The 285,131-nt window shown below is 52.2% G+C and overlaps 3 protein-coding genes across 4 annotated transcripts; 2 read left to right on the top strand and 1 right to left on the bottom strand.

Moving 5' to 3' along the window:
• The first annotated feature begins 12,390 nt into the window (after positions 1 to 12,390).
• LOC122890233 (epididymis-specific alpha-mannosidase-like) lies at positions 12,391 to 64,246 on the top strand. Its single transcript, XM_044225946.1, has 19 exons — positions 12,391 to 12,528; positions 14,449 to 14,595; positions 30,598 to 30,703; positions 33,422 to 33,594; positions 34,370 to 34,458; positions 35,671 to 35,842; positions 45,657 to 45,855; positions 47,206 to 47,396; positions 48,297 to 48,435; positions 50,033 to 50,166; positions 51,763 to 52,019; positions 55,381 to 55,572; positions 56,232 to 56,484; positions 57,585 to 57,695; positions 57,773 to 57,965; positions 60,133 to 60,270; positions 61,734 to 61,846; positions 62,674 to 62,794; positions 64,119 to 64,246. Exons 1-19 carry the CDS (start codon positions 12,391 to 12,393, stop codon positions 64,244 to 64,246), a joined length of 2,994 nt encoding a protein of 997 aa, XP_044081881.1.
• Positions 64,247 to 116,478: 52,232 nt separating this feature from the next.
• PPP2R2C (protein phosphatase 2 regulatory subunit Bgamma) lies at positions 116,479 to 243,675 on the top strand. 2 transcript variants are annotated; one of them, XM_044226240.1, is made up of 9 exons: positions 116,479 to 116,591; positions 194,736 to 194,833; positions 196,894 to 197,059; positions 199,186 to 199,298; positions 203,841 to 204,018; positions 217,485 to 217,649; positions 228,400 to 228,569; positions 233,686 to 233,777; positions 240,910 to 243,675. In XM_044226240.1, the coding sequence occupies exons 1-9, from the start codon at positions 116,522 to 116,524 to the stop codon at positions 241,199 to 241,201; spliced, it is 1,344 nt and encodes a 447-aa protein (XP_044082175.1). In that variant the 5' UTR covers positions 116,479 to 116,521; the 3' UTR covers positions 241,202 to 243,675. The 2 variants fall into 2 exon arrangements, with proteins under 2 accessions (XP_044082175.1, XP_044082176.1); XM_044226241.1 differs by lacking the exon at positions 116,479 to 116,591 and adding an exon at positions 116,596 to 116,668.
• Positions 243,676 to 253,112: 9,437 nt separating this feature from the next.
• WFS1 (wolframin ER transmembrane glycoprotein) lies at positions 253,113 to 283,500 on the bottom strand. The gene is made up of 8 exons (XM_044226239.1): positions 283,366 to 283,500; positions 275,830 to 276,062; positions 267,159 to 267,241; positions 266,444 to 266,588; positions 264,418 to 264,588; positions 262,855 to 262,935; positions 260,211 to 260,356; positions 253,113 to 255,599 (listed from the first exon to the last, which is right to left on the bottom strand). The coding sequence occupies exons 2-8, from the start codon at positions 276,059 to 276,061 to the stop codon at positions 253,791 to 253,793; spliced, it is 2,667 nt and encodes an 888-aa protein (XP_044082174.1). The 5' UTR covers position 276,062; positions 283,366 to 283,500; the 3' UTR covers positions 253,113 to 253,790.
• Between the last annotated feature and the right edge of the window lie 1,631 nt (positions 283,501 to 285,131).

The following is a 285,131-nucleotide window of genomic DNA, read 5'->3' as shown; positions in this document are numbered from 1 at the left end:
AATAACTATAGAGAAAAGGAGGAAGGGAGGGAATGAATGTCCCCATCTGTTGATGAGTGGCTTCCATTTTTGGAAGTGGCATGAGATTGACAAAGTCCTCTGTGAACATCTCAGGATGTACTGTATAACTGTAGAGCAACCGTTGAGAATTTAATGCAGAGAGAGAACTGAAGAGCCCATGGGAAAATCAAAATGGAATTCTAAAAAATGTCCAGGAATGAAATACTGATCCGTGCAACAATATGAATGAATCTCACAGACCTGCTGAGCCCAAGAAGTCAAACACAAGCACACAGTGGGAGATTCCACTCAGACAATATTCCAGATCAGGTAAATGCATGTGTTGTTCCTTCAGATAAGAGAGATTGTTGACTCTATGAGGGAGGGGAGGATAGTCGACTGGACGGGGAACAGATCTTTCTCATACATTTGTCAAAACGAACCAAATTGGGTACTCAAGATCTGTTTGCTTTACTGTATGACATTTATATCCCAATTTAAAAATCTTTTAAAAATGTTTATTTGAGGAAGTTTGTGTGGCTCAGTTGGTGAACTGACTGCCTTCAGCTCGGGTCATAATCCCAGGGCCCTGGGATCAAGTTGGGCATCAGACTCGTTGCTCAGCAGGGAGCCTGCTTCTCTCTCTGCCTACTGCTCCCCTTGATTGGGCTCAGTCTCTTTCTTTCTCTCAGAAACAAATAAAATCTTCTAAAATGAAATAAACTATTTATATGAGTCTCTGTATTATGATTTTGGCTCTTAAATAGAAAGCCAACTGCAGACACAAATGGCTCCTGGAAAACGGCTCTGCCACCATCCATAGCAGATCTCATTCCCATGAACATAGAACACAAGGTAACTAAAAAGCCACCAGGCCAAGACTGAGGCCTCTCTGAAAGGTGCCTTCTGATGAAAGCTCATTGAAAGGAAAGTTCAGTCATGAAAAGGCAGAGGAAAGCATTTCTGGCACAGGAGGCAGATCAAGGAAGGATCTGGAGTCAGCGTCCCTATTCCCTAGTGCTGCATAACAAACTGTCCCATAAAGCAGCGATGTATTCTTATCTCCATGGTTCTGTGGACTGACAGGGCCATCCAGGAGACCTGTGACTGCAGCTTCCTGAGCTGTGGTCCCTGACCTTCGCTTCTCTAGGGTTGGAAAGGAAGAGACCACCGTGATGCTTAATGAAGAGTGCAGCCAAGGGCTGGCCTGATGCTGTCACTCATAAGTCATTGGCCCTGAGCTAGTTACCCCACCTCTCTGAGACTTGATTACCTGCACCTCCTAGAGGATGATGGTGAACATGAGTAAGATAATGCAGATTTCAGTCATTTCAGCTAGTATTATTTCTCTTATAAGTATCACCATCAGTACTTACTGAGTACCTCTGATGTGTCAAGAACCCCTCTGGTGGATCCTCATCTCCAGCTGTGATGTCTGGATCTGTGCTGATGCAGCCACACCCTGCCTCACGGTGAACCACTGGATGTCTCTGGTTGTACTGGAGCCCTGCTCTTGACCTAACAACTTCCTCTGCTCTAACATTTGGAACTCAACCCTGACCTTGCAGAGCTTCCTTGGGTACATTCACAATGCTCTGAATGCCGTGGCCAGGGCACAGTGGGTGTCATATCAGTGACAGCTGCCATTATTCTCAGGGCCCTTTCCACTGGCTATTCCCTGATTCTGTGCCTTGGGGGCAATGGCCCTATTGCTCCTCAAGTTTCTGTGGAAACACCCCCATGGGGGCTACTGCATTGTATAGGTTTCCTAGAAGCTTCCTGTATCCTCTCAATAGCACCCTTTAGGGCAAAGTCAACAGTGTGGACAGTTGGTTGACCATTTGGATGTAGTTACAGTATCTTGTTTGTATCCACCTGCTGAGTCTAAGAGGGAAGCAAATCCTGGCTTATGGTGTGCACAGTTGCTAGAGGTCCTTGGGAGTGAGACCACCTGCTACAGTTTGCGGTGCCTGAAAACCCACCTGGATCTCATGATTCATCTTCTTGACTGAATCCACGTGCAGGGATTTGGGGATTCCTGGAAGAGGAGGATTCCTCAGAGATGACACAGGAGAAACTGTGGCCTGGGGGTTACAGTGACTTGCCTGAGATCACTAAGTCAGTTACAGGAGAGCTGAGAAGAGAGCCAGGCCCTGGATGAATACCCACTGCTTTGAAATTATCTCTTTTCATTGAGTCTGTGGGTGCAGAGGAGAGCAGAGTCATCTAGGAGAAATATGCCCAGCTCTTTTATTTTTTTAACCCCTAATGCTGGAGATAGCACTTGTCTCTCAGGGGCTGCAAATCAGGAGTTCCCGCTTTTATGGCCACCGCACCCTGAAAGCATCTTGTTAGTCAAGGTAAGTTACCTTGAGGGTGTCCAGCTATGATGCCCCTGTGATGAATCTTCAGTTGGTTTGTGTCACTGAGGCATTTGTTGAAACATAGGTTTGTCAGTAGTGCTTTCTGAAATGAATTTTCTACACATGCTTTAAAAATATGCGAGTTTTTCCTCCTAAAAAAATATGCAAGTTTTTCCTAATGCACTGTGGGAGGTATTAGGCCTGAATTTCATAGATCTATGTTCTTCAACCAGTAATGTATCTCCTGACAAAACAAAAGAAAATCTATAGAATGGGATATTTGGGGGAATATCTTATCAGACAAAGGGTTAGTATCGAAAATATATCGAGAACTTACCAAACTCAATACCCAAAGAACAAATAATCCAGTCAAGAAATGGGCAGAGGACATGAACAGACATTTCTCCAAAGAAGACATCCAGATGGCCAGAAGACCCTTTGAAAAAATGCTCTACATCCCTCAGCATCAGGAAAAGACAAATTAATACCACAATGAGATACCACCTCACACCAGTCAGAATGGCTAAAATTAATAAGACAAGAAACAACGAGTTTTGGTGAGGATGTAGATAAAGGGGAACCTTCTTACACTGTTGGTGGGAATGCAAGCTGGTGCAGCAACTCTGGAAAACAGTATGGAGATTCCTCAAGAGCTACCTTATGACTCAGTAATTGCACTACTAGGTATATACCCCAAAGAGACAAATGTAGTGATCTGAAGGGACATGTGCACCCCAATATTTATAGCAATAATATCCACAATAGCCCAACTATGGAAAGAGCACAGATGTCCATCAACAGATGAATGGATAAAGAAGGTGTGGTATATATAAAAACCATGAAATATCACTCAGCCATCAAAAAATGAAATCTTGCCATTTGCAATGATGTGGGTGGAACTAGAGAGTATTATGCCAAGTGAAATAAGTCAGAGAAAGACAATTATCATATGATTTCATTCACACATGGAATTTAAGAACAAAACAGAGGAGCATAGAGGAAGGGTGGTAAAAATAAAACAAGACCTCATCAGAGAGGGACACAACCAATAAGAGACCCTTACCTCTAGGGAATCAACTGAGGGTTGCTGGAGGGGCGGAGGTGGGGAGACAGGATAACCGGGTACTGGAATTAAGGAAGACACAGGATGTAATGAGCACTAAGTGTTAAATACAAGAGATGAGTCATTGACCTCTACCCCTGAAACCAATATACACTACATGTTAATTAATTGAATTTAAATAAAAATAAATATATAAAACAGCCAATTACAGAGGAATATAGTGATGATGATGATGATGATGATGATGATGATAATGTATCTCTTAGTCCTGGGAAGGGGTGGGTGGATTGTAGGCACCAGGGTGGCATTTTGGAAACCAGTGTGATGTTAGGCAGCAGGAGCTAAGAATCCCTTCATCCTCCCTGACACAGCATTTCATTTGGGGGGATTTGCCCTGGGTAAAGTGTATGAAGAAGGAACAGTAAACTTGTAGGCCTAAATGGACTCACTGCAGAATGATTTAGCAGTGAAGATCAAACAAAACAGCCCTGGAATCAACCCCAAAGGGCGATGACAGAGACATGGTTTTCAGCTGTGTGTTTATTGGTATCTTATCCTTTAGGTACTTACAGACCACGGGGGAAAGGACGTAGCTGGCCAGTGGTGTTTATTCTCAGAGAGAGACCATCGCTTACACTTCCTCCTTGTCCACCTACGAGAACGTCTGTGTGCAAATAAATGCATATCATTTAGGAAAGCTTTTGGCTGAAAGTAAGAGAAAAATTGGTTAAATGCACTGCTGATAGCTGGATCCTAAGGAGATGGGGCTGCAAACAGCACCTTGAGCCCAAAATGTTAGAGAATGTTGTCCAGAAGTGGTATTGTGACTCCATGACACCTTGGGAGTCAGGCTCTGCCATCTTCCTCTTCCGTCAGGACTGCCATGCTCAGCCCTGCACCAGAGACCCTCCATCATATCTGGTTCTATCTTTCAGTAAACTAGTGGGGCTGGGCAGAGGGAAGCACTGGGCTTCCTTGTCCCCCTTCTCGGGGGTAACCCATCCTGGGGACGTGGAGGTTTTCCTTCTGAAGAAGACCCTCCCGAGACTCTATGCAGGACAGCTCAGCAACTAAGGAGGGTGGAGATGAGATCCCATAGAGGTGAGCCTATGGAGTGACAGAGAACACACCCACATGAAGAGGAACATGCTGTCTTTATGATCCCTGAGACATGGGTCAGTATTTTTAGGTGTGGCTTTCTTGTTCATGATCAAGAGGTGGCAGCTGCACACCCAACAACCGCCACGTGTGAGCTTGGGCAGGGGCTGAAGGACAAGAACCTTCTTGCAAAGCCTGCCTTACATTTGGGGCTCTCTTTCCGGTCACCCCATGCTCCAGCTTCATGGGACACACGGGGTCATCTAAGCTGCTTCCCAGGTCCCACCACTCCCGATGTGGAGGGGGAGCTACCGCTGCCAGAGGTGAGGGTGGGCTGTTTCCTGCCAGCTGCAGCTGAAAGGCTCATGAGCCGTTGGTCTGCAGCAGAACAGCTGAGCCACAAGCTTCTGCCAATGAGATAGCATTTCTGGGCCCCCTCTGGGAGGGACCTTCAGAGTCTGGGTACTGCTCCATGGCATATTTCAGTAGGGAAAACTGGTAGCCGCTACGGGAATAATTTGGTCTTTGGGAAAGGACAGAGTCCTCTGGTGCTGAGCTGGGAGAGAATGTTGGGGGGCAGAGAAGGGTCCTTCCTGTTTTGATCTGAATTGCTCCTCTGCAGCTTCAAAGACTTTGGAAGACAATGCCTCCTTCAGGCCTCACATCCCTAGGAGGCTGGGGTGGGGTGGGAGGGATAGGGGGTCACTGCAGACCAGGGAGTGACCTTCATGTGGGCAGGGATGGTGTTTGTGTGAAGGCATGGCCCTGTGTCCCCCACTTCTCACAGGCAGACGCTTGACTTGACCATGTGACGGACCAGACCTGATGTTTGGTAAAGAAATATGGCCAGGGCACCTGGATGACTCAGTGGGTTGAGCCTCTGCCTTCAGCTCAAGTCATGATCTCGGGGTCCTGGGATCTAGCCCCACATCGGGCTCTCTGCTGGGTGGGGAACCTACTTCCTCCTCTCTCTCTGCCTCTCTGCCTACTTGTGATCTGTCAAATAAATAAAATCTTTAAAAAAAGAAGAAGAAGAAGAAATATGCCCCTGTGTGTGCTGAGATTCTGCAGGGATTTTCTGTCCATGTTAAGTGGAGCTGCATCAGCCAAGACTCAGTGAATTGGGAACCATTTGGGATGGTGGACAAACCCACCTCATCAGACAAAAGTAGGGGGCTGAGCTCTGCAAACCTTGTCTAGAACAAGTGTTTCACTAAACACTGCCTCCTTTAGCTTAGCCTAGCCGAGCATCCAAAGAGTGTAGCTGCTCCACAAGTTATGAGAAGTGTGAAGCATGATATGGGGGAGGCAGCATGGAGGACAGTGGGAAGCCAGTGAGTAGGACCACCAGTCAGGATGGGGTGCCACCCAGGGGGCTGATGTACTTGATGCAGCGAAGGCCCCCACAGCCACTTCTTTGCTTTTTCCACTGGGAATCCCAGCTGCCCCTGCCCATTCCCGTCAACCCACACCAGGTTGGTGTGTGCCCTTGTGTGCCACAGAGTGGCATGTGATATGTGACCCTCAGTGCCCACATGCTGGCTTCATGCACAGCAGACAGGTGGTGGTGGATTCAGGCAGCCACATCATTTTCTCTCCACTTCCCCCTGGATACTGCCCAGCTGGTGTCTGGGCCACGCTCTCAGTCTTGTGCATCAGCTTCCAACCCAGCGCCCTCAGCTGCATTTGTTCATCTGGGAATGAAATGGGAATCATCTCTGCCTCCCAGGATTGCTTCAAGGATTCCAGAAGACCAGGGAATGACAGGCACCACCTGCTATCAGTATTTAACAGTGTCTCCTTTGCAGCCTCATGGCACCAGCCCTGCCTCTTCTGAAGCCTCATGCTTCTCTCCCTCCTACAAGCACAGGGGATAGCTGTCACTTATTTTTGGTTCTCAGCATCTAAGCCCTCTTAATATGGGAATCCTCTGCCTATAGAATCTGAGCTCAACTCCCACTATAGGAATGGAGTAGAAAGTGCTGGATACTGGTTTCCCAGTCCGCCTTGTAGCTAGGGTGCATGCATATGACTTTGGCACTTTGACTGGGAAGCCAGTGAGATGACAAACCAGGGATAGGTGGAAGATGCACACTATGAGGGACAGCGGAGAGTTCCCAGCTGTGGAGGCACCATGGCAAACACTGTGGATTGAGTGGTCCCTTCCGTTTGCAACTTCAGAGATTCAAAAGTCTTGGGCGTCAGTTCTAGAGGGTAAATATGTTTTCAAAGGACCAGCAATATGGTAGCTCATGGGCCCATAATGTGTTTCACATGCGAGTCTGAATTTCAAGACCAGGGACAGTGGCTACCTTAGACCCAAGAGAAAGAGCTGGACAAGACTTGAGCTCTTCCAGCTGATCAGCCTCATCCCTGGAAAGGGAGGGGTTCCAAGTAGGGAATGGGGACAAGGGATGGAGGAAGAAGGAGAGATTGGGGGATGGGAATGCCCAAGGCCCAAAGTCCCAACCGTAGGCAGGAATAGGCACCCCAACTGTTCCCAATGGCTCACTTCACCCGAGAACCTGTGTGGGAGAGAAGCCTCAGAATTTGGCTTATGGAAACAAAGACTCACATTCAATTGTGGTATTGCTCAGATCCAAAAGTCATCAAGATTCTGCTCCCTGGTTTCATCCCTCTCTTTCCACTCAGGCCCATTTTCCTTTCCTGGAGAATTTAAGCTGCTACCACCCCCTTCTCTTCAGCACGCTCAATTTTTCCACAAGCAGAGAGCTATCATCATGCCAGGAACACAGTTCCTTGGAATCATCCAGCAGTGTCCTGACCTAATTTTCCTGGCACTCTGCAGTCCCTCCTCATCTTTTCTCCCTTAACCATACCTGTGCCCCTGACACAATCTTGTATGTTTATGTGTGTGCTGGTCCATTTCTGCCGCCGGCAAGGCGCTCAATGATCTTGAATGAAACAATTCATTCTCGTCTGGATCTCTTCAGGTCCTCCTGATGGCAGTGGCACAGCTCAGCCTGGCACCGTGGGAGGCTCCGAATCCTCTCCTGATTTCCACCTTGATCCCGAAAGACCACACTCCACACAGTAGGCAGAGCAATCTTGTACCACTGCTGCCCCATCTCAACCTCATCCCCTCCCTCATCCCTTCCTCTCTGCTCTGGAGAGAACTTTCAGCTCATAGAGGTTGGCACAGATCACAGCAGAGCATGTCCCCACAGGGTTGGATGGTTCCCTGTGAGCCTAAGAGCACAGGCTCTGAAACAACCATTTGCAAGCCCAGGAGAAGCTACGCTGCTAGGGAATGGCCTGGCACCTGGCTGGGCTCTCTGAATCCTACTTCTGGCCCACAAAGTTGTGCCCTCCCATCTTCCTTCCTCACCCCCACACTGAGGGCTCTGTTTGTGGAGGAGTTCTGCCTGGAAGGCTGAAGGGGCTGAGGCAGGTGAGAATGGGGTGTGGGGTCTCAGGATGGTACTGAAGGAGGCTGGCCGGGGTGCCCCAGAGCCTGTGCTGACCTTCAGATGGGGCACAAGGCAAAGGCTAACCAGGAACTGGGATACACAAGACAGTTCTGAAGCCTGCCATGGCCTCTGGTATGGCCTGGAGGTACCAGGGACCAGGCATGGCAGCGCCTCCTCCCTGCCCTCCTCCTCCTCCTCTACTTCCTCCTCTTTCTCTCATCTTCCTCCTCCCCATCCTCTCCCTCCTGCTCCTCCTCCCCATTCTCCTCCTCTTTCTTCTCTTCCTCTCCAATCTCTCCCTCCCATGCCCCTCCATCCTTTTCTCCTATCCCTTCCCCATCTCTTCCCCTCCTGCTGTTCCTTGTCTTCCCCCTTCCCTGTCCCTCATCCCTGAGGCAGCTCAAAGCAGGAACAAGGAGTGTGGGGTGCAGGACACAGGGTGCATATGCAGGGTCGGAAATAGGTGAGGAGGGTGGGGATGGCCAGCACAGGGCAGGGGTTGAGAGGCTGAGACGGGAGTGTCCAGGGCACACTGGTGCTCCACTCCCCCGTGGCTCCTCCTCCATGCCTCTGCTCCCCGTCCCCCCGCTGCCTCAGATGCCTGATTGCGATGCCCATTTCATGGAGAAGACACAGAGCTTGGGGTACAGTGAGGGACTCACTCAAGGAAAGCAGCCATGGCGGGACTCAAACTCTGACTGTTGGACTCTGGCCTGAGACCTGTTTGTGTTCCCACATTCCCAAGCCTAGACCTACCCAGGGCAGGGGTCACTGCTCCCATACCTGGCTGAGTCTGGAGGAACTTAAGTGTGGAACGGGGCCCAGAGAAGCCAGTTACAAGGAAGGAGGACAAAGGGGGCTCCCAGGGCACCCTGTCTTCCACTCCAAGGGCGCCCTGAAGCAGCACATCTCCTGTTCTCTGGTCTCCAAGACCAGAGCCTGGCACAGAATCAAGGAAAGTGGGTGTTAAGGGATAAAAATCGGAAAACAGGTCCATGGAGCAAGAAGACTCAGTCTGGAAAGTGCGCACCTGCTGTTGGTAAGCTGATGCTCACATTGGGTCAGACACAGATGGTTACTTAACATTCCACGTGACTTAATACAACACCCCTACACATCCCCATTTTACGAGTCAGAAGCCTGAAGCTGTGTGCCAGCTGTCGGGAGTTGTGTGTCTGCCCTGCTCCAGGGTGGTGTTGCTGACATGAGGTGACACGGGTGGTCAGGAGGAGCAGCTGGGATGAACTTTATACATTACAATGGAGAGCAGCCGGGTCCTGCAGGGAAGAGGGGATGGGGGTCCATCCACACAACTAATAGCACATGCTCTTCAAGAAGAGAGAGCTCTTCCTTATTCCAGGTTCTGGGTCCTGCAGGGGACCTACTGAACCTCCTAGTGGGTTGAGCTGTGGGTGAGGACAATATTAACTGCACACACATGGACATGGACTCATAAACAGACTGAATCTATGGAGGAGGGGTGGGAGGCCATGGAAGGTGTCTGTGAGACAATTTCCATCCAGCTGGAAAGTGGCGGGAGCTGCTTCTTCACCAAGGGAATGGCACACACAAAGGGCCTGAGGCAGGAAAGGGCTTGAGGTGCAGGGAGGATCTGGCCATACAGCACCAGTGGAGGGAGGAAGCCAGCTCACTGCAGCTGGAGAAGCCATGGCAGCCAGGACAGCAGAGGACAAGGGTTGTGAGGATGGGGACAGTGGGGGATGGCAACAGCTAAGGGAAGGATGTACTTGTAGAGACTGGGAAATGAGGTCAGAAAGGCAGGGTGGGGCCACTTCTGAAAGGCTCTAGGACTTGAGCAGGGAATCAGGGTCTGTTGGGGAGACTTTGGGAGCTATGGAAGATTGGAGGCAGGAGGATTCCATGGTTGAGACTGACGGCCAGGGAGGTCATTGGCACTGGAGGCAGCTCCCAGGCACATTGACCATGAAACAACCTAAGCCTCCAGGCCTATCCCAGCTGCTCCAGAGGACGGACAACACTGAGCTCACAAGGATTCATTGGGCCATGATGCGGGGTGCCCATCCGCAACCCCCTACAGACCCACAAAGAACGTTCAGGATGTTCCTTTTTCTAATTGCCCAGAACAAGTCCCGGGCACCTTCGTGTACAGTGGTGGCCGGAGCAGGAGTCACAGGCCAAAGAACCCAGGTGTGACACTAGGGACATGTTCCCTTTGCCACCAGGGAGCTGCTGGCACCCTCTGTTCTTTTTCCAGAGCTTTGACTCAAATGTGCAGTGTCTGGGGGCATCTCACTGAAGCAGGGAAAACACATGTCCCACTGGCTTGTTCCTGACAACAATGTGCTGTTAGTGACTGAAGCCACAGAATCCAGAAACTGAAATAGCTTCCTATGGCTGGGCCCACCCAAATCTGTTGCCAGAAAGTTCCATTCCTCCTTGGCAGCCTCTCTGGGCAGCCAATGCCAGCCGCCTAGTTGGGGAGAGCCAGCGCTCTGACAGGGTCACATGCCACCCCAACCCTGTCCCCAGCCCTGGGAGCTTCCAGCCTTTAGAATCTGATGAGCACACATCCAGAGTTGGAGCCCAGGCTGTGACATCTCCTGTTGGCAGTTCCAGGAGACGATGCTGCCGTGAGGACCATCATGCAGGGGCTGCAGCTCACACAAGTGGCTCGGGAGGGTGGAGAGAGTGATGCCCACACGATGTGGAGAGGAGGTGCCCAGAGAGAGGGAAGAAGAGGGATCAGAGATTCAGACAGGTGGACATGGGTGTTCGGGATGATGGTTTATAAGGTGAGAACCCTCCAGGGGACAGTGCTCTCAGGAGGCCTAGAGGACGCTCCCATTTCTCAAGCATCACCAAGTATCACCAAGCTCAGCATCACCAAGAGCTCAGAGATGGAAGGCTCCTTCCAGGAGGGGCTGATGATTGAGACCATGGCAGATCTGTGTGGGCTGCTGGCTCAGGGGGTCACAGGACACAGAATCAAAAGGCCAGGTGACTGCACGCAGCCATCAGAAGCAAGGTCAGGTGGATTCCTGGAAATATGTGGAGGTTAGAATGGCATGGGACCGTTGCCAGCCATGGAGGTGACAGTACACGACACTCCTCGCGGGGAAACAGATGGACAGGTGAACCACACACCCTCTGCATGGCCTCTCCGGGGCTATGAGGATCGATGAGTCAGGATGCTGAGGGTAGGCACCCTAATGACAAATCTGGATCCCTTGCGCAGGTTCCAGACCTGACCCAGTTTCCAAACCCAAAACCCTCTGATGGAAGGAGAGCTTGTCCCGGGAGGAAGGAGGCTGAGAGGGTCCAGCAGGACCCTATGGAAAGGATTCCTCTATCCCTTCCCCCAGGTGGCTCCTGGTCACTGACTGGACACTGGGGAGAGAGAATTCGCATTGTTTTGAGGACTAGGGACTTCAAGCAGCCTTAAACACCCATTAGCACCCGAGTTTCTGGGGGCAAGGCATTCAGGAGTGATTAGCTGGGTGTTTCTGGCTCCCTGTCCTTCCTGAGGTTGCAGTGAGGGTTCAGCACGGACTCCTGAAGCTAAGGCTGGGCCAGAGGAGCGACTTGCTGATGGTTAGCTCACAGGGCTGCTGAGCTGGTGCCGGTTGTGGGCAGGACAGAGCTCCTCCCTGCATGTCCCCTGCACAGACGGCTGGCTTGACCCGTGACGTCGCTGCTGGCTTCCTCCAGACGAAGCTCTAGGGGAGAGCACACCATGACCACTGCTCTGGGGCACATGATATTTGGGACTCTGCTGAGAAGTGGACAGCACTGGTTTATCCTGAGCAGAGTAAGTCAATCAGAGAACGACAATTATCATGGGATTTCACTCATATGTGGAATTTAAGAAAAAAAAAAAACAAACAGGATCATAGCAGAAGGTATGGAAAAATAAAAAAGATGAAATCTGAGAGGAAGACAACCCAAAAGACTCTAGGAGCACTGGGTGTGGTGAAAAAATAATGAATACTGTTTTTCTGAAAATAAATAAATTGGGAAAAAAAAAAAACTCTAGGAACAAACTGCGGGTTGCTGGAGGGGAGGTGAGTAGAGAGATGGGGTAACTGGGTGATGGGCATCAAGGTGGGCACATGATGTGATGATCACTGGGTATGATATGCAACTGATGAGTCACTGAACTCCTCTTCTGAAACTGACAACACGTTATAGGTTAAATAATTGAATTTAAATAAAATAAATTTTAAAAAGTTGACATCAATGTCCAGACACTACTGATGTGGGCGGAGCACAGAATGATGATGTCCAGGGGCCACCCCCTCTTCTGGCTCAGGTGACAACACTGCTGTGAGTGCCACTCCTCCTGCTCCTGTCCCTGCCTCCCCATGGATCAGGAGCGGTGTTCTCTGCTAGGGGACCAGTCGCCAGTGGACAACAAGTTACGGCCAGCAGCTGCCCCTGCCCACTTGCCACCGGGATGTGGCCGCCCCTCTGGCTTCCCGTGCTCACGCAGCTGGTGCTGCTGCAGTTCCTGGTGGCCCAGCCCATGAAGCCCATCAGGGTCTTTGTGGTTCCCCACAGTCACATGGATGTGGGCTGGATCCACACTGTGCAGGTAGGTGCCCATTCACCATCCCCCAGAACCCCTGGAGCTCAGCTTCTTTTTCTCTGCCAGATACCAGGGTGGGTTTGAAGCCTGGTGCTGGTTGACATCCTCAAGGGAGCAGCCTGGGTTATGACCTAACTCGCTGGAGACCAGGGAGGCTCACTTGGGCTGCTTGGCTCCAGTCTCTGGCCTCAGTTTCCCCATCCATGCTAGGGATAGTCAGGTGAAAAGACATGGGCCTGACTCAGGCCATGGTCACAGTCCATGACTGGGACACCTTGGGTGGGCTCTGTTCCCGTTCTGAGCCCCATGTCCCCCTTCTGTAGGATGGTACAGGCCTCAGACCCTTTGCATGGGTTGTTCCCTCTGCCCAGAAGGACTTCCTCCAGTAAGCCTAGTCCCCCCAACCCTGTGCGTGGCTCCACAAAAGACATTTTCTGGTGAGGCCTTCCTGGCATCCCTATGTGTACCCCTATTCCCTTCCCCTCCTCCTTTCCATGCACATTTGGTAGGGGGCTTGGTGTCAGTCCCTTGTCCCCACCAGAAAGCTAGCTTCACAGGCCAAGGCCTTCATACATTATATTTCCTGGCATGGTTTCCCCACCCTGATAGACAGAAGAGGTGCACCAGCTATTGCTGATTGAGTGAATGAATGCAGGGATGAATGAATTCAAATGAATATGCAGGAATGAATGATCAAATAAATGAATGAATGTTCAAATGAACGAATGAATGAACACAGGAATGAATGAATGCAGATATGAAGAAGTATAGGAATGAATGTATGCAAGAAGGAACGAATGCAGGAAAAGGAGCAGGAAGAGACCAAGATTTGCTCAAGATCCTGGGTCAGGTGACTGTATATTATTACCAAGGCCACCTCCAGCTCTTTTGTCGGAACAGGAAGGAAACCCAGAAGAGAACAAGCACTCTCTGGGATTAGGGATACAATAACTATTCTGCGGATGTTACTGAGAGGCAGCTGGACTTCAATGGGAGAGGGAAGCAGCAAGAGGATATGACGCTGGAGGTGGGGGCAGAGGAGTCCAGTCCTGGGATGCACTGGGCAGCCTCTCCGGGGACACTGCTGCCTGTGGAGATGGCTTAATGGTGGGGAAGCATGCTTGTCACCCTCAGTTATAGAAGAGGAAACAGGCCCAGCGAGGGTAGGTGATTTGCCTAAGGGAACCCAGGAATGACCTCCATTTTTGAGGCCTCCCTGGCCAGGGATCTTTGCATTTCATTAAGCACCCACTCTGGGCAACACCATGTATCAGCCTGGAAACACATATGGGAAACACCCATGTCTGGTCCTGTGGAGCCTCCAGCCTGGGAGAGGCAGGTCAGCCGATGCCCATGACCATCCAGGGGGCTGGGGGTAGCTCCTCTCAGCTTCAGATCTCATCATCAGCTCTTTCATCTCAGCCCAGATGGGCCCCGTGGGGTCCCTGGACCTCCTCCCTGTCACCCTGTGGCTTCATTGGATGCCTCCCTACTGTACCCTTGGGCCAGCTATCATGCCCCACATGGAAGCTGTCCCTGTCCCCTAGGCATGTCATATGTCATGGTCTGGAACATCAGGGCCAGCTACCATGCCCCCTCAGGGAAGGCGTCCCTAGCCCCTGGGCACATCCTGTGTCATGGTCTGGAACATCACTTCTCTCCCTAGAATAGCAGGATCTCATCAGAGGCGAGAGAGCCATGTCACTGTCTCAGGGTAGCCGGCACTGTGTGTCCAGCACAGAGCAGTCCCTGTGTATCTCTGTCGGAGTGGTATAGGAGGAAGAGAGGAAGAGCCCAGGACAAAAACCCACAGGGAGTGATGGGGCCCAGGGACCCTGTGCCACTGGGATTTTAGTACTAGATCCTTGGGGCCAAGCCTCTGGGACCCTCCATGGGTGCTGGTGTGATGGGGTGCTCCCTCCACAGGAAAGCCCGTGGGCCTATGCTTCCAATATCTACACCTCCATGGTGCAGGAGCTCATGCTACAGAAGCATCGCCGCTTCATTGCTGTGGAGCAGGAATACTTCCGGCTGTGGTGGGATGGCATTGCTTCGGACAGGCAGAAACGCCAGGTACTGCGGTCTGCAAGGGCCTCTGGGTGGGATACCGAAGCAGGGAAGCCCCTTATCCAAGGATGTGTGGCCTGAAACTCCCAGACCAGGTACACTGGGCACTTCAAATGACTTGTTTAGCTCAGGTTTGTGCTCAGCCCAGCCCAAAAGACAGGTTTGGTTTTATCTGCCTTTGTAGCTGTTGGTGTGAAATGGTGCTCTAACAAGTCAGCCCTGCACTTGTCAGGTGTGGAATGGAGTCTCTTCAGACCCCCACCTCCCACTTCACCTACCATCTGCATGGCCCGTGACTCGCAGCTGACCACCCTGCCTAGGGTGCTGCATTTAAAGTGGGCCACAGAAGACACCATTGGGCACAGGTTCAGAGAGGCCCTGGGAAGCAGGTCTTCATGGGGGATAGCCTGAAACTTCAACCTCAGGCAGGGGTGCATTCTGTGAGCTGCAGGTCCTGCCTGTGCAAATGGGAGTGACCTCCCCTTCCTCAGATCTCCTGGGTTCTGATGAATGTGGGACATGGGCACCTTGGAGGACACTGTGGACCTGGTCCTCTCCCTGGCATTCTCCTTCCTTCATAACAGTCACTGAACATGAGAGACAGGGAGGTGAGAGACTGCCCAAGTGGCAAAGTGAGAAGGTAAAGAGAAGAGGTCACCAGATCTCACCTGAGGGGTGTCTTGAACCTGTACCTTGTGGAGTTATAAGGAGGAGCCTCGCATGCTATGGGCACTGGGCAACTGCCAGGAACTGGTCTCTACTTCTTACGGTCCACATCACCATGTCCTCCCAACAGGGTATATAGTGGGGAAAGTTACTCCATGCTGCATAGATGTTCCTGGTTCAGAGAGGGCAGGTGAATGGCCTGTGGTTGCACAGCTGATACAGGATAGGTGAGACGCTGAGCCAGGCAGGTCTGAGTGAAGCGGGTATCTCAGAGTGTCCTGGGGGTGGGCTGCTCTCTACATTGACACCCCAAACCCAACTGTCTCCTCATCCTTGAGGGGCGATGTGACCCACCAGAGTCCTGGGGAGACCACTTTTGATATGGCTCCCTGGAAGCAGGGACATTTCTCTACTTGTTCCTATGAACCCCCAGTGCCTAGAAAGTGCCTGGGATGTGGTAGGTGCTCCTGTAAAACAGTATGCAACAGGAGCCCATTCAGTCCTCCTGAAGTAAATAATCATGACCCTGACAGTACTGAAAACAAATGGAAACTACAGTCTCCAAAGACTGCACAGGACTCACCACCACTGTCTCTCCCTACTGCCCCTGTCTCCATCCCTCCATTCCTTCATTTGTTTTAAAAATACTTATTAGCCCAAAAAGCAAGACCTATTGATATGCTGTGTGTGCAAGAGATTCATTTTAGACTGTGAGTCATCTCCAGATTGAAAGTGAGAGGGAGGGGCTGCCTGGGTGGCTCAGTGGGTTAAAGCCTCTGCCTTTGGCTCAGGTCATGATCCCAGGATCCTGGGATTGAGCCCCACATTGGGCTCTCTGCTCAGCAGGGAGCCCGCCTCTCCCTCACTCTCTGCCTGCCTCTCTGCCTACTTGTGATCTCTGTCTGTCAAATAAATAAAATCTTAAAAAAAAAGAAAGTGAGAGGGAAACCATCTATCATGGAAATCTATCTATCATGGAAATCATGGAAAACCATCTATCATGCTAATGGACATCAAAAGAAAGCTGGGGTGGCAACCCTTATATCCAATAAATTAGATTTTAAACCAAAGACTGTAATGAGAGTTGAGGAAAGACACTATATTATAATTAAAGTGTCTATCCAACAAGAAGATCTAACCATTGTAAATATTTATGCCCTAACATAGGAGCCTCCAATTATAGAAACCAATTAAAATAAAATTAAAGAAACACATAGATAATAATACTGTAATCGTAGGCAACTTGAACACTCCCTCACTACAATGGACAGATCATCTAAGATTAGCAAGGAAACAAGGTCCTTGAATGACTCACTAGATCCGATGAACTTCACAGATACATTCAGAGACTTCCATCCTAAAGCAAGAGAATACACATTCTTCTGAACACACCTGGAACAATCTCTAGAATAGATCACATACCAGGTCACAAATGAGGTCTCAACTGGTACCAAAAAAATGGAATCATTCCCTGTGAATTTTCAGACCACAATGCTTTGAAATGGGAAATTACTCACAGGAGGAAATTTAGAAAGAACACCCAACTTTTGTATCAACATGGACGGGACTGGAAGAGATTATGCTGAGTGAAGTAAGTCAGGCAGAGAGAATCAATTATCATAAGGATTCGCTTATTTGTGGAGCATAAGGAATAACACGGAGGACATGGGGAGATGGAGAGGAGAAGGAAAGAATTCAAAAACATGGAGGGTAAAGAGCATCCTAGCAAAGAATGAATGGGTCAACCAAGAAATTAAAGAAGAATTTTAAAAAATTTATGGAAATAAATAAAAATGAAAACACAACTGTTCAAAACCTTTGAGATGCAGAGCACCTGGGAGGCTCAGACATTAAGCATCTGCCTTTGACTCAGGTCATGATCCCAGGATCCTGAGACAGAGCCCCACATCAGACTCCCTCCTCTGTGGGAAGCCTGCTTCTCCCTCTCCCAGTACCTCCATTTGTATATCCTCTTTCTTGCTCTCACTCTCTTTCTCCCCCCACTTCACTCTGTCAAATAAATAAATAAAATATTTAGAAACAAAAACAAAAACAAAAACTTTGAGATGCAACAAAGGCAGTTCTAAGAGGGGAGTATATAACACTACAGGCCTTTCTCAAGAAACAAGAAAGTTCTCAAATACAGAAGCTAACCCTACACCTAAAGAGGCTGGAGAAAGAAAACCAAATAAAGCCTAAACCCAGCAGAAGAGAATTTATAAAGATTAGAGCAGAAATCAATGAACTAGAAGCCAAAAGAACAGTAGAACAGATCAACAAAACTAGGAGCTGATTCTCTGAAAGAATTAAGATTGATAAATCCCTGGCCAGACACACCAAAAAGAGAAGAGAAAGGACCCAAATAAATAAAATCATTAACAAAAGAGGAGAGATCACAACCAACACCAAAGAAATACAATTCTAAGAACATATTATGAACAACTATATACCAACAAATTAGGCAATCAGGAAGAAATGGATGCATTTCTAGAAACATATGAACTACCAGACTGAAACAGGAAGAAATAGAAAACCCGAACAGACCCATAACAGGCAAGGAAATTGAATAAAAAATCTCCCAATAAACAAGAGTCCAGGGTTGAATGGCTTTCCAGGGGATTTCTACCAATATTTAAAGAACAACTAATACGGGGGGACAAGATGGCGGGGTACTAGGAAGAGGCGTCTTTTCAGCTGGTACCCCAAAGTGAGCTGATTACCTACCAAAGAACTCCGATCACCCATGAAATCAGCCTGAGATCAGAATTATACACGTCTGGATCTCTACAGGGGCAGAAGACGCCAGTGAGCAGGTAAAGCGGAATGGGAACGGCGGACTGATATCAGAAGATAAACAAAAGGGGGAGAGAGCCACCAGAGGCGACCGGTGGGAAAGTAATACCCCAATACGAGCGAGAGTGCCCTGCGTCTGGGGACCAGCATTAACTTGGAGACTGGTTGAAAGCACTCCAAAAGAGCAAAGGATCGCGGGGGGAAATTGTGGGAATCGGGGCAGCTAGGGACCGGGGCTTAAGTCCCCGGTCCCAGACGGCCTCCCCGGCGTGGAGGCAGAGAGAGTGTGGCGGAGAAACCAGCTCCTGGTCCCTAAGCCGCCAGCGTGCCCCAGAGCGCGTGGGTTCCGGCTCCTGTGAGGGGATGGGAGCTGCGCCGGTCTGCAGAACGCGCGCTAGCCCTACCACGAAGCTTGAGATGCGCGCGCACGTCCATCGAGCTCTCCTGGGTCACTAAGGCCCGGGGCGCTTCTTGACCCGCGCATTGTTTCAAAGTCTAAGCCACGCATGCGCGAAACTCTTCCCCGGACAGAGGCGCGCAAAAGCCCAGCCTGCGGCTTACGGACCAGCGCCCCGTTCTCAGTGCCCCAGACGCGCGCCCGACCCACAGCCGCCTCTGAAAAGAGGTGCGCGCAAGCCGGGCACTCCCAGCCCGGGACGGCGGCAAAATCTCAGTGTGCGATCGCTGCTTGGAACCTCTCTGGCGGTCGGGAGCTCCCAGACAGCCGCCACTGCCTTGGCTTTGGGGACGAGCAAAAGATCCTGCGCCCCCAGGGTCTGCAACTTGGAAACTGCATTGCCAGCGTCCAAGGGGGAATTTATTCAGCTTCTGCACCCAGACTGAGGCTTCTCTCTGAGACGGAGATCAGGAAGTGTTCCAGGGTGCACCTGGACTGCACCAGAGTTGATACATCCAGCTACATCTGTTCAGTCTTCTCCCACCAAAATGACTAGGAGGAGGAATGCCCAACAGAAGAAAAATACAGAGGATGGACCTTCTGCAACAGAGCTAACGGCTATCAACATAGACAATATGTCGGAAAGAGAATTCAGGCTAACAATTATCCAGGCAATAGCTAGGTTGGAGAAAGCCATGGATGACCAAACAGAATTGATTAGGGCCGAACTGAAAGCGACCAGACAGGATGTTCACAATGTTAGGGCGGAGCTTAAAGCTACCAGGGAGGAGGTCCACAATGCTCTCAATGAGTTCCAATCTAATCTAAACTCTCTCAAAGCTAGGGTAACTGAGACAGAAGATAGAATTAGTGATCTGGAAGACAAACAGATAGAGAGAAAGGATCAGGAGGAAGCCTGGAACAAACAGCTTAGATCCCACGAAAGCAGAATCAGGGAAATAAATGATGCCATGAAGCGTTCCAATGTCAGAATTATTGGAATTCCTGAAGGGGAGGAGAAAGAAAGAAATCTAGAAGATATCGTGGAACAAGTCCTTCATGAAAATTTTCCGAATCTCGCGAATGAAACCAGCGTTCATGTACTAGAGGCTGAACGGTCTCCACCCAAGATTATACACTCCAATAAAACATCACGACACCTGATAGTCAAATTGAGAAATTATAATTGTAGGTATAATCTCTTGAAAGCCGCCAGGGCAAAGAGGCTCCTTACTTACAGAGGGAAGCCCATCAGAATAACGTCAGACCTGTCCACAGAGACCTGGCAAGCCAGAAGAGGCTGTCAAGATATATTCAGGGCACTAAATGAGAAGAACATGCAGCCAAGAATACTTTATCCAGCAAGACTGACATTCAAAATGGATGGAGAGATAAAGAGTTTCCAAGACCGGCAAGGCTTAAAAGACTATGCAACCACCAAGACGATACTGCAGGAAATATTAAAGGGGGTTCTATAAAAGAGGAAAAATCCCAAGAATAGCATTGAACAGAAATATAGAGACAGTCTACAGAAAGAAAGACTTCAAAGGTAACTCGATGTCAATAAAAACGTATCTATCAATAATCACTCTCAATGTGAATGGCCTAAATGCACCCATAAAACGGCACAGGGTTGCAGATTGGATAAAACGACAGGACCCATCCATATGCTGTCTACAAGAGACCCATTTTGAACCTAAAGATACACGCAGACTGAAAGTGAAGGGGTGGAGAAGCATCTTTCATGCCAATGGGACTCAAAAGAAGGCTGGGGTAGCGATTCTCATATCAGATAAATTAGACTTCAAACTAAAGACTGTAGTCAGAGATACAGAAGGACACTACATAATCCTTAAAGGGACTATCCACCAAGATGATCTAACAATTGTAAATATCTATGCTCCCAGTATGGGAGCAGCCAATTACTTAAGAAAACTGTTAATCAAGATAAAGAGTCATATTGATATGAATACACTAATCGTAGGAGATCTTAACATGCCTCTCTCAGAATTAGACAGATCATCGAAGCAGAAAATCAATAAAGAAACAAGAGCATTGAATGACACATTGGACCAGATGGACCTCATAGATATATACAGAACATTCCACCCTAAAACAGCAGAATACTCATTCTTCTCAAGTGCACATGGAACCTTCTCCAGAATAGACCACATACTGGGTCACAAATCAGGACTCAACCGATACCAAAAGACTGAGATTATTCCCTGCATATTCTCAGATCACAATGCTTTGAAACTGGAGCTCAATCACAAGGACAAGTTCTGAAGGAACTCAAACACCTGGAAGCTAAAGACCACCTTGCTTAAGAATTCTTGGATCAACCAGGAGATCAAAGAAGAACTGAAACAATTCATGGAAACCAATGAGAATGAAGACACTTCGGTCCAAAACCTATGGGATACAGCAAAGGCGGTCCTAAGGGGAAAATATATAGCCATCCAAGCCTTGCTCAAAAAAATTGAAAAATCCAGAACACACCAGCTGTCTCTACACCTTAAAGAACTGGAGGATGAACAACAAATCAAACCAACTCCACACATAAGAAGGGAAATCATCAAGATTAGAGCTGAGATCAATGAGGGAAAAACCAGAGATACAGTAGAACGTATCAATGAAACTAGAAGCTGGTTTTTTGAAAGAATCAATAAGATCGATAAGCCACTGGCTACACTAATCCGAAAGAAAAGAGAGAAAGCCCAAATTCATAAAATTATGAATGAAAAGGGAGAGATCACAACTAATGCCAAGGAAGTAGAAACAATCATCAGAAGTTATTACGAACAGTTATATGCCAATAAGCTTAGCAACCTAGATGAAATGGATGCATTCCTGGAAAAATATAAACTACCAAAATTGAACCAGGAAGAAATCGACAACCTGAATAGACCGATATCTAATAACGAGATTGAATCAGTGATCAAAAACCTCCCAAAAAACAAGAGCCCAGGACCTGATGGATTCCCTGGGGAATTCTACCAAACCTTCAAAGAAGAAATAACACCTATTCTCCTGAAGCTGTTTCAAAAAATTGAAGCAGAAGGAAAACTTCCAGACTCTTTCTATGAAGCCAGCATTACCCTGATCCCCAAACCAGGCAAGGACCCTACCAAAAAGGAGAATTTCAGACCAATATCACTGATGAATATGGATGCTAAGATTCTCAACAAGATCCTAGCCAACAGGATCCAACAGCACATTAAAAAGATTATCCACCATGATCAGGTGGGATTCATCCCTGGGCTACAAGGATGGTTCAACATTCGCAAATCAATCAATGTGATACAACAAATTAATATGAGAAGAGAGAAGAACCACATGGTCCTCTCAATTGATGCAGAAAAAGCATTTGACAAAATCCAACATCCGTTCCTGATTAAAACGCTTCAAAGTATAGGGATAGAGGGAACATTCCTGAACCTCATCAAATCTATCTATGAAAGACCCACAGGAAATATCATCCTCAATGGGAAAAAGCTTGCAGCCTTCCCATTGAGATCAGGAACAAGACAAGGATGCCCACTTTTACCACTCTTGTTCAACATAGTATTAGAAGTCCTAGCAACAGCAATCAGACAACAGAGAGAAATAAAAGGTATCCAAATTGGTAATGAAGAAGTCAAACTCTCTCTCTTCGCAGATGACATGATTCTTTATATGGAAAACCCAAAAGACTCCACCCCCAAACTACTAGAACTCATACAGCAATTCAGCAACGTGGCAGGATACAAAGTCAATGTGCAGAAATCAGTGGCTTTCTTATACACTAACAATGAAAATACAGAAAGGGAAATTAGAGAATCGATTCCATTTACTATAGCACCAAGAACCATAAGATACCTTGGAATAAACCTAACTAAAGAGGTAAAGGATCTGTACTTGAGGAACTATAGAACACTCATGAAAGAAATTGAAGAAGACACAAAAAGATGGAAGACCATTCCATGCTCTTGGATCGGAAGAATAAACATTGTTAAAATGTCTATACTGCCTAGAGCAATCTATACTTTTAACGCCATTCCGATCAAAATTCCACCAGCATTCTACAAAGAGCTGGAGCAAATAATCCTAAAATTTGTATGGAATCAGAAGAGACCCCGAATCGCTAAGGAAATGTTGAAAAACAAAAATAAATCTGGCGGATCACCTTACCTGATTTCAAGCTTTATTACAAAGCTGTGATCACCAAGACAGCATGGTACTGGCATAAAAACAGACACATAGACCAGTGGAACAGAGTAGAGAGCCCTGATATGGACCCTCAACTCTATGGTCAATGAATCTTTGACAAAACAGGAAAAAATATACAGTGGAAAAAAGACAGTCTCTTCAATAAATGGTGCTGGGAAAACTGGACAGCTATATGTAGAAGAATGAAACTCGACCATTCTCCTATACCGTACACAAAGATCAACTCAAAATGGATAAAAGACCTCAACGTGAGACAGGAATCCATCAGAATCTTAGAGGAGAACATAGGCAGTAATCTCTTTGATATCAGCCACAGCAACTTCTTTCAAGATACGTCTCCAAAGGCAAAGGAAACAAAAGCGAAAATAAACTTCTGGGACTTCATCAAAATCAAAAGCTTCTGCACAGCAAAGGAAACAGTCAACAAAACAAAGAGGCAACCCACGGAATGGGAGAAGATATTTGCAAATGACAGTACAGACAAAAGGTTGATATCCAGGATCTATAATGAACTCCTCAAACTCAACCCACACAAAACAGACAAACACATCAAAAAATGGGCAGAAGATATGAACAGACACTTCTCCAATCAAGACATACAAATGGCTATCAGACACATGAAAAAATGCTCATCATCATTAGCCCTCAGGGAGGTATCATTGAGATATCACCTTACACCAGTTAGAATGGCCAAAATTAACAAAACAGGAAACAACATGTGTTGGAGAGGATGTGGAGAAAGGGGAACCCTCTTACACTGTTGGTGGGAATGCAAGTTGGTGCAGCCTCTTTGGAGAACAGTGTGGACATTCCTCAAGAAATTAAAAATAGAGCTTCCCTACGACCCTGCAATTGCATTACTGGGTATTTACCCCAAAGATACAGATGTCGTGAAAAGAAGGGCCATCTGTACCCCAATGTTTATAGCAGCAATGGCCACAGTCGCCAAACTATGGAAAGAACCAAGATGCCCTTCAACGGATGAATGGATAAGGAAGATGTGGTCCATATACACTATGGAGTATTATGCCTCCATCAGAAAGGATGAATACCCAACTTTTGTAGCAACATGGACGGGACTGGAAGAGATTATGCTGAGTGAAATAACTCAAGCAGAGAGAGTCAATTATCATATGGTTTCACTTATTTGTGGAGCATAACAAATAGCATGGAGGACAAGGGGCGTTAGAGAGGAGTAGGGAATTTGGGTAAATTGGAAGGGGAGGTGAACCATGAGAGACTATGGACTCTGAAAAACAGTCTGAGGGGTTTGAAGTGGAGGGGGGGTGGGAGGTTGGGGTACCAGGTGGTGGGTATTATAGAGGGCACGGCTTGCATGGAGCACTGGGTGTGGTGAAAAAGTAATGAATACTGTTTTTCTGAAAATAAATAAATTGGAAAAAAAAAGAACAACTAATACCTGTTCTTCTAAAGGAGTTTCAAAAAATAGAAACGGAAGGAAAACTTTTGGACTCGTTCTGTGAGCCTAGTGGCATCACAATTCCAGACTTTAAGCTCTATTACAGAGGTGTAATCATCAAGACAGTATGGTACTGGCATAAAAACAGACACATAGATCAATGAAACAGAATAGAGATCTCAGGGCGCTTGGGTGGCTCAGTGGGTTAAGATCCTGCCTTCAGCTCAGGTTATGATCTCAGGGTCCTGGAATTGAGTCCCACATCAGGCTCTCTGCTTGAAAGGGAGCCTGCTTCCACCTCTCTCTCTCTGCCTACTTGTGATCTCTCTCTCTGTCAAATAAATAAGCAAAAATCCTAAAAAAGAGAGAGAGAGAGAGAGAGAGAGAGAGAGAGAGAAAAGACAGGCTATTCAGTTAATGGTGTTAGGAAAATTGGACAGCCAGATGCAGAAGAATGAAACTGGACCATTTCCATACACCATACACAAAAATAGACCCAAAATAGATGAAAGCCTTAAATGTGAGACAGAAATCCATCAAAAGTGGAGAACACAGGAACCAACTTCTGTAACCTCCGCTGCAGCAACTTCTTGTTAGACACGTCTCCAAAGGCAAGGAAAGCAAAAATGCACAAAGGCAAAAATGAACTACTGGGACTCCATCAAACTGAGGGTTTTAGAGGTGAGTGGTTGGGGGGATGCATGAGTTTGGTGGTGGGTATTAAGGAGGGCATGTATTGCATGGAGCAGTGGGTGTTTTACATAAACAATGTATTTTGGAAAAATGCTTCAAAAACTAATGATGTATTTTATGGTGACTAATGTAACACAATAAAAAAAACAGACAAAAAATTTTTTTTGAGACAAAAAGCTTTTGCACAGCCAGGGAAACAGTCAACAAAACCAAAAGGCAACTGACAGAATGGGAGAAGATACCTGCAAATGACATATCACATAAAGGCTAGTATCCAAAATCTATAGAGAACTTATCATACTCAACACCCAAAGAACAAATAATCCATTCAAGAAATAGGCAGAAGACATGAACAGACATTTCTCCAAAAAGACATACAAATGGCCAACAGACACACGAAAACATGTGCATCACTCAGCATTAGGAAAATACAAATCAAAGCCACAATGAGATAACACCTCACACCAGACAGAATGGCTAAGCTTAACAAGATAGGAAACAACAGATGTTCATGAGGATGCAGACAATGGGGACCCCTCCTACACTGTTGGTGGTAATGCCAGCTAGTGCAGTCACTCTGGAAAACAGCATGGAGGTTCCTCAAAAATTTGAAAATAGAACTACCCTATGATCCAGCAATTGCACTGCTGGGTATTTACCCTAAAGATACAAATGTAGTGATCCAAAGGGTCACGTGCACCCAGTGTTTATAGCAGAAATGTCCACAATAGCCAAACTAGGGAAAGAGCCCAGATATCCAGCAACAGATGGATGGATGAGTAAGTGTGGTATATATACACAATGGAATACTACTCAGCCATCAAAAAAAAGAAATCTTGCCATTTGAAATGATGTGGGTGGAACTAGAGGGTATTATGCTACATGAAATAAATCAGTCAGATAAAGGCAATTATCATATGACTCACTTATATGTGGAATTTAAGACAAAACAGGAGCATGGGTAAGAGAGGAAAATATAGAGCAAGAAAGAAGCAGAGAGGAAGACAAACCATAAGAGACTCTTAATCAAAGGAAACAAACTGAAGGTTGTTAGAGGGGAGGGGGTGGGGGATGAGGTAGCAGGATGATGGGCATTAAGGAGGGCATGTGATATAATGAGCACTGGATATTATATAAGATTAATGACTCATTAAAAAAAACCTAGCTTCTATCTTCATTGATTGGTTCTACTGTATCTCTGGTTTCTATCTCATTGATCTCAGCTCTAATCTCAATTATTTCCCCTCTTGTGCATAGGGTTGGCTTAATTTGTTGTTTATTCTCTAGTTCTTTAAGGTGTAAAGAGAGCTGGTGTATTTTGGATTTTTCAATTTTTTGAGGGAGGCTTGGATGGCTATATATTTCCCCCTTAGGACCACCTTTGCTATATCCCGTAGTTTTGGACGGAAGTGTTGTCATTCTCATTGGTTTCCATGAATTGTTTAAGTTCTTCTTTGATTTCCTGGTTGATCCAAACATTCTTAAGAAAGGTGGTCTTTAGCTTCCAGGTGTTTGAATTCCTTCAAAAATTTTCTTGTGGTTGAGTTCCAGTTTCAAAGCACTGTGGTCTTAGAATATGCAGGGAATAATGTGAATCTTTTGGTATTGGTTGAGTCCTGATTTGGGACCCAGTATATGATTGATAAACCATTGGCCAAACTAATCAAAAAGAAAAGAGAGAGGACCCAAATTAATAAAATTATGAATGAAAAGGGAGAGATCATGACTAACACTAAGGAAATGGAAACAATCATCAGAATTTATTATCAACAGTTATATGCCAATAAGTTATGCAACCTAGACGAAATGGATGCATTCCTGGAAACCTATAAACTTCCAAAACTGAATAAGGAAGAAATTGACAACCTGAATAGACCAATATCAAGTAATGAGATTGAAGCAGTGGTCAAAAACCTCCCCAAAAACAAGAGCCCAGGACCTGATGGATTCTCTGGGGAATACTACCAAACTTTCAAAGAGAAATAATACCTATTCTCCTGAAGTTGTTTCAAAAAAACTGAAGCAGAAGGAAAACTTCCAGACTCTTTTTATGAAGCCAGAATTACCCTGATTCCCAAGCCAGGCAAAGACCCCACCAAAAAGGAGAATTTCAGACCAATATCCCTGATGAATATGGATGCTTAGATTCTCAACAAGATCCTAGCTATAGGATTCAACAGTACATTGAGATTATGCTGAGTGAACTAAATCAAGCAGAGAGAGCCAATTATCATATGGTTCCACTTATTTGTGGAGCATACCAAATAGCATGGAAGACAAGGGGAGATGGAGAGGAGAAGGGAGTTGAGAGAAATTGGAAGGCGAGGTGAACCATGAGAGACTATGGACTCTGAAAAACAATCTGAGGGTTTTGAAGGGTCAGGGGGTGGGAGGTTGGGGGAACCAGGTGGTGGGTATTAGAGAGGGCACGGAAAGCATGGAGCACTGGGTGCAGTGCAAAAACAATGAATACTGTTACGCTGAAAAGAAATAAAAAATTAAAAAAAAACCCAGTACATTGAAAAGATTATCCACCATGACCAGATGGGATTTATCCCTGGGATGCAAGCATGGTTCAACATTAGCAAATCAATCAATGTGATAGAACAAATCAATAAGAGAAGAGAGAAGAACAACTTGGTCCTCTCAATTGATGCAGAAAAAGCATTTGACAAGATACAGCATATGTTCCTGACTAAAACGCTTCAGAGTTAGGGATAGAGAGAACATTCCTCAACTTCATGAAAGCTATCTATGAAAATTCCACAGCGAATATCATCTTCAATGGGGAAACGCTGACAGCCTTCCCGTTGAGCTCAGGAACATGACAAGGGTGTCCATTCTCGCCACTGTTGTTCAACATAGTATTAGAAGTCCTACCAACAGCAATCAGACAACAAAGAGAAATAAAAGGTATTCACATTGGCAATGAAGAAGTCAAACTCTCTCTTCACAGATGACATGATACTTTATATGGAAAACCCAAAAGACTCCACCCCAAACCACTAGAACTCATACAGCAATTCAGTAAGGGGGCAGGATACAAAATCAATGCACAGAAATCAGTTGCTTTCTTATACACTAACAATGAAAACATAGAAAGGGAAATTAGAGAATCGATTCCATTTACTCTAGCACCAAGATCCATAAGATACCTGGGAATAAACCTAACCAAAGAGGTAGAGAGGAACTACAGAACACTCATGAAAGAAATTGAAGAAGACACAAAAAGATGGAAGACCATTCCATGCTCATGGATCAGAGAACAAATATTGTTAAAATTTCTATACTGCCTAGAACAATCTATACTTTCCATGCCGTTCCAATCAAAATTCCACCGGTATTTTTCAAAGTGCTGGAACAAACAATCCTGAAATTTGTATGGAACCAGAAGAGACCCCGAATTGCTAAGGAAATGTTGAAAAAGAAAAACAAAAGTGGGGGCATCACATTGCCTGATTTCAAGCTTTACTGCAAACTTTACTGCAAGCTTTACAAACTTTACTGTGATCACCAAGTCAGCATGGTACTGGCACCAAAACAGACACATAGACCAGTGGAACAGAGTAGAGAGCCCAGATATGGACGTGCAACTCTAATGTCAAATAATCTTCGATAAAGCAGGGTGGGGGGAAAGCCAGTGGAAAAAAGAGAGTCTCTTTAATGAAAAGTGTTGGGAAAATTGGACAGCTATGTGTAGAAGATTGAAACTCAACCATTCTCTTACACCATACACAAAGATAAACTTGTAATGGATAATAGACCTCAATGTGAGGCAGGAATCTATCAAAATCCTAGAGGTGAAGATAGGCAATAACCTCTTTGACACTGGCCACAGCAACATCTTTCAAGACATGTCTCCAAAGGCAGAGGAAACAAAAGCGAAAATGAAAAGCTTCTGCACAGCAGAGGAAACAGTCAACAAAACAAAGAGGCAACCCCCAGAATGGGAGAAGATATTTGCAAATGACAGTACAGACAATGGGTGATATCCAAGATCTATAAGGAGCTAGTCAAACGTAACACACACAAAACAGATAATCATGTCAAAAAATGGGCAGAAGACATAAGCAGACACTTCTCCAAAGAAGACATACAAATGGCTAAGAGATACATGAAAAAATGTTCATCATCACTAGCCATCAGGGAGATTCAAATTAAAACCACATTCAGATACCACCTTACACCAGTTAGAATGGCCAAAATTAACAAGACAGGAAACAACATGTGTTGGAGAGGATGTGGAGAAAGGGAAACCCTCTTACACTTTTGGTGGGAATGCAAATTGGTGCAGCCACTTTGGAAAACAGTGTGGAGATTCCTCAAGAAATTAAAAATAGAGCTTCCCTATGACCCTGAAATTGCACTACTGGGTATTTGCCCCAAAGATACAGATGTAGTGAAAAGAAGGGCCATCTGTACCAATGTTCATAGCAGCAATGGCCACGGTCGCCAAACTGTGGAAAGAGCCAAGATGCCCTTCAACAGACAAATGGATAAAGAAGACATGGTCAATATATACAGTGGATTATTATGCCTCCATCAGAAAGGATGAATACCAACTTTTTTTAATCAACATGGATGGGACTGGAAGAGATTACACTGAGTGGAATAAGTCAAGGAAAGGGACTCAATTTTCATATGGTTTCCTTTATTTGTGGTGCACAAGGAAGAACACGGAGGACAAGGGGGAGATGGAGAGGAGAAGTGAGCTGGGGGAAATTGGAGGGGGAGATGAAGCACGAGAGACTGTGGACTCTGAGAAACAAACTGAGAGTTTTGGAGGGAAGGAGGGTGGGAGGTTGGGTGAGCCTGGTTGTGGGTATTATGGAGGGCAAGTATTGCATGGAGCACTGGGTGTGGTGCATAAGCACTGAATTCTGGAACACTGAAAAGAAATAAAAAATAAACATAAAAAATATTCATGACTCACTGACCTCTTCCTCTCAAACTAATAATACATAATAGTATGATTAATTGAATTTAAATTTTTAAAACCTTTGAAAAAATACTTACCAGTCAATCATGAGACAACATAAGCAGGAGGCCACTCCTTAAAATCCCTGGCCTGTAATTCCTGACATGATCAAGTCAATCGAGAAGACATAGCAGCTGAAGAAGTGTTGAGAATACAGGACAATGATGAGACATGACAGGGGAGTCAAGACACCAACCTGGACTAAACCCACACCTGTTAACAGGGCATTCATTGAACAACTGGGAACATTTGGATGAAGTCTGGATTAGCTACAGTGTTGCATTAATGATAAATGTCCTAATTTGTCAGGACGGGCTCTAATTACCCCGTCCTGACAAAACACACAGTGAAGGAATAGGGAGCAGGTATGTTATGTCCAACTGTTACTTTCAAATGGCTTAGAGAAAATCATACCAAGCTATAAAAAGATGGGGGGGGTGCTATGGCAAAAAGGTAAAGAAGGTTCCCAATGAATGAAATGAAAACTGGGGAAGGAATCCATGGGAGCTGTTTGCACAGTTCTTGCAAGTTTTTGATATTTCTGAAGTATTTCATCAGTGTAATTTAACAGATACAGATACAGACATGGAGACAGAGGAAAAGGTAGACAAGGTGGTAGAGACAGAAGTAGAGACAGAGCTACAGGTAGTTTCAGGTGGAGATAACACAGATCAAGTAGCAGCCATGGGCTGGCGTGGGTGTTGGGAGGCAGGTCTGACCTGATTCTCTTGCAGAATGAATGCACATGCAGGTGTGGAGGAAGGCACCATGAGACACCAGAGGCATGTCCCCACAGACATAGCCCAACTCTGGGGTATTAACCTGGCTTTGTTCTCTCTCCTTGTCACCAAGGTCCGCCATCTCCTGGCCACAAGACGCCTGGAGTTTGTCATTGGGGGCCAGGTCATGCATGATGAGGCCGTGACCCACTTTGATGACCAGATTCTGCAGCTCACAGGTTAGGTCCTCTTCCCCACCTCAGGTTATCCTGGGGCCTCCACACACACTGGGACTGGGTTCCTAAACCCCAGCTCTGGACCGGTCTTTCCCTCTGAGCAGGACACTGCGGCCACGTGAGTGCAGGGGTGTGGAGCGTGGTCTCGAGACAAGATGGCCTGGGTCTATCCTGGGTCTGTGCATTCCCAGGCCGAGGACCCTGGGCAAGGGATGTCCCCTCCCTGGGCCTCCCTTTCCTCATGGCCCAAAGGAGTTTGACGGCAGAGCATCCCTCACAGGGTACTTGTGAGGATCAAATTGGGACAATTCCTTGGGGCACACGAAGTGGAGCCCGTGGCTCCCAGGAGATAAGCAGTGAGGGTTAGACGTCATCTCTGCCATCCCCACCAGTACACAAAGCACCACCTGCACCAGTGAGGCCCCCCTCTCTGCCTCCATTACTCAGGCCACCACCTGTATCAACAACTCCCCACTCTGTCCACACTGACAGCCATAGCACTGTGTACATCACCTGTGTCACCATCACGATGACCACCATCATCACTTCCAGCGTCATTACCACCAGCGTCCTGACTGCACTGCCCCTATCTGCACCCCACCCAACCACCGCCTGCCTTCCAGCATGTCGGTGGGCAGAGGCACGGGCCCTCCTCCTCGCTATGACATGTCTCTTTGCCATGACAGAACCCCGCAGGCTGCCTGCAGGGGAGGGAGGGAATGGAGGGGGCCCCCATAACCCTGCCCTTGAGGGCCACTCACCCCCACCTTAGTCTGAGACCTGACACTTCTCTGGGGGGAGAGGCACCTGCCCTCAGCACTAGGTGACCAGGGAAAGCTGAGTGTGGCTGCGCCCCCTCCTCCCGCTCACTGAGGGGACCCCCACAGAGGTGGGACTATGGCAGGTGCTCTAGCGAGAGCTGCACCCCCCGCCCCCGCATCCTGAGGGGGAGAGCCCAGCTCGGGTCAGGGGTGGGGGTGTCACCTTTCCACCGAGAAAGGAAAGGTCTGGCCAGGAGGGAGAGACTCATCTGTGACCGTCCTGGCGGCTCTAGTCCAGGGGTTGTCTATTGGTAGCTACAGTCCAGGCCCCCAAGCCCTTACCCCAAGGTGTCTCTCATCTGCAGGAATGCTATGGGGTGTAGGAAACTTTCTTCTCCTGTCCCATTGGCCAGGATTCTGGCATGTGACCGGAAGGGCCCTCAAGGGATGCTGGGGAATGGCCTCCGACACTGAGCTCACAGCCCATTGGCCAGGGGAAGGCACATGCCTTGGAAGGCATGGTCTCGCTGAGGGACTCTGCACCTGCTGAAGCTGAGGGGGAGGGTGGGTTTCTGAGACTAGAAGGAGTAGGAGGACACGGTTCCATGGGATAATTAGCAGTTTCCTTCAATAATCACCTCTTCATTTGGGGCTCAGGATGCTTTGTGGTAGAGAGCCAGGAACCTGAGGAGCAGTGACTTGAGTCTTAAGGGCATGTCCCCTACTGCACTGGTGGGTTGGTTTGGGGTCCCCTTGGGCAGTTCATTGATGTTTCCCTGTGTCTTATGTACCTGTCCTGCTGGTCCCCAACAGCTGCCCCAGCTCCAGGCATCATATTGCCATATATTCCCACTCAAGTCAGAAAAGGGACAAAGGAACATTTGTCCTGACTCGCTGTTTTTCTTTTAAATTTATTTTTTTCCGTGTTCCAAGATTCATTGTTTATGCACCACACCCGGTCCTCCATGCAATACGTGCCCTCCTTAAAACCACCACGAGTCTCACCCAACCCCCCACCTCCACCCCTCCAAAACCATCGGTTTGTTTCTGAGTTTATAGTCTCTTATGGTTCATCTCCCTCTTCGATTTCTCCCAGCTCACTTCTCCTCTCCTTCAGCCAATCTGACTTTCTGTTTTTAATGAAAGTGGGAAATCTTTCCCTAAAGCAAACCAAGCTTAAGGCGCACATCTTTTTGGCTCCAACTGGCATCCATGACCACCTCTACCTCTGGCTTCCATCCAGGCTGAGAAAACAAGTATCTGCCAGAGGGGAATGAACTCGCCAAGAGCAGCTGAGACCAATGGCAATTCATCCTTTGGGGTGGGGATGGCACCCCCTGAACAAAGTGAGGATTGTCTGAGTGCAGGAGAAGGGGATATTGAACAGGCAGCAATCAGGTCTGCCTGGCTCTGGCTCCCTGTCTATAGAGAGGACTCTTCTTTGTACTACCTGCCCTCTCTCCTGAGATGCTATTGTCCACTCCCTCATAATCCCTGACCCACAATCCCCAGATCTTCCCTTGCCTCCACTGCTCCCTCCTGGTCTCCTCTGCTTCTTGACCACCCTCTGCCTCCTCCCCCTGCTGTCCCTGAGGGCCTGGAATCCCATGCTAGGTCCGTGCACCCTGGCTGGTTCTCCTCCCCTCCTGGGTGCCTCAGACCTCGACCTTCTCAGACACTGACATCTGGCAGCACTTCCCTCTCCTGACTTGGCCTGGCCTCTGGGCTCTGTCCAACAGGCCTGGGGTCCTCTGGAATGGCTCAGGCCCATGTGGTGACTCTAACGTCATGAACGAGTAAAGGAAGCATCGGGGAATCCTGGTGTGGCCCCCTCAGTGTTAGGATCTCCTGAAGCCCAGCCCCAGATGGCACTCTAGCCCCATGGAAGGGCAGGAGCCCTGAGTGAGCAGGTGGCAAGGGGCCCCCTCCTGTCACCAGCAAGGCGGTGCTCTCTTTGCAGAAGGACACGGGTTCTTATATGAAACCTTTGGGATCCGGCCACGGTTCTCCTGGCAAGTCGATCCCTTTGGCGCCTCTGCCACGACCCCCACCCTATTTGCCCTGGCGGGTTTCTACGCCCACGTCATCTCCCGGATCGACTATGACCTGAAGGGTGCCATGCAGAAAAACCAAGTGAGTCATGAGCCACATGCCCTGCTGTCTCTAGCCGCTCCTTTCATCCCTCTGTGTGCAGGGCCTGCTCCCATGCTCCGGGAGGAACGAGTATTCTCTCCAGCACGACTCAGGCAAGAGTGGTCTGAGACAAATGCAGGCTGCCGTGGGCAGCAGCAGACAAAGGTGGATTTGGGCTCTAGTGGGCGAGAGAAGCAATGTTGTCCTGAGCCCCATGACAGTCCACGCTGCACACTGAGCTCCCTTTCCACATCTGCACACGTCTCCTGCAGCTGACTGTGTGCTGCATTGGGCTGGGTGGGGCCTCCCCTTCTCTCCCATGCAGAAACTGAGGCACAGAAGAATCAGGGAACATGCGTGTGGTCCCAACGTCTCACTGGCTCGTTCTTAATAGAAGCAGGATTTCTCCCTCTTTTGTGACCCTGACCGGGTTCTAACCATGAGGGCAATGAAGCAACAGACTGCAGGCTTTGTGAGAGGCGGGCAGCTCCCTGTGCCAGGAGGTATTCAAGCAGAGCCAGAATGAGCTTCTCTAGCGGGCCTTGGCAGAGACAGTGCTGCTGGAGGTGGAAGGGTGCAGGAGCAGGCTGGCTCCTTCTGGAGGGCGGTTTCCACCACCATATGTGACTGTGGGGGGTCTGAGGGTGTCGAGAGGAGCCCGCAGAGGGGATGGAGTCCTGAGCCTTGGAGGGAGGCCCAGGTGGGGCTGGGGGAGGCGGAACCAGGGCAGCTGTGTTGCCCCTGGGCCTTTACTCTGTTCCCTTGGAATTTGCAGGGCCTACAGTTTGTGTGGCGAGGGTCCCCATCCCTGGCGGCTGAGCAGGAAATCTTCACGCACGTCTTGGACCAGTACAGCTACTGCTCGTGAGCACCTCCCGGGGCGGCCTGTGTTCTAGGCACTCTCCCTCTATTACCAGAGACACAGCCCACCCTCCCATCCACCCCTTTGGCAGGGCCGCTTAGCCCTGGCCCCATGGTCAGCTGTGGCAAGGTCTGGGTGGTTGGGGTGGCCGGCTCCAAGGTCTCCACATCGTTGGAGCAGCCAGCCTGAGGGGTCTTGGGGGTAGGAGGGCCTGGGTTCAACCCGCTCTGGCCCTTTGTACCTGGGATGCTGTGGGCAACAGGCTTGCCGGTCCTGGAACAGGAGAGATTAGTGGGGAAGGGGAAGGGCAGATGGCGAGAAGGATGCCAGACACGGACTTCAGGACCGATCATTCCTGTTTGTCAGGCCTCACTCTGTGCCAGGCCTGAGCCCAGTGTTTTCTACTGATGTCTTTCCTTTATCCGTCATGACAACCATCAGGACATTTTATGGATGAGGAGACAGGCTGAGAGGATCCAAGTGGCGGCTCCTGGCGGCTGGTCCAGGGTCCACCCTATGATACCTTGTGCAGCCCAGAATAAGGCAGGGAGGACCCTAATAGGGGCATCGACCCGCAGGGTTGATCTTGGGTTCTCTGCCATGTGGACCAAACTGGAGCCTGAGGCAAGAGGGAAAATCCAGAATACTGCCCTTGTCCTTAGAGAAATGTTGGGATTCCGTTCATGACAATTTGCTTTGCATTAAGTCTGAGTTTTGAAATAGGACACTAACTTATCTCTATGTCTCATACGGAGACTTGACACTGCCTTCCAGTTCACCCCGGGGCACAGTGCCTCTCTCGCCTCATCCTGCCCCAGCCCTGCTCAGGGCTTTGGATCCATGTCTGATAGGCACCATGGTGTCCCCAAGGATACTGCGATGAAAGGAATCCCATGAGATCTCCAGGGGTGGAAGGGGGGACACACAGGCTGTGGGCTCCATGTGGTGGATGAGGCAATGTGGGCCCGGGGAAGGGGCTGTGTTCAATGTCCCATGGCTGGTGAATCATGACACATGGGATAGTGCCCCATCTGCTTGCAGAGCTCTTGTGGGCCAGCACTGAGCTGCCCATTACACAGGTGGGAGAAGGAGGCCTGAGAAGTGGTCTGCATTCCCTGAGCTTCCTGGGTCCGGCTGCATCCTGCCTGTCCTTCCGGACCCAAGCTGCCTCCCTTCTCACGGATGGGCTCCACTAACCCTTCACTCTCCTGCAGGGTTCACTGGGATGGCTCAACTCTCTCCCCAGAGCGTCCCGCAAATAGGAAACTCCCGGATATGATTGAGCCTGTCGATGAGAACAACATTAGATACTATGTCAGTCTCCTTGTGGACCTTGTAAAGGAGCGGGCCGCCTGGTTCCGGACATCACATCTCCTCTGGCCTTGGGTAAGGCAGAGTCCCACACCCCAGTGTTCCCAACGTAGTCCTGGACTCCTGTCCAGTCTCACCCAACTAAGCGCTTTCGGAGTTCTGGCCAGGCTGCCAGCGTCAGCCCCTGGCCAGTGCCTCTTCCCCGCCCACCACACGCCATCATCTCTTCCACCAGCTCCTCCCACCACCTGGGACTCTCCCAGCCTCTCCCACCTGAAATACAGTCCCTGGCCCTTGCCAGTCCCCAGCTCCCTTCAGCTCCTTCCTCCTCCTCTTCCCATCTAAGTGTTGGGATATGAGGCCTGGGCGGGAATCCTGGCCCCCTGCTCTGTCACTGTGTGCCTTACTCCCCGGGTCTCAGTTTCCTCATTTCTGAAGTGGAGATCATGACAGGTCCTGCTTCACAGGCTTGATCTGGGGCCGACAGGAGATGTGCCCCATGACAGTGTCAGACGTGGATGTCCTCCTCCTCCTCTTGCTCCTCTTCCTCACCATCATACGCCGAGTTCTGCTTCACTGAGCACCCCCAGCGCACAGGCACCTTCCATGTGATATATTTGTCTCATACACTCAGTGTGCCCCATGGGCCTAAGATGCGGGCATGGCTGGTATACCATTTTGGAAATGAGGGACCTGAGAACCAGAGAGGTCAAGGCATCATCTTGAGACTGCACAGCCACATTGTAGGGCAGTTAGGATGGGGATTCGTGCTCATACCCTAGTAGGGCACTTCCTAGCCTGTCTTCTTACATCTTGACTGCCTTTCTTGTTTTCATGCTTCTTTAGTATTTTAGTCATTTTTATTTGTTATTACTCTTTATATGTGTGAATATATTAATAAATGAGTGTTTGAAGGTAACATCCCATTTTGTAACACATTAAGTCAAAATGCAACTATATGCGACTTTATGCGAGTCTTAACACATAGAAGCACAAAGAAACAAAATAATGATGTATATACTTTCTCAGGAGTTAAAAAGCTGATTGCTATTTGCAAAGGAAAACAGAAATCCTGGCTGCAGTGATTTGTGTCCAGATCACAAAACCCTGTAGTCCTGCTCTGGACCCTCCATCAGTGGATGCAAGGAGGTCTTTCACAGTGCTGTCCCGCACCTGTACATGTGGAGTCTGGGCCTATGCACATGGCATGCCAGTGTGCCCTTTGTGGAGACAGCTGTCAGCAAACAGGGAGCCCCTGGTGGGAGCCAGTCATGACTTGGCCTCAGTTTGACGAAGGACCCTTGACTGCAGCAGGTGTATCTGGGGCCACTGCAGCCCCACACCAGGTGTCTGTGCACAGCTGACAGGGAAGGAATATTGCAGAGCAGCCTCTCTCTCCCCATCACTCTTTGTTGTGAGTTCACACCAAATTCCTAGGTGAGATGATGGGGATAGACTCTTTGAATCCACGTCCTCAGGCAGCGTGAGAGCTGATGCTCCTGCAGGTCCATCACACTCACTGGCTGCTTGTAGGACGGATCTGGCTGGGGCTCACCTGCAGATCCCATGAGAACTCATGTTCCCCTCCTGTTTTGTTCATGAGAGGCTGGGAGTGACCTCCCCTAGGAAAGTTCCAAAAGCCAGGAATTGCAGATGTTTCAGGGAAGTGATGGGAGCTGGTGGGGTGTGGCTAGGGTGTGGGCCATGAGATAAGACACCCATGTGACACTTGGGAACTGCTTCACCCAGACTCACACTGTGAATTCTGCAAACTTTCGACAAGGACAACTGGGAATTACCGTGACTGTCTGGGGGTAACTTGAGTTAATGCTACAGCTCTCTCTCTCTTTTTTCTTTCTTCCATTTTTTTTATTTTAAAAGATTTTTTATTTATTTATATGCAAGAGAGAATGAGAGAGAGAGTGAGCACAAGCAGCAGGAGTGGCAGGCAGAGGGAGATGCCAGCTCCCCCCTGAGCCAGGAACCTGTTGCGGTTCTAGATCCCAGGACCCTAGGATTAGGACCTGAGCTGAAGACAGACGCTTAATTGACTGAGCCACCCAGGTGCCCCTCTCTCTTTTATATGGAGATAAAATTCACATATCATATGTTCATTTTGTGTGCAACATAACGATTCCATATTTGTCTAGGTTGAAAAACGATCCCCATGGTAAGTCTACTTAACATCCACCATCATATACAGTTACAAAGTATTTCTTCCTAGAATGCTTACCTTTAAGATCCATTCTTTTGCAACTTTAAATATACAATACAATATTATTACCTATAGTCACCATGCTGTCCCTTACATCCCCAGGACTTACTTATCCTCAAACTGGAAGGTTGTACCTTTTGACTCCTTCACCCATTTTACCCGCTCCTCACCCCTAATTCCATAATTCTATAAGTGAGATCCCATGGCTTTTGTCTTTCCCTGTCTGACTTATATCACTGAGCATTCTACTGTCAAGTTGTCCCATCCATTTTGTCCCTGCATTGAGATTTCCTTCTTCCTTTAGTGGGCATGATTGCCTTCCATGTCCCTACCACATCTTATCCACTCATCCATGGGTGGACACTCAGGTTGTGTCCATGTCTTGACAATTGTGAATAATCAGGGTAAAAAGACATAGAGGAGCATGGAAATGAACCCAGGGGTGCACACATCTTTTCAAATTAGTATTGTCATTTTCCTTGAGTAAATAGATTGCTGGATTATGGGGTAGTTCCATTTTTCAGTTTTTGAGGAAACTCTGTACTGTTTTCCATAGTGGTTACACCAGTGTGCACTCTCACCCACCGTGCAAAAGAGTTCTCTTTTCTCCACACTCTCGCCATTACTTGTTCTTTCCAGTTGTTCTGACAGTAGGCATTCTGACAGCTGTCCGGTATTTCTCACTGTGGGTTTCCTTTGTGTTTCCCTGATGATGAATGATGTGGACCTTGTTTTCATGCATCTGTTGTCCATCTGCTGGTCTCCTCTGGAACAATGTCGAGTCAGGTGTTCTGTTTTACTTTTACATATTTTCTTGGTCTTGAGTATTGAGTTCTAGAAGTTCTTATATATTATGGATATTAATTCCTTATCAGATATTTGATCTTCAAATATTTTCTCCCATCCAGTAGGTTGACATTTCATTTTATCAGTGGTATCCTTTGTTATGCAGAAGGTATTTTAAAAAATGTAGTCCCACTTGTTTAGTTTTGCTTTTGTTGCTTTTACTTTTGGTGTAAAATCCAAAAAAACATCACCAAGATAGATATCAAGGACGATACCCCCTCTGCTGTCTTCTAGGAGTTTTATGGTTTTAGGTTTGTGTTCAAATCTTTAATCTATTCTGAGGTAGTTTGTAAGATGGTAGTCCCACTTCATAATTTTGTATGAAGCTGTCCAGTTTTCCCAACACCATTTACTGAAGGGACTCTGATTTCCTTAGTATATATTCTTTGCTCCTTTATCACAAATTAACTGATCAGATATATATGGTTTTGTTTCTGGGCTCTCTAATCTGTTTGTTGATCTGTATGTCTGGCTTTATGCCAATACCACACTCTTCTTAGTACCACAGTTTTAAAATGCGGTACAAAATCAGGGAATGTGATGCCTCCAGCTTTGTTCTTCATTCTCAGGATTGCTTTGGCTCTTCAGGATCTTTTGTGGTTCAATACAAATTTGAGGACTGTTCTATTTCTGTGAAATATGCCATTTGAATTGCATTGAATCTGTAGATTGCTTTGGGTGGTATGGACTTTTTTTTATTGTATCTTTATCTTTCTTTGAAATTTTCATTTTGTTTTTTCAGTGTTCCAAGATTCATTGTTTATGCACCACATGCAGTGCTCCAGGCCATACGTGCTCTCTTTAATACCCACCACCAGGCTCACCCAATCCCGTACCCCTTTCCCCTCCAAAACCCTCAGTTTGTTTCTCAGAGTCCACTGTCTCTCATGCTTCATGTCCCCGTCCAGTTTCCCCCAACTCACTTCTCCTCTCCTTCACCCACTGTCCTTTGTGTTATACCTTATGCTCCACAAGTAAGCAAAACCATATGATAATTGACTCTCTCTGCTTGACTTATTTCACTCAGCATAATCTCTTCCAGTCTCATCGATGTTGATACAAAAGCTGGGTATTCATCCTTTCTGATGGAGGCATAATACTCCATTGTATGTATGGACCATGTCTTCTTTATCCATTTGTTTGTTGAAGGGCATCTTGGCTCTTTTCATGGTTTGGCAACGGGGGCATTGCTGCTATGAACATTGGGGTACAGATGGCCCTTCTTTTCACTACATCTGTATCTTTGGGGTAAATACCCAGTAGTGCAATTGCAGGGTCATAGGGAAGCTCTATTTTTAATTTCTTAAGGAATCTCCACACAGTTTTCCTAAGTGGCTGCACCAACTTGCATTTCCACCAACAATGTAAGAGGGTTCCCCTTTCTCCACATCCTCTCCAACACATGTTGTTTCCTGTCTTGTTAATTTTGGCCATTCTAACTGGTGTAAGGTGGTATCTGAATGTGGTTTTAGTTTGAATCTCCCTGATGGCTAGTGATGATGAACACTTTTTCATGTGTCTCTTAGCCATTTGTATGTCTTCTTTGGAGAAGTGTCTGCTCATGTCTTCTGCCCATTTTTTGACATGATTATCTGTTTTGTGTGTGTTACGTTTGACTAGCTCCTTGTAGATCTTGGATATCACCCATTGTCTGTACTGTCATTTGCAAATATCTTCTCCCATTCTGGGGGTTGCCTCTTTGTTTTGTTGACTGTTTCCTCTGCTGTGCAGAAGCTTTTGATCTTGATGAAGTCCCAAAAGTTCATTTTCGCTTTTGTTTCCTCTGCCTTTGGAGACATGTCTTGAAAGATGTTGCTGTGGCCAGTGTCAAAGAGGTTATTGCCTATCTTCTCCTCTAGTATTTTGATAGATTCCTGCTTCACATTGAGGTCTTTTATCCATTACAAGTTTATCTTTGTGTATGGTGTAAGAGAATGGTTGAGTTTCAATCTTCTACACATAGCTGTCCAATTTTCCCAACACTTTTCATTAAAGAGACTCTCTTTTTTCCACTGGCTTTCCCCCCACCCTGCTTTATCGAAGATTATTTGACATTAGAGTTGCACGTCCATATCTGGGCTCTCTACTCTGTTCCACTGGTCTATGTGTCTGTTTTGGTGCCAGTACCATGCTGACTTGGTGATCACAGTAAAGTTTGTAAAGCTTGCAGTAAAGTTTGCAGTAAAGCTTGAAATCAGGCAATGTGATGCCCCCACTTTTGTTTTTCTTTTTCAACATTTCCTTAGCAATTCGGGGTCTCTTCTGGTTCCATACAAATTTCAGGATTGTTTGTTCCAGCACTTTGAAAAATACCGGTGGAATTTTGATTGGAACGGCATGGAAAGTATAGATTGTTCTAGGCAGTATAGAAATTTTAACAATATTTGTTCTCTGATCCATGAGCATGGAATGGTCTTCCATCTTTTTGTGTCTTCTTCAATTTCTTTCATGAGTGTTCTGTAGTTCCTCTCTACCTCTTTGGTTAGGTTTATTCCCAGGTATCTTATGGATCTTGGTGCTAGAGTAAATGGAATCGATTCTCTAATTTCCCTTTCTATGTTTTCATTGTTAGTGTATAAGAAAGCAACTGATTTCTGTGCATTGATTTTGTATCCTGCCCCCTTACTGAATTGCTGTATGAGTTCTAGTGGTTTGGGGTGGAGTCTTTTGGGTTTTCCATATAAAGTATCATGTCATCTGTGAAGAGAGAGTTTGACTTCTTCATTGCCAATGTGAATACCTTTTATTTCTCTTTGTTGTCTGATTGCTGTTGGTAGGACTTCTAATACTATGTTGAACAACAGTGGCGAGAATGGACATCCTTGTCATGTTCCTGAGCTCAACGGGAAGGCTGTCAGCATTTCCCCATTGAGGATGATATTCGCTGTGGAATTTTCATAGATAGCTTTCATGAAGTTGAGGAATGTTCTCTCTATCCCTATACTCTGAAACATTTTAGTCAGGAATAGATGCTGCATCTTGTCAAATGCTTTTTCTGCATCAATTGAGAGGACCAAGTTGTTCTTCTCTCTTCTCTTATTGATTTGTTCTATTACATTAATTGATTTGCGAATGTTGAACCATGCTTGCATCCCAGGGATCAATACCACCTGGTAATGGTGGATAATCTTTTCAATGTACTGTTGGATCCTACTAGCTAGAATCTTGTTGAGAATCTAAGCATCCATATTAATCAGGGATAATGGTCTGATATTCTCCTTTTTGATGGGATCTTTGCTTGGTTTGGGAATCAGGGTAATGCTGGCTTCATAAAAAGAGTCTGGAATTTTTCTTCTGCTTCAGTTTTTTGAAACAGCTTTAAGAGAATAGGTATTATTTCTTCTTTGAAAGTTTGGTACAATTCCCCAGGGAATACATCAGGTCCTGTGCTTTTTTGTGGGGGGAGGTTTTTGATCATGGCTTTAGTCTCGTTACTAGATATTGGTCTACTCAGGTTGTCAGTATCTTCCTTATTCACTCTTGGAAGTTTATAGGTTTCCAGGAATCCACTGATTTCTTCTAGGTTGTTTATTGTATTAGCATATAACTATTGATAATAATTTCTGATTATTGTTTCTATTTCCTTGGTGTTAGTCATGATCTGTCCCCTTTCATTCATAATTTTATTAATTTGGGTCCTCTCTTTTTTTTTTTTTTTGGATTAGTTTGGCTAGTGGTTTATTGATCTTATTGATTCTTTCCAAGAATCACCTTCTAGTTTTATTGATGTGTTCTACTGTACCTCTAGTTTCTATCTCATTGCTCTCTGCTCTAATCTTGATTATTTACCTTCTAGTGTGTGGGGTTGGCTTAATTTGCTCTTGGTTTACCAGTTCCTTGAGGCATAAAAAGCGCTTGTGTATTCTGGATTTTTCAGTTTTTTGAGGGAGGCTTGGATGACTATATATTTCCCCTTAGGGCCACCTTTGCCATATCCCATAGGTTTTGGACAGCTGTGTCTTTATTCTCATGGGTTTCCATGAATTGTTTAAGATCTTCTTTGATTACCTGGTTGATCCAAACATTTTTGAGCAGGCTGGTTTTTAGCTTCCAAGTGTTTGAATTCCTTCCAAAAGTTTTCTTGTGGTTGAGTTCTAGTTTCGAAGCATTGTGGTCTGAGAATATGCAGGGAATAATGTGAATCTTTTGGTATTGGTTGAGCCCTGATTTGTGACCCAGTATTGGTCTATTCTGGAGAAAGTTCCATGTGCACTTGAGAAGGATGATTATTCTGCTTTTTTAGGGTGGAATGTTCTGTAAGTATCTATGAGGTCCATCTGGTCCAATGTGTCATTCAAAGCTCTTGTTTCTTTACTGATTTTCTGCTTGGATGGACTGTCTGTTACTGAGAGTGGCATGTTAAGATCCCCTACAATGAATGTATTCATATCAATATGACTCTTTATTTTGATTAACAGTTGGCTTATGTAGTTGGCTGCTCCCATATTGGGACATAAATATTTACAATTGTTAGATCTTCTTGGTGGATAGACCCTTTAAGACTGTGAACTCTGAGAAACAAACTGAAGCTTTTGGAGGGAAGGGGTAAGGGGTTGGGAGGACCTGGTGGTGAGTACTAAAGAGGGCACATATTGCATGGAGCGCAGGGTGCGGTGCATAAACAGTGAATCTTGGAACACTAAAAAAATAATATTAAATTTAAAAAAGAATTATGTAGTGTCCTTCTGTATCTCTGACTATAGTCTTTAGCTTAAAATCTAATTTATCTGATATGAGAATCTCTAACCCAGCTTTCTTTTGAGGCCCATTGGCATGCAAGATGCTTCTCCATCCCTTCACTTTCAGTCTGGGTGTATCTTTAGGTTCCAAATGTGTCTCTTGTAGACAGCATATGGATGGGTTCTGTCATTTTATCCAATCTGCAACCCTGTTTCATTTTATGGGAACATTTAGGCCATTCACATTGAGAATGATTATTGAAAGATACATTTTTATTGACATCATGTTGCCTGTGAAGTCTTTGTTTCTATAGATTGTCTCTATAAATTTCTGTTCTATGTCACTCTTGGGTTCTTTAATCTTTTATAGAATCCACCCCCTCCAATAGTTCTTGTAGTACCGGCTTGATGGTCACATATTCTTTTAACTATCTTGCTGGTTTTAGAAACTCTTCATCTCTCCTTCCATTCTGAATGCCAACATTGCTGGATAAAGTATTCTTGGCTGCATGTCTTCTCCGTTAGTGCCCTGAATATGTCTTGCCAGCCCTCTCATGCTTCCCAGGTTTCTGTGGACAGGTCTAATGTTATTCTGATGGACTTTCTTCTGTATGTAAGGAATCTCTTCCCCCTAGCTGCCCTCAGGACCTCTTGTCTAAAATGATGATTTGTGAATTTCGTGGACATTTTAACAATATTAAATCTTGGCATCCAGGAACACAGGATATCTTCCCATTATTTGTGTCTTCTTCAAGTTCTTTCATTAGTGTCTTATGGTTTTTGATGTACAGGTCTTTCACCTCCTTGGTTCAGCTTCTTCCTAGGTATTTTATTCTTGTGATGCAGTTACACATCAGCTTGCTTTCTTAATTTCTTTTTCTGATAGTGGATTTTTAGGGTACAGGAGTGCAACTGATTTTGCATGTTCATTCTGTACCCTGCCACTTGACTAAATTTGTTCATTAGTTCTAGCCATGTTTTAGAGGAATGTTTCGGGCTTTTTATACATAATACCATGCCATCTTCAAATAGTGACACAATTACTTCTTCCTTTCTCATATGGATGTCCTTTGTTTCTTTTCCTTGCCTACTTGCTCTGGCAAAGCCTTCCAATGCAATGTTGACTAAATGTAGACAAGATGGGTATCCTTGCCTAGTTCCTCATCTCACAGGAAAACCTTCCAGATTTCCACCATGGAGTATGATGCTAGATTTGGACTTGTCATAATGTCCTTTATTATTTTTAAAAAAGATTTTATTTATTTATTTGACAGATCACAAGTAGGCAAAGAGGCAGGATCGGGGGGAACAGGCTCCCCTCTGAGCAAAGAGTCTGATGCAGGACTCCATCTCAGGACCCTGGAATCATGACCTGAGCTGAAGGCAGAGGCTTTAACCCACTGAGCCACCCAGTCGACCCCATAATGGCCTTTATTGTGTTGAGGCATGTTACCTCCATTCTCACTTTTTGAATGTTTTTATCCTACATGGATGTTGAATGTTGTCAGTTGGTTTTTCTGCATCTGTGGAGAGGATCATAGATATTTTATCCTTTATTTTATTAATCTGGTGCATCCTGTTATCGGTTTGTGGATGTTGAACCATCCTTGAATTCCTGAAGTGAGTTGCAGTCTATCATGGTGTATGATCATTCTGACAGATTGCTGATCTTGGCCTGCTAACAACTGTTGAGAATTGTTGCATCTGTATTCATCAGGGACATTGGCCTATAATTTTCCTTTACGTGGTGTCCTTGTCTAGTTTTGGTAACAGGGTAATGTTGTTTCTAACATATGAGTTTGGAAGTATTCCTTCTTTTTCTGTGTCTTTGGAAGAGTGTGAGAGGGATAGGTAATAAATATAAAACATCATTAAAGGAAGGAAGGTAGGGAAGAGACAGAAAGGAATATAGGAAGGGAGAAAGGAATTAAAGAAGGAAGGGAGGGAGGAAAAGGTTAGGAAGGAAGGAAAGGAGGAAGGTAGGTAGGTAGGTAGGTAGGTGCAAGAATGTACTTGGGGAGCTGGTTGGAGCTTCTGCAAGGAAGAGTGGGAGGGCCCCTGATGGGGGTGATGAAGACTGGACTTGGCTCTTCCTGAACTGGGCTCTGCCCTGGAATTCCAAGGTTTTGTGCTGTGTCCTGGCCTGCAGGGGTGTGACAAGCAATTCTTCAACGCTTCACTGCAGTTTGCCAACATGGACATTCTGCTGGATTACACCAACTCTTACAAATCCAGGCTCGGCATCTCTGTGGAGTACGCCACGCTGGCCAAATACTTTGGTGCATTGCAAGCTACCAATGTCACCTGGCACGTCCGTGAGCACCAAGACTTCCTGCCCTATTCCTCAGGTATGACCCCGTGCAGATTGGATGCAGATCTGGTGCTGGGGAGGGTGCCCACCGAGTCTGCACTGCCGTGCTGATGGAGCTTTTGAGGGTCACTGGGGCCGAGATGGCCCCTGCTCCCCACACGTGCCCCCACACCCTGTCCCACCTAGCTATCCCAGGATTGACACTACACTCACAGAAGGGCTCCATAACTTCCTATTTCCACATCCACAAGGCCTTGGCCCCCTTCACCCAGGAGGGCTACAAGGCTGTGAGCATGGTTACAGTTGAGGTGGGAGGGGCAAATTGATGTGGGTGGGGTTACACTTGCAGTTCAAGTATAACTACTTCCTTGTGGGCGTGGTTACAGTCCAGGTAGAGGAGGCTATGTGAGTGTGGGCGCGGCTATGCTGAAGTGGGCGGGGCTACACCGAGGAGGGAGGAGATAGGACAATGTCCTGCAGGTGTTCTGAAGGGGCTTGATTTGGTGCAACCCTCCAGGATACACAATGTTTATGTGGAGAGTGGACAGGTGCGGTGATCCCTGGTCCCTGCTCTGAGTCACTGGGGATTTAGAGCTTGGGCTGCAGGGCGCCCCTGCCTGACAAGGACACTCAGCCTGCTGGAGGAGCTGTGGACAGCATGGTCTCCTGACCATACAGCCTGTAGCCTTTCCCCGGATCACAGGGCTGGCTACCCTTCCTGGTGTGTTCAGGTCATGTGGGAGAAGGTCAGAGAATGGAGATACTTCCCAGCCTAGGAGAAGGCAGAAGGCAAGAACAAGAGGGACAGTCAACCACCTGTGGGACCCAGCCATGCTGCCAGGAGGCACCCAGCCCCCCTCCTCCCACCCAATCTTGGTCAGGAGTCATTCTCTATGTGCAGGTCCATGCAGCAGACACGGGATCCCTCAGCTTTCCCCCACCCCACCTCCCTAGACTGCCAGTGGAACCCCAGTGATGGCAGGCTTATCCCAGACTCTCCATTACCCTCGAGTCACATGCCAGCACTCAAAGGCCTGTGTCAACTGGGTGCTGCCAACTTGGCTCCCATCTCCCCCACCGCTCCCGGGAGATGTCCCAGGCCCTTGGCTCACAGGCTGTTCCAGGTTTCCCAGGTCCACCCTGGGCTCTCTGGTTCCCCATCCCAGGCCTGGTCCAGCCCAACCTGATCCTCACAGTTACCCCAGCCTCTCTCTAGAATCCCTGGACCATTCCTGGCCTGGCTGGAACAGGAGTCTTTGGCAGCCCCCATAGGTGACCCAGGCAGAGCCAGAGCCCAGGCCCCAGCTTTCCTAGCTCTACTGGGACTAGATTTCAGGAAGCCCCCAGGCCAGGGAGACTCAAGCCAACTGCCAGCCCTTCTCTCCAGGTCCACATCAGGCCTGGACCGGCTTCTATTCATCTTGCAACCAGCTCAAGGGGCTGGCCAGGCGAGCCAGCGCTCTGTTGTATGCTGGGGAGTCCATGTTCACACGCTCTGTGTGGCCGGTCCCCCACCAGCACCTGGACCTGGACTGGGCCCTGAAGCAGCTCCAGCAGCTCCGCTGGGCTGTCTCTGAGGTAACGGCACCCCTCTCAGCAACACGATCAGGTTGGAAACCTCCTGTGCAGTGCACTTCCCCAGCCCCTGATCACTAGATGTCCATGTTTCAGAAGAGAACACCGGGGTGGCCTGTGGTCCCATGGCAGGTGCAGGTGGACCCTGGGCCAAGGCCAGAACCATGCTCTGATAGCCTTCAGCTGGTAGTTTCAGTAGGCTTTAGAGCCAAATTTACCCAGAGGGCAAAGGGCAAAGAGAAGCAGCATTAGTGTTCTACATTCCTGCATGGATTCAATCCCACTCCGCTGTGTGTCCTCAGGCTCAGGACTTCCCTCTATGAACCCTACTTCCCTCCCTGTACACTGAGAAGCTCATGCCCACCCCAGGATGGTGGGGCAACTGACTGTGTGAATGTACATATCCTGTTTGGCACAGTGGCTGCCCCACAGCAAGTTGTTCCCAACGCTCTGTCTCCATGTGTCCCCACTGTACAGATGGGAAAACTGACAGAATGTGTCACTGTGTTGGGAGCAGAGTGGATAGATTGAGCCATTGGAGTAGGCAGGACACATAGCTTTAGCTGGTGGGGCCTCAGTTTCTCTTTGGGGAAGACAAGCTCATCCCATGTCCACTTTGGTACAGAGAATGGAGGGTGCCTGGAGCATCCCAGTGGCACTCACAGGTAGAGGTGAAGCTGGGGTGGGTCCCTTGTAGATGTCTGTTTTCTGCCCAAGCTAGAGGACTCAGTGGGTTTCTGCAAAGTCATCAAACCTCTGGTCCTGTTTTCTACTCTGGAATATGGTAGGGATGCTCACCTGCCCCACTAGAATCTGGTGAAAGGGAAGGAGAGCCAGACTCCAGGAGGTGGTCTGCAGAGGCAGGCCAAATCCAGGGTTTCTCCCACTCTGGTTGGGACCCAGGTACAGCACCATGATGCCATCACTGGTACTGAGAACCCCAAGGTGAGAGACATGTACGTGAAGAATCTGAGGTCAGGGATGCAGGGTGTGCACGAACTGATGGCCTCCATTTTCCAGGACAGGACCCCGGCATACTCAGGTAAGCAAGGCCCCTGTGGGATGGCTCTACATGTCTGGGAGGGGGCTCTTAACCCTTCTGAGCAGAGCTGGGGGTCATGGAGAGGACCTGAACAACCTGAGCTTCAGATCTGCAACCACATCCCTTGTGTACCCCTAAGCCCTTGGTCTGAGCTTGGCAAGTGCCTTGACTCCTCTGAGCCTCCATGTTCTGTGTGTGATGGGAAGATGGGAAGGTCACCACTGAAGCCCGTCCTAATAGCCAACTGAGTTAGGTGTTTGCTCAGCACCCAGCTTGCAGTGTTTACTGCTATGCCTGGAGAGTCTGTAAGCTTAGAGGTGCTTTTGTCCTCACTGTGTAGCTGAGGACACACCAGAAACAGAGATTGTGGACATGCCCGGGGTCACCCAGCTGGGAGGAGCAGAGCTAGAATTGAACCCAGGGACTGAGCTGCAGGATTGCAGAGGATACAGGTGTTCTCAGGGACATGGCCCCGTCTGGATTGCCCAACTCCCTCCTAAGTTCAGTTTGGGTGCTGATTCCAGGCCCTTTGACAGCAAAGGTTTCACACATCTGGAGTAACGGTCATGCAGCCTGAGACTGGGAATTGTGAACCAGAAAGTCCTAGGGGCACTGGGACACCTCAGCCTCCCTCCCAGTGCCTGATGTCATGGGCACAAGGCCTGCTGCAACCTTCCCAGCACCCCACCTCAGCCTGCGCTCTGTCATGGTGCACCCTCACATCTGACCTCCCTGCTCACTGAGTCTGCACTTCTTTCCATCTGCATCTGTCGGCAATGCTCTCTGACCTTCAGACCAGTGAAGGCCCTTGGGGACCATGCATGCAATGCCCAGCGTCACAGCCCACTGATCTGGGGGTTGGCTGGGACAGAGAGCAGCAGCAGAGCTGGAACTGGAGTCTTATTTCCCTGCCCGGCGGGGCCGTCCATTCCCATGACCTCACCAGGGTGACTTGTCTGAGCAATGAAGGGGTGGAGGTCAGGAAAGGTGTCCCAGCAACAGGGAACAGCCTGGGCAGGGGCATGGGGCTGGAAAGTGTGTGCTGTTTTCAGGGGTCCAGGATTCATCAGATGAGCAGAGTTTATCTCACTGGGAGTAACGAATGGACAGAGAAGTAACCCAGAGTCACATCACTGGGGCTCAGACACTGGGCTAGGTGATTGGACTGGACCTCCAGCCTTCCAGGAATTCTCCAGTCCTTCCCAATGCCAAGGGCTCGAAGGAAGGTGTGTTGGGAGCCACACCTTAGTAGCTGGTCAGGTCGGACATGTGACTGTACTTCTCGGGGTCTCAGTTCCCTTGTCAATCTAATGGGGCTGTCAGGGGTGATGTGTAAGGAGCATGGGGATCCTCTCTGTCCAGAAGGACACAGTGTGATCCCTTCCAGCATCCCTGGCCTGGGGAATGGACACAGAGTCCTGAGCAGAGTACGGGGTCTGTTGGTGTAGAGAATCACTAGCTCACTGGTCCTATACTCAGTTCCCCCGGTAACTCTGCAGGAATGTCTCTCTTCTGCCTCAGTTTCCCATGTAACCAGGACCCCCAGGGGTGTTGGGTGAATCCAATGGCAGCAGTAAATCCAATTCTCTGTGTGCAGACCCAGAAGCTGGGGGACACATTGCCGTGGTCTACAACCCCCTGGCTTGGACGGTCACCACCCTTGTTACCCTGACTGTGGGCTTCTCCAGGGTCAACGTCACAGATGAGTTTGGCCAGCCAGTGGCTGCACAGGTATGGCCCTGACAGCATGCACAGGGGCACACTTGCTGCCGCTGACATCTTTTCCAGTAGGGCACTTCCTGAAGTGGGAGCAGTTCACATGAACACGTGGACATTGGGGCCACACCTGGAAGACACCCCATGGAGACCCTTATATAGTAAGGTCAGTGGGATCCACAAGGGGACTCTCACTGGTCTGTGAGCATCTGAAGTGCCTAGAAGTCCCAGCACTGTCCCCTCCCTGGAGGGTCTCCTGGATGGCCTGCCCTGGTTGAGAGGCTTCTCCTCATGCCCTGGACATGGGGCATATTTATGTTCTCATGCAAACATCCACTTTCTGTGGACAGGCCATCAGCAGTCTTCAGAGGGACACTTTGCAGAGGTGCTGATTGTCCAGGCTGGCCCAGCTGCCTGTGTCCGCATACCCAGACACCAGCTTGTGTGTGGTCTGTCCTCATTTCTTACCACTGCCTGGAGCCAGCCGAGGGGCCCAGGGATCTGCCTGTCCCCCACTGCCAGGGTTTCCCTGTGGACATGCAGGAGGTGCTGATATCAACCACTCAGCAAACACTCCTGGAGGCACATTCTGGTCCTGGACAACAGCACCACCATGGGGAATGGACAGGTCAGACACTTAAAGGACATGTGTGGTGTGGAGTGATGACCTGGGGAGCCAGGGTAGCAGACCTTGGTTGATGCAAGAGGAGAAGGAGTTCATCTTACCTGGGTAGGAAGACGGGATGGTGTTGGTTTCAGCAGACCCAACCCCTAGCACCCTCTTCTTCACCCACACACAACACCACTCTGAGTAAATGCACTCAACAAATATTTTGGAGTCCTACTGTGTGTCAGGTTCTGGCCTAGTTCCGGGCCTCCTTAATGACCAAGCCCATGAAGTCCCTGTCCATAGAGGACTCATATTTTCACCCTGGGAAACAGGCAGGAAACCAAATAAGAACGTGTGGAATGTGACAGATGGTTGTGTTCCGACGAGGAAGATTGACAGAGCTGGATGGGGGCAGAGACAGGGTATGTATGTCCCACAAAGCTTGGGATGGGATGGTGTGTGCAGCCATCCTTGGCTTGCTAATAGGGCCCCCAAGCTTACCATGGGAGCTCAGATGCTGCATGCTTCCCCTGGAAAGTGAGGGGCTCAGTTGAGTGTGCCCAGTGTCCTCCTCCATCCCTCCCAGGTCAGGGGACAGGGTGATGAGGAAGATGGTGGGGTGAACAGAAAAATGTCCCCTAGGGAAATTGGAGGGTATGAAATAAGGGACTTCAGAGAGAAGGCTCTCCAGAAAGGGGGAATAGCATGAGCAAAGGCTCTGAGGTACGAAACAGCAGGGGTGCTGAGAAGGGAGGGCAATGGCTGATGCTGGAATCTGAGGAGCGAGGGAAGCTAGGGAAGGAGATGGTGCTGGGGCAGAATCCTTGTGAGCAGGGAGGATGCCTGAAGGGAACTCAGCACAGACCAATGATGGAAAGACCCTACTGTCCATGGGTAATGAGCACCCTGCCCAGGAGGTGTGCAGTCACAGTATAGTGAGGACACTGAGGGTCCTCCTGTCCTGAAACCCACTATATTCTTTTGTTCTGCTGGTGTTGCAGGTTCAGGAATCGAAGGAGAAGGAAACTGCTTATGACTTGCATGTGCTGACCACAATCCCGGGCCTCAGTTACCGACACTACATTATCAAGCGCGCCCAGGGGACCCAGGGTGCCACACCTGTCAAAACATCCAAATATGTCCGCAGGACAAAGACACATGCTGGTTTAGGGGGCAGGCACCTAATTCGTGTGGAGAATGACTGTTACACTGTTTTCCTGGATGCTGACACTAACCTCATGCACAGCATCTTGGAGAGGTGAGGCACAGCCATTGCTGACTCTGAGGCAGAGGCGTATGCTGAGGCCTGGGCATGTCATATCCCCACCTGACTGTGTTCTTGCCAGCTAGGGGAATCACCAGAAAGGGGTGAAGGCCCTCGTGTATTGCCATTTTAATTTCTGCGTTTGTGAGGCCAGACAAGTACAAGTCTTGACCCTTGTGCCACAGCTATTGATCCATATCCAATCCATACCCAATAACCACCCATCCATTCATCAGCTTACCTGTCATCCATCCACCCATCCATGCACCCATCCATCCATCCATCCATCCATCCATCAATCCATCCATCCGTTCTTTCTTCCATCCACTCCCTGTCCATCCATATACCACTTACTTACCATTCATTCACTCCCACACATACATCTATCACTTATCTTTCGATCTACCCATGTATCTGGTTTTCTGTCCATCCAGCCAATAATAACCTTCTTCTCCTTCCTTCCTTCCTTCCTTTTTTTCATCCATCATTCCTTCCCTCCATCAACTATCCTTGATCATCCATTTATTCAACTAACCAACCACACCTCCAGCCACTAACCCCCTACAACCATCATTTTATATCCACACACCAAAGCACCCAGCCACCCATCAGCTACCCCTCCCACATACCCTCCCATCCATCATCCTCCATCCATGCATACATCCAAACACCCATTCTTCCATCCATCCACTATCCTCCCAGTTGTCTCTATATTCATCCTACCTTACAACCATCCATCCATCCACTCACTCACTCAACCATCCGCCCATCCATTCACTCTCCTCCCATCCATTCATATATCTACCTGCCTACATACCTAACCACACACTCTCCCATACGTCTGTATATCCACCTACTTACCGATTCATTCACACCTACACACATACATACATCCACTTATCATTTGATCTATCCATGTCTGTTTATCATTCCTTTCATCCATCCATCCAGCCAGCCAGCCAGCCATTCATCCATCCATTTACACATCCATTCATTCAGTAATTGTTAATAACAAAGAAAGCAGGTGACTCCCAAATAAAAGCCTCTCAGATGTTTTGGGGCCAGCCTTGTCCACTTCCAGGTCACATCCCAGAAAGTTGCATTCCAGCTGCATTTCTTGATGTGACCTCCCAACTGGATTGGAAGTGGAGGAGGAACAGGAAGTCTGGGAGGAGCAGCTGGCAGAAAGTGAGGGGAAGGAAATAGAAGGGAGGGAGGAGCATGGGTGTGAGGTGAGTGGTACCTGGAGCTCACCCTGAGGGCAGCTGTGCACAGCTCTGGAGCCTCACCACACTAGGAAGTTCTCCATAGGGGGACCCCATCAGAGCCGGGTCCTTATCATTCTAAAGATCCCCTTGAGAGAGGGCATGGCAGGTAGAAGGAGCTGACTGCAGCCAGCTTGGGTGGGGAGGGGAGGATGGGGAGAGCAGTAGAACCCAGGGCGGCCAGGCAACTTCTGAGCCTCCCTGGTCAGAGGACAGTCCCCAGGCTGGTCTTGGGATGCTTGTCCAGTCAGTCCTGATGCCCAACTAGACAGCCCTTGCTGGGCCAGCCCCACCTTGCCTTCCCTATGTGCAGTTCATGAAGGCCTCACCCTCAGCCATGACCCTTTACTCAGCATGTCCAGTAGTACACTCTTGGCCTGCTGACCATCCCCTCACCCCTGTCCGTCTCTGTTCCTTTTGGCTGGGTGAGGACTGGGTGCTCCTTAGGGTCCCTGAAATCCCCTCCAGGGTAAACCGATGGCCCAGTGCCTAACCACTGGTCACAGAGAGAAGGAGCTGTAGAAATGGAGAGCAGTGGCTCAGAGGAGTCTTGGTGGGCAGGAGGCATCTGGAGCCGGGCCTGAGGAGTGGAAGGGCCAGAGAATTCATGGGCACAGATGAGAGGACAGCTGTTCCATGGCAGGACCCTCCTGTGCAGGGCCCGAGGGGGCAGCCACCATGTGCAGAGACCACCCCAGGGCAGGTTGGGTGGAGGGACCTTCTTTGTCACAGGATAGCACCATGGATAGAATTCGCTGACCAAAGAGCTCAGCCATGGAAATGTTCCCCGTCTGTGGGGTTAGGACACTCAATGCTCATGTGAGCATCACCAGTCATGGCCCCTCTGACTCTTCTCTGTCTCTGGATTTGTCTAAATTGACATTTCATACCAGGGGATGAACTCCATGCAGCCCTGTGGGGTGGGCTTCCTCCCCTTAGCATCCTGTGTCCAAAGTCCGTCCATGCTGCTATGGGCATGAGCGTGTTGTCCCCCCTCAGGCTCGGCATTATTCCCACAGCAGATGGAGCATGTTTTACTCCTCCAGTCTCTAGCTGACGGCACCTCGTGGAGCTGATGCAGGGAGTAGGCGGCAGGCAGCCTGCAGCCAGAAGGGAAAGGGTTTGGGCCAGACTAATGAGCAGAACCTTTTCTGGCCTCTTCAGAGGGGCCAGAGGGACCCTTCTCAGATGACCCCCTGTCTTCCCATCCATGCCCAACACAATAGCACAGAAATCCCCCAAATGGGTGTGGAAGGGACACTTCTTTATGTTCTGTACCCGCAGACCACCCATGCCCCGATCCCAGTACGTGGCTGTGCCTTGACCACACACAGAGGTACAATCCATACACGTGTCTACACCATCCATGTTTCTACAGGGCTCTGAGTTTCTGCCCATTCTTTCCTCACCCTCCGTCCCAATCCCAGTATCTGAACCGAATGGAATGAGCCCAGATCATGCGGTTGGAACAGAACCTGAGTCCTGGCTTGGGCTCTTCCCAGACATCAGGTCCTGTGCCAGGGATTAGGGCCCCCAGCCTCGGGGGCCTCGGGAGTGAGGTGGGTTCATATTCCCTGCCCTCGGGAGTCAGGAGGAGGCGGCGAAGTGAGCGAAGGTGCTGGCTCTTTACATCTGGATGCCAGGGGGTCCGCATGATGAAGTCCTTGCTTGTGCTCCTTGGGGTTCCTCTGAAAGGTGTGGGTGGCCTTGCTGGCTGCCTGATGACCAGGCACCACCTCCAGGGGACGTTCCCTCTGGGCAGCTTCAATACCCTCTGCTTACGCTCTTGGGGTCCTGTTATACAGCTTCTGTCGCCCTCCTGCGTGGGGTCCCCCCAGCACATGGAAGAATCTAAGGCCACTTTGCTCAGGGGAGAGGGTGTCTCACGGACGTTATCTGAACCACGTGCATAGGTGTCACTGAGCAGCCTCGTGACTGTCATCAAGGTCCGGCTGAGGTCTCTTTACTCTGCTTCTTATGGAGGTGGGTGTCTGCATAGAAGGCTGTTCACCAGCTCCCAGATGACAAGGACAATGCTCGGGACACACATGCATGAAGAGAATACTGCTTTCCTTTTCCTGTCCCTGCAGAGAGAGTAACAGCACAGTGCGGGTGACCCAGGAGTTCATGGAGTACCATGTCAACAATCTTGAGTTTGAGGAACTCAGTTCTAATTACTACCTATTTTTACCCAACGGTACTGCTGAACCAGCATGGGAGGGTGTGGAGTTGGAGATTGTGGCAGGAAAGCTCATGACTGAGATCCGGCAGTTCTTCTACAGGTATGCTGGCACATGTACAAGGGAGTCAGGGTCCATGAGTGTTCCTGACACTGGCTCATTCCCAGAGGTAGTCAGAGCCAATACATGTCCCTGATACCAGATCATTCCTGGAGGGAGTTGGGGCCCATACGTGTCCCTGACACAAGGTTGTTCCCGGAGGGAGTCAGGGTCCATGCGTGTTCCTGATACCAGCTCATTTTTGATGGGAGCTTGATGCAGACATGATTGTTCCAGAGTGGGGCGTCCTGGCCCCACTGCATGGGCTGTACATCCTGGCAGGTGTCCCATGTCAGAGTTGGGACAGGAACCCACAAGGATAATGACTTACACCAGAAGTTGTGTGACAGCACAGACCTAAGCCATCCAGGTCAGGCCTCCCAGCTCCGTATTATCAGGGGACCAGGCTCTTCCCATTATATTGACCAGGATGGCTCCCTGACTCTCCGCCTGACTGCAAGAAGGAGGGAGGGAGAGAAGGGGTCATGGAAACAGGAAGGAAGGAAGAAGGAAGAGAGGAAAGAAGGAAATAAGAGAAGAAGACAGAGAGGGAGGGAGAGAGGAAGGGAAGGAGGGAAGGAGGAAAAGATGAAGGGGGTAGGAGGATTGAGGGACATCTGCAGAGTTCCCAGAGCCTGACCCACTGAGTCCCAATTCTCCAGGAAGGAGAGAGACCGGAACCACACATATGCCATCTACTCCCGGCTCGCCCACGTGCCGGTCGGCCGTGGTGGGGAGCTGCTCTGTCGTCGCATCGAGCAGGAGTACCGGGTGGGCCCCTTGGAGCTGAACCGTGAGGCCATCCTGAGGACGAGCACCAGTCTCCACAACCGGCAAATCCTCTACTCGGACAGCAACGGTTTCCAGATGCAGCGGAGAGTCTTCCGGGAACACGCGACCAACAGCATTGCTCGGGTAGGCCCTAGGATGCCTGCTGGACCTGCACCCATGGGGTGGCCCTGATGGCCCTTTTCCAGAAGGCCAGAGCAGGAAGCCCATTCCAGTACCATCTGAGAGCCCCCTTGCCCACCTGTGCTGCTAGGGGTGGAAGACCCCATCTCAGGTCACCCCTGGTGTCTGAAATCCGGTGCCACCATAGGCACTGAGCCGTCCATGTCCCTGTCTGTGCCTCAGTTTCCTTTGTGTAAGATGAGTGCCTCCTCAGGGGGTCATTCTGAGATTTCTGAGCTGATGCTTGTCAAAGGCTTAGAGGGCCTAGTCCCTGCCAGGTGCTGTGGCAGAGACACTGCCTGGCAGCTCATTCAAAGTGATGAGTGTGGCCTGAAGTCACACATCAGCTCCCCCACCCTAGGACTCCAACCTTGGGACCCTGGGCAAGTGGGTTGACCTCGCTATGGCTCCACGCTGTCCTGATGGAGGGAATAACATCAGTCCCCAGGACTGGGAGGGTCAGTGGGAACAATTCAGGTGAAGCCCCCTTGTGGGGGTCTCCTGTGACCCAGTAATCATTAGTTCTTACTTCACCCGGGGGACCCAGAGGCGTATGTCCCCACCCTGCTCTGCTTGTGAGTTCTGGTCCCTTCATCCCTGCCTGCTCACTCTCCAGTGCTGTGCAGGGGCTCCTTTTGCGTCCTCCCTGGGCATTTGCTCCAGCAGAGCACAGAGCGTGGGGAGTGTGGCTGCTGTCCCAGACCACACTTGGCCCTTTCTCTCTGTAGCAACCCTCGGCCCAGCACCCATAACAGGTGGACCCACACACCCCCTCGTCACTCCTGCAGAAATGTGAGCAGTGGGTCTTGGCCCCATTGAATTGGTAGGGAAACTGGGGATTGAGGGGGCTCAGCCCAGATGGGCAGGAAGCAGTGGAGCTGAATGTCAGTGACAGTTTGTTGGGCTCTTATGGTCAGAGCCTCTACAATAGTCTTCCTGCTGCACACTGAGGAGTTGCTGTGCCCGTGTGGGGGACAGGCAGGGGTGACCCGAGGGGGACCTTGACCAGCAGTCCTGCCCATACTTTGCCCTGACAGCCAGTCTGGCCATGTTTGTGTGCACAGAATTACTACCCCATGGTTCAGTCCGCCTTCATCGAGGACAGCCAAAGCAGGCTGGTGCTGCTGTCTGAGCAGGCACATGGCGTCTCCAGCCAGGGGAACGGCCAGGTGGAGGTAGGAAATGGACACTTCTGGCTCCCCAGGGTGGGAGCAGGTGGGAAGGGGCCCTGTCAGACAGCTTTCCCCTGCAGGTCATGCTCCATCGCCAGCTGTGGAACAACTTTGACTGGGCTCTGGATTACGACCTCACACTGGACGACACCTCTGTTGTCCACCCCGTGCTCTGGCTCCTGTTGGGACCCTGGCCGCTCACCGCGGGCCTGCGCCAGAGGAGTGGGCTGGCGCTGCAGCACAGACCTGTCGTGCTGTTAAGAGAGCTGAATGGTAAGGGACTGTTCATACCAGAATGAGCCCACCTGGCCGGGTAGACCTGGGGAGGGGTGTGGACCACCCCTGATCTGGACAACGTTGGGCAGAAGGGAGCTCAGGGTCTCTGATCTCAAATCCTCATTATAAGACGTAGGCAAACTTGGGCAAAGAGGTCCAGGGTTCACTTAAGTTCATATAGGTGGTGGGAGCATTCCCGAGACACACCCATTCCACCTTCTGCCTTTTCCCTGAGTTTCCTTCATTTTTGCTCTGATGTCTCTTTTTCTTTCTTAATATGACACATATGGCTTCACAGATAGAAGATCAACATTAAAAGACTTGTTTTATGTGACTTCTGGGTATGCTGTCACCAGGTGAGGGAGATTCCTCTTCATGGTCTGATCTGCAAAGCTCATGAATTCCCTCCACTGAAACCCCTACTGACTTAAAACAGGCTGTGTCTGTATGAAAATAATTGAACATAGGTAATGATCGTGTTTAAAAATGGTACATTCGAGCAGCAATTAAAAAATGAAACAGTTAGATACAATGTCATATCTGTCTCACTAGCCCTTGAACTTTTTCTGTTCTACTTACTTGCAGAGGTTTTGATGAGAATGTGGTTATAATTTCTCCTTGCCTCAGTTTTAGAGCTGGACCCTCCCAGGTATTTGAGGCAAGGAGGCTGGTGCTCACTCTTGTATGAAGCACGTATGAGTGCCTGCCGAGTGCTGCACACTGGGGATGGATACGGCCAGGCCTCTCCTGAAGGATTTGTCCTGAGCTCTCCACTGGGGAGCTATGCTCATATACATCCCAGCTTCAGGGAGCATAGGGAGAGGTACTGGGTAAGAGTCTGCGACCTTGTGTGTTGGGGACCAAGAGCCTGGAGAAGATCAGTATCACCTTGGAAGGGGGTCATTGAGGTTCTCTTGTTCGGAGGTAATAGACATGGAAGGCGCTGCTGGTTGGGCGGAGTGTGGACAAGTTCCTGGATTCAGAGCAGCTGGACAAGAGGTGTGGGCAGGGGAAGTGGGAGCAGGGCCGCTGGGGGCCACTGGGGAGCAGCTGTTCACAATCATCCTTCCAGAATGCCATGAGTTGCCTGCCTCTGGATCTCAGGTTCCCTATTCCCAGAGAGGGGATCTGATTGGCCAGCAGGCAGGTGCTCCAGGACGAGTCAGTTGTTCCTTCCAGGAAGCTGGGAGCCCTTTCCACAGACGGGGATGACCCCATGCCTGAGGAGGGCCCACAGCTAGGTCAGGATCTTTCACTGGCCCCACTCTGGTCTCTCCTGTTTGAAAGTGAGAGAAATTAAACATCTACTGGCTGAGCCCTCAGCAAACTCTACCTGAAGTGCATGCACATGACTGTGGGAAGGGCAGGGGTGCAGTTGGTTCTCAGAGGGGTGGACCTTGACGAGTCCATCCCTCTCCCTCACTCTCAGCTGTGCTTTTCCCTGCCTGCAAACTTCTTTATCCCCCTTACCGGGATGAGGCTGTGAACTCCTGTGTCATGCATCCCTCCCCCTTCCACCCCATCCCCTGCAGAAGGACTGAGCTCAATCTTCCCAGGCCAGGTGCAAAAGTCCCATGGAAAGCTTCTGATTGGTGCAGAGAGGAGCTCGTGGTCTGAGCCTGGACCAATCACTGTAGCCTGGGGACTGCAAGGAGATGGTGCTCCGGCTGGAGCCTAGAGCTGAAAAGGCTTTTCCTGAAAGGAGGAGGGGGCTGAGGTGCCTTCTGAGCAGGGGGGCCATGAATGACAAAATAAGAGAAGAGCTGGCATTCCACAGCTTGCATTGAAATCAGGGCTCTGCCTGAACCTGCCCTGTGATCTGGAATAAACCCATCACCTCTCTGGGTGGTAGACTCCCCATCTCTACTTTGAAATGGCTGGACTAGAGATTCAGGGTCCTTCCAGCTGTTAGACTCTATGGTCTGAGCCCCTGGACAGGTGGGAGGAAAGGCATCCAGGTAGAATGGTGTCCATGGACAGAGGCACGAAAGGGGATACCTGAAGTGCAGTGACCAGCAGGTGCTTCAGGCTGTCCTCCCTGTGGGGCACACGTGGGCAGGAGCTGGATTGTCTGAGCAAGGGCATATGGTGTGCAGAGCTCCCACTGCCATGAGGAAGAGCCTGGACCCAATCCTTTTCCTGTCTCTGTGTGTCCGCCCCACAGAGACTGCCCAGAATCACCCAAGCCCCCAGCAACAAGAGCCTGTGACCCTGCCCCCAAGTCTTCACCTGCAGATCCTCAGCATCCCAGGCTGGAACTACAGCTCCAACCACAGAGAGCACCTACAGAATCTCCAGAAAGGTGAGGCAGGTATCCAAGGAAGCCAGACTCAGGGCACCCCCCCCTTGGCAACCTGGCCACATGTCCATCACCAGACAAAGTAGGCTTCTCTCAGAGTTGTCCTCCTTCTGCATGGTCACCTGATCCCTTTCTCTACTCAGTGGGGAGGGCCAGGCCCACAGACAGACTGTGGGGGACCAGAGATACTCAGTAAGCAGGGTACACTGTGGACATGGACCCTAGCCCAGGACCTGTCCACGCCCATTCTCTGATGGATCCCTGCTAACCCCACTACCAACCCCCAATCATCATCCACCATCTGCCAGACCCTCAGCCTTCAGTGCAGTCCTGCTTCCTCAGGGACTCCTCCTGGAGCCCTGAACAGCCAATCCCACTCGTCCTCTGAACCCAGGAAGCATGATTATCCAGAGCTTCCGTTCATTCACTGAACAAATATCTCTTATGCCTGACACTGGGTAATCAGCGTTGACCAGGTAGGCAAGGCCCCTGGACTCACAAAGCTCTCCATCTAGAGGGGGAAGCAGTCAAGTCACCAGCCAGTGATGTTGGTGTTCACATTAAGCCCCCAGCAGGGCATCATGGAGGGCTCCCTGGTGCAGGTGACACTTGCCATAAACTGACTCTTCCTGTTGCCGAAGCTCCAGCTGCACCTTATCTTCCCTTTTCCACTGTGAGGAGCTCAAAGGCAGAGCTGGCTGCCCCTGAGCCACCCTCTTGTCCCCTAGAGCCCCATCCAGGTCCTGCCAGTCACCAAAGACGGCTCAGTAGGAGTCCGCAGATTGAAGGAGGAAAATAAAGAGGCAACAGTCCAGATAACACTTTTATCTGATAAAGTGGTTCTTGGGGACCATTGCTCATGCCTGCAGCCAAGTGGTGTTCTAGCACTGAACCGTATTACCAGGAATCCCCCTGTCACAGAAGATGCTGGGCAAGGAGCCTTCCCTACAAGGCAGAGCGTTCCCTTCCCACTGGTGTGTGTGGCCCCATGCAAGAGAATAGGTATCCTGTAGACAGCTGGCTCCCAAATAGGAGAAGAAAGGGGCTGGCTTGGGGGTGCCCCAGACCTGTTGAATGAAGATCCCTCCTCCATGGAGAGCAGGGAGTGAGAGGCAGAGCAAGGTGAACCTCGGGGATGGAGTGAGACCACTCCCCCCAGCCTGTCTCCCTGAGCTCAGAGTCACCTTATGAAGTAGTTGTGTCGTTCTGGACATCAGCAGGTCCTCACCCCACTCACACCCCCACCATCATCTGGAGACAGAGGACCTGCCTGACCCTTGTGATCCAATCCATAACCACCCCCTGGAACAGGAAGAAGGGATTTTCATACCCTGTGTGCAGCAATAGCATCAAAGGGACTGTGTCAGTGCCTCCCAGGGAGGTTGTGGGTAGAAAGGGAACTGCAGGTGTCGTATGCTGGGCCCAGTTAGAGGATCATTGCTGATGGGGTCCTTCTGTCCCTGAAGGCCATGGAAGGAAGGCCAAGGCAGACCTCCACCGTGTCCTGCTGCGGCTCCATCACCTGTATGAAGTGGGGGAGGACCCAGTCCTGTCTCAGCCCGTGAGCGTGAACCTGGAGGTAAGGGCCCTTCGACCCGTGACAGGCTCCCAGGCCATGGCCTGAAGCCCCAGCAGGCGAGTAAACTCCAGTGTGAAAATCTCCTCTGGCAAAGACCTCGGCAAAGATGCCTGGGGTGCTCTCGCTCACCCTGGAGTAGGAGCTGTGGGGGTACTTGGGCATCCCACCCTCCTCTCTCTGCATTCTTGCTGCTTCACCTTTTCTGGTCCCTTCCTGGGTCACTGTGTCCCGTACCCGGCCTCCCCAGCATGCTGACTGTTTCTCTTTGGCTCATCCTCTGTGGTCACCTGCAGGCACAGCCTCACAAGCAGATAGGTCTGCAGAAGCGGGAAGGCAGTAGCAAATGGGTTCTTGCTTCTGAGTGCTTTCTCCCTGTGTCAATGCAGGGAAGCTTCTCCAGAAGCCTCCCACCTCCTGGCCAGCCCTCCCTTTCTGGTCAGGCCAGAAGGGGCCACCTGCCTCTGTCCCGCACAGGAGACTGGGTTCCTGCTTTCTTGACTCAGGGGATGGATAGCTACTCCTCGCCTCAGCCTGGGGCACCCCCTGAGCCATACTGGGGAGAGGGGGTCTGGACGATGGAGGCAGTTCCTGTGCCTGCCTCCCGTGGGTATGCTTATCCAGTGCAGCTCCTGGGAAAGCATGCTGGTCCCGGTCTCAGTGTCCTCATCTGTGAATTGGGCATGCAGTTCCTCTGGGGATTTGCTGGGAGAATTCATGTGGTGGTGTATTGTGCCCCATGCGTGGGTGCCACCCCTACTCCTGCTTTGCTTCTGCTCTGATCTGGGGACTCAGGGGTAGCTCACCTTCCTTCTGCTCTTGTCCCTCAGGTCGTGCTGCAGGGGCTGGGACCAGTGGTGGAGGTGGAGGAGCGCTCACTCACAGGAACCTGGGATGTGAGCATGCTGCACCGCTGGAGCTGGAGGACACGGGATGGTCCCCACAGCAGAGGTTTGAGAGCTCCTGGTTCAGGCTGAGCCTGGGAATCCCAGCCCTCCCCCAGCCTGGCTCAGGAGCTGGCCAGACCTTATTTAGATCTCAGCTATGCCCATTATGGCCTGTGTGACCTTGAATGGGCTACTTGGCTTCTCTGATTCTGTACCATCCAGAATCTACCACGGGTCTGTGTGTGTGTGCATGCCTGTGCGTGTGTCTGCAGACCACAACCCCTGCCTCTGTCCTGGGTGAGTCATATCCCAGGGGGTCTGTCATGATGTGCCTCACATCACACAAACCACACACACCATAGGCAGCTTCATGCCCCCCAGTCTTTCCCATGCTGTTCCCTCTGCCTGGATCACCATTGTCCTCTTCCCTCCGAGCTGCTCCTACTCAAGCTTGGCGGAGTCTAGGGATGGGCCACATTCCTCCTCCATTCTCCTTTTCCCCTTTCCCCTCGTTCTTTTTTTTCATGGGTATACTAGTGGATCATGGCTGGCTGGTTGGGTGGATGGATGAGTCTATGGAAGTGTGAGTGTTTGGATGGGTGAAAAGAAGGATGGATTCAGGGATTGACTAATGGATCATGGGTGGATGGATGGATTAATGGATGGGTGATGGATGATGAATGAATAGATGGATTGGTAGATATATGATGAATGATGGATAGATGGTAGATGAGTGGATACGTAGATGTGTAGATATGTATTTCTCTTTGCAGGATGATGGATGGATGGTGAATGGATGGATGGATGATCAATGGGTGATGGATGGATGGATGGATTAGTCTATTGGAGTATGAATGTTTGAATGGGTGGAAGGATGGATGGATTGATGGATGGACTAGTGGATCATGAATGGATGGATGGGTGGATGGATGGATAGATGGATGGAAGAATGGATGGATTAGTTTACTGGAGTATGAATGTTTGAATGGGTGGAAGGATGGATGGATTGATGGATGGACTAATGGATCATGAATGGATGGATGGATGGATCGATGGGTGGAAGAATGGATAAAGAGGTTTCCCTCTCAAGGTAGAATTTAGTGGAACCCAGTAATAAAAAGTGCAGCCCCACCAGATGGCCTCAGTGAGAAAGCTCTAGGAATTGAGTGCTATACCCCATGGAAAATGATGTCATGTATGGCCAGGACCACCTATATATTATGCACAGGGAGGGCCAAAATGCAAGGGGCCCATGGCAGTGGGAGTCCTGGCAGGATGGGTCAACCAAGGGCCTTCAGCGAAGAGCCACATTAGAGTGTAGATGGGTGCGGTGGAAATGTCCCAGGGAAGCAAGTGGTTCTGAGGACAGACCACCTCTGCTCCCCCAGGCAGCTCCAGCTCTCACTTGACATCCCTGCAAGGCATGAAGGTCACAATTTATCCGAAGGAAATCCGGACATTCTTCATCCACTTCTGTAGCAGTGAGCTCTTGGTTGACTCTGTGAACTCAGGGTGACCCTGAGAGCCCCAGGAAAATGAACAGGACCCAGGACATGGAAAAGCAGCATGGGAGGATGAGCGAGGACCCCCCTGATAAACTAATGCAGAAAATGGTCAGATTGGGGATTTTGTTGTGCTTTAAATAAAAATTGCATTTTGCATGTTCTCCTGGGGCTCTAGAGCTGGCCTCTCCTGGGTGATGTCTGCATGTACACTCACATTCCTCGTGCCCGTGCAGGAGTCGTCAGGAAGCTCCCATAAGGCAGAGGGAAATACCCAGAGTGACAGAAAAAGCACCTGCCACACAGGCCCCCGCCCCCTCTTGCCCAGACCACCAGTGTGATGTGTGGGCCTACTGTGTGCCTAATGATGGGTGCAGGTGGGGTCCTGCCAGGACAGGGGGCCTCCAGAGTCCATGTGTGGGGGGGCATAAGGCTCCATTCAGGAAGGCTGTGGAAAGATGACCCCCAGGACAGGTAGGCTTTGTGGGAAGAGCAGACGCCTCAAGGCCTGAGCCCTGACAGGCTGGGTGCTGAGAGCAGGGGCCAGGATCTGCTGGGTGTTTCTTTCTGCTCTCACTTCAGGGCTCCTGGGCAGCCCTCCATAGGCTGTGTCGGAGGTCCAGGTGCCCGGTGTCATGTGACTCTCTCCTAGGACAGGGGCCTGGGGTGGGAGTGGGAGCCTGAAGAGGATTCCTAGCACTTTCAGCTGTATGGGGTTCAAGCCTTGGGGGACAGACAGTGCAGTGGAATCAGACTGTCCCTTGTCATTTGAGGTACCTTTAGGGGTCTGCCCGTATCCCCTCATTTCCATTCTTGTGTGTGCCAGGCTGTGTCCTGGGCAGGTGACAGATGGGATCTGGAAGCCTTCGGCACATTGTGTGGTCCGGGTTCTTGACACTGTCAGTGTGATGCAGAGTCCTTCCCTGCTGCCTGCGGGCTCCATCTTGCACTCCAGCCTCGGGTCCCATCCTTCTCTGTGTCTGCCACATCAGCCTTCTCCCAATGCCTCTGACACCCAAGCACAGTCCCACCGCAGGGCCTTAGCCCCTGCCATTCCCTCTTCCTGGAAACTCCTACCAGCTGGCCTGCACTGCTCCCTCCCTAACTCATTCATGTCTCTGCTCCAGGTCACCTTCTCCTCTGACCACTCTATGGCAGGTACCACCAACACCGCCCTCCACCCTGCCAGTCTCCTCCCCTTCCAGGCATTCTCTTCCTTCACGGCCCTTCCATCTGCCTTTGTTCATTATGGCAGGGATCGGCTGTCTCCTGCTCCTGGACGTGTGCTTCACAGAGGAGGAAACTTCTGGCTTTTCCCCACTGTAGCTTTTTCCCACTCTATCCCCAGGCTGGAAGCAGACTTAGGCACATGTGGCCCTTGATCAATGTTTAATCCCTGGATCAAAGCTGCATCGATGAAGGTTGTCTGTGGCTTCTGTTCAGAGAAGAATGAAATGGGGAAGATGGGGGTCACTCTGGCCCTTTTGGCCTCATGCATCCAGGACAGTTGGCCTGGGACTGCCCATCTCCTGGAAGGGCCCATTCCTCCAGAGACCCTCACCCCAGCCTCAGTCTCCCCCAGGAGGGGCCCCGAGTGCATGTCAAGGCTCTGGGTGACCAGGTCGGTCATCTGATGTGAGTCCTGTAGTGTGTTGGGAGCTTCACCCCATGTCCAGACAGGAGCCCCAGGGCCCCACATGTCCCACCAACCCAGGGTTGGTTGTTCAAAAGCATGACACAGGGACAAATTGCTCTGATCTGAGGGTGATCTGAAATCCTGCAGGGACCGGAGGGTGCTGGGTGCTCATGGCAATACAAGCTGACATGGGTGGAACGGCCACATCAGCCAAGGCAGCCCCGAGGGCATCACACCTGCTAGCTGGTCTGCCACAGCCCAACCTGGCTGAGATGCTGACATGGAGCTCCAGGACCTTTACAACTCTGGGGGAAGTAAGGGTGATCCAAAGCTTCCCTTAAGATGGAAGCACGAACCATAAATTATTCAGTGATCTGGATGCTGTTTGTGGGCAAATGGAAGCCCTACTCTGCTCCCACTTGCCCGGTGCCTATGATGCTGCTCTCGGATTCTGACTGGCTACCCTGTTGGACTCTCCACGTAGAAAGGGAAAGGCTCAGGCTCCAGCAGTTCTAACCATCTGGCTGATGCATCTCAGACTGTCTCTGCCCAGCTGGAATCTGAATGATTGCCAGGGGTCCCTGAGTAACCCAATGTTAACCAGCAGAAGAACCACCCAGCTGAGCCTGGCCTAGATTGCAGAATCATGAGCAAATACATGATTGTTATTTTATTTTATTTTTAAACCACTGAACTTGGGGGTGGCTTGTTACATAGCAACAGCCAACTGATATCCTAAGTAAGACCCATCTACTCACTCACTATATCCTGCTCTGAACTGGTCCCCTCAAGATCAGCTCTGACCTTCTGGGCATATCACTTCTTGCTTAGAACCCAGTTTCCTTATCTATCAAAAAAGAAGCTATATGATTACCGAAGTACTTTTTAGCTCTGAAAATTCTGTAACATTGAAAGACCTCAAACAGGTTAGAATGAGCTTCAGAGCATAAAACAATGACACATAGTGTTCAATTCTCAAGAGGGATAGTTTGGCCACTGTTTTAATTGCAGTGTTTAAAACACCTTGAACATCTCAGCCAGGAAATTGTATATGAAACTAGTTTTCCTGTGGTTGAGAAAGGACAATTGCAATATTAAGACACTCTAGCTTGAAAACAAAGGGTAAAACTTGAAGGCGGTATCCCAGACCCCTTCTTGAGAAATGGCGAATCAGTCTGTGTTTTGGTTCTTCCCATAATCATCCAGAAGGCTAGTGCCATGTGTCAAAGATTTATGAGCTAAAGCACAAGAGGTATTCAGGAGAGAAAGTTGAAATGCCATTTAGAAATTAGCAAGTGCAATGAAAAAAAATCAATTGAGCCTCTGGCAGAAAAATGAGTGAGTGGGGTGGAAACTTTTACACCAGAGGAAATGGCATGTTCAGGAAATCTACCAGAAACCGAACCAAATGAATCCATTCTTACTTCATTACATTCAAGAGATCTGTATACCTCTGATCCAATTAAGTGCCCTTGCTGGGAGCCCATATCTACCCCAGTGCCCACCTGCACAGGTGTGAGCAATGCCACCCTACACCAACTTTTCCATCTTCTCTTTAATTTGGCTCCAGCACCTTCTAGCTGCATGATCTTAGCTCTCTGTGACTTAGTTCCCTCCTTTGGTTTCCATGGTGCTGAGCAATACCTACCCTCTCTTCCCTTCTATTCCAACAATGGACTTGAGTAGTGCCTGACAGGGTGAGTGTTCACTGTCATAAGTGGTCCTCAGCCTCTTTCCCTGCACCCCACATGTCTAGCTCATATTCTTGTTGACTCCATTTACACAACACTTCTCAAATGCTTTTAACTCTCTCCATAATCATGGCCACCCACCACAGTCTCCAGAGACACCATCTGTAGTCATGATGATCCCAGACACCTTCAGAATATTGTCTCCATCTCTTTCCCTGCTGCCTCCAATCTATTCCTGAAAGCAGCCCAAATAGTTTTTTAATATGTGAGAAAGATTATGTCACCTGTCTGCTTAAAACCTTTCCCTTCATGCACAGAATAAGCCCAAACTCCAACTCGCACCCAAATGGCCTAGCCCTGCCCCATATCCCAACCTCACCCTACGATGCTGTCCCCTGCTCAGGATGCTGGAAAATCACCAGTCACTTTCTGTTCCTAGAACATGGCTGGGTTGTGGCTGCTGTGTAGTATTGGCACTTGCTGTCCTCCCCTTGAAACTCCACCCCCAAATATCTACCCCTTCTTATTCTTCCAGCTTTGGCTCAAATGCCATTTACTTCAAATGTCAAATGTCATATAGTCTTTGACCATCCAGTCTGAAGAAGCTCTGCCCCCTCGCTTTGTGTCCCAACATCCTGCTTTAGTTTTAGCATAACATAGTATCTCTCTGAAATTGTCTTTGTTCATATATTTGTTTACTTTTTCATTGTCTGTGACCCTGCCCCACCCACATACAAACACGCTTATGCTTACTTTCAGGCATGCACACATGCATGCATATATACCTGTGATGCACACACATAAGTGTACATGAACACAGTTACAACGTGCAGGAATGCGTGCATGCCCATGTGTGTACACACGCACACACACATACTCTGCCTCCTGCTCCTGTCTTGTTAACGCTGTATCCCTCAACCCCTGGAACAGTGCCTGAATCATAAGAGTCCCTCTAAGAAATATTTGTCAAATAAAGGAATGAGATCAAGTATCTTATTTGTCCTCCAGCTTTGATACTTACTAGCTGTGTATTTGAGAAAGTCCTTGAGTTTGTCATCGTCTCAGTTTTCTCACCTATAAAAATAGAGATAATAATAATAGTTTTCATGGGGGTTATGTAAGGGTTAGCTGAGAAAAACGTGTTAGATGCTTAGAGCAATGCCTGATGTGGGGTAAGTTCTCAATAACTGTTAGTTTTTCTGCTGATGATGGTAATGGTGGTGGTGATGGTGGCTGTGGTGAGGGTGGTGGTGATGAAGGTGTTGATGGTGGTGATGGTGGTAATAGTGGTGATGGTGGTGATGGTGGTGATGATGGTGATGGTGGTGATGATGGTGATGGTGGTGATGATGGTGATGGTGGTGATGATGGTGGTGGTGGTGATGATGGTGGTGGTGGTGATGATGGTGATGGTAGTGATGGTGATGGTGATGGTGGTGATGGTGATGGTGATGGTGGTGATGATGGTGGTGATGGTGATGGTGATGGTGGTGATGATGGTGATGGTGATGGTGGTGATGATGGTGGTGATGGTGATGGTGGTGATGATGGTGGTGATGGTGATGGTGATGGTGGTGATGATGGTGGTGGTGGTGATGATGGTGATGGTGGTGATGTAGGTGGTGGTGGTGATGATGATGATGGTGGTGATGATGGTGGTGGTGGTGATGATGGTGGTGGTGGTGATGATGGTGATGGTAGTGATGGTGATGGTGATGGTGGTGATGATGGTGGTGATGGTGATGGTGGTGATGATGGTGGTGATGGTGATGGTGATGGTAGTGATGATGGCGGTGGTGATTATTGATGAGGGAAAGATTAACAATGAAGCACATTGGGTCCAGTTTTCGTACATAACATATTAAGTACTTAGGGTGGTGCCTGACAAATGGTAAGTGTCTAATAACTGTAGGTTACAAATCAGCTCAGTTTAGTTCAAAAGCAAATGTGTCATCTTCTGATAAAACCCAGTGAAGCCAGATCCAATAAAACTGTACTATAAAATTCTGATTTAACAACATTAGCTGGTCACAACAGAATTATAGAAAGATCTTCACTGTATTTTATTGCATCTTGGGGAATTTTTAAAATAATGTAATTAATTTTGCTCTAAATGTGAGGGCTTTAAACAGACTTACTGCAGTTACTATAATTTTTTTTAAAAAATATTGTTTATTTATTTGACAGACAGAGATCACAAGTAGGCAAAGAGGCAGGCAGGGGGTGGGGAAGCAAGCACCCTGCTGAGCAGAGAGTCTGATGCGGGGCTCAATCTCAGGACCCTGGGATCATGACCTGAGCCAAAGGCAGAGGCTTTAGCCACCCAGGTGCCCCACAGTTACTGTAATTTGATTACACCTTAGAGCTAGAAAATTTTCCAAAGAATATGTGATTCACTCTTTCATTAATTCACAAACACTTAGTAGGCATCTACTCATTAAACATGTTCATTTTTGAGAAACTCAGAACTTACTGGAGGCTTCATTTTTCCGTTCAGTGTAACAAACAGACCCTGGGATGAGATGGAGTCTGTCCAAAGAGTGGGGACAGAGATGAGTGTTTTCAAGGAGCTATTGTACAGGCCTAGAGAGAGGAGGGTCCTCACTGGATGGGAAGAAGGGTGAGGAGTAAGGGAAAGCAAAGTTTCTTCACAGGAAACTGGAAGGGGGGAGGACAATCATCCAGCCCAGCCACACAGATGGGCGCCTACTTGTGTGGTTCCGTGCCACTCCACCAGGCTGGAGAGACTTTGTGTGAGTGTGTGATCCAGGTGAGTGTGAAGGGGACAGGTGCAGGTGTGAGGATGGACAAGGCTAGATTAGTTCACAAAGGGCTTCCAAACCAAGCCAAGGGGCAATGTGGACTCAGGGACAGGTTGCACACAGGAGGACACCTTGGAAGGGGTGGGAAGGGAGTACCTGGGCTGGAGAGGCCCCTACCTCTTCCCTACTTTGCCAAGTGTTCTACTTCGGAGAGCGCTCACTCTGCAGACATCACCCATTCTCTCTCCTTGTGAATGACCTACAGTTCAGAATAACTTAGGAAAATATTTTGCAAATCTCTCATGAAGATAAATCAAATCAACACTAATTTTGAGGCATTCTAAAAATGTCCAAATACAGATGGGTTGGATAAATTGGTCCGCTTCTATTTAGGAAGCGGAACAACACAAAAACAGAACCCTGTTATTGAGCGCCTAATTAGTTTTATGTAAGGCAAAAATAACGGTCCTCCCTTTGATTTTGTTTTTCTTTTTGGAAAGTACAATACCCGATATTCTTTTCTTGCATTATTATTCTTATCTTATGTATCTAAAGAGCAGGTGAAAACATTGTATAATTAATCTTTTCAATTTTGTGAACCTATGAAACTAACAGAAACTCAACTTCATTTATGGGATGAACCACCCAACTGGGGGTCTGATATTCTAGACAGTACAAGAAGCATTGATCGAAGACCTGGTCGAATCGGGTACTGCCCAAATGTTGGCTCATCTCTCCTCACTTCATCCTTACAACTCTCAAGGCAGCATGGTTAAGTCTACTTTTATTTTTTTATTAAGATACAATGTATTATTTGCTTCAGGGGTACAGGTCTGTGAATCATTAGCATTACACGATTCACAACACTCACCCATAGCACATACCCTCTCCAATGTCCATCACCCACCCACCTCAGCCCCTTTGACCCCCTCCCCTCCAGCAACCCTCAATTTGTTTCCTGAGATTTAGAGTCTCTTATGGTTTGTCTCCCTCCCCATCTCATCTTGTTTCATTTTTCCCTGCTTTTCCCCAGGACCCCCTGCCCTGCCCTGCCTCTCAGATTCCTCACATCAGTGAGATCATATAATAATTGTCTTTTTCTGACTGACTTATTTCACTTAGCATAATACCCTCTAGTTCCATCCATGTCATTGCAAATGGTGAGATTTCATTTTTTTGATGGATGCATAATATATATATATATATGCCCTCCTTAATATATATATATATATATATATACTATGCATCCATCAAAAATGTATAAAAATGTATAAAAAGTATATATATGTGTCTGTATATATATATGTGTGTGTGTGTATGTATATATATATATATCTCAGAACTTACTGGAGGCTTCATTTTTCATATATATATACATACACACACACACCCCACGTCTTCTTCAACCACTCATCTCTTGTTGGACATCTAGGTTCTTTCCATAGTTTGGCTATGATGGACATTGCTTCTATAAACATTTAGGTGCATGTGCCCCTTTGGATCACTGCGTTTGTATCTTTAGGGTAAATACTCAGTAGTGCAATTGCTGGGTTGTAGGGTAGCTCTATTTGCAACTTTTTATAAAAATTTTATTTCATCTTTTCAGTGTTCCAAGATTCATTGTTTATGCACCATACCCAGTGCTCCATACAATGCATGCCCTCCTTAATACCCACCACCAGGCTCACCTAACACCCACCCCCTTTCCCTCCAAAACCCTCAGTTTGTTTCTCAGGGTCCACAGTCTCTCATGCTTCATCTCCTCCTCCAATTTCCCCCAACTCACTTCTCTCCTTCTCCCAATGTCCTCTGTGTTATTCCTTATGCTCCACAAGCAAGTGAAACCATATGATATTGATGATCTCTGCGTGGCTTATTTCACTCAGCATAGTCTCCTCCAGTCCCATCCATGTTGATACAAAAGTTGGGTATTCATCCTTCCTGATAGAGGCATAATATTCCATTGTATATATGGACCATATCTTCTTTATCCATTCATCCGTTGAAGGGAGTCTTGGCTCTTTCCACAGTTTGGCAATTTTGAGGAAGTCCCATACTGTTTTCCAAAATGGCTGCTCCAGCTTGCATTCCTACCAACAGTGTAGGAGGGTTCCCCTTTCTCTGCATCCTCGCCAACACTGTCATTTCCTGACTGCAGTGAGGTGATATCTCACTGTGGTTTTGATTTGCATTTCACTGATGCCAAGTGATGTTGAGCACTTTTTCATGTGTCTCTTGGCCATTTGGATGTCTTCATTGGAGAAATGTCTCTTCATGTCTTCCACCCATTTCTTGATTTCATTATTTGTTCTTTGAGTGTTGAGTTTGATAAGTTCTTTATAGATTTTGGATACTAGCCCTTTATCTGATATGTCATTTGCAAATATCTTCTCCCATTCTGTCGGTTGTCTTTTGGTTTTGTTGGCTGTTTCCTTTCCTGTGCAAAAGCTTTTGATCTTGATGAAATCCGAATACTTCATTATTTCTCTTGCTTCCTTTGTCTTTGGTGATATTTCTAGGAAGAAGTTGCTGCAGCTGAGGTTGAAGAGGCTGCTGCCTGTGTTCTCCCCGAGGATTTTGATGGATTCCTGTCTCACATTGAGGTCTTTCATCCATTTTGAGTCTATTGTGTGTGGTGTAAGGAAATGGTTCAGTTTCATTCTTCTGCAGGTGGCCACTTTTGAAAGAAGGCCCTGGAGATAAAAAATGTTACCTGAGAGTGGGCATCCTTGTCGTGTTCCTGATCTCAACAGGAAGGCTGTGAGATTTTTCCCATTGAGGATGATATTTGAAAGAAAAACAAAACTGGCAACATCACATTGCCTGATTTCAAGCTTTACTACAAAGCTGTGGTCACCAAGACAGCATGGTACTGACATAAAAACAGACACATAGGCCAGTGGAACAGAGTAGAGAGCCCAGATAATGGACCCTCAACTCTATGGTCAAATAATCTTTGACAAAGCAGGGGGGAAAGCCAGTGGAAAAAAGACAGTCTCTTCAATAAATGGTGCTGGGAAAATTGGGCAGCTATATGTAGAAGAATAAAACTCGACCATTCTCTTACACCATACACAAAGATAAAATCGAAATGGATAAAAGACCTCAACGCGAGGCAGGAATCCATCAGAATCACAGAGGAGAACATAGACAGTAACTTCTTCAATATCATCCACAGCAACTTCTTTCAAGATATGTCTTCAAAGGCAAAGGAAATAAAAGTGAAAATGAATTTTTGGGATTTCATCAAGATCAAAAGCCTCTGCACAGCAAAGGAAACAGTCAACAAAACAAAGAGGCAACCCCCAAAATGGGAGAAGATATTTGCAAATGACAGTACAGACGAAAGGCTGATATCCAGGATCTATAAAGAACTTCTCTAACTCAACACACACAAAGCAGATAATCATGTCAAAAAATGGGCAGAAGAGGGGCGCCTGGGTGGCTCAGTGGGGTAAGCTTCTGCCTTCAGCTCAGGTCATGATCTCAGGGTCCTGGGATCAAGCCCCGCATTGGGCTCTCTGCTCGACAGGAAGCCTGCTTTCCCCTCTCTCTCTGCCTGCCTCTTGTGATCTCTCTTTCTGTTTCAAATAAATAAATAAAATCTTTTTAAAAAAATGGGCAGAAGACATGAACAGACACTTCTCCAATGAAGACAAACAAATGGCTTAGAGACACATAAAAAAATATTCATCATCACTAGCCATCAGGGAGAGTCAAATCAAAACCACATTGAGATACCACTTTACACCAGTTAGAATGGCCAAAATTAACAAGACAGTAAACATCGTGTGTTGGAGAGGATGTGGAGAAAGGGGAATCCTATTACATTATTGGTAGGAATGTAAGTTGGTGCAGCCACTTTGGAAAACAGTGTGGAAATTCCTTAAGAAATTAAAAATAGAGCTACCCTATGACCCTGCAATTGCACTACTGGGTATTTACCCCAAAGATACAGATGTAGTGAAAAGAAGGGCCATGTGTACCCCAACGTTCATAGCAGCAATGGCCACAGTCGCCAAACTGTGGAAAGAGCCAAGATGCCCTTCAACAGATGAATGAATAAGGAAGATGTGGTCCATATACACTCCGGAGTATTTTGCCTCAATCAGAAAGGATGAATACCCAGCTTTTGTATCAACATGGATGGGACTAGAAGAGATTATGCTGAGTGAAATAAGTCAAGCAGAGAGAGTCAATTATCATATGGTTTCACTTATTCATGGAGCATAAGAAATAACATGGAGGACATGGGGAGATGGAGTAGAGAAGGGAGTTGGGGGAAATTGGAAGGGGAAGATGAACCATGAGAGACTATGGACTCTGAAAAACAATCTGAGGGTTTTGAAGGGGCGGGGGATGGGAAGTTGGGTGAGCCTGGTGGTGGGTATTACGGAGGGCACGTATTGCATGGAGCACTGGGTGTGGTGCAAAAACAATGAATTCTGGTACACTGAAAAGAAATAAAAAAAAATAAAAAATAAAAATAAAATGTTACTCGATTGAACCAAGGTCTCAGCACTGTGAATCCACTACTCCCTGACCTGCACACATGGACTGCAATGTATTGATTGACCTTGCTCTGAACAGACAGTGTTCAAGTGGCCTGAATTATTAAATAGGGGAAGTTCAGATACCTGGGTTCTAGAAAATACCAGAAGAGGGTAGAATGCCAGTTAGAATAAGATGAGCCCAAGTCAGCTTGTGGGAAGCCTGTGCATATTTTTTTCCCATGGTTGCCATAGCAGAAGACCACAACGTGGGTGGTGGAAACAGCAGAGATGTTACCTTTCACAGTTCTGGAGGCCAGAGGTCTGAAATCAAGGTGTCCATGGTGCCGCACTCACTCTCCTCGGGGAGAATCTGTTCTAGGCCACTTCCCCAACCTTCCTGGGTTTATAAACGCATCACAATAATCTCTGTGTCTGTCCTTTCATGGCATTTTTTCTCTGTGCCTCTTCTGATAAGGATAGGAGCTATCTTGCGTTAGGGCTCACCCTAATGTAATATGACTTCCTTTCGACTCAGCTCCAAATTAGGTCATATTCACAGATACTGGGGCTAGGACCTCAACATATCTTTTTGGGAGAAACAATTCAATCCACGACAGGATGCTTCTATTGATGGGGGCTGGTCAGAGATGGCGTCTTGGATGAAGGGACAATTTTTAAAGTAGAATCAAACAACCTCTTCTTCAGTAAATCTTGAACAGTCACAGGGAGGGTCCAGCAGACCAGGGTAGAAAAGTGACACTTTTTTTTTTTTTTGAGAATGGAGGACTCTCACAGAATCACAGAGGTTTGTCAGCACATCTGGGGAAAGGCGGGGACCAAGTATGAGCAGTGAGCATTTACTGATCACTTACTATGTATTGGCCAACAGGCTGTGAGGCAACATTGCGATGCTACCCAGTAAGGCTCTGGGTTCGAGCTGCTCGGCTTCACATTTTGGCTCAGCTGCTTGCATGAGCCTGGGCAAGGGGCTCGCCGCTCTGTGTCTTGGTTTTCTCCTGTGTGGAGTGAGAACCATAGCAGCACCCGCCACAAGGGATCATCCCGTGCACTAAATGAACGAATCCCCCTTAGGTACTTACACGAGTGCCCTGTGTAGTGAGCATACAACTATGTTCAGTCATCATTGGATTCTACAGCCTGTTGTCTTCTATAGAGCAAGCACTCAATACACATCATTCACTCAGCAAGCCGATGTGTCGGTTTCCCGGCGCTCTGTCACCAAGTACTGTAGGGAGGCTGGAAGTCTGAAATCAGGTGTCGGCAGGCCCATGCAGCTTGCCGGGAAGACCCGGACGAGGACTTCTTGTATGGACAGCGAATGGCTATCCATCATTCTCATGCTATCCTCGGTGCCACATAGGGGTGGGCAACACCAGCCATATTTACAGATGAGCCAGCTGCATCTCAGAGAGGGGCTGCTTATCTTTTCAACCTTATGTCTGCACAGCCAAGCCCAACCACCTGCCCACCCTTCCCTAAGGTGGAGGCAGTGCTTCAAAGCCTCAGGTTGGGGCTCCCCATCGCCGGGCCCTGTGTGATTGTGCTAACCATACCTGTCTTCAGAAGATTCTGGAAGTATTAGGAGAGAAAGAACTTTGAAGATAGATTTCCATTAAAAAAATGTATTTGAGGGGCACCTGGGGGGCCCAGTCGGTTAAGCACCTGCCTTCAACTCAGGTCATGACCCCAGGGTCTTGGGATCGAGCCCCATATCGAGCTCCCTGCTCATTGGGGAGCCTGCTTCTCTCTCTCCCTCTGCCCCTCCTCCTGCTTGTGTTTTCTCTCTCTCTCACTTGCTCACCCTCTCTCTCTCTCTCAAATAAAGAAATAAATAAAAATCTTTTAAAAAAATGTGTTCAGATAGGGATGCCTGGGTGGCTCAGTTGGTTAAGCGGCTGCCTTCGGCTCGGGTCATGATCCCAGCGTCCTGGGATCAAGTCCCGAGTCGGGCTCCTTGCTCAGCAGGGAGCCTGCTTCTCCCTCTGCCTCTGCCTGCCTCTTTGTCTGCCTGTGCTCACTCTCTCTGACAAATAAGTAAATAAAATCTTTAAAAAAAAATGTGTTCAGATAGAAGGGGAAGTCATGGAGAGAGGAAGTGAAGCAGGGAAGGATCTGACACACTGTGGCTAGTTTTGAAGATGGAGGGGACCGTGCCTGCGAAACAGAGAGGCCCCAGGAGCTGAGAATAACTTCTTATCTATTGCCAACAAAGAAATGGGACCTCAATCCTACAGCTGCAACTTGTCTGAGTTCCCAAGAGCCTTCAGATAAGAGTCCAGCTCAGCCAACACCTTGGTTTTGGTGTTGTGACCTTCGAGCATAAAACACAGCAGAGCCCACCTGGATTTCTGATCTACGGACCTGTGGGGTAGTAAGTGGGTATTGTTATAAGAAAAGCATTTACTCGGTTTACTGGCCTACCCTTCATACTGAGATCATGTGTTTTCCACTTTCTGGGCGGCCTTAATATAGTACTTCTCTTACACATAACGGTGATAAGTGCTTCCAGAAGCCCTTCTGTGGCAAAATGAACAGCTGTCAATACGCTGGTCCTTCGAGTTTCTGTGCGGAGATGCTTCTGGCTCATGAAGTCCTTCCCTGGCTGACCCCAAACTCCCTTCCCTGGTAAAATCCAACAGTCGTGAGCAGTTCTCAGGCAGGGCGCTAGCTACCTCACATCCCCAGAGCGTCAGGAACTCAGAGTGCATCAGGGGGCTATTTATAGATAAGGCACAGTTTTCTTTAAAAAGCCTTGCTGCAGTGAGCTCCCCCAGCAGCCCCCACAGGCCCAGAAATAACTCTGGATGTGGCCTTCCCCTTCTCCAGCCCCTGGTGCTGAAGACACAGATGCAGATACGCACTCTTGCCTCCAGGGGGCGCAGCTGGCAGAAGGTGGGCAGGGGCTCTGGGTCAGGTGCAGGACCTCAGGGACTGCTGTTGGGCGGGACTTGCCCCGTGAGATCCATCTGGCCTCAGCCTAACCCAGAGCCCTAGAGTCAGCCCGAGGGACCAAAACCAGGCTGCGAAACTGGGTAGAGAGGGGAGCCTAGAAAATTTCCTCAGCCTCCCTGGATCTGGCTCTCTCCTGACTGGGAAATGCCAGGAATGAGAGCCCCGATGTCCCAGGGGCAGTAAGAAGATGCCGTGAGACACAAGCCCTCCTTCTGTGCTGGGTGTTGCTGCTGTGATTAGTCTCTGCATAGATGGCACCCTGGTCTTGCCAAGGGGTAGTTGGAGGCTCTGAGAGAGTCTGTGGCTGGTCAACAGCATTGGGAAGTAGGAGAGAGAGGAACTGACCTCTCTGGTTCTCCGGAAAGTCCTCCTACAGAAATGTATCCTTCTCCAGATGCTCCTCCTTCCTTTCATTCAGAGTTTCTGAAGTGATGAGCTCAGACTTGAGGCTGAGGCGGGGACTGGGGAACGTGTGGGTTTGGAAGCCCAGCAGTAGGGGTCCCAGGGCCCCACCCACCCACAGTTCCCACACTTCCGGGGTGGCTGAGCCTTGCTCCTCCCTGACCACAAGGAAGCCAATGATCATCAGGGCTGCCTGGGCTCAGGGTGGGTCTGGCAGGTTCTGGGACTCAGCCTGGGGAGCCCCTCATCCTCAGATGTAAGCTATACTGTCCACTACCAGCTTTCTTGATAACAGGACTGGTATTTTGATGTCCCTTCTGCCTCTCTTGTAAGTTAATTGGCTCCAAATCTGGGAGGAGAGGTTATGTACTGGTCTCCTCATATTCTGCTCCCATCTAACCAACACTTGCATCCAACAGGTGTATCAGCCAGGAACCTAGACTTAACCTGTCCAGAACAGCAAACAGTCCCTCCCCAAACCTGGGCCTTCCCGATTCTTCCCTCCCTGTCCCTGCGGAGGGCATCTGCACTGCTCACTCACCAAGACCCTTGCATTCCGCCTCACCTCCTCTTCCCCGCCCTGCACTAGACCCTTCACCTCTATCTCAAGACATGCTCCAAGGCCTCCCCTATTCCCAGCTCCAATGCAGTGTCCCCCCCACCCCGCCTCCGCCAGGGACACCCACCTCTCACCAGGAGCAGTTGGATGGAAGCGTAAGGGGAAGACCCTCATCAGACCAGCCCTTGCTCCTGCCCTTAGACCAACCTCCCCCCCCCCCCATGCCGGGATCTCCCGTCAGCCCTAGCCCCTGCAGGGCTGGCTCTGCCACACCTAACTCTCCCTAGCTCAGCCTTCCTCTGGTTGTCCCACTGCACCTGTAGCTCTAACTGAGCACAGATGTCCCTGCGGATGCCCCCTTCAGCCCTTTCCCGAGGCTCAGGGGCTGGTGGAAGAGAATGGGGTACAAACAAGACAGGTCTCCAAGGCTTTGAGGCTCAGGATCACTGCAGGACTTCAAGTTAGCTGGGAAGTCTGGTGGCAGCAGTCAGAACTGGCGGCAGAGTGAAGAATGGTCTTCCAAAAAGACACGTCCATGCCTCACCCCCGAAACCTGCGAACGTGACCTGTGTGCAGAGATGCTGGAGTCCTGCTCTCTGTGGGCACCCGGGTGGTGGGGCTTTGTTGTGACAGCCACGGAAAGCAACGCAGCGCTTTTATCAAGAGCCAGACATACAAAGGAGGCATCAGTGCGCATTCCACAGATGAGATCACTGAGGTGAGAGTCCCTGGGGACCAGTGAGGTCCCAGCAGCCCTCTGACCATGGTCGGCATGCCCAGGGGGACTGCCATCATCTCCATCCTACTGAAAGAGCAGTTCTGTCCCCGAGCGTCTCGCCGCCCACCCTCCTCTGCACAGGGTCTCTCAGGCGCTGTGCTGAGTAGAGTGGCTTCTGTCCCACATCCATGGCAGCCCCGCCAAGGTGATAAATGCAGTCATGTGTAGGTGAGCGGGTGCTCAAGACCAGAGGGCAAAGCACAGTCCCAGAGTGAAACTTGGCAGTGAGACTCTAGCTGGACACTTGGCTGAGCTTCATAACTCAGACCTGATGGCACACACCCTCCTCTGCCAGCGGGGTCCTTCACCTGCATGTCAGGCTGCAGCAGGATGCAGGGGCGCTGGGCACAGGAGAGCACTGGCTTGGAGCCTGCAGACTGGGGGTGCTGCTCCCACATTGGGAAGGCCCGTGATGTGCCAGGGAGCCTCCAAGCCTCCCTGCATGGGTCACCTATTCCTTCCTGCAACCCTCAAGCCTGGCATTATTAACTGTCTTGTGCACACAGAGAAACTGAGGCATGCGAGGCAAGGTACATTTTTTTTTGAAGACTTTATCCATTTATTTAGAGAGAGCCAGAGAGGAGGAAAGGCAGAGGGAGAGAGAGGATCTTAAGCAGAGCACAGAGCCTGACATAGGACCCTGAGGTCATGACCTGAGTCCAAACCAAGAGTCGGATGCTTAACTGACTGAGCCACCCAAGTGCCCTGAGGCAAGGTGCATTTCTCAATGACCCATGACTGGCAAGAGAAATCCAAGTATACCCCATTCTGTACCCTCTGCACAATGCTCTGCTGCCTTCCTCCGACAACCATGTTTATCTCACCCAGACTCAGTTTCTTCATCTGTGAAATGGGGAGAATGAGCCCATGTTAGAAGGTTGTTTGGAAAAGCCCAAGTTTAAATAAAAAGAAGCCTACAAACTGAGGATTTTGGAGGGGAGGGGGGTGGTTGAGCCTGGTGGTGGGTATTAAGGGCGGCACATATTGCATGGAGCACTGGGTGTGATGCATAAACAATGAATCTTGGGACACTGAAAAAAATGAAATAAAGTTAAAAAAAAAAAAAAGAAAGAAGCCCATGAGGTTGATTTGGAAGCCTGAAATCTCACTCAAATATTAGATGCTATACTATCTCTCACGGGAGGCAGAAGAGAGCTGGAGATCAGAGGCTATGGTCAAAATCCCTCCTTCTCCCCATACTGGCTGAAGATGCTGGGCAAGTTACATGCCTTCCCTGGGCTTCCATTCCCTCGCTTTTTTAAAATGAGAGTAATGACATTGCCTGTCTTGCAGGGATTTGGGGGAGCTGGCTGAGAAAATGCGAAGATTTTAGAATGTGCCCGGCTCCTAGCCAGTCCTCCAGAAATGCCTGTATCTTATTACCATGGGAACCTCCTGAGTTTGCAAACCTCCTTGTGCTGATGGGACAAAGCTCAAGTGAGGAGCAAATTCAGCTCTGACACTGAGCAGAGTCTAAAATGCACAAAGCTTGGGAAGGAAGGTTCAGAACCGTTATGTGACTGGTTGGAGACCACACAGCATTGTTGGCAGAGCTATGTTGGCCCCAAGTCTGTCTGATTCAGAGCCTAGTGCCCATGTGCTTTGAACACGCTAACAGAACACCCAGCTCCGAACATATGCACCACAAGAGTCTTCGCAGGACAGCTCCTGAGGGGTCTGGCCCTTGTCTGTGTCTCCTCACACGTAGTAGGTTGTGCTCAACCTAGCAGAGGAATGAATATTCACATGATTTATTCACATCACCTAACCTAGTTGGTAGTGACTCTTTGCTTGCTCTAACACAAATAATGTCATCATAAAACCTGCATCACAATCTTTAGTTTTTACCCGTATCCCTCCTCTGGTTCTTCCTTACTCAAAGAACCCCAACTTTGTTTGGGATGCCTAAAAAACTTCCCAGAATTCTTTGCAGCTAGGATGAGACAAAGATGAAGTTTATTGTGGGGTGGGGAGGAGTATTCCAGAAAGGTTTTTTTAATGGACTAACCCCGGGCCCTTTGTCCCTTCCTCCTGCTTCTTGCCTGTAACAGAGACAGGAGCACAGAGATGTAGCAGCCATTCTGTCACCATGAGGCTAAACATATGAGGACAATGGCTGCCCACTAAGCTTGGCCGAGTGGAAAGGTGTTAAGAGTCAGGGACCTTGGTGGAGTGGCTGAGTTTCTTTCTTACTAGCCCTGGATGTCCCCCGGGCCCCTTGGTGTTGGAATGGATAAACCTCTTAAGGGTTAAGGAGGAAGCAGGGGTCTTTCATAGAGTTGTTCCTGTCCTTAACCTCCCTCAGGTAACCTTATCCTCGGTGCCCTTCTCTGGTGTCTGCTGTGTGTGCCGGAATGTCCCTCATCTTGTAGGGCATCTTGTGGGTCACTGCCCTTACAGTGGTCCCCTCCACTGTTTCTCCCTGTAAGCTTCTAACCCCAGGCCTCTAGCTTCTCACTGGTCAGCTCAGTATGCCCCTCATCCAGGTACATAGAACCTTCTGGGTCCTACTGACCATGCAGTGAGGGCCTCCTGAGATTTTTGTCCACATGAGTGAAGATGTGGCTTCTCCCTGCCCTGCCACCTATCCCCAGGAGGAATAACAATGAACAACAGCTCCCGCCCCGACCATCTCCCTTCCCAGAGGAAGGCTGCATTTAGCTCCACTGTTTTGGGGCCCAAGATGGACAGCGGGGGTTCTGTCTGTGCACAGCGGAGGCACTGTGCATGACAAGGCGGGTGTGTTTGATTCTAGGGTTCAGGACACTGGTCCCATTGCTGCCAAGCACCCGAGCCATGTTCTCCAATATCACATTGTTTAGGTAGGTGCTGTTCAGCTCCCCACTGTGATGGACTGAGGTGTGTCTTCTAACCCCAACATCTCAGAATGCGGCTGTATTTAGAGATTGTATTTACAGATATAATTAAGGTAACATGAGATTGTTAGGGTGGGTTCCAATGCGATCTGACAGGAGTCTTCTTATAAGAAGAAGAGATCAGGACACAGACAGGCACAGAGGGACAACCGCGTGAGGAGACAAGGAGAAGACAGTCATCTACACAGCGAGGAGAGAGGCCTTGGAGGGAACCAGCCTACCCTCACCCTGGCCTCGCGCTTCCAGCCTCCAGAACAGAAGAGAATAGATGTTCTCTGTGTGAGTCCCTGCCCAGGCTGCTTTACTATGTTGACCCCAAGCAAGTGAATACACCCCATTTACCTTCATTGAGTGTGATCACTGGGGTGGTTTAGAAGCGGGTACCCTTCATCAAGCCCCCCTCACAGGCCTGACAAGGGACATCACACAGGATGGCCCCTCCCAGAGGTCCATGGAGGAGCCTGCTCATGTGGCTTCCCTTTACCCCCCTGTATGCCCTCCAGGGGTTGGGGGAGCTGGCTGGTTTTATCTTTGGAACCTGTATCTCGCCTTGGCGCTCTGAGACTCTTCTGAAATATGTGACTTGGCAGGTGGGAAGCTCTGAAAACAGACCTGGGCCGCTGTACAGACTCCTGGGACCCATGTGTGGCATAGGGCTGCTCTCCTGCCACCCCCTCCACCTGCCCCACCCCAGCACTTACTGAGCACCTACAGCATAGGCCAAGAGCTATCCGTGAGGTAGGGGTACTGCTGTCATTATGTTACAAACAGAGACACTTAGGCACAGTTCAAGAAGAGCCTGGATGCATCCGGGTCTGTTGGCCTCCTGAGCCAACCAGCTCCCACTGCGTGGCTTTGCTCTCACTGGGTTCTGCCCTTCCTGACAAGGCAATGAGGTCCCTGAGTCAACCAGTGAGGGACTCAAGACAAGTGGGGCTAGTGAGGTCTGAGAAAAAAGTCATGATTTCTGAGCCTTCCCCAGTGTGTCTCCGGGGTGCTTGGCACCAGCCTGTTTCTCCCCGGTCCCATCTGAAGCTCCCTCGTGCTCCACGTCCCTCCCACTGGGTCCCAGTGCTAAGCCTAGCTGGTTACGAGGCTGGGGCTGGACCCAACACGGAAGTTCCCAGGAAGGTCAAAGTCTCTCTGTAATTGTTCACAGTCAACACCAACCCAGTCACAGCAGGGGCTCTCCCCACCCTTGCTGACCCTCACTCTGGAGGCCAGACACCGAACCGGGAAGTCAGCAGTTTGACCCAGACTCTGCAGCTGATAATTGGAGCAGGTGCAAAAGAACCCAGGTGTGAGACTCCAAAGCCCTCACACTTCACACCAAGTCTGCCTCCAGAGCTCCTCCCAGCTGCCCCTCCCATCCCTGCAGCCATTCCTGCCCCCAAGTCCCTGGGTGTGGGTGGGTCCTGGGTGTGGACAGGCTCACTTATGGGGGCAGACAGAACACCAAGCTCTGCACAAGTATAGGCCTGGTGGCCAGCAGTGGGAGCTCAGCTGTGGCTCTGCGGTAGATGGAAGGACCAGGTGGCTGCTGGGTGCCCGTGTTTTGATGCCACGAGGAGGTCACTGGGGGGTTGGCCATTATGGGGTGTCAGCAGGCACCTCCCCACTCACACCAAGCTCTTCTCTACTTGGCCTGGTGCCTCTTGGCTAACATCTGCTGAGCCAGCTTCACTGCCTTGCAGGAAGGAGATGGAGATGTGAAAACAGGGGATGTCTGTCAACAATTCCTACTGGCTTTCTAAGCAGTGTTTTTGGAAGTGTGGTCCATGGACCACCCAGCCACCTTTCCCAGGGACGTTCTCAGGGGCCAGGGGCCCACAGATATACCCCCAGGCAAGCGGAATCCTTCCCAGGACAGGAGCCCCCTGACCCCACCACCGGCTCCCTGTGTTTGAGGGTAAAGGCACGGGTCCCTGGGTCTTAGTCACTGCATTTCTCCTTGCTGTGTCGCTGGGGGCAAGCATCCCTCCCCAGCCTCATTTTCTTCATGCATAAAAGCAGTTGATAAGAACACCTCTGTCCAAACAATCTGACTTAAAAATGGACAAAGGAGGGGCACCTGGGTGGCTCCGTTGTTAAGTGTCTGCCTTTGGCTCAGGTCATGATCCCAGGGTACTGGGATCAAGCCCCGCGTCGGGCTCCCTTCTGGTGGGAAGCCTGTTTCTCCTTCTCCTATTCCCCCTGCTTGTGTTCCCTCTCTCACTGTCTCTGTCAAATAAATATACTCTTCCAAAAAAAAAAATGGACAGAGGACTTGAATAGATATTCTTCCAAAGAAGACCCACAAACGGTCAACGAGAACACAAGAAGTTGCTGGACACCGGCGGCCATCAAGGAAATGTAAATCACGATTGCAGCACAAGCCTCCATGTCCAATCGGGTGGCGAGAGTAACAGGAGATGTGAAGACTTGGAGAAAACAGAGCCTCCCCAGTGGCCAGGGGGCACTACAGGGATGGCCTGGGGAAACGCATGCCTGTCTGTCAGCTGTGCACGGATAAACAAAATTTCAGAACATTCCTCTGCTATAAGGAGGGCTGGACGACTGAGGCGTGCACCTGGGCCAAGCCCCTTCTATTACAGGCAAGGAACCAAGGCAGGTCTCGTCCCCCAGCTCCCTTGCTTCTGTCCCCGTGCAGCTCCCTTGCCTCAGATGTCTGTGTCAGGTGTCTGAAATCCCACACGCCCAGAGTGGGAGGAACTGGTGATCCCCCTAGGCACGCAGGGCCAGCATTGTCACCCCATTCACTGCATGCTGGGAACCCTGCCCCCCCCCACCCTGTCCTTGACTTCCAGCTCTTTCTGCCTATGGTAGGGTCTCCATGGTGGCCACCATCAACTGCTTCTCTCCCTGAATGTGGGACCACTCCTCGCGTCCCCTCTCCTGGACTCTGGGCTGCCCGAGTGTCTTCTTTCATCAGGATGATGCAGCGGAAGGGACCTCTAGGACTCCCGTGTCTGCATCACAAGAACCACGTAGCTTCTGTCTGGGTCTCTTGAGTTCACTCTTGAGTTGAATGGCAGGGGGGAAGCCAGCTGCCATGATGGGAGAATCCAAGCCACATGAAGAAGCCCCCCACAGGTGTCCTTGTCACCTGCCCCAGCTGGACTCCCAGCTGACAGCCGGTATTGAGCACCAGCCGTGTGACAGAGCCATCCTGAGTCTCCAGTGCCGCTGTGCCTTTAAATGAGCTGCAACCCCAGCTGTGTGAAGATGGAGGGGAAGAGCGTCCCAGGGGAGGGAACAGCAGCTGCAATGTCCCTGAGATACCGGCTGGCTGGAGTGGGGAGGAAGGCAGGAGGCGATGAGATGCAGGAAGTACTGGAGCTGACCTTCAGGCGGGTCGGGAAACTGTGAGCCTTGGAGGGGAGAGCCATTGGGCCACGTGTGGGAAAGGACAGAGACATGGGGTGCCAGCTCAGATGCTCACGGGACCTCCAGACAAGGTTGGTGCCAGCTCGGTGATAGCAGACAAGGTGGCTGACACAGCTGGCCCTGGGATATACTTTTCGGGCAGAGCCATTAGGATTTGCCAGCACATGAGATGCGGGTGAGAGACAGAGTGAGGTCCAGGATGAATGCAAGGATTTTTGGCCTGAGTGATGGGAAGCCTGAGTGCTATCAAATTAAATACTGGATATTGATCCAGAAAAGTGGTAATAGATCCTTGCTGGAGGGATGGGAATAGGAAGAGGCCAAGTCACTCTATCCTGTTCTCTGCCCAGGTTTCTCCAGAAGATCTGGAAATAATCTAATTTCTTATTTGCTTCTATACTGTCTCTGTCCCCTACGGGAAGAAACTCCAGTTCTGGCAGGTGTGGAGGGACTCAAAATTTCTGTGGAGTGTCAGGAAGGATGTTCGGAGGAAGGGAAAGGAGTAGGCAGAAAGAAGGGAAGAGGGGAGAGCAGGAGGGAAGCAGGACAGGACAGGAAGGGAGGGGACAGGAATGGACCAGTCCATGCTGAACCTCAGACCTCCCTCCTTCAGACCCTGAGCCTGTGTATGCCCATCCCTCCAGCCTGGCCCTGCCTCGCAGCTCAGAGAGGGACCTGCTGTTTCTCTTACCAGCGTCCCCAGAGGATCCTCTTCCATACGGAAGCACCTGGGGCTTCAGGTTTCAGGCTCAGCTTGCCCATGGCTCGCTTGTTCCAGAGCTGAGGAGCTCTTACAGAGGCAATGTTCATTCTCATGAGGAAGCACACCTGTTGTCCCATCTGTCCTTACCCAGTGAGGAGGGGAGGAGCGCCTCCACAGCCCCCTGGGGCACCCTAAGCCTCAGCTTCTTAATCTGTGAAATGGGCCAAGAACCGGCCTCCTTTGTGATGGCCAGGAACACATTTCTTTCCCCCATGGGTCTCTGTCTAGAGGCCAGCACAGTGTTCAGGGAAAGCCACCTACTGAATGAATGAATGAATGAATGAACGAATGAATGTCATGAGGGTTCATGGCACTGACCTACATGTGATCCTTGGGGGAACCCAGCTCACCTGCCCCTGCTCATCCAAGAGTCGGTCCTGGTGACTCTGCAGGTCAGAACCAGGCTCAGATTCCAGCTCCTCACCTGCATGCAGCTCAAAGACCCAGTGGGAAATCGCTTTGTTCCAGAAACAGCCACGTGCAATTTACATCAGCAGCTGGGTTGATGCGTCAGAATCCGAGAGCAGCATCATGGGCACTGGGCAAGTGGGAGCAGAGTGGGGCTTCCATTTGCCCATAAACAGCATCCAGATCACTGAATAATTTATGGTTCGTGCTTCCATCTTAAGGGAAGCTTTGGATCACCCTTACTTCCCGCAGAGTTGTAAAGGTCCCAGTGCTCCCCATCAGCATCTCAGCCGGGCTGGGCTGTGGTGGACCAGCTAGCAGGTGGGTGATGCCCTCGGGGCTGCCTCGGCTGATGTGGCTGTTCCTCCCATGTCAGCGTTTATTGCCGTGAGCACCCAGCACCCTCGGGTCCCTGCAGGATTTCAGATCACCCTCGGATCAGAGCAATTTGTCCCCATGTCATGCTTTTGAACCATCAGCTCTGGGTGCCTAGAGGGGGTGGGCCATGTGGGGCCCTGGGGCTCCTATCTGGACATGGGGTGAAGCCCCCAACACACTATGGGACTCACATCAGATGACCGACCTGAACACACTATGGGACTCACATCAGATGACCGACCTGGTCACCCAGAGCCTTGACATGCACTCGGGGCCCCTCCTGGGGGAGGCTGGGCTGGGGTGAGGGTCTCTGGAGGAATGGGCCCTTCCAGGAGATGGGCAGTCTCAGGCCAACTGTCCTGGATGCATGAGGCCAAAGGAGCCGGGGTGACCCCCATCTTCCCCACTTCATTCTTCTCTGAACAGAAGCCACAGACAACCTTCATCGCTGCAGCTTTGATCCAGGGATTAAACATTGATCAAGGGCCACGTGTGCCTACGTCTGCTTCCAGCCTGGGGATACAGTGGGGAAAAGCCAGAAGTTTCCTCCTCTGTGAAGCACACGTCCAGGGGCAGGAGACAGCCGATCCCTGCCATAATGAACAAGGGCAGATGGAAGGGCCATGAAGGAAGAGAAAGCCTGGAAGGGGAGGAGACTGGCAGGGGGAGGGCGGTGTTGGTGACACCTGCCATAGAGTGGTCAGAGGAGGTGACCTGGAGCAGAGACATGAATGAGCCAGGGAGGGAGTGGTGCAGGCCAGCTGGTAGGAGTTTCCAGGCAGAGGGAATGGCATGTGCCAAGGCCCTGGGGTGGGACAGTGCTCAGGTGTCAGAGGCATTGGGAGAAGGCTGATGTGGCAGACACAGAGAAGGATGGGACCTAGAGGCTGGAGTGCAAGGTGGAGTCCACAGGCAGCAGGGAAGGACTCTGGATCACTCTAAGTAGACTTCAAACCTATTTTATTCCTTCAGTTATCCCGAGTCAGGTGCTTTGGAGGATTTGGGAATGAGTTAGTTCTTCCCCCAAGCAGCTCATGGTTGGGATTTTTTTTATTTGTTTCTCTGGGTTTTTGTTTGTTTTTTTTGTTGTTGTTGTCCCAGCTTCTCAACACAGGTAACAGCTCTTCGGACGGTCCAGGGTCTTGTGGGAGAGTCTGAAAGTAGGAGCAACCCCTGTGTTCCCCCGCCTGTCACCACCTGCACAATCTGCATGTGCTGCTTTCCATCACCACCTGGGCGTCTGGGTGGACCACTGTGGCCTCAACAGTCAGGGAGAGACAGAGAGAGACAGCGACGGGACAGAGATAGACAGATAGATAGAGGTAGACAGACAGACGGAGTGGGATTGTCACAGTTACTTTATATCATCTGAAAGACCAGCCACGTCACAGGATATAGATTTGGGGACACCGGTTCAATATCAGCCTCACTCAGAAACGTGAGGAGGTGACAAGGGTAACCCAGAGAAGGTTCAGGGGAGACACGTGTTCCCTGTGGCAGGCCGTTTGTGCCAACCTGTGTCCCCATGGGGCCCTTGCACCGTCCGGCAGCTCCTTGGGCTCAGCAGAAGGCTCGCTGCACGGGTGGGGAACGGGCTGCTCAAGGTGGCTCACTTGCTGCCCCTTCTGCCCAGCCTCCGCCCCCCCCCCCCGGGCTCTGCACAACCTCAGCTCCCCCACCTCCAGGTGTCACCTCTGGCAGTCCCCTTGGCCAACTGCTGTCCCTTGTTATTCGGCAGCACCCCTGTTGTGTCCGTACCATCTCTCACTTCTTTGTCTGAGTGCTTAGTCCCTGATGTCTCTGTTTTTCTAGATGTTAAATTATGAGAGCTTAGATACATACAGAAGAATATAAGAGAGAGGCTGTGCCAATTACAGAGCATGGTAACATTTGGTAACTCTAGGCCAAGCACCTGGCATGTTATTTTGTCCCCCTGCCTGTTCCAACCCCCGACCCTCCGCCTCCCTGTCTGCAGAGTGGCCGCTCTCCTGACTTTTATGCGTGTCATCGCCTTGTTTCAGCCCGAAACCATCCAACGCAGTGAGCATGGCTTTTGAATTTTATATAAACAGAACGTTCTCTGTGCTTTTTTTGAGGACCTGGCTTTTCTCACTGCACGTGTGTGTCGATGCGTGTAGTCAGTCTGCATTCATTTTTACCGCTGTGCCCTGTTCCCCGCCATGGACGTGCTGGCAGTTACCTGTAACCAAATGTGAGGGCACATTTGGGTTGTTGCCCTTCCTTTGTTTGTAGGACGATGAGCTATGGCCACGACTGCAGGCATCTCCGAGCGGCGGCTGGAAGAGTTTCTCCAGGTGTTCACTAGAAATTGCTGTATGTATGTACGTAAACATCAGCTTTCCTTCATCCTGACAACTTGGCTCCAAATCCTTGGTACCAGTTCACCATCCCTCAGTGGCTTGAGACCTCGCTGACTGTCCACATCCACACACTTTCTAAATTTTGCCAATCTGGTGGGTACGGTCTTTCATGTGATTTTAATTCCTATTTCCCTGGCGATCTTTTCTCATGTTTCCCAGAGCTTCTCATGACCTCATCTATGAGATGCTGGTGCTGGTTTTTGTAAACCCTTGTATTAGGTTCTTTAGCTTCCTGTTGACATTCAGAAGCTCTTTGTGCATTTCTCGTATTAATCAATTACTCACATCCTGGGTAGCAAATACATCCTTCTTGTGTGTGGTTTGGCTTTTCACTCTGTTTTTGGTGTCTTAAGTTTGTGATTGACTGTAGTAAAAGGTCTTCCTCTTTTCAACTTGTTTCAGAAATCCTATCCTACCCCAGGGTCATAAGGGTAGTCTTCTACAATGTCTTATACATGTTTTCAAGTTTTGCCTTTCCCATTTAAATCTCAAATTTACTCGGAACTGATTTTTGTGTAGGGTTTGTGGTAGGGATCTAAATGAAGTTCTTTTTCCAAAGGGAGAACAACTCCTCCAGGACCCTTTAGCAAATGGGCTACCCCTTCTCACTGGTCTAACCAATGTGTCCTCTTCACGTTACACCAGTTTCCTTATGTGTGTGGTCTGGATTGTTCTGCTCTGCTCACCGAAAAAAAAGCACAGAGAACGTTCTGTTTATATAAAATTCAAAACCACTTGAAGTGTTAGAGCTTTCCAATACATCTTGTTGTCTGAGAGGGGGAGTTCCTCTTTCCCTCCAACACCTCTTCCTCCTCCCAAGTCCATTCTTCTTCTAAAAATAAGTAACTCGCTACTATATTCCTATTTCTCTGTTCATGGACACACTCAGCTCTTTGTCCTCTTGTCTTTGCCCCTGGAGCTCTTTCATTTCTCTGGGGAGCCCTCTTCCCCCTTCACCTGGGTAAGTCCCGCTTGGTTGCTGACTTAGCTCAAGCATCATGGCCTTTATTAGAAGAGCTAAGTGGTTTTTCTTCTGGTTCAATGATCCTCATGCGCTGTGTTGCTCATGTTGCTCTTACTTGTTCTTTTTTTTTAATTTTTTAATTTTTTAAAAACATCATTTTATTTTTTCAGTGTTCCAAGATTCATTGTTTATGCACCAAACCCAGTGCTCCATGCAATACGTGCCCTCCTTAGTACCCACCACCAGGCTCACCCAATCCCCATATCCCTCCCCTCCAAAACCCTCAGTTTGTTTCTCAGAGTCCACAGTCTCTCATGGCTAGTGTCCTCTTCCGATTTCCCCCAACTCCCTTCTCCTCTCCTTCTCCCAATGTCCTCTGTGTTATTCCTTATCTTCCACACATAAGTGAAACCATATGATAATTAACTCTCTCTGCTTGACTTATTTCACTCAGCATAATCTCCTCCAGTCCCGTCCATGTTGACACAAAAGTTGGGTATTTATCCTTTCTGATGGAAGCAAAATATTCCATGGTATATATGGACCTTATCTTCTTTATCCATTTGTCTGTTGAAGGGCATCTTGGTTCTTTCCACAGTTAGGTGACTGTGGCCATTGCTGTTATGAACATTAGGGTACAGATGGCCCTTCTTTTCACTACATCTGTCTTTGGGGTAAATACCCAGTAGTGCAATTGCAGGGTCATAGGGAAGCTCTATTTTTAATTTCTTAAGGAATCTCCATACTGTTTTCCAAAGTGGCTGCACCAAATTGCATTCCCACCAGCAGTGTAAGTCTTAATGGTTGTTCCCCCCAGTCTCCCAACCTGCCTCCCCTCCCCTTGGCCCTGACTCCATCTCCACCCACCCAGCATCCAATACTGGGGCAAATACACAGAAGTGATCAAGGAATGCCCATCTGAACAAACTGTATTTCCACCTCAACTTGCTTTTTCTGCCCCTAAAATGCTCCTTCCCACACTCCTTCATCACATATGTATAATTTTCTCAGTGAAAATGAAAGGGAGGATGTTTAAGGAAAGCCTGTCTTGTACCCATTTCAAAGATCTGTTCTCAGAGAATCCCATCCTCAGAGGCCCTGGCTGGCTGGTGACCACATAGGATTATCTTTGATCGGATTCTTTCCATGCTATGAATGTATATGAAGTTAGAATTTTCCTTTCACATGTAGTGGGTTGAATTTGGTTTCCCAGAAACATGTGTCAAGTCCTAACCCCAGTACCAGTGAGTGTGACCTTATTTGGAAATTGGGTCTCTGCTGATGTCATTAAATTGAAGGATCTCAGGATGAGAGATTGTCCTGGATATAGGGTGGGCTGCAGATCCAATGACCGGTGTCCTCATAAGAGAAAGGAGACTGGATGGATACAGATGAGGGGTCAGAAATGTGCCTACCAACCAAGGGATGCCAAAGATTGCCAGCAGCTACCAAAACCCAGCACAGGCATGAAATGGATTTGCCTCTAAAGCCTCTGGGGGGCACCAGCCTACTAACTCCTTGGTGTCAGTCCTATAAGACTTATTTTGGACTCCTGGCCTCCAGAATGGTAAAACAACAGATTTCTGTGGTTTTAAGCCATCAAGTTGGTGGCAATCTATTACAGTAGCCCCAGGAAAGTAATGTACTGTGCGGAAGTTATCCAGCAGGAGATAGCTGGGAAAGAGAGCCTCTGACCCTTCCCTCCCTCCTAGACAGCAATGCTGTCAGCTTGAGCTGACAGTCACCACAAGCCCTGGGATGACTCAGGGACCTGTCAGGTCCATTTTCCAGGCAGAGAAGGTGTCCCACCCCTCTCTCATCACGACTCAGCATTGCTTTCCTTCTGAGTCACTTCTAGAGCCTGCAGTGAGCTCAGACCAGACCCTGTGACTGTCCCCTCCCTGGGAGGACTTGGGGAATAAGTAAGGACTCTGATTAGCACCCCGGTCCAGCCACCTCCCAGCCCCCTCCCCTCACAGCTGCCTTGTCCCAGAGCCCGGCTTGCTCACTGGTTGGGGTGGCATTTGTGGCACTAACACAGACTTGTCATTCCTGGGGCTCAGGCGTGGCAGAGGTGCTATTGGCAGGGCTCTTCTGCACTTGCTTGTCTCTATGGACAGCTCCTCCTGTCGCGTGCACAGCAGGCTGCTCTCTCCCTTCCTCCTCCTTTCGACACCACACTCCCTTGGCCCCTAAGCCTGACCAGCCCCTTTGGAGATGCTCAGTGTCTCCTGCCTCCTCCAGGAAGCACAGCCCAGGCCAGGCCACCACCACCTTGGGGTGTGCCGTTGTACCAGCTCTGGCCTCATCCCCATGACAGCCTATACAGCAATCAGAGAGCAGTTTATGAATGAGCTGGGCACTCAGCTGTTTGGTTCATGTCTGCACTCCAAGTTCAGCTCTCGGCTTCCAGCCCCACAGGATGCTGGGTAGTCAGGAAGGGGCCAGGTGTACTGTGTGCTTCTATGTCCTGTTCCTGGAACCCCCGTGTACACCTTCCACTCCTTCAGACTCGGCGCAGGGGACGCCTCTTCCGTGGAGGCCTCTCAGGAGGCGTTCGGGTTCGTGTGGCCCTTTTCTGGCCGACACTGCCCCTCCCCTCCCTGTGTGCTTGCTGACCACTGTGAACTGCGAGCATCTTGATTCGGGATGGGGTTTGTCTTGCTGCCTCTTGTAGTCCAACCTTCTGCATGGAGTCCAGCCTGGGTGGCCCTCATCTGGGGAATCCTGTTCCTTTTGTGTCGCTGTATTCTAGCCGGCTCCTCCCCAGTGGAATGAAAACTCTTTGAGAGCAGAACCCAGGTCTTAGTCCTTTCTGCTGGCAGGTCCTGGGCACAGGACCTGACAGGAAGGAAGTGCTCAGTAGCTGTTTGCTGAATGACTGACAGATTGCACAGATGAGTGAGTCAATGAAGGATGGGCTCCAATGTCAGGGTACCCAGAAGTGGCTTTCACATCCTTATCGACCCACCCTTATCGACTGACTACAGTGGGTTCTTGGGGGACCTGCAGGAAGGACTGGGGTCCCCTTTTGATCCAGACTGTCTGCATGGCCAACCCAGGTCCCCTGGGTATAGGGTTGAAATGGAGGCCCTTAGGGTAGGTGGCTAGGTCTGGCCCGGGATCTGGGCACTGACCAGAGTGCTGAGAAAGCCCAAGAGACTTGTGCTGAAAAATAAGACAGGCCGTAAGGTAGCTTAAAAATGTACAAACCCAAGCGCCTGGGTGGCTCAGTGGGTTAAGCCTCTGCCTTCGGCTCAGGTCATGATCTCAGGGTCCTGGGATCGAGTCCCACATCAGGCTCTCTGCTTGGCAGGGAGCCTGCTTCCTCCTCTCTCTCTGCCTACTTGTGATCTCTCTCTGTCAAATAAATAAATAAAATCTTTAAAAAAAAAAGTACAAACCCAGGTGTTCTATGATGCCAATTGCAGAAAGGCAGGTGCAGGTGGGGCACGGGGGCAAATGAACATGTCTGGATTGAAAAAGGCCAAAGCCTCTAATAGCCAGGGAGGTTTGCTCTAACATTCCAGCATGTTCTGGTGATTTATGGCTGTTGCTAGGTAACAGTACACCGAGGCGAGTGTGATTTTAAAGCCAGGGCTCCCGACCCAAGAGCTGACAGAAAGGGACATTCATCGGTCTGGGTGGCTGGGGGAGGATTTAAATGCTACCCAGAGGACCGGATACCATAAGAAGCAATTAGGGCGAAGCCAAGGGTATCCACCCCTCCGTGTTTGCAATCCTTCACGGGGGTATTCAACTGCAGGCTGCCAGTGTGGAGAGCCAGCTGTGGACATGGGCTTCTCCTTCAGAAAGGCACCAGCATGAATTTATCTTTGATTTTGCAGTAAATTGATTTAGTACATGTCAGGTTTCTAACACAGAGCTGCTAGTATACAAAATGTATGAAGTGTGTAATCCTGATGGTCAGGATTAATTGTCCTCATTTTACATCACAAATGGCTCCCACCTCTGGGCAACACCATTCATGTGCAAACACATACTGATGCCTGCTATGTAGCCTGCTGGGGTTCAAGAGTGAACCAGAGAGAAGTCCATCCCTCCACCTCCCCGTGCCCTGCTGTCACCTTGTGAAGCTGATCTTCGGAATGGGTGGGGGGAGACGCTAAAGAACAGTCATGATTAACAAGCAAATTATATCTTATGTGAAGAAGAAAAAGCAAAGCTGAGTAAACAGGAAGAGGAGTTGGTGTGTGTTGGGGGAGAAAATGGGGGAGGGGATGATTGCAATTGTAAGCAGTGGGATCCTGGCTGGCCTCACTGAGGAGGTGACATTTCAGCAAAGTCTTGAAGAAATGAGGGACTGAGTCTTGAAGATATCCAACGGGAAAAACAATCCAGGTGGAGGGACAATCCAGCAGGTGCAAAAGCCCTGAGACAGAAGAAATAGGAGGGAGACAAACAGGAGCAGAGTGGCTGGTCTAGGGCGAGCTGGGGGAAGAGCAGCAGGAAAAGGGAAGCAGGTGGTGTTGGATCCTTAGGCCACTGGGAGTAGCACTCCCTGGCAGGAAGAGCCAAAGCCTCGGAGGGAGGGGGAGTCATGGTTCACTGGGCCGGTCTGTACAGGTGCTGTGGGGGGTGTCCTGCACCTGAGAGGTGTGTGACTCATGCATCCGGTTCGTGGGCAAGCAGGCTGAGAGGCACCTGTGGATGCCCCAGACGTGCACTTGGCCTGAAAACAGGTCCAATCACTGATGAGTGATCCAGCTACTAAGGCTGGATTTGGATTTTCACTTGACAGTTCCTTACCTGCCCGCTTCTCACCTGTTAACCTCACAGGGAGAGACACATGAGGACCAGAGGCTGATAGCAAGGGCTGGGCACCAGAGAACAGCTCAGGTCAGATCCTGGCTCCTCTGTGAGCTTCGCTGGGTGACCTGGGATGAGTGACTTCATCCCCCAGCCCCGTTTTCCTTCCCAATCTGTAGAACAGAGGCAGTGACACGTATCTGGCAGAAATTGAAAGACCCCCTTCCTCCTTGGTAAGGTTTGTTTTAGCAACCTATTGTCCCCATAGCCTGATGGCAACACATTGTCTGTGGTCACCCGGTCTGTCAAAAGGAGAGACAAATGAGAAACGAAATGTACCGGGACTTTCCAGAGTGCTGTTCCAAGGAACCGCCAGAACGCCCTGACCCCAACGCCCAATCATGCCTGAATCAAATTAGACTCCTGTAACCATGCATATCTGCCTCTGTAGGATCGCTTCCCGCCAGAACAAACCGTTACAGTGCCTGACAATGCTTGATTTAGGTTAACCAATCAGATCCCTGTAACCAAACATCTGCTTCTGTAAACTCGCTTCCCGCCACCCCAACCTTGCCCTATATAATCTGCTCCCCAACTTAGCCCTGCGCGCTCAGCCCACAAAGGCTGATGCGTCCTCAGGCGCCTGTGTGACCAATAAACCTCTTGCAATTTGCATCCAGTGGAGGCGTGCTGTTTGATTCTTGGGTGCGGCTCCAGGATCTTTCAGAAATGACTACAGTTTTTGAAGGAGGCCAGCTGGTCCGGCACTGGGCACGGACTAGACTCTGACTGAATGCATTCTCCTCCTCATGAAGCATGCCTTCACCGACAAGGGCATTCAGTGTGGGGTTATAGATCGTGGAGGCAAGCCCAGGTTCCCACTATGCTTCCATAGTCTGCTGTGATTTCTTTTACCTGCACAGCACAGCAAATACATCGGAACCTCTATACTGGCACCCAACTTGTCCCATAACCAGGGCAAGCATCACTGTTGATCAATGATGGACTCAGCCTCTGGATTCTGCTCAGGCTAGCACTCCGGGCAGCCAGTGCCCATACTCAGAGCTGGCATGAGCCGACAGCCATTGTCTTAATGCTTCACAGCTGTCTCCCTGATGTCTGTCTGTCCTACTGGCTGGGAGAACCTGGATGAAGGGGTGGGGTCTGATGCACCTCTGGGTTCCCACTTCCCTGGCAGGAAGGGTGCTCAGAACATATGATCAGGAGGGAGAGCAGGAGGGAAGCGAGAAGGAAGGTGGGAAGACAGGGAAGGAAAGAAGGAGCATGCGTGTGGGCAGAGTGGTCTGTATAGCTTTCTGGAAGAGCTGGGAGCTGAGCCGAGTTTGCTGTGTCATTTAGCGGAAGGATACAAGACTCTCCGACTGAAGCAGGCTGTTGACAGTACCTTTTCCTTTTTACCAGGACCCTCAGGTTCTTTGGGGGAAAGGCATAAGGCGTAGGCACAGCCCCCGCAGCCCAGTTTCATTCCTGGTTTTGAGATGGTTTCTCATTTGTGAAATGGAGGTGTCAATGCCCACTGGGTGGGGTTGTGACCGTTCACTGTCTACGGATACCCTGGAAGGTGCTCCGTCAATGGCACTGGCTCTTGGGACCCCTTCTTGCCTTGTACCTGCTCTTCCTCCCCTCGAGGAGCCCCTTTCTTGCCCTTTCCTCCCACAAACTTCTACTTATTCTTCAAGCCCCAGCTCAAGTGTCCCCTCCCCCTGCAGCCTTTGCTGATCTCGAGTGTACCCCTAGTGTTTGGAGCCCTCATCCCCTGAACCCCTTTCTTTTTAAAATTAACATATAATGTATTATTTGTTTCAGGGGTACAAGTCTGTACTTCATCAGTCTTACACAATGCACAGCTCTCACCATAACACATACTCTCTCCAATGTCCATCACCCAGCCACTCCATTCCTTCTACCCGCTCCCCTCCAGCAACCCTGTTTGTTTCCTGAGATTAAGAGTCTCCTATGGCTTGTCTTCCTCTCTGGTTTCATCTTGTTTCATTTTTCCCTCCCTTCCCCTATGATACTCTGTCTTGTTTCTCAGATTCCACATATCAGTGAGATCATATGATAACTTTCTCTGATTGACTTATTTCACTCAGGATTATACTCTCTAGTTCCATCAACGTCATGGCAAACGGCAAGATTTCATTTTTGATGGCTGCTTAATATTCCATTATACACATATACACACACACACACACCACATCTTCTCTATTTATTCATCTGTTGATGGACATCTGGGCTCTTTCCGTAGTTTGGCTATTGTAGACATTCCTGCTATAAACATTCCGGTGCACGTGCCCCTTTGGATCACTACATTTGTATCTTTGGGATAAATATCCTGTAGTGCAGTTGCTGGGTCATAGGGTAGTTCTATTTTCAACTTTTTGAGGAACCTCCATACTGTTTTTCAGAGTGGCTGTACCAGCTTGAATTCCCACCAACAGTGTAGGAAGGTTCCCCTTTCTCTGTATCCACCCCAACATCTGTCGTTTCCTGACTTGTTAATTTTAGCCATCCTGACTGGTGTGAGGTGGTATCTCATTGTGGTTTTGATTTGTATTTCCCTGATGCCTAGTGATGTTGAAGCACTTTTTCATGTGTCTCTTGGTCATCTGAATGTCTTCTTTGCAGAAACGTCTTGTTCATGTCCTCTGCCCATTTCTTGATTGGATTATTTGTTCTTTGGGTGTTGAGTTGATAAGTTCTTTGTAGAATTTGGATACTGGACCTTTATCTGATATGTCATTTCAAATATCTTCTCCCATCCTGTCAGTTGTCTTTTGGTTTTGTTGACTACTTCCTTTGCTGTGCACAAGTTTTGATTTTGATGAAGTCCCAATAGTTGATTTTTGCCCTTGCTTCTCTTGCCTTTGTGATGTTCCTAGGAAGAAGTTGCTGTAGCTGGGGTCAAAGAAGTTGCTGCCTGTGTTCTCCTCAAGGGTTTTGTTGGATTCCTGTCTCACATTGAGGTATTTCATCCATTTTGAGTCTATTGTTCGGTTTCATTTTTCTGCATGTGGTTGTACAATTTTCCCAACACCATTTGTTGAAGATACTGTCTTATTTCCATTGGACATTCTTTCCTGTTTTGTCGAAGAGTTGAGAGTCCATTTATGGGCCCTCTATTCTGTTCCACCGATCTATGTGTCTGTTTGTGTGCCAGTACCATATTGTCGTTATGATTACAGCTTTGTAATAGAACTTGAAGTCTGGAATTGTGATGCCACCAGCTTCGGTTTTCTTCTTCAACATTCCTCTGGCTATTCAGGGTCTCTTCTGGTTCCATATAAATTTTAGGATTATTTGCTCCATTTCTTTGAAAAAAATTGATGGTATTTTGATAGGAATTGCATTAAGTGTGTAAATGGCTCTAGTAGCATAGACATTTTCACAGTATTTATCCTTCCAGTCCATGAGCATGGAACATTTTTCCATTTCTTTGGGACTTCCTTAGTTTCTTTCATGAGTACTGTATAGTTTTGAGTACAGATTCTTTGCCTCTTTGGTTAGATTCATTCCTAGGAATCTTATGGTTGTGGCACAATTGTAAATGGGACAGACTCCTTGATTTCTCTTTCTTCTGTCTTATTGTTGGTGTATAGACATGCGTCTGATTTCTGTGTTTTGATTTTATATCCTGACACTTCACTGAATCCCTGTATGATGAAGTCCTCTTGCAATAGTGCTTCTGGCCCCTTCCTGGACTGATGGAGTGAGCCCTGGCTGATTTGCATCCTGACCCCAGAACCTGTTCAGCGAGTGGCTGTTGAACAAATGAATGTTCACTTGGGGAAGGGGAGAAGGAGAGACAGGCTGTGTTCTGAGGGGTGCACAGGAGATGGGCTGGAAGGGGCACTACCCAGGCTGAGTGCCTCCCATCACGGACCTTGCCTCCTTCCAACCCCTCAGAAGCTACTGGATGCTGACTATGGCCCAGCACTGTTTTGGCTCATGAAGGGTATATTCTAAACAAAGATGGAGAGTGGACAAATAGACAAGCAGACAATAATATTGTGTCTACTGCACAAAGCAGAACTACTGCACAATCATGGAGTTGCCATTTGGGATGTGGTCACATTAGGGAAGACTTATGTCAGGAGGGGATATTTGAGCTGAGGGCACAGGAAGAGAGAAAGCCAGCAGAAGAGCTTGGGGTAAGCGAGGCCCCAAATCAGCTCAGCCACGCATAGTCGCCCAAACACTCCACTTAACTGCCTGGCGGTCCCATGACACCCAATTGGGCAAGTGCAAGCAAAGGGCCTCCCACTGTGCTCAGCAACAGTAGATACTCATCATGTGGTAGCAAGGACAGCTGCAAAGGTCCCAAGTTCGGGGAGTGGACACTCATCTTGCTCCCTGGACCAGAGAGGCTTGTCCAGGGTCAGAATCCTGACCCTGAGGACAAGCTCCACACCTGGGGCCCATGCCCTGCAGACAGGCCTCCCTCCCCCTTTTCAAATGGCCTGCAGCTCATGCCCAGATTCCAGGCACCCTCTCTGCAATGTGCTGGGTCTGGGAAGCAGAGCTCAAGAAGCCTGTGGGTGCTGGTGGTTTATGCAGAAGGAGGTCCTGGGGCATATCATCTGGTCTCTGCTGTGGGAAAGGGGAGCTCTGGTCCCAAGATGTATACACAAGTTTCCAGAATTGATCCTTGAAAGGCAAGGACAGAGGCAGTTTTCCAGGGCTTCGCCTTCTAAATTGGTGGAGCGTGCCTCAGGTGACACTGATTTCCCACACTGCAGGCCGCACATACCCAAGACCCCATGACATCTCTAATGCCTGGGGATAGAATGCAGCAGGATGCCAGAGCTTGACGTGAGGCCTAGCAGCCAGGTGACTCAGAGCCTGGGCTGAGAGTCCAGCACAGCTGTGGGCTGCAGAGTTAGGCTGCAGCTCTCATGGAGTCTTCCCCAGTCCCATTCTCATTCTTCAGCACCATGACCCTGGGCAGGCCAGAGATAGGACTGTGCTGGCTGCAGGGACGTGCCCAGGGGTGAGCAGGTGTCCTGGCTGATGCAGTTGGAGAGCACCCTGGAGTTTGTAGCTATAGCAGGTAGAGAGGGGCTCTTCTCCTGTTCTGGCTGAGATACTATGAGATGTATTCTCTAAGCTGCTGCAGGCCATGGCATCCCACACCCAGAGAAATCAGCCTGAAGCAGGGGAGAAGGAGGCCACCCTGGGGAGCAACAAACAGGAGGACGAGACAGGGCCCTATTGGGATTAAACCCCAGCTTCCCCTTGTTCCCCACTCTGCGTCAACCTTTGAAAGGCTTGGGTTCATGTCCCCATTTGCTAAGCCAGCTGGGATTGGCTCTCCACCACTTGCAGCTCAAGAGGGCTAAGCAAAGCTTATCATCCTGAGCACCACCAGGCCAGCAGGTAGACACTGGCACCTCCATCCCAAGCCAAGCCCTGCTCTAGGATGCCCTATTTGAACCAATCACCACCTCCATGGCTGTCCAAGATCCTCTGGGTTTCAACAGCTCCATTGGACTTGTCTCTCTGGTTGCCAAGGGGCACTTGGAATGGTCTTCCCCTCCTGCATGACTCCCTGGCTTAACCCCTGAGCTGGTGCTGCCCCATGTGCCCATGGCACAGCCTGCACCACTCCCTGTGGGGGGCATTAGAGGGGAAGGGGAAGGAAGAGGAGCTGGCCACCTGAGCTGCAGGTGGGGTCCCTAATCGTCTATGCATTCACCAATTCACCCAACACAGCTTGAAGGAGCTCCTACTGAATGGCAGGCACTGGGGGTGCATTCAGCAATGACAAAACACCAAAATATCCAATCCTATGGGCTACCCTTCTAGTGCAGGAAGCAAAGAAAACCTAGGTAACCTGTTAAAATACACTATGTATTGGTGGTAAGCACTATTGAATAAATAAAACAGAGTGGGGGTGTGGAATGTTGGGGCTGAGGCTGAAATTTTAGATGGGGTGTTTCTTCATTCTCAGCCCTGGAGGGGTTTGGAGCCCAGCACGGGAGCCGGGCTGCCTGGGTTTGAGTCTCATCCTCTGCTCCTGTGTGATCTAATGGAGGTTGTTCAACCTCTTTGGGCTTCAGTTTTCTCATTTGTGAAGTGGAGATGCTAATAGTCCCTACCCATGGGAGTTTGGGAGGTGGAGTGGAATAGCACATTTGGTGTGTTTCCAAAGTGCATGGCATGGGAGTGGCCCCAACCTTAACTTCTCTCCATGGCTAATATTCCTTCTTAGGCCTGAGATGTGTAGATTCCCTAATGCTCTGTGCCCTGACATGGTCTCTCTTCCTGGAACGCCAAGCTTGGGAGATGCGGGGAGAGCAATCCTCATGTTTGAGGTTTAGTTCCAGTGTAGTCTGTGGATCATCTGGGTGGTTTCCTATCCATCTGTCCATCGACACTGTGGTTTTCTTGAGGTCTTACAGGCAGGAATGTGTATTGTTCATTGGTTTCTGTTCCCACGTCTACTACATACTTAATGAGTGATCGAAGATTTCTAATTAAATTATAAATGGTAAATAAGGACCTAGTGATGACTTCAAGCACCAAAGCAATCAAAGGCTGCTCCACAGAAGAAGTGTCACAGGAGGAGGACTTGGAACAGCCAGCTTGGAAAAAGAACACCATCTCACTGGCATCAGTTAGGTACATCTCTTTTCACTGCAGTCCCCCCTTCAAAAAGAACACGTGTCCCCAGAATGTCTCGCTCTTGTCTGCTACTCTGAGGTCCCAAAGTCTTCCCATGGGAAGCCTGGAGTCTTCTTTCCTTCATGTGGCCAGGTCCAGGTGGGAAGTAGGGATGAAAGGTGGGCCTTCAGGGCTCTCTTGAAAGGTCTAGGCTAGCTGGTCAAGAAATAGATAAATGGAGGGTGCACATTCAGCCAGCAGTGCTGTGAATTATTGATCACCAGAGAGCAATGTGTAGGCAAGGTCATTTCCTTCTTAGGCCAAACTGCTCGATCATGCTTAATTGTCTGTTTTCCAAATTTCCCTAGGGCTGGCCTAAGGGATGGATTTGCTTTGTGCCCATTTGTTTTGCTTCAATCCAATTTTTGGGGTAAAAAGGGATGCCACCAATTTCTCTTTGATATTAAGTTTTAAAACTGTGGATAGGATTAATTCAGATGCTAAAGGGGGTTCCTGTCCTACATGGCATTACAAAGAGGTACTGCTCTGTGTCTTCCATCACCCCAAGATTTGACTTACATTTCTGACTCATGTGCTGGAGGAATCTAAGGCAAGGGCACAGTGAATAATCCTTGCCACCTGTCAAGATCTCAGGATCCTGGGATTGAGCCCTGCATCACATTGCATCTAGCTCTTGACTCAGCAGGGAGCCTGCTTCCCGCCTCTCTCTGCCTGCCTCTCTGCCTACTTGTGATCTCTGTCAAATAAATAAAATCTTTTTTAAAAAATGTTCAATTAGGGACGCCAGGGTGGTTCAGTGGGTTAAAGCCTCTGCCTTCGGCTCAGGTCATGGTCCCAGGGTCCTGGGATAGAGCCCCGCATCAGGCTCTCTGCTCAGCAGGGAGCCTGCTTCCTCCTCTCTCTCTCTGCCTGCCTCTTTGCCTACATGTGATCTCTGTCTGTCAAATAAATAAATAAAATCTTTTAAAAAATGTTCAATTAATCCCAAAGAAGGGGGAAAAAAAAAAAGAAAAGAAAAAAAAAGAGGAAGGAGGGAACAGAGAAAATATGGAACAAATGGAAGACAAATATCAAGATGGCAGATTTAAACCTAACCACATCGATAGTGGCAGTGGTCTAAAATTCCAATTAAAAGGCAGATATGATCAGATTGGATGAAAAAGTAAGACCCACATATAGGCAACATAATTTAAATGTAAATATAGAAAGAGATTAAATGGAAAACAATGAAAAAGATACATTGCTCTGATCAAATGAAAGCTGCAATGTCTATGTTAATCTCAAAGTAGATTTGCATTAAAAAATATTACAAGGGTCAAAGAAATTAATTTCATAACGATAAAGAGAATGTTACTAGTCTTAATGTTTATGTATCTAATAGCAGAACTTTAAAATACATAAGGCAAAAACTGATAGAACTATAAGGAGAAATGGATCCATAATTATGGTTGGAGATTCAATAACCCTCTTTTAATAATTCATAAAAAGAGTATAACAAAAATGTTAAGGAAATAGAAGACATGAACAACATTGTCAACCAACAATAACACACCACCTGATAAGAGCAGAACACATACCCTTTTCAAGTATACACCACAGAAAATTTACTGAAATAGATCATATTCTGGGCCACAAAACAAGTTTTAATAGCCACAAAGGGATTAAAGTCATAAAAAGTATGTTCTCTCTTACAATGGAATTAAATTGGAAATCAAAAATAAAAAGAGCTCAGGGAAATCTCCAAATATTTGGAAACTATGTTGCACGTTTCTATATAATGCATGCATCCAAGAAAAAAAATCAATAGGAAAATTAGAAAGAATTAAACTTGGATGAAAATGAAATTCTGATACAATCTGTGTAATGTTGCTAAAATAATATTTAGATGGAACTTTGTAACACTAAACATCTGTATTGGGGAAAAAAGTTCTCCAGTCAATTATGCTAGATTACATTATAAGAAACTAGCAAAAGGAAATCAAATTAAATCTAAAGTAAGTGGGAATAAAGGAAATAATAAGGATCAGAACACAAATTAACAAAATCTAGAACAAATAAAACAGAAAATCAATGAAGCCAAAAGCTGATTCTTTGAGCTTTTTATTTATACAATTGAAAACCTCTTTCCAGACTGACCAGGATGGGAGAGAAGACAAGATTGCCAACATCAAGAATGAGAGGATGACATCACTACAGATCCTATAGATATTAAAATAATAATAGCAAGGGAAAAATATGAACAACTTTTTGCTAATAAATTCAACAACTTAGATGGAGTGGGTAGATTCCTTGAAAGACACAAACTACCAAAACTCACTGAAGAAGGAAGAGATAGCCTGAGTTCCTATAACCATTAAAGAAATTGAATTTATAACTTAAAACCTTTCCACAAAACACAAACAAACAAACAAACAAAAACCCACTTCAGGTCGAGATGGCTTCACTGATGAAGCCAGATATTTAAGAAATAAATAATGCCAATTCTACACAAACTCTTTCAATAAATCGAAAAAGAGGGAATATGTCCCACGTTATTTTGTATGGAAGCATTATCCTGATATCAAAACCAGATGAAGACCTTATGAGAAAAGGAAACCACAGATCAATAGCAGTATCCCTCATGAACATCAAGACAAAAATTCTTAAATCTAATCCAACAATTTAGAAAAAGAATAATACATCCTGACCAAGTGGGTATATCCCAGAAGTGCAAGGTGGGTTCAACATTTGAAAATTGATCAATGTAATTCACTATATGTACAACCTAAAAAACAAACAACAAACTGTATAATCACTATAGTAGACATATAAAAGTATCTGATAAAACCTAATCTCTACTGATGAAATCTCTTAGCAAGCTAGGAATAGAAGTGAACGTCTTCAACTTTTTGAAAAAATATCTGTGAAAAACCTATAGACTTACTGGTGAAAGACTGAATGCTTTCCAAGATTGGGTGCAAGACAATTCTTGGCCATTCTTACCATACTTGTTCAACATCATACTGGAGGGTAAAGCCAAGACAATTAAAGACATTAGGATTAGAAAGGAAGAAAAAAACCATCCTTATTCACAGACAACCTGATTGTCTGTAAAGAAATCCAATGGAACTTACAAAAAAGCTGCCAGAAATAATAAGCGAGTTTAACAAGTTTATAGGATATAAGATCAATCAGAATTGAAAGATTTTAAATACCATTTAAAATATGAGATTTAGGGGATTAAATCTAACAGCATGTGGAAAACCTACAGATCATAAATTATAAATCGCTGATGAGAGAATTTAAAGAGCTAAATAAGTGGAGAGAGATACCATGTTCATGTATTAGAAGACTCAATATTGCTCAGATGCCAGTTCTCCTCAAATTGATCTATAAATTCAACACAATCCAATTGAAATCTCAACTTCCTTCCTTCCTTCCTTCCTTCTTCTTTAGAAGCTGACAAACTGATGCTAGAGTTCTTATAGAAATGCAAAGCTACTAAGATAAGAAGAAGAATAAAGCCAGAGGATGAATATGATCTGATTCCAAGAACTTGTTATAAAGCTTCATTGATTGATACAGGGGATATTGGTGACAAGATGAGATCAGGTAGATCTATGGAACAGAATAGAGTCCAGAAATAGAACCACATATATATGGCAGCTGATACAGCTCATTTTCACCAAAGATGAAAAAAATAGTTCAGTGGAGAATATATTGACAATTACGTGCTAAAGCAATTCGTGTTTGTGTGTGTACACATAACTGAACTATACTTAAAAAAATGAATCATAATTCTCACCATATATAAGAACTAGTTCAAAATGTACTATAAGACCAAAACTTAAAACCTAAATCCAGAAAATCAAGGAATTGATGAACTTTTTCTTAAAGGACCACACAGTAAATATTTTAGGCTTGTGAATATTATAATCTCTATTGCAACTACACAAGTCTTCCATTATGATGTGTAAGTGGTCATAGAAAATACAGAAATGAATGGATGATGCTGTGTTCCCATAAAACTTTTTGTTGTTGTTGTTGCCCACAAGAGACTCATTTTATTTTATTCTATTTTATTTTTTAGGAACTTTTTATTATACATAAATGTAGGCAGTTGGTCTGTAGGCCATAGTTTGCTGACAACTGTTGTAGAAGAAGACATATAACAAATATCTTCATGACCTTGAGTTAGTCAAAGACTTCTTAGATATGACACAAAAGCATGATCTGAAGAGAAAAAAAGTCATAAATTGGGCTTTATCAAACTTAAAAATGTCTCCTCTTTGAAAGACCATTAGAGAGTGAAAGACAGCCTTGGAGACAATTTTTGCAAAACATATATCCGATAGATGACTTGTATCCAGAATATATATAAAAAATCCTCAAAACTCAATAATAAGAAGAACAACAAGCTAAATAATAAATGAGGCACTGCTTGTGCTTTCTCTCTCTCTCTCTCTCTCTCTCTGGCAAATAAATGGATGAAAATCTTTAAAAAAATAAATGGGGGAAATGTCTGAGGAGATACTTCACTAAAGATGATATACAGATGACACATGAACAGATGCACAACATCGGTAGTCACTAGGGTAATGCCAACTTAAAAACCACAGTGAGATACCACTACATACCTATTAGAATGGCTAACCTAAGGAAGGCTGACTATGTCAAATTTTGGTGAGGACATGGAAGAACTGGAATGTTCATACACTGCTGATAGGAATGCATAATGGTCTATCTCCAGATTCATTCAGATGTTTTTGGAAACAGTTTGGAATATGATTTCTATCATCTACAAACTATTTCATAAAAATATAAAAGAGGGAAAGATATATATCTTATCTATATCTATATTTATATATCTATATCTTTTTTTTTAACTACAAGTCCATACTTTATTCAGATTTCCTCAGATTTTCTCTAATATCCTTTTACTAATTTGGAATCCCACCCAGAATACTAAATTACATTTAGAAGTCAGGTATCCTTAGACTTCTCTTGATTGTGACAGTTCGTCAGACTTTGCTTTTTTTTTTTTTCCAATTTATTTATTTTCAGAAAAACAGTCTATATCTTACAACTACGTGGTGTCCACAGTAGAAATGGTTTGAAGATAAAATTGTTAATGTAACTGACTCCATTACCAGATGAAAGGCAAAAAGAAATTTTATTGTATCAATAGATACAACAAAACAAAGTGATTAGTCAAACAAAAAACACTCACATGGGATAAATTTCAGCACTTGTTTGGATGAGAAAGTTTATTCATGAGAACCCAAGAGCAAACATTATTCATGGCGAAACTTTAAAAACATAGCTAGACCCACAACAAGGACTCCTGCTATCACCCCTACTACTCAACCCTACCTTGTATTGGAGCCTATTGGACCAGATAGCAAATGGCTGGAGAATGGCAAGAAAAAGCCGGAACTGTCTTTAATTGCTGATATGACTGTCTGCCTAGAAAATCTAAGAGAATCTGTTTTCAAACTATTAGAACCATATGACAGTTCAACAAAACTTCTGGGTACAAGACAACCTGCTAAAACCAATAGCACTCCTCTTGAACAGCAATACCAATGCTACAGTGTTTAAAGGCAACCCTATTCACAAAGGCAGTAAAATCTGTAAGGTACTTAAGATTAGGAGTACCTCAGTGGCTGAGTAGGTTAAGTGTCTGACTCTTGGTTTTGGCTTAGGTTGTGATCTCAAGGATCTGAGATCAAGCCCAGCACTGGGCTCCACACTCTGTATGGAGTCTGCTTGAGATTCTCTCTCTCCATCTCCCTCTGCCTCTCCCTCCCTACTCTCTGCCCCCCCCCCAAAAAAAAGATACTTAAGATTAAATCCTAAGATTAAATCAAGCCCTTTATTGAGGTAGTATAGCAGAGTGGTTCAGAGCATGGTTTCCAACACAAAATGCTTGGTTTCACCTGCAGCCCTACTGTTTACTGGCTTGGGTAAATTAATTGATCATTCATGCCTCAGTTTATTTGTAAAAGTGAGACAGTAATAATATCTACCTCATAAAGAAGTCAGAAAGGTTAACTGAGTTAAATGTTTGTAATACTTATAAAGTGTTTACAACAGTAGCTGTACAAATAACACATATAAGTGTTTGCTACTATTGTTACAAAAAAATTATAAAATTTGATTGAAGACATGAAAAAAACATCTGAATGAATTTGGGGATAGACCATGTCCATGGATGGGACACTTCAGCATCAGAAGGGTATAAATTTTTTCCTGGTTAATTGTTAAGTTCTGTATAGTCACAATGCAAATGCCAACAGAATTTTATTTTTATTTATTTTTAAAGATTTTGTTTATTTATTTGTCAGAGAGAGTGAGCACAGGCAGACAGAGTGGCAGGCAGAGGCAGAGGGAAAAGCAGGCTCTCTACTGAACAAGGAGCCCGATGCAGGATTCAATCCCAGGACGCTGTGATCACGACCTGAGCCGAAGGCAGCTGCTCAACCAACAGAGCCACCCAGGTGTCCCAATGCCAACAGAATTTTAAAATGAGATCTGAAAGGAGAAAATTTATGTAGGAAAGCAAAGGTCCATGACTAAACAAGATGATTTTGAAGAAAAAGACTGTGCCATTTGATTTATTTGGTATTGACTCATTATAAAATTATACAATGTGAGGCAGGTTATTACTGGCACATGGGTCAGGCAAAAAGGCCAATGGAAAGAACAGAGTCCAGAAATACACCTCCATGTATATGGGAATAGAAAAGAAGGGGCATTATAAATCAGTGGGTGAAAGATAGGCCATTCCAAAAAATGATTTGGATATTAGATTCTTTCATATGGAAAAAGTATATAATTTAGCCTCTATCTTACCCAAAAGAGAACAGCATGTTCCAAATGGGCTAAAATATAAATGTAAAAAGACATTCTGTAGCCCACTGATATAACTCAGGAGGTAGAGAAGTATTTATCAAACAGAACACAAAAGGCCAAATACTTGAAAGAAAATATTGTTAAATTTCACATCAAAATGAGTTACTTCTGTAGGAAAAGAGTACCATAAACAAAATTAGGAGAAAAGCAGCCAATTATAAGCCAACGTTTGAAAATACACACACACAGAGGATAGATAGTAAAATTATATGAGCCTGCAGGCAATCAGTAAGAAAAAATTCAAGTAACCCAGTGGGGAAATGGGCAGAGAAAGACCAGATAATTCACAGAACAGGAAGTCACAAAGGCTAAACAGAAATATTCTCAACCTTACTAGTAATCAGGAAATGCAAATTAATCAATCATCACAGATCAGCTCCCTCATCAACTTGACATGTGTTTAAGTCAATTCCGAGTGTTACGGGGAATGTGATACACTGCTGTAGGAGCAAAATTGTTTCTTGATTTGGCAACATGTAGGAGGTTACAAATGTACAGATACCATAATCCAGCGGTGCCTGTCTCCAGGTGCCCATCCTGGGAAACCCACTGGGGTATGAGGAGGTAGGTACAGCGATGTCACTGCAGCATTGCTTACAATCTCGGAAGGCTGAAACAACTTACATACCCATTAACGAGGGTGGAGTGGGGTGGGAGAAATAACAAATGGATTGTGGTCACCAGCATGCTGGTAAATGTTTAACAACCCGCTGTCTAGGGGGAAAGCCTTAAATTATAGCATTTGTCAATCTCTGGGATATGAATGCTCCCACCATGGTGGGTTTCTAGTACCACCGTGACACGGTGAAGCGGAGCTGGGAAGAAACACACGAATCAGCTCCTGGAGAAGGTCCTCCTGGTGGGCTCCAAGACACCATTGATTATTTTCTTCCAGCATCTAAGATCAATGAAGGAACTAGGTAGAGCTGAAAAAAATAATGCTTAGAAAAAAAAAGCAATTTGCAATATGGTATAATCAATAGGCTCGTGTTTATATAAATTTTAAAATTACACAAAATGATATAATGCATGTATACACACTGAAGGATAGAACACGGATGGGAATAAAACAAAAACTTGGGGGTAGGGTTTGCCTTTGGAAAGAGAAGGATACAGAAAGGGACACAAAGAACTTCAGCGTATCTCCACGGTTTTATTTCTAAAAAGAACTGAAGCAAATATGTCAGGATCTTAATATCGATTTCTTTTGAGTCAATATTCAAAAGGGGGGTCTCTATTTATTCAAAGTATCTCATTAATATAAATATAATGCAAAAATAAAGCATGACCATGATTATGTAAAAAGAAAACTCCCTTGAAAGACCCTCAAAGGCCATCCAAGGGGGTTTTGGTCATTGGGCTTGGATTCTGAAACATTGTTTTTCTATTGTCCTCATTTCCACATTTTCTCTCCTAAGTTTGGCTTCCACAGTGGCAGGAAGCCCGGATCCCGTGAGTGCTAGACCGGGTGACATGCGTGCTGGCATCTGTATTTGATGGTTTTAGCATGCGCATCCAAATTCTCAGCCAGCCTCCATCTGAGGCACTGTGACTAGACTGGGGGTCTGGGGGGGGGGTTTGTTTGGTATCTTACCATGAGAAGATCCACCCTGGCACTCTTCCAGGAAACCTCTCTAGGGTGAAGCAGATGGTTCACAGAGGTGGGAAGCACCGAGAGACCACCTTAAAGTTCTACCCTGGGATCTGGGTGGTCACAGAGGGAAAGGTGGCAAGAAGTATTTTCATTAGTAGCAGCTAACATGGGATGACCCTACAAGCTGGGTAAGGCTCTGCCACGGACTAGCTAGGTGACTTGGGGACAGTGACTTGGTGCCTGTTGTTGGTTTTGTTTCTGTTTTCATTTATAAAGTGAATACTGTAATAGATTGTATTATTGTGCAAACTATTTGCAAACCCCGCCTTGGGGGAGGATTGTCTGGTGAGCTCCATTGAGGTCACATGGCCATGTGACCTACCATGTCCCTTCTTGCCCTGTTAAACTCACGAGTGATGGTTGTGGAACTTACCTGGGGTCATGAAACTGCAAGAGTGAGCTCAGGGCCCCCATCTTTCCTTTGCTTCTGCCAGGAGCCCAGCTCCACCCGGCTTTGGGACTGCTCTATCAGCCTGGTCCCCAGAGTAAAGATGGGGAGGATCAGAGGTGCAGTCGAGCTGGGAGAGTGAGACAGATTCAGTCAGCCACTGCATGGCCATTACTAGACCATTCTGGCTGAGACAGGGCGATCACTTTGGAGAAGGAGATAATGTAGGCGATGTGCAGAGCCACCATGTGGCTTATAGGGATGCTGCGGTCAGGATAGAAGTCATGCACAGCTATAACAACCCACAAGTCTTGGGGACCAAACACATTGCATGTCTATTTCTCATGCACACTACATATCCTGTAGGGGTCCCTGCCCCTTGTAGTCATTCAGAAACCCCAGCTGGTGGTGATTCTATCTTGATGGATACTTTTTTTCAAGACCCTGAGTCAAGAGGGAAAAAACGAATCTGGCAAACCACACTCAGGCTCGTAAAGCTCCAGTTCATGAGAGATGCAGGCCACTTCCCCATTTCACTGTCCAAAGCTGCTCTCCTGACTATGGCCAATTTAAAAAGCGACAGGAATGCAAATCCAGCCCATGCACAGGAGGCAGAAGTTGGGTATGTGAAGTTAGCACGGAGACCTCCCTGGGGCCATTGGGGAACAGTGACTGGTGCTGGAGTTACTGTTCGTCATGACCTTTAGGCTGACTCCAAATAGGGAAAAGTGGCATGTGGGACCACATTCTAGACAAGGGACCAGCATGCACAAATGCAGAGTCTGGAAGGCACCTGTCTTGCTGGGGACATTGCAGGTGTTCAGGAAAGAGCACGGTGCACACAGGGAACTGGCCAGAGATGCAGTCTGGATCTGTTCCATAAAGACCTCTGGATGTAGACATTAGCATGTGGCAGCTGGGAGCCTCAAAACATGGTAAGCAGGAAAATGAACTGGGTCAGCTTTCAGTCCACATGAGGGAGGGGTGAATCGTTGCGTTCTGGTCGGGTGGTGAGGCTGATGGGAGGAGCGGGATTTGTGAGCTCTGAGGGCGAGTCAGCAGGACTGGAAGATCGACAGGACACGATGGCTCGAGAGGTGACAGATGTAGGAGGATGCCAGTCTATCCTGAGTGGGGATGGGGACAAGGGCCAGCCTAGGCTGCCGGAGAGAAAGTGAGGGTCGCACTGAAGGTGGCAAACCGCTAAAAGTCACAGATGATGACAATACTTCATTTCAGGAGGTTTGGGAGCAATAAGAACTCTCTTCCCCTATGGGCTCTTTGACATCGGCTACTAAAGCCCAGCGTGCATAGAACCCATCACCTGCAATCCCAGGCTGAGTACACGTGCCCAATGGAGGGGAGGACGTGCATGCTAAGACATTGCTCTGTTCATAATAACCTCCAATCTGAAAGCAACCAAGTGCCCATCCGCAGGAGGAGACACAGCATTGCATTTCCATGATGGAATATTAGGCAACAATGAAAAATGAATAAATTAAAACGCCAAAAATGCCATGATGCATGAGCCTTCGATACGGAATGTGGAACAAAACCAGATCCCCAAACACTCATGCTCTGTGATTTTCTTTGCACAAAACTCCCCAGACAACAAAGTCGCAGTGTTAGAAGTCCAGATAGGGCTTTCTGTGAGGTGGACAGAGTGGGTCATGAGGAGCCCTCCAGAGGATGGCGGGGTCTTCTTTTCCTGAGGGGGGTGGTAGTTAATCAAGTGTTTGCTCTGTGACAGTTCAGGGAGCGGCACATCTAACTTTTGTAGGCTTTTCTATACACAATCTGAACATCAGTCAAGACAAGCGGACTGAGATACAACCTTTCAGGGACCACGAGAAGGAGCATAACTTGGTAAGCAGCTGAGAGGCAGAAAAAGGCGGGGTCCCCAAAGCAAATGGAAGGAGTGACGGGGCGGTCCCGCAGGGTGAAGGCTGATGAAAGGTCAGCTAAAAGAGGAGTTCAGGGACTCATCCACTGGTTCCAGGAAGAGAAAAGTCATTATCAACCCTGTTGAGACCAGTTTCCCTTTGGGGAGGCAGGGTGGGACAATGAGAAGAGGCCAGGTTGGTGGAGGGCTCCAGCAGTGAGTGTGGGGGGATGCGGAAGAGGAGATGGGGAATGTAGATGTGTTCCTTAGGTCCTGAAACAGGGAGGACACCGCGCTGGCAGCAGGAAGGGAACTCAGAGTCAGGACTGTTTCTTAATGTGGAAGACCCAAGCAGGCTTTGCCATGGGGAGCCCCCAGGGGGACTGCTGATAAATTTCACCTTATCACAGGGGTCCTCTCCACTCCCACTTTGTACAAGAGACCCCCATCACCACCCATCTCCATCCCAACCTGACTTATATGCTTACTCCACCTTGTTGATCTTGCCCTGCTCGTGGCTCAACCCCATGGGAATGGGGAGATTGATCTGTTCTATTCCCCATGTTACCCCTGTGCTGGGAATGTGCCTGCACACAGTACATATTCCAGAAACATCTGTCATGGACAAATGAATGGGGAGGCAGACACAGAGAGATAGGAGGGGATAGGAGGACCAAGGGGCAGGGCAGTCCTGCATTGAGGGACCAGGGACGTTTGGAGACATAAAGAGGGAGCAATGGTTTGTACCAGGGTGAGTGTGGGCTGGTGGGCAAGGCGCTGATTCTGATGGGGACGGGTGCTTCAGGGGAAGAGAAGAGACAGTCTGGAGGAGCCCAGATGAAGTGAGAAAAGACTGAGCTGATGGAGAGTGCAGAGGGGCTGATGTGCCCTGGGGCCCATCAAGGCTGGAGATCGCCAACTCCAGGGGTCCTCTGCTTGACCCAGAAGCTGACAAAGGGGTGTGTTGATGTGTTAGCCCAGGACAGGGCCGTTTCCATGGGGATCCAGGGCCTCCTGAAAAATGGGGTGTGTGCTTCCACCAAATGACAGATGGGGATGATGGACAGGGGGTCTCCCTAAGATTAGAGAAGAGACGAGTCTCAGCACGGTGATGGTATCAGCTACCATGCCAGAGCGTGGACAAGGCCAGGCCCCTACTGGGCAGGAACTGGCCACATCAGCCCCAGGATCACGCCATTTCACGGGCAAGGTTGTGCTAGCCACCCCCCTCCCTGTCAGGACTTGAACCCAGCCCGTGGCTTCTGGAGGCTGAGGCTGCAGCCATGTTTTTATATAGAGATAGGGAGGCGAGCAGGGTATGGACAGGGAGCAGGGTGCTGGGTTCTGGATGTGAGGTTCGAGCAGCCCAGGCAAGGGGGAGAGGGCAGAATAAGCCTGGCTTCAAGAAGGTGGGTGGGAGAAGACATGAACGTCAGCCTCCTTCACGAAAGCGCAGCCCAAGCACATCCAACCTGTGTTTACCTGGTCCAGGACTGAACCTGCCACAGCTGTGCTCTGAGGTGGATGTTGTGAACAAGCTGAGGATGGGACAGGTTGGGGGGGGGGGGACATTCAAGAAGTAGGCGGTGGTGCTGGCAGAATCCCCAGGACTCTCAGGGGTCCAGCCTTTTCCATTACACGCAGCAGGGGTGTGTGGGGGGTCCGTTCTGGGCATTTCTGCCCCGTAAAAGCCCAGCTCTAGCTCCCAAACTCCCTCTCCCCAGCAAGAAACCCCAGGCAAGGCGTCCCTGGGTGGTTCAATGGGTTAAGCCCACTTCGGCTCAGGTCATGGTCTCAGGATCCTGGGATCGAGCCCCGAATCGGGCTCTCTGCTTAGCAGGGAATCTGCTTCTCTGTCTGCCTCTCTGCCTATTTGTGATCGCTCTCTGTCAAATAAATAAATAAAATCTTTTTAAAAAAAGAAAAAAGAAAAAAGAAACCGCAGGCAGCATCCACCTGCCCGTCTTCCTGACCCTGGCCTCCTGTCCCTGCCTCTTCTGGACTCCCCTGGCCCCCTGCAGTTTGGAGTCCCCAGGAAACCAGCTGAAAGAAGCAAAGCCTCATAGGATTCTGGGACTGGGGATCTCAGCTCCCTTTCCCACCTGCGGCAGAAGGCCCTTCAGCATTTGTTGTTCCTCCTAGGCAGCCTCCCCCTTCCTTCCCCTCCCTTTTCAAAGAGATTTTGCTGGGCAGCTAGTAAGGTACTGGCGGGGAGGGGTTTCCATCCTCCCCGCTCACCTCTTAAAGCCCCTAGTACAACCTGTGCTCCCCACAGGGAACTCCATCCCTCGGGCAAAGTGTTAGCTTGGACAAAAAGAGGGGACATATTTTTGAGGGGCCTGCTCTGTGCTAGGCACTGTGTTCGAAGAGGGGCCATACCGGTGAAAAGGGAAGGGAGGCAGGGAAGGTCGGGTTTGGTGGAAAGGGAGACTGGCAGACGGACCCGTTTTCCAGCCTGTTTTTGGAGGGCACCCAGCGCGGTTTCTACACTTTATTTTTACCGGTAGAGAGACTAGCAGGAGGATAGATCATGGAGCTCTGCCTGGAGGAGGCCAATTACTCCAGGCAGCCGATCCTGGAGTTTTTACCTCCAGGTTGTGGATTCTTCTGCCAGGTCCTACACCGGCCCCCGCTACCCCCCCCCCCGCCCCATCCCTCCAGCTTCTTCCCACCGGTCCAGTTTTGCGCTCCAGAGGGTCCTCTAAACTTGTCTGACCCACCTTCCTCTACCAACGAAGGGGACCCTTGTGCACTCTCCTTACCCACTTCTGAAGCCTTCCAGGCTCCAAGGTGCCACCTTCAGCCGACCCCCATTCCCTCCCTGTCCTTCCGGTGGCTGCCCGCCAGCCCTACCTCTTCTATTCCCTCCGTCACTGGGCATCTCTTCCATAATTCCGGCACCTGGGCGGCCAAGGTGCCCCTCAAAAGCTCAGCGGACCAGCGCCCCCCCCCGCCCCTGCATCCAGGTGACCATCTCCTTCCTCCCTCTCCCGCACGCACACTCAGGCACCAAAGGTGCCCACTCGGCGGGGGCCGGAGCACGGCTGTGCCGCCCCTACCGGGGCGCGGCTCCACCTGCAGGGCGCTGGGCGGCCGGCGCGCGGCTGGCTGCGCGGGCCGCGGGGGCGGAGGAGCGGGCGGCGCGAGGGAGGGGCCTGCGGAGCAGCGGCGGCGGCGGCGGCCCCAGCCCGCGCAGCCCGGCTCGGCCCCGGCTCGGTCGGCGCAGCGCCGCGCGCGTACCCTCCCGCCGCCGCGCAGCCGGGCGCCCGGGTACCAGGCCGCCACCACCACCGCCGCCGCCGCCGCTGCCGCTGCTGCCGGGCGCACGACGCAGCGCGCACCGGCCGGGATGCGCGCCCGGGCCCTGGCCCGCCCCCACCCGCGGCCGCCGCCCGCCCGCCGCGCGCTCGCCTGACCGCGGCGCCCGCCCCGGCCGCCCCGCCCGTCCCAGGCCGCCCCCGGCCGCGATGCCCGCCCCCCGGGGCCCCGGCGGCCCGCGCCCCTGCTAGGCTGCGGCGGCATGGCCCGCGCGCCCGGCGCGACCTCTGCGGATTGCATCGGTGTGCAGCGGCGGGGCATGCCCAGGGCACCGGGCACGGCCTTCAATGGGCGAGGACACGGACACGCGGAAAATTAACCACAGCTTCCTGCGGGACCACAGCTATGTGACTGAAGGTAACGTACGTGTTGTCTGAGGCCCCCTCCGGCCGGCCGCGGCGTGGGGATGCCGTCGCACCGAATGCCCTCCGAAGGTTTGGACCGCGCGCTGTGTGTCGTGTCCCCCCCCCCCACCCTACCCCACCCTGCCCCGGGTCCCGGAGGGAGGGAGCCCGAGGGCGCCGGCCTCCGCTGCCCAGCGCCCTCCTCCGCGCCGCCCTCCGGCAGGCAGCTTTCGGCCCCCAGGCCTGTGTGGCATCCTGTATCAGCCCTGGCCATCATTTGTAAAAAGGCCATTCCTGCGGTTAATCTGGTGAAGAAATCCAGGGAGATGTAGTGGCTTAGAATCCTGGGTTTGCCATTTCAGCCCTGCCCAAAGCCCACAGAATTTTCTAGGCTGCCCACTCCCCAGAAACGAAGAGGGATCCACGGGGGAAAAAAATCCAATGCCAGACCCCCCCTCCCCCCCAAGAGGCTCGCTGTCCCTGGGCACTCCCTGTACCTCCAAAGGCAGGGGCCCCTCGTGGGTGGGAGACGGCGGCCGGTTTGGGGTTGGTCTTTTATTCCCGGTGAGTTATACTGAGACAGAAAGAGCTGGCCCCAAACTGTCAGAATTTTCCCCTAAAAGTGGGACATGCCTTCCCAAAGGGGCCCTGCATTTGAAATCCCCCAAACTGGTCCAACAGGCCCAAGCCCAACCCCCACCCCGAGGTGGTAGAATCCCGCTGGTCAGCGCTGATGGACCTGTGACTTCCAAGGGTCTCTCTCCTTCAGCTTGCCCAGAGAATGGTGGGGGACAGCTCCCAAACCGCAGCCAGGGGCCTGCGGAGCGAATCCCTGATTGAAGATGGGGTGATCGCTAGCCGCGGGTGTCTGCATGCGGCAGAGGGGACACTTGCGCTGGAGACCTTCCTGGGTTTAGGGACTGCCTGCACCTTCCCTAGCGGCCGATAAACTGGCCGCATAAGTGTTGGTGGGTTGGTAGCAAGAGGTCCCCGCCGTGGGTGCCCCCAGTGGGAGGGGCCCTGCGCATGGCGTTCCGCGGGGCTGGCGCGCGTGGGTGCCTATGTCAGGGAACCTTGTGTGGGCTTGGCGGCCGGGAATAGACTCCCGGGTAGTGTCCGCGGTCTAGTGCCTGGCTCTGCCGGAAATGAGGCCGAGTCCAAGCCGGAGTCCCGCGGAGGCCCGGGAGCGCGGGGCCAGCGCAGGGCGGGACCCCTGCGTCCCGTCCTGTCCCGAGGAGCTGAGGCTTGATGTGTATCCTGGGTGGAGGGACGCTGAAGGGTGGCGCTCCCCGCTCGCGGGAGGAGAACCGCTGAGTCACGCTTTGCTGGTGGGGGAGGGGAAAGGGAAGGGGGTAGGGCTGCCTGGCTGGGTGAGGGCTCAGCCCCCAAGCTCAGGCTTTCTGGGGCCCAGGGAGCTGAAAGTGGCTCTTTGTGGCCTGCCTTGGTGAGGGTGAGGTAGAGTCAGCGTGCGTCGGGGTGTTTTTTCTGCGCGCCGGCTGCTGAGCATAGAGGGTGAGAGGCCTCTGGGTTGTTGGCAGGTGCCCTTGTGGTCTGGCTCTGGCTGAGAGGGGATCTTGGCAGGTCATTCCGGTCTGGCTTTCTGTAGAAAGCCTCTGTTTTCTCATCTCAACCTTGAGGATGATGGGATGGTATGCAGGACTCTGATTAAAAGTAAAACCCCCTATGCCTGACCCATAGCGGACATTTGCAAACATTAATTCCTTCTTCATCCCACCCCACAGCTTCTAGCTTGCTTCCAGAAATTTATTGGCTCTTACCAGAGCAGAGCAAGGGGGAAGTGCATCCTTTGAGAAAGAAGTGATGTTTTTAATTCCTATTCATTCATTCAGCAAATATTTCCTTACTATGTGCCAGTCACTGTTTTGGCCCTGGGGACTAGACAAAGATGCTGTCCTTGGGCAGCCTATATTCTAGAAGGGAGCTCTGTGCTATTGAGGGAAAGCCCTTCTCACTAAGTCTCGGTTTCCCCATCTGTAGAATGGGAGTGAGAATACCATCCTGCCTACAAGGTCTTAGGGTTTCTGGGAGGGGCCAGTGGTACGGTGGATGAGGGAGCAGCCTTGGAGATGTAAATTGTTAACTAGCAGCTGAAGTTTGTTGAACACCTACTGTGTGCCGGGACCTCACGCAAGATCTCGTGTACATCGCCTCCCAATTTTATAGAAGAAACCGAAGCTTGACCTTGTCCACATCCCAAACTGAGTGCCTGTATGTGTAGGGCGTAGGGCTTGGGGGCTGCCGTGCAGAGACGAGTGAGATCAGAAATTCCTGTCCTCCGGGAGAGTAGGGTCTAGGAGAGGGAGCAAGAGCTGTGATTGTCATAATTAGAATTAGATGTGGTTTCTGGCTGCCCTGCATGAAGATGGACTTGCCCAGCACTGCACCTGGCATTTTATGCTCCCTCACTGGGTGGGTTACGAATTTGGATGTCACTTAGACTTATGTTCAAAGCCTCCTTCTGACTCTTCTCATGCTGTGTAATCTTAGACAAGTTATTAAACCTTTCTGAGCCTTACTTTCTCCCTTTGTAAAGGGAGAAATAATCATAACTTCTCTCACGTTATTACTGTTGGGATGATCGGTGATTATGCTAATACAGAAAATACCCAGCACAGTGCTTGGTCAGCTGGAGGTATTTAATCAGGGGCACGGGTGTAATTTATACAGTTCCTGGAAGAGCTTCATGAGCAGATAATGGATGCTGAGATTTTGCGAAAGACCCAGGTGTACAAATTCCTGTTCCACCTGGTCATTTGGCCCACAAACACTCACTCACCACACCCCAGTGACTCTGGTCTACTTCCTGTTCCTTAAGCAGGTCATTTTTTTTTTTCCTTGCCTCACAGCATTTGCACTGGCTGTGTTCTCTATCTAGACCATCCCCCTCCTGCTCTTCTTACCGCTGACTCCTCATCCTTTAGGTTTCGAGTTAAATGTCATCTTTGCCAGTGGGAGTCCTGCTTGAGTGCCTGAATCTCCACTTGTAAAATCTCAAACACTTTGGGAAGAGTTTAGATTTTGTTAGTCATTCACACCTTGGTATGAATTAGTCAGAGCAGACTCCTCCACCCCACCCCACTCCGACCCCCTTTAACTCTTGGCTCAGCTCAGCTGATAGAGTGTTGTCACCACAAGCATGGGTGCAGGCCACCCTGGGACACAGAACTTTGGAAAGTTTCGGGGGAGGGTGCTGGGGAGAGCAGTACAGTTGAATCTCTCAAGACAGTAGAAGGACCTGGACTCTTGGGAGAAGAGGATTGCCAGGGGTAAGAGAGTGCCAGCAAGTCTCTGTGGGTTTAGACTTCTCAAGAACCAGATATGGCCCAGGAAGGAATGCTTCCTGGCTGTGTTCCCTTGCTGTAGCCATGGAGCTCAGCTTTGGGGTGAATGAAGCGGGCGTCTCGAGGCTAGTCTGATTAAAAACCTCTTCCTCCCCTTCAGTCATCAGTGTTTAGGGGCCTGTCTTCTGCTGGGTGTGGCCCTGGGCAGGCAGTGAGGGGCCAGACGCAGGGTTTTGGGGGCTTACACCTCAGGGGAGGTTGCAGTGGTCATTCCCAGGCACCTGAAGGGGAAGGCTCTTGAGGGCATGCTTTCCTGCTAGGACCCCAGTCCCAGCTTTTCTCCTTTGAGCATATCAGCCATGAACCTCTGTCGTACATGTGTTGCGTGCTTCTTGGATCCATAGAAAGACTCCTCTGTTTCCCTGACCCCATATGCTCGCCGTCCTCGCGTGTTGCATGTGATTTCAGAGCCATGGGCATATCCTCACAGACTGGGTGGCTGAGGAAATGAAGCAGGGCCTGGGACAGGGAGTTGTTAGGGTCAGGAGTCTGTCATCAGCCTGTCTGAACCCAGCAGCTGGGCAGTTTCTGCAGCATGGAATTGTTCTTGTGTTTTGGACTAGTTGCGTGGGGATCCTGTTGGCCTTCTGCCCAAGCCTAGACCACACTGAGGAGGTGTGCTATTTGTGGGAGCCAAATTTGCCCCCCATGGAGGGTATTGAGGCTGATCTCCCCAGTAGCCAACCCCTCACCTCACCAAGAGCATAGCGGTTCTCAGCCAGAGACCTGTGGCCATAGGCTGGGCCGGATTGGTCCTGGGGTCGTGCGTCCCTCTTGCAGTGATGGTTCCAGAATGCGCATGGGCTTGAGTGGACAGTAGAGCTGCAGGAAGTCAGTCTCTCTCTTGTGAAGGGACAGGAAAGCCTCCCCATTGTTGCCCGCAGCCACCTTGAGACCATGAAGGGAGTAAGCCCTAAGGTAACAATGCTTTTGGTGCCCAGGCACAGCGTGAGTGGTTGCTGGGGTCTCTGCGACTCGCTGATTGCCCCCCTCCCCCACTTCTGGATTTCCAGTTTCATGGGCTGGCACATTACCTCATCGCTTCACACCTTAAGCCAAGTTTCTGTGACTTGTAGCCAGCTACGACCTCTTTCCTGGTTATCCGGAAGACCAGGAGGCTCCCTTGTCACTCACGGCCAACATCTGAGATCCCTGAAACCAAAAGGGAGTTTGATGTGTTCACTTGCTGTTTGAGAAATCCTCTGTGATGGCTTTTATTGTACTCAAGTCAAAGCTGCCCAGTTCTGGTTTCCCTTTCTCGGCCGTCCCAAGAAATCATTTCCAGCCTGAAGAGAGATCCCAGGATCTGGTGTCAGGAGACCTGCATCCCCAGTGGGGTCTGACTCTGGGTTCACCGTCTCAGTGGGTCACACAATCTCAGAACCTTAGCATCTTCTCTGGATTGCTGCTTTTGATCACTTGAAACGAGGGACGTAGTGTTGTTTGATACCGTAACATGTCGTGAACTCCCCACCCTGCTTGGTGGAAGGAACACTGCCCATGAATTCATGGCGTGCAATGGCTTGATGTGTATAAACGTGTCCAGCCCAGAGACCTGGACCCAGTCAGTGCCTAATAATCGTGGTCTGCCAACAATGATGCCTGCTTCTTTGGGGTACATTTAGGGTAGCCCTAAGAACCATCATCAGACTGGCTAACCCCACCCTGTCCCCACTCCACCAGGAAGTGGAGGCTCAGAGAGGTCCCTTGTGGCTCTGCCCTCAAGCCAGTCCAGAGGGACAGTGGGGAGAGCCAGCATTTGGTTTGGAAAATCAAGCAGTGGACTTCTGGATCTCCACATCTTCCTTCCAGTTAGGAATATCACTTCCAGGAGCAATCCTGAAGTTTCCCAAGGTCATACTGTCTCCATTCCAGGGGTGGGGGCAGCGAAGGCAGCTGTAGGGTATGGGGGCTCACTGCTGGGTGTTCTCTGTTCAGCCACGTCACCTCTCTGAGCCTCAGTCTCCTTGCACGGCCTCCTGCCCTGGGTTGTCACATGGCCGGGAGAAGCAAAGGCCACGCTGACTCCAAAGGGCTTCCTGTTGTTACCAGTTTCCCCAAACCACATTGGGCTACACTGTAAGCAACACACTCGTTTATTTCTAATCAATTTCAAGGCAAGGGTTGGTGCAGTCATGGGGTAGGCTTTTTCTCATTTTCTTTCTGCAAGATGGGAATCAGATTCTAATAAAATTTTCCACATCATCTCCTGGTTGTCTTAACGTGCTCCAGCTTTCGGTTTTTATCCTTGAAGCCCGCAGAGCCAGGGGACCTTTTTGTAAGAGGGGACTGTAGGTCCGGAAGCGTGACTGTGTGTCACCCCGGGTTTAATGGCCAGGACTGGAGTCGCCATGGGGACGAGAGAGAAAGGACAGTCTCCAGTCTGCTGCACTAAGATGCACATGGTTAGCAATTTGTGATAGTTCCTTCCAGTCTTTTTTTAATGCCCACGTCTGTGTTTAATAAAAGCTGTAATCGCTCCATATAAACCGTGTTGAAGGCGATTTTTTAAATGAAACATGAGCTTATAATAGAGTTCTCCAGTGCTTGGCGGGCTTCCTGGTTGTACAACCCGTGCAGTCACGTGGGGCCCTCCACACTCAGGAGGCCTGTTTTTGGTTTCGTACTCTGCCATGGCCATGTTGAAAGTTTTATAATTTTATCTCCAAACCCGTGTTTTGTAAGTGACATCTGATGGGACAGTGGAGCGGGCGCCTGAGCAGAGGTGATGCCCACAACACGTGTTTTGGCTGTTTTGTGTGGCTTCTGTACGCACTTAACTTACGTGCACTTTGAGTGTCGCTGAGCTCCCGCACGGTCTTGCTCGTGCCCTGGATGGACGTGCCCACAACCCTGTAGACAGCGGTGGGAGCAGATGGTGTGGAGAAGCCACTCTATTCCCTGTGAACCAGAACCTGATTTGGACGCAGAAGGGAGAAAGTGACATTCCAAGGAGCTCGAGGGACCAAGGAACCCGGTTGTCATACCCCCTTACTCATGATACGTCCTTGTGTGAGCTGATCACTGATGCTAACAGGAGGGCCCAGCAGGGAACGGAAGGATGGGACAGCCACAGTCCTTCCCTTTCAATGCCTGTTCATCACTGAGCCAAGGGGAGAGGAGCTGTGTGTGGAATGTGCAAGCACCAAAAAGGGAAGTAAAGCCAGATGAGCTGGTTTGGTGTTGTGTTCCCGCTGCCCTGTAAGAGGAAAAGACACATGCCTATGGAAGCTACCAGTTACAAAGTATGTATTTCAGTGACTCTGCTTTCCAGTTAAATACTCTCCTATTTGCATTTAAAACTGAAATTGCATAATAGAATGATGAGTGGCAAAATCCATGCTAGTAATTTAAACTTTTTTTTTTTTTCTATTGGCAAGAAGTGGCAAATGACACCATGGCAAGTCTCGGGGAAAATGAAAGAGCGTTATTTTTTAGTATCTTTAATGACAGTTTCCCCCTCCTTTTTGAACAGGGTGCTCTGAATTTTCATTGTGCACTGGGCCCTAAAAATGATAGAATTGGCTCTGCTTTGCCTTAGGGGACAGGCTGGAATTCCAGGGGGAAAGAATCCTTGGCCCACCTCCCACCCCCTCTTCGCTTTTGTGATTGGTGGAAATGTGAGAGTCTGTCACCCATTGGGCAACTTCTCCCTAGTGGGTGGAGTTAAAATATTAAAGGTCGCTGTTCCTCCCCTACCTATTGGGCCCTCAGGGTGGGCTGTTCCAAGGAGATGCCCATAGGTCTCTCATTGCAGTCTCCAGTCTTTAGACTTCTCTCTCCCCACAGGTCCAAGGGGAGGGGCAGTAGACTAGGGGTCCCTAGCTCCTCCCACCATTACCATTAATAAGGCAGATTTGATTGCCCTCTTGTCCACCTTCCCTGTGTGATCTCAAGTGCTAGTGGGGTGGGGAGAGAAGGTACCCAGCTGGTAACCCCAGCATCGCCCCCAAACTCTATCCTTAATGGGCTGCACATTGTTGCTGTGATGGGTGTCCCATTGTCCAATTAATCACCCCCTGATGTTGGATAACGAGGTGGCCTTTTTTCTCATATAACTAACGCCTAGTGAACGAGCCCTTTCTATGAATGAGGACACCCTACTCCCATCCCTCCTTTAAGTCTGGAATAATTTCTTACGAGAGAACCCTGTGCACGCAATTTTATGTAAAAATTATGAGTGTGTTTAATGTTCTTGACACATATTGCTAAATTATTCTCCAGAGAATTTTTCTGTTTTACCACCTGCTGATCAGCATTTGGTTCGCAATTCATCTGACCTCTGCAGATATCGTAGATGAAAGATATTTGTTTTAGTTTATGTCTGAATACCAATGAGGTGGGACATTTCTTTTTCCTTTTGTTCAACAGACATTTACTGCTCCCCCTTATAAGCTGGGGGGACATGAGATGCTGGAGGTGCAACACTGAGGAGCAAGTTCATTGCTGGCATTCATTCACTCACTTGCTCATTCATTTGTCGGACAGTTATCTCTGAAGCTGCCACTGAGGTCTGGGCACAAAAGAAGCCAGTGTGGCTGGACAGGGAGGGTGCGGGTCGGGTCAGAGCCCAGACAGGAGAGAGCTCAGGCAGAGCCCAGAGTTCACCAACATCTAAAGGAAGGAGAATGAGAAGTCTGGGGCAGGGTAGGGGTATTCACCCAGGTAGGAAGAAAACAGGAGGGCTGTGGAGTCCTAGGCCTGACAGTGTAGCTAGGAAGGCACAGGGAGGGAAGAAGGATGGATGGCCAGCATTAAACCCTGCCATACCATCAGGTAGGACAGTATCAGAAAGCATCCCCAGGGCCCCCTGTTTCAGGTGTTCACACCCACTCAGCACCCTCTCCCCTGGGGCTCTGCTTGGTGATGTCTTTCCATTAGCCCCTGCAGGCTGCAACTCTGTCTCCCCTCTTGGGTCTCCCTGCTGGCACACAGAATAGTTTGCTGTCTATTCTCTGCTCTCCCCCAGAGCCCCTGCACCCTGCTTCTCCAGTCTCACTATCTCTGGGGCAAAGAATCCAGGTCCTAGAAGGCATGTTTCGAGAGCTCGGTGCTCCTGGTTTCATTCTGTGGACAGGAGCCAGGCTGTGTCCTTGAAAGCACGGGCTGTCTCTCCCAGGGTCTCAGATGCCACTGAAGGATCCCAGGGTCTCAGATGCCACTGAGAGAGAGCTGCCCCCTGCAGAGTGCCCTGGGGAGTCCTGCTGGCTAAATCAGGCCCTGCAAGAGAGGTGCCCCTTTCCGACCACACTGGCAGCCAGCGGCCCTCATGCAAAATGACCCATGTGGACTTCAGTATTAAATAATTGTAAAACAAATGTAATAACAATTAATATGATTAACCATTTACTGATTGCATACTATATACCCGGTGTGATGCTAAGTACCTCATCTTACTGGTTCCTGACAAAAATCCAGTGTTGTATGTATTCTCCCCATTTTACAGGGGAGAGAGCTGAGAGCTGGCCCTGAGTACCATGCATAAGGGGCAGAGCTGGGGTTTGGACACAGGCTGTCTGCCTGCAGAACCCACACTCCTAACCTCCACCTGTTGTGGAGGGACTAACAGGGCAGGGACGGGAGATCTGTTGAGATCTGATTACTTGCCTGGCTTAGGAGGGTGTGAGATTTGAGCCCAGGAGTACCTGGTGTGGTGTTCAGGCTGAACTTGTGGCAATGAATGCATCCGTCATGTCCATGTGTGTGGTTAAAGGCAATTGAGATGGGCCAGGAGCAGGAGGGATCCCCTCCCCTGCATGGGGGGTGGACGTGGGGGGCTGGGCACAGCTCTGCAGAGGACAGGTGCTTTGGCACTGAAGGGAGTGGTATTCTCCAGGTCAGGAAGTGATGCCCTTTGGGACATGGCATTTGAGTACATTCCAAACACGAAGAATAGCGTGTGCGAAGTGACGTATTTTTTTTTCTTTTTTTAAGATTCTATTTATTTATTTGACTGAGAGAGAGAGAGATCACAAGTAGGCAGAGCAACAGGCAGAGAGAGAGGGGGAAGCAGGCTCCCCGCTGAGCAGAGAGCCTGATTCGGGGCTCGATCCCAGGACCCTCGAGACTATGACCTGAGCCGAACGCAGAGGCTTATAACCCACTGAGCCATCCAGGTGCCCCATGAAGGGACATATTCTTGTCTCTTGACAATGTCTGGGGTCCTTGGCCTGAGCCTAGTAAGCAGTTGCCAGGCAGCTCGGGGTAAAGGGCCCACCTGGGAGCCACTGCGCTGTCCAGGATGGGCCCTGCCTCCTTGTACAGTAGAAGCTATTGTCCTCCACAGTTCTGGGCTGAATGGCCCATTGAGGCAGTACAAAGACAGCTCAGAGGTCCCAGCTGCCCCAAGCAGGGATAGGATCACCAGCTCAGGCCTGGGGCTTCCTCTGGGCCTGCCTGGCCTCCTGCCTTCCTCTGCCCTGAGGAGATGGTGGCCTTGACACCTGAGTCTGCCAGTGCTGGGGCCTGGGTCCCCGGGGCCTGGACTCTGGTCCTGGCCTAGCTGGCAGGTGCTTCCTCCTCAGAACCTGGTTCCCCACCTGTAAGACTTTCCGTGAGAATTGGGTAAAATCTCTATATACAGATATAAATCTCCATAAAAGTCAGCTATTTGTATTATCAGATGAGCTTTTGGCTTCTTCTTTTTTTCAATTTCAAAAAGGTTTTATTTTTAAAAAAATTTTTTTTAAAGATTTTGTTTATTCATTTGGCAGAGAGAGATCACAAGTAGGTAGAGAGAGAGGGGGAAGCAGACTCCCTGCCAAGCAGAGAGCCTAATGCGGGACTCGATCCCAGGACCCTGAGATCATGACCCGAGTCAAGGGCAGAGGCTTAACCCACTGAGCCACCCAAGCACCCCAATTTCAAAAAGGTTTTAAGGAAACTTCCAAGTACGTACAGAGGTAGAGGAAATTGAATCTGGAATTGCTCCTCTCCCGTGGCCTTGCTCCAGCCGCTCTGAAGATTGCACCATGCCCCCTTCGTTGACTTTCCTCTCTTTCTGGCTGAAGAATTTTTTAAGCCAATTCAGCCCTCTGGTCATCTCCCCACTCCCTCAGCAGGTCAGGGCACATCTTGCCTGCCCAAATGCCACCACCAGCCCTACCAGAATGAGTACTCATGCCTTCCCATCCGAACACTCAGTCATCCTAGCAAGGTCCCTACTTGTCTCACAAATGCCTTTTTCTAATTGCTGGGTTTGAACTAGGATCCCGAGTCCTGCACCTGAATGAGGGTGTTCTGTCTCTTAGGCCTTTCCTGTTTGAGACCCGTCCTCTATCCCATTTCCGGATCACTGAGTGTGGAAGACATTCGTTACTCTTCTGGAAAGATTACAGTTTTACCCCCCAGACAGTGTCTGGCTCCCAGTTGACTGATGGGTCTAGAAGGCTGATGGGCAGTTGCCTGTATCCTAGGAGTCAGCCCTGGGGCATGCCCTGCTCTCTTTCCAGGGTCTTCCTTACCCTTCATCAGCTGGGAGAGCCTGGTCACATTGCTCAGGGGGTATAAGTGTCTTCACCAAGACCTGGCCAGATGGCAGGTTCATGAGCAAGAACAGTGGTTTCTGTTGGAAGCCGTTGAGTTTTGAGATTTATTACATAGCAGTGGAGAACTGGAATAGTCCTGGATTCCCAGATTGAATTCCCAGTTGTGCCCAGCTCCTGCTCCTTCTGAGATGCCTTATCTAGCTATGGTGCTCTCCTTGATTCTGTAGCTCTTCCAGAACCTTCCAGGGACTTCCTTCTTATGTGTGTTTGCCTGTGTCATTTCTGTTCTTTATAACCAAAGAACCCTCATTCCCAGTCCCAGCCAGGACAGTGACTCAGCTCACATCATAAGATAGGACTGGCAGCCAGGCCTTTCTGAAACCTAGGACCCAGAGTCCTGCTCCATGAGATGTCAGTAGATACAGATATTGGACACATCTGCTTCGTCTTACACAGCTCAGCACTTGCCACCCACCGGGTGCTAGGTAAGAATGTGTCTGAGTGACCCAGTGAATAAAAGCCACCCTTCTGCCTAGCCACATCCTCTGAGCACATAGTCTTCTCTTTACAAAGTTTAGATAGGTGCAGATTTCAGTGCCCGTGTTCCTGTTAAATCACTCCAGACCCATAGCCACACAGATCAGACTTGAGCTACCATGGTGCAGTGACCGTGAGGAAATGCATAAAGCAAAAATGTTGCTGCTACCTTTTCAGTGTGCAGATCACTCAGTAAATAACAGGTGCATGTTGTGGACCACGACCCGGTCACCTCTTTCGGTGTCTGCCGTTGGCTGGTCACCGCATATCTGTTAGTTCACAGACAGCAAAGCACGTGGCAGCACCACCTCCTTGTCTCCCCCGAGAAACCCATGCGACGCTTTACGCAAGTGGCAAATCAAAAAGAGGAAATTGGGCAACAGATAGTGGTCAGCAGGGGAGTGAAAGTGACCCAGCTAGAGCAGAAGTAGGGATGTGGGGAATGTGAGCAGAGTTAGAGAGGAAATTGCCGACTGGACTCTCACGTGCAGCCAGCTACACAGAGTGCGGGAGTCAGTAGACTCTAGAAGATGTTTCCTGGTGTTGGAAGCACATGGGGTAAAATCATAGGAGTTGACCTGAGCTTGGGAGGATGGGTCTCCAAGGCACAGACAGGGTGCCAGCAGTTGGGTGGTCAATGGAAGCAGCACTGTCCAAATGACTCCCCCACGCATTTGTTATTACAAAGAAATAAAAACACTTGAATTCTTGATATTTCTGAGGTTTTAAAATTACCGTACTAAATACTGCTTTCACTATTTTAAAAATTTCTCTATAACTTAAAACTGTCAGTAAGAGAATTTTTTAAGACTTAAAGATTTTTTTTAAAGTCACTGAACATTGGGGTGCCTAGTTGTGCCATCGGTTGAGCATCTGACTCTTTTGTTTTTGACTCAGGTCATGATCTCGGGGTGGTTGAGTTTCAGCCCCATGTCAGGCTTTGCGCACAGCACGGAGTCTGCTTGAGATTCTCTCTCTCTCTCTCTCTCCTTCTCCCTCTGCCTCTCCCCTGTGCTTCCAAACACACCACCCCAATAAATAAATAAATAAATAAAATACACACACACACAAAAAAGTCACAGGGTATATGTAATTTCCACACTGATTATTAAGATCACTTTGAATGGAGCTCCTGGGTGGCTCAGTGGATTAAGCTGCTGCCTTTGGTTCAGGTCCTGATCTCGGGGTCCTGGGATCAAGCCCTGCATTGCGCTCTCTCAGCAGGGAGCCTGCTTCCCTCTCTCTCTCTGCCTGACTCTGTGCCACTTGTGATCTTTCTCTCTGTCAAATAAATAAATAAAATCTTTAAAAAAAGAAAAAGATCACTTTGAATGATTTGGGCATACACCATCAGTTTTTTTGTCCCCCAAACTGAGAACTCCCTGTTTTCATTCTGAATGTGCTGTGTACCACATTGCCCCTCCACAGTGATGTTCTAAGCCCTGGCTGAAGGAGTACAGTCAGTCTCCTTATTGAAGGCAGCAACTCAAGAATATTAAATAATGCAAATTCCTTGCTGTGGCAATGGTCACGCAGCCCGTGGATCACTGTGAGTGGGACACACGCCTTCCCTCCACGGCACTCATCACGCAGACCTCCAGCCAGCCCATCTGCTTTGCGAACAATCCATCACGGAATGAACTGGGTGAAGGAGTCAGAGGCTGAATGATTGTGGCTCCTACACCAGCTTTCAATGTGAAAGATGATAAAAACAACCCGGAATAGTTTATAGCCCCAAGGAGAGGTAAGGCTCTTTATTGAAGCTGTGAAAATATAATCCATCATCATAATGTATCCCATATCGTCAGACTGTGGGAGCTAAGTTTCATGTATGCTAAGATGCTGCTTGCAAGAAGATATTAATTCTGGTTTTCTATTTTATCTCATTACAGAAACATTTAAAAATGCAGGAAGTAGAATGGGGGGGATATCTTGATGTTACTGCCCCAGAAATGTTCCAATTTTACTGTATTTCCTTGTTTACCCCTTCCCCTCTACTGACTCCCGCATTCTGTGTAGCTGGCTGCACGTGAGAGTCCAGTCGGCAATTTCCTCTCTAACTCTGCTCACATTCCCCACCCCTCTAGATGGTCATATAAATACAGTTTGTATCTTTTAAAATATTTAACATCCTGGGTGCCTGGTGGCTCAGTTGGTTAAGCAACTGCCTTCAGCTCAGGTCATGATGCCAGAGCACCGGGATTGAGTCCCGCATGGGGCTCCCAGCTTCCCTGGGGAGTCTGCTTCTCCCTTTGACCTTCTCCTCTCTCATGCTCTCTCTCAGTTTCTCTCTCTAAAATAAATAAACAAAATCTTTAAAAAAATTAAAATGTTTAATATCTTGAAACATTTCCCCATGTTGTCATAATTTCCGAGTAAATAATTTTTTAATGGCTGCATGATAGCCCATCACATACATATAATTATTCACCCAATAACTAGGTATGGATCCATTCATTAGACTGGGGTGGATGCCTGCGGTGGGGGTGTGGGTGGGTGGGGAGTGGGTGTGGGAAGGAGGAATTGGGCCCAGCCCCTCCCTGGAGACGGTCTGGAACCAGGGAGACATAAACAGATGGTGGTGATACACCGTGCTGGGTGCTGAGAGACAGTGGGACGCCATAGCTGGGACCCCATGGCAGTGTGGGGGCTGGGCTGGGTCAAGAGCTAAGGCCATCAGAAAGGATGAATACCCAACTTTTGTAGCAACATGCTTGGGGCTGGAAGGGATCATGCTGAGTGAAATAAGTCAAGCAGAGAGAGTCAGTTATCATATGGTTTCACTTATTTGTGGAGCATAAGAAATAACACGGAGGACATGGGGAGATGGAGAGGAGAAGGGAGTTGAGGGAAATTGGAAGGGGGAGATGAACCATGAGAGACTATGGACTCTGAGAAACAATCTGACGGTTTTGAAGGGGTGGGTGGTGGGAGGTTGGGGGAGCCAGGTGGTGGGTATTATGGAGGGCATGCATTGCATGGAGCACTGGGTGTGGTGCAAAAACAATGAATTCTGTTACACTGAAAGGAAAAAAAAAAAAAAAGAGCTAAGGAGTAGCCAGTAGGGATTGGGGGAGAAGCTGTTCTCAGTACTCAGATGTTATGGCAGAAGCAGATCGGTGAGAACAAGCATGGCCCTAGGGTTGCTGGAGCATTAACTTTTGGGATCTTGGAGCCCCAGGACTGGTCTGGTTCATGAGAAGACAGACCAGACTGCTTCTGGGAAAGGGCCCTTGGTCATCTCTCCAGGCACAGGAGGAAGAGGGAGCAAGACCGGCCAGAGGTCTCCGGGGGTTTGGAGAGTGAATTGGGACTGGAGGGGGTGGGGTGGGGAATGAAGATCAGAGTGGCGTGTGAGCACCTCCAGGAGAGGTGAGAAAGTTCCCCCACTCCTACTACAGTGAGGCTTCTGGGGTGAGCAGGGGAGGGGAGTAGAGGTGAGTGTTGCACAAAGGGGAGGTTGGCTGGGAGGGTTTAGTGGCTTGCCCTTTAGAGGGAGAAGGGTTGAGCCTCCTTTCATGATCTGTCTATACAAGAGTCCTCCTGAGGCTGGCAGCACTGGGGACAGTGTGGGGAGGGGGGAGAAAGGGCCCCACTCCTGGACACCGGCATCCAAGCTATGGGTGCTGGAAAGTGAGATGTGAGATCATCCTCATCAGTGTCTTCCCATATTTCAGAATATTCTTGTCTCTGGGTATCTGGGAATGCCATTTCTTGGTGAAAGGCTAGGAGAGCCCTTAGGGGCTTGAATAAAGACGTGACTCTCATGTTGTCACTAAAACAAAAATAAAATTCATCAAAAATTTTTGTTTGGGTGATCTTCAAAAGTATAAGTCCATGGGTATCCTGCAGCTCTGGCCAAACCATAGATTAGAGTGAACCCATCGGTCTGTGTCTCTCCCGCTTAAGGAAAAAGAGGGTCGATTTCAGCTGTGGTGCCTGGTGACTTATGACTGTTTCACGGTCTCTTGATGTGTGTCTGATGGTGATGGGCTTTGGCTGTGCGGGGAGGACTCATGCTGCGAACCTTTCTCTGCGTCTACAACTCTCTTGGCTTCGTGGGCGAATGACCATGGTGGGCGGTGGGGATGATAGGCAAAGCGATCACTTCTTGACTGTTATATTGTCACCTGCCGTGGTGACATTGTAACCATCCTCGGGGGTGGTGGGAGTGACTCCCTTTTGTGTATCAGGAATTAGAGCCCCCGGAAAAGTCAGGTAGCACGCCTAGAGTCTCACAGTGGGTGTTATGTTAACTATTATGCCTTGACAAACCATTCTTAATCTTAGTGACTTGAGGTAACAACCGTCTTATCATGTCCTCTGGATTCTGTGGGTCAGGAATTTGGGTAGGGCTTGGCTGGGCAAATTGGCTCTGCATGGCCATTGTGGAGTCCCACTGTCAACAGAGCCCCTCCAGCATGGCAGTCCCAGGGCGGATGGACTCCTTCTGGGGCAGCTGGCTTTCTCAGGTCAGGTGTCCTAAGAAGCAGGTAGGAGACTTGACTTCCTGACCTCCTTGGAGTCTCCCTCATCAGTCCTGTGGCTTTCGTTCAGTTGAGTCACTGGCCAGGCCAGGTTCCAGGGGAGGTAGAGTCTGCCTTTGGACATGGGAAAGGCCAGGTCCACCGTGGAAGAGCAGATGGGATGGGAGACAGTGCCGTAGCCCTCATTGGGAAACCTTCTGCTGCAGATGCCCGGCTGAGCCAAGCTCTGCACTGGGTCTGACCTTGGAGCGGCTGCATCTCCAGCCGGGAAGGAACATTCTCCCTTGCCGTCCTGACCGGCCTGCAGAAACGGAGGCCTCTTCCCCGTACCATTTCCCTGATCAGAAGTAAAAAATCATCCTGTACATTTGCCAGTCTAAATACGGAGTTCATGGTGATGGGGATGAACCTTGAGGCCAGTATGCTAAGTGAAATAAGGCAGACAGGGAAGGACAAATGCCATAAGATCTCACTTACATGTGAAATCGACAAAAGCCAAAGGCATGGAAACGGAGACGGGGATGGTGCTTGCCAAGGGCTGGGGCTGGGGGAAATGGGGAGATGCTGGTCAAAGGGTACAAGCTTCCAGTTACAAGATGAAGCAGCTCTGGGATCGAATATCCAGCAGGGTGATGATAGTTAATAGTACTGTCTTACATACTTCCCAAAGTTGCTAAGAGAGTAGATCTTAAATATTCTCATCGTAAAGGAGAAATGGCAGTCATGTGATGTGGTGGAGACCTTAGCTAATGCTATGGTGGTAATCATTTTACAGCATTTGAGCAGATCAAATCAACACCTTAAACTCACATACCTTAAACTTACCCAATGTTACACGTAATTGTATCTCCATCTCCGTGAAGCTGGAAACAAATAAATACAGAAAACAAGAGGTGAATATAAGCTTTCTTTAGGAGGTAGATTTCCCGCAGACCTGTCACTCCTGTGTGTCCCAGGCAGAAGTTGTTAACGCAGAGGAGGGTGGGATTGGGGGCAACGGGAGTCGCCCCTGCCCCTCCCCCTCTGCAGGTGCACTGCGTTGTGTGCCCACAACAGGGAAGGTGACTTTGGATGGAGCGGTGCTTGCTTTCTTACCAGGGCCCCTGAAGTGGGGGAGGAACGCCGAAGAGAAACAGGTGTGCTGGCTGGTTTTCTGCTTGGCTTGACTCTAAGGACACACTGACCTCATGGATCACCCTATTTGCTCAGTCTCATGGAATCAGTTTTATTAGAAACCATTATGGCGTGGTGGCCCTGGGCCGAGACACAGTGTACATGGCATCCACCCGCCAGGCGATGGACACCATGCTCTGAGTAACGTGGTGGAGGGGAAGGGAGCTGCCTTGCCATTCAGTGAGAGCCCCTGTGTGCCTGCAGGGCAGGGTGGGTATTGTCCAGGCATTGTTCCTGAGGCAGATGTCATCATTGTCCCCATTCAGCAGACAGGCAGCCGGGAGCTCAGGGAGATGAAGGGACCAGAGTCTCACTGCGAGGACTTCTTTAGCCTGTCTACTCCCCTCCCCCCAACCCTCTGGCTCCCTCCTCCACCAGGCTGCTCCTTTGCCGGAGACTGAACACCTTTGGGTCTTGCTTCCAATGAGAGGTGAGCCTTGAGTCCCAGGCAATCATCTTTCTCCTCCAGATCCTGTCCTCTGGAGCAGGGGAGCATTGGGGTGCAATAGAGGCTCCCCTGGGTCTCTGGGCTCAGAGTAAGAGTATATGTGTGGGTGGGGTTCCCTTTCCTTTGGGTATTAGCAAAGCTAATGGAAAGAGCCTTTGTCCACCAGGGATTATGCAGGTTACAGAAAAGGCAGGTGCCTAGGGTTTGGCCAAAGCAGATGGGCTCAGCCTACGCCCTCAGGACCCCTGGCCAGCCTACGGCTCTGGTGGCCCAGTGGATATTCATGCCTTTAATTAATAAAACGAAACAAAACACAAAAATCCAGCTTTTTTGAGATGCAGTTGACATATTGCTGCAATTCACCCATTTAAAGTCTACAATGCAATGGTGTTTGGTATATTACATGATTGATTTTTCAAAAATCGAGGCAGAGTACACATAACATAAAATTTGCCCTGTTAACCCTTTTTCAGTGTACAAATGCCTCTAATCACATCCACAGTGTTGTGCAACCATCACCACTGTGTATTTCCAAAATCCCGTAATTACTCCAAGCAGAAGATCTGGACCCATTAAGCAACAGCTCTCCCTTCCCCCGGCTGCCTGCCTGCCTCTCTTAGGGACCTCGTGTAAATACAGTCACACACTGCATGTCTTCTGTGCCTGGCTTGGTTCCCTGGGCATACGCCATCCAGATACATCCGTGTCAGAGCAGCTGAGAATGAGCCTCAGGGTCGCGGGGACAGAACCAAGCCCCACAAGCGGTCTTGGTATTGGTATTGCGCACGTGGGTGAGGCGGGGAGAAACCCGGCCCCAGCACCCTTCCTGCAACATTTGCTGGTGCCTGGGTGACACGTGGTGGGCCTATCCTCTCTCCAGCCAGTGGGCACCTGGCTTATCTTCTTGGCATCAAGAGGTAGGAGTGATTCTCCCCATTTTACAGCTGAGGAAACTGAGGGCCCTGGGAAGTAGGACTCCCCCAGCCAGGTGGAGGCGGAGCTGGGGTGCACCTGGGCTGCTTCCTGATGCGGCAGGCACTTGTGTTGACTCCCAACTCCGCTCTTTCCCGTCTTGGGACCCTTCCCCCCTGCTTTGCCCCCTGGTGCTTTTGTAGCTGATGCCCAGAAGTGCACCAAAGGGGACTCTAGTCACCCTGGGGGGGTGCTCCTTTGCGTTCACGTTCCCGAGTGCCATTGACCTGCCCCAGCCTCTCTTGGTGCCCCTTAGCTTCATCTCTAAGCCGGGGCCAAAAAGAATGTCTTCTCGGGGTCTCCTCAAGTCTGGACAGAGAGGTAAAGCAGCAGATGTGCTTGTTACTCCCATCAGAAGAAGCTCCTCTTCCACTGAGCAGGGAACCCCAAGTGCAGGGAGCCCAACAACTTGTGGCATCTCAGGGAAAGACGCTGCAGGGTGGCTCTGAAGACCTTGACCCTTGGCCCTGACCCACCCCAATCCCAGCCTCGCCATGAACCACCTTAAGGACATCTAGCAGCGTAGTCTCTAGGAGCGGGAGGCGGGGACAGGAGAGGCCAGTCCGGGCAGCAGGCTGACAAACCCCTTGTGGGGGCAGCGTGGCCAGCCCAGCCCTGAGGGCTCCTGTGGTGCCTCCTGTGTTCTCTGGAGGGTCCCAATCTGTGCTGGGCCAGAGGGTGAATGTATCCCCAGGAGAGTGTGAGCTGGGACAGCGGGCAGGACAGAGCTGGCTCCAAGGACCCACACGGGCCTTGTGTGAAGGCCTCTGTAGATGACTTTGCTTCCAGTTGCCTCCCTGAGTCCCCAACTTGGAAGTGTTTGGGGGGGGACTGGGAGGCCCCAGGGTCAACCCTGTGAAACCCGTGTGAACCCCGAGTAGACCTCCCTGATGGCATCTTCCCTGGGGTGATCCAATTAAAAAAAAAAACAAAAACAAAATCGCAGACTGGGACACTTGGCTAACTACATGTGTGTCCTTAGGGGGACCGTGGGGCAGCAGGTGGTAAACTGGGGCAGTGGCTGAAAACCTGGAGTTTGGGGTCCCTCAAAAGGGGCGATGTGTTGTGGGGACGGATAATGATGTTGGGCTTGGAGACCCCGTGCAGACGCATGCTCTCCTGGTGACTGGCTGCGTGACAAGGCAGGTGAAGCCACAAGGCCTTCCTGGGCCTCAGTTCCCTCATTGGTGAAATGCAGCCTGTCTCAAGAGCAGAAATGCCCATGTGTTCTCTGCAGAACGCAGCATGTGGCCACAAGGCACCAGACCAGGGGCAGGGGCCCATTATGGGGAGACAGGGTCTGGGAAGTGAGGCAGGTCCCCTATACCTTGACAGACTCCAGTCTTCACACATTTGGGATCTGAAGGGGACGTGGGGACATGCGTGGTCATTGTGAGGGACACATGGCCCTCAGGCCAGCAGGAGGTGGCTGGACCCATCTATACATCTAAGGAAGGCAGAGGCAGAGTGGGACCCTGCCCCTCTGGTCTGGTCTGGTCTCCTGTCCAGGCTGTCAGGAGGCCCTGATCCCCAGCCCTGGTCCCGGGAGGGGTCCTCTGTACCCTGCCCCACTGCTCCAGCACTCCAGGGCAGGGAGAGGGTGCTCTGGTTTGTGGGTTTGGGCTAAGTTGTGACATAAGCCTGGAGTGGGCGTGGGTGAGGTCATTTCTATGTTCTGGAAGAGCCAATCTTGTTGGTGTTAGGGCTTACTTCCCATCCTCCAGGCTGAGCCCGATCCTGCATACTGAGTCCTCCTCTCCCTGACCCAGGGGGAGCTTCAGGCTCGGGCAGGAATGGGGGTGCCATTTATAGGGTCTCCAGATACCCCAGGCGAGTCCTCAGGGGGAGGAGAAAGGAAAGGCTTACTGAGTACAGAGAAGGCCCAGGAGCCCTGGAGGGCAGGCAGGGGTGTCCTTTCTGTCCCTCTGCCTCCCTGGCCACCCCCAAACTGGGCCCCACGGGACAGCAGGGATAGCACGGAGGTAGCTGGGAATTCATTATGCTTTGGCTTTGGAAAGACATAGCTATAAAAGCCTATCAGCGGTGCAGCCCCTTCTCCATAAAAAAGGCTTCGCTGGATTTATAACCCGAGGCCCTGGTCCGGAGCTGCTCTCAGAGGAAGAGCAAAGTAGCCCTCTTTGCGCTGAGAGGTGGTGCTGTCGGTTGCGGAGAGCTCAAAAAAAACAGAGACCGGGAGAGAGGGTACGTCCAGTGTTCGTGTGTTAGATGGACTTTGTCGCCATAAGAAGCTGCATTTCACTGGGGGACTTGGGACGATTGGGAGGGGAGAGAGGCAGAAGAGGAGGAAGGCTGACCCTGCTGAGAAGGAGACTCACTTTTGAGAGGACTTAGGTTTACGTGAGGTGCGAACCTTTGGCCCGTGGTTTATTGAGCTCGTACTACGTGTTAGGTGCTTTGCTGGGAGTGGGGAATAGGGCCATTGATGTGCTTGACAGGGCTGTGTTCTGAGAAGTCCCCAGAACAGTCAGGGTAGACGGGGGTCAGTGCTGCGATGGTGGCGGGGAGGAGCCTCGGGGCTGGGCTTCCCAGAGGAAGTCCTGGGTGGTGGGAAGTCAGGGAGGGCTTCTTGGAAGACGTGTATTTGCTCAGTATGTATTTATTGAGGCATGCTGTATGCAGGCATTGAGATTGGTTTGGGGGAGAACGGGAGACCCAGGGTCCTGAGAAAGTTCTGGAGTCTAAGGAGGAACACGAGAGGGGAAGATGGTTCTAGAACAGTGAATTGGAAGTGGGTGGCACGGAAAGGGGGAAGCGGAGGCAGGCCTGGCTCAGGACTCCTTTAGGTGTGGGATTGTTATTGCCTCCCATCAACAGGCAAGGAAACGGAGGTGCGGGCTTCACAGCTCCAAGGTGGGTGGGCTGCAGATACCAAACCCAGGCCCCCCACGGTGTGCACAGACCGCCCTGTACCCCTGGGGCCTTGGGGTGGGCACTGTGTCCAGGATGGCTCCTGGCGCTTGTCGGCAGCCCCCCGTCAGCCTTCCTTCGCTGTTGGCCAGCATGCTTTGAGCAGGTGCTGCGGGGCCGGATCCCCCAAGCTGACCCACTGTGCGTCTCATCTGGCATTTTCCTTCAAGCTCTTGGCAAGCTGCCAGAGTCCAGCTGAGCTGCTGCTCGATTTTTCCCTGACCCAGATGAAGAGCCGGGTAGCCATACACCCACTAAAGCAAGAGGCAGAATCCTGATTTCTGGTTAAAATACGGATGTCGATGGCAGGTGAGGGAAGACGGCATTGGTGGAGAAGACGCCAGAGACTGGCCAGAGGCCCCAACCACTCTCCTTGTCGTGATAACCACCTGCAGTTGGGGCCGGCTCCCCCATCCCCCTAGCCCCTCACCGAGGAGAAAAATGAGGCTCAGAGAGGTCAGGCTCCCTGCCCAGATTGCACAGCCAGCAAGGGGGTGGACTTGGGATTCAACCCAGCCTTTCCTGACTCCAGAGTGTACGCCATTTCCGCCACACCCAGCATCTCCCAGAGCTAATTCTGCTGCTGCCTGAGACTCCGCCCCCAAAGCCATCTGGGACATGCAACACGAGTGACACAGAATTAGGAGGGAATCCTACAAAAACAGGGCATTGTGGCTTTCTTAGCTGATTGGGATCTGCCTCTTTTCAGGGCTCTCTGCCTCCCAACCCCCAGCCCAGTTCCTGTACCCGGACCTGCTATTTCCGTGGAAATCATAGCTCACCAGCATTTGCCTTCTGGTGAAAGAATAGAAGATTCTGGCTCCTTGGAGCCGGGAGACCGTGCGCTGTCCAGGTGGCCTGGCGTCCTGGGGCTTTGAGATTTGCTTCCCTGCTGAGTAGATTTACAAGTCTCCTGCCTTCTTTGGGCAACACACCTTGCTGTGCATGGGGTGGACTTCTTGACGCAGGAGGTCCTCTGCACAGAGCCCGGGATTGGGGCCCACGGATAAGGCATGGGGCAGTCAGAGGCCTGGGGGCCCCCAGGGGCCTCGCATCTGCACAGCTCTGTATTTTCCTTTCTCTCTAGTATGTGTTTTGTGGATTTTTATGAGCAGTTGCTTTTACAGTCATTAAAAAAGAGTCCAATTCATTTTATTGTTAAAAATTAATGTCACGTGGGCGCCTGGGTGGCTCAGTTGGCTGAGCAACTGCCTTCAGCTCAGGTCATGATCCCAGAATTCCAGGATCGAGTCCCGCATCGGACTCCCAGCTCCCTGGGGAGTCTGCTTCTCCCTCTGACCTTCTCCTCTCTCATGCTCTTTCTCACTCATTCTCTCTCAAATAAATAAATAAAATCTTTTAAAAAAATTAACGTCACATATTCATATGATAAAAAATGTTGGGAGCACGCAGAAGCCCCGTATGAAATTACTGTTCTTTCCGAATTGGCCCGAAGAGTTATGCTTTGTTGTGTTTAACGGCTGGAGAGAGTTCTGGGTGGGGATGGAGCTGTCACCTGTTAGACTAGCCTGACTCGTTTTGTTCTGTTCCCTGTTTTGCACGATGCTGCAAATGAACCCCCGTGCCATGTATTTTGAGTAAGGTAGCCAAATGTCTGGTGCCTGTTCCCCAATTCTTACCAGCACTGGGTTTCATGGCTCTCTACCTTTTGCAAAGCCTTTCCTTCAGAAACAGTCCCGAGGCCACCTCTGTGCTGCCCACCCCCCAGGTGGGAGGACACTGAGTGGAATGCGCCCAGGCCCTGTCTGCAGGTATGTGCACTGTACCTGGCTGGCCTTGCAGGCTCCCTCTTAGGGGATCGAGGTTGGCTGGTTGGTGACTAGGGCTGATGGTGGGGCTTCCAAGGGGCTCTCTGTGGGAAACGCCATCCTCAGGGACATTTCAGTGGTCTGCTGGGGTCAGCTCTGCCTTCTACTCCTCGTTATCTAAGACCTCACTTAACCTGATGTAGGGCCTTCCAGGAGCACATTCCCTTTGGGGTTCTGCCCACTGGCCTGTGGTCCCTTTGCTTTTCTGGGGCGAGGGGAACAGCCAGATGTAGATGGCAATTTCTGTCCTTGGCCCTGCTCCAGGCGTTCCTGGCCGAAGGCCCCAGGGAGGGTCTCTTAGCTTCCTGGACCTCAACTTTTCCACCTCCCAGGTCAGCAGAGCCTGAGCACCTTGGCCTTGGTGGTTCTGGCTGGGGGGTTCTCCCTGAGTCCTAGGAGCCACAGTGCTGCGAGGTGGACCCTGGGACTCGCTGGAGGGATGGGGTGATCCAGATGGAGGGGATAGTGACAGGCAGCATAGGCTGGGGGGCCTCTCTCAAGGGTCAGGTTGGGTCCTGAGATGAGACTTCATCCAGCCACAGCCTGGAAGCTGGGGAAGGTGGGCTGACCCAGGCAGGGGAGTGCAGGGGGCCCCATAGTGGGCTGTGAGCAAGTGTCAGGGGACCTGGGCCTCAGTCCTGCCCTCTCCCCTCTCCCTGTGACCTCTCGGGGCCTCAGTGTACCCATCAGCAAAGTGGGGGCAACAGTTCTCAAAGTCAGAGGGTGGCTTTGAGAACCTCATGGCCCAGGAAGTGCCTGGTGCACATTTGTGGCCAGTGCTGTTCTTGCTAGCTGGGGGCTCTTCTTAGTCTCATTTGCCAATTGCACGTGATGGCTGGTGCACCCCACGGGGAGTGTGCAGGAGCCCCCCACTCTCCCTGCCCCTAGCAGGGTTTCAAAATCCTTTGATGGCACGAACCGAAGAACTTTTCCATAATATTTTAGGATTCTGAGGCCAGCATGGCCCCAGCAGGGGGAGGGAGGCAGTGATTTGAGAACTGCAGGTATCTCCGTATCTGGTCTTACCCAGGGTGCTGGAGAACGTGGAGGCTCTGAGTCAGGGGCTTGTCCTGGTCACTTTGTGATGACAGACCCTGGATTAGACCCCAGGGCCACATCCCTGCAAACCTGGGCCCTCCCAGTGGGAGACAGATGGATGTTGTTTTAGATGCCATGGGTGATTTCCTCCTTGTTGTTCACTTGCCAGGGAAGTGGTCTTGTGCGCCTCCCCCCCACCCCTTGCCAGCAGGGAATTGAGGTTAAATTGACTCCCAGGCCCTGCTCACCTCCGCTGCCAGAGTGAGTGGGTGGGCAGCACGGGGCTGAGCCCTGGGCCTCAAAATTTCCATGGCATCCTGTGTGCGGGTGAGAGTCCGCCTCCCTCCACTCCCTCCATCACATTTATCCCTGAGCACTTCCTCCGCAGGGAAGACAGCAGCCTGTTACGGGGTTATTTCAAGGGGATCCCCATGGAAACGGAGAGTGGGAGGCTCCCTCGGCACTGGAGTGTTGGGAGTTGCCAGAGCTGCCTGTCCCCAGCCCATCCGGCTGAAGGGTGTGAGGCCCTCGCCCAGGCCTCCCTCTGCACCTCGTGGGTCTCAGGCTGGGAATCCCGGGTCCCTGCTCTCGTCCATGGGCAAGTGTGAACCCCAGCACTGCCTCCTGAGCCCCCCAGTCATGTGACACCGAGGCTGGCTCACAGGGCACTCCAGAGTCGGGCTGGGGCTGCTCTTTCCTTCAGCAGGTGGGGGGCTGCCGCCTCCCCTAGTTCTCTGGGCACAGCACTTTGAGCCTATTAACCAGCTGCTGCATGAATAAGGCCGTGGTTCATCCCTCAGCCCTCCATCCAGCACATTTGCATTTCATCAGCAGAATCTTTTCCTCTGGGAAAGTGCTGGTGTGGATTGCATAGCGTCCCACCCCTGGAGCCTCTCTTTTCTCATCTGATCAGTGGGGGACACAGACTCGTGAGGAGCAAGCTCCTGGAGGCAGGGGGACCCTGGGGAGACCTGCAGAAGTGTCCTCAAGGTGGTGAGACTTGTCCCCTCTTGCAAGCCCCTGCATAGGCACGGTGCATCTCAGCGTGCGGCGGGCTTTCCCACCTGTGTCCTGTTTGTTGATGAGGCAGGCGACATTCATGTTCATTTTACAGATGAGGAAACTGAGGCTCAGGGAGGCATTGTGATCAGTGCCCATGTCTGGGAAGGGGCAGAGCTGGAGCTCAAGCTCAGGTCTGATCCAGCTCCGCTGCTCCAGGCAATGGGGCAGCTGCTAGGGCTGGCAGCAAGGGTGGGTTAAGACCACACGGTGGCCCAAGGCGGGGAGAGGGGGAAGGGTGAGGCTTGGCAGGCGAGTGGGGCGGGGCTGGAAAAGTGATGTCCCCTATTCTTCCAGGTCTGGCTGCCCTTGGTGGCGGTGGGGTGGGGGGTGGTGGAAGGGGACATTGAAGATGCTGCTGGCCCCTCTCCGACTTCTAGAGTCAGGATAATAACTGACATCTGTGGGCACTTCCTACGGATCAGGAAGTGTCTGAGCTCTTTACCTTAATTTTCAATATGGCCCCCTACGGTAGGTGGTCACTGCTTTTGTCACTGGCTTTTTACAGGTGAGCGAACTGTGCCCAGATTCCCTCAGCCAGGAGTGGCAGAGCCCACATTCAGGAAATGCCAGCTCTCAGAGTCAGGGTGAGGTCCTCAGGTCAGCACCCAGATGAGGCCCTTAGGTGGGCTGGAAGCCACGTGGCCACTCAGGGACAGCAGATCATCTCTTCCTTTTCAAGTTCTGGGACACATGAGAGCTGATGCTCAGGGGAGGGACCCCCTTGCTTCCCTTGGAACACCACAGCAGCGGGAGAATGTTTGGAGCGAGCAGGAACCTTGGTGCTTAGAAAGGCCTCTTGAACCACTTGGATTAGTGAAAGTTACACATGTAGAGCCCCGCTTTTCTCGCAGTTTTAACTTTGCAATCTCACTAGCCTGTGTATGAGCCTGTGCCTTTGTGTAAGAGAACTTCCACCTAGCTTGCTCTTTGGATGTTTGGTTCACAGATGCAAAAGCCGAGCTCCCTTGGATAATCGGTCCTTCTGCAAACTTGCTTAATTAACTACCCCCAAATTGGTTCCAGTTGGATTCATTAAATGTACAGTTGCTGATGCAGATGTGCAAATGATCCCAGCATGTCCTGTCTTACCTGGGCAGTGAACACGAGAATCTGGAATGTTCTTAGCTGGAGCACACAGATGACCAGGAGTCAACCTGAAAAGGCTCAGGGAGAGGTTTTTGAGGCTGCCGGGCTGTGGATGGAAAGGTGCCCCGCAGAAACGATCCTTGGATGTTTCTCTGATCTCTGTGGGATCGTTATTATATGTCACAGTAAAAACTGCTGAGTGCAGAGCCATCTGCCTGGCTAGTCATCACTCAGAATATATGGGACATTGGACCTTCCATTTGCAGATTCCTTATGTTCAAAGAAGGTTAGAAACTAAGTCTCTCCACCCTTAGTAGCCTCAGAAATGCAGAATCATGGTCTCTGAAGCAGCAGAGCCGTAGAGGTAGAGAGAAGGAGCAGGGTGACTTTGAGAACCTTGGGGGAAATTGCGCGAGCGAGAACCCTTGAGAGCTAGCGGCACGGTGCATGCGAATTCCCAGGATCCTGGCTCCTACTTCCTATCTGGGGCACTTGGGGCAAGTTATGGGGGCCTCTTAAAGCCTCAGTCTTCTCATCTGCAAAATGGGAGAGGTAGCAATGAGGCTCTGCTGTTGTTGGGAAGATAAAGAGAGAAGATGGGTGTGAGGGTGCCTGGGTGGCTCAGTCATTAAGCAGCTGCCTTTGGGTTGGGTCATGATCCCAGGGTCCTGGGATTGAGCCCCATGTCAGGCTCTTTGCTCAAGGGGAAGTCTGCTTCTCTCTCTCCTACTCCTCCTGCTTGTGTTTCCTCTCTCACTGTGTCTCCCTCTGTCAAATAAATAAATAAAATGTTAAAGAAAAGAAGAGAAAAGGAAATGGGTGTGGAAAATGGCTGTCACTCGGACTGATACTCCTCCTGGCCACGCCCCCCAGCCACCCGGGCCTCTATAGACACAGACATCCTCTAATAAGAGTCAGGGCAAGGTCTGATTTATCACTCTGGTTTCTGTACCTGGGGAGACTAGCTCTTGTCTGTGTCGGGCACTTGGTAGCCATCTGTATAGTCAGTCTTTGTCCGTGATTTGGTTCTGGGCTGTAGTTTTCTTGATCTGTCCGTTCTTTCCTCGATCCCGGGCGAAGGGCTGCAGGCAGTCCAAATCTGTGACCGGGGTGGTGGCTTGGGCTGCTGCTGAGCTGGGCCAGCTCAACACTGGCCTTGTCACGCTGCTTGCAAGTCTGTGTGGGCCAGACGAGGCAGCCGGATAAACTGCACCCAGGAGCCATCTGTTCCCAGCCCTTGGACCAGATGGTCTGCAAGGACACCTGGGGGCGGAGTAGGGAGGGAATACATTTACTGAGCACCCAGCATCTTCCGGAGCCTCTCTATCGCCCTGTAAGCCCGGCATGGCCATTGTGATCATACAGACCAGGAACACAAGGCCCAGAGCGGTCGAGTCACTGGTAAAGGTCACACAGCCAGGAAGTGGTGGCGTGGGATTTGAACCCCGGACTTCCTGTTCTCTGCTTGTGTCCTTTCCACCATGCTGCTGAGGTTCGCCATCGTCTGGCTGAATTTGGCACCAGTGACTTATGGGAAATATCCATAAACAGGGAGTGACTCATGCAGGAGCAAGCCGGCTCCTCTCGCGGTGCCTGATGACCCCCAGGTCCCAGGGGATCCTTGGGCTTTTGAACGCCAGCAGTATCGGGCAGTCGGGACAGAACATTTGGGCTGGAGGGCGCCCTGTGTGTGTCACAAGATACCCATGGCCTATACAAACCTTCCTAATAAAATCAGCCAAAGACAGAGAAGCCAGAGTCACTTTTATGAGATGGTGCTGACAGTTTATGGCCATACCACCCTGAACGCGCCCGATCTCGTCTGATCTCGGAAGCTAAGCAGGGTCGGGCCTGGTTAGTACTTGGATGGGAGATGGTGCTGACAGTATGAAGGTGGATCAGGCTGGCCTGTGTGATGAATTTAGTCCTGCCAGGCGGCTGCCGGGTGGGCTGGCTGGGGTCCTCACTAAAGCAGGGCCAAGGGGAGAGGGAAGGGGCCCCATCTCTCCTGGAAATTGAAAAACTTGGGGCCACCACAGAGCTTTGTTCTCCATGATGCTGAGAGTGGAACACAGGGTTTCCTACAAAATGTGGGAACAGGTGTGGATGGTGCTAAGCCTGCAGGGGGGCAGCCAAGCATAGTGATCCAGGGCATGGGCTTTGGAGCCCAGCAGACTCAAGGTCAGGTTCTCTGCTGGCCCTGGGCATGTCATGCAATTCTCTGAGCCTCGGTTTCCATGGCTGTGACAGGAGAAATACAGGGACCTTCATTCAGTGAATTCTGGGGACCCAGAACTCATTATGGAGAACGCTGGGCTCAACCTCGCAACCAGCGGCCTCTCTGTGCATTCAAAGCCCGATTCCTCTTACTGGCTCTGTGACCCAGGACTGGTTGCTTAACCACTCTGTGCATAGATTTCTTCATCTGTAAAACAGGGACGATAAAAGCATTCTCGTGCCATAGGGTCATTGGAAATTTAAATGGTTTAATTCATAGAGAACACTCAGTGAATCCCTGGGACGAGAAAAGTGCTGTTTGTGTTGGTGGCTCCGATTATCGCCATGCTCAGCAACATGGTCACCGTGTCCTCTCCCTGGGCCCTTGTGGTGCATGTTGGGGCCTGATGCCACCTGAAACTTAATGGAGCTGAATGGTCAGCAGAGCATCACAGTCAAGGCTTGGCAGCCCCATGGGTTGAAGCAGGTGGCTGAGGGCAGTTTTTGCTTCCCCCGAGAGTTTTGGAGTGTCCAAGGCGGTTGGTCCCGAGCCCAGGCCTCTGCCGACTTGCCTACCTTCCTGTCAAGAACAGGCAGGAGCTGATCCCCAGCCCCAGGCAGGAGAATCATCTGCAGCCCGAGGCTCGGAGGGGAGCGTGGGCCTTCTGCTGCTGGGACAGATGGCGGGGAGTAGCAGCCCAGGTGCTGGGAATGGATGTGGGAGACAGCCCGCTGGACAGGCTGGTGGCTTCCTCACCCTGGGGCCGCTCAAGCCACCGGCAGTTTCACTGCACGCTACAATGCCACATGTCACATCAGAATGTGACAGCCCGAGCTCAGCAGCTCAAGGAACAAGACGAATCGGAGGGTGAAGTGGTCGTCTTGGCCAACTGGCTTCTCCCACACAGAGTCGGTATTTGAGTCAGATCGGCCGTGTGTTGGGTTTGACCCAAGTGGCCAGGTGGCTTCTGCTGTGGCCTGAGAGACATGGCGGGGGGTGGGGGGTGGGAGGGGGAGCTACTGCCCAGCTGGTGTTTAGTTCCCTGTGGCTGGGCTGGAGGAGGGTCTGTCATCCTGAACTGCCGATGAAGACGTGAGACAAGGGTTCTGGGTCCTTGTGCAGAGACACATGGTGCCTGGTGGAGTCGTTGGGGGACCGCCCCCTCCCTTCCGCAACACCACACCTTTGCTACTTACCTGTGTCATCCCAAAGGTCCCTCTACTCCTCATGGGGGTGGCCACTAGAGCCAAGGAGGCCCAGGCTGAGGAATGGAGGTCTAGGTGAGGGTGAGGAACAGGGACACGAGTGTGTTGAGTGGTAACCCAGCTGCAGAGGGTGATAAGAGCTGTTAGCCAGGTGCGCAAGCCTGGAGGGCCTTCAGGTGGAGGTCACAGCGGAGCACAGGCCAGGCAGAGAGCAAGCGTTTGTGGAGAGACTGCAGGCCATCCAGTAAAGCAGACTGTACGACAGGGTGGGATTCGGAGGCTGGGTTGTGGAGGCCTGTGAGGCTAGATTTTCCCTGGGGCTGGTGGGCTGGGAAGGGCTCTGAGCTGAGGAGGGAGAGACAAGAGCTGGGTTGAGAAGGGCCGCTGTGGCATTGGTGAGGAGAGGGGCTGTGGCCAATGTTGTCAGTCCTCTGCCATATCCCCTCAGAGCCCCGTACTTTCGTGCATAAGGACCCCCGAGCGCTTCCTTTTCCAAGAGCCTATACCTGGGTCTCCCACAGGCTGCTGGAGCTCCCCTTGCCTGTGCCCTGTGGGCCTCGAGGTTCCTGGGCATCTGTGTCCTCTGAGGGGCAGCCATGACTGCCAGGGGTCATGGTACAAACACCCTGGCCTCCTGCACCTGGTGGGGACACTCTGGGGATGACCTGTTCTGTCCCCAGAACTCCCCTCAGGGCTCAGCCAGGTTGTCCTCTGTGTGCCTTTTCTGGGCCTCACTGCCTTCTTGGCCTCCTTTCTGTCCTGGTCCCAACTCCCCATGCTCTCCCCGGGTTTTCCCAGGAAGATGCACTAATCACTTCTGCTCAGAACCTTGCCTCAGAGTCAACTTCTGGACGCAACCTGAGACAGGTCGGTGAAGAAGCCGGGCTATCACTCAAAAGGGCCTTCAGGGGAAATGTGGTAAGACAGGACCAAGGCAGTGGCTGTCAGCTCAGCCAGGAGGCTTGGAGGCAAAGGCAGATGGGGAGGGCGGTGCTGAGGCCCTAATGGAACTGAGCCTGGAGGTCAGCACCTTAGACAACGCCAGCCTGGGTTGGGGCAGGGGGCAACTGGATTCTTTACCTTGGGTCTCCCCAGGACCACAATGGGGTTTAAAAAATGGAGCATTTTACACCATTGCTGAAAACCAGGCTATTGTCTGGTAAGTGCCATCCTGTTCAGGGGTTTGGGCCTCCTTCAGGAAGTTGCTGCTCTGTTCCTCCACACCCACCAGGCTAATCCTTGGCCCCAGGGATAGGAACTGATAGGACTTTGGGTTTCCCTGTTTCTGCTTCTCCTGTAAATGGGATTGGAATTCTGGCTTGAGCTTGCCAAGACATTGGACTGATTGTTCAGGCAGGAGGCTCTGAAGGTAGATAGATACCCTTTCCTGAGGACTTCCCAGAAAATGAATCTGTGAAGCCTTTGTTCATTGGGCCGCGACCCATCTGCCCAGCATGGATGCTTTGCATTTGTCTGTTGACCCCTGGCTAGGCCCTGAGAACCTAGAGATGGCTCAGTCCCCAGGGTCATGCCTCGTGGAGGTAGTGTGGAGAGGAGACAGCTGGACAAAGAGACAACTATGATGTGTGTCATTTTGATGAGTTCTGGGAGGGAGGGTGTCATAGGGACTGTGACACCTCTGTGTGGCGATGGAGGGATGGGGAAGGTGTTGGTGTTCCATGAGTTGGTCTTAAGAGCTTAGCAGAGTTTTCCAGGCAGTAGAGGAAAGCAGAGGGCAGGGCGGCTGGAGGCGTTCGTCCCTAAAGAATGTGAAATGGCATAGTGAGCGTGACGAATGGCAAATAGCAATATGTGGGTTAAGTTCAAGCTGGCTAAGCTGGGGCTGGAAGTGTGGGTTTGGTCAGCAAGAACTCACACGTGTGCATGTGCATTTGGACTTGACCCTGAAGGTGTAGCCATCCAACAAAAGTATTTAAGCTGGGGTGCGATGGAGTCAGATTTTCAGTTTAGAAAGCTCTCTCCAGATCTGGAGGGAAGAGGAGACAAGACAGGGGAGCCTGGAGGTAGGAGAGCCATGGGGAGACTTGCAGACTTCCTAGGGGAAGGGAGAGGGCTGGTCCCAGGGTCTGGCCACGAGGCTGTGACCAGAAGCATCCATCAGCCCAGATCACACCTCCCTAATTTAGAAGAAAGTGACAGGAAATATACTTGTCACCTCTGCTCTTCTGGAAGGGAAAGGAACTATTTTGAACCATGCCAAAGTTAGATTTTTAAATTTCTTCTTCATCTGTGTCTCATTTAGAGCTCTAGAACTAGTGAGAACATCGTGCCGTAAATCAGGGCACGTCACAGGCTGTAGAGCGAGTCATCTCTGCACGAGCGCACACTGTGCATTTATAATAAATCTAATTCTTTATCTTTCTGGGCTTTAGACTAGAGTAATTAGTAATTCCTGCTGATGCTGGGAAACCAGTGCTTATGCAGGGTTAATGCCAAGCAAGTTTGTTTGAACTGCTTTTGCTGTTGCTAATGGGTGTCACAGTGGGTTCTTCTGCCTGGTTGCAGAAGGGAAGCATCCCATTTATTTCCTTCTTGCCTTTTTCATAAATAGGGGCAGCAGTAGTAACAAAGGTCATTTGCTGACCTTCTTCCCCTATCCCCCCGGTGCTGCTGAGGGAGTCCGTGTGAAAGGATCCTCTGTCCCAGATGTCATCTGCCCTATGTGTTCTGAGGTCCTGGGACTGGTTTCATCGCTGGGTTTGCTCTGTGCCCACACTGTGTCAGGTTTCTACCCCATAAGCTGTTGTCGGTCAGGGACTACCTCTGCTTCATACCTGTTATTATTAGCTTAATATTTTTCTTTAAAAAACTGGCTCTCTACCATAAATGGAAAGCAACAAATCAGGCCAAAAGTAAAAGGTTAACTGTAAAAATCAGTGTGGGGTTCTCTGCCTCAGCAGGATGTATAGGTTCCTGGGAAACCTCTGAATTGGGAAAATCCCATGCTGACATGGGTTGGTGGACAGAATGGTGGTGGACAGAATGGACAGGTTGGTGGGGCAGAGCTCTGGAAACCTATTCACCTTGAACCGGAATGCTAACAAATATAGTAACAATTCTCTAAAAATCTAGCACAGTTAAAAAAACACATGTTAGGGGTGCCTGGGCGGTTCAGTGGGTTGAGCATCTGCCTTGGACTCAGGTCATGATCTTGGGGTCCTGGGATCAAGTCCGCATCGGTCTCCCTGCTCATCGGGGAATCTGCCTGTCCCTCTGCATCTGCCCTTCCCCCCTGCTCATGCTCCCTCTTTCTGTCTCTCAAATAAATAAAGTCTTAAAGAAGCACAGGTTAAATTCCTAATAAATATTGGAGCAATTATATAATTTTCTGCAGTAAAACAGGGTGAAGTTTGTTTGATGTACAGGTGGAGACAAGTCCCAAGCACAGGAGACTTGCCCGCCAAACCCTTGCGGACTGAGCCAAGAGGAGGGAGGGAGGGAGCCAGCGAGTGAGCGGGCACGGTTTCCTGTGCTGTCTTCCTTGGCGGCTTGCTGGGTTGAGCTGCTCGTGGTTTTTGTGTTCAGCGGCTCCCACTGCCTGGCACAAAACAGTCACACGCCAAGGAGCATCACGCCGGAGCCAGCCCCACTTTCCCTTTCTCCCGACGTCATTCTCCTGTTTGCGAGATGCACGTGATGCACTTTGCTTTGCAGCAACGGTGGGGAGACAGGCAGCGGTGTTCTGTACAGGCTAGGGATGCTGTGGCAGGGCTGGGAGTAGGACTCTTCCTCCAGACACCTGGGATGAGAAAGGACGGGAAGGAGAGGTTTTGTGAGGACTCTGGCATAAGCACACTCTTAGTTGTCTTCCGGAAGATCTGGTAAAACCGCAGTGAAGCCCACAGCAGTGCTGCTTGGGGATTGGTCCAGACCAAAATGAGGGCAACAAGCCAAAATATTTCCATCCCCTCCCTCGAAAGGGTTGATAGTTGTGTTATGTGAGAAAAGTTACTTAAGGAGACAGCAGTTGGCAGCTCATCCCGCAGGGGGATGGGGGGCAGGGGCTTTATCTAAGCGCAGGGGTATTGTGAGGATTCGATGAGCTAGGGTACGAAGGCGCAGACCGCAGAGGTGGCCATGGTGTTGAGGGGCTGTCCACGTAGCACAGACTTGCTCACTCTGCTGAGCGAGCTGCTCTGCCTGTCTTTGTGCACCGAGTTCCCGGTGCGTTTCTAGATCCTTACAAGTGCATCTCCATAAACACAGGAGACCTGTGGCAAGAGACACATTCCCTCTGCCTTCCCTCTTTGCCTTGGCTGAGCTTTGAAGATGGGGCCGTCGCGGGTTTCTAATGTCCAGGTCCTGGGTGAAGGGACATGGATGAGAGCTCTGGTCCCGGCTTCCCTGGCTCCTATCAAGCCAAGCTCCTCTCTGGGCTTGTGTTCCCCATCTTTAACAAGAAAACCCCTTCCTTTTATGGCCGCAGGAGGCCTTTGCCACCCTCAAGTCTCAGATCCCCCTGTGGCCAGCGGGCCAGAAGAAGGATGCCTTACGCCAGGGACGCTATTTCCTTTTGAGCAATTCTAGTCATGTCTCTTGATGGCCATGTTCCCCTAGCACTTCAGCGGCTTTTTTGAGGAAATGGACTAAGAGGCGTGGCCTTCACGTTGGTGACCAGTAAACGAGTCTGGTTGGGCCGTGAGCATCTCTGCACCAACGAAAACCATTCACTGCTCTTCTCTAATCCCCCAGATCTCCAAAAGCCTGAAGATTTTTGGTAACGTGTTTGGCAGCAAAACCTGACTTCAAGTGATGTCTTGAATTGATCAAGAGTATTTATCCCTTCAGCACGAATTTTCGTATGTTTTGCTCCAGAAATAGAAACGTGGTTCAGCATGGGGCACTGGCCCAGATCCTCGTGGCGAGGTCTGCAGTGTATGGAAGGCAGGGCGGGGAACTCCTCTGACTTTTGCTCACTCCCCCCACCCCTGCGGGAGCCCAGCTCAGAGTGGACAACCATGGCAGGGGAGCTGAAGATTGGCCTGGGGGTGTGGATGGTGGGGGGAGCGGGGAGCCGGTGTCTAGAGAGGTGTCTGTGGAAGCTGGCCCAGACTCCACCCCGAGTCCACAGAGCTGGAAAGTGTCTGAGGCAGGCTTGAGACTTTGAGAACCCAGGCTCTTGGCAGTGGTGGTGGGGGGTGGGGGGGAAGGGTCTTCCTCAGAAGCTGACCCTAAGACCAGACAGGAGTGCAAGTGATTAGTAAAGATGTGCTCCCAGGGGACACTCAGTGGGGCACGGGGGAGGCAGGGCAGGGCAGGGCTGGGTGTGATTTTCAGTGAAAGTAGTTTCTGGCCTGAATCTGGCAGATTGTCCTCACAGAGTAAGGCAGGCACTGTGGTGATGGGCCTGGAGTGGGGGCTGCTCATCACCATGCCCAGGCCCTCCCCGCTCTCTTTGGGGGTGGGAAAGCAGCTCCAGGAGCAGGAGGGCATCTTCTTTCCAGAGAGTTCCAGGTGCAGATGGGCAGAAACTTGCACACAGAGAACCCAGGTGAGGGGTTGAGGGGGGTAGGGCCTGGAGGAGCTTGGAGTCGGGGAACAGGAAGTGGATGGAAAACAGTGTCCACAGTGCAGGCTTGGTGCTCAGTCCCAGGACACAGACTGGGGAAGGGCGGACTTAGAGAGGAACCGGGGCGTGGTGGTCTAACCTCTGGGTCCTCCTGGGTTTTGGCGGCCCGCCGTTGTCTCTGTCGGGCCTTCCTCAATGCAGAGGCCCTCGGAAGCCCTGTGGCCCTGCCTTACTTAGCCCCAGGAAGTGGGCCTCACCCCATCACATGTTGAAGACCACCTTCCCAAGCAGCTCATGCTAGCTCACAGGAGCTAGTTACCAAGTTTCTCATCTTGTGAGCTGGTCCTTAACTTGGCAGTAGGTTGAACTCAGCCACAGTATGAGTATTTCCCCATGGAGATGGGCAGATGCTACTGTCCAGCCTCTCCTCTTTCTGCGGTTCAGCCCCTGTCTTGGGTGGCCTCAGTCTGAGATTCTGAGAGCTCAGTATGACCACGGATCTCTGGCTGGGGGCCTTGCCTCACGCTGAGACTCTGCACACCAGTTTTTCCGAGCACCGTGCATGGTGGGGTCTAGTCACTTAGGGGAGTCCCCTTTCTCTTCCTGAACCTCTGGTCCCCTTTGGCTTTTCAAGGACACAAGGCACTGGAAGTGGAGCAGAGAAAACATGGATTTTGGAGCCAGGCCTCTGGTGTAGGCTCTGTGACCTCAGACAACTTGCTAGACCTCTCTGGGCCTTGCCTTCCTTCTGGGAAATCTGAATTGGACCTCCCAGGGCTTCTGGGGAGGTCGGGGGAGACCGTGCAGGGGGTCGTCGTGAAGCAGCATGGCTCTCTAAGGTCTAGCCGTGGCGGAGTGTCATTGATACTGGTGCTGGGGAATATCAGCTCATTGTGGGGAAGGAAATGGATTCACGTGGCCACTTCTTACGTGGAAGTTCACATCCCAACCTTGGTCTGGGCCCCGTTGGGAGGTGATAGGACAGACTAGGCTCTGAGTGGCATCCTTAGCCTCAGCGACTAGGGCATTCAGGTGGCGGTCAGGCCCCTGTAGATAGGGTGTGTGACCTAGGGCAAGGTCATTGACCCCTCTGGGGCTGTGCCCTTGTTACACCCTCTCTGCGCCGGCCAGTTGGAGCAGGCCATCCCCAGCAAGGACCCCCCTTATCCTCAGACCTCGGGAAGCTTCCTGGGAGCCAGCCCTCACTCCCGGAGCCTTTCTTCTTGGACGTGACTGGGCATTCGTTTATCCCCTGACTGTGAACCAGAACAGAGTTCATCAAGAACTGATGCCCATGGTGTTAGCATACAATAAAGCTTCAAGGAGCTGGTTAAATGCTAGGAGACAGGTCATAAATTTGGCTTTTCTTCCCGGTCAGAGCTTCCTCCCTACAGACAAGGGGAAGCAAGACAGAGCAGCACCATACATTCTGAGGCGAGCTTAATCTAGAACCACTGCCAGGACCATGGGGGGCCCTTTGCACTGTTCGTGACCATGGACTGGGGTGTCACTCTGATTGACAGCACTGGAATTAATTCTGTCATATCTGACTGCTTGCTTTTGGGGTTCCTGTTAATATCTGTTGTTGATTTCATTCATGGTTCCCCTTCTTTCTAGTCTTTTTGTGTGTGTGTGAGCATTTAATATTGTTTATTACTCCTTTCTTCTAGTCTTAAGACACATCTTAGAGAGGCTTGGGGAGGGTCTTCATCATTTTTTTTTTTTTTAACCAAGTAGGATGGCCTGAGATTTACTATTAATTGACTCTTGATTATCTGATTTGAACCACACGTTAATTTTTTTTTTAAAGGATGTGAAAATAAGCTTAGAAATGAACATAAAAGATGGGGTGTTGAAGTTGGAAAAAAGCATTGTCACAGTCAGAAATTCGTGCTGCATCTGCCTGGTCATGGGGTTTTGAACCAGGATGGCAACTATAGCCTGCGGGCCAAACCCAGCCCACTGCCTGTTTTGATAACTATGGTTTTACGGGAACACAGCCACAGCTGCTCATTTCCAGACTGTGTGTGGCTGCCTCTGCACAATCATTGCAGAGGTGGGGACCTGCGACAGAAGCCATGTGGCCCACAGACTCTCTCCGTGTTGGCTCTCTGGTCTTTTTCAGAGTTTGCCAACTCTGATGATTACAGTCAGCTTGGCTAGGCCGTGGTGCCCAGACATGTGGTCCGACATTATTCTAGATGTTCCTGGGAGGGCATTCTTAGACGTGATTAACATTGAAATCCGTAGACATTGAGTTAAGCAGATTACCTTTTATGATATGGGTGGGCCTCATCTAATTTGTTGATGGCTGGAATAGAATGAAGACTGACATCCTCTGGGCAAGGGGGAATTCTGCCAGAAGACGGCCTTCAGACTCCCAAATTGCAACATGACCTCTTTCTGAGTCTTCAGGCTGCTGGGCAACCTTGCAGCCTTCGGACTTTTCAGCCTCTATAATCACATGAGCTGATTCCTTATTAGATTTCTTTCTCTGTATAAACATCTTATTGGTTTTGTTTTCCCTGACTCATATGCAGACCCTTGAGTTAGAAGAAAGCATGTGGTTCAGGGTCAGACCATAATGTATTGAAAGACTGTGCCTATCCTAGGAGTCAGGCAGACTGGATCTGAATCCCAGCTCTGCCCCTTCCTGGTTGGGACTTGGACCTGATCCTTTACCTCTCAGGCCTCTTGTTCTGTTTCTGGAAATTACAGCCATCTGCTGCCCACTTTGCAGGGTCCTCGTGCATAACTGAGGGTCCTGGCGGCTGTTCTGGTCATTGTCAGTGTTATCACCGTAAATGAGTTGCCTGGCTTATTCATCAGTCTCTTGTGAATTTGGTTCAGTGGAGTCAGCCGTCCAGTCCTGTGAAACTCTGGCTGGCCCTGACAAAATGTGGTTTCTGAGCCAGAAAAGTGGAGGCCCTGACCTGTGGTGGTAGAGTCACAGGTGGCTTTGTGACCTTGATCTCCTCTCTGTCCCCCCATCTCTCCTCCACAGAACCAAACAGGCCCCATGCCCAGAAGCTGGTCACTGGGTTATTGTCACTTGATATTGTGGCTGGATGATGGGAGCTTCAGGCCAGCCGTGTCCTGACTTCTTGCTATGAGTGAGTCTTGTAGAGAGGTGTCTGTCCAGGGCATAGCCATCACAGGAACCAGAGGTGAACAGAGGCAATGCAGGTCTCCTCCCAGGAGGCCCTTCCAGCCTTCCCTTCCAGTTACCCACCGGATAAGCTCACTGCAGGGAGAGATGGCAGGTGCACAAAGAGGAAAGTAGAGGAGGTACTGCCATGCTGGATGGCCTGGAAGGTATGAGTACTGACCTGACACTGTCCTTTCAAGATTTCAAACCGTGGCTCCTCACCTGGCCTGCTCTCGGGCTTGTTTCCTCATTTCCAAAGCAGGGGCACCGGTGCCCACCTCGGTGGCACTTCATGTGAGGGGAGGAACTAGGATTGTGGGTGACCCAGGCCAAGGAGCCTCCTTCCCAGCATCCTGCCTATGCTGTGCCCATGTAGATTGGGCACCTGCATCTTCTCCCTCCATACCTGGCATGCCTATGAGGTCATAACCTCCTTCTGGTTTCAGCTGCTTACTGGGTCTTTCGTTACTGAGCCCTGCGGGGGGCTCACATCCAGCAGGAGATGTGCAAACAGACACCTAATGGGCCACTGACTATTAGAGGTGAGGGTGACAGAAAAGGGGGTGGCTGTCATCACTGGGGGTGTGGACAGGCGTCACGAGGAGGGCGAGGCGGGGCATGGCCCTGTAGACCAGCTGTGTGAAACTCAGATGCACAGTAGGGAAGCTGCTCCCATTTCTGTCTGGCTGGAGCTGAGTGTGGGAGAAGGGGTAAGGAGCCTGGGATGCTGGCAGGGGCAGCCTCCCGGGAAGGTCCCTGGCATGACAGCCCCAGGCCCCCCTGGCCTGGTTGCAAATGGCAACACTCAGGATGTAGTTGCTGAGTTAGTTGGAAGGAACTGTTCGGGATTTCCCAATCTACATTTGAGCACTGAGGTATTGAATGCCGAGCCATCGTTCTCCCACTTAGGTCTTTTATTCATTCAACAAACATGTATGGAGTCCCTGCTATGTGCCAGACCTGTTCTAGGCAATGGGCTTGCGGCAGGGGCCGGTAGACTCCTCGTGGCCCTCCAAGCCCCACGGGAGCAGAGCAGTCAGTAGGGTTCCTATGTGGGTCCCATTAGCCAAGAGCCAGGCTCTGGGCCCAAGAGGAGGGTAGGGGGGCCTGCTGTGCAGGTGGGAAGAACGCAGGCTGGCCATCAGAGCTGAGCGTGAATCCTGCTCTTTCATGTGACTCCCTGATGACCTCTGGCAGGTGACCTGACCTCTTAGGGCTTGTTCCTCTTTTTATGAATGGAGTCTGAACTTGATTTCTTGAGGGCCTGGCCAGCACCCACCCTTCACGATGCCATTCCTTCTCTGCTCTAGATAGTCGGTTCTGTCTTCTGACACTGCCATTGGAAGTGCTTTGGAATGCTGTCGGGGCGCATAGGGTAAAGTCGGGGTGCTGCAGGTTTCATGGGGACGACCCAGTCCTCACGCCGGAAACACAAGGACCATGTGGTTGGGCAGGTGTGAATACCTCTGGCAAACCCACATTTCCCTGAGCAGCAGAGCCAGCCACTCCCTGGGCTGGTCCCCAACCCCGTGTCCTGAGGCCATGAGCACCTGAGGGCCAGGCCCTGTCTTGTTCCTCTCCCTCCGGCACACAGCAGGCCCGCAGGAAGAGCTTGTGGAAACACGTGGGGATGGAAGTGTTCCTCCTGCTGGGTGTGTTGGTAACTGACCGTGGCAGTAGGCCACCTCTCCCCTCTGTGACAAGTGTGGTGGGTGAGGGCTATAGGCCGCTGGCCACTGTTTGCTTCCTCACACTCCCAGGCCCGGCAGAGAGACCCAGTGGGTCCCCGGGATGGAGCATGCCAGGGAAGGAGGTGATTGGCCATGGCCCCTCGGGCACCATGGGGAGGGCTGGGTGCCTCCTGGCTCCTCCGTTAGGCTGCAGGGATCAGAGCCTGGCTCTGGGAGGTGGTCCACCCTACCTTGGCTGCAGAGACTCCCAGGCACACTCAAGTATTGATTCTGAGGCGCTGTTCTCCCACATGGGATTGGCCCCACAGATGCCGCTCTCTGCCGTCTCGGTTGGCTTGGGCTGCCCTGACGAGGCCTGGCAGGCTTGATCAATGAGCACTGATTTCTCACCATGCCAGCGGCTGGAAGCCCGTAGTCAGGGTGCCAGCCAGCTTGCTTCTTGGTGAGAGCTCTCTTCCTGGCTTGCACATGGCTACCTCCTTGCGGTGTGCTCACAGGGTACAGAGAGAAGCAAGTCCTCCTGTTTCTTCTTAGAAGAGCTCTAATCCCCTGAGGGGTCCACCTAGTGACCCGCTTGCCTCCCAGAGGCCCCACCTCCCAATACCATCCCGCTGGGGGTTAGGGTCTCAACATGTGAATTCTGAGGGGATACCAACGCTCAGTCCACGGCACCCGGGATCTGATGCTGGAGCGGCTTCAGAAATGCCAGGCTGTGCTGCTCTGTGAGCAATGGGCAGGGACGAGCTTTTCTCAGGGTTCCTGCATCCACCAGACAGGAAGTTTCAACGGCTTGGGCTGCCTGGGGCTCTGTTCCTGCACAAAGGCAGAGAGAGGGTTTTGCATTTGCTTGGAAGCCAAAAGTCACAGGTTCACACACTGGGGCAGGTCGCAGAGGTGAACATGTGGGGCTCCTGAGCCTGTTCTTAATGACCATCGGGAGGGAGTGACTGAGCTTCCGCCCTGGACACAGGGTCTCCATGGAGGGGCTGATGGGGAAGAGCTCACTAGGGCTGGGAAGGGTGGGCTGCAGGGACCCGACAGAGAAGCAAGGCCCTTGATCTACCCCGAGCAGCCTCTGCCTTCGGGCACACAGCCCTGCCACATTCTTCCTTTCATCCCCAGACCACCTGTGATGAACGAGCACAGGAACGGCGTCTTTAGAGCCTTCTGGGTCCCAGGCTTGTGCTAAATTCTTTACCTATACTAACTGAAATCTTCCCCAGGACAGTCCTAGAGCTGGAGACTTGCGTCCCCAAGGCCCAGAGGAAGAAATGGGCACAGAGGGGCCAGCTAGGTAGCTAGGCAGGGCTGGAGTTGGGATTTGAACCTACAAAGTCAGGCTCTGAGGTCTTAGCATTGGCCATTTGTGAGCAAAGAAGTAGACTTTCTGAGGTGAGGTCATTGTCCTGGGTCTTGTGCAAGGTGTGGCAGCTGGCAGGGTTGCCCTTCCCACCCCCCTGCCTCTCTTGCAGAACTCTACACATAGGGCACAGTCCTGTCCCTGAGCCTTTGCACACCCAGCCCCTCTGCCTAGAGTGTCTTTCCTCTCCAGCATTGTGAAACCCCACCAACGGTCCAGGCCCATGCACAGGGCCTGCTTTGAGGGGTCTTTGCTGGGATCCCCAAGGTACACCTCATCGACAATGATTGCTCCGTTTGGCGTCTGTTTCCCCAGCTGGAATGCAGTTTCTTAAGGACGTGCGTTTTTTGCTCACTAAACTTCCGTTCCCCGTGGATAGCAGAGACCTGGCACACAGTAGGGCTCTCAGTGTTGGTTGAAGGAATGAGCCAGTGCCGGATGAATGCATCTTGGCCCCTCCTGTGCAACGCTCAGCTGCAGGAGGAAGTGAGTGTCTGGCAGACCCTGAGACAGGATGTGAACCCATGTCGCCGGGTTGTTCCCTGCCTGACAGATGATGTGTGTAAGATGCACGGCATGTTACTGGCACTCAGTGGGCACCCAATCAGTGCTAGATAGGATTCTTTTGAAACTTCAGTGAAGCAGATGTGACCTTTATTGAGGTTCTCTGATGTTCTAGAGCCTGTACATGTGTTACTGTTATGGGCTGAACCGTGTGTCCCCCCAAGATTCATATGTTGGGTTCTAACCCCGGCATGTCCGAATGGGACTGTGTCCTTCTCCAGAGCTGGTGCCAAGGGGGTGGCCTTAGTTTCACCTGCAAGCTGCTAACCTCAGAGGGTGCCACCCAAATCCTTCTGTAGAATGTATGTATATACCTGGCCTGGTTACCAAGCCGTTTTCACCTGCATTTCATTTGATGCTGACCACACCACACAAATGGGGGAATCTGAGTGGGTGCCGACCCCGGCACGGTGCAGGCCCGGTGCTCCCTTGGCAGCCCTGTGCCGGGTGCCCTCCTCTCTTCCCTCAGCTCACTGGCGGTGGAAGCCACCTGGTTGGTCCACACGGCGCCAGCCAGGTGTGCGGCAGCTGCAGGGCACCTGGCACAAAGCAGGTGATGCTCCCGCTCTGGAGCTGTCCATCACGGGGAGCCACAAACACTCAGGGTAACACCTCGGTGCCAGGTGGGGTGCTCTGATTGCCGGAAATGGCATGGGGCACTGGTCCCAGCTAGGGCCTGGAGAACCAGCAGAAGCCACAAAGCCAGGTCCGTCAACCGCAGCCTGGGAAGCAGGAAGTTTGCAGTGCCCCTGGGCAGAACAGACCAACTGCAGGACCTCGGGCCACGTGACCACTGCCCAGTTCTGGGGGGAGGGGTCCCTTCTCTTTATGAGCATCCGATTGGCCCATGCAGGTCATGTGGCAGCCAGGAAGCCCGTGATTGGCCGAGCCCTGGTCTCATGCCTGCGTGTGGCTGAGGGCGCTGAGACGGGTCTGGCTGATACATTTCTGCTGTGGGCGTGCGGTGGGGTTTCACCCCAAATAGGAAGGGGACACCCACAGAGCAGCCAAAAGGACATCAGATGCTCATCACTCCCACTGTGCGTCCCCCAGTGTGCTTGGGGTGACGGAAACTGACATGGGGTTGTGCCTCGGTGCCTCTGGCCCCCGCGATCCCTCCGTGCTCCTCGGAGCCCAGCCCTGCAGCCCTCCTCAGGAACCCTCCTCAGGCCCACCAGGCCACCCCTTCACTCCCACCCGCAGCAGCAGCAGCCTTCCTCTCACGGCTGTTTGCCCAGTCAGAAAAAGCCCAGGCTTGGTAAACAGGTGATGATACATTCACCTAAAGTATCTGACTAGTGACATTCAGCCTCATGTTTAGTGAGCTCCTAGTGCGGCGCAGTCCTGGTGCCAGGAATGTCCGGAAAGTCTCTACAGGTCAGATGTGCATTGGTCCAGACATCCGCAGCTGGTACCGCCCTGTATGGCCATGGCGCTTCGTTTTACCAACCTGCTTTCCTGGTCAGTAAGTTTGTTTTTGCTCTGTTCATACAATCTTTCAGGCCCCGGAATTCCTCACTCCTATCTGCAGATCAGGTACTCAGCCACCAGAAGTTCCCTTTCCGGACCTAAGCAGGTGGAAGCCGGAGGTGGGCATTGGGAAGCCATGAGGGCCCTGTCCCTGTGGCTCCCGGGCAGAAACTGACACCTTGCTGAACAAGGCTGGTCCTTGGGACGAGAAGTTGCTCAGGCATCTTCGAATCCCAGGCTGGGCCATCTGAAAGCCTTGCTGCCTGCTGGGTTGCTGGGAGGGAGGGAACGCTCTTGATGCACACAGAGCAAATGATCTTATTCTCGCCTTTGTCGCCGGTGGATCATGCTCATGGAAGGAGACACTGGCAGTGGGGCTTGGCAAAAAATAAGCCATTTGTTGTGGCTATGTGCCAGCCTACGTGTTGTGTCACACAACCTGTCCTTGGGAAGTCTCGCCCACCTGTCATGGGGGTTGAACATCTGTGTCCATATGTGTGTGAGACAAAATTATCCAGACCTTTGATAACACAGTTTCCCAGGACAGGCAGCATGAATGCATGGAAGAAATTAGGGGCTCTAGACCATAGTGGGTTGACCAGTGTCCTCCCAAATTTGAATTCCACCTAAAACCTCAGAACATGACCTTACTTGGACCTCACTTACTTAAGAGGAGGTCATACTGGAGTCGGGTGGGCCCTGAATCCAATGACTGGTGTCCTTAGAAGAGGAGGGAGTGGCAGAGACTGGAGTGACGCGCCTACTAGCCATGGAAGGCCAAGGGCTGCGGGGCCATGGCCAAAAGCGAGAAGGGCAAAGATGGGCTTTGCCCTGGAGCCTCCAGAGGAAACCAGCCCTGCTAACATTGGCCTTCTGGCCTCCAGAACTGTGAGAAAGTACATTTCCATCATTTCCAGCCTCTGTATTTGTAGTGGGAAAGACACAGGCCTGGCTCAGCCCAGCCCAGCCTCTAACTTGTTGACCCTGGTTTTCTTCCTCTGCAAGTGAGGTGTTAGACATGGGGCTGGGCGGGAAGGGGTGGGGGGAGAGGGGAGAGGACGGCAACACCCCTTTGCTGCAGATGGCCAGATAGAGAGTACATTTTGTATTTTACGGCTAAAATACAGTTGCATAGTTTGCTTTGTTATCATTGTTTGTTGTTTGTTTTAAAACACTTTACAAATGCAAAGGACATTCTTTTTTAGGGGTGGGGGAGGGCAGAGTGAGAGAGAATCTGAAGCAGGCTCCATGCCCAGTGCAGAGCCTGACATGGGGCTTGATCTCTTGATCCTGAGATTTCTTGACCCTGAGATCATGACTTGAGCCGAAATCAAGAGTCAGACTCTTAACTGACTGAGCCACCCAGGCGCCCTGACAAATAAAAAGAGCATTCTCAATTGTGGATTGGTTTTGGCCTGCTGACCGCAGTTTGTTAGCCCCTGGATTTGAGGCGTGAGAGCACCGGCCCCACGCACAGCCGTCCCGGGCTGAAGGATCCTGGGTTCTGCTGTCAGCTGCGTGCTGATAGAGGAACCAGCCTGGAGCCCCCCAGGCCTCCATTTTTGCCACCTGTCAGTGTGGATAAGGGCTGGTCTTCCTGAGTGAGAACCACAGGCCAGGCGTACGTGACTGTGTCCATGCCTAGGGCCCGTCTGTTTTGTTCACACTTCATTCCCTAGTGCCGGACACAGAACTTGGCACGTGGCAGGAGCTCAAGGGAGAGTGTCTGAAGAAGGAAGGAAGCTTTCCAGATGCTCTGTCTGGGTCAGGGGCCCTCAGCTCCCACTTCCACAGCAGCACCTTCCATGCTGTCATTGTCCCTTTGGGAGGGAAGGTTGTCTGGCCCAGTCACCTCTGTACAGTGTTTGACGACAGAGGAGAAGACGACAAAGTGAGGGACGCCTGATGGGTGTCTGGGCTAGTGGGGTGATTTGATCTGCACCCAGCAGAAGGGCTGGGGTCCGGCTTCAGTCTCTCAGATGTGGACTCTAGAAAAGAGGGAGAGGATGTCTAAAAGCAGTACAAGCTGTTCCTGGAAGCATGGAGTTTCACATCAGACCCAGATCTGAATTCCAGCTTCGCTGCCTGGCAGCTGTGTGACCCTGAGTGAATGTCCTAACCTTGCTGGGCTTCAGCCTTCTCTTAAGGAGGGCACCACAAGCCTCCCGTCAGGTGTGTCCTGAGGACAGGGTAAGGAGCAGCCAGGCCTATGGGGGTGCTCTCTGTTACAACAGCTCTGTTGACCAGTGGGCTCTGAAGGATAAAGCCTCACATTTTTGCCAGGCCCTCTCACCTTCCAGGGTGGGTTTGTGTCCCCTGTCCCCTTGGATCCTTCCCATCTTGGCCCTGGGTGAGGGTTGCTCTGGTCAATCCCGTTTTACAGATGAAGAAACAGAGGCTCAGCAAAGGAGTGGATGTACTTGAGGCCTCAAGGCAAGGTGCCCGGCAGAAGGGGGACCGCAGCCTGGTCCTCCTCCCGCCCTTCCCCCCCCCCTCCAGAATCACTGCCTGCTCGAAGCTCTGTCTGGGTTGGGCCACATGGGCCGGAGCTAAGAGAAGCCTCCATCATCTCAGATCAGTGGACTGAATAATAGAAATCCGTCTGGAACGCCGCCATTTGAGGCCTGGTGACTCCACTGAGCCCCTCTCTGATGGCTGCTCCATGCACCCACCTTCCTTCTCCCCTCTCCCCCCTCCTCCCCTTCCTTTCCCTCCCTTCCCCTCCCTGGGCACACACAGCCCAGATCCCATCCTTGATTAGATTCTCTTGGTTTTAATCAGAATCTATCCCAAGAAGGCCTGTTTGATTGCCCTCACATAGGAGGCATCTTTGAATTATTGCCCTGGGGCTGAGGCCATGGGCTGGGGTTCCTGGGGGCCCCCGAGCTTCTGCAGGAGAATGTTTACCCAGAAGCTAGCGCAGCATCCAGAGGGAGCCAGGCAGGCTGGGGCCTAGAAACGGGTACCGTTGAGCTGCCCCTGGGATTTGAGGAGCTGGAGCTCATTCTCGGTGTTTTGCAGGGAGGGGGTAGGTGCTATCCGGGAGCGCCACGGGGGTGGGGAGTGCCAGGAGCCCCAGAAAGGGTGGTGATTCTTAGAAGAGTCTAAGGCCCGAAGCCTGCATCAACAGGTATTAGAATCAGAGGAAGGGTCATGCCCTTAATTGACGTATCCCAGAGAATGTGTGTGAGTACCTTGTCCATGGGGCCTGGGCATCGCTGAGCTCTTCTTTTCTTCAGTTTTGTCAAAAGCAGTATCCCTTTCCATTCCCTCCCTCCCCTCCTCATCCTTGATGACATCTCTATGGGGGACCCAGGAGCTCATCCATACAGGGGTCGTGGAGGCAACAGAGAGAAGCAGAGTACGGCTTCGAGCACTGTGTTGTGGCTACTGGAGGGCATGGCTTAGGGTCTTGGCAAACAGGCTTCCAAACAACGAACCCTGGAATTGGTCTGGCATATGCACCCCTCCCTAGACTCTGGCAGGCATGCAGGGGCAGAGCCTGGTGGGTGGGCTTCCTGCAGGCACCTGGCTCCCAGGAGGAAGGGGAAGGGAGATGGCAAGAGAGAAGCCTGGTTGGGGTGCCCGGGAACTCAGCCAGGGCTCCCAGTTCCTTCTGGAGCCAGCAGCCAATCTGCAGTGTGGGAGAAGCCAGGCTGTAAGGGGAAAAGGGTGCACAAGGCTGGAGGCAGGGGTGGTGGGCGCTCAGCTGAGCCGAGGCTTGGGGGGAGGGGTCCCCGAAGAGCATGTTAGGGGACTTCAAGATGAGAGAAGGAGAGAAGGGATGGGCTGTCCTGCTAGATTGGCTGTGACATTTCCACTGGGTTGCATTCAGACCTGGGTTTGAAGCCGGGCTCCCATTCTTGGTAGCTGTGTGACTTTGCCAAGTTGTCTGACCTGAACCTCCGTGGTAGAGTTGTTGCATGCATGTGTCTTGAGGGAGGTGTAGGGGCACTGGGCTGACTCTGGCTTTCAGGCTGGGCTGATAGGTGGACATGACAGAGGAGTGGGTTTGTTTTAGAGGATGGTAGGCTCAGTCCTGGACGTGTTGTATTTAAACTTCTAGTGAGGGGGCACCTGGAGGGCTCAGTCAGTTCAGCATCTGCCTTCAGCTCTGGTCATGATTTGGGGTCCTGGGATTGAGCCCCGCGTCAGGCTCCCTGCTCAGTGGGGAGTCTGCTCCTCCCTCTCCCTCTGCCCCTCCCCTGCTCATGCTCATGCATGTACTCTCTCTCAAATGAATAACATTTGAAAACAAGAAAAACAACAACTTCTGGTGAGAAATCCAAATAGAAAGACCCAATGTGGCAAGCAGGGATTCGAAAAGAAAGCTGAACCTGAACCTGGGGTCCCTATCCCTTGTCGTATGGATACCAGAGCTGAGTGCTCTGTGTGGGCCAGGAAGGCAGACCAGGATAAGAAGAGGAAACTGGTAGGGGAACACTTGGGGGAAGTAGGTCCTTATCACCGCAGCCACCTGAAGTCGGAATGGGTTGTGCAAGGAGGTAATGAGTTCCCCATCATGGGAGGTATGAGAGTTGGCTGGAGGTCTACCTGGGGGGCTGTGGAGAGAGAGCAGCAGAGAGGGCAGGACTGGATGACCTTCAGGTGCCCTCCTGTGTGTCCAAATCTCTCAAAGGCCTTGGCATCTGCCGGTCTCGGCACAGGATTCCGGGCACAGACGTGCTTTCCAAAGTGTAATGGTCGCCCTGGTCTGCCCATGCTTGAGCCTTGGCTAGACAAGCTTATCAAGGTGTTTTTTTCTTTTCGAGCAGAAACAGTAAAGCAGGCACAAATATGCCTTTAAAATCAGATGCTGAGTGTCTGCCAAGTGCAAATGGATTTAAGCAGCTGGAAGTCTAACCTTGAGACGTGTCTTGTGTGGCTGGTTGTTTCCAAGGGGCCCTGAGCAACTCTCGGGCTGTCCTGGTGGACCCGCTGGCACTGGTGGGCATGGGTCCTTCGGGAGTCATCCTGTCCTGGGTGTTTGGCTCTGAGCGAGGGACGTGCAGCCGGTCCTTGAACACATGGACAAGGGAGTATCCATCAGCTCTGTGCCAGGACAAGACTTTCTGTCCATTGTCCTGGCATTTCATGACCCTGGCTCCCCAGATACCTGCACTGGTTTCTATCACCTCCTGTCCCATCATTGTGAGCATGAATGAGGTGGTCCTTCGGCCACTGGGAGAGTGGCCTCTCGCTCCCAGGGTCCCGGCAGCAGGCTGATAGAGGAGGCTGACAGCTCGTGCCAAGCATCAGACAGTCCCGGGCAAGAAGTACTTTCAGATAAGGTCCCCGGGGCTCAGAGGGCTTAGGGGAGTGGGCTGATATTGTGCAGCCATGAGCTGTGAAGGAGTGGCAGTCCCCGCTGGGGTCTCCGCTCCCTGGTCCTCCCTCCATGCTGCAGGGCCTCGTTCTGGATGACACCGGTGCAGGGCCTTGTGAACACGCGCAGCTCACTGCGAGTGCCTTTCCCTGCCTTCTCTGAGCCTTAGCTTCCTCAACTGTACAATGGGAGGAACGCCTGCCGCTTTTGCGAGGCTCTCTGAACTTGAAGTGAGAGCCAGATGCTGGCTCTGCGTCAACTCTAAGTGCCTGTCGCCTTCCTGGAGACTAAAAGGGACGGTCGCCTTTGCCTGGTGCTCCCCCGTGGCCTCCTGCTTTCTGCCTAGCCGCCGTTACCCCAGTGGAGAACAGAGCTGCCCGCGTATTCGTTTCCACGGGAGTTCCCTCTGCGCACGTGGATGGAGCATTTCCACACCCAGCTGGGACCTTCGGAGACCTAGCGTTTCTCCAAGGGGTAGAAAGTAACGCAGGGCACTTCTGAGTAAATCCTGAGTAACTTAGCAGTGCGGACTTGTCTAGCTCCAGTGCGGAGCAGGACAAACACATCCCAGGCGGTGTTTCACTGCTTTGAATGTTGATCTGTCAGACTGCACGCCATACCCACATTCGGGCGCACGCACGCATGTTCGCAGTTTAGAGTGCCGTCCTGAGCGTTACTCGGTCAGCTTGGGCCCCATCGGCCTGTTTCTCGCTGTTGGCTGGCAACATGGCGTTGACTGCAGAGCCGCGGGTGATGATTCTGAGATTCTGATGCAGGGGGATGAAACCTGTAGGAGGGACGGAAGGAGAGAGCAGGGACCTGAGGGCTGGTGGCAGCTGGAAACTGGTTGGTCCCGGGAGGCAGTCTGGCTCTGCCTCCTGCTAGCTGCTGTGCCGGTCCAGTCACTCCTCTTCTCGGGCCTCAGCATCTCTACCTGCCAACAAGAGGATTGTTGGGGTATCTACATTTAAAGACGCAGGTCACGCAAGAGCCCACAGGGGAGATCCGAGTCAGCTTTGGCAGTCAGGAGAGGACCCAAGGGCCAAGCTCTTGTGCAGGCTGGGTAGCCAGCGGGGCTCTCCTCCATCCAGGTCGTGGCCCTGGTGAGAGCACCAAGACAAAGAGCTACCAGCGTCCCCCGGCAATGTGGTGCTGGGGTCATCCGTGGGACTCCAGCCACGATAGATTCAGGTGAATCCCCCATCTGAAGGCCCTGGTTTTGACCCCAAGCTGCTGTATGAACGGGGGGATGGGGTTCGGCTCCAGCTGGTGTGAGTGTTAGTATGTGTGTGTGTTCATCCTGTTTATTCTGGGCGGGGAAGAGCAGGAAATCTTTTTTTAAATTTTTATTTACTTTTTAATTTCTTTTCAATGTTTCAGAATTCATTGTTTATGCACCACACCCAGTGCTCCATGCAGTGCATGCCCTCCACAATACCCACCACCAGGCTCACCCAACCTCCCACCTCCCTCCCCTCCAAAACCCTCAGATTATTTCTCAGAGTCCACAGTCTCTCATGCTTCATCTCCCCTTACAATTTCCCCAACTCACTTCTCTTCTCCATCTCCCCATGTCCTCTGTGTTATTCTTTATGCTTCACAAATAAGTGAAACCATATGATAATTGACTCTCTCTGCTTGACTTATTTCACTCAGCATAATCTCTTCCAGTCTCGTCCATGTTGCTACAAAAGCATCCTTTCCGATGGAGGCATAATACTCCATAGTGTATATGGACCATATCTTCCTTATCCATTCTTCCGTTGAATGGCACCTTAGTTTCCACAGTTTGGGGATTGTGGCCATTGCTGCTATGAACATTGGGGTACAGATGGCCCTTCTTTTCACTACATCTGTATCTTTGGGGTAAATACCCAGTAGTGCAATTGCAGGGTCATAGGGTAGCTCTATTTTTAATTTCTTAAGGAATCTCCACACTGTTTTCCAAAGTGGCTGCACCAACTTGCATTCCCACCAACAGTGTCAGAGGGTTCCCCTTTCTCCATATCCTCTCCAAAAGGATCTGTACTCGAGGAACTACAGAACTCTCATGAAAGAAATTGAAAAAGACATGAAAAGATGGTAGACCATTCCATGCTCATGGATCTGAAGAATAAACATTGTTAAAATCTCTATATTGCCTAGAACAATCCATACTTTCCATGCCATTCCAATCAAAATTCCACCGGCATTTTTCAAAGAGCTGGAGCAAACAATCCTAAAATTTGTATGGAATCAGAAGAGACCCCAAATTGCTAAGGAAATGTTGAAAAAGAAAAACAAAACTGGCGGCATCATGTTGCCCGATTTCAAGCTTTACTACAAAGCTGTGATCACCAAGACAGCGTGGTACTGGCACAAAAACAGACACATAGACCAGTGGAACAGAGTAGAGCGCCCAGATATGGACTCTCAACTTTATGGTCAACTAATCTTCAACAAAGCAGGAAAAAATATACAATGGAAAAAAGACAGTCTCTTCAACAAATAGGGTTGGGAAAATTGGACAGCTGTGTGTAGAAGAATGAAACTCGACCATTCTCTTACACCGTACACAAAGATAAACTTGAAATGGATAAAAGACCTCAACGTGAGGCAGGAATATATCAGAATCCTAGAAGAGAACATAGTAACCTCTTTGACATTGACCACAGCATTTTCTTTCAAGATATGTCTCCAAAGGCAAAGGGAACAAAAGTGAAAATGAATTTTTGGGACTTCATCAAGATCAAAAGCTTCTGCACAGCAAAGGAAACAGTCAACAAAACAAAGAGGCAACCCCCAGAATGGGAGAAGATACTTACAAATGACAGTACAGACAATGGGTGATATCCAAGATCTATAAGGAACTACTCAAACTCACACACAAAACGAATAATCACGTCAAAAAATGGGCAAAAGACGCTTCTCCAAAGAAGACATACAAATGGCTAACAGACACATGAAAAAATGTTCATCATCATTAGCCATCAGGGAGATTCAAATCAAAACCAATGGCAAAAATTAACAAGACAGTAAAGAAGAGCAGGAAATCTTGAAGTGATTCCAAGTCCATCCCGTGAGCGGGGCTGTGGCTCTGTTAGAACTTTCTTTGGTACCTGGCTGACCACTCCTCACCTGTAAGATGGGGTGAAGCCACCTAAGGGGGTGCGGGTTATTTTCAGGGGTCAGTAGGTTTGAACCCCGACAACATCCAGCTCGGGGCCCCACCCATTTGTTGTAAATACTCCGTTCCCACTCTCCACGTCCTCCTTGCTGCTGCCGACGGGCAAATGATGGTCAGCTTCTGAAGTCATTCAGAGGATGTCTTTTTTTTAGAAATGTCATGAAACCAGATCTTTGATCCAAAGTAGCTTTTTAAAAATATTCTCATCCAGTCTGGGTTTATGAGGCACCTTCTGCAGGCTCCTCCTTGGGCACGGGGCCTGGAGAGCCAGAGCTGGGAAAGGGAAGACCCGCTCCCGGGCACGTGAACTCCTGAATCTCAGGGCTGGAGGAAAGCCAGCGCTGAAGGGATAGCTTGTTTCCCCATGTGGCATCGTCTATGCGGGAAGCTACACCTTCTGCTCGCACACATCCCGTGCCAGGGAGCTCACGGTCTCCCTGCAATTCTACCTTCAGCTTGGATGGGTGGGTTCATACGAATTTCTCTCCCCAAGTGCCCCCCCCACTGGACCAGTTTGGCATGTGGGGCCACGCAGATCAAGTCTGCTCCCTCGTAAGTATGAGAATCCACCAGACACCCGAGGACAGGAAACCTCATCTTCTCCGAGCCTTGTCTTGGCTAAACATCTCACATTCCTTCCATGGTGCCTTTTAGAATAAGGTTCTGGGTCCCTTCTGCCTCCTTAGTGCTCTGCTCAGAACATGCCTGGGTTTGGCTCTGTTGCCCTAAAATAATATGTCGGTGATCGAACCCAACTGCCCAGCGCACAGCTGTCCCAACCGCTATCCACCTTGGTCCTCAGGGCACTGTTCAGAGTAGAGGGCTGTGGTGGGTGCTCTGGTCCTTGTGAGCACAGCCCCTGCTGAGTGACAAATGGGTGATATTGGAGAAGTCACTTAAACCCCCTGTGTCTCAGTTTTCTCATCTGTAAAATGGGGGAATTCATTTAATGCTTCATAGGATTGCTGTGGGATTAAAGGAGGTATAGCAGTTGAGGAATGTGCCCAGATGGGGCGTGGTATGTGGGCATCCAGTCATGGTTGGCTGCTATGGTCATTGTCAATTTGTTTTTGATCTGAACCCCACTGGGGAGCTCCTTTACTGAGCTGGCTGGCCTATTCAACCTGATATGAAGTCTGATCTCACCAGTCTGATGCAGGAAGGGCCTGCCACCCCCAACCCCACCAGCCTGGAGGGGTAAGGAAGAGAAGGGAAACAGTGACTTTCACTTTATTTAACACTTAAAGAGTGCCTGCTGTTTGCTGGGCACAGTTCTAAGTCATTTCCAACTATGAACTCATTTAATCCTCAAAACAATCCCTTGAGGCATTATTATCCTCATTTCCCAGGTGAGAAATCTGGGGCACCGTGAATATTACGTACCCAGGTAAATGGCAGAGCAACCAGAACAGCCCAGGTGGAGAAGAGACACCGATCTGAAAACCTACAGGGTGCAGGTTTAGGGAGAAACAGAAATTGTGTGGAGCAGGGGCACAGAGGAGGAGAGATGGAAGGAAGGTAGGATGGGCTGGGAGAAGCAAACGTCTCTCATGGTCCTCCTTGCTGCATGCCAGATTCTGGGCTCAAGCGCCACGCATCAGCACTAACGCTCCCACCAGCCCTGGAGGTAGACATGGATAGCCTGGGCTAGACCCCCTGCTGCACCCCTTCCTGGCTATATGACTGTGGGCACCTTACCTGTCCTCTCTGATGCTCGGTCTCGTCATTATTAAAGTGGAAGTAAGAATCGTCCCCACTGCATGGGACCACTGCGGGAATCAGGTGCTCAGTGTGCGTAAAGGACTCTGATCCTGCATGAAGATTTCTGAAAGAGAGCCACTTGCCCAGACTTGCTCCTGGGTTGGTGGCAGAGCTGAGTTTCATCCTCATCTCCCTGGCTCTAGACACACCACACCATGGCATGGTCAACCAAGATCTGTCCACACACCAGCCAGAATGACCCCCCGACGGCCCCTTCCTTCATGTCCAACCTTCCTTCCCCTGCTCCAAATGCTGTCACCTGGCATCCCCGCCCCCCATCATCTTTATGATATTTTTTCTTCCATTTCAACCCAAACTCAAATCCCAGAACCCCTTAGCTGGTGCATGAGCTCCCCTGTCCCAGTTCCAGACCTTCCAGTTCCAGACCTACCCCCAGTTTACACGGTCCCTGCTGCTGCTCCCCGAGTCGGGCTGGGGTTCCCTCCTTTGCTGGGGTGATGAGGGCACGCCTGGAGCAGAGGGTTAATTAAATCACACAGCAAGGTTTGTAGAACATGGAATGCTTCATTAGGCTGTGCGTGAACAAGCACACCCAGCACCCCGCGCAGGCTCGTGAGCTGGTGTAATTACAGTTACACGCGGCTCCATTAGTTCGGAGAGGCCGTCAACCTCCAGCCCTGCAGAAAGCAGCTCTGAGCTCGGGGAAGCCCAGTTCTAAGCAGGCATGCCCATCTCTTGCTGGCTTGCTGGTGGCATGGAGCTGGGACCCTCTGTTTAAGGGCATCTGAGGGATCTGTGAGGCTCAGATGGGGACACCGGGGTAGCTCCTCCTATAAACTCTGCTTCCTCAGAGATTGTCCTCCACTCTGGAACCAGCGAGGACCTCAGGTGGAGGTGAAATGGAGTTTTCATCAAACAGATGAAATGAAGGACAGGTAGAGCGTTGCAGATCCATCTGCTCAATTGAGGGGGCAGAGATCCTGGCACCCACTGGCCAGCTTTCCAGGAAGCTCTGAGGCCACAGTGGATGGGGGCTTTGTGGTGAGGGTGCTGTGGGATCCTGTTGGGGACCCCGAGGCAGGGATGTTCCTGGCTGGCTCTGGCCCCTTGAGTTGGACCCAAGGCACCTGTCCCCTGATCTGTTCCATCCTCCCTCCCACCGACCCTCCCTCCTACCGACCCTCCCACTGCCCTTGGGGTTTCTCAGACTTCTGTGGCAGGCATGCTCAGGGGCTGGTTTAAAACCCAGCTTCCCAAGTCCCACCCAGACTGGGGACAGGGCCAAGGAATCTGCATTCTTAACAAGCACTGCTGAAATGGGCCAGCTCTGCTCTGGATTATTCTTGTTTCTCATGGACTTGGCTTACAGGTCTTGCATCCTCTAGGAATCTTACACCTGCTGAACTTATAGCCCGCTACCTTTCACGAGCTCCCTCCAGGGAGAGCAACATGATTGGCTCAGGTCTCTGGGCTGTCTGGTGATTGGCTGCCTCCAAGGGGGAGTGTGCATCTCTTGATCCAATCAGCTGAAGGAAGCGTGGAGGCGTGGTCACGTGGTAAAGAATCACTGACATAGGGTGGCAGGTAAGGGACACCATGAGGTCAGTTCTGTTAGTTGTTCAGTTTTACCTTTGATCCCTTTGTGGTGGTGTTGCATCGTTTTGGGATCCTAGTCTTTTCTGCCATTTAAATTTTTTTTCACCAGCCAAATGGCAATTTTTAAACTTCCAGTAGTCACCAGATTTTTGGCATCCTGTAACTCAGTGCTGAGCGTTAGGATGTCACAGAGCCCCATGGGGAATTCCGGGTTTTCTAGTAGTGGCATTACACACGTAAAAGGAAACAGGTGATTCCTCGCTTCATATGCTAAAATTGGAACGAAAAGGAAACAGGTGCAATTAATGTTAATAACTAATTTACACATCCAAAATATGATCAACGTAGAATCAGTATAGAAATTACCGAGATTTCACATTCTGTTTTTCATACGAGATCTTTGAAATCTGTTGTGTGTTTTATGCTTACGGCACATCTCTGTTCAGGCTAGTCACGTTTTAGGGACTCTGTGGCCCCCCCCCCATGGCTGGTCGCCACTGTCCTGGGCAGTGCAGCTCCCGGGGATGACTTTATACCCTGTTGATTGTGTTTTTATCCACTTTTGAGTAGTTTAAAATAGCTTTAGGACTTTTCTGTCCATTGGCTAAGAGTATTTAACTTCAAAATGCTGGGTTTTCAGCAATAAATGCTCATAGAACCTGTTGGAATTTTAGAGGAGTAGCCCCCTTTCTCCTGATTAACTCTCTATGTCATGATTTTTTTCTGGGTCTTTGTTCACCAGGTCAGGAAGCTGATCATTTCTGATTAGTAAGTGTATTTGTTTATTGGGGCTGCCCTGTTTATTACCACAAACTCAGTGGCTCAAAACAACAGAAATTTATTTTCTCACTGTTCTACTGGCTAGAAGGCTGAAATCAGGGTGTTGGGAGGACTACGTACTCTCTGGGGAAGGTTCTTCTTTGCTTTTGTTGGCTTCTGGAGGCATGACTTGGTTTCTGGCCACATCACCCCAATTTCTGCCCCCTCTATCATACAGTGTCTCTTACAAGGACACTTGCCGCTGGACTTAGGGTCCACTCAGGTAATCTGGGATGACCTCATCTCAAGAACCTTAATTCTATTATGTCTGCAAAGACCCTCTTTATAATTAAAGCCACACATACAGGGTTCTGGGGGTTAGAAGGTGGACACGTGTCTTGCAGGGCGACTGTCCAGGCCACCACAGTGAAATGTTAGCTCGCCACAGTACCAGTGAAGATGTGAGCAAGCTGAGATGTGGTTGTCTTTTTCTGGGCAGCAAAATGCCTGCACCAATAGTGGGCTGTATGGAAGGCACACCAACTCAGCTGCGTCTGCTGGTCTGTGTCCGCTGGGCTTCCGACCCCTTTGGCTGGGACTGGGCAGGAGTTTACTGGATAAACAAGTAAGTCAGATGCATTCAGAAGGGCAAACTGAAAGACGGCAGAAAGACAAGAATGTTTTGTTCAAAAGTAGATGTGGTAATGCTCATCCCATGCTCTGAATAGGGCCGGTCTCGGCACAAGCGCTTATTTAATAAATGCTAAGTCTCATCATCGCACCTGTGATTACCATGATTGTATATTTATATCCATATTGCACACCTTTATATTACTATCGAGGATGGTCATCCATAAGTAAGAGAAGCAGAGACCCCTTCCAGGGTACGGAACAAAGAATCAAGCTGAGTTTATGAGCTCTCCCGGCTCCTTGGTGATGCCATTACCCTTGGTCATGCTTGCTCACGGCTCCGTTTATATGCCCATCCTTCTTGTATATGATCATTGGGACGGCGCTAATTTGAGTTTGCAAATCAGTTTTTTTTTTTTGATCTTGTCATGTCAGCATCTGGATTCAAGATGGGATGCTTCTCAGACCTGGACTCTTCGGTGTGGCCTGGGGAGCAGGCCCGACCCCTCCCCAATCTAATCACCCCAAGGAGCCTGGGGGATTTGCTAATGGGCCTAGGAAACCATAAACAGTAATGAAAGAACTTGTGTTACTGCGGGCAAGGGGTTGTCCTTCCCCGTAATTACACTGGGGATCTTCCTTCTGCCTTTGAGCTGGACGAGAAGGTTCTTTCTCCCCATGGCATTCATTCGCCCCTGCATCCCCCCTCTGCCCGTTTATCCATTTGTTCACTCATTTATTCATCCATTCATTTGTTCAGCAAACCATTGTCAAGGGCCCGCTAAGAGCCAGCTTTGAGCGCTGCCCTTTCTGTTCACAACAGAGCAGGTAGGAGGTGGCTGGGCTCCCTCGGGACAGGAAAGAAGGGCAGAGGGGTCTTCTAGAAGCCTCCTGGCTGACCTTACCCAGCTCTTCTACTTCGAAGCCCTGTGACCTTGGGCGAGTCCTTTAACTCTTCTGTCTTAGGGAGACTAACAGAATAGTAGCTGTCTTACACAGCAGCTTTGGAATTGAAGGAGGTCATGGAAATGACCCCCCACTCGCTGCCTGGCACAGGCAGTGAAGGCTGTGAGAACCCGGATGATTCTCTCACGCTCATTCTATGCCAGACGCTCTTCTGAGAACCTCACACCCGTGAAACCTCGGTCCATTCTTCCATAGCACCCCCCTGCCTGCCTCTCCCCACACACCCTGGTCTGCCCACTGCACATCAGGACCTCCGCTGCAATCTCTTGGTGCCCTGAACCCACCCTGCTTTTCCATACCTACCTGCCCTCATGCCCGCTGCAGTCCCGCTTTCCCCGGGCACCAACCTCCCTCTCGGAGCCCATCGGATACAGATTCTTGGCTGCCCTCTAATACAGAAATGTCAGGGCCCATCATCTCCTTACAAGCCCCCGGGGGATTTTGATGCACCTGCTGTCGGGAAAGTTGTTCTGCAGGGAAGTGAAGGTTGTGCCCCCAAGTCTCATTTCCTCTGTCTTAGGATGGCCAGCAAGCTGTTGGGGCAGCCATTCCACCAAACCCAGGAAGCGAACACCACTTGAGTCTGCAAAGTGCTGTGTGGACGGTCAAGGTCATCAGGGACAGTGCCTCCCTGTAGGCTTGGTTCTGGTAGGGCAGGCTGGAAAATCTACAGTAGCTGCTTTCCTGGCTGTGGAAGCACAGGTTCAGCACACACTTTCAGGATGCCTTCTGTGTGCCAGCCCCTCATCTGGCCTGGGAGCCAGAGAGGGTCAGGGGGACCTGGTGTTCCCCAGGAACTTGGACGGCAGGAAGATGAAGGCACCTTCAGCAGGCCTGGGGAAGGGGAACCTGAACACCTGCCTTTTCTCAAGGGAACTCTCCAGAGGCCTGCTACAGAGCTCAGAACTTAGGAGCAACCCGACTTGTTGGCTCAGGAAGGAAATTTCCACAGTCTATGTCCCTGGACACCAATTCCTCCAGTAGAGAAAAACACTGAGCACCTCCAGGAGGGAGTCAGGAGCAAGCCAGGAGCTGGGACACCACAGGTGGTTTCTAATCCCGGCTTGGCCCACTGGCTTTGCCATTGAACTTCTTTGAGCCCCAGCTTGCTTATCTGAGAAGTGGGTATTGTAATAATTACCTTAGAGGAGGTGTGGGAGGGTCGCTGACATGCTGCATACGCATTCCTAATGCAGTGCCAGAAATGCAGTGGTAACTCACCCCAGACACAATGTGACCAGCAAGGATATGCACTCCGGGGAGACTGTGGGGGCCTGACCTCTCTGCTGGAGTGTGGCAGGAGGTCGGTCACTGTCAGCTGACCGGAACCAAGCTGTAAGGGGTCAGGAGGGGCGGTTTGGAAGTGGGGTCTGCCGCAGAGGGCGGAGCTCAGCCCAGGGTCTGGGTGGGACGTGGAGTCTGGGAGTCTTAGGTAGACCTGGGTCCTTCCCCCTCGCACCCCGCTCCTTGAGCGCCCGGTGGCTCTGGCCTTCGACCAGCTGTGTGAAATTGCGGGCAAGCCCTGCCACGCTTCTGGGTCTGCCTTTGCTCATCTTTACAAGAGAAGAGAGACAGTTCTGCCTGCACCACCCCCCCAGCTGTTGTGAGAGGCACACGGGGGTACACTTGAGTATCAGGGGCAAGGCATACCCCAGGAGCGACGGTTGCCACTCCGAAGTCACGGCGTCTGCTTCTCCCGCCTTGGTGATTGTCAGACAGAGGGGACTCATCTGGAGACGTTCTGGTGGGAGGCCCATGCTGCGCCTTCCCATCCCTCCCAACCCCGTGTGTGTTGGGAAGTTGTAGAGCTGCGGAATTCCTGTTCTGATCCAGCTCCCACTGCCCGCTTCACAGACAACCAGGTCGAACATTGAGGTGCTGGCAGCCTTGGGAGGCATCTGGGGCCCCGGACTCTGCACCAGTGCCCCCACCCCCGTGATAGTCATGTGGTGGAAAGGCAGAAGGTAGTCCTCTCATACACTGAACCCCCCAGGACTAAATACCCTCTCCCCTCCCAAGGAATAGGCTCGGCGCTCAAAGGGCGTGTCAGCATGCTTCAGGTGAACACGCTTGGAAACACAGTTGTAATCTCAGCATCATTTCCTTTGTCTTACATGTTTTTTAATTAAATAAAACACAGGGGAGTGGCGGGAGGAGAGGAGAAGGGCGGAGTGGTTCTTCCTCTTCTTGTCTCCAGACCGATTCCTGAAGGGAGCTCCGCTGCAGTCCCACATCTCTGTCTCCAAGGCTTGACCCCTCAGATGAACAGTCTGCCCGTCTAAGTGAGATAGAATTGCTCCGAGACCCCACGTCTCTGTAGCACCTTGCCCCGCCAGTGGTGTCCCAGCGGACTTAATCACAGATTAAGTCCCACAGACGTGGGGATGCGCTTCCCACCGAGGGCAGTAACTGAGACCCTCCGACTTCTCTGTGGTTCTAATTAGTTCCGAGGGTATCCTTCTGGCCTCAGTAGGATTTACAGCTTCTCTGCCTTCTGATTTCCCAGCTGGTCCTGCAAGGTATGAGTTAGGCAAGAGGATGCAGATTTCCTGACTCAGTTGATCTTTCTCAGCAGGGCCCTTCAGAGCCTTGGAGAGAGGTGGCTTTTGAGGACCCTGTCTGCCTCCCTGCCTCCACGGCTGGGTGCACCCGCCATGCCTGTGCATGCCCCTGGCCACCGGAATGCCTTCCCACCAGCTGGGTTCCTGCTCATACGGACCTTGTAAGACCCAGCTTCAATACCACCTCCTCCAGGAAGCGATCCCTAATTGCCCTGGCTGGGTTCTCCCAGTCCCCATGTCTCTCTCCATTGAAGCACTGACCATATCACATTTGCTTGTTTGCCTCCCTGACTCCTTGATGGCACTGGGAGCTCTAGTGCGGTGGCACAGTATGTCTGCTATAACGAAAGAGTGGGGAAAGGAAGAAAGGAAAAAGCAAGGAGAAAAAGAAGGAAGGTAGCACTGTACCCATTTTGCAGATGAGAACACTGAGGACGTGTGCCTAGGAAGGGGCAGAGCCAAGCACCCCACCTACTAGTTCATCCTACTTTCCATCTTGGTCTAAAATAGCAAAGAGGAGCTTCTTTTTGATTTGGTGAAACAGGAACGACTTTACGAAAAAGCTGCAGGTAAAATGTAAAGTGCGGAGGGCTTGGGGTCTGGCAGATGTGTGTGCAAAGCCCAGTTGTATCTGCCTCAGGACCTTGGACAGGGCCCTTCAGCCTTCCAGGGTGGCTTTTCATCTACCTCAAGTGGAGATCACAATGCTCACTCACCTCCCGGGTTGCTGGTGGGTCAGAAAAGATGGGTCAGAGCAAGGAAAGGAACCCCAGGCAGTGTTCTAAGAATGTCACTGGTTGTCACCCCCTCAACCCTATATGGAACTTGACACCCACCGTATTGGCAACCCTGGTGTACCGATGACGACACCAAGGCACTGAGATGTTGAGCAACTGGCCCAACATCACACACCTAATCCATGACAGAGCCAGGATCTGAAGCTGGGGCCACTGACTGTTTTGCTCTACCGCCTGAGGTGTGTAAGCTTCCAGCACTGTGTCTGGCTGCCGGCGACTTAAGTGGCAGCCGTTGTTATCATCACACCAACACACTCGGTGGGACCCTCCACTGCTGTGTCCGGGTGGGAGGCTCCCCTCCTAGATTCTGCTGTTTGTGCAGCTGGAAGATGGCTTGTTCCCCTGTCTTGCTCATGACTGTCCTCTGTGAGTTCCCAGCCAGGGCACTTTGGAGATGATCAGTGGCCCCTGGAGCCACTTGGATAAAGTCTGACAATGGAGGGCTGTCAGGATGCTGCACGAGAGACCGGAGCTCTCAAGCCCAGCTCTAGGATATCTCAGGCCATGCTGCAGGGCTCTGCCTGGGGCCCCAAGCTGCTCTTCCACACATGGCCTTGCCCTTGGTCTCTGGAAGGCTGAGGAACTGCCCAATTTTCATCCAAACTCTCATGGATCAGTGGTCCAGAATCACCGAGATTGCTAGTATAGTCTTCGTGCATAATGACCACTGGGCAAGTGTGGGCAGAAGTATTGCAACTAAGTGTGCAGCAGAGGGAGGCATTCTGAAGGCTGGAAGTACTCAGGCACCTTCCAAAAGTGTCCATCTGTGAAACCTCATCCTCACCGTCAGCTGGGTCCAGGAGATGGAGAGAAATGTTGTCAACCTCGCCAGCTTTTTCTAGAAGGACAGGCGAGCTGAATAGTGGCTAACATTTCCAGTAAGATTCATGACTCAAATGTTGGATAGGATTTCAGATTTATTCTCATACCCAAAAGTTTTTTCTATGGCAGTAACATTTGCTTTTGGCCAAATACTGATTGGAGCATCCAGCCCTGCCCTATGCACCATGCAGCAGCCAGCTGTGGCCCATGCACCATGCAGCCATGCACCGTTTTGCCAAAATGTGCACTGGACACACTGTGGCTTCTGGCAGAATGTGTATATGAGCTGAGATCCTTTTTCTCCTTTGAGATGTTTTCTTGGCCCCTTCTGGCTCACTTTCCCTCCTTCACTCCCTTGACCAAAACAACTCTGCGAGCAGAGGCAAGGCATTGTCCAAGACGGGAGCAGCAAGGCTGCCCATGAGAGCTTTGGTTCTGGGATGTTTGCTGTCAGGTTCTCATTGGCTCACCTTCACATTTCCATTCGGCTCTGGACACCTTGCAACAAATGGCACCAACATAGGAACACGGGAGAGTCCTTGATGAACCCAAGAGCTCAAAGAACTAAGGAGAGATTCGTGGATTAGTAGACACGTTAATAGATCAAACACCCAAATTGCCCACCATAATTATAGGGGTGGTGATTGTCAACCTTTTAGGTGTCAGGAGCCCTTTATACTCTTAAAAATTATTGGAGATTCCCTAAGAGCTTCTGCATATGAGGGGTATCGCCATCAATATTGACCATATTAGAAATGAAAACTGAGACATTAAAAGATTTACACATCTGTTCATTTAAAAACAAGAATAATAAGCCCATTATATGTTAACATAAATAATTTCTTTTCCTGGAAAATTACTGTGTGAAATGAAAAAAACATTCATGAGAAGAGTAGCGTTTTGTGCATGTGTGTCCTGTCTGGCTTCATAGATGATAGCAGGATCCTTGCCCCTGCTTCTGCACTCAGCCTGTTCAGATCTGTTGTCCGGTTGAAATGGTAGAGCAAACAATCTCATGCACATATGTATTTGGAAAAAAACAGGACCCCGTGAGCTACCAGGGGTCCTTGGACCACATCTGAGAACTGCTGGTTTAGGGGATCGATGAGGCTCAGGATGAAGCTAAAAGAGAAAGCGTGGGTCCCCCTCCCTGGGTCACTTTCCATTGACAAGGTATCTTAGACAGCATCCCAAAGGAGGTAGGTTAGGAGAAAAATACCAGCTCCGACTGGCTTGACCTGAGACCCCTCCAGTCAAGACCCCCACGCTTTGGCTCAACTGTCCCCAGCTGTTTTATCCAGCTTCAGACTTCTGTCATTCAGCTGGACTGGACATTTCTGGTGGAAGCTTGCTTTTGATGCCGTGTTGGCTGCCCACTGGTTTTCAAGCTTCACTGCTGTATGGCCCAGCCCGACCCCTCATATCACATCAAAATGGTCCTGACTCTGCCTTTGCTTGTTGGTCCAAGCCTCAGGATCTGAGAGTACCCTGGAAAAGGCTTTGTCCATGGAGCAGGGGCATCTTGGGCTTCTCCAGAGGTCAGCTCAGGCTACCCATGCTGGCTTCTGGCTTTCTGTTGGCCTTTGATGAGCTCCGTGCACTGGGGGAAGCAGGACAATTATTAATTAATTCAACATGCAATTAATGAGATTCTACTGAGCGCCTGGCACAATGCATTTCTCATGACCAGGCCAGGGTGGGTCAGACCTTCTTAGACAAATCGAGATGAATTAACAGCTTGATAAATAAATATGAATGATCTGAGTTGATGAAAAATGCACCGAATGATTGTTTCCCTTAATGTAATTATTCGGGTGGTCGGCTTGTCTCTAGAGCCCTGAAGGTATTAAACCAGCAGTACTCTGGAGGATTCAGAGCAGGGTAGGTGCCTGCCATGGTGGCTTCCCCTCCCCCTTTCCCCTTTACTGCAAATAACTTAAAAACAGTGTTAGTGAGTGCTATAAACTGCGGTGTTCTAACGATTAGGATTACAATTAGGATTCTGATGATTAGGATCATGATTAGGATTCAGAACATTTCCGTCACCCCCAGAAGTTTCCTTGTTCTCTGGTGCCGTCTCTCTTGGACTGTGCCCTGTGTCCTGGCGACCGCTGATTTGCCTTCTGACACTGTATATTGATTTGCTTTTCCTGGCGCTTCAAATACACGGACCACATGCGCTTTTGTCTGGCTTCTTTCGCTGGGCATAATCCATTTGAGACTCCGCCCCCCCCCCATTGTGTGTCTCACTGGCACGTCCATCCTGATGGCCGAGCGGCATTCCACTGTATGGACGTACCACAGTTTATTTCTGCGTTCACCTGTTGGCGCATCATTTTCAGTTTCGAGCTGCTGTGGGTAAAGCCGCTAGGAACATGTGTGGGCAAGTCTTCATGTTCATGGGCTTTGTTATTCTTGGTGACCAGAAATGGCTGGGTCATATGAGCGGCGTGTGCTGAGCTCTACAAGAAACCACCCAGCTCTTACCTACAGGGCTGAAATCTCCGTGCGTTCCCACCAGCGGGGAAGATTTTCAGTTGTGGGACACTCTCACCAACTTGGGATTATCAGTCTGTTTAATTTCAGTCCTTATCTTGGATGTCTACTGGCATCTCAGTGGGATTTACTTACTTATTTGTTTTTATTTATTTTTCTGAGAGAGAGCAAGAGCTTGAGAGGAGCAGTGGGAACAAGAGAGAGAGAATTTTTTTTTAAAGATTTTATTTATTTGTCAGAGAGGAAGAGAGAGAGAGAGAGCAAGAGCATGAGCTGGGAGAATGGGACAGGGAGACACAGACACCCCACTGAGCAGAGAACCTGATGTGGGACCTGATCCCAGGACCCTGAGATCATGACCTGAGCTAAAGGCAGATGCTGAACCGACTGAGCCACCCAGGCCTCCTGAGAGAGAGAGAATCTAAGCAGACTCCATGCTTAGCACAGAACCTAATGCAGGACTCGATCTCACGACCCTAAGACAATGACCTGAGCTAAAACCAAGAGCTGGTTGCTTAACCAGTTGAGCCACACAGGTGTCCCTCTCATTGGGATTTAAATGTGCATTTCTCTGGTGAGCAATGGTGTTGGGCAACTTTTCATGTCTTTACTAGCCATTCATATATTTTTCTCTAAGAGCAAAGTATTTTTTCTCTATCAAATATTTTACTCATGTGTGTTTTAAGTGGTTTTCAGGCTTATTACTGAATTATATGAGGTCTGTGTACACTCTAGATGTGGGTGGTTTGTCCGCCATACATGTTGTGGATATTTCCTCTCAATCTATGGCGTGCCTTTTTGTTTTTATAATGGTATCTTTCAAAGAACAAAGCTTTAAATTTCTTTTTTTTTAAGATTTTATTTATTTATTTGACAGAGAGAGATCACAAGTAGACAGAGAGGCAGGCAGAGAGAGAGGAGGAAGCAGGCTCTCTGCAGAGCAGAGAGCCTGATGCGGGGCTCAATCCCAGGACCCTGGAATCATGACCTGAGCTGAAGGCAGAGGCTTTAACCCACTGAGCCACCCAAGCGCCCCAAAGCTTTAAATTTCAATCAAGTACAACTTACTTTTTTTTCCCTTTGGCCATTCATGCTTTTTAGGTCTTGTCTAAGAAATCAAAGCTGCAAAGATTATCTCCTATATTTTCGTCCGGTTGTTTTGTAGTTTTAGCTTTTCTATTTAGGTCTGTGACTTATTCAGACATAATTTTGTACAGGGCTTTTTTTTTGTACGTAAATTAAGGATTAACGTTAACTTTTTTCCCCATACATTTATTTATGGATTGGGAAGACCATCCTTCCTTCATCCAGTTGCCTGGAGTGTCTTTAACAAAACCATAGACCATGGATGTGTGGGTCTATTTCTGACCTCTCCATTCTGTTGTCCTATTGTGTCCTTGTAGCAATACGACAGTCTGACGATTGTAACTTTATAGGAAGTCTTGAAGTCAGGTTGGGTAGGGCTCCCAATTTTGCTCTTTTTCTGTAAAGTTGTTTTGGCTGTTCTGGGTCCTGATCTAACAGGAACTCAGGCTCACACATTTACTCCTCCCAGCCCCGTGAGGCAGATATGAATGTTTGGCCCATTTCCTAGTAGGCTGGGGTTTGGCTATTCTCCACGAGCGCCTCGGTCCTGGCCTTTGTGATGCTGGTCTGAGCCAGGTGGGGCTGGGAAGCCATGGTGAGGGTCCTGCTGATTGAGACATGGGGCTTCCAGGGGTCATGCTGCCCCCCACGGGCCATGGGGGGCCTGCCAGAGGAGTCTTGCTTGGCGGCTGAAGGCTGCAACTGAGGCCGGATTCAGGACCCGGGCAGGCATGGATGCGGGGGACTCGCCTGGGGTGTGCCAGAGGTGTCTTGTGTCAGAATTTGGTGCCCCAGCCCTGGCTGTTACGTTTTTAGGGATTTTGCAAGCCTGTTTTTAAACTGTGAATGACTTGAGGTCTCAGGCTTAGCAAACACACACATCAGCATGTTCACTCTGGTTCCCCAACCCCACCCCGTCCCCCAAAGAGCCAGTGATCAGCTGTCTACCAGCACAGCACAGACCCTACCGTCAGGGAGCCTCAGTTTTCCCATCTATAAGTGGGGGAGAGTTGTGCCACCCCAGAAGGCCATCACAGCCATTAAGTAAGGTCATAGGTGCGAAATGCTTGTGGTGATTGTGATGCCAAGTTTAAGGGGCAGTCTCCATGTTGGCCCTGCAGTTGGGATCTGCATACCAGTTGCTGAATACAATGTGCTTGGGCCTGGGTTTACCTGTATGGAGATGGCAGAATGGCCCCAAGTCCTAGAGCTGCGGTGGGGACTTAATGCCGCATGTGGGGAAGGCTCCTGGCCAGCACTCTGCCCGCAGTGGCTCTCAGTGAATGTGCGCCCCCAGGACCTGGGTTCCGCCAGAGTGCCAGGCGAAACCATGATGGGGACATCTGCTTGTCCATGGCCTTGGACAAGCAGAGTGGCTGTGCCAGCCACATAGCCCGGATACCTCGAGGCCGGGAGAGGGGAGCCCCAGGGGAGCCAGGACTCCGGCCCACCAGGGAGCAAGGCAGGCAGTCTAGTGGCCCGAGGCCCTGTGGAGAACCTGCAGCAGCGGCAAAATCAAGTGGGCTCCACGCTAACCTTTGCTTGCCACATCCCATTCCATAGGCATAGTCGTGCCTGTTTTACAGATGAGGAAACTGAACCTTGGAGGTGGGACTGCTGCCAGCGGTCCTCAGCCAGTGCCCAGCTAGAGTGACCCTGTCTACTTGCTGCTAAGGCCATGCCCTCACCCTGGGGCATCTGGGGGGGGGCACCTCTGATGACAGGGCTGGAACAATGGTTGGGGGTGTCCAGGTACTGCCACACTTCAGTGGGAAGGTGCTGTCACCTTGCACTGGACTATCTCCCAGAAGGTGGGCTGCAGGGCCTTCCTAGGAGGAAGGGGAAGGAGAGAGAGTACAGTACGTGGTGTTTCTTTGTTTCTTTGTGGACACTCCCCCGCCAACAGACACTTGGTGTTGGGAGGAACAAGTTCCGCTTAGTTCCCATTTGGTGCCCTGCTGGTTCCTGTGGCCTAGCATGAGATCTGGCCCTTAGTCAGTGGCCACTAGTTCCATTTGGGAAAGCACAAAAGTCCAGGCTGGCTAAGGACTGTGTTTGGAGGGAGAGAGAGGCAGGCGAGGACAATGGGGAGCCACAGAAGGTTTTAGGGAGGGTCACAGTGTGATGGGGTCTCAACTTCACAAAAGGCCCTCTGGCCTGCATGGACCGGGCTGGACAAAGGCAGGAAGCTCCGATCTCCCAGGAGAGAACTAGTGATGGCCGGGACCAGGACAGAGGGGCCAGCTGGCTGTGCCAGCCATGATGTCAGCATCATGGCCCAGCCCCGTGCCCCAGCCCTGGAGCAGAGCAGATGCAGGCCTGACAAAGGAACCAATGGACACACTGATGTGATGAGGCCCGAAGGGTGTCCTTGTCACTGGGCCATTTGGCCCGGCGTTGCCTGGCTGCCAGCAGGGGTCTGAGGGACTGGCTGCATCCTGAGCTGGATGGCCGGAGCTTATAGGACCCAGGCGCTGGGAGGGCCCTGCTCCAGCTGGCCCAGCCAGACCCTGGTTGTCAGTCTGAGTCAGCCTCAGGCCTCCATCCTCCCCTGCACAGCAGGCTCATCATCCTGGCCTGTGAAAGCTCGTTGCCATTTCCAGAGCCTTCCAGCATGGGCAGCTCTTACCACGACCATTACACAGAGGGGGAGGCTGAGATTCAGTGGGGTTCAGAGCCAGGTCCCCCGACAGCAAATTCACCATATCTCAAACCACCCCCTCTGTGTATTAATTCTTCCCTCTGCCCTTCCTCTCGGTATCCAGATCATTCTATTGGTTTGTGTGCAGAATCACAACATTCTACTGATCGCAGCTCCATTTTGGGGCAGTTTCTTGTTATCAGACACTTTTGTATATGTTGCCTCAAGTCCTCACAACCAACCCTGAGAGACAATAGCATTGTACCCACTGTAGAGATCGGGAAACCGAGGCTCCAGCTGCCCCAGTGCTTCACTAGCAGCTTGGAGATCTTGGCATGGCACAGGAGAGCCTGTCAAAATGCAGATTCCAAAGCCAGCAAGAGATTCTGATCCGCTGGGTCTGGACAGGGCCCTGGGAATCTTCCTCTTTAGGAGAGGAGCCCAGACGATGATGTGTGCGCTTTTCCTGGAGCTTGTGCTGTGAGGAAGCGGGCAGGGAGAAGGTGGCCTTCTCTGGATCCCTTTCACCCTGCCCTGTCCCAAGACCAGCTGCTGGCCCCAGGCCCCCTGGCCAACTTCTGGGCCCACAGGGGTGTGATTGAGGAGTGACGCCCGGGGGCTCTCCTGGAGCCCAGTCTGGGGAATTGCCCCTGTTCTGAGCACAATCTGCCCTGGCCCGAAGTCAGACTCAGCGGCCTGACCCGGTCCTGCTGACCATAAGCAAACCCATCACTGTCCCCTCTCCTCCCGTCCCCATCTGCCTCTGGGCTGGCTGGGCCTATGGCTGTGCAGCAGGCACCCATTTGGCCTGGCAGGGAGGAGCTGGTAGGCCCAGCCCCTGCCCTCCTTAAACACTGCCCCAGTCAGGGAGCAGCCATGGAAGGGACAGCACAGTCCCGCCCTCGCTCAGCCCCTCAGCCGGTCAGGGGTCCCAGGGCACAGGGCCACTCATGGGCTCCCACTCAAGCCTTCTGGGGCCTGCGTTTCTGCTGGAAAGGAACGGGACCTGTCCCATTCTTGATCACAGGGGAGTGGTACTCAGCCAAGAAAGGATGGAGCAGTGGTATACCCTGCACATGGGTGAACCTCGAGAACAGGCCAGGGAAAGAAAGCTGGACACAGAAGGCCCTGAGCTCTAGGATCCCAGTTAGAGCAAGTGTCCTGAAGAGGCAAAGCCCCAGGGACAGAAGGCAGATTAGGGCCCGGCAGGGAGTGAGGAGTGATTGCTAACAGGCACAGGGGCTCTCTTGGGGCGTGAATGAAATGTTCTGGAATTAGGTAGGGGCGATGACTGCACAACACAGTGACTACACTAAAAACCGCTGAAGTATACAGTTTGAAATGTGAATTTTATGTTACGTGAATCATATCTCTGTTTTTAAAGTGTTAAAAATAAAAGCAGCTACCACAGAGACATCGTGATGCCTCTCCCAGCAGCTGAGGAACCAGAGCGAGACAGAGAAAGGAGGGAAGGCATGTGGGTGGTGGGGACAGAGTGGGTTCCTGCCATCTCTGCTGCTTAACCCTTTCCTGGGAGCTGCTCGGGCCAGGCCTGCACCGGGCGGGGAAGTGTCTCTGCTCCCCCCAACCCAAAAGAGCTCACCTCCCTTAGTGAGAGACGCACATATGGGTAGCCTCAGCTATCAATCCTTGCCAGTGGGCGGTACCCTGGCCCAGAATGCTCTGCGGTTTCTCGGGTCACCTGGAATCAAATCCTGAGTCCCACCTTGGCCTGCTTCCCCCAAAGACCTCCCCACCTGGCCCGCCACTCTGAGCTCATGTCCTGCTTCCCATCACGTTCACGCACATGCTTCCTCCTCGCCTACCTGCAGCAGACCAAGCTGATTCCTACCTCACCGGGCCTTTGCACCTGCTACTACCCCTTGATAGCTGTGTGGCTTCCTCAGGCCTCTGCTGAAATGCCCCTCCTCCGGAAAGTCTTCCTTGACTTCCCCAACTAAAACACCACCTCCGGCCCCTTCCATCTCTTTTATTTTTATTTTTTATCTTAGCTCTCACACCCTCCCCAGAAAAATGATGTATTTTTATATGAAAATTTGCTTATTGGTTGTGCCCTTCCATAGGGAGTGAGCTTCCTGTGTGGAGCATATATGGACCGCGCCCCTGTATGCAGCAGTGTTTGGGATACAGTAGGTGCTCAATTCTTTTTTTTAAATTATTCTTTTTTAAAATTAAATTTAATTAATTCAAATTAATTAAAAATCAATTAAATTTTTAAATTAAATTAACTATACTTTTTTTTTATTAAAAGTTTTTTGGCGTCCCTGGATGGGCCCAAATAAATGAAATTTCTTCTTGTAAAATATGCACAAGATAAAACGTACCATTTTAATCGTTTTTAAGTGGACAATTCAGTGGCATTAAGTACATTTCCAGTGTTGTGCGACCAAACCCATTTCTAGGACTTTTTCATCATCTCAAACAGAAACTCTGTACTTTTTTTTTTCTTTTATCCAACACTCTACCTTAAAAACACCAAACTCTAGCCAATATTTTCCCTTAAGACCATAACCTAACATTTACCCAGTGGCCGTCCTATGCTAGGTGACGTCAGGTCAACCACCGTGGAAGGTGTGGATGGCCATCTTCGTTTCACAGATGATTGAATGGGCTCAGAGAGATGACGTGCTTTCCAAGCACACACAGCTCAGAAGACTGGGATTTGAAGGCAGATCTCCCGCTTGCTAGATAGTCACCATCCCATGGAGTGACAGCCTTCACCAGCCCAGCACCCAGCCCCACCCTAGGCCTCCTTCTACCACCCCTCTCTCCCATGGGCACTCTGTGAGCCAAACGTTCTAGGCATCCCCGGCTCTGGCTAGCTGACCACAGGATGGGAGGTGGTGGGGGCCCACTGCACAAGACTCTGCCAAACCGCCCACCAGCCCCTTCATATCGTACTCTGGCCAGGTGACCCCAGCATCATTCAAAGAGACCTCCCTGAGCTGGCCACAGCAGCCAGCTGTCCCCACCCAGTCTCTGCCTGCAGCCTGGGAGCTGTTTCCCCACCCCACCATGTCCAGGTTCTCGCAGACTTGCTTGGACACGGGGCTGGACTTCTGCGGCAGGGGCAGAGGTTCAGCAGAAGCATGATGCCAGGAGCCCTGACAGGCTGGGTGCTGGTGCCCAGGTGAGAGCAGAGGTGCGGAAGGCAGGCATGGACTGTGAGCTCAGCCCTCTGGGGTGGTATCTCCTCTCCTTCATCAGGCCTTAGGGAGGTAGTCTTCCCTGCCCTGGATGAGGCCTTGGACAGGTCCGTGCCCCGATGGTCACCTTCAGGGAGCTAAGTGCCCCCTTGTCATATATGTGGTAGCGGCTGTCCAGTCCCAGGTAACAGTTCAGAGGCCGAAGCAGGCTTGGCATGTCCCCTCTGCACCCCCTCCTGCTCGTGCTGGAGGCTGGCAGTGGGTCTGGGGCTGGAGCTGGGTCTTGTGGACCCACCCCACTCACTGGATGGGCCACCTCCTACTTCTGGTGGCTTTGTCTGCTCTGGGTGGACAAGGCAGGTGGATACAACTGCCCGTTTTTCTTGTGGGTCCTTCCCTGGCTGTTCCGGAAGTCTCCTGCCAAATCTTCCCTCATGGAACCCTTGACTCAGTCACAGCTGTGTATCTGGTGGTCTTCCTTGGCCCCCGGGTGCAGTGGTCTCCCTCTCCTGCATTCTCCTTGCCATTCTAGGAAGCCAGCAGACAGGACAAGGATGACCCATGCCGGCTCTCTCTTGTCCCCAGGAAGCACGTGGACACAAGCCATTGTGTCCCCAGCAGAGACAGACCCCAACACCCGGCTTTCCCAGTCTCGGGCCTGGGTCCCCTGCCTTCAGGAATTGTACTTTGGAGCTCTGTGAAGGTGTCGCTAGGCTTGGGGAGAGAATGGGTGAGTGGGGACCTTCCCCTCAGTTCCTGCTTTCTCCCAGGAAGTGTCTTCACTCACCCACTCCCACCTCTGACCCCTTTAAACATCCTGAGAAGCTCCAGACTGGGTGTCAAGTTCAAGGACTGTGGAACCAGCCTGCATAGGAGTGAGTCCTGGCCCTTTACACACCAAGCCGGCAGCTTTTGGCAAGTTAATAATCTTCTCTGTGCCTCAGTTTCCTCAACTGTACAATGGGGACAGCGGCATCACTCCAGCTTTTGGTAGCAAAGAGAATTTAGTGTTGTATGTTTAAGTGCTAGAACAGCTCCCAGGAAGTAGCAGGAGGGTTAACTATTACGGTAACCTGTTCTGGTCCCAGTGTGGACCTGTCATTTGGCTGGTTATATCGGACACCACCTTTGACCTCTTCCTAAGCCCATACTGGACCACAGTGTGGATTTCTGGCTTTCCTGACCAGATAGCTCTGGGACTTCCTGCTAGAGCTGTGTGGTGCCCAGTTCCAGGGAGTTGACTGGTGTCCCTTGTGCCATGGTCCAAGCTGCCTCTTCCAACCCTGCCTTGCCATTTGGGGGACTCCCCAGAGCTGCAGCAGAAGGCAGAGTGGATGCCTCCCAAGTGGAAGGCAGTATAGGTTTTCATGGGATTTTTCTTCACTCAGGATAGAGTGACTTGAAGCACCCACCAATCATGGGCGGGCTTGGTGGACCTCACTTGGTGCTGATTTGGGACCCTGAGCCTGAGGTTTTAGCCAGTGGCACTCTAAGGCTCTATGCTACAGGTGCAGCGACATGCCAGAAGTCCACTGCAGAGGTCCTGCTGCATGTGTGACTTTGGACAAGTGTCTCACCTCTTAGTGCCCAGTGTCCTTATCTGTAAAGATAGAATGATGAGGGGACAGCAGGATTGTGCCAAGACTTTCTGGTCCACAGAAAGCTTTAACTGAGTCTTCACTTGCTTTTCATTCTTGAAGAATATTTGCATTGGATACAGAATTCTGGGTTCACAGATTTTTAAATTCTCTTTCAACACTTTGAACATCTTCCGGACTCTGGACTCTAGTATCTTTTTTTTTTTTTTTAAGATTTGTTTATCTTAGAAAGAGCATAAGCCAGGGGAGACATAGGGGGAGAGGGAGAGTGACAATCTCAAGCAGACTTCCCATTGAGCATGGAGCCCAACACAGGGCTGATCCCAGGATCCCAAGATCATGACCTGAGCTGAAATCAAGAGCCAGCCGCCCAACTGACTGAGCCACCCAGTCGCCCCTGGATCCAGTATTTCTGATGAGAAATTAGCATTCATTTGAGTCCCGATGCCTCTGAATGTAACATGGTTTTATTCTAGCTGCTTACAAAATGTTACCATTATTTTGGTCCTCAGCAGTTTAATGGTTAGGTGTGGTTTTCTCGGTATTTATCCTCTTTGGAGTTAACTGAGTTTCCTAAATGTGTGCATTGATGTCTTTTCCCATACTGGGGATTTCGTCAGTCATTATTCCTTGAAATCTTTCTCCTACTCTACTAACTCTCTCCTCTCTTTCTGGAACTCCAATTATGTGTATGTTATACATTTGATGTTGAGTTACAGATCCCAGAAGATCTGTTCTTTCCTCTTTCAATTTATTTTCTCTCAAGTGTATTAAGTCTTTCTTCCAGCATCTTGAATTTTCAGTTAAGCAATTCAGTGGTTTTCTGTTTCAGATACTGTATTTTTTAGTTATAGGATGTCCATTTGGTTATTTTTTTAAAAATATTTTATTTATTTGACAGAGAGAGACAGTGAGAGAAGGAACACAAGCAGGGGGAGTGGGAGAGGGAGAAGCAGGCCTTCCCCTGAAGAGGGATTCCAGTGAGGGGCTCAATCCCATGACCCTGGGGACCATGACCTGAGCTGAAGGCAAATGCTCAACAGCTGAGCCACACAGGCACCCCTCTACTTGGTTATTTTAAAAATTGTTTCTCTTTCTCTGTTGAAATGTCCTTTTTATCATCCAGTGGGAGCAAATTTTCCTTTATATCCTTGAACATAGTTATAATTCCTACTTTAAATTTTTTTCATTTGCTAATTCCAACATCCAGACATTCCATAGCTAGTTTCTGTCAATTATCCTTATATTAAGTATGGGCAATGTGCTCTTATTCCTTTGTGTGTCTTCAAAATAATTTTGGATTATATCCCGGGTATTGTGAATGATAACATTGTAGAGATTCTAGATGTTTAGTATATCCCTCCAAAGAGCATTTTTGTTTTATTTTGTATTTGTGAGCAGTTAACTTGGTTGACTCCAACGGCAAACCCCATTTCTGGGGAGATGGGCACAAACTCCAGTTCACTTCTTTTAGCCTTAGCTGGGCTGCTTGGAGTCTGTCATGGGTATGCATGTTTTATGGCCAAAGATTTGGGCAGAGTTTATGTGCTATATTTGGGGACCTCCCTTAGGCATCCCCCTTTCTAGAATTTAGTACCTCACTTTCTGTCTACTACTATGGTTTCCCCAGCCTCTGTCACCTGGTTCATTGAGCCTTAAGTGTAATACATTCTACCTGAGTTTCAACAGCTACATAGCACAGACTGGGGCCTTTTCCCAGACTAAAAGCCATGAAAATTACTCACTGGGTGAGTGATTGCTAATTTTCCTGCAGGTTCCAACTGCATTTGGTAGCTGTTTTATTGTTCTTCTGCTGAGCTGTGTTTTCACAGTAGCTGTGTTCAGGTAGCTATGTTTGATTGTTCTTCTGCTGAGGCTTTGTAGTTGTGATTGGTGAGAGAGTTGATCCAACAGGAGCCACCAGGCTATTAGCAGAAGCGAAAGCTCCTATGGAGACATTCAGAACGGTGCCTGGCTGATGAGCACGTAAGACACGTGAGCTGATGTTATTGACTGCACCACTGGGTTTCCTTCCATGGTCAAGATGAGAAGCAACATGGATATGGACACCCTCATGAAAGAAGGGGTCCACATTCAATGAGGGGCACACAGTGGGCATTAGACTGTTGTTGTAGGAGACCACTGAAATGGGGAGCAGCAGCACTCTCCGGGAGGCTTCCTGGAGGAGGTGGTATTGGGGCAGGAGATGTGTCAGATGTTCCAAGATGAGAGAATAGACTTTCTGATTCAGGGTTTTATTGATAAGGATTTCTAGCTCTCGGGGGAGGTAACCTTTCCTAGGGTAGCCCTGGAAGTTACTTCCTGTAGCAGTGAATAGATGTGAAACATCCAGGAGCCCCAAAGTCTGAGGAAGCAATGCCTTGGCCTGCTTACTCCCTAAATGTTCCCAGGATGGGACCAGCACTGGGCTGGAGGTCAGGACCCCTAAACCTTCCTAGTAAGGTTGAGCTACCACTCATTTTGCTCACTTCTGAGCCCGCCATTGGGAAGTCTGTGGAGGCCAGAAGCAAGGATGACAGGGAGCTTTAGTTTTCTGTCCAGTTAATTTTGGTAACTCCTCATTCCTCAGAGTTGTGATCCTTTCTCCCCAACACACCCCGTGGTCCCACTGGAGCTTCCAATCCTGGGCAGGCTCTGTTATGGCCATGCTACAAAACTGAGGCTCAGAGAAGTGGTGTGACCAACCCAAGGCCACACAGCTAAGGCGCTGGGGCTGAGACTCCAACCCAGGACTTCCCACTGGCCCTCGAACAGCTCAGGAGATTGCCCCGGTGCAGGGTCCTCCATCTCTCCAGCTGCCAATGGAAATAATAGCCATATCCCCCTCAGGGGCTGGCGTGAGTTTCAAAAGAGGCCGAGTGTGTGAAACTGACACATAAATTGTAAATTGCCTACAGACGTTAGTGTCTGTTACTGTGGTAACCGCCCAGCATTTATAGACTGCATTCACTCTGGGTACCAGTGGTCACATTGGCATTTTAATTTAATAGCATTGTTATTCTTCCGTCGTAAAAACAATATAAATTATGCATATGTCCAAACTCACCAATTGTATATATCAAATATGTGCATTTTTGTAAATCAGTTGTATCCCAATAAAGCTATTAAAAATTACCTTCATTACAGAAAATTGAGAAAATGTAGAAAAGTAGAAAAAGACACAAAAATATTTTATTGCAGCAACCCCAAAGTACCCTCTGCTAATGTGGGGGGGTGGTAGTCATTTTTCGGCTTTTCTTCCCTCTGCCCAGTGTGTGTGCCATTTAACACGGCTGTGATCACTGGTGTATATAATTAAAAGCATTTTATACACAATTTTATATCCTGCTCTTTGCCCCTTAGGGGCTGCTAAGAGGAAGAGCGAGGACTGCTGCCTTGCTGTCCGGGTCCCTGGCTCCGCTGGGCTCTGGCTCTGGGTCCAGTGTGCTTGTGCTCCTCAGTCAGGGTGGATGGCCCCGGAGAGGGCCTGACGTATGCCCCCGCTCTGTGCTCAGCAAGCATTTCCATATTCCTATCCGCTGCTCTCCTTGTCTTGTTTTTCTAAGTGTAATGAAATGTGCTTTTATCGTGATCTATGGAAAGTCCAGCTCATCATCCCACTTCTAAACCACCTTCTCTCTCTTCATTTCTTTTGTCGTCAAACGGGCATTTACTTGGGCTCAGAAGGCTAGTGCAGGCCAGAAGCTGCCTGTAACAACAGGCACTGATTGGAAAAGCAAAAGGTGTTGATTGAATAGGAAAGTGAAAATCACTTGAGGGCTTGAGATAAGACATAGCAGGTGCTTTTGAGAAGCAGCAAGGAGCCCCGTCTGAGTGTAAGAGCGAGGTGGGCAGGAGGGAAGATGAGGCTGGGCGGGGTGAGAGGGGTTATCTTTTTACCAAGTGGAAACATGAAACTCAGTGGCAGTGAACCACAATTTCTTCTTGAGCACCTGATGATCCTGCTCATCTGGGCTGGGCTGGGCTGGGCGAGCAGGTGGGCAGAGGCCCTGCTTGGGGCTGACTCTGTTGCATTCCTCTCCCCCTCCTGAGACCGCTGGGCTGGCATGGGCAGGTCCTTCTGGCAGGGGCAGGGACAGGATGGTGGCTTATCCGATGGTGCCCCGTAGGCCAGAGCAAATCACGTGGCCAAACCCAGAGCTGGGAGTGGTGATGGGGGGCGGGGGCTGGGGATTGCCCAGCCCAGGGTGGGAGGCAGGGCCATGTTCTGTGCAGGTGCAGGAGAAGGGCCAAGGTCTGGGCTTCTGACGTGGTCTGCCTCTGGGGACTGCAGACTACTCAAGCTTTAGACCCCTCTGAGACATCGCTTTACTCCAAGGTCAAATGGGGATTTGACTCAAAGGGTTTCGGGTGGGCTCCCTCGTGCTCTGCTGGGGTTAGCATAAGCAGTGGCAGGGAGAAAGCAAAGAGATCCTTTAGGGGGCTGTTGGAATCTTCCAGGCGAGAGGCGGGGAGATGTGGGTGGGATCTGGCTACATTGCGTAGGCTTGGCCAGGAGGGTGGGACACGGCCCATGGAAAGGGAGACTGAGAAAGGGGTCAGGGAGATTCCAAGGCTTGGGCCCGAGCCAGGGGAGGATGGAACTGCCACCACCTGGTGGGGGAGGCGACCCAGGAGGGCTTTGGGAGGGCACAGCATCTGGTTTGGGGGACCAGTGCAGCATTTGGGGCCGAGTCACACCGTGATTCAGGTCACTGTGGGAGATTGGACTGGGGGCTGTATTTAGAGCAGTGGTTTATTGGAGAGTAGGTCTCCAGTGCTGAAGCTGGACTTGGTGCCTGCAGAGTCCAGGCCAGGAATGCGTGAAGGTTACGGGGGTCCCTCCAGTGGGGAACTCATGGGGGGCAGGGATGACCATAGCTGGCCCCAGTGGATCCCAGAGTAGGGCTAGCATCAGATTGTGGCCCATTCATCTGGTCAGCACACGAAACCCCCAAGCTGCTTCCGGAAGGAGGAGGAGGAAGGAAAGAAGCAGGAAGGAGAGAGAGGGAAGCAAGCCTGCGAACAAGTCTCCATCCCATAGCCAGTGGGGAGGGGACAGGGAGACCTTCGGCCCCTCGTTAGTACTCCTGACCCTCGGGCCCCTGCTTCTGGATGGTGGCCCAGCCCATGGGTGCAGGCTCTGGTGAGGGGGGGCTATTCTGTTGAGCTGCACAGTACTGGGGTCCTAATGAGCCACACCTTCCTGTCTCTCCCTACTCCCCACAGCCGATATCATCTCTACTGTTGAGTTCAACCATACCGGAGAGCTGCTGGCCACAGGCGACAAGGGTGGCCGGGTTGTCATCTTCCAGCGGGAACCGGAGGTGCGGCGGGACCTGGTGGTGGCGGGAGGGGGCGCCACACCCCACCCGGGCCTTTGCTGGCTCTGTCCTGGACTTGGGACACATTCAGAACAGGCAGGGGCAGCTGTGGCCCTGGGTTAAGCCTCTGATTGCTGCCCTCTGCCTGGGTGTCCCGGCCAGCGGTGGGGTGGACAGGAAGACTGCGTTTTCTGGAGCCGTGGGGCTGCCTTCAGGCTGGGGTTGGTGACTTGGCTGAGCCCCAGGCCTCGCCCTTACGAGGTTTGTTGTCCAGCAGAATTTCAGGTCAGACTGGGGTGGCCTGGAACAACCTACCTAGGGGCACTGTTTTTGAACCGCTATGAGAACATCATGATAAAAGACCCCCATTTGTTGAGTACCTACTATGTGCGGTTACCTTGCTGTGTTCTCTACACACTTTTGTCATTGACTCTCCACTGCCCACCTCAGAGGGTAGGGACCGACACCTATTTTACAGATGAGGACACTTGGAGAAGTTGCCCAGCTAGTGAGCAAAGACCAGGGGCCGAAACCAAGGCCATGTGTTGCCACGTACACCGTGCCTCGGAAAGGGGTGACCCACACACCAAACACACGCAGGGATTCGATGCTGAGGACGGAAGGGCGCGCACCAAGGAGGTGGAGGACAGAGAAGGGAGAGGGGAGGGCAAGTGGGATGAAGGGAGAGGAAAGAGGGGTGAGGAAGAGAAGGGGGGGTTGAGAAGGAGAATGGGGAGGAGAGGGATGAAGGGGGCAGGAGAGATGTTGCAGATACATCCCTGCCCCGTTCCATTCCAGAGTGTTCCTCAAGGTCTGACTTCTCTGTGTTCCCTCCCTCCCACTGTAACCCCTCTCACGACAACCCCAGTGGGGCCTTTAGGTGCTATAAGAGCCCTCACATCACAGACGGGCAGACCAAAGCTCGGAGGGTATAACCTAACTTAGCCAGGACACTTAGTGAAAAACAGACGGCTGAAAATCGGTTACCCGAGCACAGACCTGTGGCCGGAGCATGCCGATTTCACAAGAAGGACCCGGGTCACCCACTGGTGATTGCAAAGCCAAGCCTCCTTTTTGCGGGAAGAAAATTAAATGGGGAGATGCACGTTTCTTGACTTTGGAATTTTTCTCCCATAATTTTTTTCTGTATTCTGGTCCCCGTGACCTTAGTCATAGACAGCGATCATGGCAGCTGAAGGGACTTAGAGGCAAAAACACAGAAGCTTGCCAGAAGCAGGACAGGTGTATAAATATAGCAATAGATGCTTTTAGAAAAAATCAGCAGGAACTTGAAATTCTGTCTGGTTGACTGTCTCTGTTTGCTCCCGGGCGGGTTACATGTCTGGCTGAAGCTTTGTATCACCATGTACACTGAACATGTCCACTGAGAAGGCCAGCCCTGTGCCCACGATGCCTCCCCACCTCACTGTTTGGAGGGCCCTATCACGAGGGTCCTTGTTATTGGGAGCTCTGCTACCTCAGCCAGGATGGACCCATGGAGGAAAGCCATGGGGATGATGGCCTGGCCCCAGTCTGACATTCCAGAATATTCTACCTCTGTGTAAAAATCTGCTCCAAGATGCATGCATCCCATGAGTCAGGACCAAGTTGGACACTTGGACTGGAAGAGCAGACAGGAGCCTTGGCCATGGTGTCAGACAGACCTCAGATGCACAAGGGATGCATGGCCTTTGAGGGGAGCAGTCAGTTCACCTCCGAATCTCCACTTTCTCATCTGTAAAATGGGGGAAAATGGCTGTGCCCACTCCAGAGGGGTCATGCAGATAGAACAAGACGAAGAGGGAGAAGCACTTAGATCAGCACCCTGCACATAGTAGGTGCTTAGTAAATGTGAGCCACCCTGATTGCTGGACTGAGGAGAAGATGGGGCTTCGCTACAGCCACGCACCAAGTCATTGGTCATTTAAAATGCAGAGTTCCCTTTGACCCTGATGTCAGATCGCCCAGCCCTGGTGGACACGGGCTCCTGGTGGTCAGCGCGCCCCTCACCCCTGCCCCTGCGGGCCTGGAGCTCACGCCCCCTTGTCTGGCTTTTCTGGCAGAGTAAAAATGCGCCTCACAGCCAAGGCGAGTATGACGTCTACAGCACCTTCCAGAGCCATGAGCCTGAGTTCGATTATCTCAAGAGTCTGGAGATAGAGGAGAAAATCAACAAGATCAAGTGGCTTCCGCAGCACAATGCCGCCCACTCCCTGCTGTCCACCAACGGTGAGGGGCGTGCGTGGGGGTGGGGCGCCGGCTCTCTGGTGCTCTTTCCCAGTTCGCTTGGACTGAGCATCCTTCTAGCTCCCCAGACCTCTGAAAGAGCATCTTGAGCGGGTGGGAACATTCCGAGCCATGAGGTTCGTGGCTTCCTCCTCCCTGGCCCGTGGCGGGTGTGGGGCTTGTTTGCACTGCAACAGCTGGCTGGGTCAGGGGCAACTCTGTCATTACTGTTCCTGGGAGGTGGATGGAGCGTGACATTCCCAACCGAGGAGGCAGACCTAACTTTTGGAATCCCAGAACACCCCTGGGTGGGGTTGTCACTCAGAATGTGGGGCGGGCAGCCGCAGGAGGACGGGTTCAGAAGCCTGGCTGGACATTTGACCGTTCTGCCCCAGGAAGGGTGCATGCACCACTCCCCCACCCCCGCCTAGGCTCCAGGGAGGCTCCTGGCCAGACTCCTCCTTCGATGTGTCCCGCTCAGGGCCTGGATGCTGGGGCCCGAGGCTCGGTGTCCCCCTGCTCACCCTCCTGCATCTCTCGCCCCTGTCATCAGTGGTGTCTGAGTGGTGGGAGGACAAGTCTGGACTCTGTCCCAGCCCTGTGATCTTGGGGCAGTGGCTTTGCTTCCCTAGGCCTCGGTTCCCTCCCCTGTGCAGCGGGGTGGACACAGCTCCCCCGGATTGTGGTCGGGGTGACATGGAGGCCACACGGCCAGGACCCTGAGGCCAGCCAGCCCTGCTGCAGCGTGCGTGAGCCTCACACGGTGATGCCACCTGTCCTCCCTGACAGAACCCAGACTTAGTGCAGCGGCTAAGGCATCCTCAAGACTGCTTGGACTTGACCCCTCCAACCCTTGCGCCTGAAGGCCGCCCTGTCTACCCCTCACCTGGCCAGCCCCTCCTCATCCCTCAGACCTCCAGTGCATGTCACCTGCCACTGAGCCTTTGAGGACTTCTCCGCTCAGCCTGCTGTCCCTCCCGCAGTCAGTTCTGGCCGCCTCCCACCCCTGCCAGCCCCTCCTGACCCCGGGCCTGCCCTCTGGGTCTCCTGCTGCTCTCATCCTTCACTGCGCCCAGTGCAGGACCAAGCCCCCTAAGGGTGCCTGGCCCTGGGCCATGCTCAGGCAGGAGTCCATCACGTGGTTCACATCCCGGCCCTGCCACTTCCTCATCTGCGTTGCCAAGGTTATTCCTGCCTTGTGGGGGCGCTGACTGGACAAAATGACGAAAAGCCACAGGGTAGCTTAGAACAGGGCTGGTGCTAGGGAGTCGCACATGCGTGCTCCTTTCCTTTAACCATGGGAGTGGGATGTTTCATTCTCCTCCTGTCCCTCGGGAGGGAAGGTCAGCTTCAGGAGCTTCTTTACCGTGGGTTTAAATTCCACCTGCACCCTTTCAAAACGGCATGTCCTTGGTACCTACAAGGGTTGATGATAGCAGTTGTCTCCCTCCTCTTCCTTCTCCCACGGAGAAGGCTGTTTGTTTTGGCTACAGTCCCGGAAGCAGAACCGATATGATAAGCATGTGTGTGTGTGCGTGTGTGCGCGTGCGTGTGTATAGGTGTGTAGCTGTGGAGGTAGGGATACGCATGTACATACAGATAAGATATATGGGAAGAGATATTTTAAGTTGTCTCACATGATGGTGGGGGCTGGAAAACCCAAAATATGCAGGGCTGCGTGGAAGGCTGGAGATCCATGGAAGAGCTCATGTTACAGCTTGAGTCCGAAGGCCACCTGCTGGCAGAATTCTCTCTTTCTTCGGGGGTGAGGAGGGGTGTGTCAGGCCTTTGAAGGCCTTCAACTGATTAGACAAGGCCCACCTGCAGCATGGCCAGCAGTCTGCTTTGCTCTATGTTTTTATTTCTTTTTCTGTGTGTGTGTGTGTGTGTGTATGTGTGGTTTAACAGAAGTTTGTTCTTCATTCCCATAAAGTCCATCGCAGGGCTGTGGGACTTTCCAGAACAGCTGTTCTCAATGCGGGGGGTTCAGCATTCCAAAGTACTTTAGTTGCTGGCCCCTGTTTCTGTATGGGTTTCCACGACTGGAATTCCCAGCCACCCCATCTCCTGAACTGTGCTCCGTGCTGGTGTTAGTCATGCGTCTCATTGCATTTGCTCTGTTTTGAAAGATAAAACTATCAAACTATGGAAGATCACGGAACGAGATAAAAGGCCCGAGGGATATAACCTGAAAGATGAAGAAGGAAAGCTTAAGGACTTGTCCACAGTGACGTCACTGCAGGTAAGATGTGGAACGCGTGAGGTTCTGGCAAGCGGGAAGCAGTGTGGGTTTCATATGTGAAACAGTGAGACTTCAGGACTTGAGGGGCCTTTGAGATTTGAGCCAGAGTTGGGTTCGGGTCCTGGCTGGGCTGTTTCCCTGTGGGGAGGCTGCAGGCTCTTCTCTGGCTCTAGCCTTGGGCTCTTCATGAGCTAAGCAGAGGCCATTCTCTTTCTCTCAGAAGTGATGTGGGGATGAGGTGGGGTGATACGTGTCCTGGAGAACCCATGGGCTGAACTTCGTGGATTCCAAGCCCTTTGCCGAAGGGCCGAAGGGCCGAGAGAGGCCTGGAATAGGTGATTCTCGCCGCCTGCTCAGTGGGAAAGAGGGCTATTTGAAAAGAGGCTGGGAAGGTTCAGCTGCGGGACCATGCCAAAGCAAACTCTTGTTCCCACATGATTAAAAGGCAAAAGAACTCCTCTTTCTTCCAGAGGCTGTGAGACACAGTGGAGAGTGTTCTGGAGTCCCAGGATCTGGGTTCAAATCCTGCCTGGGCCACTGGCTGCCGGTGTGGCCTTGGGAGGCACTCAGCCTCCGTGAGTCTGCTGACTCCTGGTCTGGAACGAGCATAAGCACTGTGGCCTGCATGAGTCTTCCAAGCACTCTACCCATGGTACCTCAGTCCTCCCCAAAGTCCTATAAACGGGACATATGATTATCAATACCATTTGACAGATGAAACAAGAGCCAGGATCCAAACCCAGGAAAGTCTGGCTCCAGAATCAGCATCCCAGGCTCTTCCGTGATGTGGGAGCAAGGTCCCAGCCTTCCGGGAGAGCAGTGGGGATGGTCAGTGGTGTCCTGCGAGAAGATTCCGTAGAAGTCTGTCCCTGTCCATCTCCAGCAGGCCACAGCCACAGGGAGCATAGCCAGGCCACCTTGTCTGCCCCTTGCTTCCAGAACGGAACCTGGAACATGGCAGGGCTCTGCTCGTGTCTGCTGAAGGGGATGCTGGTGCCATGGCTCATTTGGACTTATTTACGCATTGCACACCTAGAGCACCAGTTTTGTGCCCAGCCCTGCTTGGGGCATGGGGAGCCCTCAGCGAAACAAAGAGCCTGGGGGCAGGATTGGGTCTGAGTCTCAGTGTCTCCTGTTCCTGGGACCAGCTTGGCTCTGAGGAGGCGGCCTGAGTCCCATGAGTGAGCCTCACAGGTACCTCTCTTCAGCTTCGATTTCCATGTTTTGGCCGATTGGAAAAGCCTGGGTCACATCGCACAAGCTGCCTGTCCTCCTGGGAGAGGGGGACCAACTCACGACTCTGAGTGTGCACCACTCCCGCGGGGGGCTGGGGATGGGAGGACAGTGGCGAGGCCTGGCGTGGGGCTGTTCGCGTTTCTCCCGGGCTCCCCAACGGCTCCCAGGTCCACTAGTGGTTGGTCAGGCGGCTGAAGGCAGGGCCCTGCCCCATGCCTCCGTTTCCTCACCAGCAAAATGGGGATGAGGACTCACTTTCCCTGAAGCAGCTCAGTGTATACGCTGACTACGTGTGCAGAGAATCGTCATAAATATGAAAGAGTAATCAATGTTGGTCCCGAGATGAAGAAATAAATGTTTAAGCATATCAGCCTCTAAATGACTGGCAAATTGTGCAAATAAATTCTGAGAAAGCCAGGAGGCCAATTAGCTTCCACATTGAGTAATGGGAGTGATGTGCTCCCTCCCATGTCTCCCCCAGCCCCCAGGAAGTTTATGAGGCTTTCATCTGGTGGGAAGGATGCAATTATCACCACTTGATGGGCTTGGCGTTTGCGGCAGAGCCGGTGGCCCGCGGGAATCCATTTATTTCCCTCCCAGCATCTGAGAATTTGCTCTGTATCTCACTCACATCCCAAGATGACCCTTAACCACCCGCTGAGGCTGGAGGAGGAGAAAGGGAGAAAGAACGGGGGCATCTGGGGCTTTCCTCCTCTTACGTCTTCCTTGTCTCTTCTTGTGTTTCCCAAGCCACCCAGCCGTGTGCAGTTTTTTACTGAATCCAAGCTGTTCCTGCTGGAGCCTGTCACTGTTGTTTACTGACCAGCTGCTATGCCCTGGGCCCCATGCTAGCTCCCTGGGTTTCAGAGGTGGGCTGGGTCAGACTGAGTGCACAGCCCCACAGGGAGACAGACACGGAGTCATTCTACCTTGTTGATTTGGTGAACTCCTATTCATCCTTTAAAACCCTATTAGCTTTCTCCTCTGGGAAGCTGTTTCTACACAAGCCACGGAAAAATCCTCACCCTGTTTCTGTGCAGTCTGGCCTTGTGTATCCACAATGTTCTGTCCTTAGTGTTTAGATGTCTCCTGTCCTGTCTCTCACCTTGACTAGACTGTGGCTTCTAGAAGGGTTGGGGGAGAAGAATCGTTTTAATCATGAGACACCCAAAACTTCAGGGCATTTTTATTTTCACTCTTCTCCTTTGTTCTTTTAATGACTCTGAAATATGGTTTGGGGATGGCAGTAAATGACAGAGCCCTGGGTGTAGGCCAAGGCTGCCAAGAGGGGAAGTGATGTTGCCAGAAGGAGGGGAGGCAGATTGAGATCTAAGACTTTGCTGGGCCAGTGATACTCTGACCTTCTCCAGACAGGTGTGACATGAGAGAGTCCAGGGGACCTGCGGGTGGCTGTGACTTGAGGAAAAGGAAGGAAGATTAAGAGCTGGCCTAGAATATCCAACACGGGGGGGACATGGGCAAGGCGGAGGCCCAGTCACACCACCCGCTCTCATCTCAGGTAGAGTTCCTAGAAGCTCAGGCCCAGAGTCAGCGACACAAGTATGGCCCAGAGCCAGGCAGGCATGCACACCGATTTTGCACACATCCACACTCATGTTCACACATGTGCACACCCACACACCCGCATTCACGCATCACACACCCACATCCATGTGCATGCCCACACATACACCTGCACAAATGCATACTTGCATACGCCCACACTCATGCACACGCATGCACACTCACATGTGCACAAGCAGGCACACATGCTGGCACAGGCTTGTGCTGGGTCCCCTGGTGCTGTGCCAGAGGAGGAATATTTAGGGCTCACGCACCCTGACTGTAGCACCAAGCTCCCTGGGGAGCCCAAGGGACTCACCCCATTCATTTATTCACTGACCTGCCCACTCATTCCCCCAGGACCTTTCTGTGCAGGATCCTGGGCTGAGCATCAGTCATACAGAGATGAACACAAGAAGACACGGTGCACCCCAGGAATACGACAGGCCACTGCAGGAATACGACAGCAGCCTTGTCATGGGGCCAGGCCTATGACAGACTGTGGCCCCTCCAGGGAGCCCCTGGCCCAGCCTAAGAGTGACGGGCAATCAGGAGAGGTCCACTGGGAGGAGATTGTCAGGTCCATGTCAGCCCAAGTCTGAGCCACACAGCCTTTGTCAGCCCTGCTCCTACGATCCCTCCTCATTTCCCTTCCTACCTGGCACCTTTCCAGCCACCCTGTCACCCGACCCTGCACCTGTTTATTTTTCCACATAGCACCTGTGCTATGGGAACTCTCGCTCACATAGACACACACGCGCACACGTGCTCCCTTCTGTATCGGTTTATTTTCTCTCTCCCACCCGAGGGCTGGTAGCCCGTCTGCCCCTGTGTGTCCTCGCCCAGTTCAGCTTGGCTTCCCGGGACTCTCCCTGGTAACTGCTGCCCCAGGCCCAGGACCCTGGCAGGTAGCAGGACGAGTCAGCATAACCTGGTGTTCAAAGAGGGTGATCGTTTCAGGCAGAGGTCATGGAGGGAAGCCAAGACACAGGATGTGATGCTGTCCCAGGGACTCCTCACACCACCCTCTCTGGCGGGAGTTCGTGTGCATGAGGCTAACACCAGCGGCCCTAACAGATAATCCCAGCATCACAGGGAGCAGCACACAGAAATGTCTTGCTCATTTATGGGAAGGCCCAGGGTCGGTGTTCCTGGTGGACACAAGACCCTCCTGCAAGGACACAGACTCCTTCCATCCCACGGCCTTCACTCCAAAATCTCAGGTCCTCACCTTCCAGCAGTGGAATGGGAATGCAGGTAGAGAAGGCCCACGTGCCCAGTGTCACTGTGCTCACATCCTACTGGTCAGAACCAGTCACATGGCCACAGCCAACTGCAAGGGCAGCTGGGAAATGTAGTTCTTGCCTCCGCAGCCACTTCCTTGTGAAAAGGGAACAAAAATGGTGGATCGTTGGAGGGGGCTGCCATGGTATCTTCTTATTTCATTTCAGAGGCGAGGAATCTGGGGTTCTGAGGGGTTTGGCCTCTTATTCAATGTCCAGCAGCCGACTCAGAACGAATCCTGGGAGGCTAAGCTTTCCTGTAGGGCTAGCTGGTGAAGAATGTTGGCCACATTGTGCTGCCTGTTCCCAGTCTGTGCAGGATGGACACCCACAAGCACACTCCTGGCCTCTGGTTGTCATCGTGTAGCCCCGGCATGCCGTCTCTGCCTTGGGTCCCCCTCCCCCTGCACCACCCCCCTCCGTCACCTCATCATCCTGCAGCCCACCCCCTCCCCTGCAGGTGCCTGTGCTGAAGCCCATGGATCTGATGGTGGAGGTGAGCCCACGGAGGGTCTTCGCCAACGGCCACACCTACCACATCAACTCCATCTCCGTCAACAGTGACTGTGAGACGTACATGTCGGCGGACGACCTGCGCATCAACCTCTGGCACCTGGCTGTCACCGACAGGAGCTTCAGTATCCTTTCCCGCACCATCTCTCAGGGGGCTTCCGGAAGGGGGGTGCTGGCTCAGTTCTGCTTTCACTCAGCTTCTTCAGCAAGTGAGGCCCCAATCTGGAATCCTGATGAACTGATTTATGAAAACTCTAAATCCATGACTGCCGAGGGTTATATTTGACCCCTTGCCTTCTCTGGATGGCTGTGTTCCCTGTCGTTCTGGGACCGCCTTGGGGACCCCAGAGGAGAGAGAGTTCTGGGGTCTGTCCTCCCGGAGGAGGGATGGCAAACCCATTGGAGAGTCAGATGGAGGCTGCTCTGGACCCTCCTCCCTGCAGCCCAAGGCAGGGGCCTGAGTGTGTGATGAACAACCTTGGGGTCCCGGCTTAGGGGGATAGTCGAGGTGTCAGGAGCCCAGCTGGAGGGGGTCAGAGGGGGGCCTGCCTGGAGGTGCCCTATATCTAGGCAAGCTAAGGGCAGTAGGATGGACTCTAGACCCCGCTGGCTGGTGAGGAAAGAACTTGGTACACAAGCACAAGCCTGGGAGGGGCCCCCATGGACAAAGCAGGCAGGTTGCTACCGTGTCACTGTTTGCAGGCCAGTAATAATAATCCTACACAGTGGGGCTCTGCGCCTGACTTCAGCATGTGTTCATGTCAACTCATGTCACCCTCACAGCAACCCGGGAGGTAGGTGCTCTCATGACTTCCTGTATCAATGAGGAAACTGAGTCCCAGGGAGCCCAAGTTAACCCACTCAGAGCTCACACATAGTAAGTGTCCGACCCAGCACCTGGCACCCCAAACCCCTGACTCCCCATCTCCAACCTTTATGTCCAGCTGCCTTTTGTGAAGTCTGCTTCCCAGATGTGCAATGGAACGGGGTAGGAGGCACCCCCCCCCAACTCCAGAACTGTCATGCAAGCTGACAGTCTCCCAAGTGTCCCCTCTGTGCTGGGCACCGGGCTGCTTCTGCCACCAGGAGCTCCCAGCATGGGGCGTCCGGCCTGCTACTGCTGCTGCCTTACCTAAGGTCACGAGTAGGTTGTGTCCATCAGAGCAGAAGCCAGGGCTGGCCGGGAGGGCGTGTGGGAGCAGGAAGGAGCTGTATGGAGGACTTGAAGGTGAGACAGAGGGTAGCAAATGGCTTCTGAGGGTCAGAATGGCCCCTGAGAGTCAGGGGCTGGCTGGAGGCCACTGGGCAGAGAGACCTTGGGAACAGGGAGAAAGGGGGCTCACAGGAACAGAGAACAAGCACATGTTCTTCCCTGAGCCCCATGGGTGGGTGTGGGGCTTTGCGGTCACTGTGAGCCTCTGCAAGAGTCTTGCTCTGCCCCCAGCTTCCTGTGAGCCTCATGGACCCCCTCCCCGCTAGGACTGCAGCGGGCGCGTTCAGTGAGCCCCTCCCAGCTGCGCCGAGCACAGAGCTGGTGCTTGGTGTCAGGAAACGAAAGCATCTGTCTCCTTCCTGCCCCAAAAGGGTGGAGAGCTCTGAGCCAGGAGGGTGGAAGTGGATTGCGGTGGGCCCAGAGTTCAAGGGGAAGCTGAAGCTGGAGCTGCTCAGAAGGAATGGAAGCTCAGATTTGGCTTGGTGGAGAGAGCTGGGCTGGGCATCTGCCTGATGCTCCATTAACGCTGAAAGCCCAGTGGGCCCTGCCCTTGTTCCCAGTGCTGAGAGCTTCAGTGGGTCAGGACTCCTTTGGTTGCAAGGCTTAGAACACCTCATCCCTGCTGACTCAATCAAATACAGGCATTTACTGACTTGTGGATCATGAGAAGGCTTCAGGCACAGCTGGAGCCAGGGGCTGAAACAATGCCATTAGATGGTTCTCTCTGCTTTTCTTGCATCTGCTCTCTGCTCTGGCTTATCTCCGGTGCCCCATGGTGGCAAACTGGGGCCAACAGCACATGCCCTGCCCTCCAGAATAAAGTCCAAGAGGAAAGAGACCAGTTTCCTGTAACCTGTCCCACCAAGCCCCCAGATGGTGCCCCATGGGCTCTGATGGGGGCCTCAAGGGCACCTCTGAACCTGTGACTATTGTGGGGGTGGGATACAGTGCTCTGACTGGTCAGGCCTGAATCAAGGGTGCTGGAGGGGGTCACTATAGGGGTCCCCTTGGGAAAAGCAGGCACTGTCCCAGCAGTTGGGGGTCCCTGTGGTGGATCACACAGCCAGATGTCCCCTGCCAAGTTTGAGGTGTTGACCAGTTTCCTAGCAGAACAAAATGGGTCACATGGCAGCTTTAGGTCTGCAAACAGGGTGAGCACGGGACTTGAGGGATTGTTCCGGGCTGTCCTCAGCGCTTCCTCCTAGCACTCGACCATGTTCCCTTTGCTGTCTCACTTGACCTTGGTGTTGATATGAAAGCTGAATGCAGTGGCCCGTTATCACCCCATTGTGCAGTGCAGAAATAGAAGTTCAGGGAGACTGGGGGCTGGGCTGACGGGGGCAGAGCTGGGACTCACTCTCGGGCCTCCATGGCCTGGGCCCAGGGTGTTTGCCCTGCCCTTGGGCCACCTGCTGTGGCCACTTTCTTGGAGCTCTGGCTCCCTTGTCATAGGACCAGGCTGGGGACATGCCCCAGGCCGGACTAACGCTGCTGGGCTGCTGTAAGAACTCGGTAACACTGTGAATGCCCTCACCCCTTACAAACCATAAAGCCCGCAGCTGTATAAGGGATAGTGTTCCCTTTAGTTTAGCCATTAATTCCTGGTGCCTCTTCTGACCTGGGCCCATGCTGAGCCCCAGGGCCACAGGGACAATGAAAGAAAATCGGCCCTGCCCGTGGGGGCCTCTGGACTGTGTCGGGAACATCACTCTTGCTGTGAGCAGGGCAGCACCTACACAAGCTGTGGTGGGCAAGGGTGGGTGTGGCAAGTGAGGACGGTGGGAGAGCTGTGTGTGTATGTCCTGGGTGGACTGGATTCCAGCAGGCAAGCCTGGAGCCCAGGAGCCCAGGAGCCCAGCAAGGAGATCTGGGGGGAAGCAGCAACGAGCAGGCAGGGGCTTGGCCGTGGGCAGGAGGCAGTGGAGTAGTGGGGCAGTGGGCCATATAATAACCATCTTTCAGACTGAGGTGGCCACAGGACATTGGAACAGGTTAGTTGTGAACAAGAAGAGAGGGTTGATCCACCTCAGGACGGCAGGCACGGTCCTCCTGAGTCCTTATGACCAGCGGTGCCTCCTTGCCCCGTTTAAACACATGGATTGTGCCCTGTCCACATGCTGGGGAGCATGCCATTCACCACTGTATTTATTGAGTGCCTACTGTATGCCAGGCTCTTTGACTTTGAATTAGATAGACAAAGAACTTTGCCTTCCTAGAGCCAACAGACAGTAAACCATTCATGTAATAAACAAGTACATTACCCAGCATGCAAGCAGCTGGCAGGTGCTGGGAGACCACCAAGCATAGTGCTGTGCAGTTTCTCCAGCCCCATTTATCTGCAGGGCTGCTGGTGTGGGCTAAGTGGAGGGGTAGTGGGGAGTCTCCCGGGCCATGCGGTGGTTGTGGAAACCTCCCCTGCTGAGACCGGTTTGTCAGGGAGCCATGGTGCACTTGGCACTCCCTGGGGCCTGTTGCTACTTGGCCACCAGTATGATGAGCCCCAGGGGCCCACGCAGAGCCTGGTACCCGCACTGCGGAGGCTGGCGTCCTGGCAAAAAAGGCGTTGGGACCGTGGGCTGCCACCACGACATGGATCTTGCACCGTCAAGTAACTAGAAAAGGTGTTTCATTTCCAACGTGGGAGGAATGGCTCCAAATTGGGAGACCCCATTTGGGCAAGCACATGGCCAGGTGTTCTGGGCCAGGGGCTTCACCATCCTTTAACTCTTGCCCTCCGGTGTCTTGACTTGCCCCAGTGGGCACTGTGGTTCAGGCTCTGATCCCCCAAAAATCTCCTGCTGCGGAACTACCTTCTTTTTTTTTTTTAAAGATTTTATTTATTTATTTGATAGGCAGAGATCTCAAGTAGACAGAGAGAGAGAGAAGGAAGCAGGCTCCTTGCTGAGCAGAGAGCCCGACGTGGGGCTCGATCCCAGGTCCCTGAGATCATGACCTGAGCCGAAGGCAGAGGCTTTAACCCACTGAGCCACCCAAGCGCCCTGCGGAACTACCTTCTTAAAATACTTTCCACCCTAGCAGAATTGATCTCTAGCAAAGGTTTTGAGAGAAAGGAAAGCCTTCTTAATAAAGGAGAGAAGGTGGGCGTTGTTTGGACCAGTGTGAACAGATAGTGAAGAAGCGGACTCAGAGGACCTTTCTGTTGCTAATTTGAGATTTGGCTGCTATGCATGGAGAGGCAGGGAGCCCGGTGCTCATGGAGCCTCCGTGTGTGTGCCAGGCACCTCCTTCCTCTCCCTCGCCCCCAAGATGGAAGGAGGTGCCAAGCCCTTTCCTTCCTCCCCTTGGATGGCTCTGGAATCAGGCTTTCCTTTCCATCCCTGCCAAGGCCCCGCTGCAGCCACATGGTTCCTGCCTGGCCTGTTGCCTGGATCCTACACAGCCCAACCCCCCTGGCCCTGCACAGAGCTGGGAGAGCGGCTCATCAGATCCTCTGCTCTGAGCATGTCAGGCCCTGGCTTAAAAATCTCAGTGGCTCCCCATCAATTCCTAGAGAAAGTCCAAATCCCTCAGCAATGGCCCCTACCCGCCTCCCCAGGCTCCTGTGCATCAGGCCTGACCACACCTTCAGGCCGTTGGGGTTCCCTTCATGTTATTGGGGGGGATTAAAGGGAGAGGTGCTCTGACTTCTGCTATTCCTCTTCTGGATTGTTCTTTCTCCTTCTTGTAGCCTGGCTGGCTGCCCTTTGCCCTTAAGCGTGACTCACAGCCCCCTTCACCAGGTCACCTCTGCTCTGCCCACTCTGTGTGCCTCCTGGGCTGTCAGAGCCCCTCTGAGCCCACACTATCTGGTCACACCGGGCTTTTCCTCCTCAACCTATTTTCTGGAGAAACGCTTGAGATGAGGCACACCCCCTCTGAGCCGTCTCTGTATCCCCATACATAAGGTAGGGTCTGGCACATAGTAGGTGCTTAGGAATGGTTGTACACAACGACTTTGGATAGAGGAATTCCAGTGTCCATGTGGTGTTAGGATGTAGACACCTCCTTGTAAATCTGGGCTCCGGGGGGCTAGAGACCCCGGGCACAAATTAGCAGCGGTCTGGGCTCTGAGGTCTGGCAGACCTGTGCTCAGATTAATTGTGTAACCTCCTTGGCCACCGATTTCCACCAGTGTAAAATAAGCCAAACTCCTCGTCCAAAGGATGTTTGTAAGGAATAAAGAAGTCATGCTTGTGAAAGGCCCGGCAGTAATCAGGCCCACCAGGTGGCCAGTGTTTCCCCCCTAAACAGAAGCTCCTTAGGTCTTTGAGACTGGCTCTCAGAATTGCCGTGTCGTCTCTGATTGTTGAAGCCCCTTTCCTACCCGGCACTGTGTCCACATCTGTTTAAACAACCTCTCACATCCTGTAATACCAACATTGGAGACAGTTGGGCAGCGCTGAGTGATTTTTCTGGAACTTGATGCCTTTTAAATAAAGGTAACAGATTGCACAGAGGGTCTCAGCTGATGGGCCACTGCTTTATTTTTAGCACTTGGAGAATTGTGAAGATGGTTCAATTGATTTTCCTACGCCCTGACCAATTTCTCATGGTGGAAGCTTGTATCGCACCAAGCCTTGGTCGAGCAAATTTCTAATCGCCATTGATGGAGCAGGTCCTGAAATGAGGCGGGATGGTGTGGTGATGAGGGGCAGGCAGAGCCTCCAAACCTCGGTCCACACTCAGCCACCTGTGGGCTGAGCGTGTTCCCCATGCAGGGAACAAAGGAGAGGACTATGGTGGGAGCTAGGAGGGTGGAAGGGTCAGAGAGCACAGAGCCTGGTGGACTTCAGACTCAACTCACACTGGCCCTGACCTGCTGTCAGGCACCCTAGAAGCTGCCTTGTTACATCCTCCCATAGTTCCACTCTACAGAGAAGGAACAGGAATGTGTGCTCAGAAATGCCCTGGGTCTGAATCCCCAAAATTGTTTCCCACCCAGAAAGCATGTGGGTGAACTCTTGCCAGCACACCCTTGCTTGGGGGCTCAGCAAGGCTGGGCTTCCAGCGGGGCCTGTGGGGGGGGAGGGCTTGTCAGCTGTCCATGGTGCTGACTTCACAGGCAACCAGCGCTGTGGGTGCTCTCCCCCACCACTTCCCCCCACCACCTCGCACAGCACCATCACCCTCATCCCTTACTGAGACGTACTCTGCCCAACACAGCTCTGAGCACATCGCTTATGCCAATTCTCTTTAAACCTCCTGACAACACTGTGGAGTAGGCCTCATTCACATCCCCCTTATATAGACAAGGAAACGAAGCCACAGGAAGGACAAGTAATACCCAGAGTTACCCAGCTGGGAAGTGGCAGGGCCTAGGATTCAGACTCGGGACCTCTGGGTGCAGAATGCACACGCATCCCTGCACAACCTTGCAGTGAGGAGAGCCACAGCCTTTGCCACAGCCGCTGTCATTCCACCTCTAGCCCGTACGTGGTTCACCTCATGGGGCTGTCATTTTGTGGGTGGTGTGGGAATGAGCTCTGAGAAGCCCCATGAGTACAATGATGTTTCCTGGCTTTACTTTTAGATCCTAAGGGAAAGCGTGTACTCTCCCACAGCAGGACAGAGTGGGGATCATATGGTGACATAGGTGACAGTTGACCCAGGTGGCCAAGTGCATGGGCGGTGGCAGCTGTGTGTTCCTAGCAGAGGCTCTAGTGATGAGAATGTGTGCCTTTTCTGTGCTTCTGATTCCTCCTGATGGGCCTCCATGGCATTTCTGAGACATGCTCCTGATTAAATTCCTCCACCCTTGACCCCAGCCCGGAGTCCTGTCTCCTATCCTGTCCCATTGGAGCTCCGGCAGGACAGCATTGTGAGGTCCTCTGCTTTCACTGCTGGGCTGGAAACCCTGGGAGGGGAGGTCAAGAGAGGCTCTGGTTTGCCTTCTCTCAGTAACCACGAGAAGGCAGCCTCCTGGGTGTGCTTCCCGGCTCTGTCCTGTCTGGGGTTTCTCCCTCAGCTCTTAGGAGCCAAGGAAGGCGTGCCATTCAACACAGAGCCTTAAGTTCTTATTTTCTCAGGGAGGAGGGGCATATGCTGCACCTTTGGCAACCTGCTTAATTTCCTGTTTTCCCAGAGGGAGAGAAAGACTCTGATTCTGATTTGGAGAACTTTAATTATTGCTAAAAGTACTAACTGGGCTAGGGCCTTTTTAAAAATCATATGTCTAAGTCATTTTATTTACTTTAATTGCTAGGGCCTTTGACTTAATGTCCTCTCATTAAATCCTTATCACAGCCTTGCTAAGCAGATGTTATCAATCCATTCTGCAGATGAGAAAAGCAGGGGCAGGGAGGTGGAGAAGTTGTCCAGAGGGTCACACAGCTGTGTACCGTGGGGCTGGACTATTAAGCCCTGATCTTTGTGACTCTGAACTGAGTGCTTTCTTCCCTAGCTCGGAACTTGGGAATCACATAGGCTGGCTGGTGGCTTGACACATGAAGACACACAAGGGCTTTAGCGGGCTTGTGCGTGAGCAGTTACATGGACTAGCTCCTCTCCATGGCCCCCGATGGCCCCAGCAATCTGGCTCTTCTTTCCAAGCAGGACTGCACCCTCATAGTTAGTAAGGTTCTGATCAGAGAAGGGCAGGAGACTGTCACGGGCTGAATTGTGTCCCACTGAAATTCATATGTTGGCGTCCTATCCCCAGGACCTCAAATGTAACTATATTTGGTCTTTCTTTAAAGAGGTGATTAAGCTAAAAGGAATCCATTGGGGGGGGGTGTCCTAATCCCTTGTGACTGTTGTCCTTACAGGAAGAGGAGGTTAAGAGAGAGAGGGGGAAGACTATGCGAGGAGATGGGCAGAAGAGGGCCATCTACACCCTACAGAGAGAAGCCTTAAAGAAGGCAACATTCTGATAACTTGATCTTGAACTTCCAGCCTCCAGGACTAGAAGGGAATAATTTATTGTTTAAGCCACCCACGCTGTGGCAGCCTGCAGCAAATTCATACAGAGGCCAAGGTTGCCAGGAACCTTTTCCAGGAACTGATGCGGTTTGGCCAGAGTGCTTCTAGCTCATGTCCGTAGCCAGGTCATCTTTTGGAGAAAACTGGCTGGAAAAAAAAAAAAGGAAGAAATAGGAAGAGAAATAGGAAGAATAGGTGGCTATTCCCCAACAAGACTGCCTCCATGGGCAGGAGGCCTTCTCCAGTGTCCCTGGAGAGCCCGTGGGGGAGGCTTCTCATGGCGTGGTTCTCAGCAGAACTGCCTCCGTCCTCGTGCGGTGGCTGCTCCGTCCCCATGGTAACTGTCTCCCCCATCCCGAGAGCATGTTCCTGCTGAGACATCTAGATCAACCACACTTTGTTTAGTTGAATCAGTGGAGCCCAAGGCTGCATCCTTCTCATTGAATGCTCCCACCCACACTGCTAGCACCCCCCTTGCAGGTCATGAGCCAGTCCATTGTGCCCCAGCTGCCTTGCCTGTGGGGTTGCGTATCGTGTGGAGATGCCCTCCTGCCAGAAAAGGGTGGGCGCAGGGAGGAGCACGAGCTGGGAGTCAGGAAGCCAGGACTCTGTCCTTGCTCTGAGGTGGCCCACCCATGGCCCTGGGTACCTCACTTGCCAGCCCTGGGGTCTCTCTCCTCCTTCGTGGGCGTGGAGGATGGGTGGTCCTTCCCACAGGGATGGGAGGGACCTGACTGGCAGGTGCAGGTTTGGGGGCTGCACTCAGCAGCTCTCTGAGGGGTGGACTGGGTCTCCAGCTTCAGCGGCTGCATCTCTATAGAGTCCCTGGTCGTGGCGCTGTCCCTAAAGCCTGCCGTGATGTTAGTTCGTATCTGTGTGCTTCTTTGATGTTTACGGGATGGTTTCCATCCCTGTTCCTCACTTGAGCTCCTTCCCAAATAAACCAGTGATATTTGTCGTTTTCATGGGCCTGACTGATCTCATGGCCGGGAGGAGATTTGGCCGTGGATGAGTGATGGCCCTTGGCACTTGTGCCCACCTCCCCCCACCCATCCCCAGTAGTGGAGGGGGAATCCGGCTGAGAGGTGAACTTAGAGGAATGAGAGCCACTGAGCTGCAGTGACCTTCTCCCCGACACTTCAGGGACCCTCCAAGTGGGACATCGTGGTGATGCGGCCCAGGGACCAATGTGATCCTGGCTGGCTGCCAAAAAGTCATGGCCCTTTGGCAGCAAGCGATGAAGGAGGTTCTATAAAAATCCCTATAAACCTGATGACACAGCAGAAGGCCCGCCTGGAGTACCTTGCAGTGTCCTTGACAGCAAGAGCTGCAGACTCTGCTCTGGGTGGGGCGGACAAAAGCCTGTTTCAGAGCTTTGCTGACTCCTCCCGGCAAGAGCCAGAGCTCACAGGGCACAGTCAGGCCAGTGGGGCTCTGTCTCACTCTGGTCCTGCAGGGGGTCAAGAAGGGAGGTTACTGTTACAAAAGCAAGACCACAGTCCTTTTTCTGGGCCTGCAGCCAGCAAAGCACAGCCCTGGGGGTCAGAGCACCGGCTCGCATTTTAAGGGCACTCAGCCACTCCCGTGCATGTTGTCCGCACCCGCTCGGCTGTGGAGCCGCAGCGCTGACCAGTCGAGGTGAGATCTTACTGCCTCTTATGCCTAAAATGCTGACTCTCGGGCCTTTTACAGACATCTGCCTGCCCTGGGTCTAGAGCGATCTGCCCATTTACACTTGGGCCCGGAAGGAAAAGGGATTCATTGTAAGATATGGGGCAGGACCCCAAAGCTGTGAGGAGCTAGAGACCTCCCCCTAGACCCTGGCGCTCCAGGGAACACACCCCTTCCGGCCCGAAGTGTGCACTTCTCACCCCTGCTCTGCTTTGCCCCCATCACGGGGGCCATTGCCGACAGTGGAAACCAGCTCAGTCAGTCCCGGGCGGGGCCCCCTCTGCCAAGACCCAAGAGCGCGGCTCTTCCTTCCTGAGCCCCCCCCACCACATCCTCCACCACGGGACGGGGTACACATCACTTACGGCTGGAGAGGTTTGAGGGGTCACAGCCGGGAAGTAGCGTGCCAGTGGCCAGCCCACGGGGCGGACAAGGCACAAAAGCCAAGCATGAGCAGGTCTGTGGGCAGAAGGCAGTGGGGACCTAAGGAAGGCAGCCTTCCCGAGAACCTCACAGAAACCCAGGCGCAGTGTGCTTCCTGGGTTCCGCCGTGCTCTGGAGCGTTCGCACAGATGCTGCAAGGATTCCTAACGCGCTGCTGGGCGGTGGCCCTTCTAATGGCCCTTGTTAGGGACCCCCTCCCTGCCCCCCGGGCCTGGCCTTTCCCTGAGCCTGCGCTTCGCCTTCCCTGTAAGGGCTTCGTCCCCTTGAGTTGGGTGGAACGCTCCCTGTGCACCCCTGGCCCAGTTCTCAGGGGCCCCCGACCAGCTGGGGGGTTCATCCACTTTTGCAAATCCCCTGTCGTGTGCACGTGTGGCCTCACTGAGAGAAAGAGTACTTGTAGATATAGTGAAGGGCCTTAAGAGGAGGCCATACAGAGTTCCCGGAGTGGCTCTGAACCAGTGACAAGTGTCTTTCTAAGGCTACGTGACCATGGGGGCAGGAAGGTCACATGACCACGGGGTTGCAGGAAGCATGTAGTCCGGACTTGAGCAAAGAGGCCATACCCGTTCGCTTGGCCTTGGGCCCCTTGTGGGTCAAGGAGCAGCACCTGGGGTCCAGGGGAGGAGGCTTCTGAGCCCCCCAATGCACTGCCTTCCCAGGGACGCACAGTCTTCCCATCTTGGTGAACAGATTTTCACGAGCGTCGGCCTCTCTCTCTACAAGCCAGACACTGAGTAAATGTGGGTGGCCAGTGACTCACGACGGTCATAAACAGAAAAACAGTTGTGGTTGGGTGCATAAGAGTTTTGGATTTGGTGGACACAGAGTGATTGGAGCTCAGATGTCACACCTCTGATCCTTCGCCACTGAGCTGCATTCTAGAACATTCCGAGGTGAGAAAAGGAAGAGGGCTTAGATGTTGAGTGGGTCGGGAGGGTAGGTTATGGCCAGAAACAGACCACTGGAAAGTCTCAGAAGCTTGAAACAATTCAGATATCTTTTGTAGCAGGTCCCCTGGGGTACAGGTCCCCCCTGCAGAGGGGAAGGTGTCATGGCACACCTCATGCTGACTCTCAAAGCTTTTCAGCCTGGGGGTGGGGAGGAAAGCCTGGCACCTGTCACTTCTGCCCTCCATTCTTCGGGAGAAGCAATCAGGACGCGGCTGCCCTGAGTTCCGTGGTGCCCATGGACAGGTCCCCCTACCCTGCCCCAGAAGGGAAGCTGGAGTGGTTGGTAAGGTGTTTCCACCTTATCCCACCGACTCCTGCTCCCCCAGAAGTTGCAGCCCGACGAAACACGGTGCAAACATGTGTCCCCTAATATGTGATGCACTGGGTCTCCAAGCCCAGCTGGGTTCCCTGAGGCCCGGGCATTTCCATGTCCCCAAGCTTCCTTGGACTTTTGTGGCCCGAGTTTGGCAGAGAGGACTTAGTTCCCCCAAGCAGAAGCATCAGACAGGTGCTGCACTCACGTGTCTGACATTTCACAAACGGCCGCACCTTTTCCCCAGACACCATTTTAAGGTTGGGGGAGAAGCTGAAGCCGTTCCCAAGCAGGAGTATGTAGGCGCTTAGCCCCTGAAGGATGAGGATGGAATTAGCAGCACAGAAGTCTCAGCTTTTTCTTACTGTTCAGTCTCATTTTTTATGATTTAATCTCTTCTTATTGTCCCAGAAAACTGCAGTTTCCTGGGAAACCAGCCCAGGCTCCTTTCTCCTCTATATTTTTATGTGATTCTAAGTTTCTGGTTAATGAGATGTTTCCAGAAGCAGTATTTGAGTGTGAGCATACAGACTCTCCTTAGTGCTTCTGGTCACTCAGCTTCAACACTTTTTTGTGTTGTTTTAGAAACTCTCCTGTTTGCAAAAGTCACAAAATGCCCCTTTATTAAGGCTGCGGGTGGGAGGAGGAGGGAGGGCTGATGGCAGGTGAGTCTCAATCGGTATTTTCCAGATAACAAAAAGCAGTAAAGTCCTTGATATTCACTGAGCTCTGTGATGTGTCAAGCAGTGAGCAAGGGGCTTGGACTCCTGTAGTTTAAACAGTACGACTGTGTTAGAACTGTTGGCCCATTTTACAGATGAAGAAACAGAGGCACGAAGAGCTGGGGAACTTCCCCTTGATTGCATGGGGAAGAGGTGGCAGAGCTGGGATTTGAACCCCAGGCTCTGATTCCAGGGCCCACACACAGATGCAGAGGGAGGAGAGGGCATTTCAGCTACAGGGGACAGGCTGGGTAGAGCCCCCACGCAGGACTGGGGACGCCAGAGACCAGGATGTCGCTGTCAGCGAGGAAAGCACCTTTAGGGCTCAGGGACCAGTTGGATCCAAAGCTGGAGAGGCGGAGAGGGGCTGTGCCGGGCCTTGAACGCTACACCAACAGATTTGAATTTGCTATTGTAGACGATAAGCAATGGCTGGGAATGTAGATTTACTACTTGCTGCTGAGCCATCCTGGGCAAGTTGCTTACCCTCTCTGGGCTCTAGAGTATCTGCCAAGGATACTTTCTTTGCAAGCAACAGAATTCCTGATCCTAATAGAAAGTGGATTTATTGACTCCCATATTTAATTGTACAAGGCTCATGGCTTCCTGCACATCCCAATTCAGGATTCAAACAGCATTGCTGGGTCTTTTCCTCCGCTCCGTCTTTGAAGGTGTCTGCCCCAGCTGCAGGCTCCAGGTTTCCCTTGTCCCAGCAACACGAACATGCCCCTCTTCTGCACACCACCCAGCCCAGCAGAGAGGACACAGCTGCTCCCAGCATTGTCCTGCGTCTCAAGCCTGGAATCCCTGTGCCGGCACCTGCGAGGCCACGTGCTCAGCCCTCCTGGCGATTGTTCGTGGAGTGGAAGGCACAGATGAGGGCAGAGAACCCAGAAAGGCAGAGAACCTTTTCCCCAAAGGAAAGTCTTGATGCCATGGACAGAAGGGCAGTGGGTGCCGGTGGGTGGGGTTCCCCACACACTCAGCCCCAGGTGCAAAGCATCAGTGACAGGGAGAACTGAAATTGTTCATCAGAAGCCCTGCACGTGCTAGGCCCCCAAATGCTCCTTGCCTTCTGCTCGGCACCTGGTATGGGGGGAGGAAGAGAGGCTGGGAAGCTGGTGGGTGCTGGCTAGGGAGAGGGCATAGGTTGGTGGGGGGAGGCTGCAGGGACAGGGAATGGCATCCAGAGGGGGCAGCCCACAGGCAGTTGGACATGCCGGTCTGTAGCTCGGTGCTACAAAGTCTGGGGCTTTGTCCAGGGGTCTCGGGGATGTAGATGTGGCTCAGACGCAGGGTAGGTGGGAAGGCAGAGCAGCGAGGGTGCCCTGCCTTCTCTGCCCTTTCCTTGATGGGCCAGACATCGTGGACATCAAGCCAGCCAATATGGAGGACCTCACGGAAGTGATCACAGCGTCTGAGTTTCACCCCCACCACTGCAACCTCTTTGTCTACAGCAGCAGCAAGGGCTCCCTGCGTCTCTGCGACATGCGTGCAGCCGCTCTGTGTGACAAGCACTCCAAACGTAAGTGTCCACACCAGCTGGGACCCGGTACAGAGTGGGGGCGGCAGGACAGCGCCTGTCCTGGGGCTGGTGTCCCGGGGAGGGTGGGAGTGGCGTAGGTGTCTCCTGCACTGGCTGGAGCAGGGGGAAGCTGATCTTGCCACCCACTGCCCCTCTGAGTCCCCAGACAGGAGCTGCCCAGCATCCAGGGACCAGGCTGCTAAAACAAGGGTCCAGGAGTAAGCTGGGAGGCAGAAGCTAAGGAGGGACCATACTCAGTGGTCGCCTTCCTCCAGGCGACCAAGTTCCTGGTGGAACTTCCTCCAGGAAGCCTTCTCTGACCTCCACATTGGTTCAGGCCCTTTCTCTGTGCCCCTGGAGTCCCCAGAGCTTCCTTCTCTCAGACTGGCCACACCCTGAAGAATTTTCTGTGGGCTGGGGCATCTCCCCCAGCAGCTTGTGAGCTCCATGAGGTCACTTCCTCATGCTGGAACCCACCTCAGGGCCAGCCAGGGAGAGGGATGCCTGAGCAAGGTCCAGGGAACATGACAGGACAGCTTCCATTGTCCTCACTGGACATGCTGAGCCAGGCACCCAGACAGCTGTCACCCACATCGTCTCATCCCCACACAAGCACTGACAGAGAGCTGCACAAAACAGGAAGCTGAGCCTCCAGGGTTGGGTCCAGTGTCACCCAGAGTGACAAGTGGTGAGGTAGAACTTGAACCCAGGACTCTCCAGGCTGAGCTGCTTGGTGCTGGGTTTCCCAGAGGCCTCTGAAGGCAGAGGATCAAGGGCTCAGGCCAGGGTGTCCTCCCTGGGTGACCTTGCAGTGGCAGCAGGGAACAGGGACAGACAGGACTCCAGTCAGGGGGTGGGGACTTTGGTTCTTCTCTGTCTCTACCCAAGAGCCTGCAACAGTATCTGGAAATAAGCATTTGTTGAGTGAATGAATTAATAAGTGACCAGTGGGCCCCTGGAGGCAGTTTTAGCAAGGTCTGTTGGGAGGGACTGGATCACTCTTCTCCCCTCGGGAGCCTGGTTTCCTTGGGCAGCCCAAGAGGGTGGCTGTTGGCTGGCTCACAGGGACTGGAGCTCAGGACCCTCTGCGGCTGCTGGCCCTTCCCCACTCCTTGGCCAAGCCCGGTCCCCTTACATCTCCCCCCACTGCTCTTTTCTAGGCAAGCCAATTTGCGCGGCTGTGCCTCTCCAGGGCTTCCCCACTGGTTTCCTCACTGGGTGGCACATCCCTTTGCGCAGTTGGCACTTGCAAATTCAGAGGGCTGAGAGGCCAGCCCCGAGGGTGGGAGAGCAGATGGCCCTCTGAGCAGAGCCGGGACACCACCTGCTATGCTCCAGATGTTTTCTGCCATGGTGGGTGTAGCAAGAGCTAGTAGACAGGCGATGAACTCGTCACTGGGTCGTATCGTGTCATGTCAGGGGGTGGTGACAGATAGCAACAACAGTCACCGAGGAGTAGGGCGTAGGGAGAAGTTAAAATGGAACGGACACCCCGAGGTGCCACTGAGCCATGCAATCTCTGGGAGGAAGAATGTTCTAGAAGGGAGACACTGCAGGCTCTGAGGTGGGACCTGAGGTGCAGTGACCAAGGAGAAGGGTGTCGGGAGCTGAGGTCAGAGAGGCACGCGAGATGGGTGACTTAGAAAGCCCGTAGGTCAGGGGAAGGATCCCGTTTTATTCTAAGTGAGGTCAGACACCTGCGGAGGGTTGAGGGTAGGGCAGGATCTCGTGAGATGTGTGTTTGAGAAGAACAGATTATAGAGGGGTCAGCGTGGAAATAGGTGGGAGGAGCCCCACCCCAAGGTTCATTGAGAAGAAACAGCACACCCCGGGTGGGATGGCCAAGGGGGGAGTTAGCCCCAATTCTGGGAACTGTTCTTTGAAGGCTGAGCTGGCAGCCTGTGCCAAGTGGGGTGTGGACCACGATGACTCCATCTGAGGTTTTGTTTGTGCGGTGGGTGAAGGTGGGGTCCTATCCTGGGACAGACAATGGGCTTGCAGGGAGCAGAGCAGCCAGGAGCAGAGATGGGACCAATGGGCCAGTGTTGGACATGTACGTGGGAGATCATGCTGGGCTCCAGGGAGGGTGGGTCCCAGCTGGAGATAAAGGTGCAGAGCTGTCAGTGTTTGGATGGACAGGAAGCCCAGGTGTGCATGTGGATGGCGCCCAGCCCCCAAGGAGCAACCCAGGGCTCTATCGGGGTCCAAGAGCTGCCCAAACAGATCACCACAGACTTATGGCTTAACAGGACACAGGTATTTTGTCTCTTACAGTTTTGCAGTTCTGAAGTCTGATACGGGTCTGAGCTGACAAAAGTCAAGGTGTCGACAGGGCTGGTCCCTTCTGGAGGCTCTGGTGAGGAGGAATCCATGCCTCCCCTTCTCTGGCTTCTGCCTCCCCTTCCCCTTTTAAGGACCCTGGGGATTCCATTGGGCCCACCTGGAGCATTTGGCTGATCGGTGATCTTAGTTTCCCCTTTGACACATAACAGAACATATTCCCAGGTGCTGTGGATTAGGGGGCAGATCACCCTGGGGGCCATTATTCTGTATCTCAGGCCACAGGTGGCCTGGAGACTTACCTATGTGCAGCTCTGGGTCCAACTGGCACAGAACAAGGTTGGGGAAGAGTCTGGGCTCCATTGAGCCCATGCAAGCCCCATGGGAAGGGTGCAGGATGAGACTTCATGGGCCAGCCTTTCTTTCTTTCTTTCTTTCTTTTTAAGATTTTATTTTTTTATTTGACAGAGAGATCACAAGTAGGCAGAGAGGCAGGAAGAGAGAAAGGGGGAAGCAGGCTCCCTGCCGAGTAGAGAGCCCGATGTGGGGCTCGATCCCAGGACCCTGAAATCATGACCTGGGCCGAAGGCAAAGGCTTAACCCACTGAGCCACCCAGGCCTCCCAGGCCAGCCTTTCTTATAGGGGCCAAATTCAGCATTCTACAAGTCCAGCAGAGCAAGTGACAAGTGAATGATAATGCCGTCTGTATACTCCGGTGTCGTTCAGTCATTTAGAATCTTGATTCAGAAGATTTTCCATGACACGAGGAAATGATTATGTTAAAATGTCTGATGGGGGTAAGAAAGTAAGGCAAAGACTATCCCCACCCCCTAAAAAAAACTGAAACAGAAAAAGGGGGAAAGAAATATGCCAAGAGATAGTCCCTGCGTGGTGGGCGCTGACAAGTGATAATCGTGTTTTCTACATCTGTCTGTGTTTTTGCGTTTTAGCTTGGATTTCAACTCTGAATCAGGAAGCAGGTGTGTGTGCGCGGAGGCTGGTGGTATCTGGGGAGTTGAGAGACAGCTTCATGCACCCCACACTGTTTGAATGACGTTTCTCGGGCGGGCTGGTGGTGGGCAGTCAGTCCCTCTTGGCTTTCGTCATCTGGCCCCCCAGGGGTCTGAGCGTGCAGCCACCCACAAGGCTAGCCATCACTACTGGGGTGGCACACACGGGCGGATTCTGGGCCCGTAGCTGTCACGTGCCTGGGGTTGGGGGTGGTATGTGCCTGCAGCGCGTGTGAATCAGCCCACAAACTCCAGAGTGCGAGAACTCGAACTTCATCTTGGATGACTCGGCTCCATTTGTGTTTCTCGCCTCCTCTCCCAGGGCCTCCGGGAACATACCAACTTCAGAGTTGCCCCCCCCAGAGCCCACGGAGGTTCCAGAAAGCTTTTGCAGGGCCCAGGCATGAAGGGAGGGTCACTGTGGCTTCTGACCACCATGATATCTTCCTTCCCCCCATCGACCCCAGGGGTTGAGCTGTGGCCCAGACATTTTTTTGCATAAATGCAAAAATTCTGCTTTTTGCATAAACATTCATAAATGAAGTTGGAAGTTGGTATTCAAATGTCTTTTTTTTTTTAATTTTTTTTGGCACTCTCTTTGCCCAATTTTATTAGGATTCTTCTACTCTTGTCAGACGAGCTGGGCCGCCGCGCTCCCTCTTTGACCAGAATGGTTAGTTTAACCTCTAACTTGAAGTCTTAGTGAAACTCGTATGTAGATTGGATTTGGTGGATGGTTTATACAGGTTTGCTAAATGGAATATAGACGTTGTATTTTAAATTTTTTCCAGAACTTTTCTTCGTTCTCCAACTCGATATCGTGTGCCGACGCCTGCCCTTTAATGCTGGTAGAGGGATCACTCGCAGCCTTTTCCCGCCAAGTGCTCCCTCTGGCTTGTTTTCCTGCACTTGCCATTGGTAGCGAGTGGATGGGGTGTCAGCTTCACCGGCATGGGATCCCGCCAGCTCTTAGCCCTCCGGGGGAGTCAGGCAGGCAGCCACAGCCAGATGGCAGGAGGCCGGTGTGGCTGTTTCAGATCAGAACACAAATGGTTCAAACTGAGTCTTTAAAGAGCCCCAGAGATTATATTTCTTCCTTAATATCTCGTGTCGGTCGGTTGATCTGGGTGCCCCAGACTCAGGCGTGGCGGGCAGGGGCCCCTGGATGAGGTCATCCTCCCAAGAGCTAAACCCGGGACTCTCCATTCACTGGATGAAGAGTATCCTGGGCCACAAGTGGGTGTTGATTTCTGCCCTGGGACAGCTAAGGAAACTGAGGCACAGCACGGTGTGGTGGCTTCCCCAGGTGCTCTGTCAGGGGCGGAACTGGGGTGCTTGGGCCACGCAGCTGCCCAGCCCACGGCCTCACTGTCTTCCTCCGAAGCCGTGGAGATTCGCGTCTTTTGTCTACTAGTCATTATGACAGGGTAACCATGGAAACATCCTCCGTGATGCCTCAAAATAGTTATTTCTGCTTTTGACGGCACAGAGCAGAGCAGTGTGCTGGGCTGGGGCCCCAGGGGTTGCTAGAACAGGGCATCATGTCAGCCGCTGCCCCTCGTGGGACCCCTGGGATGTGCTGGCTGGGAGCAGGGGCAGCAGCAGCCCGGCTGACGTGTGGGCTGCTGGCTACGTGCCGGGCACTGCTCTTCTGAGATCACGTCTCCATAAATCCTCCGAGCTGCCCAGTGATGGAGGCACTTGGCTGTTCAGCCACAGACATAGACATAGAGCACACAACTGGGAGTGGTGGTGGGGGGTGGTGTAAGCTGCTGTCACACGTTGTCACAAATTTCATAGCATAAAACAACACAAACCTGTATTTTTACACTTCTGGAGGGCAGAGGTCTAGAAATCAGACGGGGCTGCCTTTCTTCCAGAGGCATCAGGGGACATTCTGCTCTCTGGACTTCTCGGGCTTCTAGAGGCCACTGTGTCCTGTGGCTCGTGGCCCTCCCTCCATCTCCAGGTGCGGCACGCCACCCTCTGCTCCGTCATTTCATCGCCCTCTTCCGCCTTTGACCTTCCTATGTCTTTCTCATGAGGACCTTGGTGGTTACTGGAGAACCCAGGATAACCTCTGCATCTCCAGATCCTTCCCTAATCACATCTGCAGTCTTTGCCATGTGAGGTAACACATTCTGGAGATTAGGACGTCTATAGGCGTCATTATTGTTCCCCACATCAGCGGCACAGAGAGGTTAAGGTGTTCTCCCAAGGTCACTCAGCTAGGGTGAGCTAGGATAGAGGCTCCCAGAGTCCCATGCTTGTAAATGTGTACCATTTCTCACTTCATCTTCTCTGAGATTTAGGAACTCTGACAGGTACTGTGGGTGAGCCAGGTTCATTGAAAGGGTCCTGGGGGGTGGGGTGACTAGACTCCCAGAACTCACTCCTGATAATGGATCTGGGGTAGAAGGACCAGACCCAGCCACCCGCTGCCGGGCGGCTCCAGATATCTAGATGCAGAGCCAAGTAAAATGTCTCCAACAGAGGGGACCCCGTGCAAAGGCAAGAGCAAAGCAGGCAGAGGTGCGGGGTGAGGGCAGAGAAGTGTGTGGGACCGCGATCAAAGCACTTTACAGAGACGCAGGAGCTCTGGTTTCCTCCAAAAGGCCAGGAGCCTCAAGGGCGTTTGAGCTGGGAGTGACCCAGCCTGGCTGTGTTGGACAGGATCCCTCTGGCTACTGAGCGGGGGATAAACTGCTGGTGAGGTAGGAGTAGGGTGGGGGGCAGCTGATGCTCAGAGCAGGGTGGGCATAGTGGAGGAGGGAAGGCTGTCAGGTCCTGCCTCCCCACGCAAGTTCCAGCCTGCTGGCTTGGCCCTTACCGAGCTGAGTGGAGAGAGAGGCAAACTGACTGCCAAGTAAATGGGAGCATCGAAGCGGGGCAAGTTTCTGAGGGTGTCCCCCTGCTGCAGCTGGCTCTCCATTAAGGTGGTCCCAGGAGGCCTCTCTGCACCTCAAAGAATGAAAGAGAGCCAAGGAGCCTGGGAAGAGTGGGGGCAGAAGGCAGGGCTGAGGGCCCCAGCGGGTGAGAGGAGTCTGGCTGCAGTGGGGAGAAGGCGGGGCTGATGGGTGCCAAGACAGAGAGGTGGGGGTAGATCATGCAGGACCAGGACCTCAGTGAGGCTTGGATTTTGTTTTGTCCAGTGGTGTTCATCAAACAGTGCCAAGCAGGGGACGGTCATTAGCAGAGAATGACAGTTGTCAACTCTTCACCAGCGAGCACTCATTGTGCCCACCACCTTGTAGTGACGCTCTGCTCATCTCCAGTGGGCATGCCCTCTACCTTCCTGGCGGTGGGAGGGGGTGTTGCTGGGGGGCAGGGACAGGGAGGCAGTCATGCAGGAGGTCCTGACCCCAGCAGTGGCCTTGAAGAGGCACCAGACTTACGGTCCTCCGGCGTGCCCTGTGATCCACAATCCAACTCTTTTCCCTCTGCTGCTGCACAGACCCCTCCCAGCTCCTCCTGGAGCTCTGCCCAGCAAGGCTAGCCTGGGCTCCTCCTAGAGCCCAAGGTGGGGCTAGCCTGGACATGTGCTCATCATTCCACGGCTGTTCTTGTCTAATATCAGAGCAGAGGGGGGACCTGATTCTGGGGCCGCTGCGAGCAACGACGGGGCAGGACCCTCTTGGCTCCTTCAGGTCCACATCTTCCTATACTCCCTGGCAAAGCCCCTCTCCTGTATGTCTGTCCATTTCTCTCCAAGGCCTTACTGGCTTGCATAGTTGTCCCTGCTGGTGTGGCTCAAGCCAGGGTAGTTCTACCCTCTAACTCTGATCCCTCCTTCACCCTGTCCTCATTGGATCAATTCTGCCTGCACTGTTTCACCTTCACCTCCCCCACCTGCAGTCAGAGACCCCGACAGGAGTGGGATGGAGAACGTGCTACCCAAAGGGATCCAAAGCAAGAGCTGGGGGCATTTCTAACAGATACAGGCTTCTCTGCTGGGCCTAGAAGCTTCAGTGGGATTGGATCAGGTTGAGGAAGATATGTATCAGGAAGGGCACAGAGAAGAGGTGGGATGGGCAGGCAGTACCGAAACTTCACTCTGTGAGTAGGGCTGGGCTCTAGTAAGGCTCCGGGCTGGGCAGGGATGCTCAGATGCCCCAAGAGCTCACAGTCCCATGAAGCTCCAAGTCCCATGAAGTGACAACATATCCTGCTGATGCCATCCGGGAGGGCACCCCAGGCTGTGTGGGCAGCAAGGGTGACCCTTTTGTTTCTTTGGAGAACATTTGGACAAGATACACATAGAATAGGGCATTCGAGTTGGGGTTCGGAAGGATGTATAGGAGTTGGTAGGAAGGACAAGAACTAAAACTGGGAACGGAGATTTCAGGGAAAGAAAACCAATGAGAAAATGTTACAAAAATAGCCACACAATTTTACTGAGTAGATACTGCTCAGTAAAACAGAGCAGTTTTTTTTAAAGGTTTTATTCATTTATTTGACAGAGACCACAAATAGGCAGAGAGGCAGACAGAGAGAGAGGAGGAGCAGGCTCCTCGCTAAGCAGAGAGCCCGACGTGGGGCTCGATCCCAGGACCCTGGGATCATGACCCGAGCTGAAGGCAGAGGCTTTAACCCACTGAGCCACCCAGGCGCCCCAAAACTGAGCAGTTTTATAATGAATAACTCCCAGCTATTTCTTCCAGAGGTCCCATCATGCTTTGTTCTCCAGGCCAGGGAAGCTGGGCCAGGGGCTTGCCTATGGGCATGTAGAACTCTGCTCTGTTCTGCTGCCTGGTACGGGAGGGCAGAGCACTGAAAGGCATTCATTTAAGGTGACCCTGATGGTGAGTTGTTCAGTGTGCAACCCTATGGGCCTTGCTTGCCTCACCCTTTTTGAGGCGCTGGGGCCCTGGCAGAAAGGCGGTTGGAGGGTGACTGGAGAAGCAGGTTGGTGAGGGCCGCATTAGGAAGGAGCTTATCAGCTCCGTGTAGGAGTCTGAGTCTTGGTCCTGTGGGCAGTGGGAGCCATGGAGGGCTTTAACCAAGAGCAACATCATCAGCTGCATGTGAGGCTGGAGAGGAAGGTCATCATGCCACTTCTGACTTCACCTTCCCATTCTTTGGGTGCAGAGCTGGGCTCCCCAGGACACCTTTGCCTCATTTTGGGGAGTGGGGGGGGCTTCTCCCCCCTCCCCACTATGTGCCAGAGGCAACGCCATGGGGCACCAAGACAGGAGGATGTGTTTGTCAGGGAACCAGCTGGGGCCACAGGGGTCTTAATTATGCAAAATCATTAAAAAGAAGTAAGGCATTTCTGGGGATTCAGAGTCCTCCAACCTGAACATAATTAGGGCAGCGGGGGAGAGGTGGGATTGAGCCCATCACAGCGACAGGGGCTCTAGGATGCATTTCTGTAAACCCTTGGCAGCAGTAATTACTGTGAATGTCCTGAGTGATTCTGTCAGTTAGAGGGGGGACTCCCTCACCTGTGATTAATGCTCTGGGGGGACATGCGGCTTGCCTGTGGTGGTGAGGCCGGGGGAGGGGGGACAGGATCGACGCAGAAGATGACCTTCGTCAACCTTTTGCCAAAAAAAAAATAGTGGTTTCAAAGATTTCACAGGAATGTGTGAAAAATAAAAAGAACTCCTATGTATAGTCTTCCCACGCCTGTCAGTGTCCCTTCAGTCATTGCGTGCAGCTCTGGTCCTCTTGGGCTTAAGGAGTCATCAGAAATGTCCACGTGCAGCCAGAGCTGAGGTGACAGAGGGCCATTTGGTGTTTCTATCTTCCACTATCGATTAGAGCATCCTCTCAGGCTTTGACCTTTGTGGTGTCTTGCTCCTTGAAGCTGGCAGGGGACACGGTCCATGGCTCTGTGACATCCAGTGCAGACACTCCTCTGTAATTCTGGTACCCCCCCCCAGCCCCCTGCCGACCTACGCTGCATGGCCTGCCGGCTGCTCTGCCCCGTGCAGGGGTGAAGTGAGATGGGCCACCCCTGGGGGTTTGGGTGGAGGCTGGCTAGAGGAAACCTCCAGGGTAGGCCTGGGGTGCAAAGCTGGGGTGAAAGAGGCAGACCACGTTTTATATCTTTATAACTCATCTTTTCTTCTGACCCCTCGTGGCAGGAACCGCATCGCCTGGGACAGGAGGGAGATAGGGGTCCTGAATGGCGGGATATGGGGCTGGGATGATGCTAGGAAGTAGGATGGGGGACTTTGGGATCGGGAGGGGCCGGCAGGCAGGGCATGCTTGTGAGCCTCTCGGGACATGTGATGGGCTCTCAGCTTTCCTATTTCAGATCGGGGGGCTTGGGGGCCAGCAGAAGGAGCAGCCACTTGGCCGGTTTCCATGGGGACAGCTGGAAAGGTTGTCAGATGTTTAATTCCTTCCAGACGGGCTGGAAGATAGCTGTCAGCCCACCACTACATCCTCTTCCCGGCTCCCTGGGCCCAGCCCAGCTCCTAAGGAGCTAATGCTTGGTTAGCTTGGTTAGCTAAGGTGACGATGCTTGGCAAGTTTGGTCCCCACCCTGCCCCAGGGCCCCTGTGGGATCCGATTAGCCAGTGAGGACATTGGTGGGCAAACTGGTGAGACAGCCAGCAACAGACTGGGTCCCGAAGAGCTAGTCCTGCTATGTGGGAACCTCTGTGTGTCAGGAAGGCTCGGTTCTCAGGGACAGCAGAGAGGGGGCGCTGCCTGGGGAACCACTCACTGGGCCTTCTGTCCCCCAGTGGGATGGTCCGGTAGGGGCAGCAAGCTGTCACCTTCAGGAGCCATGTAAGCAGCTTCCTATGTGGAGCATGTGGTCTGAGACCATAAGAGGTGGGGGGCAAAGGGCACCTGGGACGCCAGCTCCATCTGGGCAGCAAGATGTGATTTTGCTACAATCCCCGCGGCAGCCGAACCAAACGTGCCTGCCACCAGGGCTCAGCTGCGACCGCTCAGTGCCGCATGGGCAGAAGTCCGGGGCCACAAGCAGTGCCCAGCTTTTTCCAGGATACTGCCCAGTGTGTGTGAGAATGTTAGGACACCTCTTGGTCCTGGCGCTCAGGATCACCAGTAGGTGGCAGCAGAGTACACCACAGCCAGTGCCGCTCTTGGTTCAAATCCCCACTCTGAAGCTTTCTTCTAGCTCAGCGCCTTGGGCGTGGCTTTTAGCCCTTGATGCCTCAGTGTTCCTGGCTATGAAATGGGAGTGATGGTGGGACTGAGCAGACGTTTTTATCAGGCGGTTAGACGAGGTAACGTGCAGTAGGGCTCATCACAGAATCTGGCTGAGACTAGATGTTCAATAACCGTTGTTCCAGAAGCTGCTCCTTCCCTTCTCAGAAGGTTGCTCAGACCCCCCAGCCTGACAGGTGGTCAGTTACAGGTTTGATGAATGAATGAAGGAAGGACTGCTCAGCGAGACCCAGGATAGAAACAGAGTTGTTGGTTATTCTGGCCCATGGGGCCGAGCAGCCTGGTGATGGCCATCTGTTCTCTGTCTCCACAGTATTCGAAGAGCCTGAGGACCCCAGTAACCGCTCCTTCTTCTCCGAGATCATCTCCTCTGTGTCGGATGTGAAGTTCAGCCACAGTGGCCGGTACATGCTCACCCGGGATTATCTCACAGTCAAAGTCTGGGACCTGAACATGGAGGCGAGGCCCATAGAGACCTACCAGGTAGGAGCTGCAGCCCAGACAGACCGGAGCCCCTCCCAGCCTCCATCCCCTGTGCCCGCAATCCCCCCGGAGGGGACATCCCTGGCTGCAGAGGTGGCGTTCATATCCCTGTACGGGAGACGAAGACAGTAAGGTTTAGGAAATCAGGCAGTCCACTTGCTGGCCTCTGTGATCCGGAGCCCAGGGGAACAAGGGTGAGCATCAGCCTTGGCACAGTTTGAGGGTTCGGGTGACTAAAGGTACAGACGTGGTCCTTCCTCGGAGCTGGGGTCTATAGTCCAGGTTAAGTCGGGAGAAGTCCTGCCCTCCCCCTACCCCCTGGGGAGCACCCCTCCTGAGCGTGGGGCTGGGATAGGGGGCATACTCTGTTTCTAGATCCTTAGCCACAAGCCATGGAAACCAGGCACTTCAGCTGAAGCAGGGGAACCCCCCCACCCCAGAAAGGCATTATCCATCAGCTTTGTGTTTTGAGCTACCCAGATCTCTTAGGGATAGAAAACAAAATTCATGGGAATTCATGGGATTAGAGCAAGTCTCCACCAGAAGCCCAGGCAAACCCTCACTGTGTCACCAAGTACTAGGTGGCCACAGGGGGTCACACACTTCTGTTTGTTACCTCTGTTCCTTATTGTCCCCGCAAAGGGAGTGCCATCAGCTCTACTGGGCAGGAAGGGGACCTGGGTGCCAAGAGGCCAGGACTATTGGGACCTGCCTTGCAGCTGGACGGTGTTGGATGCAGAGCCCTCCAGCCCCTTTCCTGTCCTCCCTCCCTTCTGGGGCCTGGGGTAAGGGGTGTCCTGGGAGGCTGGGGGGCAGGGGGGGGCTCACTGGGAAGGGAACAGAGCTTCCGGGAGAGACCGGGAGCTCAGTCTGGAGGTCATATGCCCACAGGTGTATCTGATCCCTTCCTGGGAAGGGCTCATGGAAGGTCTGTCACGGCTCCTGGTGGCAGCCCCATTGCAAGCCACGTGTTTACCGGAGGTCCTGCCCAGTTGTCTCCCAGGCCTCTCTTCACACTGCCTGCCCCAGGGAGGGATCAGCATCTCCTCTGACCCTCAGGAGATGTCAGAGTCTAGAGATTGGGGCAGACATGACCCAGTCCCAGCTCAGGTGCAGGAGTGACCAGCCCCTCCTAGAGCCAGGCTGGGAAATGACTGTCTCGAGGTCCACAGGGGCCCTCAGCCTTCCGAGGCCCGGAGTCAATAAAGGCCCACAGACCCTGAAACTAGGTGCTATGTTTAATACAGGCGTCTTGCAAGGAGAGAACCTCCAGAGAACCTCAGAGCATGTGAGGGCCCACTAAAGTGGGAGGAGACTATCCTGGAGACAAGGCTGTGAGCTGGGTGCTTTGCTTCCAGCCCGCTGGCCTCCTGATTCTAAAATGAAAATAGTTACATAAAACCAACACAGTGACTAACATTTTTGGCTGTTAACACTCTAGAGTCGTGCTCAGCTCCGTTGTGGTTGGCTGACTCTCAGTGTTGAACACATAGGGACTCCTCTCCCTTCAGAAGAAGTCTTGAAGGGGGCATCCAGGAACAGCGAGTGGCTCCAGGCCTCCTTGGGATCCCAACAGCTCCTTCTGTGATCTGGCTCACCGTTATTTGTATATCCGTTCCCTGCCTTCATGAGCAATGCCTCATGGTGGCAAAATGGCTGCCACACTTCAGGATCTATGCCTTCATTCCCAGAAGGAAATAGGAAGGATGTGAAAGTCTGTACTGGTTGGGTCTGTTGGATATTTTCTTGGGAGCGCAGACGCTTTCCCAGAACACTCCTCAGAAGACTTCTTGTAAGGTCGTTGGCTGGAATGGGTCTGTGACCAGGCTGGGGAATGAAGAGTTTCACAGCCTCTATATTTGAGGAAGGTAGGGGAGAAGGGATGGATGGGGATGGGTGTTGCATGAGCCAGCCCTCAGCATGCGCTGCCTTGAGCTTAGTCCTTGGCACACTCTTACTCTCCTAAAGCCTCATGGCTGTCCAGGAAAGTGGGGCCAGTGTTCTGTTGATCCCTTTTATTTGGAGAAAATGGAATTAAATGGTATATCTGCAGGAGGAGAGCTGGCAAACCCCACACCTGATAGGGCTTTCCCCAGAGCCTACGCTCTTCCTCGCTCCGCCACCAGAGGGCTGGGTGTGCTGACCTTGCAGGACGGGGAGAGGGAGAACAGTGCATGTCCGTGCTCTGACTAGTGCACCAGTGAGGCTGCTGGGACCTCCCAGGGAGCACAGTGCACAGAGCAGAGCAGACCTGGAGGGGTTGAACACGGGCCCCTGAGAGTCTGTCTGTGGCCTGCAGGAAGCTAGGCACCATTTATTCCCATTCGTCTGAGCCGTCACACATAATCGGCAGGTGTGTTCTGTGCCAGGCTAGACCCTGGGCTCAGGGAGAAGTAGGAGCCGCAGCTTCACCTTCCAGGGTCCTGGACAACAGGCACACAGTGAGCCTTGGTGTGGTGTGGCCACAGGCCAGGGACTCACTAGGAGGGGGAGGCTCCCTGAGGCCGGCACCTGTGTGAAAGAAACAGCGGGGCCCTCCTGCGTCCGTTTCCTCTTTTTCTCAAGGACTCATAAGCAGGCCAGTGTCCCATCAGGGTGGTCTGGCATGATTCCTTCTGCCGGGCTCTATACCGTCTTTCCCCTGGCCTTGCAGGGTACCCATCCCCCATGTTCACCTGGGGTTCGGGGGCTGCCTAACCCAATGACTCCAGCCCACATTTGGGTCATTTCCTGGTGTCACAGAGCCCTGCCCTCTGCTTCCCTCCTTCCAGGTCTGGGAGATGCACAAGTCCTTCCACCCCACCCTGGCCTCCTCTCTTGGGTCCTGCAGCACAGCCCTCTGGGCCCTCCTCTTTCTGCCTCTCGGCCTTCTTCTCAGCCCAATGCAAAGCTCAGCCTTCTCCTTTGAGCCTCTGGGTAGGGATGCAAGCCCATCCTCTCCCCACTACACCCTCCCCCAGACCCAGAGCCTTGTGGCATCTGGAGGGCCAAGTTGAGTCTCTAACCCACTCATTCATTCTAAAAAGTGCATCAAGCTCCTGTGATGTACCAGGCCCTGTGCACCCCACTGGCAAACTGTGAGGAACAAGACAGATCCTGCCTCGAGGGGCATCCATTCCTACAGGAAAGATGGCCAGAAACCAGGCAAATAGACACAATAATCACAGCCTACAAAAAGTGTGACAAATAAAGCAAACCAGAGGCTGAGGCAAAGAAAGTAGGGTGCTAGAGTCTGAGGGAGGTGAGGGCATCAGCAATCTGTGGGGAAGGTGCGCCCAGAGGAGGGAACAGTAAGTGCAAAGGCCCTGAGGCAGGCTCATGGTTGGTGTGGCCCAGGAATGGTGGGGAGCCAGTTGGAGCAGCAGTATGAGCAGGGGAAGAGAAGAGTCTGAGGTCAGAGAAGTCACTGGGGGCAGAGCTCAGGGGGGTTGTGAGCCCTGGAGGGTCTTGAGCAGCAGCGTGGCACGATCCAGCTTGGTTTCTTAGGGGTCTCCCTGGCTGCCCGTGGAGAGATACTGGGGCTGGCGGGCACAGGAGAACACAGGGAGAGCGGTCAGGAGGCGTTTGCTGTGATCTGGGAGGTGGCCTTGGAGCAGGTGGTAGCATTGGACCTGGTGAGAAGAGGCTGGGCTCTGGATCTCTCTGGATTCTGGACCAGCAGCATGAGGGGTGGGACCAATAAGAGGTATGGGGAGGGATGCTGTTGGTGGTGGCCTTTGTATGGGGAAGGATGGGGAACACTGGGAGGACCGGAGGCTCAGTGGTGGGCAGCCTCGGTGGGCCTCTTGCCATCCCCTTGGCAGCTGGATGGTCTGCTGTGTGCTTTGTCATCAGAGGATGGAGAGGAGCACACAGGAGTCCAGGCAGGGGTGGGGAAAGAAGGGCTATGGAACCCCCTTCCTGGGTGGGCAGGGAAGTCACTGTGTGAGACTCGGGTGAACCTTCGGAGGGGGATGGGGTCCGCACGAACACAGAAAGTTGGGACAGAAGCCGCAGATAGCCCTAACACTCCAGAGGGGACAAGACGGCTCAGCCTGGGGATCCAGGGAGGCGGCCGATGGGGCATCCTTCCTTTTAAAGATGAGTAAGAACTTCCTAGACAGAAAAGGGTGAACACCTCCTTTTATCTTCCTCTCCCCAACCTTCCCTTCCCCCATCCCCTCTTCTCCCCCCCGCCCCGCCCCCCTCACTTGACCCCTGGCTTGTGGCCTGAGTCACTGCCCGACAGGAGTTGAGCATGTATTTCTGTCTGTCCCTCCAGAGTTGATCAGGGTCCCAAATACCTATGGGTGCTTTGCCCCCATTTGTCTGCTTGGAGGGTCTCACCGCTCCCTCTGTAGGTGGGAAGCCTAAGGCTCACAGAGGTTCAGTGACTCTGGGTCACACAGGGTCATACAAGTCATCGCTGTACCCTCCCTCACCCCACTCAGGGGGCAGGACCCCATCCCCAGCAGGGAGCAAGCCCCCACGAGGCCCTCTAGGTGTAGAACTTGTGGGATCAAGCTGCCGGGAGGTGGACATGGGCCACAGGGACATCACCATCTCTCCCATGGTGGCAGGTGACTCTGGTAGAGGGTCCTGGTCTTCCAGTTATAGGCTGTGTGACTTTGGGCCGGTTACTCACCCTCTCTGAGAGGCAGTGCCTCATCCCCAGAACAGGACAGGTGATGCCTGCTCTTGTGTTTAAGAGGCCCTTGGGCGTCCTCCTCCCCTTTCTTCCATGGTTTGTACTCATGGTGACTGTCCTCAGAGGACAGGACCCCTATACTAGGCAGTCTCCTCGGGTTGATCCCACAACAGCCCATAAGCTTTGTGCTTTTATCACTCAAGGGAGGAAGAAACTGAAGCTCAGAGAGGTATAGTCACTTGCTGAGGATCACACAACAGGGGCAGGGGTGGAACCGGGATTTGGTCCCTACAGTATGGTTTCCTTTGTCACGGTGACTGTCCCCTCTCTGGCCACAGCTCAGGGATCGGCCGTGACAGGTTGTGGGTCCTTCTAGGTGAGTGGGGCTGAGTCGGAAGGGCCATCCGGACCCTCAGGGAGATCCTTCTGGCTGCAGGGCCAGGATCCCCCCCACCCCGCCCCAGCTCACCCTGCACCTTCTCTCACTAGGTCCATGATTACCTTCGGAGCAAGCTCTGTTCCCTGTATGAAAATGACTGCATCTTTGACAAGTTTGAATGTGCCTGGAACGGGAGTGACAGGTACCCTGGGCCTGGACAGAGGCCCCGCGGCTGGGGAGGGCCTTGGCTGCTGACCCAGCATGGTGCGAATGTGCCTTGGTGCCTAACGAGCCTTGGTGAACGAAGGTGTTGAGGGGCTCCTGGGCTCAGGATAGGGTGCCACAGGTCCCTGACTACACCCACCTCCAGTCAGTCCCAGGTCCCTAGCCTCATGGCCACTTCCCCGGGGGGGCTGGGGTGAGGGATGTTCCTTTCTGGGGTGGAGAGCACATCTCACAGCCCCACCCATGTGGGAAATGGCCTAAGATGAGCTTCTGATTCCCCATTGTTGGCCTGGCCCAAGGCAGGTGCAGACCGGAAGTCCTATGCTGAAACCATAGGGTGGGGGTGGGGAGGAGGGCCCAGAAACCACAGGGATGGGCCCGGGAGGAAGCCACCTGCACACAGGCTGGCTCGGCCACAGTGTCTGGGCATAGGGGTCCCTTGGAGTTGCTGCTGACATCCTGGGGCTCACCCGGCCCAGGGGGTCTCTACGAGTCACACGGGGTCTGTCAATAACACTTAGAAAACCTGGGTAGAGACCCTGGCTTGAGAGCAGACTGACCCAGAGGGTCAGAGGGAACACCCTGCACCCTCTCCAGGCCTGTACTCAGGCCAAGCCCAGACACCTCCAATGAGGACAGGGCCTGAGCTACAGACCCTGCCATATTGGGGGCTCCCCAGTGAGCACCGGCAGTGGGTCTTGGGGTGTGGGGTCCATTAGAATCTCAGGAGAGGGACATACTGCTGGCCAGAGGGGATTCCAACACTGCTGTGTGTGTGTGTTTTCTGGGGGTTCTCCACTGACTGTGACCACTGCATGCCCTTCCTCCACGTGACCACCAGGGGGCACTCAAGCACAGGCGATGCCTGGCTCCCAAGCACCAGGAGCTGCCAAGCTTGTCCTGGTTGGTGCCCAGCCTGGAGTTAGGCTCTCTTGCCTCTCATGCCACTTCCTACCATGCACTTTACCCCTGGGGGTCCTGTCACTCCCCTCAGTGGTTCCCCCTCCACAACCAGCTCTGCTCCCGTACCCTGGAATCCTGGCGTCACTGCACCTAGCTCACTCCGGCTGTCACCTCAGATTACTGACTCAACTGAAGGTTGCCTCCTCCAGGAAGCCCTCAGGGCCCTCTCCATCTTGCCCCGCCTCCCCCAGCCTCCTGAGTTTTCCATCTGTGTCTTGGCATTTATCATGTTTTCTCTTTGACTCCATTTGCCTTCCCAGTTGGATAGGGTGCCCTTGGGGGTGTGAGTGGGGCCCAGCCCATCCTGAGCTGCTCCCTCGGGGCCTCAGGGGTGTCTAGTCAGTGGCTATTAATGTTCCGGAAGGCATAGGCGTGGGCCGCCTCTTTCCACATCATCCTGAACGCCTCCTCCAGGAATCTCTCCTTGATCTGTTCTGCCTAGGACAAAGGGATTTGGGTCAACCAGGTGTCTTCCAGTTGCAGAAGTCAGACAAGCCTAAGCTTGTTATGGGCAGGTGCAGGCAAGGCCACCCCAGGGCTCAGGTGTACCCTAGGGCCATTGCTTTCTCTGTTGTCATCTCTGTGCCTCCCTGCTTCTCACACACTGGCCCCGTCCGGTCCTGCAGCGCCCCCCACTGCTCAGAAGATGCTCCCGTGTAGTTCCTGGCACTGACCTCACCGCCCACAGCCTGCCCCATGCCTACCAGAAGTTCTCCTGGAGGGTCCTATCGGCTTGGTTCGGGTTACATGCTCACTTTTCGAGCCAGTCCGTGTGGACACGATTATTGCATACCCCGCTTGACCAGCAGGGGCACATAGAGCCCAGAGCTCCACAGTCCCTCAGCTGTCCCCAGTGCAAAGAGCCCTGGGGACAAGAGTGGTGACTGACGTCCCCACGTGCAGATGAAGAAAATGAGGGGCCCAGAGGTGACGCAACCTGCATAGACACAGTCCGGGGTAGGGGCTTTTCTCTGTTAAGGGAACCTTCTGGATTAAGGAGTGGGCCATCCTGTCCTGGCGTGGTTTGCGGCATGCTGGGACCTGGTGCTCTGAGATGAGAGAGCCCTGCCTCCCTGCACGTGGGGAGGGGACTCCCTCTTCCGCCCAGCTGTGTGGGTTGCCAGGGACTTTAGTGATGTCACTCCACCTTTCGCTCTGTGGATCAGAAGCTGGGAGGGAGGGGGCTTCAGCAGGGCCCTTCCCTGGGAACCATTCCTCGTGCTCTCTTTCCTTCCGCTTCCCTGCTTGGGGTGTCCTGTCCCAGACCTAGCCACTGGGGCTTCAGGCCAGGAGGATGATTAGAATCAAGAAATAGCATTTGGAGCTTCCTGGGCCCCACGCTGCCCTGTTTTACCAAGAATCCCATGCTCACCAGGATTTGGGGTTCCTCATTACCCCCCCTGTTATTGTTGGAAAAATCTGCATGGAGATTGTGGGGGGAGCATGTTAGGAACCGAGGTAGAATTTGAACCCAGGTGGACTGACCCGAGTCCCCACCCACAATACCGGGCTGGGGATGTGCCTTTACCCTTTAGGCCCAAGTAAAGTGCGTGGAGAGAGAAAGGCTTCTGACCCTGTGTTTTTACAGAGAGGCCAGTCACCAGCCCCTGACCACCTAATGCCTGGGGCTGCCCCGCTACATTTCTGACCCCAGTCTGATCTCCACAGCAGCTGCTCTGGACCCAGGGAGGGGAGGCTTTGGCCCCATGGGGATGTCAGACTTGCCTTCCGGCGTGGGTGTTGGAAACCACAGCTGGGCCCTGGCCTCAAGCTCCTGAGTGGGCCCCCAAGCAGGCCTGCTGTTTGGTTTTATGAGCTCCCTGAGGGGTCTGTCGCCAACAGCTGACCCCTCTCCTCTGCAGGCTCTGGAAGTGACCACCAAATAGGGCAGCTGGGGGCAGGGCGGAGGTTGCAGGGTGAGGCCGGATGAGGGAGGGGTGCCACAGCTGCTCGCCCTGGGGGAGGAGGAAAGTCCTCCTCTTGCTGGCATCTCAGGAGTGTCCCTTGAGTCCCAGGGCTGGGCACAGCAGGTGAAGAGGAGGGAGAGAAAGAGGTATGACCTTCTAATAAAGCGTGGGGCCAAGGGCATCTGGGCTCATCAGCGCTTCCTACCTGTGCATTTGCTGCCTACCTGGCAGGTGCGGTCCTTCGCTGGGACCCCGCCTGTGACAGCAGCTGATACCAGAGGACACCTGCTGTGGGAGTGAAGGGGGCATCTGGCAGGGCCACAGGAGGGTCCCCATCCCCCGCCCTTGTCTGCTGAGCCAGACAGGCCTGATGGGTTGCTGTCCTGGTTCGGGAGGTCAGAGTGCATCCCAGCTGGTGACCCCGAGGTCTGAGTTTCCCTCTCTGCAGAGTGGGGGGCAGAGTCTGTCCCTAATGTGCTTCCTGTCTGGGCAAGTATGAGCCTGGGATCTGCAGATTCCAGTCTTGGGACCGCCGAGAGTACAGGGCACCAGGGACACAGCAGAGATGGGACCCATTGCCTACGTGGCAGGACCCTGTGTCCTGTGCCTTTTGCAAGGCACAGACCAGAGCAAAGCTCAGAGGAAATCCCTGGGCAGGAGGGGAGTGCATGCGGGCCCATCGGGAGAGGGGCCTGGGGATAGCCTCCTGGAGGAGGTGCCCTCAAGTCTCAAGAAACCAGTAGGAATTTTCCCACAGAGGGTGGAAGGGCACTGGGGGAGAGGGAACAGCATGGCAGAAACCTCAGGGAAGGAAGGGCAACTGATGTGGCCATAGCTTGGTGTTGAGGACAGAGGTTAAGTCTCAGGGTGAACAAGTGCTCTTGGGCATCCCTGGGGTGGGTACAACCCCAGGGGGCTTGTCATCTCCCTGGCTGCACGAGGAGCTGACAATGAGCAGGCCACCTTGTCCCTGAATGTTCCCTCATTATTGCAACAGTTAGCCAACTACCCCCTGGCAGCCCCCCTGCCTGTCAGCCTTGGGACTCTGGCATTGGGCCATGGAGTGGACCCTCTTGCTCCCTGCCAAACCTCAGTGGCCATGCTGACATCACCTGTCCGCGGCCCCCTGCTCTGTCCTCTAGCATGGGCCTTCGGAAGCCCCAAACACGGGCGCTCCACGGGCTGGGCTGCTGGGAGCCCCCTGGACCGACTGGCATCCCTAGGTCTCCAGTGGGCTCCCTGGGGCATGACTTTCCTTGGGAGAGCAGCTCTGGGTCCCTGATTTTGTTGCCCACACTCTCCTTCCCATGGCCGGGTCCCAGCTGTGAGCCACAGTCTGAGGGAGGGCACTCGGGTGATGCCCTGGCCCAGCCCAGGGTCCTGTCGGCTGCAGTGGCCAGATGCCTGGATCCCCAGGGGCTGCCTGCTGGTGCGCCCGCCAGCCCTGGGGGCAGCCCTGTGACCTGGGCTTGGGTTCCAATGATGGGAGTCACCAGCCCGCTCCACATTCTTACAAGGGAAGGATCCATGCTACATGAGAGAGGCTCATGGGTCATAATCTGGGGGGACATCTGAGCCAACCCGGCCTTCCTGGGATGAGCTGATGTGCGAGGAGAGAAGGGGGGCTTACTTTGGGAAGGTGGGAGCAGGAGGGCCTCTCCCCACACAGCGAGCCCTGTACCTCCCCACAAGCCACTTCTTTGTCTCTACAAGCAATGGCTTTGTCCCCCCTCCCTCCAGACTGAAGTTTCAGAGGCAGAGTTACAGAACAGAAGAGAGTAGACCCATCTTGCCTTTACCTCCAGAGATATGACAGATCTCCCCAAAAGGCAGAATGGCCTGGCCGCGCCCCTTCCCCAGGCACAGCTGCAGAGAAGCCGTCCTGTCCCCTTCCCCCACCACCCAGGGTCAGGTGCAGGGGGCACTAGGCAGCCTTCTGCTCTCCTAGGACTCCCCCCAGGGGTCTTTGTGAAGGCCTGGGACCCTCATATCTGCATATGCCCCTAGAGCACCTGTGGGGGGGGTACTTCTGAACTTGCAGGTGTGGCAGTGAACAAGAGAAGCTTCTGGTCCTTCCTTCCCTGCTCTTTACAGAGCATATGCTACCTTCTCCTCAAGCCTCAGGCCCTGGGGGCTCCACTTGGTCCAGTTCTGTTTGGCTGCGGCTGAGGGTCGGCATTTGCTCCTCCAGTCAGGCCAGGCCAGGCCCTGGGACTCAGACCAGACACATTTACCCTGGGCAGCCGCAGGCGCTTGCCCACAGTGGTTAGCGCCACAAGGTGTCCCCCGGCCTGCCCCTCAGTCTCTGTCTCTGTCAGCTTTTCTCCCCTCACCCCTCAGGCCTGGTAACAAAATCTTCAAATGTTCCAGCCCCAGGGCTCAGCACTTTCTTCGTGGTTCCCTTAGAATCTTCCAGAATGTTTGTGCATAATCTCTTTATGGAGCTCTTCTCCAATCACCCACTCAGCCTGTGCCCTCTGCTGGGATCCAGGCAACCCCCGCCTGGGTCTACCTGGACACCCCAGGAATGTTGCAGAAGAACTGCTTTTGGGAGGAAGTTTTCCATCTGCACTGCCCCCCAAGCACCCCACCCTCCCAGTCTCACAACACAAGGTCTGACAAAGCAGTTTGGGCGGCAGGGCGAGGAGACACCCGATGCTGGCATGGCAGATCGTGGACTCTGGTGCAAAGCCTCGCCTCGTGGGTGCGGGCCATCAGGACCGCAAGCCTGGGGTGGGCAGGGAGGCCCCGAAGCTGCTCGTGGGTGGGAACCCAGGGCCTCTGCTTTCCTCTGGGGAACTGATGGCCCAGATTCACCAGGCCCCCAGAACTCGAGATCCTTCCTGGGAAGGATTGGAACTCCAAGGGGCCACCCTCTCAGTGAGAAAGGAGCTAGACAGTTGTCCGTCCAGCCCCTGATCCCTGCCAAGACGTTCGCTCCCCTCAGTCGGGTCCAGGAGCCAGGCGGCTGCAAGGTTGTCCCCACTGTGCACTCTCCTCACCACCATCTAGAAGGGGCTAACCCTAAGATATGACCCATAGGCGAGGGGACAGTGTGACTCCTGATCACAGCGTTCTGTTCCTGGCTCCAGTAGAGATGCTGCAGGGAGGGAGGCCCGGGTCTATGCTCCCCGCATCTGTTTGCCACCCCACATTCGCCCACGGAAGGGAACATGTTACAAGAAGCGAGTCACCTTCACCCTGTGACTCAGCATCATCCGCTCCCCCTCGCCCCTGCCCGGATCTCCATGAGCATCTGACCTCCCACAGCCCAGGGGTCTGATACGAGAATGTCTCCTGGTCTGTCCGGGGGAACATCTGTCTCCAGCATCTCCCTGCCCTGCATTGTTCCCCTGACTTGGGTGATCCTGAAAACACGGTGTACGTGCAAAACCCTTGCTAACTAGGGGTCCACGGAGCTCTGTCTTGGAGCAGTGACACCTCCAAGAAACACGTTCAGCTTCCAAAGGGAGAAAGGAATTCCAACTGTATGCACCCGCTGAAGAACGTTCTAGGGCACCTCATTTCCTAGAGTCCCCTCCCTCCCTCCTCACTTACTTTGCCCCCCGCTCCCTGCCTGACTGCTCCAGGGCCTCTCTGGGGCCAAACCCCAAAACCCCTTCTCTAGGCCCGGGCCCCCATAGCTGGCATTCTGGCGGTCCCAGCTCCCACCGTGCAGACTGACCGCCAAGCCCCAGGACCCCCCTCTCCTTGGGAGAGGTGGGGGAAGAGAAACGGAGGGGATCACCAATGTCAGATTCTCTAGCTGGACATGGCGGTGTGTGAACACCTACACAGCCCAGGGTGCAAAGGGCGTTTAGTCACTCAGCTACTCAGAACAGGAGAGTGCCGGGACACCATGGTGAAGGGCTTGGCAGGTGGGGACCAGGCGGCCCTGGGATGGCCTTGGAGTCTGCAGTTGGGCAGGGCTTCTGTGTTGATTTGCCCTCCGCTTTCCCTCTGCTGGTGCCTCATCTCTCTGGGAGGCCAGGCCCCTCTCTCCTGGAGGAAAGGGAGAGTACAGGAGAACTTTCTCCGTGGTGTCCGGGCGGAGTGTCAAGGGGTCTTAACTCTGGGCTGCGGAGCCTGTGAGGAATAAAGGTGGGAGGTGGGGACTGGGACCCATCTCTGCCCCCCCCAGGGGGTGGGGTCCTGCAGCCCCTGGGTCTGTCCCTGGAGACGTGGCACGTGTCCCCCCTCCATATCCTCCCCTCCTGACGCCCGTCCTCCTCCTGCCAGTGTCATCATGACTGGGGCCTACAACAACTTCTTCCGCATGTTTGACCGGAACACCAAGCGGGACGTGACCCTGGAGGCGTCGAGGGAGAGCAGCAAGCCCCGGGCCGTGCTCAAGCCACGGCGCGTGTGCGTGGGCGGCAAGCGCAGGCGGGACGACATCAGTGTGGACAGCCTGGACTTCACCAAGAAGATCCTGCACACGGCCTGGCACCCGGCCGAGAACATCATCGCCATCGCAGCTACCAACAACCTGTACATCTTCCAGGACAAGGTGAACTCCGAGATGCACTAGGTGGGCACAGAGCCCCGTCTGGGATATGACCACCGAGCGGCCCAGCCAGGCTGCCTCTGCTGGCCACGCTCTCTGTTTGGAAACAGGAGTCAGGAGGGTTCACAGCCACGGACCTTGAAATGGGCGTGATCGTCGCCTTGGGGTCCTGGCCCTTCATTCCCGTCCTTAACCGTGTGCTGCCTGCTCCACGATTAGGACTTGGACTTCTCCAGGCTCACACTTCACTTCTTCCAGCAGCAACTCTGAGGGGAAGCAGGCGCCCTGAGAACACCCCTCCCCGCCAGGGGGCCCCAGATCAGGGCTCTGGGGACAGAGGACAGGACGGACTCAAACAAGCCAGCCAGGGATTCTTTTGATTATCAGTGGAGCAATTTTCACTGTCTCAGAGCCGAGGGTCTTCCCTTGGCTTTTTGAATCATGAATTCATGCTGAGAATTGGCAGGTGCAAGCTGCTCTTTTAGACTGTTTTAAGTCTTTCAATACCCCAGGTCCGGCGTTTCCAGAGAGGAGAGGGGGGCAGTGAAACCCACCCGTGCGTGTGCCTGTCCTCCTCACCATGTCCCTAACCTTTGCTGAGCACGGGCCAGGGGCCAGACATGGTGCTCGGCCCATTAGGTGCGTGTGTGGATTCAGTCCCCTCTCCACGGGGCTCTGCTGTCCCGCATCAGGGTCACTGGGCGCCTCGTGGGAGCTCACGAGGGCTCTGTCTGTGACTCTGGAAGGTGGGTGTCTGTTCACTTACTCCGTTCACTTACACCAGCCCCTCATTGAGTACTGGGCTTTGCCAGGTGCCAGGGACAAAAGGTGAAGAATTGTCCTTCCTACTCTGCACACGAGGCAGCGGGCCCTGACAGCATGAACAGTCGGTCAAAGGCACGCACCGAACAAGTGGTAGAGTCAGGAATCCTGGGCAGGTCTTCACGCACACTGCCTGCTTTCTGACTCACCATGTCAGCTACTCGCGTTAAAGCAGCATTCTTGTGTGGAAGGTTCTGGAAACACCCCTTCATCTTGGGGGGCTCGGCAGAGCACATGGGTAATGACGAGGGTCCAGCGGGGTGACCCGAGCTGCAGCACGGAGAATGGAGAAGACCCCGGTGGTGCCAAGCTCTGTGTGGTGACTTCAGACCCCCCCGACACCTCGGGGGCGCCTTGCTGCACCCATCTCTCTACCCCAGCCCCTTGTTCGGGTGCACTGAGCTGCCTCCAGGAGGAACTTGCATGTTAGGACCATTTCAAGATACATTTTCGTTAATGACCCGGCCTCGGAGGACTCTTTCCTGAGGGCCACAGAGAATGCTGTGCTCCTGCTGCACAGATGTGGATACCGGCTCTGCCCACCCTGCCCAATCATTCTCCCCGTGTGTGATTACAGTGAACCACTGGCTGTGCGTGGCATTCAGAGAACAGAGCGTGGAGCCCGAAGCCAACATTTTTTTTTTTTTTTACAAGATGTAACCAACCCAGGAAACAGACCCACCCGAGATTTTTCTCAGTGGACAGCGATATACTGTCGTGTGTGTCAAAGCACAAAACGCATGTGCATTCACTTCCAGCCATATGATATTTACACAAGGAAATGGGTCCATTGTTTCGTTTTGGTTTTTTGTTTTTGTTTTTCAAATCAACATGAATGAAGAATGTTTGTTTCTCTATCACTGTAAAATCCAGGTGACCTGGACAGTATTATATGTACATAATCTATTCTAATTAAAATTAACAATCACAGGATTGGATTCCTTTTTTTCTCCCTTTGTAAAGAGGTTCAAGAATGTGGTACCTTGTATAGAAATCTCGTTGAAGCCAAAATCCAGCTCTGAGGGCCTTACACAATTACACGGATATTTGGCACAATCCATTTCCCTTTGTGATTCAGACACTAAGATAAGACTTTGCCTTTGCAGCTGGAGGTTACTGTCAGATCATAGAGTTCACACTATCTACAGAGTACGCCTCTTAACACTGCGTTCAGAGAAGGTCTTAATACAGTTCCTGGTTCTTTACTTCTCTTTTACACTTTGGATACCAAACCAAAAAGGAAAAGAAAGAAAGAAAATGATCTTAGAGGAAAAGCATGTCTTCAGATCCCTGAAAATCATGATGTCCAAAGCAAGTTGTGAATAATGACACATGTTGGGGGGGAGGGGCAAGACTAGTCACAGAGATGGGCCAGTAAGATAGTCACTCTGCTTCTTACTCTGTTTAAATTTTCTGCTCTTCTTGAATGTATGAGCATTCACATAGTCATTGTGAAGTTGTTGGGTCGTTCTGTTTTTATTCTAATACTCCAAGGACTGAGCTCTTGGTGGCGTTGGGTACGTGGTGGTAGGTAGACAGACCTAATCACTTTGGATTCTATAGCTCATGGGTGCATTCTGGTTTTCTTTGGTATCTCAGATTATCCAACTGTTGAATAAAATTATAAATATGTTAATACCAGCTTTTTCAAATAAAATAACAAATGTTACATTGAACACGAGACTCAGGATGCCATTTTTTGCAAATGAGGCCAAGCCCAGGGCGGTGGGTACAGGTTCATCTCCAGGCTCTGCAACCTCTAGCTCTTAAAATAGTTTGTAACCTTTCTGAGCTCTGATTTCATCTCTGGAGAAATGGATCTAACTGCATGAATCGGACAGTGTCGACAAAGCCATGTCTGGCACATAAGTTCTCAATAAGTGATCATTTGCTTTGCCCCTTTTTTGGATTTGTTTTGAAGCAGGTGCACATAGCCCACCATGATTTCCAGTATTCTCACTCTGTTTTGATCTTTTTCACCCCCACATCAGCATGAGGGTATGGTACAGATGAGGACATGCAGGTCCAGGGAAGTTAAGGAATTAGCTCGAGGTCATACAGCTAGCATGTGCTGGAGCGGGTTTCAAGCTTGGCCTACGAAAGTCCTAGAGCATCCCTTCCTCCCTAGCAGCACCACCCAACAAGTGCCTCGGGTCCCAGGGAATGGGACCATGGGAGGAGAGACATCATAGGACATCTGATTGATTCTAGAATCCAGAGGGGCCCAGCCTGGCCTGCTACAGTGGCTGAGATAAGCCAAAGAATTTGTGGGGCTTTGTGCCCCGCCCTCCCCCCACAGTTTCTCAGCACCCTTCCTGGGAGCCCCAGGTCTCCCCCATCTCCTTTGCAGATGGCACTTTATGCTTCTGATGCAGCAGGAGGAAGACAGATGCTGTTTGGGTGGGTCCTGCCGGTGGGGCACTCACTGGCTAAGTTCTTCATGACCCTGGACAGAGTGTTGGGTCGGGGGAGAAAGCTCCCTGGCTGTGCATCCTGGGACTAGGCTGCTGTCTCTGAACCACATGTGTATCTGGGGGGCAATGCCACTCCTCCGTGTTGTTGGGACAACGGACACAATAATGAAACTGCAACACTGAGCCATGTGGGACTGTCCCCGGGCTGCACATACACTGTCTCATTCACACGTGTTACCGTGTCAGACCCACGCACTGTGCTTCATATCATCTCTTTTGCAGGGGAGACGGGAGTCCCGTTGTTATACCCACTTTATAGATGCAGAACTGGGGTTCAGAGAGCTGAAGTGATTTGACCTGGGCCCAAATTCACAGGACCAAGGAGTGGTGGAGTCCCCAGAGTAGTTACCTGAATCCCAGGAGATTTAGGACACCTGCCCAAGGCCACCACCCACAAGCCAAGGACCACGCTAGTGACCGCTGATGGCTACTAGCTCCATGCCAGGCACTGCGTTCAGCCCTTTGCATTCATTATTTCATGTCACAGTAGACCCACGTGGTAGGTAACATTGCTGCTCCTGTTCTAGAAATGAGGAACTTGAGGCTCAGAGGGGTCCTTGCCCAGGACCACACAGCAAAGGCATAGCTGGAACCCAGGTGTCTAAGACTTTTGTCCTGTGCTGTTGTAGGTTCTAGAGCTGGGGTATGACTCAATCTTGTCTTGACCTCAGTGCCCAGTTCTCCCGACATCGAAACCCCTATGCCAAAGGGTGGTCGACGGCATGAGGTCTGCAAAATCAAGAGAAAGCTCTAGGATTTCTGCTGGTACTAGATTCCTTAATTATATGCTGCCCCAGAGTTGCCGCATTGGGAACTGCTGCTGCTTTTCACTGAAAGGGAGCCCCGTTGCCAAAATTCACATAGACTGATTTTAACCTAAACATGAAGTCCTCCAGGTTGGAAAGTGCCTGGGGAATGCGTGTCCAGGGGTCAGAGTAGCTGTAAGAGCTGGATGGGGGTGGGGGGGTCAGTGTGGGGAGCCCTGCTGCGATCAGGGGCCTGCTGGGCACTTCCTTGTTCATCTTCCCCAATCCAGAGAGGAACCCATGAGGAAGTGAGGCTCAGAGCCCAAGTCACATAACTGTTGGCTGGTGGGATGGTGATGCTCAGACCCACCCTCAAGCAGGACAACAGGGAGTCTCTGATCAGGAGGGCAAATGATTTTGGCGGGAGCGTGGGCTTGAAGAGAGAGGACTGGGGGCCAGCATCCATGACCCCACAGCATCTTTTCAACCTAACTTAGCTCTGGGCTGACTTGGAACATTGCCACGACCCCATGGACAGAAACCCGTGCTTGCCTTAAGCTTCCGTGAAGTAAACTGAGGCTGGAATGGTCAAACATCTAGAAAAATACGACTGATTAAAGTAAGGGAAAAATGTGGGGCCACCCCCCTTGGCCAGCAATTCCAACAGCCTAGGAGACTTCATGACAACCTTCAAAGGCACCTGGGGACTTTTAAGGGGTTTGGGGGTGAGATTCTGGAAGAGGCAGGGCTGCTGGTCTGGGGTGAGCTGGGGGTGCAGCCCCAGGAGACCCGGGTTCAAGCCGAGGTTTCGTCGCAGCCTCGTCACTGACCAGCATATAGGTTGCATCTGTTATATACTGCAGCATAACAAACAGACCCCCAGTGTAGTAGATTGAAACAGTGACATTTATGGTCTCATGTGGTTTCTGAGTGTTGGGAATCAGGCATCGATGAGCTGGGTGTTTCTGGCTCAGGGCATCATTCATCTCTGAGAATGTACTGGGATGGAGGTTCTGTTTCCAGGGTCACTTACGTCGCTGGAGGCTTTGGTTCCATGCCGCATGGGGGTCTCCCCAAGGCTGTTCCCAGCACGATCTACTCACACAGGGTGACTGATCCAGGAGAGAGACAGCACCCACGTGGAAAGTCACAGTCTTTCTGTACTCACTAACATGCCACCTTGAAAGGGTTACAAAGCCCGATCCTGGTGGCATGGGGCGAGAAGCTGTGGCAGGTGGTGGGGGTCACCAGGGGCCATCTGGAAGCTGGCTGCCACAGGGGTCCCAACAACCCACCGCACTTCTCTGAGCCCAGGGTTCATTTATAAAGTGGTGACAGTAACGACCACATGAAGGGTTTCTGGGAGACTCAAGTGGGCGGATGTCCACAAAGCCACCATCACTGCGTCTGGCTCATGGGAGGGGCTGTATCCCCACCCCTTGTCCTGCGTCCAAGTGGCCTCCTAGGCAAGACCGGGGTGGGGGCAGAAGGTGAGCTGACCCCCTCACCGCTGGTCTCCTGGGTGTTCTCAGGGTCAGGTGCCCCTTAGCCTCGCCCGGGAGCTCTCCCAAACCCCATGGCCCAGCCATCAGCACCTCGGGCCAGGATTCATTCAGCATAGGAACTTTCTAAAGCTCATCAGAAGTGGGGTGTCTGGGTGGTTCAGTTGGCTGAGCAGCTGACTCTGGCTTTTGGCTTGGTTGTCCTCTCAGGGTCATGGGATCGAGCCCAGTGTCCGGCTCCGTGCTGAGCGTGGAGTCTGCTTGCCCCTCTCCCTCTGTCCCTCCCCCCACTTTCTCTTTCTTGCACTTGCTCAGTCTCTCTTGATAGAACAAATAAATTAATAAAATCTTTAAAAAATATAAAGCTCATCAGAGGACTTAACCGTCCTAAAGAGAGAAGTTATTCTGTTAATTAAATAAGAAAACAGTGCCTTTCTGGAGAGCAGGGAAAGCAAATGATCTCTATTTTGTTGGAGGGAAGCTAAAAGCTGTTTGGTGGGGGGCAGTTGATTTTCACCACTCCTGAAAAGAAAGACCTGGTACCCCAGTCTTCTGTTTCTCCCAGACCACTTTCTGGGCCACCTGCAGAAGTTAACCACGTGAGGAAAACTTGAACAAAGGCTTATCAGCTCTGGGGCCGTTTCCTAGCAACAGAAAAGCTTTTCGTGTTCTAAATAATTGCTCAAGTCGTGAGAGATTCATTTCAAACAGTCGTGTCCTTTGTAAAAAAAAAAAGAAAGAAAGAAAAGAAACCAAAAAAAAACACACAAAGTCCCATTTTCTCTACCTGGAGACTGTTCACATTCCCACAGGGCCCATGCAGTCAGCTGACATGATGAACTTCAGGGAGGGACTGAAATCTGCAAAAGGCAGCGGCAGTATTAGGACAAAAGTAAAAGTGAAAATGGAAAGGAATCCATGATTAAAATTACGCAAAAAAAAATCTAAACGTGCAAAATAGATAGGAATGTTTGGAGCAGTGACTTGTCTGTTTAACCCCTTTAAAGCCTACGAGAGGGGCTGATGATCGTCTTGTTCATAAATGTGCCAAATAAGAGCAAACTTCACCTTGGAAGGGTCACCTGTTCTTTTGGCAAATCTACGTAATCATTCGCCCGACGGAGGGCTTTGGAGAACCCACTGTGTGAGCAGTGGTGATGCCCTATGGCTCCGAGCCAGGACACTGGAGCCCAGCTGCTGGGACTCACATCCCGGCTTGGTGGTGGATCCTTGGGGATGTTACTCCCAACCTCCCCCCTCCATGCTTCTTCTCAGTTTACTCATCTGCAAAGCACGGAGAATGACGGTTATCTAGCTCGGGGAGGTTGTGTCGGATCAAGAAGAAAGTCTTTGCTGAAGTGGTCTCAGCCCCTAGCCCAAGCTCCCTGGGAGCCCGTTAAGGACATCAGCGCTGGTCCCTCTGACTGTGACCCCTCCCCCACCTTCATTGCAGCCCCTGCCACCCCTGGGAGGACACTGGGGCAGTGGGTGCCTGTGCTGGGAATGAGGAAGAATCTCGATGAGGGAGAGATGGGGGGAGGGAGCGTGGGGAGGTGGTGGGTGGCTGGATGGTGTCACCTGCCCCTCTGGTCCTGGGGTTGCTGTGGGACATGTGACCTCCAAGAGCCAGGAGAATGGCCCATGAGGCCCACATGAGCCCAGTGACTGCTGAGTGTCCATGATGGCTTCACTCCACAAGGCTGGCAAGAGCCAGCAGACACAGAACGTGCCTCTGTCCTTAAGGCTGCTGCCCAGAAGTTGCCTGTGTTCGCTCCCATCCCTCCCAGTGGCCAGAAATGGACTGGACAATGCGTAATTTCTCGGGTGGCTGCGGGTCCGGCTCCAAGTCAGGTGCCACCACCATAGGAGGGGACTTGGGGGAGGCACACAGAGCGGTTGTGTCTGCAGAAATTTGGGATGGTGTGCCTTCCCTCCAGGGCTTGTGCCCAAACAACTCCCAGAGAAGCCGGAGTCAGCCAGAAGCCACGGCATTTCTGTGACCTGCCACCAAAGGTGTGACTGTCGCCAGGTCCCATGGGCCTGCTTCTAGGATAGCAGTGTCAGCACCTGGTGACTGTCCCACAGGTTAATGACACACTCAGGACAAACAATGGCCACTTTCTGGGGCAGATCCAGGGAGGAGTCGGGGCTGCAGGGCCAGGGTCCTGGGTGTGACCTTTGGCCTGAGGGCAGGTGCAGTTGAGGCCCCAGGAAGAGGGGGAGGGAGGAGCAGGGTCCTGACATGCAGCTTGGCTCTTGCTGGAGAGCTGCGAGCCTCTGTGTGGCTGACCTGGGAGGGGGTGGGGGCGGCAGGGAGTTTTAGAAAAAGAAGGAAAAAATCTCCCTTTTAAGGATGAGAAGCAGAGCAGGAAGGGCCTGGGAGTGGGGTCTCAGGAGCCATCCTGTGGGCACAGGGAGTGGGGAGTTCCCTGACTGCTGGCCAAGGGCAGTGGGTGCCAGGACCCTGTCGCTGGCCCACCTCTGACACCCTGTTCCTCCTGCTTGGGTGGGCTTGTACCATCAAAGAGCCTGGGCCTGGTGCCCCTGCGTGGCTTGGTCACTTAAGTGTCTGACTCTTGGTTTCTGCTCAGGTCATGAGCTCAGGGTCCTGAGATGGAGCCCTGTGTCAGACTCTGTGCTCAGTGAGGAGTCTGCTTCTCTCCATTTCCCTCCCCCTTTGCATGCCCCCCACCCCTTCCTTGCTCTCAAAAACAAACAAAAACAAAAACAAGAGCCTGGGCTTGTTTCTCTCAGCAAGCTGGGGGAGCTGGGGAGAATGGGCCCTGGGATGGGCAGCACGTGGGAGGGGCCCCCCAGGGACAGAATGGAGGAGGCAGCCGGGAAGTGAAAAAGATAAGCGGGAAGAGTCCTCAGGTGCTGGGTTCAAGGAGACACAGAGAGATCGGGGCATCAGTCGAGGCCCAAGGAACATCCCTGGGCCGGGGTGTCAGAAGACAGACCACCAGGTTCTGGTGACAGCTGGGTGGTCCACAATGCTAAGCCGCGGGCCTGGGGGCCAAGTCGCACTGTTCAGCAGTGATGCTGATGTCAGATAGGCAGAATGTGGACGGCGGGGCTCCTCACCGCCGAGGATTCGGGGTGCTGATAGGCCCTTGTGTCTCCAAGCCGGATAGGAAGGAGAGTGGAGAAGGAAGAGAAAGTGGACTAGGAAAGAGCCCCAAGGATCCTGGGAGGAGGGGCACCCACTCCAGCTCCTGCTGCCCGTGGCTTGTCACTCACGGACACATCCGTCCCTACTGTTTGGGGGGACCCGCCTCTATTAGCTTGACACTCTGAAGGGACTTCCTGTTGTTTGTGCCACCCAAGTTGGTCTTCTGAGAGCGCTTCCCGGTGCCGTTGGTCCCTGGAAGCATGACCAGACCTTCCCACCACCCTCAGCACAGACCCTCACAGGTGCTCCCAGAGCCCTGGACCGTGGGTCCAGCAGGTGCCCAGCAGGTGTCCAGACATGGTGTTGACCAACCGCCGGCTGACCCTGGTTCTTTCCCCTCAGGTCTGAGGGACAGCCCCTTTGGGTGGTGTTGTGGAGAGAGAATTTAAGCCCCAGCATAATGTGATTTCTTCGTAACCCCGGGAGGGAAGAGCGGGACCAGGTTCCCACCCCAGCTCTGCTCCCTCCTAGCCACGTGTGTTCAGGCGAGTCCTGCTCCGTGAGGCTGAATGATGCTATGTGAAATAGGGTGTGTCAGGGGGTTACGGGGGACCTCTCTGTGTAGTCCAAGTGTCTTCATTGGAATAAAGTGCCAGACCCACAACCCAGCTTTGAATCCTGTCTCGGGGGACCCTTGGCCCCTAGCAATGTGAGCTCGGCAAATGCCTCCACGAGCCCGACATCTGGTCCTGGGCCATGGGGCAGCAGCCTGATTATCCATGGGAAAGCAGGACAGCCAGCACGCCGGGGAGCCCTGGGACCATGGGGTCAAGGACATTCTGATGGTTACAGCTCCTTGGGAGCAGTCCACAGACCACGTGTCTGGAACCAAACAGCTCACAGCCGGCCAGGTCAGGTGGAGAAGCGGGGGACGGCCTTTCACATCTTCATCGGCCCTGGCTTTGGAGCCAAGAGGGCATCCCAGCCACCTGAAGGACCCAGGCGCCCTTCCCTCCTGGCCTCCGGACCTGCAGCTGTGTCTGGGAAGCCATGACCTCCAGGGCCCACACCTGACACCTTCCAGTGGGTGCCCTGAATGATTTGTAGTCCTCTAACCTCTCCAATTCCAGTCCCTCCCTTGCTATCAGAATGGGGGTGCCCCTTGTACTCCCGGAGCCTCCTGACCCTGATCTCACCCCAGACTGTGCCTGAAACCAGGGGGACCGTCTGACGGAATCAGGGCCACTCACATCCGACCTGTGTGACTTTCCCGGGGGGTGGGACCTGGGCTTGGCTCAGACTGTGGAATTATAGCGTCTGCTCAACCTCACAGCACAATAAACATTTGCTCGTGGGTGGCAACAAGTACATTCAAGGCTCGTTACTTGAGTTAAATAAGGAGTGTTTTAGGTATCGGCCAAGCTTTTCTCAACGTGTAGCCATGAGGAATTAAACCTGTGATGTAGGAGGGAAGGTGGGACTGTGTTCTGGGGTGCCTGGTGCAGGCGGGCTGTGGGCAGGTCATCCTGACGCCAGGCCCACTTGATCAGTCCCAATCTAAACATGGTTATTTAAGCAAAGTGGGAGGGGTTGTTGTTATTGTTTTAAATGAGGGAGAGCAAGAGATCAGGGGGAGGAGCAGAGGAAAAAGGACAAGCCAACCCAGCGCTGAGCAACTTGCCTAGCTCAGGGCTTGATCCCAGGACCCTGAGATCATGACCTGAGTCAAAACCAAGAGTCAGACTCAATCGACTGAGCCATCCCAGCACCCCAAGTGTGAGTTTTTAAAAAGCTAGAAGGGGCTTTACAGGTCATGCAGTGAGGGTCCACAGGTACAGGCTTGGAAAGCTTGAACTTTCCCAAGGTCAGACAGCTGGGAAGGCACGGGAGTGGGATCCACGCAGGTGGTGGGGTTCCCAGTCCCACCTGCCGTAGACGTTGCAAATGAACTTATAAACAGCACCTTCTTCACTCTAGGGATTGGAGTTCTGTACCACATTTAGTTGAGAACGTGTTTCATAGCTAAGTTTTGGAAACCATGGACCTAGCCCAGACTGTTCTGCAGATCGGGGCACAGGCCCAGTGATGGGGACCAAACGGGCTGCCAGTGACACAGGGGTTTGTGATGGAGGCACTAGGTCTGGTGTCCAACTCCCAATCCGGGGTGATCCCCAAGACCGTGTCTCCCCTGCACGGGTCAGGTGGCTCTGCTGGGGGCTGAGTGGCAGCGTGGTGGCCCAGGGGACAGATCTCAGTGCAACCCTTGCCCCACAGCTAGTGTGCAGTGTGCCCCATTTCTGAATCTGTCTTCCCCTCCATGCATCAGGATTGTCTCTATATATCCCCCGTCTCCCATCCAAGTGAAAGGATCACATGCTGTCACTGCGTTCCCCCCTCTCCGTACCTTTGGGAGGCAAAGTCACACTGTGAATTCATTCTGTAGCCTCGCAAATCTGTGGGAGCAGAGAGGGGGATGGGCTCACCTTTCACCTCCTCTCACCACCCAGAGAAGGAAGCCCAGGGAAGGAACCCTGGGGGGCAAACTGGGCACAGAGGGATGCCAGCCTTCGAGCACTCCCAGCGTGCAGGATTCCAGGCAGATGGAATCTGCTACCCGCCAGATGGGCCACGTCCACAGAAAACACAAGCAGCCACCCCCAGAATGGTCAGTGCAAGGTCTCCCAAATCACAGAAGGCATGTAGGAAGGATTCCAGGTTTCCCGAGCTCTGGCAGACCCACTGCTCACCAGGGGTCTGCCCACTAGGGAGGGGCGGGCTGGTGGCTTTGGCGTCAATGTCACCCTGGAGGGACTCAGACTCAGGTCACTATCCAAGGGGCACTATGTTCACAGAGGGATCCAAGCTGCTCTAGCACCCCCATGTGGCTCAAGCTCCAGTTGTATTTCTGTGGCGTTGTCATCATGCATCCCTGGACCCAGAAGATGGTTCCAGACTTCTTGCCCGTGGAGTGATTGCTCCAAACCATGGGGAACCACGTGTGTGCCATCCGATTGGTGACCTGAGTCTCATGGTCACTGGACCACATGGGCTCCCCCATAAGACCTGCTGCACAGCTGGACAGCCATGGGCAACAGTGGCTGTCCATGGAGGAGGGGAGGGCAGGAGGGGGCACCAGGGTCTCCACCCTGATGGGGGTGGGCGGTGGGGGTTAGGTGTCAGCTATTGAGAATGTCAGTTCTGCTCTTTGTAACTCACTTTAGTGAGTTTGGTGCCGGTGTAGACAAAAGTTTTTCTTTAGTAAAGAAAAGAGAGAAATAGTAGACTTCAAGAAATGTTTTTATTTTGGCTCCTTGAGGACCTTCACTTTCAGCTTCCCAGTACTGAACATAGGCCAAGCTTTTCCAAGGGCCAGGAAGGGACTCTCTTGTTTCTTCTCATTTCCTAGTGCTGGTTGATGCCTCAAGACCCTCATCCACTCACCCACACGCACCAACAAGAGAGGTGCCAGGTAGCCGTGGGGCCCAGAGCTCCGCAGGAACATGCTCTGCCCAGAGCTGCCACCTCCCCCAGCCTCGCGCAGGCTCTTGGCCCTGCGTTGGCCCCGGATTGGCCGACAGTAGTCAAGGCTTAGCTGTGACCCAATGAGAAACGCCTCACGGACTTCGTACAACAGCACATGCAGTTCTTTAAAAAACAAACCCAACACGAATGGGAACAGGGCCGGGGAACTTGGAAGGGGGTGCGGAGGGCAGCTCACCTGTAAAGTGCTCTTTGGGGCCGGGACCATGGCTGGACCCCGGGCATGCACTCTCCCACGATGCCGGGGGTGTGAGCAGAGGCACGTGATGTGGCCTCCAAGCATGCCATCTGCGTGCGCACACACACACACTCAGCGTCGGTGTCGTGCCGTCGGGCTAGGGGGGCCACGCAAGGGTCAGGTCCTGACAGGGACATGCATGGACAGCTCTTCGTCTGCGGGGGGGTGGTGGCACGCCCTCACGCCGCCGACAGGAACGGGAAGAAGAAGAAGTCGAAGGCGAACTTGACCGCGCCGTGCACGGTGCTGCGCCAGTCGCGCTCGATCTTCACGTGCCGCTGCGCCGGTGACAGCTGGGCCATGCAGTTGAGGCAGCTGATGGCCTTGAGCTCGAAGACAGGCCACTTGCTGCCCAGGCGGCCCTCAAGGACGGTGCTGAACTCAATGAGGCTGCCCTGGCGCAGGCCGAGCAGCACGTCCTTGAACTCACCGCTGGCCCGCAGCACGATGTCCTTGGTCACGTCGTCCTCCTCCGGGCCGCGGGAGCCGTTGGTGCTGCTGAACGGCATGCCCACTGTGATCTCAAACTTGTAGCGGTCGAACTTCTTGATGTGGCAGGGGTGCTTGGCCAGGCGCTTGAGGCGGCAGAGCTCTTCCTCAGCCGTAGGGCCACTGCCGGGGCTGCAGGCCGGGTAGGCATCGCCGTAGAGGCAGCGCAGCCAGTCACCCACAAAGAACGGCAGCATGTTGATGGCTGCCTCCGCGCTGTTGTCAATCTCTGTGACACGCACGTACTTGAAGCGGCCCGTCCATGTGACCCGGTGGCCCTCCAGGTGGCTGCACAGAATCTGCGTGCGGGCCATGTTGGTCTCCTTCCAGGCCCGGGGCCCACACAGGAAGCTGTACTGCGGCCAGGTCAGCGTGGAGTTGTACACCTTCATGCCCTCCGAGCGGTACACGTAGAACCAGCAGAAGAGCACAATAGCCGTGAGCCACACCAGGATGAGCTTGACGATGGAGCTGCGTGTCAGGGACTTGACCATCCCCAGCACCGAGAAGTTGGCCTTGGTCCACCAGCGGACCAGCAGGGGCACACTACACACCAGCAGAGCGACGGCGATCTTGGTGAGCTCCAGGGCCAGGAACCAGCGGGCAAACTGCACCACACCCACCAGCACCAGGCCGGCCACCAGGATCGGGAGAGCGAACAGGAAGAGGCAGTAGCCTATGGAGGCACGGATCAGCCCCAGGCTGGTGGACTCGAGCAGGATGACCACGCTCAGCTCGCACCACATGAAGCAGACCAGGTAGGGCACCAGGTAGCAGTAGGTGCCCTTGAAGTTCCTCAGCTGTGCCATGCGGAAGAAGAGGTACAGCAAGTAGACATAGAGCAGGCAGGGGAGGCTGACGTTCAGGACGATGAGGGGGCCGAGGGGCACAGTGAGGAAGGTCTGGCCCAGTAGCTTCAGGGGGTGCAGGTTGAAGGGCAGCGTGGGCAGCAGGGAGAGCAGGCCAGCAGCCACCTCAGTCACCAGGGCCCTCCTGGTATAGGGCTCAGCGGAGGTGCTCAGGCTCATGTAGCTGGTGGCCGTGAAGAAGACGGACACGACGGCCAGCTCCGAGCAGGGAATGTAGTCCTTGCTGGCAAGGGGGAAGGAGAAGATGACGAAGGCGACAGACAGCAGGAAGTGGAGGTAGGGCTCCAGGTGGTTCCAGCCGAAGTTCACCTCGGCCTGCTCCACGTCCAGGTTGGGCTCGAAGCGCAGGAGCAGGCCCGTGAGGGTGCGGAAGCTCTCCCAGGCCCGGCTGTCCTGGAACACCTTGAGCGTACAGATCACCATGGAGATGAAGGACAGGTAGAAGACGACCAGGGGAATAAAGAGGGCGAAGAAGTCGATGGTCAGGTTGCTAATGATGAAGAAGAAGATGAGGGCGTTGATGTGGTGGGTGGGGACGATGGTCGACAGCCAGTGCACGCCTGCCCGGGACGCCATGTCGATCAGGTACTCTTTGATCTCTATGACGGCGTGTAAGGGGTATTTGACCACCTGGTGCGGGTGGACGCAAAGATGGAAATTGGAAGGAAGTCAGCACAGGAGCCCCAATGCCGTCCTCAACACCCTGCCAGCCACCTGAGCAATGCTTGAAGCAAACAGCTCACCCTGGACCCTTTGTCCCAGCGGCTCCTTCCTATCTCTTCTACCCTCTGCACACGGTCACATCTTCCCCAGGCTCTGTGGTCCGGACAGACCTTCCCTCGATCCTACCCAGTCCTGCAGGTCCTGGCTCCTCTCCTCTGGGCCCCTGGAGTGCAGTACTTGGCTCCCCTCCCGTCCCAAACTTCTGCCAGAGTTTCTAGACTCCTGCAAACTAGTGTCCCCTTCCAGACCTCAGGTACCTAGAGGAAAGCACCTGGTTCCCCTGTGCCCTCCCCACCCAGCCTCACTGATGGGAGACCGGAGCCCTGGCTGCCGGTGTGGGGGTGGGGCTTGTGACCTGGCCACCCCCGCGGCAGAGGCTGCCTGGCCGAGCCTTGCTCCCCCCCACCCCCATCCTCTAAAGGTAGAGAAACTGATACTTTCAAAGCCATGAAGGGCTCTGAACAGTCCCAGGAGCAGCAGCAGATACGGGGAGCCCAGAATGAGAGCTCTGTGCAAACATGAACTGCGACTGCCTGTCCTAACGAAATGGAGATGATTCACCTGTAAGGGGCCAAGGAGACGTGCTCGCTCGTGGCAGGGGACCCCAAAGAGCAGCTGCCTGCTACCACCCACTCCACACACCCGTGCTGCTCAGAATGGACACCCCCACCACCACAGCGGCTCCTGCAGTGTGCACCCAGTGTGAAGGGCAGGCTGATCCCCAGACTTCACACAGCAAAGGACAAATGAGGGACATGAGGTTGGTGAGTAGGGGGGCAGCCAAGGGAGGGGGCAGCCAAGGGAGGAGGCAGGGGGCTGATTCTGCCCCCCGGGGCTGGACTCCACACCTATGCACAACTCCCCAAGGCGTCCACCGGGCCAGGGCACAGGGAAATGAGAGAGGGGCTGGAGGTGCAGGCGCTCAGATGGTATGGCGTGGGGGAGGCCAGGTGTCTGGGCGTGTCTGGAGGGGCAAACGCGTGGACCCCTGACCTCACGAGATACCCACATGTGGGGGTAGGGAAGCCCGCCTGCTGCCCAGAGCCCCCCGGAGGTGGGGGGATGCCCACCACCGCCCAGTGAAGTGGGCAGCACAGCCTCTACCTCGTCTGCCTGGCTAGAGCATGAACCCGGCAAACGAGGTGGACCCTGGGGGAGCACAACTGAGTGATCATACCCGGATGCAGCTGTTGTTGTTCAAGAGCCTTGGCTGTCAGCTCAGAAGGACCTGGAAGCAACGGGATAGTACGCCTTCCACAGATGTGAGGGCGCCCGGCTCACACACGAGTTGAGATATTAGGGAACATGTGTGTGCACACTGTCTATACACATATACACACACGTACATGTGTGAGAAGCTGCGTTCCCTCTTACACATTTGTGACAGCCCACTTACCCTTGTTCTAGAACAAGAAAGGAAGTGAATGATTGACCTCCCAGCTCAGGGGTGCCAGTGACCTGCCCTGAGCGCAGGAACACCCTCCCACGGGACCTGGATGGGCCCTAGCAAGTGTCGGTACGTGCTCCTGCTCTGGAGTGGGAGCGGCTATGAGCAGACTCCTCCAGGCTTCCCCCAGGAGGGCCCCTCTGACACAGACACAGCCAGAACCCGCATGTGTGCAGCGATGAGGCAGCCCCAGCCAGTGGCAGGACAGACCACAGGTGTCCCCTGGGGCTGTTTAGCTTTCCGCAGTCCTCTATACAAGCAGCCTGTGCCTGAAAACCAAGGATTCTGTTCTCCCTTCACCTCCTGAACCATTCACACCTCTTCTTTGAGACTGTGAGGCCACACAACACAGCAGAGAGGAACTTGAAAAGACAATGAAGCTTCTCAAAAAAAAAAAAAAAAAAAGAAAGCAAGAAAGAAAAAGAAAAGAAAAAAAAAGAAATCTGGATGGAACTAGAGGATATTATGCTAAGCGAAGTATGTCAATCAGAGAAAGATCATTATCACAGGATTTTACTCATAGATGGAATTCAAGAAATAAAACAGACAAAAAAGCATAGGGGAAAGGAGGGAAAAATAAAATAAGAGGAAATCAGAGAGGGAGACAAACCATAGGAGACTCTTAACTCGAGGAAACAAACAAGGTTGCTGGAGGGAGGGACAGGGTACCTAGGGGATGGGCAGTAAGGAGGACAGGTGAAGTGATGAGCACTGGGTGTTACATAAGACGGATAAATGACTGAACTTGATCTCTGAAACTAGTACTACAGTATATGTTAATTAATTGAATAAAAAATAAAAACAACGAAGCTTCCTGAATACAGTGTCCAATGATGTCTGGCCTCTGCCTGCACACTGAAGTCCCTCGGCCACTAGGACCAGGGAGTCCCTTCCTTTCAGGGCCCCAACTCAGCCCCTGGTTGCTTCCACCCAAGCCCTACTCCTGGGGCCCACCCAACTGGGAAACGGAAAATCTTTTCTGTAGACCAAACCCAACAAATTAAAACAAGCTATTCCCTGAGCAGGAAAGAAATTTTTAGAAAAACAAGCAAGGGATCAGTTCTATGATAGGACAGCATCTGTGACCAGGCAGTTGCAGCAAGGCCATCTCAACCTGACTCGGCTCAGACCCAAGTGACAGTGTGGACACGGCGGCCTTCCCGATGATTCAGAGTGAAACTGCGGATTTTTAAATATTACTAAATTGACTCTTGTGAGGGCTTCATCTGCCACGAAAGTCTGCAGCAGCGCGGGGCTTGGAGTCTGGAGGTGCCCGTGGGAGTCCAGGCCGCTCAGAGGCACCTAGTACTTCACAGGGGCAGGAAGACAGCGTGTGCCCTCCCTCCTGCTTAGAAAAGCTGAAACAGCCTTGGGTTTTAGAGACGCCTGCCAGGATTCATCATCTCTTTTTCACAAAAGCCTTTTAACAAGACAAACTGTAAAGGCATCAAAGTACTCTGACAACTTCAGAAACTAAAAGAAAACAGAGCCCCGTGTACTTCTTGTTAGAATACTTTAAATCTCTTTCCCAAAAAGGACTCTCAGAAGTTTTGACAGCACTGAGCTTGTCACCTGTAAGAAGGGTGACACAATTCACCATCCCAACCAGGCTGCCTTGAAAGCAGGCGCTGTTAGCAACCAAGCCCCACCACGCAACCTGCTTGCAGTTCCCCAGACTCACCCCTTCACCTTTGACCCTCATTGGCCTCCTCTTGGCCAAGAACCATGGCAAGCACTCCACCCTCCTTCTCTCGCATTTCTAGGGAAACTAACAGCATCCGTCTGTGAACACGCTTAGCCCAGGCCTGTCCGAGAGGACCTGCAATAAAGTTGTGAGCTCCCTTGGTCAAGCTCCTGGGTCCTCTCAGCCTGTGGCTGAGAACTTCATCCTGGACGCAGCCCCTGTCCTCGGGGGATCCCTCAACCCTTGGGTCCTGAGTGAGGCCTCCATGCCTGCCGCCCTGGGTTGTGGCATCTCCATGCACCATTTCTGGGTGCCCGATCTGAGCCTCCAAAGCCAGGCTCCCAGGAAGGGCTATACCGAGCTGCCTCCACTGGGGGGACTTTGGCACACTTCCTGTCCCTGCCACTCCTGCCTGCTGGTGGCCGGGCCATCCCCTGCCCGTCTGTATCACTGATGGTGGTCCACACACGCTCCTGCTCATACACGTTCAGCTCAGAACAAGGGCCTCTTAGAGGACTAACGCCATGGGCCTCATGATGATTTGTCTGCTCGGGGCCCCTCGTGTAGACAGACCTGCCTGGGTCGGGCAGCCACGCTTGGGGAAATCAGGGTGCGCTCTGCAAGGTGGGAGAGCTGACGTGGGGAACACGTGAGAGCGTGGCATGGCCCACGGTGACCACCTGCACTGTAAGTCTCAACCATGGAACCGAGAGTAAGTGCTGTCACAGCAGGGCTGTGACCCACCATCCCTGGCTTTCCAGACTTGTTTGTGTGCCCTCATTCCTCACTGCTGCTGCTGCTTGCTGGCCACCAGTGGGACCAGGCTGCCTCCCTTCCTACAGCTTGCCGTGCCTTCCTTGCCCCGGCAGATCTAGGTGAACAGCTACCCTGGCAGGATCTTCACGGTCTCCCAAACATTAGCACTTTGCTTTTGGGGGAAGGCATCTTTGAGAAACCAACCTCCATTCCGTGCTGTAAATGGATCATTTTTCAAAATGACGAAGTCTAAGTGAAAGTCAGACTCCAGCGTGTGGCACACTGCCGCCCGGAGCGCTTTTCCCAGAAAGACTCAGGAAGGCTCACCCGTCACTCCTGAGTATGCCCGCCCTTGACAATGCCCTTGGGTTTGGAGTCTGAATGCCCACAAAAGGCCCCATTTGGGAGAACACATCCTGTCCTCCAGGCAGAAGGAGGGAAGTCCGGGGAGGTGTGGTGAGAGAATGACCACAGGGACCATCTGTACAGAGTGCGCCTCCCCCGACAAGCTGGGCAGTCCCAAAGGCTCCCATGTCACACTGGGGCCTCCCATATACCCCTCCGGATAGCACTACGGCATGTGGAAGGGCAGGTGGGGGCCCTAGTGGTCAGAGCTCTCCGGCGCACTCACCTTCAGGCGCAGGGGCAGGTCCTCGGGGCTCTTGCCCGCCAGCTCATCATCATCATCGTCCTGCAGGAACAGGTTGGCAGGAATGACGCCCTTGGCATACTTCTTGGTGATCTCCACGAAGTCGTCCAGCGCTATGTAGCTCTTAGCTGGGCCAAATAGAGAGGGACACAGGGTCACCCCACGTAGCCACGCCAGGCAGCGAAGGTGGCTGGGGCCCAATAGAGAGGGAGGCCAAGCAGGCTCGGGAGGAAGCGGCTCTCTGTCCAGGACAGACCAGTGGGCAAAGATAGCCGCAGGGAAAAGAGGTGGGACGGTCTTCATCCCACTTCTTCTCCTTGGTGACACGCTGTCCCTCCCCTGAACTTCCCTCTCCTCAGCTCTCAAGCCCAGGGTCTGCCTGAGCAGAACTGGCAGCCACCTTTCTGCCCCGTCCTTCAGCCCTGGCTTCTCACAGCCTTGCTGACGGCCGCCCTACAGCCCCACAACTTACCGACCCCTCCACTCAGTATGCAGCCACTGAGGGCCGACCACATGCCAGACACCTGGCCCTAGCACTGGCAACGCCTGGAATCTGTGCATGAACCCAGCATGTACCCCAGGCTGGGCTCCTGGGCTAGTGAGGTCATGCTCAACAAGGCCAGACAGGCCGGCTGCTCGTCATGGTCGTTTCCATGTCAAAACTGTCCTCCAGGCAGAGGGCAGCTGGGGAGATACAGTGAGCGAATTAACACAGCAATCACATAAGCGGGCTGCCAGCTGCGGGGCCATCACTCACCACGCATTGCTGGGGCCGCCTGTGCAGAGGCTGTGTTCTGGGCACTGGGGGCACTAGGGAAACTGGGACCAAAGCCGATCACCAGAAGAAATCAATAAGCAGCAGCAAGAGCAAAGGGAACCATGTCAGGAATGAGGCGGGCACCCCGGGAGAGGGTGGGATGCAGATAAGGGGCTGTGTGCTAACACGGGGGGTTGGAAGGCATCCAGGGCTGCACCCAGACCACAGGCCACCATGAGATGGGGTAGCCTGGGACAGGTCCTGCACAGATGGCAGTGGCAGGTGGACACGTGTGGCTTGAGCTGATGTGAGAGAGCCGGTGGAGAAGACAGGGCCTAGTGGCCTGGGCCAGGCTGTGCATTTGGTGGCCTGAGACCATGAGACTGGCCACCAAGGCCTGCAGTGTGGACACAGCGGTGTCTGAGGATGGGTCACCGGTGCCTTGGACAGAGCCATTCTGGTGGAATGACGAGGGGGTGGGGAGGGGAGCCAAGACGGTGACTGCAGATGCCCCCCTCCAGCTTTGTTAGCAAGGGAAACAAAGAAACAGGGTGGCTGCTACGGGAGTGAGGGGTCCAGAGAGGGTCTCATACCTTTTTTCCTGAGGTGAGAGGAATAAGCCCATGTTTACAGGCTTTTGGGAATGTCCCAGTGGGGAGAATCCGGGAGCCCACACTCTAGGGGAGGCTGGCCCGGCTGGCTGACAGCCAGGCAGGGACCCCTGGATGGCACCATTCACACCCATCATGGAGGCCTGGAAAGGCCACATCTCTGTCTAGCTCTCACCTCCAGGGGCCTCAGACCCATCCCTCTGAGCCCAGAGTATGCGGTCTTCCCCCGGACCCCAGGACTTTCTAGCAGTTACTATGTGCACAGGGAAGTTCTGAGTGGTTAACTGTAAGGGGACTAGGGCAGAGAAGGCGTTGCTGAGCCTCCTCAGGAGGCACCAACCCTCCTCGACTTCTGCCCAGAGGCATCTCTCAGACCCCCAGCACCTCTGTACTTAAAACCCATCTAGAACCTTGGATTCCTCTGGCACCCACCAGCCACAGGTGTCTCTCCATGTCAGTGTCCTACCCTGCTTTACATCCCCTGAACAGAGCAAGAAAGTAAATCTGTGCCCCCGATGTGCCCAAGGCCCTGGGAAAGCCAGACTCAGAATTCATGGCATCACCAGAGCTCCAACGACACTTCACGGACTGACGGCTCACCAGCCTGGTGGGAAGGGGTGTGTGCCCCTCTAATCTGCCCCTCACTGTGCACAAGGGGAAACTGAGGCCTGCCTGAGGTCATGAGGAGGGTGGCAGAGTTAGGGGAGGAGCCGGGCCACCTGTCAGCATGGAGCAGACCCTAGGTCCCTCTTACTGCCTCCTTGGTGACCAAGACCAAGAGTCTGTCCACGCAGCTGGGCAGCTACACATGGATTGAGGACCTCTCCTAATTGGATGCCCCAAAGGCACCCAGTTCTGCGTGCACCCCGACTCTGCATTCCTCACCTTCCACAGCCTGTGCTCACAGGCACACTCCCCGTTGGGTGCCCCCTCACGGGGCCTTTGTGTGCGGTTCCCTCCCCTTGCCCTTCAGGGGCTGACTGCCTCCTCACGCTTGCTGACCTGCTCGGGAACGTGGATGCAATCCCACACCACCCCCGTCTCTCTATCCTGTGAGGACTGTCCTACTGTCCTGTCCTGTGTCTGTTTTCCCTCATACCGTGAGCTCCCACTAGGCAGGCTCCAGATCCCACTGCCCAGAACACAGACAGCCCCATGCCCGGACTTTGCAGCAAGGAGTAGACATGGTGCCCAGGGTACTGGGCATAATGGCTTGGTCAAAGGGGGTCACGGGTGAAGGATGGGAGACCATACTCACATTCACTGCTAACCAAGCGCTCCAGCACCCGCCTCTGCTTCTGTAGGGACTTGGGGACCGGGCCTGGCTGTGCCCCTCCATCTGTAGAGGACAGAGCAGAGAAAGAATCAAAGCAGGCTGTTTCGGCATGCTCTGCAGCATTCTAGAAACTGGTACATGTGCTCATGTGGCATCCCTCAACTCTGGGGACCACAGGGCCTGGGGCTCCACGCAGCCTCTGATGGGGACAGCAACAGCCACCTCTCGGCCCCCGCTGGGTACAGCTGTCCCCTCTACCAACGCAGCCAGGGCAACAGACACACCAGTTTCTGATCAGCACAACTTATCCCCAGACATCTCTTCTGGCATTGTCCTTGGCAGGATTTTCCCCTGGGAAAGACTGAACTCTCCGGAGGCCAGGCCTTCCCTATCTCCCCAGCCCTGGTACTGGAAGGGGCTCCACAACAAGTCTGTTCACAGCTGAGTGCTGAGCCTGGACTGAAATATTCTGCCCTTTTGTCAACATCTACCCCCTGCTACACCCCCAATCCGTCGAGCATTCAAGTCTTCCAGCAAACGTGCCTTTGCGAGGCCAGGTCAGGCAGGAGTGAGGCAACACGAGGGAAGAGGCGCTGTGACCCAGAGAGACTGAGGGCCATGGAAGTGACCTGGTTTTGGGGGACAGCAAGTAGGGGCTGCTCTGTGTCACTGCAGGGGCTCTGGGGCTCCCCAGGGGCGACCCTGAGCTCACCACATCAAGCATGGCTCTCCGGGGTGCTGCCCTCCAAGACCCAGGCCTCATGGACACCTCCACTGACCCCAGCACATAGTCTTCCCAGCCCTGGCCCAGACAGCAGGCTAGTGCCTGGAGGCTCTAGTCAGCAGGGGTCCTACCGGGAAACTCCAGGAGAAGGGCACATTGTTCACCCCACAGCCTTCTCTGCTGCTCTGCTGTGTTGGCAGGGGGCCCCAGCCCTGGTGGACCTGAGAGGGCTGGGTGTAGTCCTGGCAGAAATCACACCTGAACAGATGGAAGCAGGTGCTCCTCCGGTAATGGGGAGGAAAGGTCAGGTTGGCCCCAGGGGGATAGAGAGGCCGCACCCAGTTGGGGACGCCCATTCTTCTGCCCCATCTGTCCTTTGGGCTGGCTGTGGCTCAGAAGGCTGAGGGAGGGCTGCAGAGGCTGGTGATAAGGCCTGCTTCAGGGAGGCTGTCTGAGCCACAGTCAGCTCAGTGCTCCTGGAAACTCAGGGACTCAGGGACCCAGGTCCCTGCTGCATCTGTGTTACTCTCCCCTGGCTCTGTCCCTTCAGGAGGAGCAGGACACCCTGAAAATGACAAGACCTGTGGCTCTGCCAGTGGACTGCACCAGAGCTAGGGCAGGGCTTGGGAAGGAGACCTCAAGAACAGGATTACACCCCAGGAGGGACCCTCCCTGGGCCTAGATCCACAAAAAGATCCCTGGGAGCTCCCAGTGAGCCCCTGGAGTCTCTGCAGGCCTCCCAAAAGGAAGCCCTGCAGAACTCCCCCAGAGAAGCCCACTAGCTCCCTGGGGAAGGCCTGGGGCCCAAAAGGCTCTCGTACCGTGCTCATTGACCTGACCGACGTTCTCCAGCAGCTCTGACACAGCCACCTGCTTCTTCTTCTTGGGGTTGAGCTTCCAGTACATGACCAGGGCCGCCTTGCGCACAGCCCGCTCCAGGTCCGTCTCGGAGGAGAGCTGCTTCACCTCCTGCTCGTTCTCAGAAGTGATGCCTACGAGACAAGAGGCATTGCTGGTTTCGTCCCGCCTGCCTGGGTGCCGCTGGCGATGCTCCGAGTGCTGACCAGCTCCGCCTGCAGGGGCCTGGGAGGGGACTCATACGAGATGCTATGCAGGCTCCTTGGGTCACCAGGGCAGGAAGAGATATCTGCCCCAAAACGACATCTCGCCAAAAACCCTGCTAGGACCCACACTCCAGATCGGAGCCCAGCCTGGTTCTTCAGTGGACCCGTCCCGGGGTGAGCCTGTGGGCGAGCACATGCCGGGGCCCTTGCCATGCTCCTGGTAGGCCTCCCCCAGCGACCCCCCAGGCAGGCATGCGCTAGACCTTCTTGTGCTCCTGGCCCACTTCCCTGTCCAATTTCCTCCTCACCAGCACCCTCAGGAGTAGGCACGGCTCTCCCTCATTTATAGATGGGAAGCCAAGGCAGAGGGGCGTCCTGGCCAGCCCCAGGCCGGGAAGTCAGAGACAGGCAGAGCAACAGGGAACCATGGGAGTCAGAAACCGGTAACCACAGTTATCAGCCTGGGTGCTGCCCCTCCTGAGGCAGCTGGGAAATCCAGTTCCTGCACCACCGGCCCTTTCCCAGGGAGATGGAGACTCTCCATGGAAAGAGATGGGCACAGGTTTCACATGCTGGCCTATGGTCATCTTTCTCCCTTCAACTCCACTGTCAGGGTCATCAGCACCCACCCACCCACCTACCGCCCCGCCCCGCCAACCAAGGGCAGTAACACATGAGATGGAGGGGGGGGGGACAGAATTTTTTTCTCCTTTCTAAACATCTTCTAAATTTTTCACCTGAGCACACATTTCTCTCAAGATCAGGAAGCACTCGGTGTGAAAAAGGGGTGGGGGCAGTACGGGGCACACAGGGCCCGCCACGGCCCTCTGCAACACACGTCCTCAGGCCTGATCCTGACCGGGCTCCCTCTTGGCCTCTGGGAACTGCTGGGTGTGGGTGCACTGACATGCCCCCGCCGGCGTGTCAGTGCACCTCCCAGGGTGGGCTGGTGAGAAATCCTGGCGGACAGAAAGCCTCAATTCTGTGTTTCCAACCGCATCAGTCCCATTTCAAAAAAAAAAAAAGATTCTATATCATACGTAACTCTTAAAAACATTCTGATACAAAACCAGAAAAAAAAAAACACTTGAAACTAGAGAGCATTTCTCTGGGTTTCAAGGTTATGGGTAATTTGTATCTTTGTTTTCTATACATTCCAAGTTTTATATAATATCCATAAAACACTTCCACCATCTGGAGAAAATCATTAAAAAAATACTTTATGACACACGCTACAGGCTTCCATTTTTCTCTGAGGTCTGAAACTTCCAGAAGCACACTGCTCCATGGCTGCAAGATAATGGAGTAAGTGACCGCGTGTGGCCAGGCTATGTCTCACTGGTCCCCACACCCCCACACCCGTTCGCTTCCTGGCAGCGAACGCACCTGAGCAGGTCTTCACTGGCCTATGGTCCCCAGCCATTCAGCCCAGACTGGATGCAAAGTCAGCCCCAGAAGTTCCATCCGGACCTTGGGCCACTGTCACATTGTCCTACTGTACCCTGTTGAAGCTGACTGTCCATAGGCTCTACGATGCACTCCTTGATCTGGATTAGAACCCAGAAGGGATCTACCGACAGACCAACACAGACCGAAGAGGATGACAGCGGCTTTGCCAGCTGAACATCCCATGCCATACTCCGGAAACAATGTCTTCGGAACAAAACCACAGTGGAACAGAAATTTACACCTGCCGATTTAGCAAGCAGTGCATGTCCCTCAGGGGCTGTGCCTGCCCCAAGCCTCCCTCAGACCCACCTGCCCAAGCCTCCTGTGGACCCACCTTTCCTGTCTGCCAGGCACCGACGAAGAAGCTTGACGGCCTCGCGCCGGCCCTGCTTCGCGGCTAGGATCAGCCAGCCCACAGCGGTGCAGTTGTTCAGCTCCTCATCTGCGTCAGCGGCGAGCTGCAGGTAGTGTTTCCCCACCTGCAGCAAGAACCCAGTCAAGCCACATTCCGCGGCACCCCCCATGTGCTGCATCACGGCTCCTGCTCTGCATCCTGATCCTGACCTGCTCCCCAGAGCCAGGCAAACTGGGGCTTCCCAACCCTCTCCTGCTCTGTCCTCCTGGCCAGCCTGCCTCCCCCACCCCAGCTCGCCCAGGCCAGGAAGACAAGGGGTGGGATCGGGGCCCCTGGGGCATCTCCCCTCAGCGGGGCCTGTGGGACCCTCGGGGCCCTTGATCCTCAGAAAACTGTGGAGAGCGTGTGGGCCCCCCCTTCACAGATGAGAAGATGGAGTGGGGGGCGGGGCACTGAGGGCAGACAGGAAGGAGGGAAGGCATCCCAGAGGAGGGGGGCCAAGATGGGGTGTGAGCTGGACATGGGTGAGAACACGGGATCTGCAGAGGGTGGTGGAAGGCAAATGACAGAGAACATGGGAACACAGCAAACAGGGGCCCGGCATCCCTGCTCTCCATTCACACAGCACCAGGTTCCCCCAGGGCCACTGTGCAGGGCCTGTGGGCTGAGCTTCCCACCGACACATGGTCCTCACCTCCGTCTGTGCCTTGGGATCCCCTGCTTTGGCCTTCTCCAGGACTTCTTCAAAGGGCACTTCCACATCTCCCCTCATGGACCCTTTCACACAGGAGAAAAGCATACAGGATGTCACAAGGCTGGTCCCTGTTGCCTGTCTGGGAGTGGAGGGGACTACAATAATGGGCTCAGACCCAGGGCAGCTTGTCAAAATCCAGGTCAGACGCAGACAGAATATGCTAGCATGCTGCCTTCCAGTGATGCAGACAGCCCCAGAACATGGACAGCAAAACCGCTACAGAAGGGAGCAGCTCAGAGCAGCAGGAAGGACGAGGATGAGGGAGCACAGACGCCAGTCCCACCCTCACCCCCGAACTCAGACCTGCTTGAGTTGGGCTCTAGAAAGATCCTAGGACTCTGGCGTGAAAAGCCCCTGACCTAAATAAACACCTGTGCCCCAACAGACAAACCAAATCCATGTTTTCCAAGACTGCCATCTCTACACACATGAGTTCTGGAGGCCATGATTGGAGCGCGCACAGACGCGCATATATGTTACATTTATGACAGTGAATCATGATTAACTTCCCACATTACTCTCCAGTGAAAGGCACCATTCCCACAGTTCAGAAACCCGTGGGAGGTACATGCTCAGGCTGCTGGGCCTCCCCACTCTGCTGGACCTTTGCATTATTCCCAACACTCACTGATTTTATAAAACAGGGCCACAAAACCACTCTGTGGATATGTTTTCTTTTTGGGTCATTCTCCCAGTCAGTCCCTCAGTTGTGTTACTAGGCCCAAGGGCCCAAACATCATACAGCTCATACTACAGTCTACTTTCTAAAAAGTTATCGATTCCATGATACAAAAGTATCATGGAAATACACCAACTTTATAACCTTACCAGCAATAGGAAGCCTAACGATAAAAAATTTAATAGTTATTTATTTATTTATTTTTTACCAGTGTCTGTCTTTGCTTTATACAATGAATATGCTGGGGCCTCCGCCCTGCCCCACACCCGACCTTGGCAGGTCCTAGACACCTCCAGGCAACTCGTGGGATGTACCGCTACTGACTCCACTGTAGGTGCCTAGTAGGAACTGACAGCCTCTCACTCTCTAGAAGTCTCTGGAAACAAAAATGGTCTCCTGTGACATCACCCAAGGACCAGCCTTCCTGATGGGTTCATCCAGGCCTTTCCCAGAACCAGCTCTGCCAGGCTTGGAGCTGACTCTGCAGCCACCAGTGCCACCAGGCCCTGTGTTCTGGGCACTCGAGTCCACAGGACACAGGACTCTTGGAGGAGGCCGGGCCATGGCTTGGGCCAGCGCAGCCTTCAGGTGCAAAGATGGGAGAGGCACGGGGGATTAGGGTCAGCTCAGAGGAAGAAGGCTTCTTAAGACCTCACAGCTCAGGTGCACACTGCAGCCCTCTTGTGGGATGGCTGGAAGATACTAGGTCACTTCTTCTGAGATCAGACTGGGCTTCCTTACCAAGGTCCTTGGGGCCCCTGCCCAGTGTGGCCTCAGCATGTCCACCCTTCCCTTGTGCCCAGGACATTGGTGCTTCCTGAGCCAAGACCACTGTTCCCTTCTGGTCCCCGTCACACCCCCTCTAGCCCCTGGATGCACACTCTGTCCTTGAACACAAGAGCACAAAGCCTGCAGACTGCAAGACAGTCCTTTCCATGGGTTCCCGGGGAGGAGTGTGCATACGGAGGGAAATCCAGCCTGCGTGTGACTCTGCCGTTAGCCTCAAAGTGCCATGTGACCTAGCCAGGGTCATTTTCAACCCAGTCGTTAATATCCAACCAACAGGATGGTTATGAAGAACAAGATACTTTGTGTTATGTGACTGGGCCAGAGTTGGCACTCCCAAAATGTGGGTTTCTTTTTCCTCCCCACTTCCCTCCTCTTGGCTGACCCCAGGGCCTTTGCCGCTGACACTGCACCTCCCACTGCAGGGCCCACCATGTACCTCCCACAATTCCAAAACTTTTCTTGACTAATTGAACTCGCAAGCCCATGTTCTTTCTGTGTTCTGATCAGAAAAGAGAGGATTCAAGCATACATCTGTTGGCTGAAGATGCTGGCCATGATTAATTCTTCATGGAAGTTATTCATAGCCTGGCATTTCAAGAAGTCTCCCCAGTAGACAGAACCTCCTTGAAACATATGCCACACCTCCTTTGTGATTCCAGGTCCCACTTGGCACTGGTAGAAATATTTCTACTACTCAAATGTTGGGCCCATGCTGCAGACCAGTCAGAGGGCTCTGGCTTTTTCTATGTAAGCAGGAGCCTTCCCATAGGCCAAGGGCTTACTGGCCAGTGTCATAACTCCCCAGAACTACCTGAGGCAGTGTGGACCAAGGACCACGAAACACACTATTCCTTGCACATGCAACCTGCATTCCTGGTTTTTTCTGGTCCCAGCACTTTGATGTCCTGTTTGGGTACCCACCGTTCCCTATATTGGTCATCAAGGTCTGGTGCCATTGTCCCTCACCCACACTGCATGGTGGGGGGCGGGGTATGCCCCCGTCTCCCTGACCATGGTACTTGGGTTTCAGGGTTGGACACAGACCCAAGCCAGGCCAGTGGGGTTTGCATTGAACTTCTGGGAAACCAGCACCCTCCTGCCACTAGGTCTTAGCTGACGGATGCCAGTGGGGAGGTCTGGAGGGCCGCCCAGTGAGAGAACCCATGTGAGATGAGGGAAAGCAGAGCTGGGGTTGCTGATCACAGTATCTGAGCCCCTGGATCCAGTCCTGAAATCAGCATGCTGTATACTCTACAGATCCTGGAACTAAGAAATTCCTCTCAACCTGTTTGGTTTTTTTTTTTTGGCTTATGTCAATTTATATTGTGTCTCTGTGTCATTCACAACTGGAGAGGTCCCGACTCTCATTTTTGAAAGGCTTCCTGTCACCAAGCAGCAATAACCAGAGATGCTGGCCTTGGGCAGGTCTGCACGCCTCTGCCAGAGCCCATGGGAGAACCACATCCATGCCCTTCCCCATCTTTTCGTTGTTTTCTCCACAGATTCCCCACATTAGAAAGCCGTGTGTATGCCCTGCTGACTTGGTATGTGACCCTTGATCTTCTCTGGAGCTGTCCCCTCTCCCTGGCGGGGTCCTTTGCCATTTTCCTTTGCAACTGGGACGTGGTATTTCACAGCTCCCACCGGGCTTCACAGGGACACTCTATCCAGGGGGTGGGTCTGACCCAACCAAGTTCAGCTGCCAGCACTGCACTGGACCCTGCGGCTGGGTAAGCGGTGCAGGATGGAAGGATGAGGAAGGGGGCCGCCAAGAGAAGGAGGATGGGCACGGTCCATGGCACTCCTGTCTCTGCAAATCCCAATACGGGGACATAAGGACAGGTTCCGCACGGTGACTACGCAGCAAGTTCAAGCCCCCAGCCCCGGTGGCCGCTCTGCAAAAAGGGGGAAGGTGGTGAGCAAGCCTCACACCCACTCTGGGCTGCATCAGGACCCCGAGCCGCGAGCGGGAAGCGTGCGCACGAAGCTCTCCCAGACATGGCGGGAGCAGGACAGAAGCCAGTGCCCTTGCTCCCAATGGCTGCTGGCCGGATCCGCTGCTGAAGTGGAGTTTCGAATTGTTGAGAGCTTGCCAGAAGCTCTGAGAAGGGGAGGGCCACCTGACACCTGCAGGAGGAGGATGGTGCAATGCTCCTGTCCTCCCGCGGCCACCGCCAGCTCCTTCCTCACTCCCGCCCATCCTCCCTGGTCCTCCCAGGATGCCCGCCACTGGCAGCTGCAGGGAAGGGCAGGGTGAAAAGCAGCCAAGGGTTCATTGTCTGTCCTTGTAGGCGCCTTGCACCAAGAGGTTGTCCCATACACGGGATGGCCGGGTTGTCCTTCACCATCTGGGTGTCCCACACACAGGGGGTGGGGGTCGCCTTGCACCAAGGGGCTGTCTCATTAGCCTTTGGGATGCTGACTCTCGTTCTCATGAACAAAGAGGGTGAACGACCCCTGCCCAGGGCTGGCCAAGCTTAGCTGGGGGATCCAGCCAGGAGTCCACTCTCCTGACAGCCCAGGACGGGGTTGTTTCCTGAGCACTGCCCACATGCTAAGGGCAGCAAGCTGAAGGAGGCAGGACCGCTGCCCTCAAGGCCCATCCACGGGCAGGGCGAGCATAGTCACATTTTATCAGTGCTGGCTGTGGAGGTGTTGGAAGTCATCAGTCCTGATGGGGGGGTGGTGCTTCCTGGAAGAAGTGATGCCTGAGGCTTGGAACACAAGTCGATGGTTAAAGGTAACTGATTAGGGCACACAGCCAACTTTCCAAAGGTCTCAGGAAACCATCTGACCCTGCCATCCTGCAGCTCATGACAGGGCGTCCTATAGTGACGAGGTAACCGCACGGGCATGGCTACCACATGGACTTGGGCTTGTACTGGGGTCAGGACAAAATAACCTGTGTGGAAAAGTCTCTGGATTGTCAATGGCTGACACCTTGACCAGAGAACAAGAACCCGAGCTGTTTATCGCTGTGACTTGTCCCCAGGACAGCAGGGCCTCAACGCTCTGTGCCTGCTCACACTCCCACATTGGCATCGGTTCTGACGGTCCAGCTCTGAACCCCCGCACTCTCCCGTGGCTCCAGTCAGAGACCTGGGGTCCAGCCTTGCTTCCTCTACCCTCATCTCCACCTGCCCCTCGGCCACCACTCTGGCTGGCAGCTGGGGTTGCCTCCTCTTTAATATGACACAGAGCATGTCTCCCTCTCATTTAGACCCTCCAACGCTCCCCCAAACACCCTTCTCCTTATCAAGACCCTCGAGGGCCCGCCTGGCTGACCTCCTAACCCTGTACTCTGACTCCTTCCCAGGGGGCCATGAGCCTTGGAGCCCGCAGTCTAGCATGGCCCCACACTGTGCAGGTACTTCTTCATGTACTCACCTGGGATCCATCCCAGAGGGAGGCTGTGGCCCTGCAGCTGGGAGGCCTCACGGCGCTGGCAGTCCTGCTGGTGATCCGCCCTCACCCATCGAGGTCAGCAGAAAGGGTGCCTCGTGCTCCCCAGGTCCCCATAACATCAGCTGGCCCCAGCATAGCGGTTGCCCTCCAGGACGGTTGTATGCTTCTGGCTCTCCCAGGCCTAGGGCTCCTGGGGAGCAGGGCTGAGCCTCACCAGAGACTACCCTAAGGGCCAGCTGATGAGCCCAGGGTCTCCAGCCCAGCTGTCTCTGCTTTAGTCCTGCACTGGGCTCCCTGGAGAGATAGCCCCAAGCACTGGGCACACCACCTGCAGCTCCCCCCCCCCCCCCCCGGTAAGCAGAGAGTCCCTGAGTGTGTTCAAATCTCGACCTCACAGTCACCGGCTGGTGTTCCGATATGTTGGAGAAGCAAGCACGCTAATCCAGATATAACCTAAAGTGGGGCCTGGCACGGAAAGCATTCCTTCCACACTCATGCTTGTTGCGACCTGTGGGCACCTAATGGGCTCGCTACACCTTTGCAGATGCGCAGGTGAGGGATCCAACACAGGCCCACGAAGCCCCTTCCTGGGCAGATGTGCTCTGGGTTCTGCAGGGCCAGCAGGGCAGGCTGTGTCCGCCTGTGACCGGCAATGGACCCCCCGAGAGCAGCACAGCCTGGATGTGGGTCTGGGACCCCAAGATGGCAATACTGCCAGGGCCTGCTTCTCTCCATCTTTTGTCGGGCGGCAGGCAAACAAAGCCCTCGGCTGTTTCCTGACTCCCACCCGAAACTTGCGGGCTTGATGCTGCCCTCCAAGGACAGTCTGCGTGCTCAGATTGAAACCAAGTGTGTTTCCAGCCCTGGTTTCTGTGCCCTGCAGGAGTGAGGCATCTGTAGCTGGGAATCCAGGGTCAGGACCCCTCGTCTGCCCAGAGGCCTTGGAAACAAAGCAGAGAACATGGCGATCTTTCAAGGAGATGCAAAGATCAAAACTGCCCAAGGAGCGGGTGAGTTTCTGGAATGAATCAGGCACTGGCCCAATGTGAAATGCACAGGGGAGACTCAAGTCGGCTTCCATCACAGCTCCATCTCTGCTGGGTGGGTCTGGTGTTAACCCAGGGGCCTCAGGTCACCTGTGGGCCCATCACTCAGCAGCTGGGCATTTAAGCAAGTCTGTGCCTCAGTTTCCTCACCTCTAAGTGGGGCAACAGCAGAGCACCCCCACGCCCCAGGTCACTGTGAGGGGATCAGATGTGGCCCAGGTAAAGTCCTGAGGACAGGGCCAGCCATATGGTCCACACAGATGTGCACAGCAGGTGCCCATCGTGAGCTGGGGGCTTTTGCACAGGCGGCACGGCTAAGCCGAGGGTGGGCATCTTAAGCAGCAGCCTCTCTGGGGGAAGAAAAACACAACAAAGCCTGGGTGAGTTGGAGAAATGGGGGGGGGGTGTGATCAGGCGGCAGTGGGGGCTCGCCTTCCTGAACTCGTCTAAACCACCTGGCGGAATGAAGCCTCCTATCAGCAGCCTGGGACTAAGGGAGAGAAGGCCCAGCATCCTGCCCGAGGCAGGGGAGGCAGTCAAGAAAGCACCCCCCCAACACACACATGACACACATGTGCACACAACTAATGTGCGGCATGAGCCTCCCTTGGGGAAGAGAAGGAATCTGGGGCATGCACACAGAAGCCAGACACACATGACCCTGAGCTAATATGAAGACCAGTCACCAAAGAGGTTCTTGGTGGGTGGGGGTCATAAAACAGCGGGTGCCCCTTCTAGGAGGGTTGAAGAGGATCTCCGTGAAGAAACCAGGGGGCCAGGCTGCTTGGTAACATGAAGCACAAGGTACCCGCTATCTCAGGGCCCCAATGCTGGGGCCTGCAGGGGACGAAGGGGCCCATGCTAAGCATGCATGCTCCCATACACGCCAGGACCTGAGGACTGTCTCCTCAAGGCACATGGTCCTGGCACTGGTATGATCCCCATGTGACCCCACGAGGCCGGTATGGTTGTGCCTGCTTTACAGTTGCAGAAATGGGCTCAGTGTGGCCTCCTGACACCCTCAGAGGCACATGGCTCAAGGGCCTGGGCCAAGACAGACCTGTCTCTGGCCCTCCCTGGGCCACTCAGGGCCCTGACAATCAGTAACAATCCACGGGGACAGACACACGCTCCAGGGAGTCCCAGCTGAGAAACATTCCTGGAGAACTGGCACTGGAGTCACCTGCAGAAAGTGTTTTATAAGTTGTCGGTTTCAACACAGTGAATCACCAAATCCATTTAACTGTCCACAAGCAGCATTGCTTTTACAGAAAAGGCACCAAACGGATCAGACTCCTCTCACACAGTAAGGAAGAACGTGTTCGGGAAATCTCTGTTCCCACTGTGTGTGTGTGTGTGTGTGTGTGTGCGCATGCGCATGCCTGCATGCTTGTGTATACACGCAGGTGCATAGGCACCCACGTCAGGTGAGGATGGCACAGTGTTTCCTGCTGTGGGTCAAGGTCAGGAAGTTTAGGAGGCAGTGGGGCCCTCAGGATGGGTAGGATTTCAGCAGGGGGAGGGGGGGAGGAGGAGGGCACATTCTGGGTGGGGCAAAAGGAGGTGGGGAAGCATGGGGGCAGGCCCAGAGAATGTGGACCAGTGCTGGTGTACTGGGAGATGGGGACCTGGTGCTCAGGGTGGGACTGCACGATCCTATCTGTCATCAGAGTGAACAGTATACACTGCGGGGATGGTTTCGTTGAGAGTAAGACATCCAGCATACTGGAAAGCCTTGGGTAAAGTACCACAAAGAACACTGCCAGTACCAATGACATTTCCCACAAACATCAGAGCCAGATGCTTGGGGCTCCTTCCATCTACAGGAGCCCCAGGAGCCTGAAGACACTCAGACCAGGCCGGTGCTCCAACCCAGGAACCAGTCCTGCATGCAGCTCCCTCCTGGCGTATCTCCATCACAGGCCAGACCCATAACCATTATCACCCTGAGCCCTCACTTTTCCGCTCCAGACTGGATTCACCTGTGACACCCATGGCCACTCAGGGCCATGCTCAGTGGGCAGAAGGTGGATGGAGGATGGACCAAGCCCTAGCACCCCTGCCTGAGGGTCAGCGAGGCAGTCGGTCCCATGATCAACTGTCCTGTCCCACTCTGGTCCTCATACCAGCTCACCTCTGCCCCTGGGAGGTGCCTCCGGGGAAGGCCTCGGGGAGCAGAAACCTGAAGAGGCCCCAGAGTGCCAGGGAGCAGGGCAGCCCTTAGCAGTCCAGCTTGGGGATGGAAAATGATCCTGAGGGCACTGGGGACCCAGGCCTAGGTGCATTCCAGGGTGGCAGCTGGCTCCTGAGGGGAGTGGCCACGTGAGTCCCCAGACCAAGTAGAGCTCCCTGGCCAAATGGCCCTGAGGAGTGGCCATGATGGCCAGGAGACCACATGGACTCCCCCAAGCACCGTGCGGGACCAGGGCTGGGGTAGGGGGAGAAAGTCTTCCTCTCACTCCTCTCACTCCACAGTGCCTGGTGTGGAACCAGCCTGGAGTGTGCACAAATCAGTGCTGGAGCCATCAGATCGTAAATAAAATAGGGAAACGTGACTTCTGCTACCACCCAAGTCCGTGCATCAAGAGCAAAGCTCACTGCGCAGGTGGGAGCCCAAGGGACCCGGCCCACAGGAGGAACCAGGCAGGGCACCTGGGCCTGGGACTTGCTGCTTCCAGCCCCAGCCCCTTACCTGTTCGGTCTGCTCTTTCTCGGCTCCGAGCACTCGGGGCCCGAGCCATAGCTGGGGCAGCTGTGTCTCCCACGTCTGGTCCAGGGCCAACCTGGGGTCCAGGAGCTCGGGGTGCCTCACTCTTGTCCTGCTCCAACGAGGCAGTAGCATTGAGCCTCGAGCGGGCCTGGGGCTGCAGCGACGGAGGAGGCTGTGGGCCAGAAGGGCTGGCAGGGGGCGCACCGGGGTCCATCCTGTTGGCGAGAAAAACCAAGGGTCAGACACACAAGGGCGGCCAGGCCCAGCCTGCTCTGGCCTCGAGTGTTGGGCAGAAAGGGGACAGAAAAGAGAACCGGGGTGTGGGGGGGGGAGTAGCGCCTGGGTGGCTCAGTCATGAAGTGTCTGCCTCTGGCTCAGGTCATGATCCCAGGGTGGGAAGCCTACTTCTTCTTCTCCCACTCCCCATGCTTGTGTGCTTGTGTTCCTCTCTCACTGTCTCTCTCTGCCAAGTAAATAAACAAAATCTTAAAAAAAAAAAAAAAAGAAAGAAAAGAAATGGGGTGAGGGCCAATTTATGCTCTCTATGAGATCTTACTCAACCTCACGGCAGCCCCAAGTCTGTGCCCATTTCACAGATTAGGAAACTGAGGGAAGAAATCCACTCAAGGCCTCTGGCTCAACGGGCCCCATCGCAGTCATGAGCTTGGGCCCTAGGTCTTCAGGCCCGAAGTCCCCTGCCTCAGCAGGCACAAGCCCTGTGACCTCAGTGTCCTTGCCTGAGCAGCAGGGATGGTGCAAATTTGTGAGGGTCTAGTGAGATAATCTGCATGGAGCACTGAGCACAGTGCCTGGCTCAGGGAGCTGAAGCGTGGCCTCCACCTTGTATGTCCCCCCTCCAATCCGTGAAGGTGACCCTACTTGCAGATGTAATTAAGGATCTTGAAATGAGATCATCCTGGATTAGGATGGGCCCCCATCCAATGACCAGTGTCCTGAGAAGAAGAGGGAAACACAGAGACATAGAGAGAAGAATGTCATGTGAAGACAGAGCATGCAACAGGAGGTGCGGCTGCAAACCAAGGGCCACCAGGGGTCATCGCCTTCACCACAAGCCAGGAGAGAGGCGGGGAAGGATGACCTCTCAGAGTTCCCAGAAGGAACCACAGAGTAAGAGTTAAATGTTAGCAGGTAAGTGAACGGAGGATTGGATGCAGGGGAGGAGGGAAGGGGTGGGGAGCCAGGAAGGGGGGAGGCAAAAAACCCACAAAGCCAGGATTTAGGCAGATGTGCCCAATGGCAAAGCCCTCCGTGCCAGGCCTGAAAGACCTCACCAGGACAAGACCCACCAGGCTTGGATGCCACCAGACATGAATATGCACTAAAAGGCAGAGTGAGGTGTCCAAGAACAGAGAATGGACTGGAACAGACCAGAGAGACTGGTGCTTCTACAGCCCTCTCATGACAGGGAAAGGGCTCAGTCAGTCAGTAAAAGGGACCTCATGTGCTGATTAGCAAAATGGCAGAAACCACCACTGACACAATGAAGCTGAAAGCCCCAGCCCCAGAATCCCCAACCTGGGGGCCCTGGATGGGCTTCAGGAGACACAGACCCCTGAAACTGTCGGGACGACGTGTGCACTGGATAGGGGACCCAGATGGCTTTTCCTTAGACTCCAAAAAGATGCCATGACCCTCCCCAGACTCAAGGCCACGTCCGTCCTTTTCACTGAGATGAGGAAAGCGAGCGCAGAGCAGGGAGAGGCTGCTCATGTGGAGATCTGGCCCCGGGCCCCCAGCTCTGTGGTCCTGAGCCACAGGGCCATGCCCCTCTCTGCTTCCTCCACTGTAAATGGGACAAGTCAGCTCACGAGAGGGCCCCATGAGGACCAGATGAGAGGACCGGCTGCACACGGGGGCCAGGCATCCCCAAATGCCCAGCGCCAAGCAGCAGGCCTGCCACAGTAGGGGCCCCCTGGATGTTTCCGGAGATGACTGTCACAAGAAGAGCTGCAGTGGTCCCAGGAGCCACATGCCTGTTTCCAGAGGCTGCACAACCAGGCCTGCCCTGTCCCCAGCCACAGTGGATCCTGAAGATGGGATCTGTGTCCGCCAAACAACCCCACAGATTTCAATCTGGACATTCCTCCGTCTGAAACACGGAGTCCTTATTTTAAAACATCCCCCAAGGGCAAGACAAGAGCACAGCCAAGCCACATGAATCTGCTTGGAAATCAACGCACTGCTCAGTGCCGTTTCCAAAGTGCAGGCTTCAGGGAACCCAACCAAGAGGCGGCTTCTATGAAACTTGCCATTCAGCTGCACGTGTAGACCAGAGCGAGCACGTAGCCAGGAATGGGCCGGGGAAACCCGCGGTGACAAGCCACACGGAACCAGTCATACAGGACACCCACCCCCTGACCCAAGATAGCCAACACGTCAGTTCTTCAGACCACAGAGGACCACGTCCTACCAAGCCACCTCCCATGGCCCGCTGCCCCTAGGATCAAGAGCCATCTCCTTGGAACAGCAGAGCATAGCTCGCCTTGACGAGAGCCAACTTGCACCGCCACACCTGTGTCGGGAACAGCAGCAGGAACGGACGTGTATCTGGACTGCGCTCTGCTCAGTGCATGTTCTTGGGGGTGGGGGGCTGCACATAGTGCTGGGAGCCGGGTACTGCCACTAGCCAGTGTAACAGGCAGATGGGTGGCTTAGCCTTCAATCCTCACCCTGTTTCACAGACAAGGAAATGCGGGTCCAGAAAGGTAGGATATGTGCTCGAGGCCACACAGCTCACGGTGTCAGAGCTGGAATTCAACTCCACAAAGCCCGTTTCTGAAAAGGGGGCCTCTCACAATCCAACCCCAGTCACGCCTTCCCTTCCCTCCCTGCCCCTCCCAGAGCTGCTATGTGGCCTGCACTGGTGCTCTGGCAGAGAGAGAGCCCTCCTCCTCCAGTGCTGGGGCCCAACTTGCCTCCTTCCTGGGAGTGTCCCCGCTGCCTCTGCTGAGTCCCATCTCAGGTAGAACCATCCTCTACCAGGCGACCCCAGGCCAGGGACAGTGTTATCCCTGGCCAACGAGACACAATTTTACTAACACGTGACAAGAGGAGTGAGTCCTAGTTTTACCCAGGACCTGCAGCCACTAAATCTCGCTCACTGTGTCTCAGTTTCCTCATCTGTAAAATGGGAAAAACACCTCCAATGGAGGGGTGCCATAGGGATTAGGGGCGTGAAAGAAGAGAAAGTAATCTGCAAACCATAAAACATTAAAACGAACAAACAACCAAGCAAGCATGCACACCCAAGCTGGTCCTCCCGGGTGCTACACCAGGGCGTGTTCGTTGAAAAACACATTCTGGAAGGAACCACAGGGAACCACAGGTTCTGGGTGGCCTGTGGGTTAAATATTAGGCATATCATATGACAGTAAAAATGACTGTTTTAAGTAAAATCTCTGCTTAGTAAGAATGGAAGAGTAAAAGAAAATTAATTTTGGGGGTCTCTGAGAGTTGCTCAAGCCCTTTAGGGAGAAAAGGGCTTATTATTTACAAACGAGACAACTCACTGCCAGGGTTGGGTCACAGGGAGGATCACAGACCATCTTCTGGTGGAAGGACCCACATGGCGGTCCCACCTTTCCTGCTGTTACACGTTCTCTTGCCTGGGATACTGCGAGCCCTGCAGGCGGGGGCTGCCTCTCCTTACCCTGGAGCACCTGCTGCCTGGCCTGGCACGCATCCTGGATCTCATGTGCAAGGTACATGGGGACAGCCTCGTCTCGGGGAGGCAGCAAGCTTAGGGGACCTTACTTTGTGACTTCAAGTAATTCCCACCCTGCAGACCCCAGGACCCTAAAAGCAAACAGGGAGCATCTACCTGCCTCAGTCGCAGCTCCAAGACCCCTCCAAACTGTCTGCTAGGGGGCCACCAATCCCACTGCCTGCTGATGGCCCCAGCAGTAGCCTGGAACCCATCATTGTGTAAGACCAAAAAAGCAAAGTGGCTGGCATTCTTTCCATGTGAGTACCAAGGCATATTTTTATCCCATCAAAACACAAAATACCAACAATGAAGAGCTCAGCTGAGGAGCTGCGGGGACCGTGCCTCTAGGGAGATGTGGAGCAGAATGGCCACATGTGGCCTTCTGCCCCAAAAGCTCTAATCTGGCCCCACTCTGCTTCCCTCCCTGGGCTGAGGGGCAGCCCCACCTCTGAAACAAGCCCCCACGGGAAGGCTTAAAGTTGCTCCAGCACCTTCTGACCCGAGCCTCCACACTAGAATCCCAGCCCCGGCAAAGAAGCAGGGATGCCCACAGGTTTCACACGCGAGGGTGTCTAACGTGGCCACACTTTCTGGCACCGTCCAGAGGGAAGTTAAGAACATTACATCCCCTTGGCACAGTGCTATCCTACAAAGATGTTACCCACGACCCCATATACAAATAAACATTTATAGTCAAGGAAAATGTTGGTATAACACTGTTAAGCCAGATTTTTTTTTAAAGATTTTTTATTTATTTGACAGAGAGAGATCACAAGTAGGCAGAGAGGCAGGCAGAGAGAGGGAGAGGAGGAAGCAGGCTCCCCGCTGAACAGAGAGCCTGATGCGGGACTCGATCCCAGGACCCTGAGACCACGACCCGAGCCAAAGGCAGCGGCTTAACCCACTGAGCCACCCAGGCGCCCCTGTTAAGCCAGATTTAAAGCAGCACGAGAATTATCCTGTCTCTTTAGAATGAAAACGACATCTACCTGCAGAAAAAGATGAAAGACAAAATACTGGATCTCTCTGGGTGGAGGAATTACGAGTGGTTTTATTTTATTCTTTTTTCTAATTGTATTTCCCTAATTTTCTACAATAAACGTATAAGGTGTTTGAAACGAAAACAAAATATATTTTACAACCTGCCTGTGACTGAGCTCTAAGGGAAAGGGCCCAGGGGGTTACCCAGCATCTGGAGTGTCTGCTCCATCATGGCCTGGCCCAGCCCTCTGGCAGAGGGCTACTCCTCAAGACAAGGGCACAAAGCCCTTGGAGGCTCCCAGCTACCTATTTTTGCCCCAGAGTATTAAGGGCCAAACCAAGGAACATTCCGACACCACTCGATGTGCCAAGTTCATAGAAACAAAGTGGGAGGCAAGTTGGGAATGCCCCAGTCCTTCATCAAGGACAGCCACAAGCGTCTGCTGAATGGCCAAGTCTGTACTACACACCTGCTCTGAGCCAGGCCCCGGTGGGTCAGCAGACACGGACTGGGAGCTGATCCTTTGCCAGGCATGGTGCTGGGCCTCCCTGCCCCAGGCAGCAATAGAGCTGGCCTTGGAGTGCTCACACCCAGTGGGAAGGATAACACCTAAACAGACAACTACAAAGACAAGCAGCATCTGGGATGCAAACACCCAGTGGGGGAAGGGGGTCTTGCTAGCCTTTGGAAGGCAGGGGAGGGACTGTGGAAAACAGGTCTTGACTCAGCCTTCAAGTTAAGTGGGTGTGAGCCAGGTGAGGGTAGAAGGAAAGAGGAATGGAAGAGCGTGGGCATTCCAACAGGGGACTGTCCTGGAGAAAATGTAGTGGAGGAAGCGTGACCAGCCGTGTGGCCAGGAAGGTGCAGGTGGCTGGGAAGTGACCACTGGGGACGGGACACAGGAATGAGAAAAGGCTGTGGGCAGCAAGGGCAGGTCCCAAGGGCCTGAAGGAACGCCTAGGGCCAGAAGGAGTTTGGGAGGACAGTGCTGAGCAGGGAGGTGATAATTAAAGAACCACCTGGGCTGTGTGGGGACAGGATGGGGAGCCCAGGGATGGGGCTGGGTGACCATCTGGGGAAAGGTAAGGAGGCCTGGTCCAGGGCAGGCATCTGACTGCAGCTCTGGGGCTGGGAGAGATAGGAGTATTGCCAACTGAATGTGAGGGGTGGGGGAGCAGAGGGTGACTTGGTTTGTTCCTGGGGGCCAGCACAGCAGTGCTACTTTCTGAGGTGGGGACGTGGGAGAGGGCGAGAGCTATATAAAGCATAAAGTTCCCTCCCTGTTAGGATTCTTATCATCACCATCACAGAGCAGGGTTTGGTCTCTGTCCTAGGGCTCAGGCACCTCTGGGGGGGGGGGCAGGACTGAGCTGGAGTCCCCTCTTTGACCAGCCCCCAAGGCCTGTTGAGCCCTGGTGTAGGAGGGGCTGGGAAAGCGTGAGCAGGGAGCACCCCCCCTCCACCGTCTTCCATCCTGGGAGAGAAGGTGTGATGTGGTCTCCCAGCAACCTTCCCTGTGCTCAAAGGTCCATCTGCTTGGGGGCGTGCGGGGTGCAGGGGTACAGCAAAGTTTTATAAGCGAAGCTTCCTCTAAATCTCTGGTCAGACACCACGGGGCTCCCATGAGAAGCCCATCCCCTTGGAGACACCAGGACGGGGCAGTGGAAGGCGTGGCCTCTGGGCTTCTGCTGACATGGCACCCTTGCTAGGGCTGCAGTAAGTAAGAACAGGTGACCAGCACAGAGGTCCCCAGGGCACTCTGCAAGTGACAGATCCTAGCAGAAGAGAAAGCCCTTCACAAACAGGCCAAATGCCAGGGTCACTGTCCAAGGTGAGGAGAGGCAGGACAGGGCTTGCTTTCAATGCAGACCCCGGGCGGAAGGCTTCCCCCAGGCTCTACGCGGTCCTGGACAGGTCACCCGTCCCCAGGGAGCCTCAGCTCCATCATGTGTCCACTGGGGCTCTAATTCCCACTCCTGTAAGACTGGGGTGGGGGAGGGGAGCATAAATCTGGTACAACTGTTAGCTCCTTGGAATTCTCAGCATCAACTACAAGCATTGCGCGGGGCGGACATAGCTCCATCACATCACAAAGGGCCGGGCGAGATTCCTCAGAAAGTTTCCATCTGTCACAATAGAAATTTATGGCGCGGAGGGCCAGCCAAGGGCCGGGTTCACCGGAGCAGAGCCGGGACCGAGAAGTACTGCCTCTGCCCCTGCCCGTCCCCTTACCTAAGCGCAGCCCCGGGGACAGTGGCCCGCACTGATTCTAAGTGGGTGGTGGGGGCCTCAGCTTGACCCAGGGGCTGCCCCCCCACCCCGGTGGGCCTGGTCCCCGGTGTGGGCTGGACCCCCGCCGATCCCGCGGCCCCACCCGCGCCCCCGCGGGCACCAAGGGCCGCCCTGGGTGCCGCGGAGTCCGGCCGACGGCCGCGGGGGAAGGGCCATGACAGGGCACCTCGGGACTGGCGCTGCGGGACGCAGGGTGGGGCGTCTCCGGCCACCCTCCAGCCATCCGCGGGCCCCCCGGGGCTACGGCCGTTGGCCGCTCGGTGCCCGCCGCGCGCGGGGCTCCGCGACTCCCGAGGGGGCTCACCCCTCCCCCGGAAGTCCCAACCCAGGCCCCGGCGGGGGTTGCCGCGGGGGTCGTCATGCGGGCGGGACCCCAGCCCCTCTCCTTCTGGGGACCTTGTGCGGGGAGCCCTGGGGGCAGCCGCGCACATGGAGAAACTGAGGCCCGAGGCGGGCGGGGCCTCCCGGCTCCCTTTCCAGTCCCCCGCGCGGCCGTCCCCCGCCCCGAAGAACTCACCCGGCCGCGAGTGGGCCGCACGCGACTCCGCGACGCCTTCGGGCCTCCGGGCCTGTGGCAAAGTTGTTCGCGAGGAGCCGGACACCTAGAGGTGGGAGCTAGGACGCCGGGCCGAGGGAGAGACGCGAGCATCTGAGGGAGCTGGCGAGCGCGGCCCTCCGCGGAGGGGCGGGGTAGGGGGCGGGGCCGCAGGCCGCGCTCCACTCCCGATGCGGCTCGGAAGACCCGGCGCCGGCTCGGTCCGCTGTGCGGCCGGCAAGCTTGCCAATCATCTCGTGCCTCCGCCAATCACGAGGCGCCTCGCCTGGCTACAGCGGACCGCCCCCTGGTGTAGCCTGGCCCGAGGGCGCCGCGGGGGGCGGGTCCGACCCGCCCACAGCGAAAGTTTCCAAGCCGAGTCGGCCCCGGCCCGGCCCACCGCGTGCTGGCCCCGCCCCGCCCCGCCCCGCCCCGCCCGCAAGGTGTTCAGTTGCAGAGGGAGGCCCTTTGCTTCTTCATCAGTTAACAGGTGGTTGAACTCTTGGACAAGACTCAGGCCACCTTTCAGCCACCACTCTGGCCCCAGGGCCCCCAACTTCAGATTCATAATGACTGCCATTGCAGTATTAACTAACACTTGAGGGCCTGCAGTGCGCTAGACCCCTTAATCCTAGCCGTGCCAGAGGCAAAGAGGGCTCCCCCCTCCCCCATACAGCAGCAGGGAAGGAAAACAATGGCCCATTTAAATGCGTACAAGTAACCAAGTACAGCTTTAAATGCACGCAATCAAATGCAATGTCGCACGCTTTTCACAAGGTAATTATGGGATTCACCTTAAAAAATACATTAACGTGGGGGTGGGGGTGACGCAAGGCTCAGGCAGTTTTGGAAATCCGCTTCTTTCAGTCCTGTCCTGTGTCTGAGGAGGTGTAGTTTAGAGATGCGGGGGAAGGTCTGTCCTTCAGTCATGCCCTTGGGAAGATGAGGTCCTGGCCGGTGACCCACCCTGGGCTGTGTCTGCTCTGTGTCTGGTCCTCATAGCCAACCTGGGATGCCTGTCCTCAGTCATGGCAGAAGCTGCCTCAGAGTGGCTGCCAGAGATCTGTAACCAACATGTGGGAAGCAAAGATCCTGGTTGGTTTGGGAGGTGGATTCTATATACCGAACACACAGCACTGGGCACTTTAGTCAAAGCTGTGTAATTCACATGTCACCTCATCTGATTTGTCAGCTGTGCCCCTCCATGTTACCCCATCTCATCTGAGGCTGTGAGGCTCACAGGGGAAGGAAGGAAATGAGCATAAAGCAGCACCTGCTCAGCCCCAAGTTCAGTTTTGGGGGACTTTCATACACTGAAGTTTTTCACTGTGCCCCTAATGAGTATAGCATTGAAGCAATGCCTGGAGCTCGTTTTTACTGATGAGAAAATGTCTTTTTTGTCTCTTTCTCAGCCCTTTGCCCCTTGAGAAGGCTTTGCCATTCCATTGCTAAGCTTCTAGAGCATGATCTTAGTTTCTGGCCTGCCCTCCCTCCAATTTGTGCTCTCTCACTATCAAATAAATAATAAAATCTTTAAAAATAATAAAAAAATTAAAAATCGTTCAAAGACTATTACTGTCCGTGGTTTCGGATCGATGCCTACGGAAGAAAGGGTTTCCAAAGGTCCCTGCATTCCCACTGCATGTGTGTGTGCTTGCCTATTTCATTAGGGCCAAGTCCTAGAAATAGAAACATGGATACTGATAGGATTTTTCAGCTCTCTAGATACAGTTTTACCAAAACAGATT

The sequence above is a fragment of the Neovison vison genome, chromosome 11 (genome assembly GCF_020171115.1).
Source record: "Neovison vison isolate M4711 chromosome 11, ASM_NN_V1, whole genome shotgun sequence".
NCBI classification, from domain to species: Eukaryota; Metazoa; Chordata; class Mammalia; order Carnivora; family Mustelidae; genus Neogale; species Neogale vison.
The sequence above is the reverse complement of the archived record's forward strand: the minus strand, read 5'-3'. Positions and strand labels throughout refer to the sequence as shown.

What these genes read in the sequence shown, in the direction of transcription:
- LOC122890233 (XM_044225946.1), top strand. Translation starts at nt 12,391, where the DNA reads ATGTGGCCGCCCCTCTGGCTTCCCGTGCTCACGCAGCTGGTGCTGCTG. An exon ending in GTGCCATGCAGAAAAACCAA is followed by an intron (nt 33,595 to 34,369) that starts GTGAGTCATGAG and finishes TGGAATTTGCAG; the next exon opens with GGCCTACAGTTTGTGTGGCG. An exon ending in CTTCCTGCCCTATTCCTCAG is followed by an intron (nt 45,856 to 47,205) that starts GTATGACCCCGT and finishes CCTTCTCTCCAG; the next exon opens with GTCCACATCAGGCCTGGACC.
- PPP2R2C (XM_044226240.1), top strand. Translation starts at nt 116,522, where the DNA reads ATGGGCGAGGACACGGACACGCGGAAAATTAACCACAGCTTCCTGCGG. An exon ending in CTCCCTGCTGTCCACCAACG is followed by an intron (nt 197,060 to 199,185) that starts GTGAGGGGCGTG and finishes CTGTTTTGAAAG; the next exon opens with ATAAAACTATCAAACTATGG. An exon ending in GGCCCATAGAGACCTACCAG is followed by an intron (nt 228,570 to 233,685) that starts GTAGGAGCTGCA and finishes TTCTCTCACTAG; the next exon opens with GTCCATGATTACCTTCGGAG.
- WFS1 (XM_044226239.1), bottom strand. Translation starts at nt 276,061, where the DNA reads ATGGACCCCGGTGCGCCCCCTGCCAGCCCTTCTGGCCCACAGCCTCCT. An exon ending in ATCCCAAGGCACAGACGGAG is followed by an intron (nt 266,589 to 267,158) that starts GTGAGGACCATG and finishes TTCTTGCTGCAG; the next exon opens with GTGGGGAAACACTACCTGCA. An exon ending in ACCTGCCCCTGCGCCTGAAG is followed by an intron (nt 255,600 to 260,210) that starts GTGAGTGCGCCG and finishes CACCCGCACCAG; the next exon opens with GTGGTCAAATACCCCTTACA.